The 241,811-nt window shown below is 37.7% G+C and overlaps 12 protein-coding genes across 16 annotated transcripts; 5 read left to right on the top strand and 7 right to left on the bottom strand.

Moving 5' to 3' along the window:
- Positions 1 to 15,116: 15,116 nt before the first annotated feature.
- LOC105038303 (uncharacterized) lies at positions 15,117 to 25,316 on the bottom strand. Of its 3 annotated transcripts, none has more exons than XM_019848115.3 (9): positions 25,009 to 25,312; positions 21,681 to 24,451; positions 20,895 to 21,021; positions 20,693 to 20,775; positions 19,617 to 19,858; positions 18,915 to 19,001; positions 17,124 to 17,223; positions 15,807 to 16,005; positions 15,117 to 15,703 (listed from the first exon to the last, which is right to left on the bottom strand). In XM_019848115.3, exons 2-9 carry the CDS (start codon positions 24,414 to 24,416, stop codon positions 15,222 to 15,224), a joined length of 4,056 nt encoding a protein of 1,351 aa, XP_019703674.1. In that variant the 5' UTR covers positions 24,417 to 24,451; positions 25,009 to 25,312; the 3' UTR covers positions 15,117 to 15,221. The 3 variants fall into 3 exon arrangements, with proteins under 3 accessions (XP_019703674.1, XP_029118380.1, XP_073114620.1); XM_029262547.2 differs by having other exon boundaries at positions 25,019 to 25,312; XM_073258519.1 differs by lacking the exon at positions 15,117 to 15,703 and having other exon boundaries at positions 15,819 to 16,005; positions 17,120 to 17,223; positions 25,009 to 25,316.
- Positions 25,317 to 33,580: 8,264 nt separating this feature from the next.
- LOC140856456 (2-Cys peroxiredoxin BAS1, chloroplastic-like) lies at positions 33,581 to 38,210 on the bottom strand. Its single transcript, XM_073253774.1, is given in 6 exon segments — positions 33,581 to 33,736; positions 34,113 to 34,226; positions 34,487 to 34,527; positions 34,530 to 34,608; positions 37,608 to 37,690; positions 38,105 to 38,210. Coding segments are annotated over 6 exon segments (540 nt in total). The 3' UTR covers positions 33,581 to 33,619.
- A 323-nt stretch (positions 38,211 to 38,533) lies between these two features.
- LOC105038444 (2-Cys peroxiredoxin BAS1, chloroplastic) lies at positions 38,534 to 116,545 on the bottom strand. Its single transcript, XM_073253773.1, is given in 9 exon segments — positions 38,534 to 38,685; positions 39,062 to 39,175; positions 39,436 to 39,476; positions 39,479 to 39,557; positions 40,781 to 40,859; positions 43,980 to 44,056; positions 46,288 to 46,362; positions 52,363 to 52,471; positions 116,274 to 116,545. Coding segments are annotated over 9 exon segments (963 nt in total). The 3' UTR covers positions 38,534 to 38,568.
- A 17,719-nt stretch (positions 116,546 to 134,264) lies between these two features.
- LOC105038302 (uncharacterized) lies at positions 134,265 to 137,780 on the top strand. The gene is made up of 2 exons (XM_019848117.2): positions 134,265 to 134,423; positions 137,276 to 137,780. Exon 2 carries the CDS (start codon positions 137,313 to 137,315, stop codon positions 137,544 to 137,546), a length of 234 nt encoding a protein of 77 aa, XP_019703676.1. The 5' UTR covers positions 134,265 to 134,423; positions 137,276 to 137,312; the 3' UTR covers positions 137,547 to 137,780.
- Positions 137,781 to 141,658: 3,878 nt separating this feature from the next.
- LOC105038300 (transcription factor E2FB) lies at positions 141,659 to 151,724 on the top strand. The gene is made up of 14 exons (XM_010914064.4): positions 141,659 to 142,180; positions 147,778 to 147,970; positions 148,191 to 148,250; positions 148,422 to 148,507; positions 148,581 to 148,669; positions 148,775 to 148,829; positions 148,970 to 149,022; positions 149,102 to 149,152; positions 149,242 to 149,290; positions 149,421 to 149,486; positions 149,583 to 149,659; positions 149,855 to 150,086; positions 150,871 to 150,937; positions 151,028 to 151,724. Exons 1-14 carry the CDS (start codon positions 141,980 to 141,982, stop codon positions 151,162 to 151,164), a joined length of 1,416 nt encoding a protein of 471 aa, XP_010912366.1. The 5' UTR covers positions 141,659 to 141,979; the 3' UTR covers positions 151,165 to 151,724.
- A 15,870-nt stretch (positions 151,725 to 167,594) lies between these two features.
- Positions 167,595 to 168,353, top strand: LOC105038299 (uncharacterized). Its single transcript, XM_010914063.4, has one exon. The coding sequence runs from the start codon at positions 167,733 to 167,735 to the stop codon at positions 168,198 to 168,200; it is 468 nt and encodes a 155-aa protein (XP_010912365.1). The 5' UTR covers positions 167,595 to 167,732; the 3' UTR covers positions 168,201 to 168,353.
- LOC105038298 (putative HVA22-like protein g) lies at positions 168,327 to 174,270 on the bottom strand. Of its 2 annotated transcripts, none has more exons than XM_019848081.3 (7): positions 174,004 to 174,270; positions 173,761 to 173,813; positions 173,542 to 173,646; positions 170,911 to 170,967; positions 170,761 to 170,824; positions 170,477 to 170,674; positions 168,327 to 168,676 (listed from the first exon to the last, which is right to left on the bottom strand). In XM_019848081.3, exons 2-7 carry the CDS (start codon positions 173,790 to 173,792, stop codon positions 168,470 to 168,472), a joined length of 663 nt encoding a protein of 220 aa, XP_019703640.1. In that variant the 5' UTR covers positions 173,793 to 173,813; positions 174,004 to 174,270; the 3' UTR covers positions 168,327 to 168,469. The 2 variants fall into 2 exon arrangements, with proteins under 2 accessions (XP_019703640.1, XP_019703641.1); XM_019848082.3 differs by having other exon boundaries at positions 174,031 to 174,270.
- A 3,991-nt stretch (positions 174,271 to 178,261) lies between these two features.
- LOC105038297 (uncharacterized) lies at positions 178,262 to 189,838 on the top strand. 2 transcript variants are annotated; one of them, XM_010914058.3, is made up of 14 exons: positions 178,262 to 178,447; positions 179,248 to 179,367; positions 179,526 to 179,599; positions 179,760 to 179,831; positions 179,923 to 179,951; positions 180,317 to 180,367; positions 180,826 to 180,876; positions 181,260 to 181,319; positions 181,397 to 181,479; positions 182,953 to 183,100; positions 184,341 to 184,391; positions 186,267 to 186,371; positions 187,293 to 187,440; positions 187,588 to 187,727. In XM_010914058.3, exons 1-13 carry the CDS (start codon positions 178,353 to 178,355, stop codon positions 187,428 to 187,430), a joined length of 1,077 nt encoding a protein of 358 aa, XP_010912360.1. In that variant the 5' UTR covers positions 178,262 to 178,352; the 3' UTR covers positions 187,431 to 187,440; positions 187,588 to 187,727. The 2 variants fall into 2 exon arrangements, with proteins under 2 accessions (XP_010912360.1, XP_010912359.1); XM_010914057.3 differs by lacking the exon at positions 187,588 to 187,727 and adding an exon at positions 189,555 to 189,838 and having other exon boundaries at positions 178,263 to 178,447.
- A 144-nt stretch (positions 189,839 to 189,982) lies between these two features.
- Positions 189,983 to 191,926, top strand: LOC105038295 (uncharacterized). Its single transcript, XM_010914055.4, has one exon. The coding sequence runs from the start codon at positions 190,762 to 190,764 to the stop codon at positions 191,347 to 191,349; it is 588 nt and encodes a 195-aa protein (XP_010912357.1). The 5' UTR covers positions 189,983 to 190,761; the 3' UTR covers positions 191,350 to 191,926.
- Positions 191,927 to 198,251: 6,325 nt separating this feature from the next.
- LOC140854770 (uncharacterized) lies at positions 198,252 to 199,365 on the bottom strand. The gene is made up of 4 exons (XM_073250821.1): positions 199,233 to 199,365; positions 198,971 to 199,072; positions 198,518 to 198,877; positions 198,252 to 198,416 (listed from the first exon to the last, which is right to left on the bottom strand). The coding sequence occupies exons 2-4, from the start codon at positions 199,025 to 199,027 to the stop codon at positions 198,339 to 198,341; spliced, it is 495 nt and encodes a 164-aa protein (XP_073106922.1). The 5' UTR covers positions 199,028 to 199,072; positions 199,233 to 199,365; the 3' UTR covers positions 198,252 to 198,338.
- Positions 199,366 to 211,108: 11,743 nt separating this feature from the next.
- LOC105038294 (transcription repressor OFP13-like) lies at positions 211,109 to 212,350 on the bottom strand. The gene has a single exon (XM_010914054.4). It carries the CDS (start codon positions 211,991 to 211,993, stop codon positions 211,334 to 211,336), a length of 660 nt encoding a protein of 219 aa, XP_010912356.1. The 5' UTR covers positions 211,994 to 212,350; the 3' UTR covers positions 211,109 to 211,333.
- Positions 212,351 to 216,949: 4,599 nt separating this feature from the next.
- LOC105038293 (probable CCR4-associated factor 1 homolog 11) lies at positions 216,950 to 218,005 on the bottom strand. The gene has a single exon (XM_010914053.4). It carries the CDS (start codon positions 217,915 to 217,917, stop codon positions 217,069 to 217,071), a length of 849 nt encoding a protein of 282 aa, XP_010912355.2. The 5' UTR covers positions 217,918 to 218,005; the 3' UTR covers positions 216,950 to 217,068.
- Positions 218,006 to 241,811: the final 23,806 nt, after the last annotated feature.

Genomic DNA, 241,811 nt, shown 5'->3' with positions numbered 1-241,811 from the left:
ACTGATCATGTACTGTACATGATCGAGATGATTGAGCGCCTAAGCAAATTGGGCTTTCCTCTGCACAAGCAGCTCGGTAAGGATGCGATCCTTAATTCCTTGCCCAAGTCCTTCCTCCCATTCCTTACTCATTTTCGAATGACAAAGACTGCAGTAAACTACCACGGATTGTTGGGGTTGCTGCAGAACTTTGAGAAGGATCACCAACTCCATAAGGAGTCGGTGAATGTAGTGGGAGGGTCTTCTTCTCGTCGTCAACCCTTTGGGAAGGAGAAGAAGAACAAGAAGAAGAAAAATAAGAAGGTGCAATCTCATGCTGGGACAGTAGCACGGGGTCAGATCAAGAAGCGCAAGCATGACCAGAGCCAGGCGGAGTGCTTCTTTTGCAAGAAGCACGGGCATTGGAAGAGGAACTGTCCTCAATACATTGCCTCCCTGGACCCGAACAGGCCAAAGAAGAAGCAAGGTAATTATATGATAACTCCTTGCAACTTTTCGATTTGTGATACTACTGCCTGGGTATTGGATACCGAAAGCCCTTATCATATTTGTAATTCGATGCAGAGTCTGCAGGTCAGTAGGAGATTTGATGAAGACAAGAAGTTCCTGAATGTTGGAGATGGAAGCAAAGTTCCAGTTCTAGCTTTAGGAATCATGAGTCTTGTAATCAATTCTCGTAATGTAATTCTGAGTGAATGTCACTATTGTCCAAGTTTTTTATTAAATATTATTTCTGTAGGCCTTTTGGCCATGTACGGTTATGATTTTTTAATAAAAGGAAATATTTGCAATATCATTTTGAATGGTGTTACAATATTTGTTGGACAATTAAATAATGGAATTTACTTACTATCACAGCCTGTTAATGTGGTTCAAAAATTCGGTAAACGCTCTAGAATAGATAATGTGTCAGAAGTCTACCTTTGGCACTGTAGGCTAGGTCATATCAATAAGAATAGGATAAACAGGTTGGCTCAAGAAGGAATTCTTGAAGTTAGTGATTGTGAATCACTTCCAACCTGTGAGTCCTGTCTTCTTGGAAAAATGACCAAGTCACCTTTTACTGGAAAAGGTGAGCGAGCCAGTGAACTCTTAGGTCTGGTACATTCTGATGTATGTGGACCCATGAGCTCAAGTGCAAGAGGTGGATTTTTCTACTTCATAACCTTCACAGACGACCTATCTAGGTATGGGTATGTCTATTTAATGAAGCATAAGTCGGAATCATTTGAAATGTTCAAACTATTCCGAAATGAGGTAGAAAAACAAACTGGGAAGTGTATTAAAACTTTTCGATCTGATCGAGGAGGTGAATACCTTTCCAATGAGTTTCTGACGTATCTAGGGGAGAATGGGATTCTCTCTCAGTGGACTCCTCCTGGAACACCACAGCATAATGGTGTGTCTGAAAGGAGGAATCGGACCCTGTTAGACATGGTTCGATCCATGATGGGGTTTGCTGGTCTGCCGATCTCCCTCTGGGGATATGCGCTCGAATCGGCTTGTTACCTTCTAAATAGAGTTCCGAGTAAGTCTGTAGCCAAAACGCCATATGAGATATGGATAGGACGTAAGCCAGTACTCTCGCACCTTAGGGTTTGGGGGTGTCCGGCTTATGTTAAACGTTTAATTACAGACAAGCTTGGACCTAGGTCTGACAAGTGTAATTTTATAGGGTACCCAAAGGAGACCAAAGGGTATTATTTCTACCTTGCTGATGAGCAAAAGGTGTTTGTCAGCCTTAAGGCAATCTTTTTAGAAAAGGTGTTCCTTAGTGAAGGAACTGTTGCCTCTAAAGTCGAACTTGACGAAGTTCGACAGGTGGAAAAACCGACACATGTTACTGAACCTGAACCGGATTTGATTAGATCAGATCCGGAGCTCATTGATTATGCACCCTTAAGGCGGTCTGGTAGAGTACCACATCAACCGGACAGATATTATGGTTTCTTGGTCCGGGATGGTGATCCTATCGAACTTGATGAAAACGATGAGGATCCGATCACCTACATGGATGCAATGCAGAGACCTGACTCTGAGAAATGGCTAGAGGCCATGAAATCCGAAATGGAGTCCATGAAGGTCAACGATGTGTGGACATTGGTTGACCCACCCGAAGGAGTAAAACCCATAGGGTGTAAGTGGGTCTTCAAAAGGAAGAGGGGCGCAGACGGAAAGGTGGAGACCTATAAAGCCCGTCTGGTTGCCAAGGGATATCGTCAATGTTATGGTATAGACTATGACGAGACGTTTTCTCCTGTGGCAATGCTCAAATCCATTCGGATTATGCTTGCGATAGCTGCCCATCTGGACTATGAAATCTGGCAGATGGATGTGAAGACAGCTTTCCTAAACGGAGAGCTGGACGAAGAGGTGTATATGATACAACCTGAAGGGTTTACATCCACAGATGAGTCTAAGGTGTGCAAGCTACAGAGGTCCATTTATGGACTTAAGCAGGCATCTCGGAGTTGGAACATTGCGGTGAAGGAGTTCAACGACTACAAGTCGAAGATGGGTATTAGATACTGCACCGATAGGCTTTAGGCCAAGTGGGAGATTGTTGGGATAGTGTCCCAAAGCCAATCGTCAGCCTGTTGACGGTTGTGCTCCTTTTTGTATTAGTACATGAATTATAAATAAATAAAAGTTATTTTGGTATTTTTTCATCACAAATGTTTCATCTTCTAATGAACTCCTGTGTTGTGGTGAAGTCCTTAGGACTATTTAGACTCGACAAAGGAGGATTTGTCGCTTAGTCCTTAAACATATTCGCGATCAAATGATACGTTGTTACCAAGGACGACAATGTTTATCGAGCATAGGTCGTTGTGTGCCATATGGGTTGGTTGTCCTCATAACCAAAGAGTGTGGAGACACTGGTATGGCATACAGGTGAGATGTAATGGTACATCTGCACTGAACGTGACCAACTCCGGAGCTATTTCTGCTGTCAAGATTTGCTCCGATGGGATATGGGTATAAATGTCCCTCCGATCTGAGACCGCCACGGTGACTTGCAAGCAACTCACTGCACTTAGGCACTGGACTACCTGAATTTCTAATTCAGTGACGGAAGGTTGCTGGGTGTAGTCAAGTACTTGACTTGTCGGTGCGTGTGTCAAGATGGGATTGACCACTCCAGTTTAGGAGCTGTGTACAGTCGTGTTTCAATTTAGCAAAATCTTGACCAGGGTAGTCCTAGTGAGGAGTCACAGGACTAATTGAGTTGAGCACGATTCGGATGATATCATCAGGGTTGACAGTTTAACCCTGAGTCGTCCTAAACACAGGGGTCAAAAGGGATGAATTATACGGTAACCATATTCACGTAGGTTCTGAATGTTGCGATTGCGATTATTCGATCTATCCGGTCGTCGGGTACCATTGCTAGATGGTCACTTCGATTAGTACAGAAATTGGTTCCTGTGCTACCGGCTTAGATTCGAACCTGCGGGGTCACACACATTAGAGGTTCCTTTCTGATCTGATGGCTGATTATGAGTCTTATCTATCTGGGACTCTATGATTGAGAATTAGGATTCTCTAATCATGAGTTTCACACATTTTGGGTACCGGGGTCAAAATTTTGAATTTCAAATTTTGAATTTGAAATTTGAACTCTTTGATCAGGGTTTCATATCGATGGTCTCTGATGCCTGATTGCCCATCGAATTTGGACTCAATATTTATGAGAGGTTTAATTAATGATTTAATCACTAATTAACTCAATTTGATTGAGTAATTATTTTTGGATCAAGTCCAATTGAATTGGATTCAGTTTGGATTGACCCGATTAGGTTAAATGTTGACCTAATCGCTAAGGTGGTTTAGTCCCTGATTTGATCAGGGGTTAGGTTTAGTTAATTCCTGATTTGATTAAGATTTTATTGAGCCTAATTAAGCCTAATTATGTTGGATTTAATCTGGTCTAATTGTGCTTAACCTATTTTAAACTAGGTTGGCTCAATATGAATCAAACCACCTTGTTTTAAATTCCCTGCGACACCCAACTTCCTTGCACCCATTTGAATTCACGAGAAGAAACTTCTCGTGAAATTTTTCTCACGCAAAACCCTTCCCCACGCCCTCATTTGTGCGCCATATGGATGGATAAAATAATTAAAGCCATTCAAATTCAAAGCATGTTTGAATTTGAATGGATAACTTATCACTTGCCCTTTCATCCTTATCCATTTTGTGCGCCACATTACTTACACGAGAAAATGTTTCTCATGAAACATTTTTCATGCACAAAGAGCCACACCCCTTCTCTTCTCAAGCCCAAAAGGATAGGGATAAGTTGATTTTCGTTTGAATTCAAATTTGATTTGAATTCAAATGTGTAACCTCTTATCTTTATCCTCTCACGCGGATAAGACACGTTCGACGTTGTTTTAAAAAGAGGAGAAAGATGGGACGTGCGTAGAAATTTTTTAGGAGAGAAACTTTGAGGCGTGAGGAAGGCTTCTGCGTAAGGTGAAGGTCCAAAACCTTCCGAGAGAAAAAGAAAGAAAAGAGAGAAAATTGGGCGCAGGGTTTTTGGTGTGTACCCTAGGGTTTCTACCTAGGGTTCGGGAAGTGAGATTGGTATGCCACGAGTGTCGTGAGTCTGCCAAATTTCAGGGAGAGATCCATCAGCCTCTCAAGCAACTGCGCAGACGATCCGGAGTATCCGAGAAGTCGGCACACATCGATCGAAGGAGTTCGATCAACATCTGCCATCAAAAGGGTGAAATCACGAACTAGCATTCGTGAGGAGCTGATCAGACGGGAGCTTCGTGTGGACGATCCACAGAGGCCAGACATTTGTGTGGCTGCGACATGACGATCAGAGCCCTCGATGGTGATCAGATTGTGGTGATCGACTATCCGCAAAAAGGTGATGTGTTCTGAACACAGTACTGTAAAACGTTTACTGATTCAAATTTGAATTTCAAATTTAAATGCATGCTGTTGTATCATATTTAGATCCTAGTGTAGGGTTAATTAGTATTAATTAATGAGATTAATTAATAATTTCGCTGTAAAATAGTAATTTTGAAAAAGTTTTAAAATTACCATTTTGCCCCTGCACTAAATTTTCGCTTCAAGCACCTCCACTCGTGGCAGAGGCAGACGGGGTAGAGGACGAGTCCTTGATCGTGATCCATCATCTCCCCACCCCATCTCTGATACATCTGATTCTGATCCATAGAGTCATGAGCTCTTCTAGATCCTTGTTGTTAGTCATGTCTGTTGTTCTTTCTAGGATCTGTCTCTTCGGCCATGTAATGATGTTAACAAGTTGACCTTTATATTATGGAATATGTATTGGAACAGCTATGATATCAATCACTTTTTGATCATGTATCTACTCTTTGACTTTTAATGTATGTCCTTTAAATTGAGTTTCTTTCAATTATGAGCGTGCTTAAAATACTATGAATTGCTAGTACTCAATGGTTTATTTTGTTTTATGATTGCTGTATTCAGGGAGAGTAAACATTAATGATTAGCACAAGAAGTTTGAAGAAACACTAAAGAGAAAATGTATTCAAAAAAAGAGGGGGAGTTAACAATGTTTGATGATGTCAAAAAGAGGAAGAAATTAAAGAAAAATATCAAAAGCAAGATTATTAAATGACTTAAAAATACAATGAGTGAATTGCTAAGCAAAAGTATCAAAAGAAAGATAAATAAAAGACTTAAAACTAAAATGAGTGAATTGGGAGAAATTAAAATATCAAAAACACGATTGATAACAAAATGAGTGAATTGCTAAGCACAAAGCAATTGAGCAACCTTTAAAATTACTTCTTAGACGTGCTCTGATATGTTTTAAAATTAGACATGCTCTGATACATCTTAAAATTTGACATGCTCTGACATGCTTTAAAATTAATTCTTAGACATGCATTGATACACTTAATTGTTAAACATGCTCTGATACTAAAACTAAATAATCAAATGAGAATGAGCAAATTTTCAAGAAATTTGAAAAACAAGCAAATGAGCAAATGAGAAATCATAAGGTAAATTCTGCCTTGCTCTGATAACAAAAATAATTTTTTTTCTCTGATACCAAAATCACATAATCAAATAAGCAAAATTTTAAATCATTAAGCAATAGGCAAATTATTTATGCAAATGGGCACATGTATCACATGCCAAAAGAATCAATCTTTTTTTTCATGCAAATACACTTATAAGTTGGTAGTAAACTTTCCTATTTATCTTCAAACTACCTATAATACATTTCATTCCTTTGAAATTCATGATCATTGATTCATATATGAATGCTTTTGTTCAAGTATTTTGTCATCATCAAAAAGGGAGAGATTGTTGCTCCTTAGATTGATTTTGATGATTACAAAGCAGTTGAAGAGGTACCAATGATTTTCACTTGAAAAAGACTTATTGCTCTTCAGGAGCAAAATTATAATTTTATCAAAACCCTGATTTGATAGTATCAAATGATAGAATAAAAGATTTGTGATCCAATGATGAAAATTTTATTGATTTTGGACTTGTATTTTGAAAGATATGCATGATTGAAAATCATGAGTCGACCCATGAGTCGACTCATGGCACATGAGATGACTGGCACGCTGATTTTTCTGGCCGGCACAGACTTGGCAATACCTGTGAGTCGATCCATGAGTCGACCCCCAAGACATGAGTCGACTCATGAGTCGACCTCTGCAGGTCTTTTTGCCAGTTTTACAGAACCATGGATCCCGTTCCCTTCTGTGTCATTTTTCCACAGAGGTCGACCCATGAGTCGACCCCCAGGCATGAGTCGACTCATGAGTCGACCCCTGTGACAGAATTTTTCCGCAACGGCTAGTTTTTAACCCATTTTAAATACTTTTAATGCTCATTTAATGCAGTCTAACGGCTCTTTTTCCAGTCTAGAATGATTTCCTCTATTTCTTAAAGCTATAAAAGGAACAAAAAGGTGGGAATCAAGGAGAGTATTCAAGAAGAGAGATTTTGAAAAAGAGATTTCAAGCCAACTTTTCAGCCCTAAGCAAGAGCTCATTCAAAGCTTTCAAGAAGCCTTTAATCCAAGCTCACCAACTCCTCAAGTGCACATTCAAGTCTCCATCCACCTTGAGAAAATCCAAAAAAGGTCTTCTTCTCTTAAGTAAAGTGTATTTAAAGTTATATTCGCTCATTGAAGGAGCTTTCTTTGTACTTATTTGTGCTATAAATTGTTATACTCAGTTTGAGTGATTGGTTTTGTTTTGGAGGGGTTCCAAAATAAGGGAAGGTTGATCCGAACCTAGAATCGGAGTGTATTGGGTTGGCTTGTACCCGAGAAACAAGTGGTCTAGCTTGGGATAGCTAGAGTCAGAGTTTCCGACGTTTGTATTCGGGTTAAATACAAGATTAGTGGATTGAAATTCTCAAGTAGGAGCTTGGGGAGTGGACGTAGGTGCAAGGTTGGCACCGAACCACTATAAATCCTTTTGTTTGGTGTGTGTCTAATTGCTCTTCTTTATCTTTTCATTATTCTCTTGCATTCTTGCTGTTGCTATTAGCCTTGAATTAATTCTACTCACTCTATCTATTAAGCTTTGTCAAACATTTCTCACAAGTCATAAGTTAAGCTTAAAATTGTTAGAAACCCAATTCATCCCCCTCTTGGGTTGCATAGCTGGGCAACAGATGCGCTGTCATCCACCACCATCAGCTTAATTTGATGCATATCTATTTGTACATTGTGTGATTTAATTAGATAAACCTTGCATGTCCCGTAGGGAGAACTTCGTAAAATGTGTGGCCATATATCACATGCCCGGCTTGTGCTGGTGGGTTGGGGCATGACATGGATACTAATTAGCATGATGAAGCATGCCAAGGATGTAAGTAAATTAGGAGCACCTCACAAAAGACGATGCAGAGACAGAAGGTTTTGCTAAGGAAAAAGGACCGGAATTATTTGTTGGCTTGCTTGGTCAACGTATTTTGGATAGTTCCAAACAACAAATCTGTCATAAGTAACCTAAATAGTAGAAATTTGGCAAAAAGCTTTCTATGTTGAGGGTTTCATTGAGAACAAAACCGCAAATTAATAATATTTTGTTGTTAGTAAATAAGGTCTATGAAATGAAATTGAATTTAAGAAATATACCATCATTTAAATCATGTCATAACATCTAGAGTCACCCAACCATTATGCCCCTCCCCAAAAAAAAGGAAAAAAGAAAGAGAAAGAAAATCTAGAATCACAAGTTTAGGTGAACGGTGAGGTCTGCTTATTAAATCTACTTAGAGTGAGGGAAGAATACCATGCATATATTAAGAATATAAATGCATACTTGAGGGCATGCATTATATATGTGAAAGTTATAATTCTAACCTTCGCAATATTACTAGAATACTTCAGTTAGTGAAGCATCAACATGTAAAACTTTAGAAACTATTAGTTATTCCAGACAATATAAAGCCTATTTTATGCTTTATATGGGATGTTAGAAATAGTCATGAATTAAAAAGAGCAATTTAAAACTGTTCAGCTTCAACAAATATATGCATGACTCAGAGCATATGTAATGAATACTTTATGAGTAACAAATTATTTTTGTTGAATGAGGCTGCATTACAGCAGCAAGGGACAAAAATAGATCATAGAGCCACTTGCATGCTTATGAACAAACATCTATTTGACTTGCCTTCATTAATAATGGTCTCCCACTGCATCCTCCAAGAGCTTAAAACATTGCCTTCATTATTGTAAAACATGCACTTTATCTATAATGGCTATATATATATATATATATATATCCAAAATATTGGGAAGAAAAAAGTCCAACTACCGAATTGCTCATCACAATAGAACCTCATGTATAAAACTTGACGATCCTTTTCAATTGATATATTTCTTTCAGATGCCTTTTGCAAATGATATATAAAACAGAATCTGAAAGCCCTAAGAAGCACTACTCAAAACAAATGACCAAATCTTTTGAGATCATTTATAATTTTTTTTTTTCTGATGAAATGAAAAATCCAGAAACACAATTATCCCACTCTAATCACATGCTTGTGCTAATTCTGCTAATATTATGTTTCTTGTTTCTTCACTCATTACATGTTCACCACTAAACGTAACAAAAAAAAAATAGTAAATATCCACACCATCACAGTATTCATCCTATTTAAAAAAATAAGATCAGTTTTATTCTTTGCACCAAATGCCAATAAGTGCATGCAGACCTCACATTACTATTTTTTCCAAAAAGGAAAGTTTCTGATGATAATTTTGGGGTAATGACCTGAGTCAATCATATAGAGATAGAGACACCTGATATAAATTGAGTCTTAGTAATTGTTAATATATATGAAAGCGTTTTATCCTAATAATTTATGAAATTTTCTTTTCTTTTCTTTTATTTTATTATTTATTTAAGAAACGGGATTCCCGGACAGCAATGATTTGCATTAATGCAAGGGGTGACATGAAGTGGGCCTGTGACCTCTCATCTTTTTCAGGGCCTACTATAAAATGAGTGAGTTTTTTATAGTCTCTTTGAAAGGTGGGGCTGGTCTGGTCTGGCCTCAGAATCGGGAACTGTGTACGGCCTCTCTCATTAGGGACTCCAAAAGAAGAAGGAATAAAGTGACCCTACGCCATATGGCTAGGACACCCCACCCCTCCCCCCTCTCTCCCCCTCTAGTCTATTCACCCGCAAACGCCACATTAATTCCATATAAAAAGTGAAGGCTTTTTGAACATCCCCTCTTTCCACAAAAGCCAAGTGAATAGAATAACTGTGTTAACTTCCAAGGTGGCTGGAAAAACAAAACACAACACAGTGACAGACACTAACAGAAGCATACATCATTCTGTATGAATGTTGCTTCTGAAAGCTTTCACTGCTCACTGAAATCATGACAAAATTGACTCCAACTGCACCATTTTAACAGGGAAAGCTAAAATGCTCTTTGTAGGAACAATGATATTGCTACTAATGACAAAGTCATTATCGTACATCATTCTGGCTGTAATGTTTCTTTTGAGATGGTTTTTCTAAGGTTTTTGCTTTGCTCGTAATGGTCCGTTTCCTGTTCCACAGCTTACTCAAACATATTTTAAAAGACATATACTGGTTAGGACCATGTTGCCTTTGCTTGTAATGGTCCGTTTCATATGGTGCATTTTGCATGGAAAGCAGAGCTCCACTTACTCCTTGGTGGATGGAAAAAATAAAACCACAAAATACCTCACACTTTCCAAGAGATCTCCCGTCACCTCGTAATTTATCATAGATCATAGCATCAGCAGCTACCACCAATCAGCCTGCACTCATGAAGAAAAGGAGTAAAGGAAGAAAAATAAAAAAAAAGAAGAAAGAGGAGAAAAAAAAATTTGACCGGTGAACAGTGAGAGAGCTCATACATGTGTTCTTACCGTGCCTTCTTTTACGTACCGAAAGGAAAAGGAAAAAGAAAAAGAAAGGATGAGAGAAAAGAATCCACTCCCGATCATTGAACGTTAACACATTTAATTGTGTAGCAAAAATGTCATTATACAACATTAAATCTATAGGAACTCAGAGTGTCATTTAACTTCCTATATGATGCATCTACATTCGTATTTGTTTAGCAGAATGCTTGTGATGAGCAGAAAAATATTGATACAAGTGCATAAGGTGTGTAGCTTTTTTGTAATATCACGTACCATCGCATAATAATTCTCTTAACAGCATTAAAAGAGGTGGCTTTGTGCAGCTGGTAAGAGAGATGATTCAGCACTTTCAAGTGCTGCTTTCTCTATGAGATGCTCAAAGAGGAGGCTTCTAAACGCTCAAAGAGGAGGCTTCCGAACTACAATGTGCTTCTCTTTTCAAACTAGTCTTAGTCACAGTCAAAAGTTTTGGTCTAATATGGTCCAAAAGACACCCAAAGGACGGATCAAATAATTAGCAAGGCAAAAGTACCCTGCCATGCTACAAAAGGAGTGATTGAAGGGAGAAAATACAGTTCAAAGGAATGCAACAAAATCCTCACCACTGACTCCTTTCTCCATTCCTAACGGTTGCCGACTATTTAAAAGTTTGTGCACACCATGCAGTGCATGTTAAAGGTTTAAAAAACAGAAAAAAGAGAGAAACCAGGGGAATTTTTTTTACCTTCATATCTTCTCTTTATGTCCCCAATCAAACCCTTTCATTCCAGGGCAAGTCTTTAAAGCAAAGCACCCCCTTGCAAAGCAGCATTAAAAGCATTATGTGGCATTATCTTCCCAAAAGTTTCCCTCATTTTGATGCCACCTTGCATAAGCAACTTTGAAGAGTCTGATCATATGCAGCCATGTGACTAGAAGCATCATCTTCAAGCGCACAACAAGCACAAAACACATGAGAATTATTTACATAAAATACGGCTATACATGTGTGTATAGGCTAAGACATATATAAATTATTTGCCAAAACAAATACCTTGACAGTGTTAGTTGATGAAGTTACAACATAGGCCTTTCTGCAAAAGCTTGAAGCAACTTGCAGCAAGAATGTTAGACCTTTCCTTTTACACATCACTCTCGACCGTCCGCCTTCATTACATATAGGCAAAATCTATCCTTATCATGACATCTACAGGAGCTTGTGTCAGCATGTTTCCTAATAGAAGGCAATATTGCATGACTGTCTGAACAAGGTTGAGACTGCCAATAAAGCAATTAAGGACCTCTGATTTCTTGATCACGGAGCAGGGGACTGTGCAATCTAAGGTCATGAGTTTAATTGGACCCGTCCTTGGAAGGGAAGGTAAAGTTTGCTTGTGGAATTTAAATGTACATGCTGAACTAATTCAGAAGAATAGTAAATGTTGCTATTTCTTTCAGGTCAGTCAATGGAAAATTTTGACTTCTGTTAGCTGATATAATTATGGATGAAACACATCTATTTTCCACAAAAAATATAATGGCATATACCTAACTATGTTTGAGGAACTGAATTTTGGAACCATTTGTCCTGGTTCAAATGAAGACCACTGGTCGCCAGCACAAAAGTAGCATGGAGGGACAACAAAACACAGATGCTCAGCAAAGTGAATAGGATGATGATGCATGGCATCCTGATCACAGCAACACAGGTGCATCATAATGCACAACCACAAAAAAGGGAGTGAGGAGCAAGCGAAATCGTAACACCAAGAACCATCACAAAAAGTTACATAAAGACTTCCTAGCTTTCCAGTGTATGAACTTCAGTAGGTGGAGCAGAATTTTGCTACTTTGGACCCTCTTAACTTACTGGCCTCATCTTCTTGCATTGTTGGTCCTTAGTCCTTGGCACTCTTTATAAGTGCTAGTTGACTTTGCCAACTAAGCTTCCTTGTCAGCCAACCATTTTAGTAAGTTCACCTTCATGAAATCTTGTACCCTAGACTCATAAATTCATTGCTTTGTAGTTCTGCATTGCCGATGTCACCATTTCAGATGATCCTTCAATCATTTACATTGCAGGTTGAGGCTTCTTGTTGGAGTTGGTCTGTGCTAGCTGCTACATCTCTCATCTATTTATGCCTTCATCACCACATCCTGTTTCTATAGTTGCCAAATTTATTTTGTTTAGCTTCTCTTAGCCCTACCACAGCTCATCAACAGACAAATCTTGTCACTAGCATAACATGCTCGCATCCTTCATATCTTCAATTCTCAAGCCTTTGGCTGATCTTATCGGGCATGCATGTTAGCCTTTTCCCATGCAGTTCTACAAGTACCATGGGTACGTATAATGTAAACATCCATACGTTCTCCCTTGCATGTCAAAATCTTTCAGAAATTCCTTGGCAAACATGTGTATAAAAGCAACAGTGCTTAATCTAGATAATTTGATAGCCGTATGTTCATACAAAATTTAATCTTGATTTCTTTCCAAGAAGTACAGGTCAAATTCAAGTCCATATGCTGTACTTGATACCGAATTGGGTTAAACCTAGGTGATGCCCAACCCTAACAAAACTAAACCTAGAGCATCTCCAATTCATCCACCACACTCTGGTATATCCAGTAAAACCCTAGTTTACACTACTAATTTTCTTGTGCATGATATAAATAAATAAATTTCTTGATCAAATGCAGGACTCATTTCATTTTGGGGGAAAAAAGAGAACAAATAACGAATTTTCGAAATTGAGTGTGTTGCAGTCCACCACCAAGGCCCGAATTTAAACATTGTTATTAGAATTAGGGTTGCAGGGCCCGAAATTGAGATCATTAGATGACTTATATAAGATGTTGCCACCAGAAGCAATCTGCAACATGAGGGATTTAGAAATGGGCTTGCCAAGAACCCAGAAAGGAATCGAGAGAAGAACTAAGAGGATGATATTAGACTTTCTCTCATCTTCTTGGGTTGGGGTTCTATTGTCATCTCACTTCCAATAGCCGCAAGTGAAATTCTTTGTATACTGCAAGCGGTGTAGAACCGCACGCACCGCCTGTGGTGATTGGCTCACACACAGAGTCGAAAGAAAAAAATTTTTTTGCATACCGTGCTCTGGCTCTATGAGTCAATCACCACGGGCAATGAGCATATTCTACATCACCCGCAGTGCACAAAAAATTTCTCATGGGTGCAAACCACTGTTCCGTCCCAACAATTTCGAAAGTGGCTCCTGGATCATAGCAGCCCTATATTTCGGCCCATTAATGACCTAATTTTATTACAGGCCCATAAGCAAATACGAGGGATTGATTTAGATTTGACAAAAAACCTGGATATATATGTAATAGCTCACAAGTAAACTACGAAAAGTAATAAAGAGATCGCCCTTTTGTCTTTAACCAGAGAGAGAGAGAGAGAGAGAGAGATTCAAGAAGATTTTATCATTGTGGGCTGTCAAAGCTTGTTATCATTTGCTAGTTTGGTTCGAGATTGATCCAAACTAGTCCAAACTGAGTAGAACCACCCAATTCTACTCAATACGACTCGATTTAAGTTGGTTCTATGCCTTTCGTGAGTAAAAACGGGAAGAAAAATATCTCTTTCTCCTCTCTTTTCTACTAAGAATGTGAAGGGAAAGGTGGGAAGGTGAGGAATCAAGGAAAATAAGATTTTTATTTTTCCCCTATGATTTGGACCCAAATCCAAGAAAAGATTAGGCATAATTCCTTCCCTCTTCTTCATTTTTCCCTTATTTTTTCTTTTTTATGTAACATAAGCTAAAAATAATAAATGAATAAAATTATGACATGATTTCATGATATATAATAAATCTAACGATAATCTATGCATTGAAGAAAAAATCATGATTTTTCATTGATTGCATATCTTTTTAGATTAAAAATATATTTTTAATTTAAAAAATAAAAAATAATATTAAAAATTAAAATAGAATAACTAGTATATTTTAAAAAAAAAACTGGTACCATATTAGTACGCTATCTCATGGGTTATCATACATAATACCGGGTCGTGAATCATGCTTAAAGCACTAGCTAATTGTAGAAGATTAAGGTCAAATGACTGCAAGAGAAGACAGACGATGGCAAGTAAATCATCAAAACATCAATTTTGAGATGAATGGATGATAAATGCAATATCCAGGAAAACATCTGATAAGTCTGAATTTGCAGATGAAAATCACTTTTTTTAATGCCCAAAATTAATATCACAGTTCCTATTTTTATAGGTACCCAAGAAATTCCATGTCACCAAACACAATTTCTGCAAGGTTGCTCATAGGAACTAGTTTGATTCAGATAATATAAGATTACTCTGTTGATCCTCCTTTCTTTTGACTAGAACAAGTAATTTCTTTTCAAAGAGAATGCTTTGTTGGTAAAGCTTTGAATACAAGAGTCAAATGAACACAACAAGAGAAGTGCAGAAGTTAGATGTTGGTACATATGAATTTCTTAGGAAACCTGCAACAATCTTACAATGTTAGTTTGGAAGGCAATGCTGGATCATGCTTTTAGATGCCACCAAATCATACAAAAGAGAGTTGCAACTTGAATGAGATCAAAATAAAAAGCTATAATTGATTGTTACTGGAGTAAGCCCCTATTACAAAATGACCCCACAATGCTAACTATTTTTGGATCTTTCTAAACTGTTTCTTATCTGCAGTATGTATTTCTGAACTTGCATGTTCAACAATGATGCAAGGCTAAAAAATTGAAAAATGCAAAGATTGCCAATTAGCAGATTCTAGATAGTCAAAATATGCATATACAAAAGGACAGGAGTGTAACAAAACAAAATGATGGCCACAGGAAGAATTTAGCTTCTCATTCTGATTAGATTCTCAAATGAGAGGGTGCAGGTTACGGCATCATATTGGGCATCTCTTGCCTCAGTAGCACTTTGCAAACTATTTAGCTGACTATCTGGTGTAGATATGATTCCTGTAGCTAAGGGATTGTGGTCTAGAACCATATTAACAGGTGGAAAGGAGAGAGGTGCGGCAGTAAGACTTTGTGACAGGGTCTCCAGATTTGTCATTGATGTGTCATAGGGAGGCAAACTGTTGAAAGCAGATCCATTGGGAACTTTGGAATACTGAATCTCTGAAAAATCAGCATTCATTCTCCAAGGATCTGGAATGTCATCCTCCAGTCCCTCTGTGTTATACTCATAACTCCACCAATCTTGGTCATTTGTAACAGAACCTCCAGTCTGGCTATGCTCACCAAAAGTGCTTGGTGGTTCATCATTTTTCTGTGTGTTCTTCCCATGCTTGATGCTATTGTCAGTCTGCATATCTGCAGAGAGCAAAAACCAGAAGCAACACCTATAACTCCATTCAATCGAAAAAAAGGGAAAAGAAAAGGCATAAATAACAAAAATGCAAATGCAGAATAGCACCTTCTGGATCCACTGCTCTAATGTTGCATATAGACTTCTGAAGCAAATTTGTTCGTGCAAAAACAACCATGCTCAAATTCCTGATCTCATCTTTGAAGGATGGTTCCAGAGGTTTGAAGGAGAAGGATTTCATCCACATCTCCAAGAGATCAGGAATGGCAGGAATGATCAAATTCTTTATGCATAATGAAGATAACATCTGCGACAACAAGTCAAAATGATTAAATCTTCAGGAACCGAGATCAAAATAAATAAAACCCGATCATTTCTTGCAATATAATATAGAAGGGGAAGTCGCAAAGGCAGCATATCAATGAGACTACCATGAGGGATGGTTGAGGTAAGAACAAATATGGAGCTAATGCATCATGTCATAACAAAAATAGATGAGAAAGAGATGTTAGAAGAATCTGAAACTGATCCACCATTTCTTGATACCCTAGACATATCATTGCTAACAATACTCAATAACAAATGTTTCAATTATTATATTATATAGAAGGGGCCTCTGTCAGTTCTTATGGGATGAGTGTACAGCAAAGTTAATGCAAAGGAAATATAAAAGCAAAATCCATTTTGCAGCAAAACAACTTAGCATACTGAATTCCACAATATCAAATCCATGAAACAAAACAGCGGAAGAATTTTTCTGCAAAATATTAGTACAACTGAAAACAGAAGACCTTGCAGTGCTCATCATCAAATCTAAGCTCCCCTGTTCATATTTTCATGCATACATGGAAAAATCTGTATTTAATCAACAAAAACCAATGGTTGCCAGATGTAGAACCAATGGTTTCAAGAACGTGGCTTTATTATGATAAAGAATAAAAATGTATAGAAGAATGTTTGTGGTTTATAATAGCAGAAACAAGTGAAGTAGGAAAGTGCTAATGATGTTGCATGATTGCTAAACAAGAGGAACCTGAAGGAAACTTTTGTTGATAATACATGTTCCATTGTAACGATAAGTCCCAAAGAAAAAAGAGGCAGCATGTGCATCTAACATGAGGGTAATAAAAAACAGATGATGAGATGCATGAATAAATAAAGTTAAAAATAACAATAGTTTGACTTTCTATTTTGACAAGAAATCTCCATGAAAAGAAAGATTTTAGGTATAATGCTGCTTATTATGTAAATTCCAACAAGGTACAGTTGTTGTTATTAAAAAATTGAAACAGATCATTCACAGCATTACAAAATGACAAGGACGATATACTTAGAACTTGAATTTTCATGATAAGAGATGATGTTAAGTAATAAAAATTGAGTCTAATAGCCAATTGGAAAGAGATTGGCAGTTTTCTTACATACATCTTCAGTTGCCTTGAGAAGGCGATGACACATTCCTTGCCTTTGGTACAGTGGTCGAGTACCAACAAAAGGCATTTCCGCCAAATTTGTCCCATGGAATCTGCGAAGAGCCACATAACAAAGCATTACTTATACAGCATTATGAAGTAGAAACAAAAGTATGAAAGATATATTACAATAGGTCAAATTAATGATGTGGATTGTCTAAATAAGCTTTTAAAAATTGGTGAAATTCTACTGTACAAAACAAATTTTAAAAACATCCAGAAAATCAAATACATATTAATGTTAGGCAGGAAAAGGAAGAAAATTCCATATATGCATCTTAACGTGAGATTCTTTTCAAAAAATGCTTTACTCAACAAAAAATAAAGAACATGTTCAATCAACATACACATGTTAGCTTTGGCTATATTCTAACCAGTTCTACTAAAAATGCAGCCTTCAAGTACGATAGACAGATCATTCTACCATAGGATAAGGATATGCAAATATAATAACAAAATTATTTCCTGAAATGTAATCTATTGCTAAACATATAGATGAATATCACAAAGAACCAACTCTTATACTTGGCAGACATGTCCATCAGATTCTTCATTTTGTTTTTGCCTCTTTTTTTTCAGTTCTCTGCAAATATTCTTATTAGATTCTCAGTTTTGTTTTGATCTAAAGGGGAAAAATGATAGGTTAATGGCATAATTGACACAGAATGCAGTAACATTCAGCTTACTTTTAACAAAATCAAATAAATCTTATTTTCATATTGGCTAATTGGATCAGACTGATTTTCATGTTTCATAGAAACATCACTCATGCATTTGATAGCCAGTCGTAAGTTCTAGAACTATTATGGATCATACTTTATTCCACATTGCCAAAACACCATATAGATGAGTCACGGCTTGCCTGTTCAGGTTAAGATAAGGAGTCAGAACACTACATTCAGCAAGTATAGCATCAAGTTATTGAGGAATCTGTTATCAATTAAACACATGACCAAATGACAAAAAGGCAGTGTCCATGCAGATTTAGACCAAGAGTCAGCCATACCATGATTTTGCTTGATAATTTTGTCAGCATTTTGAATGAAAAATAATTTGTCATGACAGAGTCACAAGAAGCCCTCCAGCAGACTCCTAGAGTTTCTCTTTATCACCTTATTTATGCCATGGATGTGGCACATGTTTATTCTATAGGATTTTAATTTTTGGATCAAGAACCTATTTGACTTCAGCAAATTTGTACAATTTTCATCAAAGTGATCTACCTTAAATGTTCTTGTCACATTTCCTTTCATTTTCTTCAAAAGTTGAGGTCATGTCTGCCACATGCAGTGACGTCCAAGATAACATGGTTCCAACAATTCTAATATTCAGTACCGACATCTAAAGACACTGAATCAAAGTAATCCATTTGTAATTCACCTAAAGCAAAGTGAGGTACTATAACATGGCTTTATTTATTTATTTATTTATTTGAACCCAATTCAACACCACTGGTAAGAAATATCCTTGCAATGTCAATGTTATAACGAAGAAGCATCTATTAATCAAAGCATACTGTATTGTCAATATCCCAACACCCACTTATTTGGCCATTTTAAAAAGAAACAAAGACAAATATTGGTTTTTTGGTGGACTAAGGAGTTCGGCTAAAGAGTACATGCTAAGTAGAGAGACATAAAGAACAATAATGAATATATATATATATATATATATATATATATATATATATATATATATATATATATATTGAAGATGAAAGAGGAAGACTGATACGAATACAAACCTCAGTGAAGCTACTGAGATAATTTCCTCATCCTTCTCCAGAATTAGGGTATGAAATCCCTCATAATTCAGACGATTAAAATTTGATCTGGGAAACAAATTAAACAATTCTTAACATCATCTACACACCTAATATATCAAAGTACTAAGCTCCTCAAGACTGAAATCAGATAATTGATTACAGAAAATGGTGCATGCATGATCCCCAATAAATTAGATGATTAAATCATAGTTTGCATCATCAAAACTGAACTGAAATTTTGAAATCACATCTTCAACCATGGCAACAAAAATATAGGTACCTTAAGCTTGAGATCAGTTGTTGATTTTGAATGATACGAGCATAATAAGAAAAAAGTAAAAATTTTACATTTATAGGATTTGACTGATATTTAAAACTAAAACAGGAGGAAGCATAACAACCTCATGAAGAACAAGGAATAAAAATCCTGCTGGCATCATAATAGAGAATTTTATGGAGATGGATAAGATTCAGAAGATTGTGATGAACCAGCTGCAATGGAGAAAAGAAAAGTTCCTTTGGAATTTAAACACTAAAACATTTCAAACTCAAAGAAAAATCATAAAATTTGTACAGTACAACAAGATCCAAAATAGACATGAAAAGCAGCTCTCGTAAAAGATAGCAAGAGTTGAATAGTTTATCAGAGAATTCAGATGAAAGGACAAAGATGAAACTTACCCACAGTTATAAAGTGCTTGACAAATCACGTTCACACCTGTCCTTTGATCCACAAGAGGAACAAAACACTCATTCAGTACAGAGAGAGCCATGGAAAGTTTTACATTGCATTCCACAATAAAAGGTAGCCTCTCATGAGTGATGACTCCCTCATTTTCATCCAGACATTTCAATAAAGTCCATGAAAACCCCCCTTCCATAGAATTTGAGACACCAAGCATATCTGATAATTGAGTAGCCAGCTGCAATAATAAAACAAGCATGATAATGATTAAGGACTATAAGGCACGATTCTAAGAAACAACCATATGAATGAAATACTACCAGATGGACTTGTACAGGTCATTGAAATTATATAATAATGAAGAAAGAAAAAGATATTGGCCAAAAACTTGAAAGGAAAACTGGATACTATCACCTTTGTATTTGTTTAATTCCCATCTAAATATATGGTTCCCAAACCAACATGTAAACCTAGAATTATATTTCCTTGTCCATACCACAAGATACAAATTATAGCTGCAGGTTTTCGTGCACATTTCTTTTTCTCTCATCCTATATAAACTCAATACAGAACTCTTTTGCACCTAGCCACTCTGACTACTCAATAAGAGCATATCAAATTACTCAACCCTCACAATCTAATCCTGGATGTTTTCAGATGAATTTCAGGTAGCTACACAAGCATGCGCAATTTGTTTTTAACACAACAGGCAGCTTTTTGTAAAAAGATGAAGTCCAAGTAGGAAACAATCTAACAGTCTCACATGAGTAGCAAAAAGAAAACAAATGTGTTTCTGTTCATATGTAAATTTACACTCAGGTTATTTTCTCTCCCACATCTGGCTTATTTAACAAGATACAAATAGAGTGGCAAATCAGTTAAGGAAACACTTAACTCTTTCTTGTCATTTTTTATATTATTAAAAAAAAAAAGCAAATATATTGGCACTTTTGACCAAGGTTCACTTGACGAGGCTACAAAAGTACATGGTTCTGCCATGGTTATTTTAAAATGTAAATGCATCAATATGATGCCAGAGGAAACTAAAAGGTTATCGAAGACCAAATGAAACCTTCTTGCATTTTTTCCCACAAAAAGAAATTGGTGCTGAATCCATCTCATTAATGTCATTCCCCCAGGCACATTGTTGGTGATCTGCAAAAGAGTTTTGCAAGTACTTCAGTCATCACTTAACTAGAAGAACACTGAGGATAGACCAAAGGTCAGTTAAAAATAACACTAAAAGGAAGCACGTAGCACTGACTTATACTTACATTTGCGTCTACATTGCTTGCACACAAGCAAAGCTGAAGTGTCAGGAACTCCTTTTGATCCATGCTCAGCGACCATGCAAAAGGCACATCGACAATATGGACAGTACCAAGTGCCCTCTGGAAGAGTCTGAAAGAAGACAAGCATTTCTTTAGCGAACTTACCTTGGATTTGCACAGTATACTCAAAAGGAGTAATAGAAGAAGTTCATCGACTGACCATTCTCATGCCATATAATGCAGATGTTAGAAATAACGTTCATCAAATTTAATATTGGAATAAGGGAAAAGAGCAAAATTCTATTCTTAAAAATGACTAGAAAAATTAAATAACTAAATGATATAAATAAAAAAGATCTTTTCAGTAAAACAGTTTTTTGGAAGCACAAAAAACATGATAAGCAAATAATCATTTCTAGCAAAACTATTTCTCAGAAGCACCATTATGATACATCAAGGAAGCAATCACAATAATTGAAAAAAAGAAAAGGAAAATTCAAAACAAAAGCTGCATTCCGCTTATAATATCACGACAACAATGTTAACAAGAGTTTCCCATAGGAGTTCTATAAGATGTCGGAGTCTTTGATCTATACCACCTCACCTAAGTTACAAATATACATGGAAGACAGTCAAAGTGCATGCACCTGATCCTTAATCCATTTTTCTTTTTTCTGTTTTCTTTTTTTTTTCTTTTTTTTCTTTTTTTTGTCAAGCAGACAAGTCTATTTGCTTTTAAAATATAAAAGAGAAGAACTATATAGGAGTAAATGCTTCAAGAAGTGCTACCTTAAGCATCACACAGTCCTGATGGAAAGTCGAAGGGCAATTATCGCAGCATATCAAGTGTCCCCCATCTGCACAAACCCCACAAGTGTCATCACTGGGATCTGGACCATCAGTTCCTACTGTCTGAAAACCAACTTTATGACGTTTCTTTTCCTTCTCCCAAGATTCCAGGAGGCATTGTGTTAATGTTTTTCCTGACATTAGGAAAATGTTATCCCAAGGCAGGTAAAGATCACTGCCAGCATGAGCTTTGAATTTTGACAATGGCTCAACCTCCTTACAATCGTCGCACCAAATTCCTCCTCTAGTTACCAAACCATTAAGAATGTTACCCATGCTGTTCTTTGATATGTAAACAAGCTTTTCATTTTCTGTTAGAATGCCAAAATCAATTAGCCAAGATAGTATAGTAAGTTTTCTTTGTGGCAAGATCTCTCCGTGGTGATTATCTTTTCCATTCCTCCTAACAATTAGACTGCATCCATGATTCTGCTTTTTCTTTTGTTTTGTATTTAAATTTCCACCACCAGCTGGCTTCCTTTTAGCCACCTCAATCTCCTTTTGAGAAGCAGAGGATTTTTCTGATCCTGGATTCTTTGCCTTGTCACTATTCCTAGAATCATGACTCTCCACCTGTTCATGTGTTCTGAATATTTGGCTGTCCGATTTCTTACTATTGGTTTGCTTCAATTGCATGTTATCTGATTCAGGACTTCTTCCTTCTTTGTCATTTAGTTCAGAAAATTTAGTTATTAGCTCTTCCTCATCCTTCAGCACTGTGTTGGCTGCAAACGTGGACAAATCTAAAAAGGTGTCATCAACCCCCGTTTCTACATCCAATTCATCATCTACACGAACATGTTTCCCATTTATACGCACAGATCTCCTGACTCCAAGTACATCACCAGATTGATGCATATCACTGACATCAGTTTGACATGAAAGGATTGCATTGCTGCAGTCCAGTTTTTGAGCTTCAGAACCAGAGCTTGTGCCTGTCATACTAAAACACATCTTGTCATCTAGCACGCTCTCTGAAGCTAATGACTTCCCCTTGTTCCTTCTAGCAGCTGTGTCAACAACAGATTTAGAGGAAGCCAAGCTGTTTTCTACCATCAATTCTGCATGCACTTCTGTATCCACTGGAACATTTTTCTTATTCACACGCTTGGACCTCCTAACTCCAACCACTTGGTTATCTTTCTCCACACTGGTTTTGCTGCTTTGTGTATTTCTTGTAACACTCATACTACTGCATTTTGACTTTATAACTTCGTTGTTCGATGATTGATTTATCATGCGTACTTTAGGCATGTTATCAAGCACAATTTTTGCTTGTGAAGTTGCGAATTTCTGCTCCCCCTTTCCCTTTACCGCATTTCCGCTGACTCTGCAAGTAGACAAATATGAGCAGTTGCCATTAGTTTCTGCATTATCCACTTTACTTCCTACAGGAACATGTCTCCCACTAATTTGCATAGACTTCCTTACTTCAAGCAATTCTCCATCTTGGCATGTGCCATTTGTACAGGGCCTGTCATTTTCTGTAGTCAAACTGCACCTACCGGCCATCTGCTTGGATTCACTCTCCAAGCATCTATCTTCAACATGTGACTTTGTTTTCTCATCTACCATGCTTGATGAAACTACCTGGTTCACTCCTTCAGATACCACTGTGCCCGGTATGTTTGATGAATCCTTGCTGATTTTATAGACAGAGCTCTGTTTTAGCTGAGGAGGCTTTTCAACTGTCATTTCAGGCTCCGCTTTCCCTCTGATTGTAGAATTCTTTGTCTTAAAGATTGCCCCCTTCTTACCACTGCCCTCAGCTGCAACACCACTCTGCAGGGGTATGTTGCTGGCAGGGAGCCCTGCTACGGAATTGCCATCAGCTGTTGCTCCACTTTGCAGGCCTGCATGGCTTGTCATTCCACGCTCCACATTCTCTCTGATTGCAGAATTCTTTGTCTTGATGCCTTTCCCCTTCTTACTGCTGCCCTCATATGCAACCCCACTCTGCAGGGGTGCACTGCTAGCAGGGAGCCCTGCAATGAAGTTGCCAGCAGCCGCTGCTCCACTTTGCAGGCCTACATTGCTTGCAGAGAGCCCTCCAACAAAAATCCCATCAAGCCCCCTGTTTTCCCGGAATTGGGATGCACTCCATGCCTTCTCCTTGTACTTTGAAGTACCATGTAGAAAGGTCTCAAATGCTTTGGGAAGGGAATAATAAGCAATACCATTAGGAGAGATGTAAATGTAGTCACCAAAGCCAGGTCGAAATATCACCCTCCACCCAAAGAATTGCAGAAGGTTCACTAGGTATGGGGGCGGCGGTCCTGATTTGGAACCAAACATACTATTGTCTTCTATTGGTGGTATCTCAGAAGTATTCTTACAGACTGATGTCCCTTGTTTTGGTCTGGCCATTCTGCTAGCTGAACCACTGCTCTTCCTGGCCTTCTTCTCTGGCACCCAATCCGGATCCTCCATTTCCCTGGAGGCTCTTTTACCTTTATGACTTTCTGATGCGGATGATGCTTCCTCTGTTGAATTAGACAAAGTGTCCATTTTGCAGATAGCATTAAGATTGGGAGTCCTCTCTACTGTGTTCTGATTGAAAGCATTCGAAGCCACCGGAAATGCAGAAGAGTTGCCCAATCCAACAGTGTTGTTTCCCAAGTTTAGGACCAGGAACGAGCCATTCAAAGCCGAATTCTCCATGGGTAGGGGAGCCATTACAGCAAAGCCCTAGGCAAAAACTAACTAAAATCCTGCAAAACCACCGATTTCCGGCTTTCAATGGCACCAACACGATTCAAAAACCAAATATATCATTCAAAAAACACGCGCATGCATACACCCACATAAAGAAAGGCCAGCGCTTTGTTGCTGGAAATCAATACAAATCCTACGAGTAAACCTCCAAACAAATCAAGAAAGAAGATATATTCCAATCCTGTTGAAACCTTGAATTCGATAGATGAAAAAGTGATTTCGCTTCTCTAAATTGATCGAAAAAAAAGCACCAAAACCCAAAAAAAGGAACCGGATTTCTCCAAGAAAACTAACGAGCTGTACCAAGTTTTCACATGCAATCAACCAATCCCATTAATGAAATGCACCATCAAAAAAACAACACCTGAAGAAAGAAACAACCAAAGCCGATCAATCTCAGTCTAGAAACGTCCAATCACTTACTCCTCAAAAAAAAAAATATATAAAAAAAAAATCCTCCAATCAGTTCAAAACTCTAAAAAACTTCAACCTAACACAATAAAAAACTAGCAAAACCGGGGGAAAAAGTATGATTATAGTCCAAAGGAATTACAATGACTGACTTGAAACGAGACGATTTCAGCTCCTCCAAACTAAACCATCCTCCAATCGAAAGAGAGAAAAAGCATTAGGGTTTTCTCTCCTGTTTCCCTTTTTTTTTTTTTGGTAGAACTCTCCGGTCGCGTTGGAGGAGGAGGAGAGGAAGAGCCCGATATTGTTCCGGGCTCCGTCCCTGCTTTCCTGCTTCGTTTTGATTTGGTTTTTTCGCTCTAAAAAGGTGGGTAGAGAGAGCTATCTTTTTTTATAGAAATTTTTTCCGTCACAGCCTCTTTTAGTAAAGAGATGGTATCGGAAATTATTATTTTACATCAGATTCTACCATACCCTTCGCTGCATGCAGCTATGGAGCTTCCAATGTTATCTCTTTAACGTCTCCTCCTTTCCTCTGCCTCGCGGGTAAGCATAGCGTATATCTGCTCTCCCGTAATTTGCTAATCTTGAAGCAGATGGGCTGCAGATGTGACCGAGTCCATCTGATCCAACACGAGTCCGCGGGTTAATGTGACCAACGCGGACTAGGATTTCAAGTGTAAAACAGGAAACATCGTATGAGGACGGCACTCGTGTTGGATTAGATGAGGGCTCATGTGAAGGCGGTGCGTGTACGTTAGAAGATGCGGCGTAAGATGTTCGGTAGGCTAAGGCGACTAGCGGATCGGATCGCGTGGGAAAGAGAGGAATTTTGGGTGACCGCATTCGGAGCGGTCCCAGCTGGATTCGTCTCACGTGCGGTGGGAATGAGGGAGATCGTTTAAGTGGTGGTCTGCGTGGCTTGTTGTATATGGTAGTCGATTTAACGTCGCCGGTTGTTTACACCGAGAGCAGCTCGGCTGTTTCCCCGCTGCTTCACAGCTCTATGAACTAATATGTCAAATTATCAGCACGGTGGAGCCCATCGTTCATGCTGGCTCTGGCCATATATTTTCACATTCTAATTTCGGATGGCCATCTAGAGTATTCTATAAAACACAATTTTATCTGTTGACAAGTAGAGATGTACCGCAGCCTCTATTTTACCTGAGACACAAATCCATATATATTGATATCTTCAAATGAATGTAATAGTTTGAACGGTTGATATGTCATGATTTCATTAGCGAGCATTTTTTTTAAGAACTCATAGACCATGTTTGATGAGGACATGTACTTCACCTGCTATTTTAGGATTGCCGTCTAAAACATTCTCTAAAACACAAATTTACGGAATGATATATTCCTGTCTTTCTGGAACTAGCTTAGCTTTTGCTTTGCATTTTTCTCTGATTTGATTGATATAGTTGAAACTTGGAGGCCCTATCATCGCTCTAATTAGTCATTTTGGCACTCACAAACCAGTTGGATGTATTTTTTCAACTTGTTTTCATATCGCATTTCTGATTCTCAATAGCTTACTGAACCATGTCCCATTTTCACCCGTAAATGCAGGGAATTTGTAACCTGTGGCAGGCTAAAGTCACGAACTTCTACGGTTCTGATTTAGTACAGCCACATGACATAATCAGTGAAGCTAATCAAGCTTTAACATTAGTATTCCAGCAAGCTGTTGGTGGATGTCTAACCAAGATACTACTTCTCAGGATTTTTTTGATACTGCACATCGTAGCAAGAAAAAAAAGAAGAAGAAATAATCAAATATGTGGATCAGTCAAAAAAGGACTCATCTCCACAGGATATGTAAACTTTACTATGAGAAAAGAAAAAAAAATTACAAAAAAAGATCACACTCTCAATCCTTGTGCATCCAATCTCTCCCTCACAGGAAGCTCTCCCTCACAAAAACTCTCTCTAGAAAGACCTTCTTGAATCTCTGAAGCGACTGCTGTTTGCTGACCAACAGTCTCTCTGGAGCCTCTACTCCTGCTCTTGTTGGTGCCTCGTTGCCTCTGTTCTCGGGTGTTCTGCCGAACGAAACCGCCACACGCAGCTCTCTATCACGGAACATAGCCTTATAAAGGCTTAAAGCCGTAAAACAAGAGAAAATAATATCCCACAGCACCCAGAAGACCTCTCAGAACCATCGGATCGTGATCGGTAGCTCCCTAGGCCGTCCGATCGTAATCTGGTCCACGGAATAATCCGTAGATTGTGAAAAACACCGAGGAAACGGCGTCTGGTCCATGATGGACCACGAGAAACCGAGGGGAAATGTCCTCTCGATCCACACGCCTACTTGTGCACCACCCGAAACACCATGGATTGAGATACCAGGGTTCCTGATCCCCACACGTGTGTGCGTGGGCCTGGGCCGCACCCGCGTGCGCACATGGGCTTGAGCCTCGCACGAGCGCGTGCACCTAGGCCTGGGCCGCACCCCTGAGGGAGCGCCCGGGCCCGGGACGTGCTCCGCACTGGGTCGTGCTCCTGCGGCCGGGCCAGGTGCTGCCGCACGCGGCTGCACCACCGTCGCCGCCGCCGGTCCTCTTCACTCCGAACTTCGTGCCAACTTCAATCGAGCGTATTTCGATCATCTGGGCTCCATTTGAGGTAATATTGGGTTCGTTGGACTCCATTCATCGTCGTGAATCTCACTGTGGGCTCAATATGGATCGAATCTCGAGACATCAAATTATAATAATTTTTATCTCGACTCGATATTCGGCCTCCTCCTAACTCTGAGAGTTTCTGGATCTCCTCGCCCCCATGCTCTGGGGCAATCGCCAGTTGATCATGGATGGGCAAACATAGGAGTCGAGCCAGGCCACTCGATCCCATCTCCATCGTATGTTGTGCTGCTCCTGACCTGAGACCTACTCGAGGTATCATCTTGCGGCAATAGGAATCTTACCTTGCGATATCGTCTCTCATCCTTCTGAGTCTCACGTCTCGTGCCCGATCCACCTCTACCTGGATCTCCACCTCACTTTGGGCTCCTCCTGGCTCCTGAAGCTCCACCTCGCATTGGGCTCTCCACCAGGTAGTAATGTCCTCTCGTCCTCTTCTTTTCCTTCAGAATAATTCTATCACCGCGTAGCACCTTTAGGATTCCTCCACCAGCTACTGTCCTGTAACCTCTCGAATCCAGTCTGCTCAAAGAAGATAAGATTCTGTCTGAAATCAGGTATGTATCGAACCTCCCCCAATCTTTTCACTGCATCATCATGTGTCCTCCAGCTGACCGTCCTAATGTCTCTGATCGCACAGCTTGATCAATCTGACAGATAAACAGTGCCCTCACTACTCTCCAAGGAGTCAAACTACTCCTCTCTACAACATACATGATAGGTACATGCAGAATCTAAAATCCACTACTGCGAAAAAGTAGATACCTCGTTAGATATCTCTAGGGAATCACCCTCTGATCGCTACTGGCCGTTGCTGTAATAGCCCTCGTCCGATCTCTAAGTTAAGAGCAATCTCTGGCTAGATTCCCAACTCGTCACATCGGTAATACCTGGTCTTGCTCAAGTCCCTCATCCTGGACTTGGACCGCCCTCGTCGCGATCTCCTGTCGCTCCGTTTACCATCTTCTGCTTCTCTAGAAACCACCAAAGCTGAGCTACCGCCACCTGAGCTCGAAGCTGGATTCTTTCTCCTGAGAATCTCGTTCTAGAGAATCATTGCGGTAATCTCGTTCATCTTGATGGTGCTCTTCCCCACTAGAAGAGCAGTCACCAAGGACTCATACGAAGGGAGAAACGATGCTAACAAGACCAACACCCTAGTCTTCTCCTAAACTTTCTCGCCAACACTAAGAAGGTCGGTGATGATCTTCTGAAAGTGGTTGAGATGCTCTTGCACGCTCTGCCCCTCAGTCATCTATAGCTAGTAGAACTATCTTCAGAGGAAAAGAGTGTTGATGAGAGATTTCGTCATGTACAACTCTTCGAGCTTCGACCACAGCACCGTCGGAGAAATCTCGCTAAGTCATGGATCACCACCTCATCCGCTAGGTACATGCAGATGGTACTCACCATCTGCATTTGGAGCCACTTACAATCCTGTATTTTTATGATGGTCGACCTCTCTTCACATAAGAGAGCATCGATCAATCCTTGGTGGATTAGCACGTCCTTCACCCTTGCCTACCACAAGAAGAAATGGCTCTTTCCATCAAACTTGTTGATCTCCATCTTGATTGATCCTGTCTTTTCCATCTTCAATTTTACTCACTACTGCTGCAGTCTGCATCCTTGTACCGCCTCGCTCTAATACTACTTGTTGGTGGATGTCTGGCCAAAACACCACCTCCCAAGATCTTTTCGATACCGTGCATAGCAGCAGGAAGAAAAAAGAAATAAAAAAATAGAAATAATCAAATACGTGAATCAACCAAAAAAAGGCTCGCCTTCACGGGACATGCAAACTTCACTATGAGAAAGAAAAAAAAATACAAGAAGAGATCACACCCTCAACCCTTGTACATCCAATCTCTCCCTTACAGGAAACTCTCTCTTACAAAAGCTCTCTCTCTAGAAAGACCCCCATGAACCCCTGAAGCGAACGTTGTCTGCTGTCCAACAGTCTCCCTGGAGCCTCTACTCCTACTCCTGTCGGTGCTTCGTTGCCTCTATTCTCGGGTGTTCCGCCAAATGAAACCGCCACATAGCTCTCTGTCATGGAACAGAGCCTTATAAAGGTTTAAAGCCGTAAAACAATAGGAAATAGTGTCCCACAGCACCCAGAAGACCTCCCAGAACCGTCGGATCATGACCGTCAGCTCCCCAGGCCGTCCGATCACGACCTGATCCATAGAATAATCTGAAGACCGTGAGAAATGCCGAGGAAATGACGTCCGATCTATGATGGACTGCAAGAAATCGAGGAATAATGCTCCCTCAGTCCACGCGCCTGTGTGTGCACCGCCTGATCCACCATGGACCGAGATACCAGGGCTTCTGATCCCCATGCGCGTGTGCCCGGGCCTGGGCCGCGCCCCCGCCCGAGTGCCCGGGCCTGGGATGCGCTCTGCGGTCGGGCCGGCGCGGCTGTGCCACCGTCGCCTCCGCTGGCCGCCATCGCTTCGGACTTCGTGCCAATTTCAATCGAGCGTATTTCGATCATCTGGATTCCGTTTGAGGTGATCTTGGGCTCGTTGGATTCCATTCATCGTCGCGGATCTCGTTGTAGACTCAATATAGATCGAATCTTGAGACATCAAATCTTAACATAAGTAATCTGCCTTCCCACTATTTCATGTTAAAAGGAGGCAGCTCTGACTCTTCAAACTGAGACAGTAACATGAATCAGAGTCGATCCAGATTCTTATGGTCGAAGGATGAGCAGTAGCATCCTCCATAGTTTTTCTTAATCTCTTCTTTTGTATGCGTTACATATGTAGCATGATAGCAAGAGTGATCCAGTGAAGAGCATTTCTAAGTTGCATCCGTTACCTCACAATTAGGAGCGATGAAAGCTAAGTTGGGCTGACCAGTAATTCGTAACATAAGTCAAATTTATCATTGTCGTCATGCATATTTAAGCGAACGACAAACAATAATCTCTCAATTATCCGATCGATCAGCTACTCCTATCTGAAAGAGTAACATTGTCACACCCCCGACCCGAGATTGTGAATCGAAGGTCATGGCAACCGCCGCATACTCATAGAAAACTCTTCCTATAAGCATGCAAGGCATCTTATCATGTTATCCTAAAACAACAGCGAAATAATTAGTCAATAATTTAAATCCAAAACATAATGATCTAAATTTCTTCTTTAATATCTCAATAAATTCAACAATGATTCATAAGCCTTACATCAAATTCAATAAGACTTTCAACCTAAAAATAAAAGTATGGAGATTCTGCTTCTGATCACTCTTCCATTCATATCTTGTATCATTTTAATTTCTCAACATCTGTAAAAAAAGTAAAATAAGAGATAATGAGCTAGACAGCCCAGTAAGCAATGATCACTTTCGACAAATTTCATCAGGCATTTAAGTAAATAATCATTTATAGAAAATAAGCATATAGAGTTCATCAAATTGAAATCAATTTTGATTATGCAATATAGTTCATGCCAAATTTATTTCTTTTTCAAAATTCAAGTTTCTTTCGAGATTTCAATTTCTCTCGTTCTTAAATTATTTTTGTTAACCATGAGCTATGACCATATTTTTCCTGTGGCAGGGTCATAACACTGCGTATCTTCTTGTGGTAAGCTGCGAATCATCTGGCAGCAAAGTCCTTCGAAATCACTGGTCTCTTTGACGATTTATCGCTGGTCTCTCTGATGACATAAACCCTCAGGATAAATCAATTGTCAACGTATATGCCCCCATTGGCGGGATCCTTTACATAGTCAGGTTGTCAATTCATATTGTTCTTATATCAGAATTCTTCATAAATCATATTTCATATTCTAATTTTGATAAGCAAACATATAATCATATAGTATCGAAATTAATCAATATAATACATCATGAAATCAATATATTCAATCATGCTTCATCATAATATTTTAAATAAAATATTTTCATAACAAAATATCATTCATCCAATTCATGCATCGTTTCACAAATCATATCAGAAAAATATATTATAATTTATCGATAAATTTTATTTTGTATTCCAATAAATTCACATAATTCTATAAATTCTCTTCCAAAATTCTTCAGTTCATAAACCATATCACAATATCCGATTATTAGGTATCAACGATACCTATACGAGATCAAATTCAATAATCAGAAAGAATATGAAAATCATATTTCAACGGTTTAGATTGGGTCCCATCATCTAATTTCATCTAATCAAAATCTAATTAGGACATAGACGATCCAAAGTTTGACTATCAGATCAAATCGAATTCGAAGTGATCGGATCGAGGTTTTTTTATTAATTTCATAAAATCAAGTAGAGAGAGAAAATCAGAGGAGAGAAAATTCATGAGGTACAATTCGAATTGATCAGGTGACACAATCCAACATTACGATTAGTGAAATCAACATGATCAAATCAAGTCATGGCTAGATCGAGATCATGGATGATCAAATCTAAGGATTCATGGTCTGATCAAGGTGAGTGCCAACACACTGCCCAACAATCATGGATCAACATTTTTCATCAGATCAGAAATATTAAAAGAAATTCCTCATTGATAAATCGATCGAGAGAAAAATGGCTTTAGAGAGAGAAAATTCTAGAGAGAAAAAATTTATCTTGGACTTTTCAGACGATATGATTCAACAAATTCGATCAATCAGATCAAATCATGCTGAGGCTATCATGTAGATAATTCAATAAAATCATGAAAAAAATAGAATCTTAAAAATATCTAATCTGATCAAAGTGGGTGTCGGTGTACCATCCGACGATCGCAGATCAAAAATTCATCACTAGGATCATTTAAATTCATCATCATTCTTCAAAATTATAAAAAATCTTAGGAGAGAGAAATAATCTAGAGAGAGAAAGTAGAGAGAAAAAGTAGAAAGAGAAAGAAAAATTAGAGAGAGAAGAAGAGAGAGAGAGTCTATATTTTATTTTCTATTTTTCTTCTTCTTTTTTTTTCTTTCTCTTTTTTTTTTCTTTTCTTTTTCTTTTTTTCTTTCTTCTTCTTGTTCTTGTTCTTTTTCTTTTTCTTTCTTCTTCTTCTTTTCTTTTTTTTTTCTTTCTTCTTCTTCCCATGGGTTGCCTTGGGCCGAAACAGGAGATCTTCAATCCCTTCATTGGCTGGCCGACTGACGGTGTAACCGGCATGGGACGGTAGTCAGCACGAGAAGGGCGACCTGGTGGCAAGATGAGGGCCCAGTCGGTGGCCGGTGGCGACCACCGTACCTACATATTCAAAAGGGACCGAATCTCTTTCTCAAAGAAATCTGGCGACTTCGGTCACCGGCGAGCATGCACACCAGCATGGGAAGGAAAGGGGAGAAGAGAGACAAGAGGAGAAGGCTCACCTTCGACGCCGGTGAGGCTTTCCGGCGAGAAAATTTGACGGACACAGGTCGGTCTTTCGCGATGATTTTTCGACGATTGCCACCGATGGACTTCGTGATCTCTGGTGAGAGAGAGAGAGGAGGGTTCTCCTCCTTAAATAGAGCTGGAGGGGGCTCTTTCCGACTCCGGTTGGGAGATGGTGAGAGGAGAAAGAAGACTCCCTTCGGAAGTCTTCTCCTTTGTTTTTCCTTCCTTTTTTTTTTTTTTTTTGGGCTTTGTGGGCTTGTTACATGGGCCGGGCCATCACAAACATACAAGAGAATACATGTCTCAACAATTGATAACCCTGACAAGCAAAACTCTCATTGCTCTTAAAAAGCTCTGAATCTTTAAACTCCCTGGTCAACACTCTGCTCGCCATCATCACCGGAGAACAAAAAAAGGACCAACTTAGAGTTCGTGCTTTGACATCAACAAGCACAAGCATCTAAGATTCCACAACTCCAGTTGCAATTTGTTCTGCTAGCCAAATAGTCATTTCATCTAAGATGACAAGCGCAGTTCATTGTTCATTTCCCATCCATCCGCATCTTAAAGGACACACATCTGCAGAGCTCCTGCTCTACAAATCTCGGTGCCAACACTAAATATGAAACCACAAACAGAAATCTTTTACATGAAGTAAAATCAGGAGGGGTAAAAGTCCCTCATATTTATTCCAGAATATGAGCCCATAAAAAATTCATGAAGTGGATACATCTCTGCTGAACATACGGTTCCTATATAGCTGCGAAGTATTCCTTGCTGAGCTTAGGGTCTGGCTTCATAGACTTCTCCCCAGGCTTCCATCCTGCAGGGCAGACCTCATCTGGGTTCTCTTGGACATATTGCAATGCCTGCAAAGCACAGTAAAGAAGTTTGAATTAATCTGGGCAGGTAAAGTTTATCTAGCCTAGAAATTTGCAGGGTTAATGATCCAAGCAACAGGAGAGGTATCTGCAATGTAAACCAGCAGCCACAAAAAAGAAATCACAAATTCCAGATTAATTTGACAGTTCTTGAGTGGGCTACTGCTGCAATAAACTATAAATTTATTAGAATCTACAGGTAAAATATGAAGCAAAACATATGATTGGGTAGGTTTCAGGAAACAGCTCATCCCCAGGGCAAAAAAATGGATTATGCGATGCAAATTGGAGTCACCGACCAAATCATGAATACATCTTGTTATAAAGCAGAACGAGAGCTCTGAATTTTCTTCTCTTGTTTTACCTGAAAGGTCCTCATGGTTTCATCAACACTCCATCCAATTGCACGGTTATTAATGGTAGAATACTGAATCACTCTTTCCTTGTCAATGACGAATAGTCCTCGCAATGCAATGCCCTGTCCAAATATACATTCCAAAGTGAGCCATTTTTAAACCTATAACAACATAAATTTCATTTGGCATGGAGCACAAAGACTGTTTCGTGTTACCAACAGTGATTTACAAATAAAATGCATGTTAGACTATCATTGTTGGCATTCCTCTCTGCCTAGGAGAGGACGAGGATTCAAACCCCGATGATGGCATCCCCACCATATTTCTTTTTTAAAAATATATTTAAAAATATATATACTGCTAAAGACAAGTAAAATGATACCTGATCAGGAATCAACACTCCATAAGATTTTGAAATTGACTAACATCAGATATCAACGGATACTTCAGATCACCAAATCCCCCTGACTTCCTATCTGTTTGAACCCAGGCAAGATGGGAGAACTACAATTTGAGAAATAGTATTAGAAAACAATTCCACATTCCAGCAAAAAGAGAGAAACAATTATAATAGCACAGAAACTACAAATTCATATTCATAGGGCATAGATACAGCTTAAGTTTACAAACCAAAACAGCATATGAGCTACTCAGTAGTCATGACATTCAATAACATGCAAGAGAAAATGTCGCCAAATAATGTGGCTGTTGAATATATTTGTTTGTTCATTCAAAGGATCTTATCTACTTATACAAATTTCTTAAATCCTTTTGACCCTGATCTAAACCATGGTCACAAAATTGGGATGTGGAAATCAGGTGCCACAAGCACAAGCATGCAATTTAGCAGAAACTTAAAGAACAAAGAAACATGAAGATAACATCAGATATGGAAGTTTTCAATGTACTTGGAAAAAGCAGAGTTTATCAATATAATACAAGGATGAAACCAAACGATGGATAGAGAATAATGAAAAAATTCATATTTAAACATACAGCAAATAGTTATCAGAATAGGTCATGCACCCAATAGTCAATAAATATATAAAACATTTCCAAGACATACAGCTAGCTTGGATGCCCAGCTTGCTTCTGTGTGTGTGATACCACTGTTACCGCACATTTGTAGATAGAAAAATAGTTCAGGGTTTTGAAGGCTGTAGGCAGTGGCTAGAAGGAAGAACAATAAGTCAAATTTATCATTGTCGTCATGCATATTTAAGCGAACGACAAACAATAATCTCTCGATTATCTGATCGATCAGCTGCTCCTACCTGAAAGAGTAATATTGTCACGCCCCCGACCCGAGATTATGAATCGAGGGTCATGGCAACCGCCGCATACTCATAGAAAACTCTTCCTATAAGCATGCAAGGCATCTTATCATGCTATCCTAAAACAACAGCGAAATAATTAGTCAATAATTTAAATCCAAAACATAATGATCTAAATTTCTTCTTTAATATCTCAATAAATTCAACAATGATTCACAGGCCTTACATCAAATTCAATAAGACTTTCAACCTAAAAATAAAAGTATGGAGATTCTGCTTCTGATCACTCTTCCATTCATATCTTGTATCATTTTAATTCCTCAACATCTGTAAAAAAAGTAAAATAGGAGGTAATGAGCTAGACAGCCCAGTAAGCAATGATCACTTTCAACAGATTTCATCAGGTATTTAAGTAAATAATTATTTATAGAAAATAAGCATATAGAGTTCATCAAATTGAAATCAATTTCGATTATGCAATATAGTTCATGCCAAATTTATTTCTTTTTCAAAATTTAAGTTTCTTTCGAGATTTTAATTTCTTTCGTTCTTAAATTCTTTTTGTCAACCATGAGCTATAACCATATTTTTTCTGTGGCAGGGTCATAACACCGCGTATCTTCTTGCGGTGAGCTGCGAATCATCTGGCAGCAAAGTCCTTCGAAACCGTTGGTCTCTCTGGCGATTTGTCGCTGGTCTCTCTGACGACATAAACCCTCAGGATAAATCAATTGCCAATGTATATGCCCCCATTGACGGAGTCCTTTACATAGTCAGATTGTCAATTCATATTGTTCTTATATTAGAATTCTTCATAAATCATGTTTCATATTTTAATTTTGATAAGCAAACATATAATCATGTAGTATCAAAATTAATCAATATAATACATCATGAAATCAATATATTCAATCATGCTTCATCATAATATTTCAAATAAAATATTTTCATAACAAAATATTATTCATCCAATTCATGCATCGTTTCACAAATCATATCAGAAAAATATATTATAATTTATCGATAAATTTAAAAAAAGTAAAACATTACTTACCTCGAACGTATTCTAATAAATTCACATAATTCTATAAATTCTCTTTCAAAATTCTTCAGTTCATAAACCATATCACAATATCCGATTATCAGGTATCAACGATACCTATACGAGATCAAATTCAATAATCAGAAAGAATACGAAAATCATATTTCAACGGTTTAGATTGGGTCCCATCATCTAATTTTATCTAATCAAAATCTAATTAGGATATAGACGATCCAAAGTTTGACTATCAAATCAAATCGAATTCGAAGTGATCGGATCGAGGTTTCTTCATTGCTTTCATAAAATCAAGTAGAGAGAGAAAATCAGAGGAGAAAAAATTCATGAGGTACAATTCGAATTGATCAGGTGACACAATTCAACATTATGATTGGTGAAATCAACATGATCAAATCAAATCATGGCTAGATCGAGATCATGGATGATCAAATCTAAGGATTCATGGTCTGATCAAGGTGAGTGCCAACACACTGCCCAACAATCATGGATTAAGATTCTTCATCAGATCAGAAATATTAAAAAAAATTCCTCATTGATAAATCGATCGAGAGAAAAATAACTTTAGAGAGAGAAAATTCTAGAGAGAGAAAATTTATCTTGAACTTTTCAGACGATATGATTCAACAAATTCGATCAATCAGATCAAATCATGCTGAGGCTATCATGTGGATAATTCAATAAAATCATGAAAAAAATAGAATCTTAAAAATATCTAATCTGATCAAAGTAGATGTCAGTGTACCGTCCGACGATCGCAGATCAAAAATTCATCACTAGGATTATTTAAATTCATCATCATTCTTCAAAATTTTAAAAAATCTTAGGAGAGAGAAATAATCTAGAGAGAGAAAATAGAGAGAGAAAGTAGAAAGAGAAAGAGAAATTAGAGAGAGAAGAAGAGAGAGAGTCTATATTTTATTTTCTATTTTTCTTCTTCTTTTTTTCTTTCTCTTTTTTTCTTTTCTTTTCTTTTTCTTTTTTTCTTTCTTCTTGTTCTTGTTCTTGTTCTTTTTCTTTTTTTCTTTCTTCTTCTTCTTGTTCTTGTTCTTTTTCTTTCTTCTTCTTCTTTTCTTTTTTCTTTTTTTCTTTCTTCTTCTTCCTATGGGTTGCCTTGGGCCGAAACAGGAGATCTTCAATCCCTTCGTTGGCTGGCCGACTGACGGTGTAACCGGCATGGGGCGGTAGTCGGCACGAGAAGGGCGCCTGGTGGCAAAATAAGGGCCCAGTCGGTGGCCGATGGCGACCATCGTACCTACATATTCAAAAGGGAACGAATCCCTTTCTCAAAGAAATCCGACGACTTCGATCACCGACGAGCATGCACACCAGCATGGGAAGGAAAGGAGAGAAGAGAGGCAGGAGGAGAAGGCTCACCTTCGACGTCGGTGAGGCTTTCCGGCGAGAAAATTTGACGGGCGCAGGTTGGTCTTTCGCGATGATTTTTCGACGATTGCCACCGATGGACTTCGGGATCTCTGGTGAGAGGGAGAGAGGAGGGTTCTCCTCCTTAAATAGAGCTGGAGGGGGCTCTTTCCGACTCCGGTTGGGAGACGGTGAGAGGAGGAAGAAGACTCCCAAAGGGAGTCTTCTCCTTTGTTTTTCTTTCCTTTTTTTTTTTTTGGGGCTTTGTGGGCTTGTTACATGGGCTGGGCCATCACAAACATACAAGAGAATACATGTCTCAACAATTGACAACCCTGACAAGCAAAACTCTCATTGCTCTTAAAAAGCTCTGAATCTTTAAACTCCCTGGTCAACACTCTGCTCGCCATCATCACCGGAGAACAAAAAAAGGACCAACTTAGAGTTCGTGCTTTGACATCAACAAGCACAAGCATCTAAGATTCCACAACTCCAGTTGCAATTTGTTCTGCTAGCCAAATAGTCATTTCATCTAAGATGACAAGCGCAGTTCATTGTTCATTTCCCATCCATCCGCATCTTAAAGGACACACATCTGCAGAGCTCCTGCTCTACAAATCTCGGTGCCAACACTAAATATGAAACCACAAACAGAAATCTTTTACATGAAGTAAAATCAGGAGGGGTAAAAGTCCCTCATATTTATTCCAGAATATGAGCCCATAAAAAATTCATGAAGTGGATACATCTCTGCTGAACATACGGTTCCTATATAGCTGCGAAGTATTCCTTGCTGAGCTTAGGGTCTGGCTTCATAGACTTCTCCCCAGGCTTCCATCCTGCAGGGCAGACCTCATCTGGGTTCTCTTGGACATATTGCAATGCCTGCAAAGCACAGTAAAGAAGTTTGAATTAATCTGGGCAGGTAAAGTTTATCTAGCCTAGAAATTTGCAGGGTTAATGATCCAAGCAACAGGAGAGGTATCTGCAATGTAAACTGGCAGCCACAAAAAAGAAATCACAAATTCCAGATTAATTTAACAGTTCTTGAGTGGGCTACTGCTGCAATAAACTATAAATTTATTAGAATCTACAGGTAAAATATGAAGCAAAACATATGATTGGGTACGTTTCAGGAAACAGCTCATCCCCAGGGCAAAAAAATGGATTATGCGATGCAAATTGGAGTCACCGACCAAATCATGAATACATCTTGTTATAAAGCAGAACGAGAGCTCTGAATTTTCTTCTCTTGTTTTACCTGAAGGGTCCTCATGGTTTCATCAACACTCCATCCAATTGCAAGGTTATTAATGGTAGAATGCTGAATCACTCCTTCCTTGTCAATGACGAATAGTCCTCGCAATGCAATGCCCTGTCCAAATATACATTCCAAAGTGAGCCATTTTTAGGCCTATAACAACATAAATTTCATTTGGCATGGAGCACAAAGACTGTTTCGTGTTACCAACAGTGATTTACAAATAAAATGCATGTTAGACTATCATTGTTGGCATTCCTCTCTGCCTAGGAGAGGACGAGGATTCAAACCCCGATGATGGCATCCCCACCATATTTCTTTATTAAAAATATATTTAAAAAAATATATACTGCTAATGACAAGTAAAATGATACCTGATCAGGAATCAACACTCCATAAGATTTTGAAATTGACTAACATCAGATATCAACGGATACTTCAGATCACCAAATCCCCCTGACTTCCTATCTGTTTGAACCCAGGCAAGATGGGAGAACTACAATTTGAGAAATAGTATTAGAAAACAATTCCACATTCCAGCGAAAAGAGAGAAACAATTATAATAGCACAGAAACTACAAATTCATATTCATAGGGCATAGATACAGCTTAAGTTTACGAACCAAAACAGCATATGAGCTACTCAGTAGTCATGACATTCAATAACATGCAAGAGAAAATGTCGCCAAATAATGTGGCTGTTGAATATATCTGTTTGTTCATTCAAAGGATCTTATCTACTTATACAAATTTCTTAAATCCTTTTGACCCTGATCTAAACCATGGTCACAAAATTGGGATTTGGAAATCAGGTGCCACAAGCACAAGCATGCAATTTAGCAAAAACTTAAAGAACATAGAAACATGAAGATAACATCAGATATGGAAGTTTTCAATGTACTTGGAAAAAGCAGAGTTTATCAATATAATACAAGGATGAAACCAAACGATGGATAGAGAATAATGAAAAAATTCATATGTAAACATACAGCAAATAGTTATCAGAATAGGTCATGCACCCAATAGTCAATAAATATATACAACATTTCCAAGACATACAGCTAGCTTGGATGCCCAGCTTGCTTCTGTGTGTGTGATACCACTGTTACCGCACATATGTAGATAGAAAAATAGTTCAGGGTTTTGAAGGCTGTAGGCAGTGGCTAGAAGGAAGAACAGCATGGTGATTGTAGTGGAAGATAGGTGTGGTGGCTATATCATGAGGTGGTGGTGATGGAAGAGGATGCTGCAAGCAGAAGAGAATAACAGGAGTTGGCAGAACTTTGGAAAGGGTGGAGTGGTTGGGTGAAACAACTTCAGCTGATATTATCTTGGTACTTTCAATTTCTTCTTCAGCCTCAAGAACATTTATGATATAGGGAGAAGAAACAGGACATATGTAAATGCTCGGAGCACATGAAAGTCACCAGTTTATCATGGGCAAGCTCATCATGATATCCAAATTATAGTTCCTTGGTAGCTGACAGATGGAAGATTAACTTAACCATAAAACTTATGTCTGGTTCAGATTATATGAACTCAATTTTAGCAGTAGTGAGCATTCTTTGCAGAGTAATAACTGTTTCTCACCCATCACCAAAAAAATAAAAAGATGATGACACATCTTGAGGAGAGAGCCAACACAAGAACAAAAAGACACTTCTGACACAGAAGTTTTTTTTTTTTTTAAGGGAGTGTAACATCGAGGAGAACAACCAACCGCACTGTAAACACCCAAAATTTCTGTATTCAACTTCTCAAATTTTGAGTAACAATCACTGAAAGCAGTTATCTCTGTGAAAATGAAAAAAGAAAAATCAGTGAATAATCATCTTATCTTGGAAAGTAATGTGTTAGGATTTGATGCCTCGAGATTCGATTCATATTGAGCCCATAGCGAGGTTTGCGACGAAAAACGGAGTCCAACGAGACCAAAATCACCTCAAACGGAGCTCGAACGGAGGAGATACGTGTTTTTGAAGTCGGCACGGAACCGGAGATGGTAGACCGGCGGAGCAGCGGCGGTGCGGCCACGTGCGGTGGGGCGCAGCCCAGGCGAGCCAGTGCATGGGCTGGCTCAAGCCCACGCTCACGCACGCGGGCTCAGCAGCCCGTTTTCCCCGATCCACGATGGACCGGGCGGTCCACAGGCCAGCGCATGGACCACGTGGGCATTTTCCATGCGTTTCGCACTATCCACGGCACTATTTCATAGACTGATCGTGATCGGACGACTCTGAGAGGCTTACGGTCTTGATTCAATGGTTTGGGACTTGATTTGAAGTTAATTAGGAGTCCTAATCCCTTTTTAATTGATGTTTAAGCCCTTTAAAAGGGTTTGATGCTCAACAGAAGGTGTGGTTCGGCCGGTGGCTTGGTTTTCACGGGAGAGAATCCGTTGGGTGGCCTAGTGTCGCGAAGGTGGCATCGTGAAGAGCCCACGAAGACCAGTGAACCTGTGAAGAAGAGAGAGGGCTGAAACGCTGAGAAGAGAAGCAGGAGTAGAGGCTCCAATGAGGCTTTTGAACAGTGGACTACGGTCACTTCAAGAGTTCAGGGGGGTTTTCCTAGAGAGAGTTTTTGTGAGGGAGAACTTTCTGTGAGAGAAAAATTGGATGTACGAGGATTGAGGGTGAGATCTCCTCTTGTAATATTTCTTTTCTCATAGTGAAGTTTGCATGCCCCATGGAGGCGAGCCCTTTTTGACTGATCCACGTATTGATTGTTTTCTATTTTGTTTCTTCTTTCTTCCTGCTGCATCACGCAATACTAAAAAGATCTTGGGAGGTAGTGTCCTGGCCAGACATCTATCCAACAAGTGGTATCAGAGCTTCTAGCTCAGCTTTGGTGGCTTCTGAAGGAGTAGGAGGCAGTAGACGGAGTGACAGAAAATCGCGACGAGGGCGGTCCAAGCCTAAGAAGGACTTGAGCAAAACCAGGTGTTATCGTTGTAAGGAGTTGAGGCATCTAGCTAGAGATTGCCCTCAACTCAAAAATCGAACGATGGCTGCTGTGGCAATGGCCGACAGCGATTTAGATGGAGATATCCTGGAGATATCTGACGAGGTATCTACTTTATTCCAGCAGTGGATATTAGATTCTGCATGCACCCATCATGTATGTTGCAGAGAAGAGCAGTTTGACTCCCTGGAGAACAGTGAGGGCACTATATATCTGCCAATAGATCGAGCTGTGCGGTCAGAGGTATTGGGACGGTCAGTTGGAAGACACATGATGGTGCAGTGAAGAGATTAGGGGAGGTCTGATACTTACCCGATTTCAGACGGAATCTTATCTCACTGAGCAGACTGGATTCGAGAGGCTATAGGACGGTAGCTGATGGAGAAATTCTGAGGGTGCTACGCGGCGATAGGATTGTGCTGGAGGAGAAGAAGGGGAGCATAGGATATTATTATCTGGTAGGGAGCCCAGTGCGAGGTGGAGCTTTAGGAGCCAAGTGGATCCCAGAGCGAGGTGGAGCTCTAGGTGGAGGTGGATCGGGCATAAGACAGAAGACTCAGGAGGATGAGAGGCGATGTCACCAGGTAAGATTTCTATTGCCACAGGTTGATACCCCGAGCAGGTCTCAGATCAGGAGGAGCACAGCATACGACGAAGATGGGATCGAGCGGCCTGGCTCGACTCCCATGTTTGTCCATCCATGATCAGTAGGTGATTGCCCCAGGGCATGGGGACGAAGAGATCCAGAAGCTTTCGGAGTTAGGAAGAAACCGAATATCGAGTCGAGGTGGAGATTGTTAGGATTTGACACCTCAAGATTTGATCCATATTGAGCTCATAGTGAGGTTCGCAATGAAAAATGAAGTCCAATGAGACCAAAATCACCTCAAACGGAGTTCAGACGGAGGAGATACGCGCTTTTGAAGTCGGCACGAAATTCGAGGAGGCAGGCCGATGGAGCAACGGTAGTGCGGCCACATGCGGCGGGGCGCAGCCTAGGCAAGCCAGTGCGCGGGCTGGGTGCATGCAGGGCACGGCCCAACAGGTGGGCCCAACCCAGGCCCAGGCACGCGGGGCCCAGGCCTAGGCGTGCGAGCGTGCGGGTCAACCCAGGCCTAGGCAAGCACGGTCCAGGCCCACACGCACGCGTGCGGGCTTAGCAGCCCATTTTTCTCGATCCACGATGGATCGGGTGGTCCATAGGCTGGTGCGTGGACCGCGTGGGCATTTTCCACACGTTTCGCGCAGTCTACAATACTATTCTATGGACCGATCGCGATCGGACGGCTCTAGGAGGTTTGTGGTCTTGATCCAACAGTTTAGGACTTGATTTGAGGTTGATTAGGAGTCCTAATCCCTTTCTAATTGATGTTTAAGCCTTTTTTCTAATTGATGTTTAAGCCCTTTAGAAGGGCCTGATGCTCAACAGAAGGTGTGGTTCGGCTGGTGGCTTGGTTTTCATGGGAGAGAACCCATTGGGTGGCCTGATGTCGCGAAGGTGGCTTCATGAAGAGCCTACGAAGACCAGCGAACCCGTGAAGAAGAGAGAGGGCTGAGATGCTGAGAAGAGAAGCAGGAGCGAGAGCTCCAGTGAGGCTTTTGAACAGCGGACAGCGGTCACTTCAGGGGTTCGGAGGATCTTTTTAGAGAGAGAATTTTTGTGAGGAAAAATTTTTTGTGAGAGAAAAATTGGGTGTATGAGAGTTGAGGGTGAGATCTCCTCTTGTAATATTTCTTTTTCTCATAGTAAAGTTTGCATGCCCCGTGGAGGCGAGCTCTTTTTGGCTGATCCACATATTTGATTATTTTCTGTTTTATTTCTTCTTTCTTCTTACTGCATCGCGTAGTATCGAAAAAATCTTGGGAGATGGTGTCCTGGGTAGACATCCATCCAACATAATGCTTCTTTCAATCCAAGATTCAAATTCATAAGTCAGTGGACATGAAATTACTAGTGGGGGCAAACAAATGTAAAATCCAGCAGATAGAAAATCAAAATCACATACTTCTTCCCAATATAATCAGAGAGTTTCACCTGTGACAATAAGCTAGTAACTTTAACTTATAACTGTCCACTGAGAATTGTGTGTGGCGTGTGCGCGCGCGCGCGCACAAGTGAGAGAGAGAGAGAGGGGGTGGGGGGGGAGAGAAAGAGAGAGACTTGCTACTAAATAATGCTTCGGAAACATAGTAAAAGCAAATGAGTCACGAGCATCTAGGCTTGATAATCAAGTTCGTATACAGCTTCTAGGATTTAGAATCTGACCAGTGTTGAAACAGAAATCACCATGTTTTGGACCTCTTCGTTCCCTTCTGGGCACATTAGATTGGACCTAAGTCAGCATTACCTTACTGGAAAACTAATTTCACCTGGGTTCTGATAGAATGTTTTAGGCCAGGATGACTAAAACGAACTGAAGAATTAAAAACTTAAACCATGATTATTTAACCTCCAAACAACACCTTATAGTTCACTTCTTCACAAGAAAGATGTCACAAATCAAAAGTTGTTCTTGAGTAATCATTTCTTAGCAAGGGAAAACGAATTGTTTTATTCTGTAGATGATGCATTCATGGTGTTGTTAAGCATCATAACAAGTATCACCAATGACAAAAGCAGAAGGAAAAAAATCAACAGTGGAGGTCTTAAGTCATTCATAAAGCTGATGTGGTACATCGCTGCTTTGGCAAATTCTTCATACAATTTGATATTATGAAGGACATTGAGAAATTCTATCAGCAAGTTGAATAGCTGCACGCTCAATGTTAGCACATTAAGTGCAGAATAACCTTTTATCCAGAGTCAATGACTTGGCTACTAGGCTTACTACTGTTACAACTGTCTAGCTCCAGCCAACTCCTTGGACGGCAGACTCATATGCGCAGAAATGCATAGGCATACACAAGCACCCATAATGGTATTTAGACCTATCTCCAAAGAATTATATTTTACTGACAATACCTTCCACTATCTTCAGAGTAATTCCCAGATAGAGAAAGACTAGGACAGCAACTGCTAGTAACTCAATGCCTACCCAGTACAATACGATAAAAACATACAATACCATACAGTTCTAATTTACTTATTTCAATTTTTTAAATAATCGGGCAAGGTTCATTGTATCAACATAAGGGCTCATATCAGTCAGCCAGCGGCACAATTTGGTATGGCCCTGTGCCATTCCGTGCCGGGCTTGAACCGACATAATAGAGAGAGTAGGGGAGAGAGAGAACCAGAGAGAGAGAGAGAGAGAAGGGGAGGGGAGGGATAGAAAGAGGTAAAAGGGGCAGGAAGACTGGCAGTGGCCGCTAGAGGGCCACATAGGCCTCTAGAGAGCTAGATTTTCTTCCTCAACCTCCATTGGATCGAAACAGGAGCAACTCACCCAAGTTTCAAGCAAGATTTAATTTTTTTTTTGATACACCATGAAGTCGGCAACCATGCGGCCGACTTACTCGCTCCTTCCCTCTCTTCCCCCCTCTCTCTTCTTCACTCCGGAGGAGGGCAGAGCTCTGAGGCCTCCAGAAGCCTCCGATGGCCTCCTCGACATTTTTGTCTTCTTCCCTCCCCCCCTTCACTCTCTCTCTCTTCCTCTCTTTCCTTCTCCTTCCTCTCGTCCTCACCGATGGTTCATTTCAAACACTAGAACCATCCCAATCAGCCATCAGTATCATTCTACTTGTTCCAAACTGGACGGTTCGACAAACCTTGATTTTGAGTATCTATTGTATAATGATTAAAATAGCTTGGGACTAAAATTTTCACCTATGCACTAAGCCGATATTCTAAATCAATTCCAGCCAAAAATAATGGGAGGTAAATGGGAGGTCAAAAATAATTTCCCCATGATTAGGAAGAAAGCATTTCCCAGTCTAAATCATTGGATATGGCTATTGAAAAACCACTGGAGATCTTCCTACCATGACCTATTAGATGGTCCTAGGCTTTATGGCCACTTAATCAAAATATGCTGATACTTTGCATGGGAGCATTCTCAACTCTGCTGAATGCTTTTATTTTGCAGGATTGGATTATCAGCATATTGCTAAGACAAAGGGCAAAAAGATCGGAATCTTCTTGTAGAGAGCAACACCTACATGTAATGCATTATCCAATTCACTGGAATCTGCAGCATGTATCACAACTTCTATTTAATAACATCACAACTGTAATCATAATCTAGGGAGAACCTACTGTCAAAGCCAAATTTTCCAGAGAACAACCAAAAGAGAGGAAGGAACACCAAAGAACGTAATTGTGTATGCCTTGATGAACTCCTGATCAAAGACTGCTTCGGCCTCAAAATCTGGCTCCAGATTTCCAACCAGTGGCAGCTCACTCTGCGAAAATAGTCAACTCGCTCAGTAAGTGAAGACAAAATCGCGAGCCCAAAAAAGCACTCAAGCCTAGCAAAACAAGAACAAACGGCGATAAGCACTCAAGCCTAGCAAAACAAGGGCAAATAGTGCTTTTAAAAACGACATTTGGTATGGTATTTTTAAAAACATTATTTTGAAAGATGTTTCTATAAATACTATTCAAAACAGCATTTCTATAATCAATCGGTTGTCAATTTCATCAGAAGAATATGAAAAAAAAAAACCCTATTTTGACACTTTTTTCTTCCTTTTCCGACCATATCCGACGTCGGTGGCCAGCACCAAAGCCCCCGACCTTTCCTCCATGTTGAACTCTAGCCTATGCCGGAGCTCCGACTGCCGGTGAGCAGCCTAGGACCCAAAGAAACCGAGCAAAAGGGCCTCGGTTTGCTTGTTTTTGATGTTTTTGCAGGCCGACCGCCTGCCGTCGGCCATCTACCACTTTCAGCCCCCGCCAGCCACCTGTGTTGCCGCTTGCCATCGATCTTTCGGCCACCAGCCATCACAGACCACCGGGCCCTTCCTCCCTGTTCGGCCAAGAAAAGAATGAAAAAAATAAAAAGAAGAAAAGAGAAGGAAAAAAAAGAAAAGAAAAAAAAAAAGAGAAAAAGAGAGAGAACATTCTCTCTCTTATCTTTTTCTCTCCTTCTCTCTCTAGGGTTTTTCTTCTTCTACTCTCTCTCTTGACAATAGATTTAAATTTTTAGTTCAGCCACTTTTGTGTTGTTTTGAAATGCATATAATTATAGGATATTATAGATTCATACTACATCCGTTAATTGAATTTGAGTTGAATGGTCGAAAATTTCTCTGTTATGTATTTGCCCATTCTTTTTCTTTTTTAAATTTCTCTCTTGGCAATTAGTCCATTGTTGTTTCATTGTGTGTATGTGCATGTGTTTATGAGTTTGTGGAGCTTGCTATTCATGAATTAAATTGAATTTGAGTTGTATGATTGAAATTTTCTCTCTTTTGTGTTTGCCCATTTTTGTTTTATTCTGATTTTTTTTATTGATTTTTATCTTGTTAAGTAGATGGCTACAGCATGTGTCCATGTGCTATTATATTGTGACGGTATAATAAAGAGTGGTGTTGATGGAGCAGAATATAGTGTGCATTCTACTTCTTCAATTAAGTTTAGTTTAACAACAACTTATCATGATTTATTAGAGATATTATATAATTTCATGAAAATGGATAGGGGCCAATTTTGTTTAAAATTAAAATGGCACCGTCCTGTTGTTTTTGGACCGTCAATGGAGATTAGGTATGCTGCGGCATTAGTTGAAGTTGATAAAGACGTGGAAGAGATACTTTCATTTCCTATAAAAAATCTTAAATGTAAGTGTTTGGAGTTATATATTGAGAAAAAAGAAGTTGTCCACTCCAATATTGCAAATACTCCAGGCATGATTCACAGTAAAGATTATTTAGAAGTTTATTAACACAATCATGAAATACTCCATCATTTTCTCCAATGTCCACATATGACCGGTCAAGTCATATGATTGATCATGATTTATAGAATGTGGATCCCTACCGCCCTAGCACTGTGCCACCGTGCTATGATCCTTGAAGGCACATATGTAATAATTTTAATAGTTGATTTTTTAATATACAATTTAAAAGGATGGTTTGGCAAGCAGATAGTACTCATCAAGTACATAAATTTAATATCATCATGGGAAGGATTAAAGCAATAAATGAGGCTTAGAATTGGTTGTCTATGTTGGAGTCTTGAAAGCTGGACAATTACACATGATGGTGGATTGCAGTATGGCATCTTAACGATAAATTTGTCCGAAGTCTTCAACAATATGCTATGAGGAGCTAGAAATGTCCTGATTATAACATATGTGCAAATGACATTCTATAGGTTGGTTAAGTACTTTCATGTCAGACATGCACAAGTAAATAAATATATGCTGAAACAGTCACAGTTTATTTACTCCTCATATTGCCACAAAAATTATCCAATATCAAATCAAAACAAATCAGCATATTGTAACATTTTTTTATTTGAATTGAAGTGTGTATCAAGTTGTTACATATAGGCAACCCAGACATGTAATAGTCAAACTGTGACACTGATACTAATATGTATCTGTGAGAAGTGGACAATATACAAATATCCTTGTTCACATGTCTTAGCTATGTGCCAAAAAATTAGTGTACATTTTGCTCAGTACGTAGATGACAAGTACTCAATTAGAAATTATATTAACACTTGAAATGATGAGTTTCATCCTGTCCCTCATGAAAACTATTGGATATATCCAGATATGTACACACTACTCCCCGATCCACACAGAGAGAGACCAAAGTAAAGGGGCCAACCTAAATCAACATATATTCAAAACGAGATGGATTCAAGTTAAGGTGCCTGTAAAAGTCATTGTGGCATTTGCAAAGAAGAAGGTCATGATTGGCGAAGGTGTCCTAAAAATGCTGAACACACAGGAAGATTTTAGTAGTTTATGTATAGCTTTGGTCTTATATATTGAGAATTAACTATCATACCATTTTGTTTGAGTTGTGTGATATGAAAATGTTGGAGTTATGTATTGTTGTACCAAATATTTATTAGTAATGGATTAGTGGCATCAAATTCAAAATGCTGTTAAATTACTAATCAAATTTTGGATTAGTGTATGATTTCGATTCATGCATTAAAAATTATGTCTTATATCATATTTGTTACACTCTAATAAATTTGGAATGTATTCTATTGCTTTAGATTCATTAGTATGTTATGACTTACAATCTATGGCATTCGAGCTCTCGAGACCACAGTATTCTTTTATTGTAGAAGACCTATCGGTCGCAGGCCATATTAGATGGCAATGTGAGCATTTCATTCTTGTTCTTACTATTTTTTTTTACAATTAGAGTCTTTTTAAAGATAAATACATTAATTAATTATTCTATCTTATTGCAGGAGCCCAAAACCATTCAATTACGATGAGTTGATGGTGATTTTTTGAAGATAGAGAATATCTCAAATAGAGTTGTGGATTATTTGCGATACATGGGGTTCTATGGATGTTATCGGATTGGCCAAATAGAGTTGGATGTTGTCTCATTACTGCCCTTATTGAGAGGTGGCGTCCAGAGACACACATTTCATCTTTCATTCGGTAAGACGATCATTATGTCACAGGATGTTAGTATCCTCAAGGGACTACCAGTTGATGGCAATGTAGTTATAGGAGCTGATCCCATGCATAGCATTCCAAAATAGCAGACTATGTGCATCTGGTTATCAGGGTTTGAGCTTAGGCCTTGTTCTTTGACCATTCATGTTTGAGAAAAGAGTGTTTGGATCATCACTATCAATAGTTGTACATTGAGGATGATGTACCAAAGAAGATGGTGTAACTGTATATCAGAGGTCTGGTACTACATTGCTAGGAGGTATCTTTTTGCCTGATACTTCATCTAGCAAGGTGAAGTTAATATTTTTATCATTATTGGAGAATTTAGACTTCGTTCGTGGACTCAGTTAGGGCAATGCAGTCCTAACTTATCTCTACAAAGCTATGTGATGTGATTCGTACCATGATCAGTCAGACATTGATGGTTATCTTATATTATTGTATATATATGATATAGAATTTTTAATTTTCTATATTCTTTTATAGCTCTATTGGGGCATATCATGTATGATTTTGTTAGAATTGATAGATTTGGGCATGGAAAAGGATGTCGACTATCAGTCTATTATGGCAATAGTTGCTTGAAATACCATCGGAGCAGCAAGATCCCAATATTCTATTCAAACTAGATGCATCTTAGAGATATAGGTATAAAACTATTGGATACATTGCTTGATAGTGTACTTTTAATCTGATGAAGTTAAATTAATTTAAACAGACTATCACTTATTGTTCAAGCAGATAAAATGTTGCATTCAATGTTCATAATGTGTCGATAAAAATAATATGAATTTATAGATGCCAGCTAAATATACTGCTTGATACACATAGATGGATAATTTCAATTAATGTGCAAGTATCCTTTTATAGTATTCATAATCTACTAAAAAATATGCTTACTAATTGGACCTTTTTTTTTTAACTCTATCAGTTTTTGTGGGAGCCATACCAAATAAGATATTATCCATATTATCACATATGTGCATAAATAGATATGATATATGGCTTACTAGGGTGCCCCTTATTTGCTTTGATGTGGTGTAGTGGCACCTTCCAGATCATGTGCTATGTCAATTTGACCGGATTCAGAATATACCAGAGAAGCTTGATACTAGTCAGAGACTTCATCATATTGATCGATGAAGGAGAGCCCATATTGATTGACATATCAAGCATGTTGAGTATATCACCATTTGAAATATACAGTGAGATCATATTGTTTATGATGATCACATATTGAAAAGCCATCCATATATTGAGCACTACATAGCTTGATTTCTTAACATTACAATATGGATTATTGGACAGCCTCAGTATGCAGTTCTAAGATATGAGGGTGAGGGTTTCACTATGTGCATTTTAGTACGGCTATGAAAATTGTCTTATATCAATATCATATTGAATTTTAATTCATCATGTTTGCATATTACTATCAATTATTAACTATATTGTATGATATATGCAGACAGAGTATTTGAATGAGATAGTAATTTTCATGAAATGTACCATCACTGTTAACGATGAATCGAAGCAATTGGTCATACTAGGCTAATTGAATGATGCTGACATACTATCAAGATATTGGACAAGCATATCACATCTCCGTTTATCATATTGGGTCACCTATGGCATCACCATATTTTTCAAAGATATGACATGAGGGATCCTCATGTATCCTTGAGATGCAGCATGATATGAGCAATTGGGATCATCCATTATCATCGATGCCATCTTTCATTGAGTAGATAGACACTGTGAAGAAAAACTAGGCAGTACTATGCATATATTTTTAAAATTTTTGATAACGAAAGCATTAGATTAAACTTTTTAATCTAACTAACATACATGAGATCTAATCTAAACTATCTATCAAAGATCTATAACATGATTAATATGCATTTAAAATCTAAAATTAATTGAAACTTGCATCGATCACATCGATATTCTAGATCAGATCCAACCATTAGATTTGATCTAATCTGATTTAATGAGTTCAAAATCCATTACCTTTGTACGGGTCGATGATCTTCGCTGCTGAAACACTTAGAATAGAGGGTCTGCTGGTCGTTCGTAGCTACACAGGATGTTCGGCCTCTACGAATCATCCATATGAAGCCCTCATACCGATTTGATCTTCTGGGACTGCTAGATCACATGAAGATCGCCCCTGATGGCTAATCTAATTTGATCTTTTTTTGAAATTACTTTGAACCCTTCCAAGATTGAAGATAGATCAATTGAGATTGCTGGATGTTGGAAGAAAATTAGAAAAAATAACTTTTCTCTGATCTTAACTCTCTCTCCTAAAAATCCTAATGCTTAGGGCTAGAACACTCACCAAAGAAGAGACGGTTCTTTTCTAATCACATGTCAAATCAATGGCAATCCACCCCAGATCCTCACACCCCCAAACTAAGGTTTGGCCCCTCTCATTTCTGGTATCTCATGATAGAATAGTAGCTCTCGTTGGTGTACAAAACCAAAGGTTTTTATGGTTGCCGAATAGAAGAGATAGGGATGAGATAAGAGCCCATTCAAGTTTAAATTAAAACTTCTTTTTGAATTCAAACTCTAACGCCTCTTATCCCCATCCATCACCAGATGAAAAAGGGCCGAAGAAAAGCTTTTAGTATAGAAAAAAAATGGGATTCATTTCTTTTTGTCGCACAAGCCAAGCGCTTCACAAGGGGTCAGCAAGGATTAGATAAGGATGAGTAGTTTAGTTTAAATTCAAACTCCCATTTGAATTCAAACCCAAACAAACTCACTCCTATCCTAAGTGGGTGACAAGAGGAGTGTTTGCTGCTGGTTTTCTCATATAGAAATTGAATTTGTGCGATGAGAATTGGTGTGAGGAGAGGAGAGTGGTGCAAGGGAGGTAGTTCAATCTTATTGGACTCTTGAACTTATCCAAACTAGGTTTAACCCAATCTAAATTAGATTAGACCCAAATGAGCATGATGAACCTAATCCAATTAAGCCCTTATAGCCTCAATTAATCTTGATCAATTCAAAGAATTAATTGAGCCATAGTTCTAATCAAATCAGGATTAATTCTCTCTTAGCGATTAGGTCATCCCATAACCTAATCGGGTTTAACCTAACTGGATCCAATTCAATTAGACTTAGTCTAGACTTTAATACTTAATCAAATTGAGTTAATCAGTAATCTAATTATTGACTAATTTTTTTTGAGTATCACTGACTCTTAGTGAATCAATTTATTGCAACTGTGGCACAAGATTAATCATCAATCATATTGATAACTTTATTCTCGAATGATTCTCAATCATCGATCAGTCATATGATCGGAGAGGTACTTCTTAGTGTGTGACCTCATAGGTTCAAACCTAAATCGATAGCACAGAAATAATTTTTGTACCAATCAAAGTAACCATCTAGCAATGGGACCTGACATCCGGATAGGTCGAATGTGTGCAAAGCAATACTCAGAACCTACTGGTATATGGTTACTATATAATTCATTCCTTTGACCCTAATGCTCAAGGTAACCTATGATTTAACTGTCAATCCTAAAATAGTCAACCATATTGTATTTCAACCTTTCAAATCCATCATATGGATTATTTTAACCAAGATTTTACTGAATTGAAATACAGTGATGCATAACTCCTACTTATTCAGAGAGATCAATCCCATCTTGCTCACACACTGACTACCATAAGTATTTAATTGTATCCAAAAATCTTTCATCACTGAATTAAAAATTCAGATAGTTTGACATCAAAGCACGGTGAGTTGCTTGCAAGTCACCATGGTGATCTCAGATCAGAAGGACACTTATATCCATATCACTTTGGAGTAACTCTTGACAGTAGAGTACTCCAGAATTGATCACGTTCAATGAGATATACTCCTACATCTCATCTGCATGCTATGTCAGTGTCTCCATACTCTTTGGTTAAAAGAATAACCAATATATATGGTATACAACAACCTACACTTGTATAGCTATCGTCCTAGTAATAGCACATCTTTTGATCACGAACATATTTAAGGACTAAATGATAAATCTTTTTTTTATCGATTCTAAATAGTCCTAAGGACTTCATCACAATATAGGAGTTCATAAAAAAATATGTATAACTTGTGATGAAATAAAAGATGCCAAATAATTTTTATTAATAAAAGTTCATATATATTTACATCAATGAGCTCAACCATCAATAGACTGATAATTGACTTTGAGACATAATTCCAACAAACTCTCACTTGGACTAAAGCCAATCAGTACAGTATCGTATACCCATCTTCAATTTATGAACTTCGAACTCTTTAATACTGAGAGCTTTAGTGAATGGGTTGGTCAGGTTCTCCTTTTCAAAAATCTTCGAAAGCTCGACATCATCTCGATTCACGATCTTTCGGATCAGATGGCAGCGGTGCAGTATATGCTTGGTGCGCTGATGAGACTTCGATTTTTTTGCTTGAGTAATGGGGCCAGTGCTGTCGCAGTAGAGTAAAATCGGACTATCGACGGAGGATGCCACTTTGAGTTTGCTGATGTACTTTCACAACCATACAACTTCTTTCTCAGTATCGGATGCGGTGATGTACTCTATCTCGTATACTGAGTCGACCACGGTGTGCTACTTAAAATTTTTCCAACAGATCGCTCCATCGTTTAGGATAAAAATGAATCCCGATATGCTTTTGCTATCGTTGTGATCTGACTGAAAGCTGGAGTCAGTAAATTTTACTAGTTTCAAATCAGATTCTCCATAAATAAGCCACTGGTCCTTAGTATTTTTTAAATATTTAAGGATAATTTTTACAATCTTCCAGTGATTCTCTCTTGGATGTGACTGATACCTGCTCACTACCCCTAGTGAGTAGACAACATCTGATCTCATACATATCATGGTGTATATGATGGATCCCACTGTCGAGGCATATGAAATTCTACTCATATGCTCTCTTTCTTGAAGAGTTGTCGGATAATCTCTCTTCGAAAGAAAAATTTTCAGGCCTATCTAAAGATAGCTTTTTTAAAATTTTTCATGTTGAACTGCTTCAGCATGGTATCTATGTATAAGGACTGGGATAATCCAAGCAATCTCCTCAATCTATCTCTATAAATCTTCATCTCAAGGATGTAAGATGCTTCTCCCAAGTTCTTCATGGAGAACTGAGATGATAGCCAAATCTTTATTTTCTATAATGCAGGGATGTCATTCCCGATTAAGAGAATATCATCCACATACAAAACAAGAAATACAACTACAGAACCATTTGCCCACTTGTAGATGCAGGATTCTTCTTCGTTCCTAATAAAATCATATGTTCTGATCATCTTATCAAAATGCATGTTCCAACTCCTACTTATTCACTTCAATTTATAAATAGATCTCTATAGCTTGCACACCTTAGACTCGTCTGTAGATATGAAACTTTTAGGTTGTATCACATATACCTCTTCTTCTAACTCTTCATTCAAAAAAATATTTTCACATCCATTTATCAAATTTTATAATCCAGATATGCCGTTATCGCAAGCATAATCTGAATAGATTTGAGCATTGCCATGAGAGAAAATATCTCGTCATAGTCAATATTATAACATTGAGTATATCTCTTGATAATCAGATAGACTTTATAGATCTCTACCTTTCCATCTATGCCCCTCTTTCACTTGAAAATTCACTTACACCCAATAGATTTTACCCCTTTAGGTGGGTCAACTATTATCCATACATCATTGACCTTCATGGACTCCATTTCGAGCTTCATAGCTTCAAGCCACTTATCGAAATTGGATCTCTACATCGCATTCATATAGGTAACCAGATCTTCATCATTCTCATCGAGCTCAACAAGATCTCCATCCCAGACCAAGAAATCATAGTATCTGTCCGATTGATGTGGTACTCTATCAGATCGTCTTAAGAATGGTTCTACATTGAACTTCAAATTTGATCTAATCAAATTTGGTTCAGGTTCAATCACTAGTATCGATTCATCTACCTATCGAACTTCATCAAGTTTAACTTTAGAGATATTAGTTCCTTCCCTAAGAAATTTTTTTTTCAAAAAGACTGTCTTAAGACTGACAAACATCTTTTGTTCATCAATAAGGTAGAAGTAATATCTCTTTATTTTCTTGAGATACCCTACAAAATAACACTTATCGGATCTAGATCTGAGCTTATCGGTCTGTAATCATTTGATATAAGTCAAATATCTCCAAACTTTAAGGTAAGAGAGGTTCAGCCTACGTCCTGACCATATCTCATTTGGTGCTTTACTAACTGACTTGCTCGAAATATTATGAAGCACATAACAGGTTGTCTCAAGTGCATATCCTCAAAAAGAGATCGACAGATTTACAAACCCCATCATGGATTAAACCATATCCAACAGGATTCGATTCCTCTTTTTTGAGATGCTATTATGCTGTGGTGTCCTTGGAAGAGTCTATTGTGAGAGAATCTCATTCTCTTTTAGATATATCAAAAATTTACTGGAGAGCTATTCACTTCCTCGATCAAATCAAAATATTTTAATACTCTTTTCAGTTTGTTTCTCTATTTTATTATGGAATTATTTGAATATTTTAAATGATTCAGACTTATATTTCATCAAGTAGATGTATCCATACCTAAATAGGTCATCTATAAATATAATGAAATAATGATATCCACCTTTGGCACTTATGTTCAAGGGTCCGCATACATCAGTATGTATTAGACCTAGAACATCATTGGCTCTTTTATCTTTTTTAGTAAAAGATAATTTAGTCATCTTTCCAAGAAGGCAAAACTCATAGGTCGGTAATGATTCACAATCATTAATGTTCAGGATACCCTCCTAAGCTAACCTATTTATCCTGTTCTTGTTAATGTGACCGAGCCTACAATGCCAAAGATAGGTATCCGTGACATTATCTAACTTATGACGTTTATTTGAAGTGTATATTACACTAACAGACGATGATAAAATATAGATGCCATTTCTTAATTATCCTCGCATTATTGTAACATCATTCATAATGATATCACAATAATTATTTTTTATTGATAAACTATAACCATCTTTGGTCAAAAGGTCGACAGAGATTACATTCATTAAGAAAGACAAACAATAGTGACAATCACTCAAAATGATTCTCTTAGAGTTGAAAAATAAGCTCGACAATTCTCAAAGCTAGGATTGAAACTTGACTTCCATCTCTAACATTTAGGAATGTATCGCCATTTTCAATTTTTCTACTAACATAAAGTTCTTGCAAGGAATTGCAAATATGAACTGGACTTTCGGTATCCAATAGCCAAGTAGTAGTATCACATATACAGAAATTATAAAGTATTATCATATTAACACCTTGATCAGTAACTAATTGCTTGTTTCTTTTTGGTCTATTCAGGTCAAAGTCTGTCTGACTCAGTTCAGCCTTAGACTTCTCATCCAGTTTGGGTTCAAGATCAATATTCAATTTTTGATACTGACTATTGAAGTTGGATCCAATAAACTCATCACTGTCAAACAATATGTGGAGTGATAACTTACTAACCTTAACTACATAAAAGAAAAATCAAAAGCCTAATTAGTATATAAATTTTAAACCTAAAATTTGAACTTTAGTCTAAAAGTTCTCCCACTATTTTTATGAATTGGTAGCCTCTACCTCCAATTTGAGGAATTATCTTAATTCCTTAGCAGGTACTAGAATCCACACAAACTGTATATGGGTCCGAATGTTATTAATTTTTAATTTTATTATTCAAAAAAATATTAGACGTAAGATGCTTCCAATATCAATTTGAAATAATGGACTCATTACCGTTCACCTTAATAGAAGGCTATGATCTAGTTATCCCCATAACCAGCTCATTTTTATGGATCTAATAATTTAAAAGATTTGATTAATATAATTTAAAAAATTAAAGACAAACCAGCTAATCATAATCCTCTCACTGACTTCACCAAATCAAATCAGGATGGAATAGAAATAAGCCAGTCTAACTGTCAAGTCATCAATCCTCTCACGGACTTATCAAGTCAGATCAGGGTGGACTAGAAACAAACTCATCCAACTGACAAATCATCAATTCTCCCACTGACTTCATCAAATCATGAAAAAAACTAAGACAAGTCAAACTAGGGGCACCTAAATTAGTCGAACTAATTTTCTAATCAGCATGGATCAATTCCTAATCATTAAGCGATCTAATCAAAATATGATTCACCAAATTGATCAGATAAGTGAGATTTATGGGAGGGATTGTTGGGAATAGTATCCCAAAGCCAATCGTCAGCCTGTTGACGGTTGTGCTCCTTTTGTATTAGTACATGAATTATAAATAAATAAAAGTTATTTTGGTATTTTTTCATCACAAATATTTCATCTTCTAATGAACTCCTGTGTTGTGGTGAAGTCCTTAGGACTATTTAGACTCGACAAAGGAGGATTTGTCGTTTAGTCCTTAAACATGTTCGCGACCAAATGATACGTTGTTACCAAGGATGACAATATTTATCGAGCATAGGTCGTTGTGTGCCATATGGGTTGGTTGTCCTCATAATCAAAGAGTGTGGAGACACTGGTATGGCATACAGGTGAGATGTAATGGTACATCTGCACTGAACGTGACCAACTCCGGAGCTATTTCTGCTGTCAAGATTTGCTCCGATGGGATATGGGTATAAATGTCCCTCCGACCTGAGACCGCCACGGTGACTTGCAAGCAACTCACTGCACTTAGGCACTGGACTACCTGAATTTCTAATTCAGTGACGGAAGGTTGCTGGGTGTAGTCAAGTACTTGACTTGTCGGTGCGTGTGTCAAGATGGGATTGACCACTCCAGTTTAGGAGCTGTGTACAGTCGTGTTTCAATTTAGCAAAACCTTGGCCAGGGTAGTCCTAGTGAGGAGTCACATGACTAATTGAGTTGAGCACGATTCGGATGATATCATCAGGGTTGACAGTTTAACTCTGAGTCATCCTAAACACAGGGGTCAAAAGGGATGAATTATACGGTAACCATATTCACGTAGATTCTGAATGTTGCGATTGCGATTATTCGACCTATCCGGTCGTCAGGTACCATTACTAGATGGTCACTTCGATTAGTACAGAAATTGGTTCCTGTGCTACCGGCTTAGGTTCGAACCTGCGGGGTCACACACATTAGAGGTTCCTTTCTGATCTGATGGCTGATTATGAGTCTTATCTATCTGGGACTCTATGATTGAGAATTAAGATTCTCTAATCATGAGTTCCACACATTTTGGGTACCGGGGTCAAAATTTTGAATTTCGAATTTTGAATTTGAAATTTGAACTCTTTGATCAGGGTTTCATATCGATGGTCTCTGATGCCTGATTACCCATCGGATTTGGACTCAACATTTATGAGAGGTTTAATTAGTGATTTAATCACTAATTAACTCAATTTGATTGAGTAATTATTTTTGAATCAAGTCCAATTGAATTGAATTCAGTTTGGATTGACCCGATTAGGTTAAATATTGACCTAATCGCTAAGGTGGTTTAGTCCCTGATTTGATCAGGGGTTAGGTTTAGTTAATTTTTGATTTGATTAAGATTTTATTAAGCCTAATTAAGCCTAATTATGTTGGGTTTAATTTGGTCTAATTGTGCTCAACCTATTTTAAACTAGGTTGGCTCAATTTGAATCAAACCACCTTGTTTTAAATTCCCTGCGTCACCCAACTTCCTTGCACCCATTTGAATTCACGAGAAGAAACTTCTCGTGAAATTTTTCTCACGTAAAATCCTTCCCCACGTCCTCATTTGTGCGCCATATGGATGGATAAATTAATTAGTTAGCCATTCAAATTCAAAGCATGTTTGAATTTGAATGGATAACTTATCACTTGCCCTTTCATCCTTATCTATTTTGTGCGCCACATTACTTACACGAGAAAAGGTTTCTCGTGAAACTTTTTCCACGCACAAAGAGCCACGCCCCTTCTCTTCTCACGCCCAAAAGGATAGGGATAAGTTGGTTTTCGTTTGAATTCAAATTTGATTTGAATTCAAATGTGTAACCTCTTATCTTTATCCTCTCACGCGGATAAGACACGTTTGACGTTGTTTTAAAAAGAGGAGAAAGATGGGATGTGCGTAGAAAAATTAGGAGAGAAACTTTGGGGCGTGAGGAAGGCTTCTGCGCAAGGTGAAGGTCCAAAACCTTCCGAGAGAAAAAGAAAGAAAAGAGAGAAAATTGGGTACAGGGTTTTTGGTGTGTACCCTAGGGTTTCTACCTAGGGTTCGGGAAGTGAGATTGGTGTGCCACGAGTGTCGTGAGTCCACCAAATTTTAGAGAGAAATCCATCAGCCTCTCAAGTAACTGTGCAGATGATCCGGAGCATCCGAGAAGTCGGCACACATCGATCGAAGGAGTTCGATCAACATCTGCCATCAAAAGGGTGAAATCACGAACTAGCATTCGTGAGGAGCTGATCAGACGGAAGCTTCGTGTGGATGATCCGCAGAGGCCAGACAGTTGGGTGGCTGCGATGTGACGATCAGAGCCCTCCGACGGTGATCAGATTGCGATGATCGACTACCCACAAAAGGTGATGTGTTCTGAACACAGTACTGTAAAACGTTTACTGATTCAAATTTGAATTTTAAATTTAAATGCATGCTGTTGTATCATATTTAGATCCTAGTGTAGGGTTAATTAGTATTAATTAATGAGATTAATTAATAATTCTACTGTAAAATAGTAATTTTGAAAAAGTTTTAAAATTACTATTTTGCCCCTGCACTAAATTTTCGCTTCAATTGGTATCAGAGCAGGTTCTAGAATATGATATACATATGCATGCGTAGATTAAGGTGTAATCTATAAGTTTAAATTTGAAATTCAAAATTCAAAATTCAAAATTCAAAAAGATTTGAAATTTGAAATTTGAAATTTGTTAGAAGTTTCAAATTTGAAATTCAAAATTTGAAATTTTGTTGAAATCTCAAATTTGAAATTTGAAATTTAAAATTTGAAATTCAAAATTTAAAATTTGGTTGAAATCTCAAATTTAAAATTTAAAATTTGAAATTCAAAATTTGAAATTTGAAATTCAAAATTCAAAATTTGAAATTTGAAATTTGGTTGAAATCTCAAATTTGAAATTTGGAATTTGAAATTCGAAATTTGAAATTTGAAATTCAAAATTCAAAATTTAAAATTCAAAGATTGAAAATTCAAAATTTGAAATTTGGTTGAAATCTCAAATTTGAAATTTAAAATTTGAAATTTAAAATTTGAAATTTGAAATTCAAAATTTAAATTTTAAAATTTATATATTTAGATATACTTGATCCAAGTAGCAAGTAATCTAATTGGGTTGGTTGCCATGGCCGTCCGGTCATAGGAGAAAAGTAGGGTTTAAAGGCCCTCTCTTCCCATTCGATGGGATCTCCTATGGCGGTAGGGGTGCCGATGCAATTATATCCCATGCCGATGAAGCAGTGAAAGGATTTAATTAAGAAATTTATCATGAATGTGTTAGATTAGATCTAAAAAAAAATTTATGATTTATTTTGAGTTATTTTCTGTTATGAAATGAGCAATAGAATTGCTGTTTATGAAATGTGCTGACCCGTTTGTGAAATGAGTTAACACATTTGGTGAACAGAAAATAAAATCTTTCAAATTTGAAAATTATTTTCGAAATGTCAAACCCTGACCCATCAGCCCAAATACTTAATTAAAAGAATTAAGTGTTGTCTAGTAGGTCTAGAATTGTGAATTAAGACCTAAGACAATTGCATAAACTTTTGGGTCAATGGGTTAGATGAATTAGGTCCATAATTGGGTTAGACCTAAGGTTAGTTTAAAAATGGACGAATTGGAGTAATTGGTCAAATCTAATCAAAAGTTGAATTAGATTAGGTCAAGGATACTCTAGACTCAACTTCAATAGTTGTAGTTGAATGGGTCCATGTCTTTAACTAGACCAAGATGGACTTAATTCATGGCTACGCGGTGGAGCTCTATTTACTAAGTTGATCAAAATTAAAACTAATGAACCGGTTGGTGTCTAAGGTAAGTTCGGCAGTTTTGACCAGTGGTTCTTAAGCGGGAGCTACTCGCATTGATTCGATCATTGATGAGTTAATGGCAAATCCCCACCACTGATCTCACTTACCTGGCCAATCTGGTAAGTTAGATTTTGATTAGATCACTTGGTGATTAGAGCTCACCCATGTCATTAGGTAAATCAGTAAGACTGATTTAGGTGCTCCTAATGCCAGCTTTAATTAAATCCTTTTTAATCTGACTTGGTGAAGTCAGTGGGAGGATTGAAATTGGCTGGATGATTTCTTCTCTACTATTCTTTAATAAAATCCTCAAAATTATTAGGTCCCTAAAATGATTAAGTTATAATGATAACTAAGTCATAGCCTCCCATTAAGTGAATGATAATGAGTCCATTAGTTCAATGATCATTGGAGGCCCAAAGGCCTGGTGCTCATTGGCCAATGGAATTATTATTCATAATATGATAATTTGATTGAGTCTTTCTGATGGTGGTTAGGTTGGCCGGCCAAAGTCGGGCCTGATCATTTATTGGTCCGATTCACTAAATTAAGTCATGTTAATGGTTGGACCTAACCAGATCTTTTCAGTGGAGGCCAAAGCCTACTGATTAGGTTCTGGGACAAAATCAATTACTAGAAGTTGTTTAGAGAAACAACTGGTTAAGAACCTACCCATAGATGCACATGGGTTGACCAACCAAAGTTGGGCTCGTGTGTAGTCTGTGTGGATTCTAGTACCCATTAAAAAATTAAAGTAATTTCTCGAATTGGAGGATGAGGCTACCAGTTCATAAAAATATTGGAAAAAACTTTAGACTAAAGTCCAAGTCTTTAGTATTAATTTATGTACTAATAGAGGTCTCATTTTTCTTTAAGCAGCTATGGCCACTACCCTGTCGCTCCGGTCATTATTAGATAATGACAAGCTCATGGGACCCAATTTTGATAGCTGGTATCGAAAATTGAAAATCATCCTTGAGCATGAGCGGATCCTTTATGTAGTAACGGATCCAGCACCTGAGGAGCCAGCTCCGAACGCTAGTAAGACGATCCGAGACACTTACTTGAAGTGGCTCAATGACCGCACCACCGTTCGATATATTATGCTGGCAGCAATGAATGACGAGTTCAGCCGAAGGTTTGAGAATGCCCAGCCACAAGAGATGCTTCAAATGTTGAACGACTCCTTTGGCACGCCTGACGACGTTGAAAGGCACAAAACTAGTTGTGCTATTTTCAATGCTCGGATGAGGGATGGGGCCTCAGTCACTGATCATGTACTGTATATGATCGAGATGATTGAGCGCCTAAGCAAATTGGGCTTTCCTCTGCACGAGCAGCTCGGTAAGGATGCGATCCTTAATTCCTTGCCCAAGTCCTTCCTCCCATTCCTTACTCATTTTCGAATGACAAAGCCTGCAGTAAACTACCACGGATTGTTGGGGTTGCTGCAGAACTTTGAGAAGGATCACCAACTCCATAAGGAGTCGGTGAATGTAGTGGGAGGGTCTTCTTCTCTTCGTCAACCCTTTGGGAAGGGGAAGAAGAACAAGAAGAAGAAAAATAAGAAGGTGCAATCTCATGCTGGGACAGTAGCATGGGGTCAGACCAAGAAGCGCAAGCATGACCAGAGCCAGGCGGAGTGCTTCTTTTGCAAGAAGCACGGGCATTGGAAGAGGAACTGTCCTCAATACATTGCCTCCCTGGACCCGAACAGGCCAAAGAAGAAGCAAGGTAATTATATGATAACTCCTTGCAACTTTTCGATTTGTGATACTACTGCCTGGGTATTGGATACCGGAAGCCCTTATCATATTTGTAATTCGATGCAGGGTCTGCAGGTCAGTAGGAGATTTGATGAAGGCGAGAGGTTCCTGAATGTTGGAGATGGAAGCAAAGTTCCAGTTCTAGCTTTAGGAATCATGAGTCTTGTAATCAATTTTCGTAATGTAATTCTGAGTGAATGTCACTATTGTCCAAGTTTTTTATTAAATATTATTTCTGTAGGCCTTTTGGCCATGTACGGTTATGATTTTTTAATAAAAGAAAATATTTGCAATATCATTTTGAATGGTGTTACAATATTTGTTGGATAATTAAATAATGGAATTTACTTACTATCACAGCCTGTTAATGTGGTTCAAAAATTCGGTAAACGCTCTAGAATAGATAATGTGTCAGAAGTCTACCTTTGGCACTGTAGGCTAGGTCATATCAATAAGAACAGGATAAACAGGTTGGCTCAAGAAGGAATTCTTGAAGTTAGTGATTGTGAATCACTTCCAACCTGTGAGTCCTGTCTTCTTGGAAAGATGACCAAATCACCTTTTACTGGAAAAGGTGAGCGAGCTAGTGAACTCTTAGGTCTGGTACATTCTGATGTATGTGGACCCATGAGCTCAAGTGCAAGAGGTGGATTTTTCTACTTTATAACCTTCACAGACGACCTATCTAGGTATGGGTATGTCTATTTAATGAAGCATAAGTCGAAATCATTTGAAATGTTCAGACTATTCCGAAATGAGGTAGAAAAATAAACTGGGAAGTGTATTAAAACTCTTCGATCTGATCGAGGAGGTGAATACCTTTCCAATGAGTTTCTGACGTATCTAGGAGAGAATGGGATTCTCTCTCAGTGGACTCCTCCTGGAACACCACAGCATAATGGTGTGTCTGAAAGGAGGAATCGGACCCTGTTAGACATGGTTCGATCCATGATGGGGTTTGCTGGTCTGCCGATCTCCCTCTGAGGATATGCGCTCGAATCGGTTTGTTACCTTCTAAATAGAGTTCCGAGTAAGTCTGTAGCCAAAACGCCATATGAGATATGGATAGGACGTAAGCCAGTACTCTCGCACCTTAGGGTTTGGGGGTGTCCAGCTTATGTTAAACGTTTAATTACAGACAAGCTTGGACCTAGGTCTGACAAGTGTAATTTTATAGGGTACCCAAAAGAGACCAAAGGGTATTATTTCTACCTTGCTGATGAGCAAAAGGTGTTTGTCAGTCTTAAGGCAATCTTTTTAGAAAAGGAGTTCCTTAATGAAGGAACTGTTGCCTCTAAAGTCGAACTTGACGAAGTTCGACAGGTGGAAAAACCGACACATGTTACTGAACCTGAACCGGATTTGATTAGATCAGATCCGGAGCCCATTGATTATGCACCCTTAAGGCGGTCTGGTAGAGTACCACATCAACCGGACAGATATTATGATTTCTTGATCCGGGATGGTGATCCTATCGAACTTGATGAAAACGATGAGGATCCGATCACCTACATGGATGCAATGCAGAGATCTGACTCTGAAAAATGGCTAGAGGCCATGAAATCCGAAATGGAGTCCATGAAGGTCAACGATGTGTGGACATTGGTTGACCCACCCGAAGGAGTAAAACCCATAGGGTTTAAGTGGGTCTTCAAAAGGAAGAGGGGCGCAGACGGAAAGGTGGAGACCTATAAAGCCCGTCTGGTTGCCAAGGGATATCGTCAACGTTATGGTATAGACTATGACGAGACATTTTCTCCTGTGGCAATGCTCAAATCCATTCGGATTATGCTTGCGATAGCTGCCCATCTGGACTATGAAATCTGGCAGATGGATGTGAAGACAGCTTTCCTAAACGGAGAGCTGGACGAAGAGGTGTATATGATACAACCTGAAGGGTTCACATCCACAGATGAGTCTAAGGTGTGCAAGCTACAGAGGTCCATTTATGGACTTAAGCAGGCATCTCGGAGTTGGAACATACGTTTTGATAGGATGATCAAAACGTATGGCTTCGTTAAGAACGGAGAAGAACCCTGCATTTATAAGTGGGCTAATGGTCCAGCAGTAGTATTTCTTGTATTGTATGTGGATGATATTCTCTTAATCGGGAATGATGTCCCTGCATTACAGGGAATAAAGATTTGGCTATCGTCACAGTTCTCCATGAAGGATTTGGGAGAAGCTTCCTACATCCTAGGGATGAGGATCTATAGGGATAGATCCAAAAAGTTGCTTGGCTTATCCCAGTCCACGTACATTGATACTATGCTGAAAAGGTTCAGCATGAAAAATTCCAAGAAAGGCTATCTACCGATAGGCTATGGAATTTCTCTCTCGAAGAGGGATTGTCCGACAATACCTCAAGAGAGAGAGCGTATGGGTAGGATTCCATATGCTTCGGCAGTGGGATCTATCATGTACGCCATGACATTTACACGACCAGATGTGACATACTCACTAGGGGTAGTGAGTAGATACCAATCAGATCCATGAGAGAATCACTGGAAGGTTGTTAAAACCATCCTGAAGTATTTGAGAAATACTAAGGACCAGTGGCTTATATATGGTGAATCGGACTTGAGACTTATAGGGTTTACAGACTCTAGTTTCCAGTCTGATCGAGATGATAGCAAGAGTGTGTCAGGATTTATTTTTACCCTTAATGGTGGGGCTGTCTGCTGGAAGAGTTCCAAGCAGCACACTGTGACTGATTCAGTATGCGAGGCAGAGTATATTGCTGCATCAGATGCTGCCAAAGAAGCGGTGTGGCTGAGGAAATTCTTCACCGAGCTCGGAGTAGCACCCTCCCTTGTTGGTCCAGTTCTGCTCTACTGCGACAGCTCTGGAGCCATTGCTCAGGCGAAGGAACCAAAGGCACACCAGCGGACGAAGCATATTCTGCGCCGCTACCATCTCATCCGGGAGATCGTGGATCGAGGTGACGTCGACCTTCAGAAGATCGACAGGAAGGAGAACCTGGCCGACCCATTCACTAAAGCCATTGCGATGAAGGAGTTCAACGACTACAAGTCGAAGATGGGTATTAGATACTGCACCGATAGGCTTTAGGCCAAGTGGGAGATTGTTGGGAATAGTGTCCCAAAGCCAATCGTCAGCCTGTTGACGGTTGTGCTCTTTTTGTATTAGTACATGAATTATAAATAAATAAAAGTTATTTTGATATTTTTTCATCACAAATGTTTCATCTTCTAATGAACTCCTGTGTTGTGGTGAAGTCCTTAGGACTATTTAGACTCGATAAAGGAGGATTTGTCGTTTAGTCCTTAAACATGTTCGCGACCAAATGATACGTTGTTACCAAGGATGACAATATTTATCGAGCATAGGTCGTTGTGTGCCATATGGGTTGGTTGTCCTCATAACCAAAGAGTGTGGAGACACTGGTATGGCATACAGGTGAGATGTAATGGTACATCTGCACTGAACGTGACCAACTCCGGAGCTATTTCTGCTGTCAAGATTTGCTCCGATGGGATATGGGTATAAATGTCCTTCCGACCTGAGATCGCCACGGTGACTTGCAAGCAACTCACTGCACTTAGGCACTGGACTACCTGAATTTCTAATTCAGTGACGGAAGGTTGCTGGGTGTAGTCAAGTACTTGACTTGTTGGTGCGTGTGTCAAGATGGGATTGACCACTCCAGTTTAGGAGCTGTGTACAGTCGTGTTTCAATTTAGCAAAACCTTGGCCAGGGTAGTCCTAGTGAGGAGTCACAGGACTAATTGAGTTGAGCACGATTCGGATGATATCATCAGGGTTGACAGTTTAACTCTGAGTCATCCTAAACACAGGGGTCAAAAGGGATGAATTATACGGTAACCATATTCACGTAGGTTCTGAATGTTGCAATTGTGATTATTCGACCTATCCGGTCGTCGGGTACCATTGCTAGATGGTCACTTCGATTAGTACAGAAATTGATTCCTGTGCTACCGGCTTAGGTTCGAACCTGCGGGGTCACACACATTAGAGGTTCCTTTCTGATCTGATGGCTGATTATGAGTCTTATCTATCTGGAACTCTATGATTGAGAATTAGGATTCTCTAATCATGAGTTCCACACATTTTGGGTACCGGGGTCAAAATTTTGAATTTCGAATTTTGAATTTGAAATTTGAACTCTTTGATCAGGGTTTCATATCGATGGTCTCTAATGCCTGATTACCCATCGAATTTGGACTCAACATTTATGAGAGGTTTAATTAGTGATTTAATCACTAATTAACTCAATTTGATTGAGTAATTATTTTTGGATCAAGTCCAATTGAATTGGATTCAGTTTGGATTGACCCGATTAGGTTAAATGTTGACCTAATCGCTAAGGTGGTTTAGTCCCTGATTTGATCAGGGGTTAGGTTTAGTTAATTTCTGATTTGATTAGGATTTTATTAAGCCTAATTAAGCCTAATTATGTTGGGTTTAATTTGGTCTAATTGTGCTCAACCTATTTTAAACTAGGTTGGCTCAATTTGAATCAAACCACCTTGTTTTAAATTCCCTGCGTCACCCAACTTCCTTGCACCCATTTGAATTCACGAGAAGAAACTTCTCATGAAATTTTTCTCACGTAAAACCCTTCCCCACATCCTCATTTGTGCGCCATATGGATGGATAAATTAATTAGTTAGCCATTCAAATTCAAAGCATGTTTGAATTTGAATGGATAACTTATCACTTGCCCTTTCATCCTTATCCATTTTGTGCGCCACATTACTTACACGAGAAAAGGTTTCTCATGAAACTTTTTCCACACACAAAGAGCCACGCCCCTTCTCTTCTCACGCCCAAAAGGATAGGGATAAGTTGATTTTCGTTTGAATTCAAATTTGATTTGAATTCAAATGTGTAACCTCTTGTCTTTATCCTCTCACGCGGATAAGACACGTTTGACGTTGTTTTAAAAAGAGGAGAAAGGTGGGACGTGCGTAGAAAAATTAGGAGAGAAACTTTGGGGCGTGAGGAAGGCTTCTGCGCAAGGTCCAAAACCTTCCGAGAGAAAAAGAAAGAAAAGAGAGAAAATTGGGCGCAGGGTTTTTGGTGTGTACCCTAGGGTTTCTACCTAGGGTTCGGGAAGTGAGATTGGTGTGCCACGAGTGTCGTGAGTCCACCAAATTTTAGAGAGAGATCCATCAGCCTCTCAAGTAATTGTACAGATGATCCAGAGCATCTGAGAAGTCGGCACACATCGATCGAAGGAGTTCGATCAACATCTGCCATCAAAAGGGTGAAATCACGAACTAGCATTCGTGAGGAGCTGATCAGACGGGAGCTTCGTGTGGACGATCCGCAAAGGCCAGACAGTTGGGTGGCTGCAATGTGACCATCAGAGCCCTCCGACGGTGATCAAATTGCGGTGATCGACTACCCGCAAAAGGTGATGTGTTCTGAACACAGTACTGTAAAACGTTTACTGATTCAAATTTGAATTTCAAATTTAAATGCATGCTGTTGTATCATATTTAGATCCTAGTGTAGGGTTAATTAGTATTAATTAATGAGATTAATTAATAATTCCGCTGTAAAATAATAATTTTGAAAAAGTTTTAAAATTACCATTTTGCCCCTGCACTAAATTTTCGCTTCAGGGATATGCCATTAACTCATCATAGACTCAATCTATGCGAGTATCTCTCAATTAATGATTATCGGTTAAGATTGTTAAACTTATCTTAAACACTAACTGGTTAATCAATTTTAACTTGATCAACTTATAGATTTGGATTCGACCACTGAGCTAGAGATCAAAGTTTATTTAGATCTAATCAAAGACATGGACTCGACTAGCTACAACTATCATATTGGCTCTAGAAAAATTTTTATTTAATCTAATTTCTCTTTTTAATCTATTTAATCTTTGATTCTAATCCTAGGATCTAATCCAATTAGGAGGACCTGATCAAACTAACTCATAAACCCATCACCTCATATTTTATACGAAAATGACATTAGATCATTAATTCATAATTCTAGATCTAATTGATTTAACTTAATTTTTAATTAAGTTTGAGACTGACATGAGTTAGAGTTCGATATTTGAAAATAGTTTTAAATTTTATAAAATATTTTATAATTAATTTCATGCATGATTATTTAGATCTGAAACTTGAGTCGGCTCACTCCTAGATTGAGCCAACTCATCATAGTAGGCCGACTAAGTTCTGAAACTTAGTTGACTCACTGATAATGAATAATAAACCATATTTTTAGCTTATTTCATTAAGTAAGCTCAGCAAAAATTGAGCCGCCTAACCAAGGTTCTAAGTCGACTCAAACAAAACTGAGTTGACTAAACAGGCAAACCGCAACAATTGCAATATTTTTAGATCAAAATAATTCTACATAAATAGTAATAAAATCAATCATAAATTATTTTAAATCTAATATAAATATATTTGTGATTCTAAATTTTATTTTCAATGATTATATGCTACAATATTTCGTACAATGTATCACATATACAATCCTAGGGTTTCAGAACTAGAGTTTTTTAAAAAAATTAGTTTTCATCTAATTTAACTGATTAAAAATTAGATCTGACCAAAAATATTATTTAGATCTAATCTAAATAATAAAAATTAGATTATAAGTATCACATATTTGAATTAAAATCAGATTTTATAAAGATCAGCATAAACTAGGACAACATTTTCATTGTAAGGGATAAACCTTACAGTAGGATAACCTTATTTCAGTTTGTACGATTAGATTTATAACTAATTTTAGATCTTATACATCAAATATAAGATATAATAAAATTAAATTTTAGATCTTAAGAACATAAAAAATCATATCATGCGATCTAGGTTCTGATACCAATTGAAGCAAAATTAGGCAGTACCGTACATGTATTTTTAAAATTTTTGATCGCAGAAGCATTAGATTAAACTATTTAATCTAACTAACATGCATGAGATCTAATCTAGACTATCTATCAAGGATCTATAACATGATTAATATGCATTTAAAATCTAAAATTAATCAAAATATGCATCGATCACATCGATGCCCTAGATCAGATCCAACCGTTAAATCTGATCTAGTCTAATCTAATGAGTTCAGAACTCATTACCTTTGTGCGGGTTGATGATCTCCACTGTTGAAACACATGGAATAGAGGGTTTGCTGATCACTCACAGTCGTATAGAATTTTGACCTCTACATATCTTCCACACAAAGCCCTCATACTAATCTAATCTTTTGGGACTGCTAGATCGTATGAAGATCATTCCTGGTGGTTGATCTAATTTGATCTTCTTTTGAAATCTTCTCGGACCCTTTCGAGATTAAAGATAGATCAATGGAGGTTGGGATGTTGGAAAAAAATTAAAGAAAATAACTTTTCTCTGATCTTAACTCTCTCTCTCAAAAATCCTAACGTTTAGGGCCAGAACACTCATAAAAAAAGAGACGGTTCTCTTCTAATTACATGCCAAATCAATGGCAACCCACCCCAGATCCTCATGCCCCAAACTAATTTTCGGCCCCTCTCATTTCTGGTATCTCATGGTAGAATAGCAGCTCTCTTTGGTGCACAAAAAATAAAGATTTTTATGGTTGCCGAATACAAGAAATAGGGATAAGATAAGACAAGTTTAAATTCAAACTTCTTTTTTGAATTCGAACTCTAACATCTCTTATCCCCATCCATCACCAGATGAAAAAAGGCCGAACAAAAGCTTTTAGCATGGAAAAAAATGGGATTCATTTCTTTTTATCCCACAAGCCAAGTGCTTCACAAGGGATCGGCAAGGATTAGATAAGGATGAGTAATTTAGTTCAAATTCAAACTCCTATTTGAATTCAAATCCTAACAATCTCACTCCTATCCTAAGTGGGCAACAAGAGGAGTGTTTGCTGCTGGTTTTCTCAAGCACAAACTGAATTTGTGCGATGAGAATTGATGTGAGGAGAGGAGAGTGGTGCAAGAGAAGTAGTTCAATCTTATTGGACTCTTGAACTTATCCAATTAGGTTTAACCCAATCCAAATTAGATTAGACCCAAATGAACATGATGAACCTAATCTAATTAGGCCCTTATAGCCTCAATTAATCCTGATCAAATTAAAGAATTAACTGAGCCATAGTCCTGATCAAATCAGGATTAATTCTTCCTTGGTGATTAGGTCATCCCATAACCTAATCGGGTTTGACCTAACTGAAGCCAATTCAATTAGACTTAGTCCAAACTTTAATAGTCAATCAAATTAAATTAATCAGCAATCTAATTGTTGACTAATTTCTTCTGAATATCACTGACTCTCAGTGAATCAATTTATTACAATTATTGTATAGAGTTAATCATCAATCATATTGACAATTCTATCCTCGAACGATTCTCAATCATCGATCAGCCATATGATCGGAGAGGTACTTCTTATATATGTGACCTCATAGGTTCGAACCTAAACAGATAGCACAGAAATAATCTTTATACCTATCGAAGTAACCATCTAGTAATGAGACCCGACGTCCGGATAGGTCGAATGTGTGCAAAGTAACACTTAGAACCTACTGATGTATGGTTGCCGTATAATTCATCCCTTTGATCTTAATGCTCAAGATAACTTAGGGTTTAACTGTCAACTCTGAAATAGTCAACTACATTGTATTTCAACCTTTTAAATCTATCATATAGATTATCCTGGCCAAAATTTTACTGAATTAAAATACAGTGATGCAATAACTCCTATTTATTCGAAAGAGTCAATCCCATCTTGACTCACACACCGACTATCATAAATATTTGACTGTGTTCAGAAATCTTTCACCACTGAATTAAAAATTCAGATAGTCCAACATCAAAGCACAGTGAGTTGCTTGCAAGTCACCGTGGTGATCTCAGATCAAAGGGACACTTATACCCATATCCCTTATGAGTAACTCTTGATAGTAGAGTGCTCCAAAATTGATCATGTTCAGTGAGATATACTCCTACATCTCACCTACATGCCCTACTAGTATCTCCACATTCCTTAGTTAAGAGGATAACCAACGTATATGGCACACAACGACCTATATTTGATATAGCTATCATCCTAGTAATAGCATATCCTTTGGTTGCAAATACATTTAAGGACTAAACGATAAATTCTTCTTTATCGATTTTAAATAGTCCTAAGGACTTCATCACAACATAAGAGTTCATAAAAGAATATGTATAATTTGTGATGAAATAAAAGATACCAAATAATTTTTATTAATAAAAATTTATATATATTTACATCAATGAGCTCAACCGTCAATAGACTGATAATTGGCTTTGAGATACAATTTTCAACAAACTCCCATTTGGATTAAAGCCAACCAGTGCAGTATCATATATCCATCTTCAATTTATGATCTTCGAACTTCTTGACACTGAGGGCTTTAATGAATGGATTGGCCAGATTTTTCTTTCCATCGATCTTCTAAAGCTCAACGTCACTTGGATTCACGATCTTCTGGATCAAGTGGTAGCGGTGCAAAATATGCTTGGTGTGCTGATGGAACTTCGGTTCCTTCACTTGAGCAATGGTGCCAGTGCTATCGTAGTAGAGCAGGACCGGACAATCGATAAAGGGTGTCACTCTAAATTCACTGATAAACTTTCGCAACCATACAATTTTTTTTGCAGCATCGAATGTCGCGATATACTCTGCCTCACATATTGAGTCGACCACAGTGTATTGTTTGAATTTTTTCAACAGATCACTCCATCGTTTAAGGTAAAAATGAATCCCGACATGCTCTTACTATCATCATGATTTGACTGAAAGCTGGAGTTAGTAAATCCCACTAGTTCAAATCAAATTCTCCATAAACGAGCCACTGATCCTTAGTATTTCTCAAATACTTAAGGAGATTTTTCATAATCTTCCAGTAGTTCTCCCTCAGATCTGACTGATACCTGCTCACTATCCCTAGTGAATAGGCAATATCTGATCTCATTCATGTCATGGCGTACATGATGAATTTCACTATCGAGGCATATGGAATCCTACTCATATGCTCTCTTTCTTGAAAAATTATCGGATATCCCTCTTCAAAAAAAAAATTCATGGTCTATCGGGAGATAGCCTTTTTTAAAATTTTCTATGTTGAACCGCTTCAGCATGATATCTATGTATATGGACTAGGACAATCTAAGTAATTTTTTCGATCTATCTCTATAGATATTCATCTCAAGAATGTAGGATGCTTCTCTCAAGTTTTTCATGGAGAATTGAGACAACAGCCAAATTTTTATTCTCTGTAATGTAGGGATGTCATTTTTGATTAAAAAAATATCATCTACATACAAAATAAAGAATACAACTATAGAAGCATTTGTCCACTTGTAGATGCAGGGTTCTTCTTCATTCCTAACGAAACTATATATTTTGATCATCTTATCAAAATATATGTTCCAACTCCTACTCACCTGCTTCAATCCATAAATGGACCTCTGTAGCTTGCACATCTTAGACTCCTCTATGGATGTGAAATCTTCAGATTGTATCATATACACCTCTTCTTTCAGCTCTCCATTCAGAAGAGTTATTTTTATATTCATTTGTCAGATTTCATAGTCCAGATGTACCGCTATTGCAAGCATAATCCGAATAGATTGGAACATTGCTACAGAAAAAATATCTCATCATAATCAATACCATAATGCTGATGATACCTCTTGATAATCAAACGAACTTTATAGATCTCTACCTTTCCATCAGCGCCTCTCTTCTCTTAAAAATCTACTTACACCCAATAAATTTTACCCCTTCAGGTGGGTCAATTAATATCCGTACATCATTGATCTTCATAGACTCCATTTCAGACTTCATGACTTCAAACTGCTTATCAGAGTCAGATCTTTGCATCGCATCTATATAGGTGACCAGATCCTCATCGTTCTCATGGAACTTAACAGGATCTCCATCTCGGATGAAAAAATCATAGTATCTGTCTGACTGATGTGGTACTCTACCAGATTGCCTTAAGAGTGGTTTCATATTGGGCTTCAAATTTGATCTAATAAAATCCAATTCAGGTTCAGTCGCTGATGTCGGTTTATCTATCTGTCAAACTTCATCAAGTTCTACCTTAGAGGCATTAGTTCTTTTCTTAAGAAACTCTTTTTTCAAAAAGACTGTCTTAAGGCTGACGAACACCTTTTGTTCATCAGCAAGATAGAAGTAATATCTCTTCATTTTGTTGGGGTATCCTATAAAATAACACTTATTAGATCTAGGTCCGAGCTTGTTAGTTTGTATTCATTTGACATAAGTCGGACATCTCCAAACCTTAAGGTAAGAGAGGTTCGGCCTATGTTCTGACCATATCTCATATAGTATTTTACTAACTGACTTGCTGGATATATTATTGAGCACAAAACAAACTGTCTCAAATGCATATCCCCAAAAAAAGATCAATAGACTTGCAAACCCCATCATGGATCGAATTATGTCCAACAAGTTTTGATTCTTCCTTTCTGAGATGCCATATGCTGTGGTGTCTCTGGTAGAATCCATTATGAGAGAATCTCATTCTCTTCTAGATATGTCAGAAATTTACTGGAGAGATATTTATCTGCTCGATTAGATCAAAATATTTTAATGCTCTTTTCAGTTTGTATCTCTACTTTATTACGGAATTATTTGAACATTTCAAATGATTCTGACTTTTATTTTATCAAGTAGATATAACTATACCTAGATAGATCATCCGTAAACATAATGAAATAGTGATATCCATCTGTGACACTTGTGTTCAAGGGTCCACATACATCAGTATGTATTAGACCTAGAACATCACTAGCTCTTTCATCCTTTTTAGTAAAAGATGATTTAGTTATCTTTTCAATAAGATAAGACTCACAGGTCGGTAATGATTCACAATCATTAATATTCAAGATACCCTTCTGAGCTAATCTATTTATCCTATTCTTGTTAGTGTGATCGAGCCTACAATGCCAAAAGTAGGCATCCATGATATTATCTAATTTAGAATATTTATTTGAAGTGTATATTACTCTAACAAATGGTGACAGAATATAGATATCATTTCTTAATTATCCTCACATTATTGTAACACTATTCATAATAATATCACAATAATCATTCTTTATTGATAAACTATAACCATCTTTGGCCAAAAGACTGACAGAGATTATATTCATTAAGAAAAATGGATAATAGTAATAATCACTCAAAATGACACTATTAGAGTGTTGGAAAATATGTCCCAAATACCAATCATCATCCTGTTGATGGTTGAGCAACCAAGTATTATAATTGATTTGTTAATAAATAAAATATATTTTTGGTATTTTTATCACAAGTTTTCATCTTCTAATGAACTCCATTGTTGTGATGAAGTCCTTAGGACTATTTAGGTTCGATAAAGAGAGGATTTATCGATTAATCCTTAAAACTGTTCACGACCAAATGATAGGCTGTTAATAAGGATGATAGCTTCTATCAAACATAGATCGCTGTAGGTCATATGGGTTGGTTGTCTTCTTAATCAAAGAGTGTGGAGACACTGGTATGGCATACAGGTGAGATGTAAGGGTACATCATCATTGAACGTGACCAACTCCAGAGCATTCTGCTGTCGAGAATATCTCTGATGAGATATAGGTATATGTGTCCCTTAGACCTGAGATCGCCTCAGTGACTTGCAAGCAACTCACTATGCTTTGGTACTGGACTAACTGAATTTCTAATTCAGTGATGGAAGGCTTTTGAGTACAGTCAAGTACTTGCGAAGTCGGAGTGTGATCAAGATGGGATTGACCACTCTAAGAGTTGGAGAAGAATGAATCGCTGTATTTCAATTTAGCAAAACCTTAGCCAGGATAATCTATCAGATGGATTTGATATTTTGAAATATAATGTGGACAACCTGATCAGAGTTGACAGTTGAACTCTGAGGTGTCCTATAAGCATTTTGATCAAGGGAATGAATTATATGAAAACTATATCCGCATGGGTTCTAAGGATGTTGTTCTACACATTCGACCTATCCGACCGTCGGATACCATTGCTTGATGATCATTTCGATTGATACAAGAATTTATTCTTGTACTACTGGCTTAGGTTTGAACCTATGAGGTCACACACATTAGAGTTCATGATTCGATCGGATGGTTGATCAATGATTAAGAATCATTTTAGGGTTCAACGATTAAAAATCATTCTAGGATTAAACGATCAATACGATTGATATTTAACCTAGTACAAGTGTTGCAGGAGGATCGATTAGCAATTCGATTGTTAATTGGCTTAATTTGATTAAGCCAAAGGGCTGAGATTAAGTCTAATTAAATATAATTTAATTAGATTTGATTTGGACTTGATTGGATCAAGTTCAATTGGTTTATTGGATAAGCCAAGTGCAAGAAAAAACTAGTCCTAGTTCAAATAGGACTTGGATCAACCTAATTTCTAATTTGATTAAAAAATTAAATCTAATTTAAATCTAATTTAATTTGATTAAATTAGGTTTTTAATTGGGTTAAGACTTATTTTAATTGGGTTGATTTGATTTTGATTTTATTTGATTTGAGAAATCAAATTTGAACAAGTCATAGATTGAATCCTAGTAAGACTAGGATTCCACCTTGCACCACCTTAGCCCCCCACGCCCACTCTTTCTTATCCCATGCCCCCTCTCTCTTATTTTGTATGACAAAATCCTCTCTCCCAGGTCTTCACGCATGCCCAAAATTTTTCTCTCTTTCTCTCTTACATGGAATGTGGTTGTGGATCAAGTCAAAGTAGGAATTAGTTTGGATTTTAAATTCTATGAGATAGAATTTTAGGAAATCAAAACTCTTTCCTTATGACACTGATTTTATCTAAATTTTTTTTAAAATTTTCATGACTTTTATAGCATATAATATACACCCTTTGCTAGTGGTCCACGGTAGAAAAAGAAAGAGGGAACATCCAAGAGTTGGGCGCCCCTTGTCTTGCCTTGTTTGGATAATCCTTGACTAGGTATTTGACATAGACAAAGACTCTTCATATCTCTCTATTTAAAATAAATTTCTTTATGAAATTTTTGTGAAACATAGAGCATTGAGAGATCTTTGGGGCATCTAAAAATTAAAGAGAAAGAGTCTTGGGGCGTGGAGATCTAATAGACACAAAACTAGGTGTCTGGGTTAGAGCAAAGAGAAGAAGAAGAGGGTCTTCTTCTAGAGTTACTGGGTTCATCCCTTCCTTTTCTCCATCTATAAGTTTTCTGAGAGTGTCTCATCTAAAACTACTTCTCCTACTTCTCATCTTTGAAAGAGTCCAAATCAAGAAGGAGGCATCTGATCGACCATCGAAGAAGGATTAGCACAATACTAGCATAATGTATTGATTTTCTGGATCAGGACTTCTGATCGTGATTCGTAGGCTCGTGTGGACGACTCCTAGAGGCCGGATGTATGTGTGACTTACAACATCATCCTTAAATCTGGATCAGCAAAGTTAGAACATCTAACTTGCAAGATAATAGATCTGATCTATTATATTTTACATACATTAGATGTAGTATAGAAACATCTTGATATGATCAACATGTAGTCTTGATCTTTATATTTTAATTTTTAATTTAATATCATATAATAATTATGTAATAGAATCTTAGATCTAGAAATTATCTAATTTTATAAGATAAATTTTAATTTATTTTAGTCTTCCGCTGCCTGATCTTAAAAAAGTTTCAAGATCTAACCCTGAAACCATAGATCTGGTTCCTTCAATTGGTATCAGAGCCTAAGTTGTTTATTACATGATTATTTATACATACTTAGATTATTTTTTAGATTAGATCTAATTTATAATCTCATTATTAAATTTAAAATTAAAATTTTTAGATCAATCATGAACTGTAGGTTGTCTTGCTGTAAGGTTTACCCCTTATAATGTAAAGGTTGTCCTAGTTCGTGTAGATCTATCTTTAATCATAAATTTGTTAGATATGATCTAAATTAAATTTATAATTTATTAGATTTAAAAGGTATTTAAATCTAAAATAAAATATCTTTGTTAATAATTTTCATGCAAAGAATCATCATATATTTATCTAAAAAATTTACACAGTTTAAAGTTGAAATTATTTCAATTACATGAATTTGTTTAGATTGGATCTAAAGTAGTTTCATGCCTTTTTTTTTACTTGCATTTTGATTATGAATCAAACATGCAATTTGGTTCGTAGAACCATGTTGTAAAAATATTTTACAAATATGAAAATTATTTTTGAAAAGCCGAACCCCAACCCTCAGTCCAAAACTTAATTGAGAATTAAGAAGTTGTTTGATTAGATTTCAGGATTGTGAATTGAAGAACCTAAGACACAAACCATAACACATTGGGTTAATGAGTTAGTGGAAATTAGGTCCATTAATTGGGTTAGACCTAAGGTTAGGTTAAAGATGGACTTAATTAGAGAATTGACTAAATCTAATCAATTATTATCTTAGATTAGATCAAGGGTTCTCTAGATCAATTACAATAGTTGTGGTTGGTCAAGTCCATGCCTTTAACGAAAATCAAATGAACTTGATTCTTGGCTAAGCGGTTTAGCACGAACTGTTAGGTTGATCTAATCGAAGCTAATTAAATCAGTTGGTGTATAAGATAAACCAGACCGATGATTTTTAATTGGCAGCCCACTTACCTGACCATTTATGATAGTGTCTAAGGCAAGCTTTGGCAGATCCTCCCACTGATCGAACTTACCTGACCTCTTAATGAAATTATATTTTGATCGGATCACTTGACTATTCGAGCTGACCCATATCAGCTAGGTAAATCAGTGTGACTAATTTAGGTGCTCCTAAATCAGCTCTATTAATGGTCTCCCTTAAGCTGACTTGGTGGAATCAGTGGGAGGATCATGATAAGCTGGTTCATCTGACCTTCTCCTCTAAATCAATTAAATTTTTTAAAATTATTAGGTCCTTAAAATGAAATAGTTATAGTGATAACTAGATCATAGCCTCCCATTAAGTGGATGATAATGGGTCCATCAGTTGAATAATCATTGGAGGCCCAAAGGTCTGGTGCTTATCGGCTGATGGAATTGTCATTCATAATATGATTTTTTGACTGCATCTTTCTAAATGGTGGTTAGGTTAGCCAACCAAAATTGGGCCTAATCATTCATTGGTTAAATGGGCCAAGTATGGTCATGTTAATGTTGGACCTAACCAGACCTTTTCAGTGGAGGCCAAAGCCTACTGATTAGGGACTGGGGCAAAATTAAAATTACTAGAAATTATTTAGAGAAATAATTGATTATGAATCTACTCTTAGATATACATAGGTTGGCCAACCAAAGTTGGGCTTGTGTGCAGTCTAAGTGGATTCTAGTACCCACTAAGAAATTAGGATAATTTCTCGAATTGAAGGTAGAGGCTACCAATTCGAATAAAATAGTGAGAGAAACTTTTTGATTGAAGTCCAAATCTTTATGTTTAATGAATCAATTACTAATTAGGTTATGATTTTTCTTTGTGCAGATATGGCCACTTCCCTATCGCTCTGATCATTGTTGGATAATGATAAGTTGGTGGGACCCAACTTCGATAGCTGGTACCAAAAATTGAAAATAGTCATAGAGCATGAACAGATCCTATATGTGATAACGGATCTTGCACCTGAGGAGCTAGCTGCCAATGCACGTAGAACAGTCAGAGACACTTACCAGAAGTGGCTCAGTGATCGGACCATGATGGCTGCATCATGCTGGCTGCCAGGAGCGACGAATTCAGTCACAGATTTGAGACGACTCAACCAAAGGACATGCTTCAAGTGTTGGAGGATGCCTTTGGCACACCCGATGATGCAGAGAGGCACAAGACTAGTTGTGCCATCTTCAACGCCAAAATACGGGATGGTGCCTCTGTCACTGATCATGTATTGTACATCATCGAGCTGATGGAGTGTTTGAGCAAACTCGGCTTTTCCTTGCATGAGCACTTGGGAAAGATGCAATACTGAACTCGCTGCCCAAGTCTTATCTCCCATTTCTCACTCATTATAGAATGACAAAGCTTGAAGTAAACTACCACTGGTTACTGGGGTTGCTTCAGAACTTTGAGAAGGATCACCAACTCTACAAAGAGTCGGTGAACTTAGTGGAAGGTTCGTCCTCTGATTCTCGACCCTTTAAGAAAGGAAAGAAGAACAAGAAGAAGAAAGTAAAGAAGGTGCAAGTTGAGGCTGGGACATCAGTACAGGACCAGACCAAAAAGATCAAGCCCGATAAGAGTCAAATTGAATGCTTTTTTTGCAAGAAGCGGAGGCACTGGAAGAGGAACTGTCCTCAGTACATTACCTCCCTGGATCCGAACAGGCAGAGAAAGAAGCAAGCTGTTGCTGGGCAAGGTATTTATATGATAACTTCTTGCAACTTCTCTATTTGTGATATAACTGACTGGGTATTGGATACCGGTAGCCCTTATCATATTTGCAATTCATTACAGGGGTTGCAGGTCAGTAGAAGATTCGAGCAAAGCGAGAGATTTTTGAACGTTGGAGATGGAAGACCAGTTCTAGTTCTAGCATTAGGAATCTTGAAACTTGTATTTGAGTCCCATACCGTTGTTCTTAATGATTGTCATTTTTGTCCCAGTTTCTTTTTAAATATCATTTCTGTAGGCCTTCTGGCCAAAAATGATTATGAAATTTCAATAAAGAAACAAGTTTGTAATATCATTATGAATGGTGTTACTATTTTTTGTGGATATTTGAACAATGGTGTGTATATGTTATCACAATCTATTAACATAGTCTATTCTACAGATAAGCACCCTAAATTAGATAGTGTATCAGATATCTAATTTAGGTCATATAAACAAGAACAAGATAAATAGGTTGACTCAAGAGAGAATTCTCGAAGTCAGTGATTGTGAATCACTTCCAACCTGTGAGTCCTGTCTTCTTGGTAAAATGATCAAGTCACTTTTTACTGAAAAAGGTGAGAGAACTACTGAGCTCTTGGGCCTAGTACATACTGATGTATGCGGGCCTATGAGCACAAGTGCTAGAGGTGGATATTTCTACTTCATCACTTTCACGGATGATCTATCCAGATATGGATATGTCTATCTGATGAAACATAAGTCAGATTCATTTGAAATGTTCAAACAATTCTGAAATAAAGTAGAAAAATAAACTAGGAAGAGTATTAAAATTCTTCGATCTGACCGAAGAGGGGAATACCTTTCTGATGAATTTCTCACATATCTAGAAGAGAATGGGATTCTCTCCTAATGGACTCCTCCAGAAATACCACAGCATAATGGTATGTCTGAAAGGAGAAATCGAACTCTGTTAGACATGATCCGATCCATGATAGGTTTTGCCAGCTTGTCGATATCCTTCTGGAGATATGCACTCGAATCGGCCTGTTATCTGTTAAATAGGATTCCAAGTAAGTCTGTAATTAAGACTCCATATGAGATATGGACAGGACGTAAGCCAGCACTTTCACACCTTAGGGTCTGGGGGTGCCCGGCCTATGTCAAACGGTTAGTGACAGATAAACTTGGACCTAGATCTAACAAATGCACATTCATAGGATACCCCAAAGAGATCAAAGGATATTTTTTCTATCATGCTGATGAACAAAAGGTGTTCGTTGGCCTTAAGACAACCTTTTTAAAAAAGGAGTTCCTTGGTGAAGGAATCGTTGCCTCTAAGGTTGAACTTGATGAAGTTCAATAGGTAGAAGGACCGACACCAATAGCTGAACCTGAGTCAGATTTGATTAGATCAGATCTGGAGCCTAATATACCTGCACCATTAAGGCGATCCGGTAGAGTACCACATCAGTCGGACAGATACTACAGTTTCTTGGTTCGGGATGGTGATCCCATCGAACTCAATGAGAACGATGAGGATTCGATCACCTATATGGATGCAATGCAGAGATCTGATTTTGAGAAATGGCTTGAAGCCATGTAATCCGAAATGGAGTCCATGAAGGTCAACGATGTATGGACATTGGTTGACCCACCTGAAGGGGTTAAACCCATTGGGTGTAAATGGATCTTCAAAAGGAAGAGGGGCGCAGACGGAAAGGTGGAGACCTATAAAGTCCATCTGGTTGCCAAGGAGTATCGTCAACATTATGGTATTGACTATGACGAGATATTCTCCCCTGTGGCAATGCTCAAATCTATTTGGATAATGCTTGCAATAGCTGTCCATCTGGATTATGAGATCTGGCAGATAGATGTAAAGACAGTTTCTTGAATGGAGAGCTGACCGAAGAGGTGTATATGATACAACCTGAGGGATTTACATTCACAGATGAGTTCAAGGTGTGCAAACTTCATAGATCTATTTATGAATTGAAGCAAGCTTCTCGGAGTTGGAACATGCATTTTGATAAGGTGATCAAAATGTATGGCTTCGTTAAGAACAAAGAAGAGCCCTGCATCTATAAATGGGCAAATGGTCCAGTTGTGGTATTCTTTGTCTTGTACGTGGATGATATTCTCTTAATCAGGAATGACATCCCTGCACTACAAGGAATAAAAATTTGGTTGTCATCACAGTTCTCCATGAAGAACTTGAGTGAAGCATCCTACATCCTAGGGATGAAGATCTATAGGGATAGATCTAAAAGGATACTTGGATTATCCCAGTCCACGTACATAGACACTGTGCTGAAGAGGTTCAGCGTGGAGAATTTCAAGAAGGGCTATCTACCGATAGGCCATGAAATTTCTCTCTAAGAAGGATTGTCCGACAACTCCTGAAGAGAAAGAGAGTATGAGTAGAGACCATATGCTTCGATCGTGGGATCTATCATGTACGTCATGACATGTGCAAGACCAGATGTGGCATACTCACTAGGAGTAGTGAGTAGATACCAATCTGATCCTGGAGAAAATCACTAGAAAGTGGTTAAAGCCATCCTTAAGTATTTGAGAAATACTAAAAACCAATGGTTGGTTTATGGCGAGTCAGATCTGAAACTTGTGGGGTTCACAGACTCCAGCTTTCAATCTGACCATAAAGACAGCAGAAGCATGTCAGATTATATCTTTATTCTGAATGGTGGAGACATCTGCTGGAAGAGTTCCAAGCAGCATACTGTGGCAGACTCTGTTTGTGAGGTGGAGTCATCGCAGCATCGGATGCCATGAAGAAAACTGTATGGCTGAGAAAATTTATCATCGAGCTCAGAGTAGCACCCTCCCTCGATGGTTCGATCCTGCTCTACTGCGACAGTACTAGTACCATTGCTCAGACGAAGAAATCCAAAGCACACCAACGAATGAAGCACATTTTACGTCACTTTCACCTGATCCGAAAGATCGTAGATCGAGGTGACGTCGACCTTCAGAAGATCGACGGAAAGGAGAACCTGGCCGACCCTTTCACTAAAGCCCTAGCAATAAAGGAGTTCGACAACCACAAGTCGAAGATGGGTATTAGATACTGTGCCGAGTGGCTTTAGGACAAGTGAGAGTTATTCGAAAATATGTCCCAAATGTCCGATTGAGCAACCAAGTATTGTAATTGATTTGTTAATAAATAAAATATATTTTTGATATTTTCATCACAAATTTTTATCTTCTAGTGAACTTCGTTGTTGTGATGAAGTCTTTAGGACTATTTAGGTTCGATAAAGAGAGGATTGATCGATTAGTCTTTAAAACTGTTGACGACCAAATGATAGGCTGTTAATAAGGACGACAGTTTCTATCGAGCATAGATCGCTGTAGGCCATATGGGTTGGTTGTCCTCTTAACCAAAGAGTATGGAGATACTGGTATGGCATACAGGTGAGATGTAAGGGTACATCATCATGGAACATGACCAACTCCAAAGCATTCTGCTATCGAGAATATCTCTGATGGGATATACGTATAAGTATCCTTTAGACCTGAGATCACCTCAGTGACTTGCAAGCAACTCACTGTGCTTTGGTACTGGACTAACTGAATTTCTAATTCAGTGATGGAAGACTTCTAGGCACAGTCAAGTACTTGCGAAGTCGGAGTGTGATCAAGATGGGATTGACCACTCCAAGAGTTGGAGAAGAATGAGTCACTGTATTTCAATTTAGCAAAACCTTGATCCGGGTAATCCATCAAATGGATTTGATATTTTGAAATACAATGTGGATAACCTGATCAGAGTTGATAGTTGAACTCTGAGGTATCCTATGAGCATTTTGGTCAAGAGAATGAATTATATGGAAACTATATCTGCATAGGTTCTAAGGATGTTGTTCTACACATTCGACCTATCCGGCCGTCGGGTACTATTGCTAGATGGTCACTTCAATTGATACAAAAATTTATTTCTATACTATCGACTTAGGTTCAGACCTATGAAGTCACACACATTAGAGTTCATGATCTGATCGGATGGTTGATCAACGATTAAGAATCATTCTAGGATTAAACGATCAATATGATTGACATTTAACCTAATGCAAGTGTTGCAAGAGGATCGATTAGCAATTCGATTACTAATTGACTTAATTTGATTAAGTCAAAGGATTGAGATTAAGTTTAATTAAATATGATTTAATTAAATTTAGTTTGGATTTGATTGGATCAAGTCCAATTGATTTATTGGATAAGCTAAGTGCAAGAAAAAACTAGTCCTAGTTCAAATAGGACTTGGATCAACCTAATTTTTAATTTGATTAAAAAATTAAATAAGATTTAAATCTAATTTAATCTGATTAAATTAGGCTCTTAATTGGGTTAAGACTTATTTTAATTTGGTTGATTTAATTTTGATTTAATTTGGTTTGAGAAACCAAATTTGAACAAGTCATAGATTGAATCCTAGTAAGACTAAAATTCCACCTTGTGCCACCTTAGCCCCCCACGCCCACTCTCTCTTATCCAATGCCTACTCTCTCTTATTTTGTGTGATAAAACCCTCTCTCCCAGGTCTTCATGCACACCCAAAACTTTTCTCTCTTTCTCTCTTACATGGAATGTGGTTGTGGATCAAGTCAAAGTAGAAATTAGTTTGGATTTTAAATTCTATGAGATAGAGTTTTAGGAAACCAAAACTCTTTCCTTATAGTCCTGATTTTATCCAGATTTTTTTTTGAGATTTTTTTGACTTTTATGACATATAATATGTGCCCTTTTCTGGTGGTCCACGACAAAAAAAGTAAGAGGAAACATCCAAGAGTTGGGCGCCCCTTGTCTTGCCTTGTTTGGATAATCCTTGAGTAGGTATTTGACCTAGACAAAGATTTTTCATATCTCTCTATTTAAAATAAATTTTTTTATAAATTTTTTATGAAACACAGAGCATTGAGAGACCTTTGGGGCATCCAAAAATCAAGGAGAAAGAGTCTTGGGGCGTAGAGATCTAATAGACACAAAATTAGGTATCTGGGTTAGAGCAAAGAGAAGAAGAAGAGGGTCTTCTTCTAGAGTTGCTGGGTTCGTCCCTTCCCTTCCTCCATCTGTAAGTTTTTTGAGAGTATCTCATCTAAAACTCCTTCTCCTACTTCTCATCTTTGGAAGAGTCTAAATCAAGAAGAAGGAGGTATCTGATCGACCATCGAAGAAGGATCAATGCAATACTAACATACTGTGCTGATTTTCTGGACCAAGACTTCTCATCGTGATTCGTGGACTTATGTGGATGACTCCTAGAGATCGAACGCATGTGCGGCTCACAACATCATCCTTAAGCCTGGATCAGTAAAGTTAGAACATCTAACTTGTAAGGTAATAGATCTGATCTATTATATTTTACATACATTAGATGTAGTATAGAAACATGTTGATATGATCAACATGTAGTTCTTGCTCTTTATATTTTAATTTTTAATTTAATATCATGTAATAATCATGTAATAGGATCTTAGATCTAAGAATTCTCTGATTTTATAAGATAAATTTTGATTTATTTTAGTCTTCTGCAGCCTGATCTTGAAAAAATTTCAAGATCTAACCCTGAAACTCTAAATCTAGTTCCTTCATAGAGTTGAAAACAAACTCAACAATTTCCAAACCTAGGATTGAAATTTGACTTCCATCTTTAATATTCAAAAATCTATCACTGTTCTCAATTTTTCTACTAACTTGAATTCCCAAATCGAGGATTGAAATTTGACTTTCATCTTTAATATTCAGAAATCTATCATTGTTCTCAATTTTTCTACTACCTTAAAATTCTTGCAATGAATTACAAATATAAACTAAACTTTCAGTATCCATTACCCATGTAGTAGTGTCACATATAGAGAAATTATAAGATATTATCATATAAGTATCTCGATTAGCAACTAATTGCTTGTTTCTCTTTAGTCTATTCGGGTCAAAGTCTGCCAGACTTGGTTCAATCCTAGACTTCTTATCTAGTTTGAGCTCAAGACCAATATTCAACTTTTGATACTGGCTATCGAAGTTGGATCTAATAAGCTCATCACTATCAAACAGTGTATGGAGCGATAACTTACTAGCCATAACTGCATAAAAGAAAAATCAAAAGCCTAATTAGTATATGAATTTTAAGCTTAAAGACTTGGACTTTAGTATAAAGATTCTCCTACTATTTTTACGAATTGATAGCCTCTACCTCCAATTCGAAGAATTATCTTAATTCCTTAATAGCCAATCATCAGCCTGTTGACGGTTGTGCTCTTTGTTGTATTAGTATATAAATTATAAATTAATAAAAATTATTTTGATATTTTTTATCACAAATTATTTCATCTTCTAATGAACTCCTATGTTATGGTGAAGTCCTTAGGACTATTTAGACTCGACAAAAGAGGATTTATCGTTTAGTCCTTAAATCTATTCACGACCAAATGATATGTTGTTACTAAGGACAATAACGTTTATCAAGCATAGGTCGTTGTGTGCCATATAGGTTGGTTGTTCTCTTAACCAAGGAGTGTGGAGACACTGGTACGGCATACAGGTGAGATGTAAGGGTACATCTGCACTGAACGTGATTGACTCCAGAGCTATTTTTGCTATCAAAATTTACTCCGATGAGATATGGATATAACTGTCCCTCCGATCTGAGACCGCCACGGTGATTTGCAAGCAACTCACTACACTTAGGCACTAGACTACCTGAATTTCTAATTCAGTGACGGAAGGATGCTGGGTGTAGTCAAGTATTTGACTTGTCGGTGCGTGTGTTAAGATGGGATTGACCACTCCAGTTTAGGAGCTGTGTACAGTCGTGTTTCAATTTAGCAAAACCTTGGCCAGGATAGTCTTAGTGAAGAGTCACAAGACTGTTTGAGTTGAGTACGATTCGGATGATCTGATCAGGGTTGACAGTTTAACCCTGAGTCATCCTATACACAGAGGTCAAAAGGGATAAATCATACAGTAACCATATTCACGTAGGTTCTGAATGTTACGATTGCGACTATTCAACCTATCTGGATGTCAGGTACCATTGCTAGATGGTCACTTCGATTAGTATAGGAATTGGTTCCTGTGCTACCAGCTTAGGTTCGAACTTACGGGGTCACACACATTAGAGATTCCTATTTGATCTGATGGCTGATGAAGAGTCCTACATGTCTAGGACTCTGTGATCAAAAATCAAGATTCTCTGATCATGAGTACCACATATTTTGGGTACCGAGATCAAGAGTCCTACTGGTTTGGGACTCTTCGATCAAGGTTTCATATCGATGGACTTTGATACCCGATTGCCCATCGGATTTGGATTCAGTATTTATAAGAGATTTAATTAATGATTTGATCATTAATTAACTCAATTTGATTGAGTAATTATCTTTGGATCAAGTCCAATTGAATTGGATTCAATTGGTTTTGACCCAATTAGGTTAAGTGTTGACCTAATCATCGAAGTGGTTTGGTTCCTGATTTGATCAGGGGTTGGACTTAGTCAATTTTTGATTTGATTAAGATTTTATTGAGTCTAATTAAGCCTAATTAAGTTGGATTTAATTTAGTCTAATTGTGCTTAACCTATTTTGATTAGGTTGGTTCAATTATGATCAAACCACCTTTTGAATTCAACTCCCTGCGCCACCTCACTTCTCTGCGCCCATTTGAATTCACGAGAAGCAACTTTTCATGAATTTTCTCCCACGCAAAGGCCTTCCCACGCCCCACATTTGTGCACCATATGGGTGGATAAAGATGGTTGGTTGGCCATTCAAATTCAAAAGAAAGTTTGAATTTGAATGAGCAACCAATCCATGCACCACCTAGCCTTATCCTTGCGCCATTTGTTTTACACGAGAAAGAGTTTCTCGTGTAAATTCTCCATGCACAAGAGAAGCCATACCTCCTCTCTTCTCATGCGTAGAGTGGATAGGAATGAGTTGGTTGGCATTTGAATTCAAATTCAATTTGAATTCAAATGAGCAACCACTTATCTTTATCCTCTCACGCGGTAAAAATACTGCAAAGATGCGGTCTTGTATCATTTTAAAAAAAAGATAAGAGAGGGCGTGCGCATAGAGCATCAGAGAAAAATAAGGTGGCGTGAGAGAGGTTTCTTGCATGAGAAAAGAAAAGAAAAGAAGATAAAAGGAGAGAGAAGTGGGCACAAGCTTTTCTTGTGTACCCTAGGGTTTTGGCTTAGAGTTTGAGAAGTGAGAACGTGAGCTACGAGTGTCATGAGCCCACCAAACTTCAGGAAGAGTATTATCAACCTCTCTATCATCTTTGCTGATAATTCAGAGCATCCGAAGAGTCGGCAGACATCGATCGAAGAAGTTCGATCAACATCGGCCATCAAAAAGGTGCAGTCACGAACTAGCATTCATGAGGAGCCGATCAGACCGGAAGCTTCGTGTGGATGATCCGTAGAGGCCAGACATACTATGTGGCTATGTTGCGATGATCAGACCCTCCCGACGGTGATCAGATTGTGATGATCAACTACCCGCACAAAGGTAATGTGTTCTGAACACATAACAGTAAATTATTTACTGTAGAAATTTAAATTTTAAATTTAAATGTATGCATGCTATATATCATATTTAGATCTTAGTGTAGGGTAAATATATATTAATTAATTAAATTAATTAATAATTTTTACTATAAAATAATGATTTTGAAAAAGTTTTAAAATTATCATTTTACCTCTGCACTAAAATTCACTTCAAATGGTATCAGAGCAACGTTCTAAAATATGATATATATATTTACATACGTAGATTAAGTTGTAATCTAAAAGTTTAAATTTAAAATTTAAAATTCAAAATTTAAAATTTAAATTTTGAAAGTTGTTCGAAATTCAAAATTCAAAAATTTGAAATTCAAAATTTAAAATTTGAATTTTGAAATTTGAAATTCAAAATTCAAAATTCAAAAATTTAAAATTCAAAATTTAAAATTTGAAATTTGGTTGAAATTTCAAATTTAAAATTCAAAATTTAAAATTCAAATTTTGAAATTCAAAAATTTGAAATTTGAAATTTGAAATTTATTTGAAATTTGAAATTCAAAATTTAAAATTTAAAATTTGAAATTTAAATTTTGAAATTGATATATTTAGATATACTTGATCCAAGTAGCAAGTAATCTAATTGGGTTGGTTGCCATGGTCGTCCGATTATAGGAGAAAAGTAGGGTTTAAAAGCCCTCTCCTTCCATTCGATGGGGTCTCCTATGGTGGTAGGGGTGCCACTGTAATTATATCCCATGCAAATGAAGTAGTAAAAGGACTTAATTGTAAAGGTTCAATTGTAAAATTTATCATGAATGTGTTAAATTAGATCTAAAAGAATATTCATGATTTATTTTGATTGAGTTATTTTCTATTATGTAATTAGCAATAAGATTGCTATTTATAAAATATGCTGATCTATTTGTGAAATGAGTCAACATATTTGGTGAACAGAAAATAAAACCTTTCAAATTTAAAAATTATTTTTAAAATGCCAAACCCTGACCCATCAGCCCAAATACTTAATTAAAAGAATTAAGTATTGTCAAGTTGGTCTAGAATTGTGAATTAAGACCTAAGACAATTGCATAAACTTGTGGGTCAATGGGTTAGATGGATTAGGTCCAAAATTGGGTTAGACCTAAGGTTAGCTTAAAGAAATGGACTAAATTAGAGTAATTGATCAAATCTAATCAAAAGTTGAATTAGATTAGGTCAAGGACACTCTAGACTCAACTTCAATAGTTGTAGTTGAATGGGTCCATGTCTTTAACTAGACTAAGATGGACTTAATTCATGGCTACACGGTGAAACCCTATTTACTAAGTTGATCAAATTAAAACTAATGAATCGGTTGGTGTCTAAGGTAAGTTCGGCAGTTTGACCAGTGGTTCTTAAGTGGGAGCTACTCGCATTGATTCGATCTCTGATGAGTTAATGGCATATCCCCACCACTGATCTCACTTACCTGGCCAACCTGATGAGTTAGGTTTTGATTAGATCACTTGGTGATTAGGGCTCACCCATGTCATTAGGTAAATCAGTGTGACTGATTTAGGTGCTCCTAATGCCGACTTCAATTAAATTCTTTTTAATCTGACTTGGTGAAGTCAGTGGGAGGATTGAAATTGGCTGGTTAATTTCTTCTCTTCCTTCACTTAATAAAATTCTCAAAAATTATTAAGTTCCTAAAATGATTAAGTTGTAGTGATAACTAAATCATAGCCTCCCATTAAATGAGTGATAATGAGTCCATTAGTTTAATAATCACTAGAGGCCCAAAGGCATGGTGCTTATTGACTAATAAAATTATCATTCATAGTATGATAATTTGGTTGAGTCTTTCTGATGGTGGTTAGGTTGGCCGACCAAAGTCGGGCCTGATCATTTATTGATCCGATTCACCAAATCAAGTCATGTTAATGGTTGGACCTAACCAGATCTTTTCAGTGGAGGCCAAAGCCTACTGATTAGGTTTTGGGGCAAAATTAACTACTAGAAGTTATTTAGAGAAACAACTGGTTATGAACCTACCCATAGATGCACATGGGTTGACCAACCAAAGTTGGGCTCGTGTGTAGTCTGTGTGGATTCTAATACTCACTAAGAAATTAAAGTAATTCCTCGAATTGGAGGTTGAGGCTACCAGTTCGTAAAAATACTGGGAGAAACTTTAGACTAAAGTCCAAGTCTTTAGTATTAATAATTTATATACTAATAGAGATCTGATTTTTCTTTATGCAGCTATGGCCACTACCCTGTCGCTCCGATCATTATTAGATAATGACAAGCTCATGGGACCTAATTTCGATAGCTGGTATCGAAAATTTAAATTCATCTTTGAGTATGAGCGGATCCTTTATGTAGTAACGGATCCGACACCCGAAGAGCCAGCCCCGAATGCTAGAGGGACGGTCCGAGATACTTACCAGAAGTGGCTCAACGATCGCACCACCGTTCGATGCATAATGCTGGCGGTAATGAATGATGAGTTCAGCCGTAGGTTTGAGAACGCCCAGCCGCAGGAGATGCTTCAAATGTTGAACGACTCCTTTGGCGTGCCTGACAACGTTGAAAGGCACAAAACTAGTGCCATTTTCAATGCTCGGATGAGGGATGGGGCTTCAGTCACTGATCATGTACTGTACATGATCGAAATGATTGAGCGCCTAAATAAACTGGGCTTTTCCTTGCACGAGCAGCTCGGTAAGGATGCGATCCTTAATTCTTTGCCCAAGTCTTTCCTCCCCTTCCTTACTCATTTTCGAATGATAAAGCCTGCAGTGAACTACCACGTCTTGTTGGCGTTGCTGCAGAACTTTGAGAAGGACCACCAGCTCCATAAGGAGTCGGTGAATGTTGTGGGAGGGTCTTCTTTTGATCGTCGACCCTTTAAGAAAGGGAAGAAGAACAAGAAGAAGAAGAATAAGAAGGTGAAGCCGCATGTTGGAACGTCAGCACAAGGTCAGACTAAGAAGCGCAAGCCCGACCAGAGCCAGACGGAATGCTTCTTTTGCAAGAAGCAGGGGCACTGGAAGAGGAACTGTCCTCTATACATTGCCTCCCTGGACTCAAACAGGCCAAAGAAGAAGCAAAGTAATTATATGATAACACCTTACAACTTTTTTATTTGTGATACTACTGCTTGGGTATTGGATACCGGAAGTCCTTATCATATTTGCAATTTGATGCAGGGTCTGCAGGTCAGTAGGAGATTTGATGAAGGCGAGAGGTTCCTGAACGTTGGAGATGGAAGCAAAGTTCCAGTTCTAGCTTTAGGAATCATGAACCTTATAATCAATTCTCGTAATGTAATTCTGAGTGAATGTCACTATTGTCCAAGCTTTTTATTAAATATTATTTCTACAGGCCTTTTGGCTATGTATGGTTATGAATTTTTAATAAAAAAAAATATTTGCAATATCATTTTGAATGGTGTTACAATGTTTGTTGGATAACTAAATAATAAAATTTACTTACTATCACAGCCTGTTAATGTGGTTCAAACCTCCGATAAATGTCCTAGAATAGATAATATGTCAGAAGTCTACCTTTGGCACTGTAGGCTAGGTCATATCAATAAGAATAGGATAAACAGGTTGGCTCAAGAAAAAATTCTTGAAGTATGTGATTGTGAATCACTTCCAATCTGTGAGTCCTATCTTCTTGGAAAGATGATCAAGTCATCTTTTATTGAAAAAGATGAGCGAGCCAATGAACTCTTGGATCTGGTACATTCTGATGTATGTGGACCTATGAGCTCAAGTGCAAGAGGTGGATATTTCTACTTCATAACTTTCACAGATGACCTATCGAGGTATGGGTATGTCTACTTAATGAAGCAAAAGTCGGAGTTATTTGAAATGTTCAAACTATTCCGAAATAAGGTAGAAAAATAAACTGAGAAGTGTATTAAAATTCTTCAATCTGATCGAGGAAGTGAATACCTTTTCAATAAGTTTCTGACATATCTTGGGGAGAATGGAATTCTCTCTCAGTGGACTCCTTCTGAAATACCACAGCATAATGGTGTATCTGAAAGGAGGAATCGAACTTTGTTGGACATGGTTCGATCCATGATGGGGTTTGCTAGTCTGCCAATCTTCCTCTGGGGATATGCTCTCGAATCGGCTTGTTACTTTCTAAATAGGATTCCGAGTAAGTCTGTAACCAAAATGCCATATGAGATATGGATAGGATGTAAGCCAGTACTCTCGTACCTCAGGGTTTGGGGGTGTCCGGCTTATGTTAAACGTTTAATTACGGACAAGCTTGGACCTAGGTCTGACAAGTGTTATTTTATAGGGTACCCAAAAGAGACCAAAGGGTATTATTTCTACCTAGCTGATGAGCAAAAAGTATTTGTCAGCCTTAAGGCAATCTTTTTGGAAAAGAAGTTCTTTGGTAAAGGGACTGTTGCCTCTAAGGTTGAACTTGAGAAAGTTCAGCAGGTGAAAAAATCGACACAAGTAGCTGAACCTGAACCAAATTTGGTTAGATCAGATCCGAAGCCCATTATTCCTGCACCCTTAAGGCGATCTGGTAGAGTATCACGCCAACCGGACAGATACTATGGTTTCTTGGTCCGGAACGGCGATCCTGTCGAACTTGATGAAAACAATGAGGATTCGATCACCTACATGGATGCAATGCAGAGACCTGACTCTGAGAAATGGCTAGAGGCCATGAAATCTGAAATGGAGTCCATGAAGGTCAACGATGTGTGGACATTGGTTGACCCACCCGAAGGAGTAAAACTCATAGGGTGTAAGTGGGTTTTCAAGAGGAAGAGAGGCGCAGACGGAAAGGTGAAAACCTATAAAGCCCGTCTGGTTGCCAAAGGATATCGTCAACATTATGGTATAGACTATGACGAGACATTTTCTCCTGTGGCAATACTCAAATCCATTCAGATTATGCTTGCAATAGCTGTCCATCTGGACTATGAAATCTGACAGATGGATGTGAAGACAGCTTTCCTAAATGGAGAGCTGGACGAAGAGGTGTATATGATACAACCTGAAGGATTCACATCCACAGATGAGTCTAAGGTGTGCAGGCTACAAAGGTCCATTTATGGACTTAAGCAGGCATCCTGGAGTTGGAACATACGTTTTGATAGGATGATCAAGACGTATGGCTTCGTTAAGAATGGAGAAGAGCCTTGCATTTATAAGTGGGCTAATGGTCCAGTAGTGATATTTCTTGTATTGTATGTGGATGACATTCTCTTAATCGGAAATGATGTCCCTGCATTACAGGGAATAAAGATTTGGCTGTCGTCACAGTTCTCCATGAAGGATCTGGGAGAAGCTTCCTATATCTTAGGGATGAAAATCTATAGGGATAGATCTAAAAGGTTACTTGGCTTATCCCAGTCCACGTACATTGATACTATGCTGAAAAGGTTCAGCATGGAGAATTTCAAGAAAGGCTACTACCGATAGGCCATAGAATTTCTCTCTCGAAGAGGGATTGTCCGACAACACCTCAAGAGAGAGAGCGTATGGGTAGAATTCCATATGCTTCGGCAGTGAGATCTATCATGTACACCATGACATGTACACGACCAGATGTGGCATACTCACTAGGGATAGTGAGTAGATACCAATCTGATCCAGGAGAGAATCACTGGAAGGTTGTTAAAACCATCCTGAAGTATTTGAGAAATACTAAGGACCAGTGGCTTGTTTATGGTGAATCGGACTTGAGACTTATAGGGTTTACAGACTCTAATTTTCAATCTGATCATGATGACAGCAAGAGTGTGTCGGGATTTATTTTTATCCTTAATGGTGGGGTTGTCTGCTGGAAGAGTTCCAAGCAGCACACAGTGGCTGATTCAGTTTACGAGGTGGAGTATGTCACTGCATCAGATGCTGTCAAAAAAGTGGTGTGGCTGAGAAAATTCATCATCGAGCTCAGAGTCACACCCTCCCTTGTTGGTCCAGTTCTGCTCTACTGTGACAGCTCTGGAGCTATTGCTCAGGTGAAAGAACCGAAGGCACACCAACGGACGAAGCATATTCTGCGCCGCTACCATCTCATCCGAAAAATCATGGATCGAGGTGACGTCGACCTTCAGAAGATCGACGGAAAGGAAAACCAGGCCGACCTATTTACTAAAGCCATTGCGGTGAAGGAGTTCGATGACTTCAAGTCGAAGATGGGTATTAAATACTGCATCGATTGGCTTTAGGCCAAGTGGGAGATTATTGGGAATAGTGTTCCAAAGCCAATCGTCAGTCTGTTGACGGTTGTGCTCTTTGTTGTATTAGTATATAAATTATAAATTAATAAAAATTATTTTGATATTTTTCATCACAAATTATTTCATCTTCTAATGAACTCCTGTGTTGTGGTGAAGTTCTTAGGACTATTTAGACTCGACAAAGGAGGATTTATCGTTTAGTCCTTAAACCTGTTCGCGACCAAATGATACGTTGTTATCAAGGACAATAACGTTTATCAAGCATAGGTCGTTGTGTGCCATATAGGTTGGTTGTCTTCTTAACCAAGGAGTGTGGAGACACTGGTATGGCATACAGGTGAGATGTAAGGGTACATCTACATTGAACGTGACCGACTTCGGAGCTATTTCTGCTGTCAAGATTTGCTCTGATGGGATATGGGTATAACTATCCCTCCGACCTGAGACCGTCACGGTGACTTGCAAGCAACTCACTATACTTAGGCACTGGACTACCTGAATTTCTAATTCAGTGACGGAAGTATGCTGGGTGTAGTCAAGTACTTGACTTGTCAGTGCGTGTGTCAAGATGGGATTGACCACTCCAGTTTAGGAGCTGTGTACAGTCATATTTCAATTTAGCAAAATCTTGGCCAGTAGTCCTAGTGAAGAGTCACAGGACTGTTTGAGTTGAGCACGATTCGGATGATCTGATCAGAGTTGACAGTTTCACCCTGAGTCATCCTATACACAGAGGTCAAAAAGGATGAATTATATAGTAACCATATTCACGTAGATTCTGAATGTTACGATTGCGACTATTCGATCTATCCGAACGTCGGGTACCATTACTAGATGGTCACTTCGATTAGTACAGAAATTGATTCCTGTGCTACCGACTTAGGTTCGAACCTGCGGGATCACACACATTAGAGGTTCCAATCTGATCTGATGGCTGATGAAGAGTCCTACATGTCTGGGACTCTGTGATTGAGAATCAAGATTCTCTGATCATGAGTACCACATATTTTGGGTACCGAGATCAAGAGTCCCACTAGTTTGGGACTCTTCGATCAAGGTTTCATATCGAGGGATTTTGATATCTGATTGCCCATCGAATTTGGACTCAATATTTATGAGAGGTTTAATTAGTGATTTGATCACTAATTAACTCAATTTGATTGAGTAATTATTTTTGGATCAAGTCCAATTGAATTGGATTCAGTTGGGTTTGACCCGATTAGGCTAAGTGTTGACCTAATCGTCGAGTGGTTTGATCCCTGATTTGATCAGGGGTTGGGCTTAGTCAATTCTTGATTTGATTAAAATTTTATTGAGCCTAATTAAGCCTAATTAAGTTAGATTTAATTTAGTCTAATTATGCTTAACCTATTTTGATTAGGTTGGTTCAATTATGATCAAACCTCCTTTTGAATTCAACTCCCTACGCCACCTCACTTCTCTGCGCCCATTTGAATTCACGAGAGGCAACTTCTCATGAATTTTCTCCCATGCAAAGGCCTTCCCACACCCCACATTTGTGTGCCATATGGGTAGATAAAGATGGTTGGTTGGCCATTCAAATTCAAAAGAAAGTTTGAATTTGAATGAGCAACCAATCCATGTGCCACCTAGCCTTATCCTTGCGCCATTTGTTTTACACGAGAAAGAGTTTCTCGTGTAAATTCTCCATGCACAAGAGAAGCCATGCCTCCTCTCTTCTCACACGTAGAGTGGATAGGAATGAGTTGGTTGGTATTTGAATTCAAATTCGATTGGAATTTAAATGAGCAACCACTTATCTTTATCCTCTCACGCGGTAAAAATGCTGCAAAGATGTGGTCTTGCATCGTTTTAAAAAGGAGATAAGAGAGGGCATGCGCACAGAGCATCAAAGAAAAATAAGGTGGCGTGAGAGAGGTTTCTTGCATGAGAAAAGAAAAGAAAAGAAGATAAAAGGAGAGAGAAGTGGCGCAAGCTTTTCTTGTGTATCCTAGGGTTTTGGCTTAGGGTTCGGGAAGTGAGAATGTGAGCTATGAGTGTCGTGAGCCCACCAAACTTCAGAGAGAATATCATCAACCTCTCTATCATCTTTGCTGATGATTCAGAGTATTCAAGGAGTCGACAGATATCGATCGAAGGAGTTCGATCAATATTGGCCATCAAAAAGGTACAGTCACGAATTAGCATTCGTGAGGAGCCGATCAGACCAGAAGCTTCATGTGGATGATCCGCAGAGGTCAGACATATTGTGTGGCTACATTATGATGATCAGACCCTCTCAATGATGATCAAATTGCGGCGATCAACTATCCGCACAAAGGTAATGTGTTCTGAACACATAACAGTAAATTGTTTACTGTAGAAATTTAAATTTCAAATTTAAATGCATGCATGTTATATATCATATTTAGATCCTAGTGTAGGGTAAACACATGTTAATTAATTAGATTAATAAATATTTTTTGCTGAAAAATAATGATTTTAAAAAAGTTTTAAAATTATCATTTTACCCCTGCACTAAAATTCACTTCATTAGGATCCACACAAACTGCATACAAGTCCGAGTATGGCTCGACCAAATCATGTGCATCTATGGATAGGTTCTCAATCAATTATTTTTTCAAATAATTTTCAGTAATCAATTTCATCACAGATTTCATTTCAGTAAGCTAAGAGCCTCCACTGAAAGTTTTGGTTAGGTCCAACCATTAACATGAACATACTCAGTGATTCTAACTAATGAATAATCTGGACCGAGTATGGCTCAACCAACTCAATCATTCATTAGATAGTACAGTAGAGTCATCATATAATGAAAGATAATTCCATCATTCAGAAAAACATCAAGCGTAAGGTGCCTTCAATATCAATCTGAAATAATAGACTCATTACCATTCACCTTAATAGAAGGCTATGATCTAGTTATCCTCATAATCAGTTTATTTTTATGAAATTAATAATTTAGAGGATTTGATTAACATAATTTAAAAAAATTAAAGATATAGACCAGCTAATCATAATCTTCCCACTGACTTCACTAAGTCAGATCAGGATGGAATAAATACAAGCTAATCCAACTGATAAGTCATCAATCTTTCCACTGACTTCACCAAATCAGATCAGAATTGATTAGAAATAAGCTGATCTAACTGATAAATTATCAATCCTCCTACTGACTTCATCAAGTCATGAAGAGGCCTAAGACAAATCGAAATAGGGGCATGAAAATCAGTCAAACTGATTTTCTAGTTAGCATGATTCAATCTCTAATCATTAGGTGATCTAATCAAAACATGATTCATCATGTTGGCTAGATAAGTGAGATCGATGGAGGGATATGTCATTAACTCATCATAGACTCAACTATGCAAGTAGCTCCTAATTAATGATCACCGATCAAAAGTGTCAAACTTACCTTAGACACCAACTGATTAATTTATTTCAACTTGATCAACTTATAGATTTAGATTCGACTGCTGAGCTAGAGATCAAAGTCCATTTGGGTCTAACCAAAAATATGAACTCGACCAACTACAACTATTGTATTGGCTCTAGAAAAAATTTTATTTAATCTAATTTCTTTTTTTAGTCTATTTAATCTTTGATTCTAATCCTAGGGTCTAATCTAATTAGGAGGATCTGATCAAACTAACCCATAAACCCATCACCCCATATTTTATGCAAAAATAACATTAAATCTTTAATTCATAATTCTAGATCTAATTAGTTCAACTTAATTCTTAATTAAGTTTGGGATTGATATGGATTGGAGTTCGATATTTAAAAATAGTATCAAATTTTATAAAATATTTTATAATTAATTTCATGCATAATTATTTAGATCCAAAATTTGAGTCGGCTCACCCCCGGATTGAGCCGACTCATCACAGTGGGTCGACTAAGTTTTGAGACTTAGTCGACACTCAAAATTTAGTCGACCCATGATGATGAATAATAAATTATATTTTTAGTCTATTTTATTGGATCAACTTAACAGAAATCGTCCAACTAACCAAAGTTTTGAGTCGATTCAAATAAAACTAAATCGATTCAACAAGCAAACCGCAACAATTGCAATATTTTTAGATCAAAATAATTATGTATAAATAGTAATAAAATTAATTATAAATTATTTTAAATCTAATCTAAATATATTTATGATTCTAGATTTTATTTTCAATGATTAGTTGCTATAACTTTTCGTACAATGTATCACATACACAATCCTAGGGTTTCAAAACTAGGATTTTTTTAGAAAAGTTAGTTTTCATCTAATCTAACTGATTAAAAATCAAATCCGAATAAAAATATTATTTAGATATAATCTAAATAATAAAAATTAAATTATAAGTATCACATATATAAATTAAAATCAGATTTTATAAAGATCAATACAAACTAGAATAATCTTTTCACTGTAAGGGATAAACCTTACAGTAGGAGAATCTTATTTTAGTTTATACAATCAGATCTATAACTAATTTCAAATCTTAGACATCAAATATCAGGTCTAATAAAATTAAATTCAGATCTTAAGAGCATAAAAAATCATGTCATGCGATCTAGGCTCTGATACAAATTGAAGAAAAACTAGACAGTACCATGTATGTATTTTTAAAATTTTTGATAATGAAAGCATTAGATTAAACTATTTAATCTAACTAACATGCATGAGATCTAATCTAGACTATCTATCTAAAATTTAGAACATGATTAATATATATTTAAAATTTAAAATTAATCAAAACTTGCATCAATCACATCGATGCTTTAGATCAGACCAACCGTTGGATCCGATCTAGTCTGATCTAATGAGTTCAAAATTTATTATCTTTGTATGGATCGATGATCTCCACTACTGAAATACATAGAACAGAGAGTCTGCTGGTCACTCGCAGCCACACAGGATGTTTGATCTCTACAAATTATCCACATGAAGCCCTCGTACCGATCTGATCTTTCGAGACTGCTAGATCGTGCGAAGATCGCTCCTGATGGCTGATCTAATTTGATCTTCTTCTAGAATCACTACGGATCCTTTCAAGGTTGAAGATAGATCAATAGAGGTTGCTGGACATTGGAAGAAAATTAGAGAAAATAATTTTTCTCTGATCTTAACTCTCTCTCTCTCTCAAAAATCCTAATGCTTAGGGCTAGAACACTCATCAAAGAAGAGACGGTTCTCTTCTAATCACATGCTAAATCAATGGCAACCCACCCCAAATCTTCATGATCCCAAACTAAGTTTCAGCCCCTCTCATTTCTGGTATCTCACGGTAGAGTAGCAGCTCTCTTTGGTGCACAAAATACAAAGGTTTTTATGGCTGCCGAATACAAGAGATAGGAATGAGATAAGAGCCCATTCAAATTTAAATTCAAACTTCTTTTCAAATTCAAACTCTAATGCCTCTTATCCCCATCCATCACCAGATGAAAAAGGGCTGAACAAAAGCTTTTAGCATGGAGAAAAAATGGAATTCATTTCTTTTTGTCGCACAAGCCAAGCGCTTCACAAGGCGTCGGCAAGGATTAGATAAGGATGAGTAGTTTAATTCAAATTCAAACTCCCATTTGAATTCAAACCCTTACAAACTCACTCCTATCCTAAGTAGGTGACAAGAGGAGTGCTTGCTGCTAGTTTTCTCATGCACAAACTAAATTTGTGCAATGAGAATTGGCATGAGGAGATGAGAGTGACGCAAGGAAGGTAGTTCAATTTTATTGGACTCTTGAACTTATCCAATTAGGTTTAACCCAATCCAAATTAGATCAAACCCAAATGAATATGATGAATCTGATCTAATTAGGCCCTTATAGCCTCAATTAATCCTAATCAAATCAAAGAATTAACTGAGCCATAGTTCTGATCAAATCAGGATTAATTTTCTCTTAGCGATTAGGTCATCCCATAACCTAATCGGGTTTGACCTAACTGAATCCAATTCAATTAGACTTAGTTCAGACTTTAATACTCAATCAAATTGAATTAATCAGTAATCTAATTATTGATAAATTTTTTTTGAATATCACTGACTCTCATTGAATCAATTTATTGCAACTATTACTAGGATTAATCATCAATTATATTGATAATTTTACCCTCGAACGATTCTCAATCATCGATCAGTCATATAATCGGAGAGGTACTTCTTATAGTGTGACCTTATAAGTTCAAACTTAAGCTAGTAGCACAGAAATAATTTCTGTACTAATCGAAGTAATCATCTAGCAATGGGATCCGATGTCCGGATAGATCAAATATATGCAAAGCAACAATCAGAATCTACTAGCATATGGTTACTGTATAATTCATTCCTTTGACCCTAATGCTCAAGGTGATCTAGGATTTAACTGTCAATCCTAAAATAGTCAACCACTTTGTATTTCAATCTTTTCAAATCTGTCACATGGATTATCCTGATCAAGATTTTACTGAATTAAAATATAGTGATGCATTAACTCTTACTTATTCGAAAGGATCAATCACATCTTGACTCATACACTGACTACCATAAATATTTGGCTGTATCCAAAAATTTTTCATCATTAAATTAAAAATTCAGATAGTTCAGTATCAAAGCACAGTGAATTACTTGCAAGTCACCGTGGTGATCTCAGGTCAGAGAGATACTTATACCCATATTCCTTCAGAGTAATTCTTGACAGTAGAGTACTCCAAAATTAATCACGTTTAGTGAGATGTACTCTTACATCTTATCTGCATGCCATACCAATATTTCATACTCTTTGGTTAAGAGGACAATCAACGTATATGGCATACGATGACCTACACTTAATATAGCTATCGTTCTAGTAATAGCATATCGTTTGATCATGAATATATTTAAGAACTAAATGATAAATTCTCTTTTATTGATTCTAAATAGTCCTAAGAACTTCATCATAACATAGGAGTTTATAAAAGAAGATATATAACTTGTGATGTAATAAAAGATATCAAATAATTTTTGTTAATAAAAATTTATATATATTTACATCAATGAGCTCAACCGTCAACAGACTGATGATTGATTTTGAAATATAATTTTCAACACACTACTCTATTATCAGACTAGTTTGTTCCATCTTTGGCATCTTCATCGATGGCATCGGATCACATATTGTCGCATATACATGAGCATCATGATGATCTAGAGCCAAATGCTGGTTTTACTGTGGCAGAGGATAGCCAATCTATGCATAGAGGTCGAGGGCAAGGGTGAAGTTTAGCTCGCATCCACATTGATGTGGTAGATGCTATTATTGATGAAGGAGAGAGTGCATCGCAAGTGATTCATAGAGACTCCAAACAATCTTCGACAACCTTTCAAAGAAGGTTAAAGCAACCAAGGGGGCACCACAGCTTTGTGGTACATGGGTTGCATTATCATAGTTTAGTTTAGTAATTTTGTTTGAATACACTAGTTTATGTAATTAACTAGCTTTATTGTATATAATTCATATTCTCCTATATCTGCTACCTGACTGAGGAGTTTGATTGCCAGTTTGTATATCTTATGAATGCTGAATAGATCTATTGGAGTTTGAGAAAAAAAAATATAGATGTTTCATGATAGGCATGTTGCTGTGGTTTTGGTTGTCTTATTTACAAAGAAGATGCTATCAAAATTTCATCAAAATTTTATCAAAATCTTCAACATATAGTTTTAAGGGGCACAATGAAATCTTATACTTGATTTGAGCAGTACCTATAGGCATTAGCAATCTTATCATGCGTGCAATAACATGTTGAAGTAAGTTTATAGTTATATCAATATTTTGAGCTAGGCACATAAGTTTTATCTCAAGCTTTGTGAGAAGTAATTATTAGAGTTAATGGCATTTTATGATCACTTTTAATGTGGGATAAAGCTAATTGCATATCAAATTATCTATATACATATCCACATTGTCATCAATATCTTATATATGTTAGGAATTGTATTCTAAAGTCAATCGTTTGACGATTATGCTAATTATAAATGTATATAAATTGATCAATAATAAAAATTATTTGATCTTTTTTCATCACAAGGTTACATCTTCTAATGAACTATGTTGTGATGAAGTCCTTAGGATTACTTTAATCGATAAAAGAGGATTTATCGCATAATTTTTAAACTTGTTCGTGATCAAACGATACACTATTATTAGGACGATAGCGATATCAAGTGTAGGTCGTTGTATGCCATATGCATTGGTTGTCCTCGTAACCAAATGGTGTAGAGACACTGATATGGCATGCAAGTGAGATGTAGGAGTATATCATTACTGAACATGACCAACTGTAGAGTACTTTACTGTCAAGGATAGCTCACGAAGAGTATGGGTATAAGTATCCCTCCGACTTGAGATCACCATGGTGATTGCAAGCAACTCACTGTACTTTAGTATCAGACTATCTGAGTTTATAATTCAATGATGAAAGATTTCTGGGTGCAGTTAAGTACTTATCAAGTTGGTGCATAAGTCAAGATGGAATTGACCTCTCTGAATTAGTAGGAGTTAATGTATTAATATATTTTAATTTAGCAAAATCTGAGCTCAAGTAATCCATGTGATGGATTTGAAAGATTAGAATACAATATGGATTATTTATCTAAGATTGACAGTTAAATCTTAAGTCTCCTTGAGTATTTGGATTAAAGGGATGAATTATACGATAACCATACGCTAGTAGGTTCTTGAATATTGCTTCGTCATTATTCGATCTATCCGGACGTCAGGTCACCATTACTAGATGATTACAATGATTGGTTTAGAAATCTATTTCTATGCTATCGACATAGGTTCGAACCTATGGGATCATATTCAAAAAAAATTTTTGACTGATCAAATGATTGATCAATGATTGAGAATCATTTAAGGGCTTAATCGTCAATTCGATTAATGGTTAACCTTATACAAAAATTATAATAAATTTATTCATCAAGTGTTAGTAAATTAATAGAAGATTAATTAGTAATTAGATTACTGATTAGCTCAATTTGATTAAAAAAAAGATTAAATAAAATTTAATTGAATTAGATTCAATTAGGTTTGACCCGATTAGGCTATGAGATAACCAAATCGCTAAAGGAGAATTATTCCTGATTTGATTAAAATTTGATTAAAAATTTGATTAAAATTTGATTAAAAATTTATGAACCTAATTAGTTTAAATTTTATCTATTTTATTTAGGCTAAACCAGATATGATTTGGCTTCAATTCAAATAAGGAAACCAAGAGTCCATATAAGATTGGACTCTTCCTCCCCATGCACCTCCCACTTTGATGCTATTTTTCTCCATCCTGAAATAGTTTTTGCATGAGATTTTTTTACACTAAAAAGTTATTTCTCTTCTCTATATCACATCCAAATTTGGGTAGGATCAGGTTTTAAATGGTATGTTCAAATTTGATTTGAAATAGGATACCATATAGATAATGTTTGACATTATCTCTAAGACCTTGCCGCCAATTTTTTTTTTCTCCTTATGTGTGTGATATTTTGAGGAGATTTTTTATAAAAAATTAGTTAAAAAACTGATTTACTATAAAAAAATATGGAAAGGGATGTCCTATATTTTTTTAGATATGTTTTGGTGTGAAATTGAGAGAGGGTGCGATATCTTATGGTAGAGTCCAAGATCCTTAGGACTCTTCACCCTAAACCATTACATGACAATAAAAAGAGATCTATTTCTTACTTTTGTGCATGTAAGATACCAGAAGAAGAGTTCTTCACATGAAGGTGCTTTGGGGTATGGTTCTTGGCATGAAAAAGAGGAGAAGAGTTCTCTTCTCTTGGGTGAGCGCAAGATCAAAAACCCTAGGATTTATTCCTCGGGGTTTGGGAAGAAAGAAAAATAAGAAAAAAAATAGTTTCTTCTCCATATTTTTTTTAGATCTTCATCTCCTCTAGAAGTCTATCTTCAATTTCTAAAAAAATTTTAGAGATTTGAAAAAAAGATCCAGATCAGCCAAGAAGAAGGTCTTCGCACGAGCTCGCACTCCCCAAAAGATCGATCAGATCGGAGCTTTGAATAGACTTTCTGTAGAGGTCAGACGCATGTACAGGTGTGAGAAACCAGTAAAGATCTTCTTCACTATATCTCTCAGTAGCGATGATCATCGATCCATACGCAAATATCGAGTTCTGAACTCAGATAGGTGTAGATTTGATTTACTGCTTACATCTATGCATGCAGATTTTGTCATGTGATTATTTCAGATTTTATATGCAACATATCATATCATAGATCCTAGAGTAGATTGATTTAATGATTAAATCATATTTATATTAGATTAATATGATTAATCTATTTACTTTTCACTATAATTTATTCAAAAAAATTTTGAAATACATGCATAAAATCACCTTAGTTCACCAACAGTGGTACCAGAGCCAGATTCGTTATGACATGTTATATGTGCATATTAAATTTGAAATTTAATTTTATTTTAATTTAATATATGATATTTTAGATTTGAATTTAATTAATAATTGATTGTACAAACTAATATAAAGTTATCCTACTGTAAGGTTTATCTCTTACAGTGAAAAGGTTGTCCTATATATTTTGTACTGATTTTTAATAAAATCTGATTTTTTATGTTGCATGTGATGTGTATGATCTAATTTAGATATGATCTAAGATAGTGATTAGATCTAATATAATTTAGATTAGATCTAAATTCAAACATATATGATATGTGATTAGATTAGATGATCCGATTAGCAAGTATTTGGATTGGATTGATCACCAGACTATCCGATCATAGAAGCAAGAAGGATTTAAAGGCTCTCTCTTTCCATTCGATGGGGTACTCTTATGATGTATAGAGGTGTCATGTGATTAGATTCTATGAAGAAGAATACGAAAGGAAGAATTTATTTTTCTACAAAATCTTAGATCTTGAAATCCTAGATTTATTGTAGGTGATATAAAGTTGTATGAAAAATAAAACATCTAATCTATATGATTAAAATTATTTTAATCATGAAAAAATAAAATCTCCAATCATAACAAGTTTAGATATGATTTAAAAAGATATTTATGATTGATTTTATTTTAAAATTATATATTTTTTAGATTTGAAATATGCTCGCACAATTACTGAGCTGATCCAATTTTGAACTGAGTTGATTGAGTCGGCTCAATGTTGATTGAGTTGATCCAATTTGAGAATAAAAAATTTTTGCATAAAATTTATTATAATTTTTTATAAAATAAAAAATTAAAATTATTTTAAATCTAAATCTAAATTCATATTGATGTTAAACTTAATTGAGAATTAAGTGAAGAATTAATTAGATCTAGAATTGTGAATTAAAGATCTAATGACATTCGCATAAAATTTGGAGGCATAGGTTAGCTCAAATCAGATCCTCTTAATTGGATTAGACCTAAAGTTAGAATCAAAGAGTTAATAGACTATATAAAGAAATTGATTAAATCTAACCAAATATTGAATTAAATTAAATCAGAAATTCTTTAGAACCAATACAATAGTTATAGATAGTTAAGTTTATGTCTTTGATTAGATCAAATGGATCTTAATTGTGGCTCAGTGATTGAACCCGAATCATTAGATTGGTTAAATCGAAATTAGTTAACCAATTAGTGTCTAAGATAAGTTTGGCATTTCGACCAGTAGTTTTAAATTGGGAGAGGTTTATCTAACCATTTCGATGGTGTTTAAGGCAAGCTTAGCAGACCCTCCCATCGATCTCACTTATCTGATCAATTTGGTAGATTATGTCTTGATTAGACCACTAAGTGATTCGAGTTGACCCATGCCATTAAGGTTGATCAGTGTGACTGATCTAGATGTCAGTTCGATCAGCATGATCCTAATCCGATTAAGTGACTTGGTAAAGTCATTAGAAGGACTGTGGTCTACTGATTGATCTTTTCTTCTCTCTTTCTTAAATTAATTAAATTTTTTAAATTATTAAATCTATAAAATAAGCTAGTTATGGAGATAACTGGATCATAGCCTCCCATTAAGGTGAATGATAATGGATCTATTATTTCTGATTGATATTGCAGGCGTCATCCGTCTGATGTTCTCTCTGAATGATAGAATTATCATTCATCATATGATGACTCTATTGTACTATCTGATGATGGTTAGATTGATAGAGCCATCTTCGAGTCTGATCATTCATTAGTTAGAATCACTGAGTAGGTTTATGTTAATGGTTTGATCTAATCAAAACTTTCAGTGGAGGCCCATCACCTACTGAAATGAAATCTGGAGCTAAATTAACTACTAAAAATTATTTGAAAAATAATTGATTGAGAACCTACCCATAGGTGCATATGGGTTGATTGAGCCATCCTCGGGCCTGTATGCAATATGTGTGGTTTTTAGTACCCGTTAAGGGATTAAAGTAATTCTTCGAATTAAAGATAGAAGCTACCAATTCGTATAAAATATTTTTAGATTAAAGTTCTAGTCTTTAAGCTTAATCAATTCATAAACATTGAGGTCTTGTATTTTTTTTTCAGTTATGGCTAGATATCCGTTGCTCCATTCACTATTTGACAGTAACTATTTATAGGACCCAACTTCGAAAGATGGATCGAAAGTTGCAAATAGTTCTAGAGCATGAATGGATCCTAAATATGATTATAGATCCAGTACCTGATGTTTCCTCATCTAACACACATGATGCGATTAAAGGTACTTATCAGAAGTAGCCAAATGATCATATCACCGTGTGATATTTTTTTGAGAGTAGTAAAGAACACGAATTTAGTTATAAATTCGATGATACTCAGTGGAAGGAAATCTTTCAAATATTGAAGGAGTTTTTTTACACCTCTGAAGATGTATCTTCAGTAGGCAATAATCTTTGAGAAAAAAAAGAAAAAAAAGGTACAAAAGAGTCGTGCTTGAGCTAATGAGTCCGAACTGACAAAAAAATCTAAGATTAGCATAGTCTGACAGAGTTTCTTGATTCGAATAGGCTAAAGAAAAGAAATTAGCAAAGATTACTAGATAAGATACTTATATGATAATATCTTATGATTTTTCTATCTATGACACTACTATCTGAATATTGAATATCAAAAATCTATGCAAATTATTACAGCGACTTCAAGATAGTAGAAAAATTGAAAACAGCAAGAGGTTCCTAAATGTTGGAGATGAAAGTTATGTTCCAATCCAGATTTTAGGAATCATTGAGCCTATTTTTAATTCTGACAATGTCATTTTAGTGATTGTCACTATTGTCTAATGATTTTATTTTATCATTATGAATGATGTCAAAATCATGTGGATAATTAAAAAATAATATTTACACAACCTGTTAGTATACTATACACAACTAACAAACTCCTTAGAATAGATAATGACATGGAAGCCTACCTTTGATAATTTAAGCTTGATCATATAAACAAGAATAGGATCAACAGGAGATAATTCTCGAAGTCAATGATTGTGAATCATTGTCAACCTATCAATCATATCTCTTTAGTAAGATAATCGAATCATCTTTTACTAAAAAAGATGAATAAGCCAATGATATTCTGAGTCTAATATATATTAATGTGTTCGATCTACGAATATGTTTATCATAAATTTAGATTATTTGAAATATTTAAACAATTCTAAAATAAGATAGAAAAATAAACTGAAAAGAGCATGAAACTCTTCGATTAAACTAAGGAGAAGAATGCCTTTTCGGTGAGTTTTTGACATATCTAGAAGAGGATAGGATTCTCTCTTATTGAATCAACTTTGTTAGACATAGTTCAATCCATGATGAGATTTGTAAGTCTGTCAGTCTCCTTTTAAGGTTATGCTCTTAAGATTGTTTGTTATGTTCTGAACTAGATTTCGAATTAATCAGTTGTAAAGACTCCATATGAGATATGAATTAGGCATAAGCCGATACTTTCTTACTTTAGGATTTGGGAGTATTTATTTTATGTCAAGCATTTACAGACCGAATAGCTTGGATCTCAATCCTATATGTGTTATTTTATAGGATAACCCCATAGATCTAAGGGATATAATTTCTACCATGCTAAAGAACAAGAGTTGTTCGATATTTTTTTTTAAAAAAAGAGTACCTTGGTGAAGAAACTAATGCCTCTAATGTGGAACTTATAAAATTTGACAGGTAAAAGAACCGACATAATTTAGTGAACTCATAGAACCAGATTTGATTAGATCAAACCTAAAATCCATTGTAAAGGCACCATTGAGGAGATCCAAAAGAGTACCGCATCCATCGGATAGATACTTTGATTTCTAGTTTCAGGATGTGATCCTGTTGAACTCGATGAGAACAATAAGGATTTGATCACCTACATGGATGCCATGCAGAGGTTCGACTCTGATTAATGGCTTGGAGTCATAGAATTCAAAATGAAGTTCATAATAGTCAACGGTGTATGGACACTTATTGATCCACTCGAAAGGATAAAGCCCATAGGATGCAAGTGGATCTTCAATAGGATCAGAGAGCACAGACGAGAAGGTGGAGACCTACAAAGTCTATCTGGTTGCCTAAAGATATTGTCAATATTATGGTATTGACCATAGCGAGATATTTTCTCCTGTGGCAATGCTAAATATTTCAGAGTTGGAACATGTATTTTGATAAGTAATCAAAATGCATAGCTTCATTGAGAACGAAGAAGAATCCTGCAAATACAAATGGATTAATAGTTCTATGAGTGTATCTTTTATTTTATATATGAATAAAATTCTCTTAATCGAGAATGACATTCCTTACATTATAAGAAATAAAAGTTTCATTATGATCATTGTTCTCTATAAAAAACTTTGAAAAAGCATCTCTCATCCTATGGATGAAGATCTATAGAGATAGATCTAAGAGGTTGCTTGAGTTTTTTCAGTCCTGCAGACATAGGATGTTTATGAGTAAAATTTGTTCTATCATGTATATTATGTATGAGACGGGATATGGTATACTCACTAGGATCGTGAGTGGATACCTGCAAGATCCAGATGAGAATCACTAGAAGATCATCCTTAGGTATTTGAGAAATACTAAGGACTGGTGATTCGGTTATAAAGAATCTGACTTAAAACTTGTAGAGTATGATTTTGATTTTTAGTTAGATATAATAATAGAAAGAATGTATCAAAATTCATTCTTACCCTAAATAATGGAGTAATCTACTGGAAAAATTTCAAGCAGAACAATATAGCAAATTTAATTTGTGAGGCAGAATGCATTGCAGCATCCGATGCTTGCAATGAAGCTATGCGATTGTAGAGGTTTATTGGCAAGCTAGGAGTGGCACCCTCTGATGATGGTTATACTGTGTTGTACAGCACCGAAGCCATAACTAATGTCAGGGAGCCGAAGTCCAATTAGCTTATCAAGTATTTTGCATCGCTACCACCTAATTCAAAAAATCTATTAAGGTGATGTCAATCTTTAGAAGATCGATGAAAAGAAGAATCTGACCAATCCATTTACTAAAGCCTCGATATCTAGGAGTTTTGAGATGATAAATCGAAGGTAGGTATATGATACTATACTGATTGGTTTTAGTCCAAGTGGGAGTTGTTGGGAATTGTATCCTAAAGCCAATCATTTGACGATTGCGCTAATTATAAATATATATGAATTGATTAATAATAAAAATTATTTAAACTTTTTTCATCACAAGGTTACATCTTCTAACGAACTCTTATATTGTGATAAAATTTTTAGGATTATTTTGATGAAAGATTTATGGCGTAATCCTTAAACTGGTTCGCGATCAAACGATATGTTATTATTAGAATGATAGCGATATCAAGTGTAGATCGTTGTGTGCCATATGCATTGGTTATCTTCGTAACCAAATGGTGTGGAGATACTGGTATGGCATGTAGGTGAGATATAGGAGTACATCATCACTGAACATGACCAACTATGGGACACTCTGCTGTCAAAGGTAGCTCATGAAGAGTATGGGTATAAGTATCCTTCCAATCTGAGATCACCACGATGACTTACAAACAACTCACTGTATTTTGGTGTCGGACTATCTGAGTTTATAATTCAGTGATGGAAGATTTTTAGGTGCAATCAAGTACTTATCAAGTTGGTGCATGAGTTAAGATGGAATTGACCCCTCTGAATTAATAAAAATTAATATATCAATATATTTTAATTTAGCAAAATCTAAACTCGGATCATCCATGTAATGGATTTGAAAGATTAAAATATAATGTGGATGACTTATCTAGGATTGATAGTTAAATTCTAAGTCTCCGTGAGCATTAGGGTCAAAGAGATAAATTATATGGTAACCATACGCCAGTAGGTTCTTGAATATTCTTCGCCATCATTTGACCTATCTGGACGTCGAGTCATCATTGCTAGATGGTTACATCGATTGGTTCAGAAATCTATTTCTGTACTACTGACTTAGATTCAAACATATGGGGTCACACTCAAAGAAGTTTTTGACTGATCATATGGTTGATCAATGATTGAGAATCGTTCAAGGGCTTAATCATCAATTCGATTGATGGTTAACCTTATGCAAAAATTATAATAAATTTATTTATCATGTATTAATAAATTAATAAAAAATTAATTAATAATTAGATTACTGATTAGCTTAATTTGATTGAGCAAAAAGGATTAAATAAAATCTAATTGAATTAGATTCAATTAGGTTTGATCCGATTAAGTAATGAGATGACCTAATCGCTAAGGAAGAATTATCTCTGATTTAATCAAGATTTTGGTTCAATCAATTTTTAATTTGATTAAAATTTGATTAAAAATTTATGAACCTAATTAGATTGAATTTTATCTATTTTATTTGGGCTAAACTAGATATGATTTGGTTTGGATTTAAATAAAGAAACTTAGAGTCTATATAGGATTGGACTCTTCCTCCCCATGCACCTCCCACTTTGATGCCATCTTTCTCCATGCTGAAATAGTTTTTGTATGAGATTTTTTTATGCAAAAGAGTCCTTTCTCTTGTCTATCTCACATCTAAATTTGGGTAGGATCAGATTTTAAATGGTATATTCAAATTTAATTTGAAATAGGATACTATATAGATAATGTTTAACATTATCTCTAAGACCTTGCCGCCAACTTATTTTTTTTCTCCTTATGTGTGCAATATTTTGAGGAGATTTTTTATAAAAAATTAAATAGAGAACTGATTTATCATGAAAAAATATGGGAAGGGACGTCTCATATTTTTTTGGGCATGTTTTGGCATGAAATTGAGAGAGGGTGCGACATCTTATGGTAGAGTCTAAGATCCTTAGGACTCTTCACCCTAAACCATTACATGCCAATAAAAAGGGATCTATTTCTCACTTTTGTGCATGTAAGATACTAGAAGAAGAGTTCTTCATGTGAAGGTGCTTTGGGGTATGGTTCTTGGCATGAAAAAGAGGAGAAGAGTTCTCTTCTCTTGGGTGAGTGCAAGATCAAAAACCCTAGGATTTATTCCTCGAGATTTGGAAAGAGAGAAAAATAAGAAGAAAAATAGTTTCTTTTCCATATTTTTTTAGATATTCATCTCTTCCAGAAGTCTATCTTCAACCTCTAAAAAAATTTTAAAAATTTTTTAAAAAAAAAGATCCAGATCAGTCAAGAAGAAGATTTTCACACGAGCTCGCACTCCTGAGAAGATCTATCAGATCGAAACTTCAAATGGACTTTCATAGGGATCAGATGCATGTGTAGCTGCAAGCAATCAGTAAAAATTTTTTTCACCATATCTCTCAATAGCGATGATCATCGACCCATATTTCGATATCGAGTTCTGAACTCAGATAGGTGTAGATTTGATCTACTACTTACATCCATGCATGTAGATTTTATCATATGATTATTTCAGATTTTATATGTAATATATCATGTCATAGATCCTAGAGTAGGTTAATTTGATGATTAGATCATATGCATATTAGATTAATATGATTAATCTATTTGCTTTCTGCTATAATTTATTCAAAAAATTTTTGAAATACATGCATGAAATCGCTTAAGTTCACCAACAATATATATATATATATTATATATATATATTTTTTATTTATTTATTGATTTATTTATTTATAAAAGTAATAATGATAAAACTAAAATAGTATTTAGAAAAGAGGTAAAGATATTGTTGGTGCGAGATTTTGCAAGGCACTGGGACGTTGGAGTGGATGGTGAGGTGGGGTCTTCCGGGATGTGATCTGCAAAAAAGTTTTGAAAGGAGATTGCTCTGGTGGGGACCTTCCAACACTCAAATTAGAACTCTCGTTCAACAGATAGAGAAGCGTGAGAAATAGAGTAATAGCATACCTTTTTTAGGATCTCTTTTGGGCCTTCTTTTGTGGATTGAGGTAGTTGCTTTAGTTAAGATTGGTTGGCACGATCCCGTTCGACTAGGATATAATTTGCGTGTAGTGGCGGAACTATCATTCGAGATTCTTGGGATATGATGGCTGTGGTTACCTTATCAGTTTTAAGATAGTTATCACCTAGCTGGCGTTAAATTTTGAATTGGCGTGCTAACTAGTATAAATAAGCCAAGGACTAGTCAGTCGGATGTGATCAGCTGACCACCATCACCTAATTAGGTTGAGCTAGCCATTCGAGCATGCTGTCGATTCATCAACCTAGCCTACAGGAGTCGATCGCTGAGGAGATATCGACGATCATGTGTGAGAGTTACCTAATGACAATCGATGAGTCCTCGTCAGCTCCCAATGCTGATTGAATGAATGTCAAAGATTGGTTATCGATAGAGTGACAGTGATTACAGCCGACCATGGATCAGCGAGGCCTTTTCAAGCAGACTTGCTAGGTTTGGATATCCTGAGCCTTGGAATTCTTCATATCATCAGCCCATATGAGTTTCCCATGCCCTCCTTATTTGCAATGTGAAAACATTATGGGGCATCCCATGTTTCATAGGTGGGGCGTTGGGGCTCATGTAGACTCTTTTTTGGATGTGGTCAAAGTTGGTTGAAAATCAAATCAAATTTAGAGTCCAACTTAGTTTGGATTTCATCATAAATCCAGTCCAATCCTATTAACCTAATGAAACTAAATCCAAGTTAAATTAAAACCATATCTAATTAAATTAAATCTAATTTAATTTGACTAAGATCCAATTCAAATAAAACATTGTTAAAGATTAGGACAAACCTAATCTAGATAGGTTTAGGTCTTGTATCAATTAAATCTATTCCCATTAGATTAATAAAACCTAGTTTGAGTCAAACTCAAACTAAATCTAATCAAATTAAATCTGATTTAATTTGATTAGGATCCAATCTTAATAAATAATCAAATCAAATAATATGCAGTAATTATAATTTAGTCCTCCTATAACTTACTAACTCTTAGCAAGTCCCTTGCGTAACTTTTACATTTAAGTCAATCATTAATCAAATTGATAATTGAGACCACTTATGATTTATAATTTGAAATTATGATTCGACAGTCCGATCAGTCAAGATCTCTTTTATATGTGATCCCATAAGTTCTATTCTGTCTTATAGTAAAAAATATTTTGATCTCCATCAAAATATCATCAAATTTTCTTTCAATCGATTGGAACAATTTCAACTCATCACTCAAAAATGATTAACCATCAAAATATTTTTTATTGATCTCATAATCCATCAGTGACATCTAGCAGCATGTAGTAGCAATCCAGCAAATAGAAGGACAAACCTCTAGGTGTAGTTACTGTATAATTTAATTTTTCTATCGTGAGTTTCGATAAGATGAAGGTTATGAAAAATTCATCAAATCCCATCGTCTGTCATATGTAAGATTTATTTGACTTGAGTTCATTTGTGAAATCTGATGAAAATTTTTTTTCATCGTTCATTCTTTTCTGACCAAGATCTTCCAAACTCAATCTCATAAATTACATAGGACTGCTCCTTAACTACTAAAATTGATAGATCCCATCTAAGTATACATCCTATTCCTATAATGAACCTACTGTAGCCAACATACACCTCAAGATTTCGTATGGCTAAGAGATCAAATTATAGTATAGTCAAACTACAGCAATCTCATTATGAACAGTCGAGGTATCATAGGTCTAAGAACTAGTCGCATCACTATAATATCAAGAATACCACTGACGAGTAAATAGACATCCAAGAGACTTCTCGTATCGGTCATACTCGAGACTGTTATTCTCTAACAACCACCTGCACTCTTACTCCAATATCTTCACATTGTATGTAGCTCAAGACTCATTTATCCTAAGAAAAATGATATGTGCATCAATCTTACTAGATTAATCACCGTCTCCGTGATGATCCTTCGATTGAAAGTAATTTGAAAATTAACCATCAATGACACATACCTCAAATTCTCAACTTTTAAAAATATGTACCATTATCTTATTAATTTTTTGAATGATTCATGGATACATACACTACATGAATGATATTAACTATCCTAATTAATTTGATCAAGTATAAAATTATATTCTAAAAAGAATTCATTTATCGATCTGATTGGCTTCTAAGAAATACATTTAACAAGAAATAAAGTCGGAGCTTTCAAGCCATAATAAGGAGAGCGTAAGCCAATTTCTTCAACTTTGAGTATCAGATCTCCGCATCCCTCAGAGTTTAGCTGATGTAGTAGATCGATTTTTGAATTTTGCTTCACTCTTGTACCAACACTGCACTCATTGCAACAGGCAAAATCGTAAGGTATAAAAATAGTTTTTCATCAAGATCATGCTTACCAAGCAACGGAGCGAAACCAAGATAGTCTTTGAGATCTGCAAAAGCTTTTTGGTACTACTTTTTGGTCCACTAAAAGTTCTTTGGTTACTTCAAAACTTAAAAGAAAGGCAGGCACCATTTGACCGATCTTGAGACAAACTGGTTCAAAATGGTGATCCTTCCTGTGAGATGCTGCACCTCCTTGATCATCTGTGGGGGAGCCATCTCCTGCATAGCTTTGATCTTCTTCGAGTTGACCTCTATTCCTCGACTGGATACCATAACGCCTAAAAATTTTTCAGAAATTACTCCGAAAGCACACTTGGCTGAGTTCAGCTTTATCTCGTACTTAGCAAAGGCTTCTCCGAGGTCGTCGATATGGGTTCTCACGGATTTACTTTTGATGAGCTTGTCATCCATATACACCGACATGTTTTATCCAATCTGATCTTTAAAGATTTTGTTTACGAGGTGCTAATAAGTTGCACCTGTATTTTTCAAATCAAAGAACATGACCCTGTAACAAAAGAGATCGTGGTCAGTGATAAAAGATGTTTTCTCCTCGTCTTCAGGCACTATCTAGATTTGGTTATAATCGAAGAAGATATCTATGAAGGTTAAGAGTTTATAGCTCGAGGTGGCATCGACCAGCTGGCCAATCCTCGATATGGGGTAGCTGTCCTTCAAGCAGATCTTGTTTAGATCGATGAAGTCAATGTAGATTCATCATTTTCTGTTCACCTTCTTTACCATGACCACATTCATGATCCATTCTGGATAAGTTGTTTCTTTGATAAAGCCTATCTGGAACAGCTTGTCCACCTTTTCAACTATTACTTTTTGTCGCTTGGATGTGAAACTCCTCTTCTTTTGCTTGAAGAGATGGTGATTTGGGCTCACATTCAACTGGTGCATAAGCATCGAGAGATCGATTCTTTTTATATCCACCAGCGTCTAGGCGAAGATGTCAGCACTTTTCTGTAAAAAAAAAGACTAGTTGGTCTTTTATTATCTGATCTGGATTCGATCCGATCTAGACCATGTGCTCCTGGTTTCCATCCGTCAAGGAGATTGAAATGATATCCTCAACTGGTTCTCCCCGCTCCTCGACCAGCTCATCGCAGGTGTCTAATCCTTCAACTGAGTATGACTTGGTAGGACGAGTTCCTTGAAGAGCAATATTGTAGCAATGACACACCAAGTCTTGGTCTTCACAAACTTCTCTAACTTCATGCATCGTTGAAATTTTCATCTTCAAATGGTATGTGGAGATGACAGCACGGAGTGCATTCAGGCTTGGTCGGCCAAGGATGGCATTGTAAGTCGAGGGTGCTCGAATGACTAGGAAGTCAACTTGAGTAGTGAACTGGATGGAAAATCAGCCAGCTTTCACAGATAGCATGATGACCCTTTCCACGGAGAAGGCATCTCCGATAAATTCAATAAGTGAGAAGTCCATCCTTCCCAATCGATCAGCAGATATCTCCATCTTTGAGAAGGCATCATAAAATAAGACATCAACAGAGCTTTCATTATCAATTAGAACTCAGCATACATTATAATTTGCAATATTTGAATTTACAACCACCGTATCATTATGTGAGAATTGAGTTCCTTGGATATTTTTCTCGATTAAAGTTATTAATTCTCCAGTCCTCCACTTTTTCGCTACTTCTTTATCTCCACTGGGTTCTTCACTACGATGCCCCCTAGTGATTGTGTTTATTATGCCGATTGGGATTTGGTCTTTCAAGGGTCCTGTCCATTGTGGTTGCTCTGCCAGTCGAGGGGATCTCTATCATTCTTCCCACTACTCCTTTTTTTGTTGTATGAACCGATCGAGACGATCACGCTTGATGAAATCTTCGATCTCATCTTAGAGTTAAATACACTCTTCTGTATCATGATCGTGGTTTTGGTGGTATAGACAATACTTTTCTGGATTTCTCCGATCAGGGTGTGTCCACAGCTTCCTTGCCTTAGGGAGCTGTCCTCTGATTTCCATCAAGACCTGAGTCCTTGAAACATTTAGCGGGATATAATTATTGTACCTTCTCAATGATGAGGCACGTCAATCCCTTCTTTGAAGGCTTCTAGGTCAGCGATTCCAAGGAGGGATCCCATTTTTCAACTTTCGAGATGGAGACCTGGAGTGCTACCAGATTCTCTTCTTCTGCCTCGGGAAGCACTCCTTATTTTACTTTCCCCCTCTGATGGGATTAGTAGGGGCTTCATCCTTGATGAAAATCTCCTCCATGTAGGCGTACTTCTCCACTCGAATCAGCATATTAGGGTAGTTTTGAGGATAGGTCTTCACTAGTGACCTCTTAAGGTCATTCTTCAGGAGTCCACTTATCATCGTGGATATCACAACCGATTGGTCCAGATCACAAACTTTCAGAATAGCCACATTGAAGCGACTGACAAAAACTCGGATCGACTCATCCTCCTTCTGCTTTACAGTGTAGAGGTAGTCGGACCACTTCTGCTGACGTCGGCTACTAAAAAATGATTGATAAAAGATTGGTTTAGCTGCTTGAAGAAATGGATCGAGATCGGCTTCAAACTGAAATACTAGTGTCGGACCGCTCCCTTTAAAATTGAGGGAAAGGCTCGACAAAAGATGGGATCGGTGCTCCATAGAGGAGTATCGCCATCTTGAAAGTCTCAAGGTGATCGACATGATCGACAGTCCCCTCATAGCTTTTCAATTGCGGGGCCCTGAAGTGCTGAGGAAGTAGCTCCTGCAAGATCCTTAAATCAAAAGGCGAGTTGTTATTAAACCCATCGTAAGGTGTCGAGGAGGTATTGTAGATTGCATCGATCCACTGATCGATTTTTTGAAGCTGTCACTCAAGTGCAGGATCTCGGACGGTACAGACCTCAGAGTGTGGGGGGGATCGCCGATCAGAGATTGAATCGTGCCTTGATCGAATACTCGAAGATCGCCTCCTTCTTGGTTCTGGAGTTCTGGGGTGGCTCTGGCAGGTTTGTCTCCTCTCCGGGCTTTGCAGAGGGGCTTGTGGTTGTTTCGACAGTGGTGGCTACGATGCCTGATTCGATGGTGGCACCACCAAAAGAGGTGTAGGGACTACCTGATCAGGCTGCGGGGCAGAGTAGTTTCTGCCACTGGCAGCTGTACCCAATTGTTAGTCTGACCCTCCATCGATCGAGAGGTGGTGGTGCTGGTATAGCAGGATGAAACTCTCTTAGGTGGCAAAGTTATATTGTCCTCGATCTGTGCTCCTCTGAATGGGTTCAGGCCCCTTCCTCCAGCGCCAATCTGTTGGTGCGAGATTCTGCAAGGTGCCGAGATGCTGGAGTGGATGGCGAGATGGGATCTCCCAAGATGTGACCTACAAAAAAGTTTTGACCAGAGGTTGCTTCGGTGGGGACCCTCTAACACTCAAATTAGAACTCTTGTTTAATAGATGGAGGATCGTGAGGGACAGAGTAATGACTTACCTTTTTTAGGATCTCCTTTGGGCCTCCTTTTATGGATGGAGATGGTTGCTTTAGTTGGTAGATTGGTTGGCACGATATCATTTGACTAGGGCACAATTTGCATATAGTAGCAAAACTATCTCTCAAAATTCTTGGGATATGGCAGTTGTGGTTGCCTTATCAGTTTTGTGACAGTTATCATTTGACTGAAATTAAATTTCGAATTGACATGCCAATTGGTATCAATAAATCAAGGACTGATCGATCGGATGTGATCGACTAACGACCATCTCCCAATTAGACTGAGCTGGCCATTCGGGCGTACTGTCAATTCATCAACCGAGCATACTGGAGTCGACTGCAGAGGAGATATCGACGGTCATATGTGAGAGTTATCTAGTGACAATCGACGAGTCCTCGTTGACTCCTAATGCTAATTGAATGAATGTCGAAGACTAGTCATTAACAAAGTGATAATGATTATGGCCGACCATAGATCCGTGAGGCCTTATCAGGCAAGCTTGCCAGGTTTAGATATCCTGGACCTTGGGCTTCTTCATATCATTGGTCCGTATGAAGTTTCCCCCAACAGATACTAATTTTCTTTTTAGTGCAATTGATGTGACACTTAAATAGAGGAGATCTAAGCATGCACGACCATTTTTAAAATAGTTAGAATCTTGTAGAATTGGATCAACTTGTGAAAATCCTAATAAAAAAATGTAGGATCTTGTAAAGGTTTCATGCATGTATTTCAAAAATTTTTAATGAAAAAATATTAGATTAAATTATTTAATCTATAAATACATGCATAAGATCTGATCTTAAAATTTTTATAAATAAATTTATAACATAAATTTATATGCATAAAAATCTGAATCTAAAATTATAAGCGCTTAAACAAGAACGACAATTAGTGATAGATCTAATCTACCACTTCTAAGGTTCCAAACCCAATATCTGAGCATGGATAGTCAAACTTCATAATTGAAAATATAGATTTGAAAGTTCTTTCTGGTTGCTCGCAGCCGTACAAATATCCGACCTCTACGGATGGTCCACACAAAGTATTCGGACCGTTCAGTCCTCCGCGAGAGTGCTAGCTCACGCAGTCGGCTTCTGATGGCAGATCTGATTTGATCTCTTCTTTCGATCACCTTAGATCTTTTCGATGTCAAAGATAGAGTAGAGAGAGATGCTGGATGGTAAAAAAAAATCTAATGAAGACTCTCTTCTCTATGATTTTTCTCTCACCCAAAATCCTAGAACAATTCTAGGTCGCTCACCCGAGAGGAGATCTGTCTCCTCTTTAATTCACACCAAGAAGAAGAAAACCCACCCAAACCTCATGCCCCAAAGAAGGATTTTCACCCCTCTTTCTCTCTAATATCTCACGATGAAAAGATCTCTATATTTGGCACACAAAATTATGGCTTTTTTATGGTTGTCGTACAAACCAGGTAAGACAGGATAAGGGCTGGAGTTTATTGCAATTCAAATCATTTTGAATTTTAATTTGACTTCAACTTTTTCTCACCCTTATCTGACTTAAAGAAAGACTTACCAGAGAAAATTAGATATGAAAAATTATCTAGAAGACTTCTTTTTCTCGCACACAATGGGCAACTTCAAAAACTGTCGATATGTGGAAGGATATGGATAAAGTTTTTGGTTGAAATTCAAACCAATTTGAATTCAAATCAAAACTAACCAAATTTTATCCTTAATGGGAAATAAAAGAATGGTTAGCACTTGATTTTTTCATATATAAACTGATTTTGTATGGTGAGAAAAAGTGTGAGACATTTTGGGTGGCGCAAGGGAAAGAGTCCCATTCACTTGGGACGCTAGAGTTTAACCAATTGGATTTTTTTTAAATCCAATCTAATTAGATCTAATTAAAATATAATGAATCTAATCTAATTAGACTTCTATAATTTTAATTAAATTTAATCAAATTAATAAATTAATTAAACCAAAGATCCAATCAAATCATGATCATTTCTTCCTTACCGATTAGGTCATCTCATTACCTAATCAGACTTGACTTGATTGAATCCAATTCAATCAAACTTGATCTAGACTTTAATGCTCAATCAAATTAAGCTAATTAGTAATCTAATCACTAATTAATCCTCCATTAATGATAGAATCTAAGTCTAGTGGGGTTCTTCACCAGAATCTCCGTCCAGTGGGACTCTTCACCAGAGTCTCCGTCCACTGGAACTTTACAGATTAGTCATGTGATCATAGAGAAACTTCTAATGTATGTGATTCTATAAATTTAAACCTAAGTTAGTAGTACAGAAACTAATTTTTGTACTAATTAGAGTAACCATTTAGCAATGATATCCGACATCCGGATAGGCCGAATGTATGCAAAACTACACTCAAGAACCTATTTGGATATAGTTACCATATAATTCATCCCTTTGACCCTTGATGCTAGGATGACTTAGAGTTTAAACTATCAACTCTTAATAGTACATCCATTATGTGTCTCAATCTGATAAATCCTATGACTCTTCACAAGGATTGTCCTGACCAAGATCTTATTAAATTGAAACACAAAGCATTCTCTTCAATCTCTTGGAGTGGTCAATTCCATCTTGACTCATGCACCGACTTCACAAGTACTTGACTGTGCCCAAAAATTTTTCGATCCTGAATTAAAAATTTAGATAATCCACACCAAAGTATAGTGAGTTGCTTGCAAGTCACCATGGTGATCTCAGATCAGAGGGACACTTATACCTATATCTCTTCAGAGTGACTCTTGACAGTAGAGTGCTCTGAAATTGATCACATTCAGTGAAATATGCTCTTACATTTTATCTGCATACCATACCAGCATCTCCATGCTCCTTGATTAAGAGGATAACCAACCTATATGGCACACAACGACCTACACTTGATATGTCTATTGTCCTAGTAATAGCATATCATTCGATCGCGAACTCATTTAAGAACTAAATGATAAATCTTCTTTTATTAATTTAAAATAGTCCTAAAGACTTTCATCGTAACACAGAAGTTCGATATAGAAGATGTACAAGCTTATGATGAAAATTATCAAATAAATATTTTATTAATTAATTTATATACAATTATATCAAATAGCACAACCATCAACAGGCTGACAATTGACATTGAGACATATTTTTCAATAACTTTCACTTGTACTAAAGCCAATCGGTACAGTATCGTATACCCATCTTCATTTTATGATCTTCGAACTCCTTCACCGCAAGGGCTTTAGTTAATGGGTCAGCCAGATTCTTCTTTCTATCGATCTTCTAAAGGTCGACGTCATCTCGATCCATGATTTTTTGGATCAGATGGTAGCGACGCAGAATGTGCTTGGTTCACTGATGTGACATCGGTTCCTTCGCTTAAGTAATGGCACCAGCGTTGTCACAGTACAATAAGATGGGGCCATCAAGGGAGGGTACCACATCGAGCTCATTGATAAATTTTCATAACCACACAGCTTCCTTCGCAGCATCGGATGTCGCGATATATTCCACCTCACAAGTAGAGTCGACGATAGTGTGCTGCTTAGAACTCTTCTAGCAGATTGCTCCACTGTTCAGAATATAAATATATTCCGACACGCTCTTGCTATCATCATAATCTGACTGAAAACTGAAGTCTGTAAATCTCATAAATTTTAAGTCAAATTCTCCATAAATAAGCCACTGATCCTTAGTATTTCTCAAATATTTAAGAATAGTCTTTACGACCTTCCAATGGTTCTCACCTGGATCGGACTGGTATCTACTCACTATCTCTAGTGAGTATGTCATGTCCGGTCATGTACATATCATGGCGTATATAATAGATCTCACTACCGAAGCATATGAAATTTTACTCATACGCTCTCTCTCTCTCAAGGAGTTGTCGGACAATCACTCTTCGAGAAAAAAATTCTTTGGTCTATCGGAAGATAGTCTTTCTTGAAATTCTCCATACTGAATCTTTTCAGCACAGTATCAATGTATGTCGACTGGGATAATCCAAGCAATTTTTTAGATCTATCTCTATAGATCTTCATCCCAAGGATGAAGGATGCTTCTCTCAAGTCCTTCATGAAAAACTGTGACGACAACCAAACTTTTATTCTTTGTAATACAGGGATGTTATTTTCGATTAAGAGAATATCATCCACATACAAAATAAGAAATACTATTACCGAGTTATTAACCCACTTGTATATGCAGGGTTCATCTCCATTCTTAATGAAGCCATACGTTCTAATCACTTTATCAAAACACATGTTCCAACTCCGAGATACCTGCTTAAGTTTATAAATGGATCTCTGAAGCTTGCACACCTTTGACTCATCTGTGGATATGAAACTTTCAGGTTGTATCATATACATTTCTTCTTCCAACTTTTCATTTAGAAAAGCTGTTCAGATTTCATAGTCCAGATGTGCTGCTATCGCAAGCATGATCCGAATGGACTTGAACAATATCACAGGAGAAAATGTCTCGTCATAGTCAATACCATAACGCTGACGGTAATCCTTGACAACCAAATAGAGTTTATAGGTCTTTACCTTTCCATCTGTACCCCTCTTCCTTTTGAAGACCCACTTACACCCTATGAATTTTATCTCTTCATGTGGATCAACCAATGTCCATACATTGTTAACTTTTATGGAGTCCATTTCGGATTTCATGGCTTCCAGCCATTTATTGGAGTCAGACCTCTGCATCGCATCTATATAGATGATTGGATCCTTATTGTTCTCATTGAGTTCAACTGGATCACCATCCTGGATCAAGAAATCGTAGTATCTATTCGATTAACACGATACTTTATCGGATCTCCTTAAAGATGTTTCTATAACATGTTCTGAAGTTGATCTAATCAAGTCCAACTCAATGGGTTTATTAGATTGTATCAATTCTTTTACCAATTGAACTTCATCAAGTTCAATCTTTGAGGCATTAGTTCCTTCTTCAAAGAACTCTTTTTCTAGAAAGACTGTCCTATTGCTGACGAATACCTTCTGTTCATCAGCAAAATAGAAGTAATACCTCTTGGTCTCTTTTGGGTACCCTACAAATAAATATTTATCAGATCTAGGTCCAAGCTTATCAGTTTTTAGATGTTTGACATAAGCCGGACATCTCTAAATTCTAAAGTGAGAGAGTACTGGCTTACATTCTGTTCACATCTCATGTGATGTTTTACTTACAGACTTACTCGAAATTTTATTCAAAATATAACAAGCCGACTCGAGTGCATATCCTCAAAAAAAGATCGACAGACTTACAAAGCCCATCATGGACCGAACCATATCTAACAGGGTTCGATTCTTCCTTTTCGATACACCATTATGCTGTGATATTCCAGGAGGGGTCCATTGCGAGAGAATCTTATTCTCTTTTAAGTATGTCAGAAAATCACTGAAGAGGTATTCTCCTACTCGATCAGACTAAAGAGTTTTAATACTCTTCCCAATTTATTTTTCTACTTCATTATGAAATTGTTTGAATATTTCAAATGATTCTGACTTATGCGTCATTAGGTAGATGTGCCCATACCTCGATAGGTCATCTGTAAAAATAATAAAATAATAATATCCACCTCTGGTACTAGTATTCATCAGTCCACATGCATCAGTATGTATCAGACTTAGAACTTTACTAGCTCACTCATCTTTTTCAGTAAAAGGTGACTTGGTCATTTTCTCAAGAAGACAGGACTCACAGATTGGAAGTGATTAACAATCACTGACTTCGAAGATTTTTTCTTATATCAACCTATTTATTCTATTCTTGTTAACATGACCTAACCTACAGTGCCAAAAGTAGATATCGAAGATATCACTAATTCTAGGGCATTTGCTGGACGTGTACATTATACTAACAGATTGTGACAATATGTAAATATCATTGTTCAGCTGTCTATTCATCACATTAACACCATTCATAATGATATTAAAATTATTTTTTTATTAATATTTTATAATCGTATATGGCCAAGAGGCCTACATAAATAATGTTCTATAAAAAGAAAGGACAAAAGTGACATTCACTAAGAACAATTATATTCAACTTGAATACAAGCTTAATAATTCTTAATACTAGAACTGGTCTTCCATCTCTAACATTAAAAAAAATTTTACCTTCTTCAAATCTCCTACTGACCTACAGACCCTGTAATGAATTGCAAATATTAAAAGAGCTTTCAGTATCTAATACCCAGATAGTAGAATCACAAATTGAGAAATTACAAGGTGTTATTATATAATTACCTTGTCCAGCAATAACTTGCTTCTTTCTCGGCCTGTTCGGATCCAAGGAGACAATGTATTAAGGACAACTCCTCTTCTAGTGCCCCTTCTTCTTGCAATAGAAGCATTCCACCTGACTCTGATCAGACTTGGATTTTTTGGCCTGATTGGGTTTGGGTGCCCCAGCACTTTGCACCCTTTTTTTGTTCTTTTTGTTCTTCTTTCCTTTCTTAAATGGTCGACATCCAGAAGAAAACCCTCCCACTACATTCATCGACTCCTTATGGAGCTGGTGATCCCTCTCAAAGTTCTGCAGCAATCCCAGCAAACCATGGTAATTGACCGTAGGCTTTGTCATTCGAAAATGAGTAAGGAAAGGAAGGTAGGACTTGGGCAAAGAGTTCAGAATGGCATCTTGCTCCAACTGCTCATGCTGAAAAAAATCAATCTTGCTTAAGTGCTCAATCATTTTGATCATGTACAGTACATGATCAGTGACTGACGCTCCTTTCCTAATTCGAGCGTTGAAGATGGCACAACTAGTCTTGTGCCTTTCAACATCATCAGGTATGTCAAAAGACTCGTTCAACATTTGTAACATGTCCTGTGGCTGAGTATTCTCGAAATGATGGCTGATTCATTATTCATTATCGCCAGCATAATACAACGAACCATAGTTCGATCGTTGAGCCACTTCTGATAAGTGTCTCTGACCGTACTACGCACATTCGAAGCTGGCTCCTCGGATATCGGATCTATCAATACATACAAGATCTGTTCGTGCTCTAGGACTATTTTGAACTTTCGATACCAACTATCAAAATTTGGTCCTATCAACTTATCACTATCTAATAGTGATCGGAGCAACAAGGTAGTGGCCATAACTGCAAAAAAAAATCAAAATCTAATTAGTATATGAATTGATTAAGCCTAAAGACATGATTTTTAGTCTAAAGATTCTCTCACTATTTTATTCGAATTGATAGCCTCTACCTCCAATTCAAAAAATTACACTAATTTTTTAGTGGGTACTAGATCCACATGGACTGCACATGGGCCTGAGTATGGCTTGACCAACCCTTATACACCTATGGGTAGGTTCTTAACCAATTATTTCTTCAAATAATTTTTAGCATTTAATTTTACCCCAGACACATCTTTAGCAAGCATGTAGTGCCTCCACTGAAAGTTTTGATTAGGTCCAACCATTAATATGCCAAAATTTAGTGCATCTAACAAACGAGTGATCAGATCCGAGTGTGGCTCGGCCAACCTGACCATCATCAGAAAGATACAACTAAATCAACATATTATGAATGATAATTCTGATGATAGGTGCATTAGGCATGTGGCACCTCTAATGATCATCTAAATTGTTGGACTCATTATCATCCAACTTAATGGGAGGCTATGATCTAGTTATCATCATAACTATTTTATTTTAGAGACCTAACAATTTTAGAAGATTTAATTAGTTGAATTGAGAGATGAGAAGAAACTTGACCAGCTAATCTTAATCCTCCCACTAACTTCACCAAGTCAGATTAAAGAAGATCAAAAATAAACTGGTCTAGCCAAGCAGTCATGAATCCTCCCACTGACTTCATCAAGTCATAAAGAGAACTTAAGATAAGTCGAACTAGAGGCACCTAAATCAGTCATACTAATTTTTTAGTTAGTATGGGTCAACCCCAATCATTAAGTGATCTAATCAAAATATGATTCACTATATTGGTCAAGTAAGTGAGATCGGTGAGAGGGATATGTCATTAACTCGACATAAACTCAATCTATGCAAATAGCTCTCAATTAATAACCACCGATGAAAGCTGCTATACTTACCTTAGACACCAACTGGTTAGTTACTTTCAATTTGATCAACTTATAGACTTGGATTCGACCATGGAGCCATGATCAAAATCCATATTGGTCTAATCAAAGACATGAACTTGACCAACTATAACTATTGAAATTGATCAAGAGAAGAAATTGATCCAATCAGAATTAACTTTTAATTAAATTTGATCAATTACTAATATGATCCATTATCAATGATTTCTAACCTTAGATCTAACCTAGTTAAATGGACTTGACTCAAGCTAACCCATTAACCCATGAATTATGAAATTAATGCCTTGGATCTTTGATTCTCAAATCTAAATCGCTTAATTCTGAATTAAATTTTAGGCTGATATGGGATCAAGTTCGATGTTTGAAAATAGTTTTTAATTTTATAAAATATTTTCATAATCAATCATCTAATGATCAAAATATTAATTTTAAATCTAATATATATTATTTTAAATTTAAAATAAAATTTTAAATTTTTTTTCATTATTCATCAACATAGAAAAGATCGTGCAGCATCCCTACATGCCATAGGAGATCCCATTGAATGGGTAAATAAAGTTGTGACACCCTAATTTTTTCTATGACTGGATGGCTATGAAGATCAATCCAATCAGATTACTACATTACTCAGATACTAAATTAATTATTTAAATCTAATCTAAATAATTAAAATTAGATTATATAAAGATCAGCACAAACTAGGACAACCTTTGCACTGTAAGGAGTAAACCTTACAGCAGGACAATCTTATATCAATTTGTGCGATCAGATCTATAATTAATTTTAGATCTAAATATCATATATCAAATCTGATCTAAATTAAATTATAGATCTAAATGCATGTAATATCAGATTATATGCAAGTATAAATTCATGTTATAAGCAACCTGGCTCTGATACCACTGTAGGATCTTGCAGGGGTTTCATACATATATTTCAAAAAAATTTAATAGAAGAATATTAGATTAAACTATTTAATCTATAAATATATATATAAGATCTAATCTTAAAACTCCTACAAATAGATTTATAATATGAATTTATATGTATAAAAATCTAAATCTAAAATTATAATCTCTTGAACAACAACAGCAATTAGTGATAGATCTAATCTACCACTTCTAGGATTCCAAATCTAATATTTGAGTATGGGTAGTCGAACTCCACAATTGAGAACATAGATCTGAAAATCTTCTCTGGTCACTTGCATCCACATAAATGTCCGACCTCTACGAATGGTTCACACAAAGTTCTCAGATCGAGCAGCCCTCTGTGGGAGTGCTAGCTTGTGCAGTCAGCTTCTAATGGCAGATCTGATTTGATCTCTTCTTTCGATTATCTTGAATCTTTTTGATGTCGAAGATGGAGTAGAGAGAGATACTGGATGGTGGAGAATAATCTAATAAAAAGTCTCTTCTCTATGATTTTTCTCTCACCTAAAATCTTAGAATAGTTCTAGGTCGCTCAACCGAGAGGAGATCGGTCTCCTCTTTTGTTCATGCCAAGAAACAAGGAAACCCCCCCAAACCTCATGCCCCAAAGAAGGATTTTCACCCCTCTTTCTCACTGATATCTCATAGTGAAAAGCTCTCTATATTTGGCACACAAAATTATGGCCTTTTTATGGTTGTCGCACAAACCAGGTAAGACAGGATAATGACTGAAGTTTGTTGCAATTCAAACTATTTTGATTTTTCAATTTGACTCCAACTTTTTCTCACCCTTATCTGACTTAAAGAGGGACTTATCAGAGAAAATTGGGTATGAAAAACTATCAAGAAGACTTCCTTTTCTCGCACACAATGGGCAACTTCAAAAACTACCGACGTGTGGAAGGATATGGATAAGGTTTTAGGTTGAAATTCAAATCAATTTGAATTTAAATCAAAACCAACCAAATCCTATCCTTAATGGGTGATAAAAGAAGGGTTAGCACTTGATTTTCTCACACACAAACTAATTTTGTGCAGTGAGAAAAGGTGTGAGACAATTTGAGTGGCACAAGAGAGAGAGTCCCATTCATTTGGGACTCTAGGGTTTAACCAATTGAATTTTTTTCAAACTCAATCCAATTATACCCAATTAAAATATGATGAATCTAATCTAATTAGGCTCCTATAATCTCAATTAAATCTGATCAAATCAATAAATTAATTGAGCCATAGATCCGATCAAATCAGAATTATTTCTTCCTTACCGATTAGGTCATCTCATAACCTAATTAGACTTGACCTGATTGAATCCAATTCAATCAAACTTGATCCATACTTTAATGCTCAATCAAATTGATCTAATTAATGATCTAATCACTAATTAATCCTCCATTAATGATAGAGTCTAAGTCTAGTGGGACTCTTCAGCAGAGTCTCCGTCCAGTGGGACTCTTCACCAGAGTCTCCATCTACTAAGACTCTACAGATTAGCCATATGATCGGAGAAAAACTTCTAATATGTGTGATCTCATAGATTCAAACCTAAGTTGATAGTACAGAAATTGATTCTTATATCAATCGGAATAACCATCTAGCAATGGTACCCAACATTCGGATAGGCCAAATGTATGCAAAGCAACACTCAAAAATCTATTTGGATATAGTTACCATATAATTCATCCCTTTGACCCTTGATACTAGGATGACTTAGAGTTTAAACTGTCAACTCTTAACAGTACATCCATTATGTGTCTCGATCTGATAAATCCGGTGACTCCTCACAAAGATTACCTTGATCAAGATCTTACTAAATTGAAACACAAAGCATTCTCTCCAATCTCTTAGAGTAGTCAATTTTATCTTGACTCATGCTCCGACTTCACAAGTACTTGACTATGCCCAGAAACCTTCCGATCTTGAATTAAAAATTCAGGTAGTCCAGCACCAAAGCACAGTGAATTACTTGCAAGTCACTGTGGTGATCTCAGATTGAAGAAATACTTATATTTATATCCCTTCAAAGTGACTCTTGACAGCAGAGTGCTCTGGAGTTGGTCACATTCAGTAAAATATACTCCTACATTTCACCTGCATGCCATACCAGCGTCTCCACGCTCTTTGATTAAGAGGACAACTAACTTATATGGCACACAACGACTTACACTTGATATGTCTATTATCCTAGTAATAGCATATCATTTGGTCATGAACTCATTTAAGGATTAAATAATAAATTTTTTTTATCAATTTAAAATAGTCTTAAAGACTTTTATGATAACACAGAAGTTCAGTATAGAAGATGTACAAGCTTATGATGAAAATTATTAAATAAATATTTTATTACTTAATTCATATACAATTATATCAAATAATACAACCATCAACAAGTTGACGATTGATTTTGAGATATATTTTTCAATAAAAAATATCATTTGAAATGACACTTTTAAAAATGTCATTTCTAAATACACCATTAAGAATGACACTCTTAAAAGTGCCATTTAGTATGGTATTTTTAGAAATGCCATCATGAAAGGCACTTCTATAAGTGCCATTCGAAACCACATTTTTACCTTATTTTTTTTAAAAAAATATTCCAATATGGACAGCTAGGTTGGCTGAATTGGCACTAAAAGTGTCATTTAGAATGATATTTTTACTTTTAAAAATATTATTTAAAATAATATTTTTTAAACAGAATCTATTTCTAAAAATAAGTTGAAATCAACACCAAAATCGAAAAAAAATTCAAAAAAACCATCAAACTAAGGAACACCTCCATTCTTCTACCATGTATATCTTGATGCATACAATGAAAAGCCATCATATACAAAATATTTTATTTAAAAATTTTTAATAAAAAATATTGATTGATAATTTTTTATTATTTGAATAAAAAATTAAATAAATTATCCTGACCTCTCGTGAGAGTTGGGGTAATTACATAATCCTAACCAATATTTCAGAAATATATACATAACTTCTTGATCAAATATAAAAATTTAAAAGTTTAAAATATAAAAATTTATGAAAATAAAATATAAGATATTTTAATATTTAAATAAAATATATATAATAAAAATTTAGTAGTAGAATATATATTTCAAAAATGTTGGATGGAAATCTATAATTATCTCAAATTTCAGGAGAGATTATCATAATTTACTCAAAAATTATTTTTTTGATGATGCAATGGTTCGATCTAGCATACACGTAATATAATAATTTTTTTAATTTTTTATAAGATGGAGTACTCATACATTATGAGTATGAATACAGTCAAAAAAATCAAAAAAAAGAACATCTCAGAATGCCTGAGGCACCTCGGTCATTTCAGTCCAAATAACACCTCCAGTGTGCTCAGCCATAAAAAAGGTCATTCAATCGACCACAACATTTTGCCTCATGGTAGATATGCCTGATCTTGATTGAGGAGCATCTCCGAAGAACATGCCAAATATTACTGAGGAAGGGTGGGCAGCACCGATCCCTATTGCTCTGCAACCAATCAATAACTATAGCCGAATTATCCTCCATAACCAGCCTCTCCTCCCGAACCCATAGCATAATAGTTTTGATCAATAACTTCAATATCTATTAACCTCCTTTTGGGAAAAACCATGGGCAATATCTATTAACCTCAAGAAGATTTTTGCATTCCTTTATTGGTCAGCAGTGAATAAATCATGCAATGTGTTTGAATTCTTAGAACATAGTGATTGGCTTCATAACTTCAAATATCCTCTTCCATCGTCGGCCCTTCATGAATTCCACATGCTCACTCACTTATTGAATTTAATACAGCTGGATGGTGAGGATGATAGGAGATTCTGGAAATGGTTTAGCAGCCACACAAATTCGGTTTCAGCATGCTACAAATTTCTCATAAATAGTGGGGTACAGTCACGTTTGGGAAAGATTGTTTGGAAGCTTCCGATTCTAGAGAAATACAAAATCTTTAATTGGTTAACCTACAATCAAAAATTTCTCACTGCTAAGGTCTTACAGAAAAAAGGATGAAGCGGCCCTAGTAGATGCGTCCTCTGTTATAACTCTTCTAAGGTATTAGACTACTTTATGCTTCACTGTCCCTACTCTAAGAGTGTATGGACTACTCTATACCCACCCAACATAATTGATCAGATTCCTCGTCTCATCTTTGACTTGTGGTATGGTTGGAGATCGGGGCATGCAAAGCATTTAAATGTTTCAGTAAAAACTTTTGATGTACTTTTCTGTGTCATTCTCTGGTGCTTGTGGAAGGAGAGAAATCACAAAATTTTCAGAGCAGAGGCAAACTATTACACCGAGACAATGAGGAAAATCAGATTCTTAGCAGATGATTGGACCAAGTTTGAAATTGTGAAGGATTTGAAATGGGATCGTTGACCTTTATCAAGTGGAGGTGAGTCGTTAAGGAAGATGGGAAGCATTGTTTTGGTTCTTGCAGACAAATGGCTCTATGCTATTCCTGCTATTGTTGGTTGTCTCTAAAAGTATTGCACTTCGATTTTCCCTATAATCTTCTTGGTGTGTCTTGTATTTAGTTTCAGTGCTGTCTTTTTAGCTAACTCAAAATTTAATTCCATCTCTATAATATATTTTCAGATCTAATGTATTTTCTGGGGAAAGTTTGTTGCTTCCTCCTTACTTTTCAAAAAAAACATCTGAACCATTATTACGGGACTTGCATGCTTGGAAAACTTGTTTTCAATCTATTCGAATAACTAATACATTTTGAGAGGGTAATTGGGCGGCGGATTTCAGGCCAACTTGGCTACTCAGTCTGATTTTGTTTTTAAACATCTTGATCCTTTTACCTTGGATTTTATTCAGATCGTTCAAGCGGATTCTTGGGGAATTTGCTATGAATGATGATGATGCCGATGATGAGGACTTTGTATTCATTCCTTATCCTTATGATGTTTTTTAGTCCTATGGTTTCATATCAATTTTCGGTTACTGTTAGCAGTCTGAAATGGCTGAGGGCTTGGAAGGCTAAGGCTGCAAATTTCGACTCTGATTTAATTTGCTCTTACGGCTTATGTCTTTTATCTTATTTGGTTGATGGATATTTTGATTAGCATGTTACAATCTCAAAGTGGATTTCAGATCTTTATGGATGAATCTCCTTGCATTGGTTTTTTTTTCTGCTTGGGTTCTTTGTGTACAGGGGCCAGCTATAATCATCTTCAGTGGCACATGCAGAAGGTTATAGTTGATTATCTAATATCCTTGTTGTTTCCCAGGTGTAAAGTATTATTCTCCCAGATGAAATGCTATTCTATGCCATATGCCATGGGCTGATTTTAATGCTTTAAAATGTCATAGTCTCTCTCAGCTCAATATTCAGTTAAAACTCTGCCGCAAGACTTCCACGGAGTGTGGACTGGCTGCTCTCTTCTTAATATACATTACTCAAACTCTTATCCAAGATGGTTACTTCAAGAGCTGCTGTGGATGACGTCCTCACCCAGAAACGATTTAATGGTTGCGTGGCTGCTATGTTTCCATTCCTTTTTTTTTTTCTGTACCGCCTGGGTGTTTCAGGATACGTAAACTTTGTGTTCTGTTTTAATATTTAGCCTCTGACTCCGTTTTCTCAAAAAAAAAAAAAAAAAACAGTTTTGATCAATAAATTTTTTGGTAGACTGGTCACCGTGGGGCAACAAACCTAATAATAATATAGACCCTAATGGGACCGAGAGAGACGGAGCGACTAACCTGTACCCGCGGCGCATCTGAACCCTGATCTTATCTCCGGCGCCACCATATTACCCCCCGACGAATACCCACCAAATTAATCGCGAACGCTCCGAGAGTATCGGCGTCACAGGTGCGGTTCTTCTAACACAACCCCTTTTCTTTTTCAATTTTTTCTCTTTCTTTTCCTAAATTCGTCCTGGAGTCGCCATTATTCGAAAGTATTCTGGTTTCCCAATTGCTATCAACTCCTCGTATGGCTTCTTGAAATCACAAAAAACTTGCAATCTTCTTCTTCCTTCTCTTGATTAACCTCTCTTTCTCTATAAATATAATCATCGTTGGTAATTTTTTTGTTTTAAGATTATGATGTGGGATTTTTTTTTTTTTTTTCCCGAAAGCATGGGATGCAATCCGCTAGGGCATGAAAGCGAACACGAGGTTGCAATCCTAATTGACCAAATGACCAATAAAATTCCATGCTCATGTTTTTGATACCTTGATCCCTTCCAAAAGAGTAAAGTCATATTAGTAGAAGCTGTGGTCTTTAAGGTTCAAAGTGCGCAGAGAAGAATGATGAAACGAGAATGTCAAGATGGATGGATGGTAACGAGTGATTAGAGAAATAAGGATGTGGGAGGAGCTGTTGGAGTTTCTGTTAAAGGGTATAAATAGAAGATGGAAGACCCTGATAGAATACGGATGAATATTGTGACAAAGTATCAGAAATACAAGTAGCATCAAAAGATGCAACCATTGATCACATATGATGCAACCATTGACAACATAATGTCACAAAGAATGATTTATTTGAGGCTGACGGCAAATGATTAATTCGACTTGATATTTGTACTATGATTAAGTTGGCGCATGCGTGCCCGCACACACACACAGAGATTGAAGGTTGGCTGTGACTGATGAAAGAGATTGAGTTTAGATGGTGTGTTGTATGAATGAAGCAAAAGCAAAGGGGTAAATGTATCGACTGTTTAACAAGAGGATGATGTGAAAACCCAAGTAAAACAAGATGAAATTGGGCATGACATGATGTTATTAGTCTGCAACGTTCTGATGGGATTTAGGAACATATTGGAAGCTGCTAAAGTCGAATGATATTGGCATAGTGAACATTAGTCCATCACAATGCAAGGCTGTCAAAAATCTTTCTTTCTTTTCTTTTCGACGTAAGGCTGTTAAAAATCAAAAATGCAAACTTGCATGGATATGCAAGAGTAAGACAATGCAGAATGTTGACATTGGCATGATATGTGCCGACTGGCAAGTCTACACCTTAATCATTTGTTCAACCATATTCTCTTTGACGATGTTTGATAAACATTATTTACTATGCCATTCAAATTTCATATCATTTTGGAGGCAATGGGTAGGATAGACAACCCTACATAAATCCAATTTTCATTCTTCTAGTTGATGTTATTGTGCATCTTATATGAAATCAGTTTGGTGTGAATGACTGCAAAAAGTCATGATATGTAAATTTAAGGAAAGGTGGGTGATGTCCTCTTGTAGTTGGTTGAAAATTTTCTTTCATCAGTCGTTGGGTAATTTTCTCTCATACTGTCATCTAGTGCATAGGAAGGTGATCATAGATTGGGGGATGTATGCAGGAAAAGAGTAGGGGGTTCCTTAGGATGTGTAAAAGGTAATGAGTTAATGGATGTTGGAAGAATATGCAAGGATTCAGGTGTCGAGAATTTCTATGCTTAAGGAAAATCAAATGAGATTATTCTTTCGCTTTCACTTTTCTTGATCAAGCTAATAGTAAAATATGAGTGCTTTTTGGTTCTTGTGTCAATAATTTCTACTCTATATATAATGGGAAAGTCACCGAGTGCAGCATGCATGTTGGACTCTGTTCTTTCCCATTACAAATGGCACTGTGTCTTTAGTAAAACTGTGGGAAGTCCAGCACAAGCTGGACTCCTAAAGCATTTCATGAGGCTCCGGATCAACTCCTGCAGTATGTGTTTTCCCCCCTCTTGCACAGAGTACCTGCAGGATTCTAGTCATGAATAACCAGTAAAGACATGCATGAAGGCCTTATGCAGGAGGTTAGATGTTTGGATGTGGAGGGGGTTTAATGTGGAATAAATGTAAACAGAAAGGTGCAGACCTGGTCTGTACTCCCTTTGCCTGAGGACAATGGTATTTGGTTCAGACATATAAAATATCTGAACAATATGGGGAGCTGTTCGGTTGCATGCATCACAAATGCATGCAGACTTGGACCAATTAGCTGGAGAAATAGAAGTCTCATGTCACCTTCAAGGTGTTTAGAAGCCAAAGAAAGCTGTTGCAGGGGCCTACATGATTTTTGCAGATATGATCTCTGCCTATTGGTTTTCACTCAATGTGTTGATTTGTGCCTTGTAACCTTGAACTGCTTTTAGTTGAAAGTTGGCTTGAACATCCATATATCGAGAACTAGATTAAGTAGTACTGATCATGTTTGTCTTTAAGTTAAGTGTGAAGCCAAAATTTCGAAGATCCTCTGCATTTTCAGGAGCGCCCCCCGCCCCAACCCTTCTTCCTTCTGTCACTTTACTCTCTGAGAGGATCAATATATTTGTACATACGTATGTATATCTGAAGGGTGTAATGGGAGGTTGCTTTTCTAAGCAAATGATGCACAATTTTAGAAGTTTTTCCAAAAGGAAAAAAGATACGGAATCTTAGAAATGGCATATTTATGTGCAATGTAACATATTACAGGTTTGTGATAGCCCTTAAGGCTTAACTTCCAGAAGAAAATAGCAGCACCCCTATTGCACACCACTCAATTTTGATCAAAGTCTGTTTTAGCATCTAATATGGCATCTTAAGATGTGACTGATTTTTTTTTTTTTTTTTTGGGAAACAACTTAATACATTCCCTTCAAAGTTCTCTTGCATAGTTTCTCATGAGACTGATCCTTATTTGTGCCTTTGCCACAACATCACAAGTCTGATCCTCTGGCTTTTCAGATTCAGGTAGCACACAATCAGAATTCTCTGATTTGACATGGGGAATACGCCTGCAAAGGAGGAGCACGAGGAGATCCTGGTTAAAGTCATGCCTCCAATGGACCGAGCCTTTGTTAGATGGCTTGCTCGTGATGTCCAAAGGCTTCATGGTTTCGCCCCAAAGAATCCTCGTGCTATAAAGCCCCCTGATCATTATATTGAATACATGCAGCTTTATGGCTGGCTGGATCTGGACATGGATGACCCAGATCTGTCTCACTTGGTAAAGTAGGATGTCATTTTCTGTTTCTGTTTCAAGTGATTATCATATAATGGAGGTGTCTAGGCCTGATGGATCAATTGGTTTTGTCATATATGACAATTTATAGCCTACAAAATTTGAATGAACTTTGTGGTAGAAGAACGTGCTATCATTCCCAATATACGGTGTAAAATAGTGAAATTAGATATACATTGTAGTTCCTGTTTGTACCAATGAGATTGTGTTGATTCTGCTTGGCCTGTACATTTTGCTGCAGGATGCTGTAAATAGTCTCTGCGCTAAATAGTGGCCTTTGCCCGTCTTTGCCAGAAGCTTTCGAGTCCTTGATACTGGATTTACCATTTATATACTTGGGAGTTTGTCTTTTTGACTTGTGTGTTATGGTATCATTCCATATTCACTTCCTGATCAGCTTGTTGAGTGTGGGAAACCAATGGATTTGATTCAGTTGAGGACGGTAGTACCCTTCTTACCCTCACTTACCAACAGTAGCCAAAAGATGTTGGATTCATCGATCTGTTTGTACGCCATGATGCACTCTGATGCTCAGGTGGTACTGAGATCCTGTTAGCTGTGTGTAAGCTCTTCAACAGGCTAATTGGGTGATTCAGAGGTTGGCTGCGTAGCGTGGTTGGAAATATCTGCGTGGGTTTCCACGGAACTTTTCTGATTACAAGAGTTAAGATTGGTGCGACAGTGTTGTTTTAGGAACTCTTCTTTGCTCCTTCTGAATTGAAGGTGATAGCCGAGGTGAAGGGGGGTATGGCGACAGGGTTATCAAATTTTGAGAATGGTGTGATTTCAGAGGGGTTTTGGATGTTAGCCAAACTGCTACGCAACTATGCTCACCAGTCACCAACCCTCCCATTTTGAATAAGAAATCCACTCAACTACTACCTGCAAAACCAATGAGACCATCTAAAACATGAGTATGGGCAGAATGTTTTACCTGTGGGTCTGTTGCAAGTCAAGGTAGGAACTAATGATCGACTTCACATGCAAAGTTTGTAAGGTATCCACAACAATTGCATGCCAATTTAGCCATATGGCAGTTGCTGCATTAATATTATTGGGCGATGCTTCATTGTTTTTTTTTGGTACAGGCGATGCTTCATTGTTTGCTCGCATGAAATTATTCTGAACTTTTTGAGAAGATGACTGTTCTGACCTGCACACGAATAGTTCCAAGCTCCAGTCAAGTGGACTGTTCATGGAGGTGAGATCAAGGACCTAGGATGATTCAGATTACTCATGTTCGCAGTTCAAGAGCAAGCAGTGTGGACCCACTCGGCCAATAATATTAGATGTCTGATATGGCAGTGGATGCATGCCTGACGTGACATTCCAGCAGTGCTTAAAGCCAATCCAGCACTCAACCATCCTTCATGTACCGCACCAATCAAAAGCCACAACACCGAGGACTGGAGAAGTGAGAAGGGACGTAGCGGCGATGGTGGGTGCAGTGCTCTTTACCAAATAAATTAGGTTTGGCTTTAATTGACCGGCGAAAATAATAAGCTTTTACTAATCCTGGTTTTGTAGATGCTGTGCAGATTGCTTATGGAGTTGTTGGTCGGTATTTCCATGGCTACCAGCATGCATCTTGAGTGAGTTGTGGTCCACTCCGCTAGAAAATCGTATCTCAATGAAAACATCAACCTCGATTCCAATTTCTAACCGTTTTTAGGACATGCTTCGATAGGGGAGATCGGAGAATGAAAATGAATGGCTCATATTTTAGACATTTGATTGGAGATAGTTCTATTACTATTTTAATTATAAAAAAAATAAAATATTTTAAATATTTAAAATTTAATTTTTAATTTTTTTTTAAGATTTAAAGTATAACTTGCTTTCGATTTCAATTTTAACTATAAACGAAATATATCAGAGAATGTAATTATTCTTATTTTCATTCTAATTTTGATTTTAATCATGAATCAAAAATATCCTTAATTACAACAGTCAACGTACTGGATAAGGATGCTCTTCAAGCATTTTTAGGGGGTTAAAGATACTTAACAAGGATGCTCTTTTAAGGATTTATCACGAATTGTGATGTCAGTGTCATGAATTCATGATACAGTAATAACCTTTGTGAACGTAGGATAACATAGCTAATGGCAGGAATATTTTTTTATATCCACGTATTTTCAAAAGACCTGGGCTCCAATGTTGAAGATCCTCATCCTCTCCATCCACTGATGAGGTGACTCGTGGTGGTTGTTTGACGGGAAACCGCCAAACACTAGTCGCTGTCACGTGTCTCGACACGTCCTCACGCCCTTTTGTGGCATAGCCTCCGGAAGGCGCTCCTCCCACTCGCAACGCGCCCGCCAGATCCTACGGCTGTCGCTCCTCGCCCGATAGGGTTTGCCTCCCAAAAAATCGCGAGGAGGTGACGACCAAAAAGCGCGGGCATCGCCGATTCGAACGAGTGCGAGCTGTTGGCACCAGCTCTGGCCGGACATACGGCGGTGTTAAAAAAAAATATATATATATATATATATATATATTAATAAGAAAATAAAAACTGTGAGTCTTATATACAGATAAAAACGCTGTATAACCACACTTCACGTCATCCTTGTTTGACGAGTTGGCAACGTGCATAAACAAGATGATCACAGCTGTCCGTTTTCTGGGAGCAGCCACTCTGTTACACGCGTGGACGGTCGGATGAAAGTCCAAAACAAGTACCGTTATAACAATTCAACCTCTTATTGTCATTATATATATTAATAAATTGCTAGAATAACCAACATTCCGTTGCTATTTTGTTTGATAATGATCAATGGTTATTATTTGTTGCGGAAAAAATAAGCCTTGTGACGTGGTATAACCAAATTAATCCAGCTCAAAATTGACGTGGCTCTTAGGATACATCCTACAACTTCTTGATAAATCAATTTGACCGATCTCAAAACTAGACTGTGTAGATTAAAATCAATTAATTTTTGAAATCATATATTGTTTGACATATCAAATAAAATTTTATAATTTAGTTAAACAGTTATCAGATGGCTAGATCAGTCTTTTATCTCAAGCAACAATCATATTACTTCATATTTTTTCACTACATCAAGAATTAAATATTTAGCGATGTGTTAGGATGGTTACAACTTGACTTGCGAGGGTTGTAGTACAATCTTAGATGGTTATAATATATTCTTCAATGGTTATTGTATGATTTTGATTAGTTGCAATATAATCTTTGGCAATTGACAAGTGATCCACAAGAGCTTCTAAATCCCATTGCTATACATAGATCTAGAATTCCTCCATTAAAGATATGATAGTAAAGGCTCACATGTCTCTCATCTTTTTATTTTTCTCTTTGTCCTTCTCCCATATTATCATAACATTCTCTTTGACTCAAGCATCAGATAATCTGACTAAGGCCAACTTGAGCAAATTTTATAATCTATTGCTATTTTGCAAATCAATAGAGACGACCTACATCAACAATCTAGAGATTAAGAGCAATATTATGTTTATCATAATATAAATATTTCTATAAAAATTATTATCATCCATCATAATGATTAAATTATAATTATATGTTTGAATTATTTGAACTGATCAAGACAATCATAACAATCATTATTCATTATTATAATAATTAAAAATAAATTTTAATAATAAAAATAAAATTATTTTAGTTCGTCTCTTATCTTTTTTTATTAAAATTATCTTTAGCCAATATAAAATTTTAAATCCTATAATTAAATTTTATCTAGAAAACAATACAAATGCCAAGTTATCAAGGCCGTCGTATTATACTGCTAGCCGTGTTATGGTGGAACAACGATTGGATAAAAAAATAGTACTTAGATGGCAGCTATTATTTAAATCTCTTATTAGCTTCATTCTACAAAATACAAAATATAATGACACGTAAAGAGGGCGGTTCTTTTAAACCGCTATAACGGCTCAAAACATATTATGACGTCAACTAACAGGCGTCACTAAACCGTCGGACTGGTAACGCCGATACAAGTTTTTGTTTCTGTATAATAACTACAGGGGAGGATTTCTTAGCAATTTCCTATTTTCTTCCCTTTTTATTTTGTATATTTTCTTTTTTTAATTCCACTCAACTCTCGCCTTCCCTCCATATCTATCCGAAGTCCAAGCTATAATTTCCCTCCCTTCCCTCGTTTTCTGCTCTCCCCCTTTTTGACCCTCCTCCCTCTGCGCCTCCCCTCCAACCCAAAATCCCAGATCCCAAATCCCCTAAGCCCTAGCCTCCACGGCCCCTCGGTCCGCCGATCCCCCGCCGGTGGCCACCCCGACCCCTCGATCTTGCCTCCGATCCGCCGCACCCTCCGGTCCCCTTCTTGAATCGAGGGTCTTGACCTCGGATTTCGCCTCCACCACCAATCTTTGTACTGCGAGGTCGGCAGTCGTTTCGCGGTCTTTCGTCGCCCGCGGCGGGCTCGATGTCTGGCGGCCGGCCAGCGGGGAACCGGTCGGTGCAGCAGCGGGCCGGGCAGATCTTCCCGCCGCTGAAGCGCCATCCGCTGTTCCCCTTGGCGAAGCCGCCGTTCGTGGCACCTGATGAATACCATCGGTTCTCCGCCGCTGACGGCCGCCGGATCACCCCCGACGATGTCTCTGATGCCCTAGTTATTAAGACACCCGTGAGTTTCATGTGGAGGTTTGTCGATTTTGTTCTATGTTCGAGATGGAAACGATAAATCCACTGATTGGGTGTTCTGAGCGTGCTTTTAGTGCTCCTGATGTTATTCCCCTTCCCTCCGCCCCGCTCTGTTTCATCGCATACTAAAATTGTTTCTTCTCCTGATATATTTCTTGTTTTTAAGAAAATTAGAGTGGTTGAATTGGTACAGAAGTGTTGTACTGTGTTGTATTGAGGTTTCTTGCTTTTATAGATCCGCGCTGTTTACCTTTGCTGCTGCAGATGGAGTTGGTTACTTGGGAACTTTAACCACTGAAGATGTAGATGCTACTCTTTGTAATTGTTGCACTGAAGCAGTAAATAGTTGATTCAATCATTTTGATTTTATTCGTTCAGAGGTAAATTGCAATTTTTTGAGAGTATGTGGATGATAGCTAGAGCAATTGGTCCATTTTTGAGAAACTGTCATAAAGCCTGAAGGTTAAGCTCGCATTGAAACTGATAGAGCTTTCTGTAGAAAGTAGACGTGTTGCTTGATCTGAAATTCACTTCTAAGTTCTCTATTTGTTAGTATTTATGATATTTACCTCTTTTGAAAGAACTGCAAATTCTGTAAATTATCTTAGAACGGATTCTTAAAGTATGAAGAGGGATGAGCGTTTGCTGTGGGTGATATAGTGACAAGAACAGTTGTGATTCCATGCTCAATCAAACAACAACATCATATATTTGTACCACTTTGCGAGGAGCATGTGCAAGAGAAAGCCTCAAGATCCCCCCAGACTTATCTAGAATTTTCTTGCATATCTTGGATGCTGTAGAAGTGCATTTTTGATTTTATAAACTCAAACAGCTGTACGGCTTTAATTAATCTGTGGATTCAATGCTGCATCAATTCATTATCTAAGTGCAGAATGTGCTGATTTCTTTCCCTTTTTAAGTGAGAGCGAGACAGAGAGAGATGTATGTTGTCATTTTGTGACTGAAGATTGGAAAATTGCTTTATTAGGTAGCAAAGTGCGGATCTCTTGGATAGTTGGCTCAGCAATGATTTTGCCTGGCAAATTGCTGAAGCTTGAAAGTTCAGCCAATAGTGGATGAAATGATGGACATAGACATGTGGTTTTTTCATGTCCAATGATATATGTTTGATTGATTTTAAGAAGAGGAGCTTAGATTGTTTCAGAGAGTCTTAAGGATAATGACTTAGTGTTGGATGGGAATTTTGGGAAAAGAACGAGCGAGTTTTCATTCATGAAGCATATAGCTTGATAAAAATGGTTGCCTTGATCTTGAAAAGACGGAGCAAAACTCCCTGGTTGTAGTTATGGCCTTTGCAATGACTTAGTCATTTTGATTTGATATGTTGCTCCAATACTTGCTACATTTAATCCCTTTCTTGTTTTGATCATCTGTGAATGCTCAAAGAGTTTAACTCATACCCTAATCAATTTTAACTAGTGGTTAGTAGTATCTATGAACGATCAATTAGCATTATCAGAGTTTGCCAAAATTTTGTTTCAGATGTTCATTTGGTCATGCATGCTTTTTTCTTGCATCAAATATGATTCTTGTGCGGGGTCACATCTGGTAAGGTAAATTCACCAAATCAATGCCTTTATGTTAGTACTGAAATTTTTGTTGTGAATATGACGTCCAACCATGACAAGCACCTATTTCTCTTTTTCCATCTTCGCCATCTCTTCCCTTTGCTTCTCTTTGGTGCCTTTTTCTTAGCAATTGTTCCTAATAACACCTTTCTCCTGCTTCTGCTCTCGACTCAATTCCCTTCTTGTTCTTTATTTACTTCTTTTGGATAGCAATGCACACTGCGCTGATTATCTGAAATCTTCTGCTTTATCATGTTTGACATTGTGGAACATGCGAGCTCCAAAGTGCATTTCACAGTATTTGCATATTGTGGTATTCTGTTATCTTATGCTGTGGCTATACCCAACTCCATGCACCACCGATTTCATGCAGAAGTATATAAATGGTCAAACTAGAAGCATAATGGGTGGATTTAACACCAATAAATGGAGTAATGGTCTGTTTTCTGCTGATAATTCTGAACAGGAAAAACATAAAGGTCAAAATGTTATTGAGGAAAAGCTTGGATTAACATGTGGATTATGGGAAAGACAAGAAAAAGGTTAGCATAAAAGGTAAGAAAATAGAAGAGAGAAAGGGAAGACAAAAAATGTTGATAAGGGCACTATTTGTTATACCAGCCCTCTTTGTCAAAATGCAATAGAGCGGGAAAAGAAATAGTAGATGGCTGGTACATGCTAGAAGTGGAGAGGAGGTGGAATGGGAGAGAGTGCAAAAAGAAATATAAGGCAGCTGAAATCACAGCTTGTCAAAATTGTATGGTAGCCAACCAGGCTTGGGGTGATGACTTCCATTTATTATGGAGGAGAATGGGAGAAGAATCTATGCAGCATGGGGAATAAAGATCAACCCTGTGTCCCTATTTTTGAGTTGGTGCATCAATGGACCTCACTCTGATTGAAGTTAGGGACTGGTTTCATTTGTGTTGAACAGCTGAATAGACATTCTTTCTATGTGTTTACTGTTTTGGTTGTTTACCGTTTCTACGGTTTGATTGCTTAAGTTGATAGCTTAAATTTCTTGTGCATCAACAGCTCTTGCATTAGTTATCATGCTTGCTGCCACCACATGCTCTATCATGGAACAGAGGTAAGTCAAAAGTGGTTAGTATGATTTTTTAATGTACCCATTTATCATACAACATGATGTGGGCATGTCATTCTTTGTCTGTGTGATTTGGGAGCCATCATATCTGACTTGTTTAGCCTACTGCTATGCTTCCAACCATTGATGTTTTGATGTCAAAACCAAGATCGATATTTGAGTACATGCAAAATTATTTGGTGACACTTTGATTCAGACCTGCCTTCAAAACTGAAATTCTTATTTGTCTGATTTGGAGCCGACTCAATTCAACTCAATGAAATCTTCATTCCAAACTAGTTGAGGTCTGCTACATGATTTTTTTTTCCCTCCATTCCGCTTGGTTTAGGGCCATACTTTTTGACTAATGTTGAGATGTCAAGTCCTTCCTTACTACTTCATGCTATGTGATTTTTAGTCTACCTTTGCTCTTCTTTCCTTCTTCATGTATCAAAATCACTCCTTTGTATTTGTACATTCATCAGACTACCATATGATTTGGAGCTAACAATGAAGTTCAAAATATGAATTATATATCATCACTGTAAATTATGGACTTTGCTTTTCATGTATTGGAAAAGAATATATTATATCCAATTTTTAAACTCCTAATCTCTTTTTAGTGTATTTTTGTAAGTTTTAGCACTTTCTCTATTCAACCATCTATGGTTTGGAAATAAGAATAAAAAGACATTTTCTGCCCTTCCTCCCAAAATTTGAAATATTGTGGTTTGAGTTGCATTTTTATCAAAAATTCTCATGTATCTTCTCTGAAAGCACCCTCGATACCTAAAATTTTGTTGAAATGGTTTTTGGGAATAATGTAACTTAGTTGTCTTAGTACCACCACCCTCTTCCATGATTCTATGATATATTTCCTGAATTTAATGTGACCTAAAGTTGTGCAATACGGTAAACTAGTTTTGTTCTTATAAAATTGCTATGGTAATTCTTTTAATAATTTCTCATTTTCTTACTATAAGACCTTGTCAAATAAGCTAGTTAACTAGGTCCTTGACTCTGCAAACTTCATCAAACTTCTTTCATATCATCATCCTTTTCAAAGATTTCTCAGCTTATATTCTTTAGAGTGCTGCCTTTATGTGTTTTCCTAGAGTTATGATTTTCGATAATTTGGCAGATATTCCATCTTGTTAATTTTCAGACCCCTACATTAGCTGACTTCCAGATACGTTAGCCCAACCAGTGGATAACCATCATAAATGGGTATAATTAAGCTTACTAATCATTTTTGTCCTTTGGTTTTTAATACATCTTTCCAGGCCTTTTACATTAATTATCCTTTTTCATTCAATGAAGATCAGCCTTTATAACCTTTTATTACCTTTTGGATCTTGATATGAAGTCCACTATTTTTTCTAAAAAATGCTTTTATGCAATCCACATACCAATTGTACTATGTTGTCATTTGAATATATTTACAACAATAGTAGATGTTTCATGTCATTTTTGACTATTTTATGCTTTTCATCTTTGGACTTCGTGCTTTGTGCAGCATTTTTTTCCTTGCTGAAGTTACAAAACCTTTTTAGTTTGAATAGGTTCTCATCCCCTTTCACAAATATCTTGTTTATTTTTATAGCATTGTTATGTGGGGCATTACCTATTTTGTAAAGCCTCTTTTCCTTAACAAAATGAAAAGGAGACTTGGTTGATCTGGTCCCTTCCACAAATCAATCCATGGGTCTTCACTTTTATGAATGATCACATATTATAGTAATTTGTTAGCAATGCCCTATGTCACCTAACCATCTCATCATAATATACCACCATATCTTTAACATTCATAATATGTCCAAGACCTTTCTTTACTTTGATTCAGTGGCTTCTTGTTGAGTCTCATGAATGCATAGCTAACATAACCATAGCCATCCCCAACTATTTGGGGTCGACTTCAGGGATCCTTGTTAGCCAAATATTCCTATTTAGAACCATCTTGGATGTTATTCTAAGCTTCTCCATATCTTTCCACTTAACCTCCATCCATGTCATCTTAGATCTTCCTCTCTTGTTACAATCTTCAATACAAATTAAAGTACCCCTCCTTACTGGAGGCTCTTCAGATCTTCATTGAACATGTCGATACCATCTAATCCCCATGAGTACATAGATATGATAAAGAAAAGAGGGATTTTGCAACTATACATTTATGCATATCTCCTTCTAGGAAGATTATAAGAATGTTCAAAACAACACAGTCGCATGCCTTAGTGTAATTTATGTGGAAGCTGAAAATGATGTTTTCAAGAAAGGTACTTGTTCAATTTGATATTGGAACTTTGAAGAAATGGGTCAGGGGCACTTAAAATTTTGACAATGTTATGGGGCTTGTAGGCCAAGTTTAAAGTCACCACCTAAATGCACTATAAAGTCAAATTTAGGTGAGTATATATTTTTAATATCAAAATAGTTCTAATATATTTTGTACTTAAAGAGATTGAATAAAAGATAGCTTTAATCTCCTGCAACATGAAAAGTTGATTTATTTTATGGGGCCAATGAGAGTGCCCACTCCAGAGAAGAAGATCTGGCTCTCTTTATAGGGTCTGCAAGATAAATTTTGAGAGCTGGGGACCCGAATCTCCATGTATACAGTTGTGTTGCAAGCGTGTGTTTCAATGCCAATCCAATACACTGGAATGTTTATTTTCCTTTTTGATTATTCTATTGTCTGAAAGTTTCACTCCCTAAATACGTGTGAACAACCTTATGCTGTGGTGGGTCCTTAGCATTTTGTTTTCTGAGAAAATCTAAGCATATCTTATGATGGTTCAAACTTGTGTTTTCTTTATTAATGCAGTTCTTTAATTTGTTCTCTGAATAATACATATTTATTATGATGTTGTTGATCGTATTTCAATGAAAATGGTATTCCATATGTAGTTGAAGAGAAAGCCTGAACAAGAAGACAATGAAGCTGCTGAATCAAGTGAGTGGACAAACAGCCCTGGATATGCTGAGGCAGTTACCAGTCCTCTCCTTACACCGGTATCAGGAAGAGGAGGTAGGAACCATGGCAGGTCCAAGGTTGCAAAGTACAGTAAATCTGGACCTCTGACACCCTTGTCAAATGCTGGTGAGTTATCTTCTCTTTCCAATCTTGTCATTATCATACGGTTGCACCTAACCCTTGAATAAAAATTCATGGATTCCCTTACAAATACAATTACATATATATTTTGTTGGACTGCTTAGTTATTTCACCACTCCTTAACCAATCCTATGAAGCTTTATGATAATAAGTTTTGTTTTAGGCAGCTTTATGTTTAATCAAGTATCATCATGAGTTCCTGCAGGTTCTCCATCCAGCAATCCTCTCACTCCAGTTGGTACTTGCCGTTATGACAGCTCTCTAGGTGATTGAAGTGGTTTTTAATCTGAAGTTTTATTCTCTTAATTATGAAAAACTTGATAAACAGGGTCTCTACAAATTACAAATGTTCAACAGTTCAACAGTTTTAAAGCCGAAGAAAAATTGAATTTGGTTTCACTTGCTTGTGCCACTGACAATTCTGTCCCTTCTCTAGGACTCTTAACAAAAAAGTTTATCAATTTACTTAAGCATGCACAGGATGGCATCCTTGATCTGAATAAAGCTGCTGAAACACTGGAGGTGAGCTGATAAACGCCCATTCAATTCTTTCTCCTTTTTATGTAGACTTAAGGAAATGTTTCTGATTATATAGGTCCAAAAGAGAAGGATATATGACATCACAAATGTCCTTGAAGGGATTGGACTGATAGAAAAGAAACTTAAGAACAGAATCCGTTGGAAGTAATTAACCTTTTTTATTTTTGCATCTTTACATTTATTTTCCTGTATGCTTATCTTATAAATTGATAAACATCCAAGAATTGAGAATATGTTAATTTGATACAGGGGACTAGATGACTTAAGGCCAGGAGTGCTTGATGATGATGTTTCAAATTTACAGGTATAATGCATAGATGGATTTTCATGCTAACAACAAAAACCATGGTTTATAGTCTTCGCATGTTTATTCCATTGAACCATTTGTATAATATAAATAATATATAGCTTAGTCTGGATTCTTCTTTCTTTTCTTCTGTTCAGGCAGAAGTTCAAAATCTTACCTTGCAGGAGCGCAGCCTAGATGATCATATAAGGTTGGTTGCTGGTCAAACTACTACATTATAATTATGAATAGTTTTTACCATTTCTCTGATGATTTTGCATTCTTTACAGTGAAATGCGAGAAAAACTAAAAGTGCTTACTGAAGATGAAAATAATCAAAAGTAAATGCTGTCCTATATTCAGTTGCACATGCTAAGCATGTTAATTTTCCGTCTCTCTCACAGTCAATTTTATCATTATCTGTCTTCAGGTGGCTCTATGTGACTGAAGATGACATCAAAGGTCTGCCCTGCTTTCAGGTTTGCTATCTGGCTTGTAGAAAGTACTTCAGTGTTCTTTGACCTATCAGTGGCTTGAACATTAGCAGTAGCCGTTAGCTGCTTATAGGAGCCAATAGTAACAGTTAACGTCTTCTTTCTTTATTTGCAGAATGAGACATTGATAGCAATTAAAGCTCCCCATGGTACTACCCTAGAAGTTCCGGATCCTGATGAGGTGAGATTAGGCAAGGACTAGAAAGAAGTTTCATTCACACGTCTTACTTTTTTATGCATTTGAATACCTTATATACTTTGCTCCCTCTGCATGCAGGCTGGTGAATATCCTAATAGGAGATACAGAATTGTCCTAAGAAGTACGATGGGTCCAATTGATGTTTACCTTGTTAGGTAATGCTCCCCGTCCAAATTATACTTCAGGATGCTCAACCTTGTTTAATCTGACATTCAAAGTTTCTAACAACCCCACTTAAATATAGAAGAATCCTGAAATTCAAAGTTGAACTATGCCATGTTCTTGCCATGTTCTTGGTATATAATTGTTCCATAGGTTTCTGAATTCTTTTTCTTTTTCAACACATGTAGTCAATATGAGGAGAAGTTTGAGGAGATGAGTGGTGTCGAGACACCCACAAGGCTCCCACCTGCATCGAATTCAGGTTCTGTTGAGAACTCCACAATGGAAGTGGTTACAGAAGAGAATAGGGGGAAGGAAATGGCGCCTGATGTTCAAGACTGTCAGAGGATGGACTCAGATCCAAATGCCTCACATGATTTTGTTGGTGGGATGATGAAGATTGTTCCTTCAGATGTTGATGTAAGTGCATTAATCCCTCTTAATGGTCTTGGTAATCATTCAGAGAATGAAAAGAGAAACATCCATCAATATGTCATCACCATGCATAAATAAATTGCAATAATAAACCTAAACAAGTTCATTTTAGGATTGGCTTTTTATGGATCCTGTGCCACCATCTGCTCTTAGGCCAAAATCCTGAGATCGAAATTTCTTACCATACGTGGTTTGAATTAGCGGACACTACCCTAGCCTTGATAACATGCATCCAGTTATGATGATCTACTCTATTATCTCAGATATCTTTATGACTCAAATTCTTAATTAAACAAAATGATGAATTATCTAGTTTGTGAATTGTTTTTTATGATTTCCTGATTTTTGATGTTCAGCCTATTAATGACTAATATTGCAATGATGTAAATGATTTTCATATCTTATATTGACGTCCTCTATGATTATTGTGATGGGAATGAAAATTCCACGGATCTGGTAGAACAAGAAACTTATTAGCTGCAGCTGGTTTGAGAATGTTTGACTTTGGATAGGATGTTATCCATAGGATGAAGCGACTATTGTCCATTATCTTCTTGATCCTCAAAAAGTGCTCAAAGAAAAACAGAAGAAGCACCCCTAGGAACTGTTCTGTTTGATATTGCTTTTAGAGCCTGATTATCATCACTAATCAATTCTTCGATATGTGTCATTAGCTTAGGTGTTTGTGGTTGGAAAGATATGGTACCTCAAAATATTTTTAAAAGATTATACTGAATGTGTAGATTCTGAGAATTCTTTCATTCTGCAGACCGATGCCGACTATTGGCTTCTATCAGATGCTGGAGTTAGCATTACAGATATGTGGAAGACAGCACGTATCCTTTTCATGATTGTGCTGCTCATCATATCCTCTTTTCTTGGTTTATCCCAGTTCAAATATCTTAGCTCCTTAACTCCAACCACAGCTGAAGTTCAATGGGATGCAATGGGCAGATTTAATCCAGAGGATTTCATTGCAAGCAACGCTAGCACTCCTCGGCCAGAAACTCCTCCATCTGGTGTTATCGATGCCCCTTCCAGTACAAATTCCACTCAGCGATGAAAGTGAGATTGAGGAAGTGAATTCAGGAACTCAGGTTGGTACCTTTTTCCTCTGATGCAATCATGTTCGTCAAGGTCTATGTCACTGCAATGACCTTCGAAATGGGAACGATCATAATCTGGGTGGCCGACCTGATGGTTACCGGAGATGCTGTTTCCAAGAGAAAGCTGTCAGTGGCCTTAAAGGAACAGCTGCGGTCCATATGTACAGTTGAGTAATATGTCTTATTACATAGTCCAGGCATGAATCATAATCTTCCCTTCTCTAGAGCCTTTTTGCATGCCCCAACATATCAACTAATCTCGTGGCGATAGGTTTACATGAGGCAGACATCAGAACCATGTTTAACTTCCTATGTTGTTTATTACATTCCATACATATACAAGACGCGATGGTACTTTTTTTGGTGCATAAATCTTCTCAAGGGTAAAGTTTGGTAGCCCATTTGTAAGCTGGCATCATCCTCATGATGAATGACCGACCAACCATACTTGCTGAATATGGTGATCAAACATACTTTGCATATAATGATACTTTTAGAGATGCATGCTTTCTGGACACCTTATTTGATTGCAGAAGAGCTAACTAATTTTCTGTTTAAGTGTTAGCAGGGTACCGTCTGATTTCTGATTTCATTTGATGTATGACCGTCTCGTTGCAGAAATGCACGTCACTGCAATTTTTAAAGAATGAAACTTGGGCTTTTTTTTTTTGTTTTTTGTCTTTTGGGAAAGTCTTGGGCTTGCTTTGATGAGCTTAGGACTTGTTCTTTTGTGGATAAATATAATAAAAAAATTAAAAAAAAAATTATTGATCAATTTATCCAATATTTTTATGATTTTCAAGATGAATAAATTATTTTTTCATGAATGGTATTTATCTATAAGGATTTTTTTTTTTGCGGATAAAAGATTTACTTAAAAAACTGTATGTTTTTTAGTATATTTTTTTAAGTATTGAAAAATGATTTGAGAATTTATTACCTATTTTCTTTTGTACTACTATTTTTTTTGAATAAGTTGCTATGATCTATCTATATTTTTCATAATATCTTTTATTATATTATATTATTATAATATATTATATTATATTAATATATTATATTAGTATAATATAATATATATTATATAATATTATATATAATAATATAGTATAATATATTATATTATATTAATATATACTATTTTATATAAAATATATTATATTATTATCATATATTATATAAATATATATAATATAATATATTGTTATATTCTTATATTGTAATATATTATATTATATTGGATTATATTAATATATATTAATATGCAAGAATATATTATATTATTATTTATAATATTAGAGTATAAAATATTAATATATTGTGTTATTTTATTGTTATATATTATTATAATATAATATATATTGTATTATACAATATTATTATATATTATAATATAGTATAATTTATTAGAAATATTGATATAAAATATATTATATTATTATATTGCTATATATTATTATATTATTATAATATATTTTAGTATATTATAATACATTATACTATATTATTATATTATTATAGTATTATATAAATATGTAATATAATATGCTTTATTATTATATATTATTACATTATATTATATGGTTATATTAGTATTTTATAATATAAAATATTAATATATTATTTTATTTTATTTTTATGCATTATTATATGATAATATTACATTATATTAATATAATATAATATTATAATATTATAAGATATTAATATAATATATTATATATTATATAATATTATTATATATAATAATATAGTATAATATATTATAAATATTAATATATAATATATTATAGTATTATATTGTTATATATTATTATATTATTATAATATATTATATAAATGTTATATTATATTATTATATGGTTAAGGATATATTAAGAATAAATCAAAAGAGTTATTTTCTCGGTTGATGGGAAAATGATTTAGCCATCCTCTAGATGAGTAAGATTTTTTTTTATTTCATGGGTAAATGCTATCCATTTGAAAGTAACTTATCGATCTTGAAAACTGTGAGAACATGGATAAGTTGGTCAATGAAAAAGTTGACTAGCTTTTTCATGATATTTATCCATCAAAGAATAATCCATTTAATTCATTCCTAATATATTTTTATCCATATAATAATATAATATAATATAATATTTATATAATATATTATAATAATATAATATGTTATACTATATTACTATATATAATAATATTATATAATATATTATATTATATTATAATAATATATATTAATAAAATAAAATAATATATTAATATTTTATAATATAATATTTTAAATAATAATATAACAATATAATATATTATATATATTAATATAATGTAATATATTATATTATATTATATATATTTATAAAATATTATAATTATAATATAATATAATATATTATTATATATAATAATATTATATAATATATTATATTAATATAAAAATATTAATATATTATATTATATTATAATATTATAATATATTAATAATATAATATATATAATAATGTATAATAATATTTATATAATAAAAGATATTATGAAAACTATAGATAGGCGATAGCAACTTTTTCAAAAAATAATAATATAAAAAATATAGATAGTAAGTTTTTAAATATTTTTAATGTATAAAAAAATATGAATAAATTATTTTTTTATTTAAATAATATTTGAAAAATATTTATTCAAAAAAATATAATTTTATAAATAAATTTTTTACCTATAAAAGAATGTGCCCTTAAAGTTACTACAGATGTTTCATTTTGGTAGGCGTGACAATATAGGATACAGCAAAAATCTGCAGATAAATCTACAGGTACCGGTCCATCGAAACTTGAGTGACGAATGAGCACAATGCAAAACAAAAAGTGCTTCGTTATGTTCAGGAGCAATCACTTGTCCGTCTTGCCTCTCGTGTTCCCGATCCGACTGGCTACGATTGTGGTGTGCGCAACGGTCGGAGGGAACCCATCGGTGACGCCGCATTTAATATCTTGCTGAGGAAAGCCTGGGCAACGATTCCAGCACTAGCCGGTAGTGAGGAGAGAGAGAAATCAAAGAGAGAGGGATGGAGGTGGCCGATTTAGATAAATTAGATTTCTCCATTCCCTCTCCATCTCCTCTCCTCCCCTTCATCCTTGGAGCTAAACGTCTGCACCGGAACAACCAAAAGAATCTCAGTCAATTGCTTTCGATCTTTGAAAATTAGAAGTTGGTAGGTAAAAAAAATTAACCTTCTATAGGCCAAGCTCGAGCCCGGATGATAGTAGGAGAGCTGCGGCCATGGCTCCACTGCTATGGCTGGAACCCCACATGGACTCCCGAGAAACGACCACAGGGAGAGAGAAAGGGGGTTGGGGTTATACTAGGGCATGCTGATCGCCAGGGCCCTCCAATTGCTTCAATTGTGAGTTTCTGTTGGCCCGTTTTGTGTTCTGATAGATGTGAACCGTTGAACCCGTGTTGCCATTTCTGTTGATAATTTTTGGGGAGGAATTAGGCCCGCCAGCTTTCGGCTGCTTGAATCATGACGAACGATGTGGCTTAACGATATTAAAGTGTGCGAGAAGAGACAATTAGCGCATTGGAATGGAAGCACGCCCATCAGAAAGGCAGAAACGGGCAAGAGGGATTTGATGCACTTGGAAAAAAACCCTCCACCCTCTAGTGTGGAGACCTGCATAATATGGTTAGCATCCTGACTCATTTCAGTTTACACCGGTACCATACAAGCTAAGACATCTCAAGTAAAAGGATATAAACCGATCAGGTCTGGTCCATATACAAACGAGAACCCGAATTGTCTCCTTTGGTGGAGCAACAGAAGAAGGGTGCAATCCATCTCTTGTGGCCCGGGTTTGCTAGGCACAACCATGGTAATCCTTTAGCTGGTTTGCTTGGCTCCACTTATATCCATTATTGCGGTCAATCCCCTCGTCGTTTGATCGTCCGGGATGCGCACCTGCAAGGAAAGTCCTCACTGATCGGAGATGCCTCCGACGGGGACCCTCCGATGCTTAAGTCAGAGAGGAGATTAGGCAACAGTGGAAAAACCAGAGACTCCGCCAGAGAGAGAGAGCTTATCAAAACTATTGCCTTATCCCGTTTTATAGTAGAATGCGGTATGGTCCCGTCATTAATAGTGTAGATAACTGGAGAGTTGTCAAATCGTCAGGGACTATCAAATCGTCGTGGGTTGTTAAGTCATTAGAATTAATCCATGTCCTTGACAGGACAATACCCCATGACGGTCGTACAGCATGTCCTTGGCAGGACAACAGCCCATAGTGGTTGTACGGCATTTGGACGGGCTGGCCGACTGTATGTCGGTATTTGGTTGACGGGACGTCGGGTGGTGACTCGGAAATACCGTCGGCTGATCTGGTGCCTTGTGGAAGTCGGATGTCGGCTGCCACCCCTGACAGTGAGTCAGTGATATGGGTTCGGCCGCTCGGCCGGTTGGAAACAGTATTGGCCTGTTTGGCCGGCATACCTTTGGTCGGATATTGTCGGCAGTCATTGTCGGAGTCGTCTGTCCGCCCGATGGGTAGAGTTGGATATCGGTCGAACCGTTCCGAGGATAAGTCGGCATATAGGGATCAGCCGGTATATCCCAACAGTTGCCCCCCCACTCCTGAGTCTGATATCGTGTTGGCCCACGTTACCATGTGGGCGACGGCCTCAGGCGAAAGGAGTAGTTTTCCATCACGTCATGTCCCGACTCTGACGACTGTACCAACAGACGATCCGGTGTCAGACGTCTCATCGGGAACGCAAATCGCCGTCGGTTAATTAATTTCGAGATGCGATTTTTCTGCCATGCATCAGGGGGCTATTGGGCCGGAACCGTTCGCGCGGATGGAGGCGACGTGGCTCGATCTGGGGCAGGCGCATCGAACTGTCGGACCGAGGAAGGGCCCAGGCGCTGCCACGTTCCAACATCCAAAAAATCCTCGTTCGGCGTGCTTTCATCTCGACCGTCGAAGGGTCTTATATATATGCGGCCACTCATATCCAAAGTTTCACTTTTTACTGTCCTTTTTCTGGCGCTGAGACCCTGTCGAGTTGTCTCCCAGTCGCAGGTAGCTGTTTCCGTCCTCCTTCTTTGAAAGCTCTTCTCGAAGCTTTTCATTCTTGTTCCTTTGCATTTTCGCTCCCTTTGTATTCTCCTTTTTATTCTCTTTTCTTGGGGCTAGCGTTATGGCTAGAACCTCTCCTCGAGGAAGTCAGTCAGGGAACCCGACCGATGATTCCCGATCGACCCCGGAGGTGGAGACTTCTTCACTTTCGGGGCCGAACGTCGAACGGCTTAGGGAACAATATGGTATCCCCGAGCAGTTCCGACTTTTCGCCCCTGGGGCTGAGGCTCGGATTAACAACCCACCTCCGGGCCAAATGGCCTTTTATGTTGAGGACCTTCGGGCAGGTCTCCGCTTTCCGATTCCGGAGTTCGTCCGGAATGTCTTAGATTATTATGGGCTTTGCCCAACGCAACTGGCGTCGAACTCAGTCCGGTTAATAATCAGCTTCGCTTTGTTATGTCGGCTCTTGCCGACCTTTCCCCGCATCTCTCTCTTCCAGACGTTCTTCGTCCTCCGACCTTATCCGAAAGTTCGAGGGTGGTGGTTCTTCAATCCCCGGAAGGGCCTTTCGTTCATTATCGATCTTCCATCGTCGATCCACGGGTGGAAGAATCATTTTTTCTTCGCTTCTTCTTCGCTATCCTGGGGGTTTCCCTTTCGCTGGGGTGACTCTCGAACTCAGCCAAACGAAAACAGTTGGGTGGAGGCAGAAGACCGAGAGGACTTTCACCGACTGAAGGATGTGTCGGTGCCGAAGCAGAGAGAGCTCGTCACCGAACAAGCTCTCTATGACGTCGGCCTAAGTTCGGTTCTCCGCTTAGGTACAGTTCGGTCTGTTGGTCGTCTTTTGACTTTTTCATCCATCTTTGGACTTATGCTAATCTTTCGTTGAAATTGCAGGCATGCCATCGAGAGTAAGACTAACAGATGCCGACATTCGGCAACACGTGGCGAGGAAGAGACCGGCGTCCGGGACCGGACCTTCGCGGCTGCCCAAGAGGCCCCAAACATCATCTTCGATTGCCGTTGCGATAGCGGCTGCATAGCCTGACACCGAACGAGCGTCGGGCTTTGAATTAGTCATCGCCTTATCGGCGCCGGCGGTGCCACCCGAGGCGCCATCCGAGAAAGGGGCGACGGAGGGGGCAGTCGAAGGAGTATCGGTGGCCCTGCCTGTGGAAGAGGTTCGGATCGAAGCACGTGAGCCCGAACGACCTGCGGTGGCTCCCATCGCGCCCTCGGGAGGAACTCAGTCGAGTTCAAGCTTTTCATCCTTCTTCGATCTCCAGGCCTGGACGACTGATCGGGGGAAGGCTCCAATGGTGCCGGCAGACGACACAAGGTCAGCGGACCGCGTTGCGTCGTCCGACGTTCAGGTTTTCGAGGGATCGTCAGCCCTGGCCAACCATAATTTGGCCAGGAGGTTGTGTCAGGCAACCATTCTTCCGGCTGATCGGGAGCTCTTGAAGAGTCAGCCGATGACCGAGATGCTCTCTTCCTTTTATCCAACCATGATCGGGGTGAGTTCTTCTTTTTCTTTCCTCTCCATTATTATTTTCATCATTTTATTCTTCTGATGACCGGCCTTCTACTTGCAGTTGATCTACAACATGTCCGAGTTGGAGATCGGGTACCGAAGGTTCGGCGACATCCAGGCGGCCTAGAAGGATAGGGCAAAAATCGTCGAAGCAGAGAAGGCGATGCTGGTGGAACAGCTGAAGCTGTCGGTCGACCGCGAGGCCAGGCTCGAGGAGGAGATTTTTCGACTCACCGACGGTCTGGCTGCCTCGAAGGTCGAACTTCAGTCGGCCCGCGAGCAGGTCAAGCGCAAGACCCGTTCCACTCATCGGCTGCGGCGTGAGCGGGACGGTTGCATTAGTGAGCTCGAGGCCGAGTGCGAACAACTTTGGGTTAGCCTGAAAAATCTAGCTAAGGTCGAGGAGAACCTGTCCTCCGCCCAAGCCGACGTCGACATAGCGATAGCGGAGGTGGAGTCGGCTAAAGAGGCGCTAAGTCGGGCGGTGGAGGACTTCCGCGGTTCAGACGAGTATCGGGAGGAGCTTCTCGAGAGTGGCTTCGCCTCCTATCGAGTGGGGTACGAGGACGCTCGGGATGCAATTCAGAGGCTGCACCCAAAACTTGACCTGAGCAGGGTCGTCCCTCCGGGGTCGAAGGACCAAGCCGCAGAGGAGGAGGCCGACCCAATACCGGAGGATCAGATGGCTGTGGAGGAGGCCGTCCCTGGGCTGGTGGAATGAGCTACCAAAGGTGAGGCGGCTCCAACCTCCGATCCCACTCCGACCTGAGCGGGTACACCAGTCGCTCCTGAATCCTTTTCGGTGCAGGAAGTCGATTCCGACGAGTAGTCGGAGTGTCTGCTCCGTTGTTTTTATTTTATTTTTGTTTCGTCTTTGATACTTGTAATCGAACTTCGGCTCAATTTTGTAAGTCTAACTTCAACTAAATAAAATCAAAGACTTTTCAAATTTTCCCCTGCATGCGGTTCAAAGTGTATGTCTCATCGAGACATCCCCGAGAGTATAGGTCGTAGCTCCGACATACCTTGTTAGGACGTTCAGTAGGATCCAGCGTAGTTGATCAAGGTAGTCAGTAGCATACGCTATGCTAAGGGTAGAGCAAGCCCCGATTGCAGGCCAGCGTCCTGACTATCATACAGGTTGCGTAGGATCCGATGGTCGAGAGTCGTTCGACGTAGTTAGCTCAGGTGTCGACTGCAGGTCGAGCGTCCGTCGCCCAGACCTTGGTCGGACATGCACGTTGAGCCAAGTGTCGACTAATCTCCGAACGTAGCTCGTTGACACGATCATTCCATAGAATCTGATAGTCGAGGAGTGTCCGACGTATTCGGTTAGGATAACGATGATAAATCGAATATCTGTTGCCCGATCCTTGGTCGGGTGTATACATCAGGATGTATGATAAACAGTGGCAAGCCGAATATCCTTCGATCGATCGTGACCAAGTCGGTATGTCGCAAGTGCGACCGCGGTCATCTTGGCATTTTGTCCTTCTTAGCCGAAGCTAAGTCGGCAAGTTAGCCAACCGCGTTGATTGAGAGTCGACTGTGGAAGGAGCGCGGCTTCAATTTAGAGAGGTTTCATCACCAGCGCTGGCCTTCCGTTAGTATAGACAGAATGATTCTCGTAAGAGTTCGATGTGTCGTCGGCGATTGGGCCGTAGGTTCCCAACGAAACGTTGGGTCCAAGTCAGGGCGTCGGGGCTCGTACTTCTGGCGAGGGCTGACCCACGATGGAGAGCCAAACTTTGTAGACTCTGGGGTTTTGAAATTGAGTTGTATTCCGAACCAGGGCATACAGAATTCACTGATGGTACAATTTCAAATTGTCGGCATTCCAAGTCCGGGGAATGGCTGTCCCTTTCAGGGTCTCAAGTCGGTAGGCGTCCGGCCTGCAGGTGTCCACTATCTTGTAGGGTCATTCCCAGTTCGGGGATAGTTTTCCTTGATCCTGAGGCTTCGAAACTTTCACCTTTCTCAAAACCAGATCTCTAGGTCTGAAAAATTTTGGCTTAACTTTAGCATTATAGTATCAGGCCACTTTTTGTCGGTAGGAAGCCATGCGGAGTTGAGCCCCACGTCGGAGCTCGGATAGGAGGTCCAAGTCAATTCTCCGACACTCAGAGTTGCCTGGTTCATAGTATTGCTCAACTCTAGTCGATGGCAGCCCGATCTCGAGTGGGATCATTGCCTCCGTCCCATAGGCCAAATTGAAAGGAGATTCTCCGATCGGGATATGGGGTGTCGTTCGGTACGCCCACAGGATCGAGTGCAATTCCTTGACCCATAGGCCTTTGGCTTCGTTCAGTCGAGTCTTCAATCCATGCAGAATGGTCCGATTGATTACTTCAACTTTCCCGTTGGACTGTGGATGCCCGACCGAGGTCAGCTTGTGCGTGATATGAAATCTTGCACAGAACTCTCTGAAGCTTTGGTTGTCGAACTGTCGTCTATTGTCGGTGATGATAGTGTGTGGCAATCCGAATCTGGAGATGATGGACTTCTGGATAAAATCTTCCATCTTATGCTCGGTGATTTACGCCAGGGGTTCGACCTCCACCCACTTGGTGAAGTAGTCGATTGCGACGACTATGAACTTTCTTTGGCCACATGCTGGGGAGAAAAGGCTGAGTATGTCGATTCCCCATTGGACGAAGGGCCATGGGGCGACAATGGAAGTCAGCTGGTTGGTGGGCCGGCGTTGTATGTTGGCATACTTTTGACATGGCTCACACCTCCGAATCAAATCAGCAGCATCTTTCTTCATGGTGGGCCAGTAGTAACCTTGCCGTAGGACTTTGTAGGTCAGAGATTTGCCCCCCAGGTGACTTCCGCAGATCCCTTCATGCACCTCTCTGAGTGCGTAGTCCGCGTTCGTTGATCCCAGGCACTTTAGCAAGGGAAGGGAGAATGACCTTTTGTAGAGTCGCCCGTCCATCATTACATATTGGGAGGCCATCCACCGGAGTCGCTTGGCTTCTGTGGGGTCTTCGGGGCTAGTTCCGTCGGTCAGATACTGAATGATCGGATCCATCTAGCTTGGCTCGATCGTCAGTTGTAGTACCTCCTCAGCCTTGTTGACGTTCGATTGCTCAAGACTCTCTACGAGTGTCCGGCCCAAAGCACCGTAGGCGAATGTCGCAAGCCTGGAGAATGCATCGGCTCGAGCATTCTCCATCCTGGAAATGTGGGAGATATTGAAATACTTGAGGTGCGCCACGAGATTTCTCACTTTCTGAAAATATTTTGCCATGGTCGGATCCCGCGCTTCGAATTCACCTCTGACTTGCCCTACAATCAGCTGGGAGTCGGAGAAGACTCTGAGGCTGTCGATCCCGAGCTCCTTCACCACTCTCAAGCCAACGAGAAGTGCTTCATACTCGTTTTGATTATTAGAGGCTTTGAAGTTGAATCGGAGGGCATAGTCGGTAACTACTCCCTCCGAGTTGGTAAGCAGGAACCCAGTCCCGCTCCCTTGAGCATTGGAAGCTCCATCTATGTGTAATACCCAGGTTGACCCGGGGTTATATTCAGAGATCGCAGCTTCTTTGGAGCTCCCGTCTTCTGACATTTGGTTGGTTGTCGGGCATTCCGCAATGAAGTCGGCTAGGACTTGAGCTTTCAAAGCAGGTCGCGATCGGTACTGGATGTCGAACTCGCTCAGCATCACCGCCCATTTTGCCAGTCGTCCTGATGTGTCGGGGTAATGCAGGATCACCCTCAGGGGTTGGTCGGTGAGGACCACGATGGCGTGTGCTTGAAAATACGAACGAAATCGTTGCGCTGATATGACCAAGGCAAATATCATCTTCTCTGTTCTTGAGTATCGAGTTTTGACTTCGTGGAGTACCTTGCTGGTATAATATATGGGTTGGTGAGTTCGGCTCTCGTTCTCTCAGACGAGTACCTAACTAACCGCCTCTAGGGCGGTAGCCAAGTAAAGGTACAATATTTCTCCGATCTCGGGCTTTACAAGCAGGGGTGGAGAAGTCAGATATTTTTTCAAATCTTCGAAGGCCTGCCGACACTCACTCGACCAAGAGAAGTCTTTTGTCTGCCTCAGGGTTTTGAAGAATGGGAGGCATCTCTCAGCTGACCGAGAAATGAATTGGCTGAGTGCGATGATCCTTCTATTGAGTTGCTGTATTTTTTTTTTGGTTTTCGGATGTCGCATATCGATAATCGCCTTTATCTTCTCAGGGTTGGCCTCAATTCTGCGTTGAAAAATGAGGAATCCGAGGAACTTCTCCGAAGTTACCCCGAAGGCGCACTTGGTCGGATTTAGCTTCATCCGATGAAGCCGAAGCATGCGAAAAATTTCTTCCAAGTCCTGGACGTGATCTGAGGCCTGCACGCTCTTCACTAGCATGTCGTCCACGTACACCTCCATGTTGCGCCCGATTTGAGCTTTGAAGACCTTGTTGACGAGTCGCTGGTAGGTGGCTCCGATATTCTTTAGACCGAAGGACATCACTCTGTAACAGTAAAGGCCCTTGGCGGTCACGAAGATCGTATGTTCTTCATCCTCGGACGCCATCTGGATCTGGTTATATCCGACAAAGACATCCATGAAGCTGAGCAATCGATGACCGGATGTCGCATCCACCAGTTGGTCGATCTTCGACAGTGGGAAGCTGTCCTTCGGGCAGGCTCGATTTAGGTCGGTGTAGTCGATACAGATCCTTCACTTTTCATTGGCTTTCTTCACCATGACGATATTGACGAGCCAGTCAGGATATGTAGTTTCTCTGATGAAGCTCGCCTCGAGTAGTTTTTCTACTTCTTTGTCGATGGCCTTCTGTCTTTCGGGGGTGAAAGATCGTTTCTTCTGTCTCACCGGCCTCATACCAGGGGTGATGTTGAGTCGGTGAGTCATTATTTTCGGAGGAATGCCGGACATATCCGCTACCGACCAAGCGAATATGTCGGCGTTGGCTTTCAATAGCTCTGTCGGCTGCTGTCGCTCTGGGTCGGACAACTGCGACCCGATCCAGATCATCTGTTCAGGATTCTTTGCCATCGGGATGGAAATCAGTTGTTCAGCCGATTCACCCCGTTCCTCCTCTTCCCGTTGATCCAACTTGTCGACCGATAGGAAATCCTTAGTTTTATTATTTTGAGTTGAGATTTGGAAGCATCGCCGAGCGAACTATTGATCCCCACGTATTTTTCCAGCTCCATTTTTAGTCGGAAACTGGACCAACAAGTGATATGTCGAGACTATCGCTCTGAGAGCGTTTAGTCCGGATCTTTCAAGTATGGCGTTGTAGGCTGAAGATACTTGAACGATCGTGAAGGTCATGTAGACGGTGCTTTATCGTGGTTCGGCCCCAGCTGTCACGGAAAGAGCAATTTCTCCTTCCACTGCGATGGCCTCCCCGGCGAAACCTACTAGGGGCATAGAGACTCTCCTGAGTCGGTCGATCGACAATCGCATTCGGAAGAAGGTCGAGTAAAACAAAATGTTAGTCGAGTTTCCATTATCAACAAAAATCTTTTTTACATCATAATTCGCTATTGTTGCCGAGACAACAACAGCATCATCATGGAGAGTTTGGATTTTCCAAACATCTTCATCTGTAAAGGTGATTACATCATCCTGGCATGGCTTCTTCGTCGACTCCCCTTCAACAGTCGTCCCTCGGTCCAGTCGTTTGAAGATCATGTTGATGACTCCAACAGTAGGCTGATTGTTCGCTGCCTCTTTAGTCGGTTGGGGTCGTCGGTCGGGAAGGGATCGAGTCGGCGGATCCCTTCGATACTTTCCGAGATACCCTCATCGTATAAGGATCTCTATTTCATCCTTGAGTTGGATGTATTGCTCGGTGTTGTGACCGTGGCCTCGATGGAATCGACAGTATTTTTTTCGATCGCGGCCCTTTGCCTTCAGAGGTGGAGGCCGTCGTAGATATTCCGCTCCTTCGATCTCTATCAGGATCTGTGCATAAGGAGCAGAGAGAGGGGTGTAGGAGTCATACCTGCGATGCGTCGGTCTCGGACTCCACCATCAGGGCGATCTCGGGCTCCGTCGTCGGGGCGAGACCCATTTATCGATCGGAGGCCTGCTGGGTTCAGCAGGAGCCCGATTTTTTTTTCGCTTCTCCTTCTGGCCCGTGCTCTCGGTCAGGCACCGATCAGAAACTCCTTCATCCACACGCATGTATTTGTACGCGTGCTCCAGCAATTTGGCATATGTCCGGGAGAGGATCTTGTCCAAGGAATATGTGAATCGGGATCCCTTTAGCCCCCTCTTCATGGCCGAGATAGCCATGTCTTCATTGAGGTCCCGAATCTCAAGTGTGGCCGTGTTGAATCGGGTCACAAAGTATCGGAGTGTCTCATTTTCTCCCTGCTTGAGAGAGAAAAGACTATCTGAGGTTCGTGGTGATTTTCGACTGGTGCTGAAATGGGCCACGAAAGAATGCTTGAGCTACCCGAAGGAGTGGATACCCCCTGAGCGAAGGTCGGAGTACCAGGCCCTGACAATTTTACGAAGTGTGGCGGGGAAGCCGATGCAGAGGAGGGCATCGGTTGTCCTTTGAATTGTCATGAGAGCCTTGTAGCTCTCCAGATGGTCAACTGGATCGGTGGAGCCGTCGTAAGGCTCCACATGAGGCATCTTGAACCGATTAGGGATCGATTCATCGAGGATAAATCAGGAGAGAGGTTGGGTGGTCCGAAAGTCGACGTCGTTTGAAGACTTCTGACCATCCGTCTGGAGCTGAACAAGCCAACGGTCGATTTCTTCGAACTTACGTTCGTAGTCATCCAACCGTCGGTGTTAAGAAACCCTAGGGGTCGAACCTCCCGATGAATTTGAAAGTGAGATGGACGGTGTCCGCGGCCACTTCTTCTTCCTCGCTCGCTCCAGCTGGGAAGGTAAGGGACACCGAGACCGGTGGGTGTTGCGCCGTGGTCGCCTCCCTCCTTCTCAGTAGAAGTGCTGAGATGGCTGCTCTTGAGGAGGAGACGAAAGTTGACGCGGGCATCGGCGGCTGCTTCTGGACAGCATCGGGTGCGCCTCAGTTGTTCCACCGGCGGTTGCGGCAACTGGATCGGTTGTCGTTGGAGATTTTTGACCGCGTCCGTCAGAACAGTCATTTGCCGCACGATCGTCGCAATCTGTGCCTCCGTGGTCACCACCGGATGCGGAGAGCTGGGTTCCGTCATGGAGGGTAAAGGAGGGGCCTCTTTCCGACGAAAAGAGTACCTCATCGATCCGGTAGCTCTCGATCGTTGAGCCCTGATTTTTATCATCTCGAGAGGTTTTTCAAGCTTTATGGAGCTCGCTGTCTTACCACCGCCGCGGCCGCAGCACCCCCTTCCTGGCGTGCCAAATCTGTTGCGGCCAATCCCCTCGTCGCCTGATCGCCCGGGATGCGCACATGCAAGAAAAGTCTTCATTGACCGGAGATGCCTCCGACGGGGACCCTCCGATGCTTAAGTCAGAGAGGAGACTAGGCAACAGTGAAAAAATCAGAGGCTCCGTCAGAGAGAGAGCTTACCAAAACTATTGCCTTACCCCATTTTATAGTAGAATGCGGTATGGTCTTGCCATTAATGGTGTAGACAACTGGAGAGTTGTCAAATCGTCGGGGGCTATCAAATCGTCGGGGGTTGTCAAGTCATTGAAATTAATCCATGTCCTTAGCAGGACAATGTCCCATGACAGTCGTACAGCATGTCCTTGGTAGAACAACAGCCCATAGCGGTTGTATGGCGTTTGGACGGACTGACCGACTGTATGTCGGTATTTGGTTGACGGGACGTTGGGTGGTGATTCGAAAATATCGTCGGCTGATCTGGTGCCTTGTGGAAATCGGATGTCGGCTGCCACCTCCGACAGTGAGTTGATAATATGGGTTCGGCCGCTCGATCGGTTGGAAACAGTATTGATCTGTTTGACCGACATATTTTTGATCAGATATTATCGGCAGTCATTGTCAGAATCGTATATTCGTTCGATGGGTAGAATCGGATATCGATCGGACCGTTCTGAAGATAAATCGGCATATAGGAGTCAATCAGTATATCCCAACATCCGTGATCCCAAACACGCTCAGAATCACTTCTGGATCAGTTATCTATCCTTCCATTTGGACCCCAAGTGGTGCCTTTGGGTTTAAAAGCTTGCAAGATTCTTCGTCCTTTTTTATTGCAAAAATCAAAGAAATATGTGCATAAAAAGGAAGAAAAAAGAAAACAAGATTCTTCGTCGTTGGTGTTGGTGGGAGTCTCCTTCTTAGACACCTCACCCACTATTCTTGACAGCAATTCGTCCTTTGGGTTCTCACCTTTTTGACCTCATTGTCCACTGTAAAGCATGCCAGCTACCACCTATCATAGGTATGCCCGAAACCCCATCTACCAGTCAACGTCTACTCCTCCGTATACAGACGACAAAATGGGTGCTTCACTGCCTAGAGAGGCAATACCGTGATTGGTTCTCAATTGTTACTCTCCCAAACAAAATGGGTCTACGTAGATTCTATCAAATTTGAGCATGACGAGTGTGGAGCACATAATCAATCAAGAGATCAAGAGAAACGAATGTTTGGTTGGTAACTTTGAGCGCATCAAATTAATGGTTAGTGAAGATTATTCATCGAATGATGTTACATGGTACTTGGGATGGCCGAAAGGCATTTGATTGAAGCCAGAGAAAAACACGCAATGTGTTCCGCTTTGTGTGAGCTCATTAGTGCAAAAAAAAAAACAAAACAAAACAAAACTCAGTTTCTTTACAGCTTTTGTTTGAAAGAAAGCAATAATACGGATACTCCAGAATTTTTTTTTTTTTGATAAATTGATATAGGTTATTTCATTCTAACAATGCAGGACTTATAGGCAATTCCAAATTTATTGAGCTGGATATAAAGATAATCCATCACATGTACCTTCTTTTGGTTTTCAAGATTGAGTAGTTGGTGTCTTTAATTCAACTAGAGTGATACCCCAAAATTAATTTATCAGGCATACATAATTAAATTATTGAAATCAAATCCAATTATATAGCCGCTGGCGGATTTATATTCAATGACTACCTTACAAATTTGACATCTCATGTACACGTTCCGGACCTTCAACCATAAGTTCATTTCACCAAGCATTGGGTGCACATTCTTTATTGGTAAAGCTATATCATTTCGTTTCTCATATATGCCTAGGAAAGGTGTATTGGATATTTTCCCTCTTTCCGGTTCCTCCAGGGACGGCGTCCTCAATCCAACAATAGAGATGGATACAAAAGTTGTTTTATATACAACATCCTCGCATCATGACGCATGGAGCCAACCAAAGCAAATAACATTTATATCAGCCAACATATTTCCAAATAAAACCTCCCATGGTCCAAATCAGCGGCCCTATCCGGCTCCACACGCTCTAAAACAGCGACCAAACAAGCCGCTCCTCCGCCACACCTTAATTTCCCGGGTCCCAAAAACTCACCCACCAAAAACGTTCCCTATTCCAATCGTCAATCCCACCCTTAATTTCAAACCGCACCACAGATAATACTTCTCATTAGCCCCAAACTCCATCAGAAGTTGCACCACCAAATCATTAATCCCCTTAATTCCTACTTCCTTAATTAACTAAATCAACTTTTTAATACAACGACGCAACTCCAATAATTGCAGATGAGAGGATGAGAAGTGGTATAGTTTAAACACCAGATCATCGGACGGTCTTGATTGGCCCCGACATTTAAGTTGCCAGATTTCCCAAATCTTGATCCAAAGATTTGCCTAATCTAGTTTAAAATTCTGCCGTTTCCAAAACTGTCTCTAATCTCTTTCCTTGGTAGATTTCCCCGTACCCTTAAATACTATTAATACTTCGTTCTTAAGCTCCCTCCATCTTCTCCTCTCTTCCCCTCTCCAAATTTCTGTCTCCTTCTACCACGTTTCTCATGCCCCCATCGCCCGCGAGCGGCGACTACGAGCTCCGCCACTGGAGGGTGGTGAAGAAACCCTCCCTCCGGCGGCCGGCGATCACGATGGCGCCGCTCGACCTGAACGGCGGCGGCGACTTCGAGCTACATAACTGGAGCAGGGCGGACACCGGCTACACCAGCCTCCGCGACATCCTCGCCTCCTCTCCCTCCTCCTCCTCCGCCTCCTACGGCCTCCTCTCCCCCACCCACTCCGCCTGCCCCGGCACCCCCGGCGCCGGCGAGATTCAGATCAGGAACCGGCTGGTGAAGCAGGCCGCCTACGCCTACCTCCAGCCCACTCCCTCCTCGTGGGCGTCCGGTACCCCTCGCCGCCGCCACGGCCCCCTCCGGCGGCTTCTCTCCGTCCTCTCCTGCGGCGTCGCCAGCTCCTGCTTGCACTTCGTCGGCCGATTCCTCCAGTCCATCCGGCGATCTCGTCGTTGACGTTGACGCTGACGGCGACAGTAACGGCAGGAGTTACACATTTCTTTCTCTTTTCCTTTCTTTTCTTTTTTTCTTTTTATGCTTTTTATTAACTTTTTGTACATTGGAAGGATAGAGACAAAGAAAGAATGCTAACTGATTGGGATTTTTGAATTTTTTTATAGAATAAAAAAATTTCCAAAAAAAAAAAAGACAAACGGAGCGCTAATCCCACCTACCACTATTCTATTTCCACCTCAATATATATATATATATTTTTTGTGTAAATTTTATTGGCGGTGTCGCGGTCGGCGAAGTTGGACACGTGCGGCGCGGAGGGACTCGGCGACGGCGGCGTCTTCTTCCAATTCCTCGGCGGTGAGCCCCATGGCGTTGGGATGGCCGCGGACGCCTACTTCCGGTGCCGGAGCCTCCCGGGCCGACCGTAAGATTGCACTGGGGTTCGGAGGGCCGGACGATCCTGACCGTCTGTTGCTCTGCACGTTCGAAGCCACGGTATTAAACTATTTGAGGGACGTTTCAAATTGTAGACTTAGTAGAAGACTAGTTGTATATATATATTGTGCGGATGGTTGGTTGTGTTTAACTGACCTGGCAGCGTCAAGTGTTGGACGTTTCCAATTTTTTTTTATCAAAAGTGGTGGTCCAGAAAAAAAAAAATGGTGCCTAATTTTGGCTTACAACCAGCTCAACTGTATATCAAGTCAGTATCCAGATAGTTTTCAGTGGAATAAAAATCCATACTGTAGAGGAGTTGGCGCAGCCTCACATCCATTGGAAAAGAACATCCAGCTAAGGGATGGCCATGTGCATGAACCATGGAGAAATTATTGCTGACAGTACCATATGCACCAGCATGCGCCGCCATACTACCAATCACAACCACCGATTTTTATACTGATGCACAGAGATACATGCTTGATGAATAAGATTTATAAAAATCAGCGGTCATTATTGATTGTATAGTCATACAGGACATGCGCTGTAAACAATAACTTTTCGAAACTATGTGACAAAAAAATTAAAAAAAAAAAGATCAAGTAAATTATCGTATGCCTTGGTTGTTTTTAGTTTTAATCTGCAATATAATAAGGGATAATTACTTAATTCTATAAATTTTGAAATTCAATAAGTTCAAAGAGATGGGTTTTGTTTTTTAGATGAAATGGAAGGTTGCCCACCGAAAGGGGTCTTTTTTTTTTTTTTTTTTGGTTAGAGGAGACCAAGTCTTCATCCATAGGATTCCTAAAGTCAAGTTTAATTTCAATAAAAATATTTCCTTTTCATACGATATCAGCTTTTTTTTTGGGTAGAAATATGATATCAACTTTTAATGGATATAGTTGAGAACATGCGCTGATTACTCGATGGGTCCATGGAGAAATGCCATCATCCACTGGATCCCAGGTGTAAAGATCAGAACTAGAGTATCGAGTCCATCCAAACTGCATATTTTTAAAACAAAGTAACGATAGGGGTGGGCACGTCAATCATTCTCATGTGGCGCAAGTGGATTGGTGTGGTCCATCATCTTGTCCTTCAAATCTTATAATATCCATTATATTTAGAAATGTTCTTACATACCTATTAAGATTTTTCTTTTTTTAAAAAAAAAATTAAAAAAAGATGAAACTCTTGAAGTTGGTCAGCCAATAGTGGCCAAATAGTCAGTTTCAGTCAGAAGAAATCAGTCACTAAAATCAAATACAACATATTTTAACCATCAGGATTAATTAGTATGTCATCATATTTTCTTTCAAATTTTATGATATCCATTAGATTTAGAAGCATTCTTATAGACCTACTAAGTTTTTTAAGACGAGACTTCTGAAATCGGTCAGCCAATAAAGTGGCCAAATGGTCAGTTTCAATCATATTTCTCCGGTCAATCATTTACAGCTTGTTTAGATCGTTTCTTCCAACTTCAAAAGAAATCAGTCACCAGGATTAATTTAGTACAATATCATATTTTCTTTCAAATTTTATAATATCCATTACATTCAGGAGCTTTTAAGTTTTTTAAAATGAAGCATCTGAAGTTGGTCAGCTAATAGAGTGGCCAAATGGTCAGTTTCAGCCACTCTGAATCATTTACAGCTTACTTAGTTGTCTTTTTCCAAATTCAGAAGAAATCAGTCACTAATATGAAATACAGTATCCTTTAACCACCAAGATTAATTAAGTATGATATATGATTAGAACCATTGCTTACCTTGGGTGTATCTTCCGAAAAACAAAATATGAATTTATATTGTAACTTTAAAATTAGCAATTACCTGTGTTCTAGATGGCCCCGAGACCACATAGTTGAGAACTTCTAGAAATAAAGTAGTCCCTTTATCTGTGAAGTTCTTCATGTAGAATGCAAGCAATTCTCCAGATTTAGCCCTCAAATTCCTTAATCTCTGTTCAATATCAGGTTCATATTGCATGACGAGCGGCCGCAGGAAGGTCTCATACATAAGATCAGATCCCTGAATACGGTTGAAATTTATGATATGAACATCACAAAAATGTCACATAATCAAATCTGATAAATTAATGTAATTCCTTTGATTACCTTTGTTTTTGGATACCATAAATAGACGAAGAAGGCTAGCTTAGCTTCTCCATACATAGGCAACCTTCATGAATTAGTAACAAGTAATTAGTAATATGAGAATAACTTAAATGAGAAAATAAACCCTTTAACCAATTTAATTGTCATTACCATGAAACGAGAGGTTCGCCAAATCTCTCAATGATTGTCACAATTGCAACTATGACCCTGCAATTTCATGTTGTTGGTAAGCATGATTCATCTTATCCAGATGTTTTGATAAACCACTACAATCAATCAGAAGTTGAGACAATTATGGCAGCATGACTGTTTCAATTAGAAGGAAAATAGTGATGATTTGAGGAAATCATGGATTGACAAACCATACTTATTGAATGTGAGAAAGTTACAATCAAGTGGGAAAAGACAAAGTCAGTACTTGCTCAAGAAATAATGGGATAAAAGGGAAACATTGAGTTCCAAAAGCATAAATGATTTATAGGCAAAGTTTGTCATGATTTCCGGTCCTCCGCCAAGGAATATTTGATCTATAAGTACCTCAATTCCCCTTGCAGCTTGGGTTGGGCCTAACCGAAAGCTACCTGCCTAACCCAATTATTGGTTATGGCTGGGTTGAGACTTCATAGATTTCAAAAATCTCAACCTAACATCAAGTGAGATTAGGATAGGGTTAGCTTTTAAGAGCAATTCTTTGTGCACCGCACCACGCGCGGTGATTGGATTGCATGCAGGGGGTGGTGGGGCTTCGTGCGTGCCAATCACCACACGCGGTGCAGCTCGTTCTGCACCGTGCATGGTGCAATAAGAATTTCGCTAGCTTTTAATCCAATCCAAACCTGGCCCTAACCTAAGTTGGACCCAACATGAAAATTTGAATGATTGAGGCCTCGATTCGACAAGTATTGATCTAATAAAAATGTCCCAAACCTTTTTTGTACCTTAAATATCCTATTTAATCTGATTTAATCTAGCTAATATGGCACAACCTGACTCAGCCATCTAATCCAACACAAATTAAGATCAAGACAAGATTAGATGGGGCTAGCTTAGAAAAATCCCGAGTCAAGACCAGGTTATATTGGATTACAGTCGAAGAATTTAAAAGTTGTGTTCGGTTGGAATTTGCCATCAACCCGACCCAATCTGCCTAAGCTGCACCTCTAAACAGTATTGATACCTTATGCACAAAGAATATGAAGCAGAAGCATGGTCAAAATTTCTAGAAAGCCAGCTTTTAAATATGCTCTGGCAATACTTGGTGTTGCCTAACTGACCTAATTCATTATAGCAAAACTGCAGTGCTTCTTTGGTTTTGCATATATTGGATGCCTGAGTACCAAATGAGTACATTAGCAGCTGCATAATGAATCCAATCAAAGGTACAGAATTGAATCAATGATCAAATATCCAACATATATGTCATCACTAACTCGTGAGATCACTGTATATCTCTTGCATCATTCGTGAGTTACATAAATGAGAATAAATTTTCAGCCCAAATTAATCTATAAAGTATACGAAAGCCTAATTATAATGCAAGCCACCTATGGCATATTTCAGGGTGAATATTTGAATATGTGGTTTGGGATCCACTGTGGGGTATATGCCAAGTTCCTGAACATTGACCTAACTTAGAATTCCAATTTCTTGGTCAACAATAGCATTCTAAGAACAATCTATTTGAGCAAGTGGAGTTCTGCTGGTAAGGTATATCACAGCGAAACAACTAGATACAACTCAAGCAAGGGGATTCATTGTCACCCACCAACTTTTGTGGTAAACTACACAACCTCAGGGCATTTTCCAAAAGGAAAACATCCATCCATGTATGTAAAGTTGGTATTAGAAGCTTAAAAAAACCTTGTCTTGAGAATAATTTTAGCAATTACTCCTCAGGACCGTAGACTTGGTCAATCATCCAAAATGTTCCAAAATCATCTATTTTTTGTTTTGATTGAATTGGTCTTTCGAGTGATGGAAACAGGCTTAACTTTTGCTTTGGTAAACAATTGTTAGCCCGTTTGGTTAGCACCTCTGTCTGAAGAGCTTGTCGGATTCGAACCTTGACTTGAAGACAAGTTTAACATTATTGCACTGCATTATAGACTTGGTCAATCACTCAGGATCTTCCAAAAATCCTCTGATGTTTACTTGAATTGGTCTTATGCGTGATGGAAACATGCCTAAATTTTAATAGCATGCCAACCATAGAACGAATTAAGTAATCCTCTGAAAATTTTTTTAAAAAAATTCTGGAGTTCCCACTTTATGCCATGTAACAAGTTTTAGAGCATTGACACCGGCAATTCCTCCTGTGTTAGTGCACATGGAAGTTGATTCCAAATCCAATTCCTAGAGGACATTGGGGTACGAAACTCAAATTTTCTTCTTAATTTTGATATCATTAGCTGTGTTATCAAAAAAAAGAAAAGAAAAGAAAAAGAAGAAAATTTGATTGCCTTGTTTTGGACTTAAGCTTCCACATCAATCAGCCAAATAAAATTATTAGAAATAACTAAATTCAAATAACTGAAATTCCCAACGAGAATACATCATCTACAAACAAAGTAATGACCAAAACTCAAACTTCTGTAATCCTTCTTCTTGTTATTCCTTTCGAACTCAAGGATTCTAATAGCCTAATTTTGAATTCCATTCAGTCAAGCAAAATCATTGCAGACAGCTTACTTCAATTAATCACAATTTGAGACAAGAATCCATTGCATACAGCTAGAAACAGAGATAAAGATTTGAGCTTTTCCCTATCAAGAAAGAACTCACCAGTATTGGCACCAGAACCGGAGCTGCTCGACCTCACCGGGCCACCGCCTCTGCTCCAACGTCTTGAAGCATTCAAATGCTGGATAGGCGTATCCAAACAACATCCTGCCGATATATTGGAAGCAACATATAAACCAATCAGATCAAAGAATCTACAATTAAATGACCCAAGAACAAGTTCTTATTGAAAAAGAAAAATCAAAAAAGAAGATGACTTACACAAGAACTTTGGTGGCGAGATCTCCCAACATGTTTCCAATTCCCACAAAGCCCTACAATTCCAAAACAAGATGAAAAAAATTAAGAAACCCAAACAAGAAATAAAGAAAAAGCAACCCCAAGAAACACCCCCCCACCTTTTTTTTTTTTAATGATGAAATGTGGAGGAAGTGAGGAACTTTCCCCATGACTTATTAAGAGAAAAGAAGATTGCATTGCAAGTTACATGGATAGGAAAGAAACCTGGAAACGAAAGGCAAGAACTTAAACCTTGGATTAAACTCCAATGGTTTTATCGCACTTCCCGGCTTGGAATCCGAAGTGTATCTTTCTTGTTCTGCGTCCAAGAAAACGAGAAAGAAGAGAATTGTCTCCAAAACTTGGTGCCCAAGGAGATGATCCTATTTGAAACCACTTCTCTATCTATTCTTCCTCTAATGATCTATAAATCCTCTTATATCGGGTCCTGGGAATCGCGTCACGAGAGGGAGAAGGGGCGGTTGCTTCCGAGCTACGACTTCCCGCGGAATTTATTACACGCCTCGCTGAGCAACCAAAAGAAGGAAGGGTTTCTCCGGGAGTCGACCGTTAGTACGAATTTACCATCTTGCCCGTAATCTTTAATTAATTTACTAAAATTCGACCGATAATCATAGCAAGACATCGAGGGTATTTCGTCATTTCGTCATGTTACCGTTAGAAACTGGATATCTCTATTCCGGTGGGGATAACAGAGCCCATAATCTCGGTCTAAAGTAGTCGGTATAGAACAACGACCCGGCTTTGCCTGGGCCTGGGAAAGGTGGGGAGGCGAAGGAGGGTAGTTAATTGGGACAAGTTAGTTAAACGTCTTCCAACATACACGCGAATAAAAAAAGCACAAGATGTTCTCTTCACGCATTGGTTGAACTCAGGGATGTGGACTTTACTGGTTCATGACGACTTGAGTCTTGGTGGTCTTGGCCATGGATTTGATTCCTGGTGCACTGCTGGGGATTCTCTACTGTTAAAGAGTTGGTGTTTGAAGTTGTTTGGTTAGGTTGTCATCTGACTAACGATTTTTATAATGATGAGATTTATCAAAATCTATGAATTTTCTTTGCGTGTGATCAATCGAGTCACCATCCAATCAGATGCACTCGTTTACAATCATTGATGACCCCTGCTAATATTAAAATCAAGGCAATCAGCTTGGCCTATCTGCGTGATGTGCACTAGGATCACATATATTACTCATCAAACTTCAGCAAGTTATTTTTTATAACAAACAACAAAGCTAGCAAAATGCTCGGTTTTCCTTTGCCTCTCTCCTCAGGGCAGATCAACCCTTGGACTAGTAGTAGGCTAGCAGCAGTGGTACCTCTCCTCTTATAACTAAGGACTGCAAGGATTATTCATATTAGAAAATGCCATGCATCCTTTGCTACTACAGCGACTCAAGCATGCTTATGAAACAACTGCATCTCATCCATATTTTGCACATTTTGCACACTGTTTGATTTGATCCAACTCATTTAGTGCTTGCTCATCTAACACGACAATGGAAGGAAGATATGAAAGCTTAGCCTTCTTTTTCAGGTCTTTTGTCGACATTAAATATTCTGTGCTCAAAGAATTTTCTGATCCACAGTTGTTTGATTCATTTGTTGTGGCTTTTCTCCACCAAGGTGAAGTTAAAAGCAACTTGCCTTTGACTTGTTCATGATATCAAGCAGGCCATGTTCTTAAGAAATGGTCAAGATGCATGGAAGCTTCCTCTAAAACCGAGTTGAAGCTCTGAACCTATCAGACCATTGACTGTTGAATGGCAATTTTATTTAGCAAGAAATAAAGCAGAGAGAGTAAAAGGAAGGAAGGTGCTTCCAGCCTATCAACAACCAGTCAAACTAAAATAAACAAAAACACAGCCAGCTGACGTTGAGGGTGGCAAGACGATCACGGTTAACCAAGGATATGAGGTTAGAGCACATGTCATGCATGCATATTGCATCTTGAGTTTGTAGAAACTACAAAAGAAATGAAGACAATTTATGTTCTTGATCAACCATCTTGGGAGATCAAGGAAAATAATAGATTCAATTACTAGGAAAAAGCCAGTTTATATGTTCTAGTTCATGATGCACAAGTCTTGACATGGTCTGTAGAAGTTGTGTCCTTGTCTGCACCTCTGGCCTTTGTTTTGGAAGTTTCCCTGTGGCTACAAGCCTCACGTCCATAAAAAATATGCTCCTTTTTTCTCTTGGTTCTCTCTCATAATTAAATTTTAATGCAAGAAACATATACTAAATACATTACCACAAGTACATGTTATCAAATTTGCATATATCAAATAATCTAATAACATAATGTCAACCTCCTGATAATTTACCATACAATGTGGATCATGAATAAATTACTTCTTAATTTCCCTCATTCCATGATATTTGGTTACATATCCATGATCCACTTTTTTTCACTAATTGAGTGCATTTCGCATGGCAGGTAACAATTTATCCATTTTTGTGTTTCAAGGTGTCAATCAAAAACTTTGTCCTCTTGAATTAGCCTTGTACACTTATATCTCATCAGGTGCATTTCACTTGTCAAGTACCATGCTTGATTAGTGGAAGTCTTGGCATGAATGGCAAACATCAAGTTTGGATAGTCACATGGTACCTTTCTCCTTACCGGGGAGGGCATAGGTCAAATTCTATTGACATCCTTCCAGATATTCTTGTTATTGTGAACCTTGTCTAACTAGAGCTGATCATGATGTGATGCACATAATTAGCTTGGTGGCTCATGAAAAAAATCACTTACCTTCTGCACAATGGACTAGCTTTGTAGGCTCATGCACCAAGGTAGGCAATCAAATTCTATTGAGATGCTTCAAGATCTTCTTATTATTGTGAACATCTAACCAAGAGAGGATCATGATATGATGCACATAACTAATTTAGATGCTCTTGAAAATAATTCACCTTCTGCATATAGCATGGTTTTATAGGGTCATGCATCTAGGCAAGCAAGTGAAGCCTCATGCCTATGTTACCTGCAGTACTCAAATCTTGAATTAAATCAATTTTACCAAACAAAAAAAAAAAAAATCAATCATAACATTTGCCTATCTTCAAGATGTTGTTTAATTGGTCAACTTGCAGATGCCCAATTCCATTTACGTGACCAGGAAGTTATAGTCCATGGGCTAGTGATGGGCATGGCCTTAAAACAGCCTCAGAGGACATTTGGTATTGGATGATCCACCCAAGATCAAGAGTGATGTGGGTGGAGGTGATGAGATCTCCATATTTGGTTGCATCATGGTGATCCTACATGGCTAAAGATGGCAATAGATAGGATTTGGGTCGAGTATTGTACTATCCATCCCCAAATCCAAACTTAATACCCTATATCCAAACCCTACCAGATATCTGATCGGATAAAAGAAAAGAGATATCCATCCCCATATTCAATGGATTCGGAGATACCTACGGATAACCCATTTTCCCATATCCAACCCATACTCGCCCCATGCCTATCCCATACCTAAAAAAAATAAACAATCAAAATAATTATATATATATTATCAATCAAAACAAAATTATCAATTCAACATAGAACATAATTTATAAATGCAGATTTATAGAAATCAAATATAGAAATAGAATTACAATTCAACACAGAACATATAAATAACCAAAATAATTTTATACATATTATCAACCAAAACAGAATTACCAAAACAGAAATATAAACATATATATTCGGATATAGATTCGGATATTATCCATACCCGTAGGTTCAGATCGGATTCGGATTCGAATTTGGGTAGAAAATAATACTACCCATACCTGTGCTACAGTTTTCGGGTTTTATCCAAATCCGAACCCAAATCCGGTCAAATCCTATTTTTCGGATTTGATCGGATTTGGGCAGGATGCATATCCATCGGGTCGGATCGATTTTGCCATCTCTATACATGGCAGTGATTTCAAATCATCCACACTCTTCAAATTACCATTCAATTCGGTGATAGAAAATCTGCTTTTGAGGACGGATATTCAACATCACTCCATGTTAACCAAAATATCTTTATAATCAAAAGACTCTCTGTCAAATAAAATATATTTTTTTTTACCGTAATATTTTTTCATCGGGTACGTAATATTCTTTATGTGGGTCAGATGGGTAGTTGGGGCATTGAGAAGGAAATACTTTCTTCTTCCATTATTTTTCTAAAATTTTTTCTGCCCAATCCTAAATCTCAATTATTCAATTCTTTGACTCGATGATTTTTTTTTTTTAAATTCAGTCACGGTAATACAAGATTTTTTTTTTTAATTTCTTTTTTTATTTTTTTCACTTTTCATCTAAAATATATCAGAATATTTTGAATATTATATGTTTGGACATCTTAAATTTTTATAGTATATCAAATAAATTATTTATATGTATTAGAAATGTTTAACCACTGTACCGTGACCAATGATTTTAGGCCGTCAGGATCAGATCACCTAAGATTTGGATTATCATCCCAGGTGGGTCACCAAACGCCCCCTCAAAGGCTTCCATGCTGGCCGATTGATAAGCATCCCCGTTCTCAAAGGCTGCTCATGCCGTCTCCGTGCTCTCCCTTCTCCTCCTACTCCATCGTGCGCTCCGCCGCTCGCCCGACTCGACTTACTTTCGGAAAAAAACAAGAATCAAGGTTTTCTTTCCGCCTTTCCACTCTTTTATCCATGTTCCCCCGGAACTTGCACGGAAGAAAAAGAAAATTTGAAATCTCTCTTACGTTATCCGAACTGTCCGAAACCAACTTGTCGATTTCTTGATTTCTTTCTTTAAAATAATCGCGATCAAATTTCGAGTTGGATTTGCAATTTTAGCAGTGTTTATTCCAATGCGAGTAATTCCTAAAACCCCATCGATTGCGATTGACTTACGAGTTTTGGGCGCATTGGCATTTGATTAGACAGCCAGATTCATTCGCATCATTGAGGAGAAAGGAGAAGCTCAGAAGCTGGAATTCTGATGCCTCCTCTTGTAATGTCTTTAAATTGATCTTGGAGTCGAATTGGATTTGATAATTTTCTGGAGTTCCGTGGTGTGACACTGAAATTAATTAGCAAGAAAAGCCTGAACCCAAAAAATGCTCACCCTATTCTGTCCACCACTCCACAAATTTGCTTCCCCTGCTTCCAGAGAAATTAGTGTCTTGTTCTTTCAACATGTAAATGGATAAATCAGTGTTCAGAAATTTTATCAATGAGGTGCTTTTCCATTTTGGAGCTGACTCTGCTTTCTAAATTTGTTTCTTCTTCTGGTATCATCAGATCAAGTGAGTGCTGCTCATGAATGCAAACAAAAACTGATACATTGGGACTTGTTTGTCAAGCTCTCTGTAGTAGATTTACTGGAATTCCTGACTTCTTGGAGGGATATCTGAACCCTTCTTTGCCATTCTTTCTTGATGATGTTGATTTTGTCCTGAAAACTCTTGTTGCCCAGGTGTTCCAGCATATTTAGGGGGGATTTTACTCCTAGGTGCATCGGGTCAATGGAGAGGGTAGCATTATCATCATCTTTTGGGAGAAAGCAAGCAACGAACGGCATCTGCATCGTCTCCAGGTGCTGGCCCAATTTCTACTGTTCTCTAAATGGTTAATGACAAAGCACTTTTTTTGTTATCGATTCATTAATTTATGGCTTTATGAGTTCACATGCTTTGCGATAAGATGATGAGTGGTGCGAAAACAAGACCTAACAGTACATTTTATCTATTGTAGCTTCTCAACCGAGCTGCTCGAGCTGCATTCTGAAGATCCCTCATTGCATATTCTTGTTATCCCCGGGAATCCAGGTTTAACATCAATCATTTATTTTCCCTCCAAATAGTTATATTCTCATTAGATTGTTAGTGTTCTATGGTAAATATTGCAACAATGTTTCAGTTTTTCCTTCTTGTCGTTGGGCACGGAATGATCTATCATGAGACTTTGTGATCTGAATGCTCATCGCAGGTATTGTGTCATATTACAAAGACTTTGCTGAAGCATTATATGAACTGCTTGAAGGGCAGGCATCTATAACAGGCAAGGAAAATGGGCTTTGGCTACTTAAAGTTCTGTGTGATCTTGATGGTTTGCTAATTGTTTTCATCTAATGTCCACCTTCTTGATTCAGCAATCGGGCACATTTCCCATTCTAGAAAGGTATAATACAACTGTTAAAATTAATACAGCAACAATCCTAATATTTTGACAACAGTGTAAAGGAATTACCAGTGGGCCTTAATATTAGAATCATTGTGTGAATCATGAGTCTTCAACAACTCACATGGTGGTCAGATAGAACCTTAAATGGAACTGAATCCATTCTAAAGATACCATAACGTTATTTATATAGCCCTGAGACTTTCGATAATTAATTACTACATAGCTAGAAGGTAAGAGACATGAAGGATATCTGGTCTTTCGATAAAGTATTACTCAGGCCTTTTAACCCAATAGCCTACAAATTTTTTGGGTGCAAACTTTTCCACAGATAAAATTGACATTCCTAATTTATTTTCTGCTAGGATTGGGAGAATGGAAGGATGTTCTCATTGCAAGAACAAATCAATCATAAGGTTTGCTGATGTTTTTATTTTTGTCAGTAACAAAGATTCTCATTATCTCGCATCTTGGTCATGGAGCAAAGACTATTAAACTGTTAAACCCATTGTGTTTAGCATCCATATCCTTATATTATGGTATTGTGTAATTTTGTGATATCACTCCTAGTCAATAGCAGAATCCTAGTGGCACGGTCATTTTTATCCTGAGAAGCTGGTGCTCCTAGTATATAACTATAACTCCAAAGCTTCAGCATTTTCTGTTTCCTTTGTAGGAAGTAACTAATTTTGCCTAAGTTTTGCATTAGTAGCTCCATAAGTTACTTGAGTTAATAATTCCATGTCTTCTTATACTAGGAGCTATATGAAGCATAATTTTCTTTCCTTTATGTAACTTCTTTCTTGTCTTTTTCCCCTTCAAGTATTAGTTTTATTGTTTCTAATGCTGATGTCCATCAATCTCACCTTCGCAGGTGGATTTTATCGAACAAGAGCTCCAGAATAGTGAACTTCCAATAGTTCTGGTAGTATCTTCAACTGTAATTAATGGTCAGATTTCTAATTTTATTTTCACTGGCTGTTTGTAATTATGTGCTCAAAGAATGATGTCCGGCAATGTTGTTTCTATACTTTAAATATCTGCAATGGGAAAGCGGCATATTATTTTGTTATAATTTACAAATGGGGTTACACCTGAATACTTCAGCTTATTAAAAAAATATAACGTGAAATGGATACATAACTATAAATATATAATATTTGATATCTTGACAGATAAGTAATCTTATTGTGGTGCCAAAATTAGATTTTCTACTGATATATTACTATGTAGCTCATATTGATAGATTTTCTATTCCTGTTTATGTCAAGTTTACTGTAGATGGCTTGTGTTCTTGCTGTGTTGCAGGTTGGACATTCTATTGGTTCATATATAAGCCTGGAAATATTCAAGAAGCTTCCACAGCAGGTGGCTTCTATCCTGTCTTTTTGACATTTTCTCTAAAACTCAAGATTAATTCAGTGCATATTTTCTTGGAGTTACAGGTGAAATGTGTTATCGGACTTTATCCATTTTTGTCTTTAAACAGGAATTCTAGAAAGCAGTCCATGATTGGGATGATTGCAGGGTATTGTTTTCACTGATTGCTCTCAGTCGCTGTTATTTTGTTGTAGGTTTTTACACAACATTTTTTCTAGTGCATTAACATAATGTTTTCTGTCTTTTATTTTAGTCAGTTTGTACTCCCATAGCTTTAAAACCTTAAAATTTTCTGGTAGTTGAATCATCAGTAGGCAGCTGACAGTTTTTGATGTGTATCAACTTCTCTGGAATAAGAAAGGATTTAAGCGGAGGGGCTTGGAGCTTTATTGGGTTCCAAGTTTGTAAATTTTTATGTCCTTGTAATGCTTCTAACCTGCCTTCACTAACAAACTTCATGATTTCCAAATGAGTCTAAAATGTTCGTGGTGGTTTATCTGGTAGCTATAAGCATGGGTCTTCTTCTCCATGGTGCTTAAGTGTTCCATAGTGCCCAGCTTGTTTTCTCTAAGCATAATCGAAGAGGAAAAGAAACTCTGCAGTTAAGTTTTTCTTTTGCATTTTTCTTGCATTATTTTCTCTCTGGTCTCTTATGTACAGGCCTGGGCATCTGCTTCCCCTGGAAATTCAATATATTCTTTACTCAGAGCTACTTCAAAAAGGATAGTGTTGTTGCTAGTGAAAGCTTCATGTAGTGGATTCGACAAATCTCTTGAAAATATAAAACTGTTTCATTTCTTTCATTGATTCTTTTTTCCCCAAGAAAGGGAGTTAATTGATTCTTGAAGACTGATTTCTGAGGTAGTAGTATTTTCTGAAGCTCTCATAGTGGAGTTGGTATCACATCTGCATATTCAGAGGCAAAATAGGAGTTCAGTTGCAGTCCTATGAGAGGTTTTATTGGTTGTTTTTGAGCATGAGCCACTTGATTAAGTTTTTCGTCTTCCTTGACCAACTTGTAAACAAAAGGGGAACTGTTGGCAGATATACTGCACTACAGAGGAGATAATTACTTGAAACATTGAATCCTTGATGCTTAAAGTCTAAAATAAGTCAAATAGTGAAGAATAAATTTCAATGCTGAACTCTCTTATATGCAGTATTCTTTATGCAATATTTTGTTTGTTTCTTGCTCTCTATGCTTGTTAGACGACACGTATATTCCTGAATCATAGATTGCTGAAGTCAGATTCCATTTAAATAACAGCATTTTGCATCAAGTTCCATCATCATCAAGGTACAAGGATGCAAGATCACAGGTGTTTCAGTATATTCTGGTCAACCTTCTCTAGGAAGTGGGAGGCAAATGCATGAGTACTTTAGGCTACCTGACACTTAAGCAGCCAAAGACGATTCCTTAGCCTGACTTCCAAATCTCCTTTTATATGCAACCAGTGTACCCTTGGCAGAATTTTTCAGAATCATGTAAACAATGACTATATTAGCAGATGCATAGTTTATAATTTAGCTTCATGTATTGGAAAACCTCTTAATAGAAAATTATAATGTGCTGACTACAAGGTTTAGCATTCTAAACTCTGCCTTGTCTTCTAAATTTCAGGTCCTCCATTCTAAGTGCTGCCATAAGTTCTTTTACAGGGTTTCTGGGGTCATTTCCAATGAGTGTTACAAATGCTATTGTGAGAAGATCACTTGGGCAGTCATGGTCTGCTACAGCAGTTGATGTTACTTGCAGTCATCTTATACAGGTTATATTCTTTGTTCAGTAATTCCTTTTTTTGTTGTTGTTGTTGTTGTGGGGGAAGGGGGGTGTTAGAGCAAAGTACCATTTCAAATTTTGATGGCAGAAAAAAAAAATGTTACATCTAGTCTAGTCAACAAAGTCTCGTTCTTTTACTTCTTTCATTTTCCCTCTTGAAGTGGACCTGGATTTGTTATAAGTTGTTTTTTCTCAATTACTTTTTTCCTTCTTCTTTATCCTTTTGAAGCCTACTTATATTTCCATTGGAATCATAAATGTCAGATATTTGTTATACTATCGATATACTTATTAGGGAAGAAGTTTGGGTAATTAATTCAATTAAGTAATTCCAGAACCAAGAGATGTATGAGTAATGTATGAAGAAACATCTCGAGAAGCTTATGAGAAATCATGAGGAACACATGGTTAGAAGATGTGCATGTGCTAAAAACTGAGAAACAATTGATCAATGTTCTCTAAATTGCTCTTGTATTCTCTTAAAAGAAGTCACATCTTTCCTGAATCATGGGCGTCTTTTGTCACTTATTTCTCTTTTCTTTCTTTTTGCATGTGAACCAAAGTGGCAAGCAGTGTAGGTTAATAATTATTTTCATTTCCCTATAAGATTTTTATGAGTACATGAACTACACTTTGATTCTAATGGAGAAGTTGTTTTCCCATTGGATTAGATGCTTGAACGAGCAATATTTTTACCTTGAATAAAGCTTGTAATCACAGTTTGGCATCTCGGTAGTGGACCTCACAAGTAAATGCTGGTATAGTGTTGGTGTGCCTAGTACATAGATCGGTTTGGCATAATACCGAAACTCGGTATGATCCTGTATGAAGTCTTAGTTTGATTCTGGTATGGTATAATATGCTTGGTATAGGATGGTACGGCGAACCTTACCTGTCATTCTAAATCGTTTCTCTCTTGCAGAAAAACTTTTATGATTTGGATTTATTCCATGTAAAGACTGGCATTATTTTTATTTTCCTTCCCAATTGGAATGGGCTTCAAGGATTCAATTCCTTGAGCACATTAAAGCTTGTGTTATACTTAGGTCATGTGATAGTCTATAAACTATTTGTACTCCTATAATGCAACCTTGTCTCCAAAAATAAGTCCTTGACACTAAGCATGCTGACTTGCATGAATCTTTGCATTCTATGCAGCATCCTTTGCACTATGTTGTAACAGTAGGAATTCAAATAAAAGATTCTGACTTCTTTTATAAACCATGCAGTACCATACAATGCGCAATGTCCTCTTCATGGCTATGACAGAGTTCAAAAAGGTAATACAACAAACTCAAAGGACTAATTTATGTATTCTGAGTTCTGACTAATGTATAGATGTTTCATTGTAGGTTAATTTGTACTCTAAAATTAAACCAAGATAGATGTCTCTTTAACAAAAGATGATCTTTGTGTGCTTCTTAGGGAGGCCCTTCTGTCCACTTTCTCTTTTGTCATCACATAAAATTTATAAGTTCTTCTTTAGTATGAATTTTCATCACTCACAATTGACATATGATATGGCACGTGCAAGGAAGAGCTGCTAGCTTACCAGCCCAAAGATTAGGGTTGCATGAAAGTAGGTGGAGGTGAGCCACTTCAATGCTTTTTTTCATGCGCAAGTAACTCATGCAGCTCGATTACGAACTTGCTACTTCCATAAGGTGACCCTAAAAATCTATGAGATCATTGAAGAAGTCAGATATGACAATGTTTATATCTTTGTAGCAAATTTGACCATAGTTGTTTGAAATTGATTAGGATTACACTTGGTTGACATTTAATATGCTTGATTAGGTATCATGCAAATGCCTAGTGCTAGAGCTTACTTGCCCTGAACTCACTTCTAGCACTTACATAGTTCGATGAAACCAAGGTTCAAAAACATGGTTTCTGTCAGGTTTGTTGAGTTTCACTTTTGCTAATGTTGGTGGTCTCAGCAATTTCTGCTCAATTTTTGAAATCCTGGTCAAAAAAACCAAAAAAATGAAAAAAAAAAAAAGAGAAAAATAAAACAAGGCAAGGAAGCATATGTTACATAACTTTATGGCATTTGTATGAGTTATATATTTTGAATTTATGGTTTTAGTGTCAGGCTGAAAGCCTGAATATATGAAAAATTAAAATACTTTAGAAACAATTGAAGATTTAATGTTAAAGAACTATATTTACATTCAATTGTTTTATAACAACCTAACCGTTAAATGCCTAACAATGTAAATATTCATATAAGTTAATATTTTGATTACCATTATATCAAATATCAATATATATTTTATTAACTAAAAAGTATGTAAGTTCCTATAGAGTTTAAGCTCAGATCTTCCTTAGAGCTTAAATCTTACAAAACTATTTTATGGGTTCTATCAACTGCATAGAACCCTTCTCTGTTTGCTCATTAAATATCTTAAAGACCAAAAAAGCCTTTTGTACCCAGGAAGGGCTGCATTTCTCTTATTTTCTGCAAACCATACACTCAATTATCCTTTTCATTTTACTTAAAAACTTGAAAAATGATCGAGAAATCGATGCTAATTGGCAAAGTATACATAAAGAAATAAAAAATGCAAGAAAATGACACTTTGTACCTGTATAATGAGTAAGTGTGGCATCCATGTTTGATTTTGGTTAGTTTCACCTGAAACTGACTGAAACAGAGTTTGGGGTTAACTTCAGTTTGGTTCCAGCCAAAAACCAATCTATTTTACTCAGATCTTCTAACCTTAGGTAAAAGACTAAACAAATCCTAGAAGATGTTGTGGCTTAAAAATTGCTAATTGAATCATAGAAAGCACAGAAAGCTTGGGAAACCTCATGAATAAAGTGATATCATTAAACTCTTGGACATCTTTTACCTCTGTTTCTATTTTTCCATTGTGTCATATGAATTTAGTTAGTGAAGAGTTTGACTTTTCCATCTCATTTCTCCTTTTTTTTTCATATTTCTTTAACTGAAGAGTTTGACTTTTCCATGCTTGCTTTGTCAACCCAAGAAATCTCTTATTTCAGGTTTATTTGTAGAACACTAGGCATCAGCTCCAGGGTCAAATATATTTTATTATGTAACTATATGCTTCTTATAGAATATTATCTATTTGTTGCAATGATTCCTGATGTATTGTTTTGTCATGCTAACTACATTCTTCAACTTTTAGCTTGCAGAAGAGCCAGACTGGGAATTCATGAAAAAAAAACAAAACCAAATTGCACTTTTGTTTGGCATTGATGACCACTGGGGTCCATTATCACTCTTTGAAGAGGTGAATATTGTATGCATTTTTGTCTTACCAGATAGAATCATGAACATGAAAAGTTGGAATTCTTTTACCAGATAGAATCATGAACATGCAAAGTTGGAATTCTGGGCATTACCTGCTAGATTTAATTATTCAACAGTGCAGTGTAAATTTCTGCTTTGTATTGGCATGCTCAAAATTAGCTGGTTCAACTAAAGTAATATGAGTAAATTTATATCCTCACAACATCTCTCTTCCATTATTAAATATCTATGTGTGTTGATATAATGCAATTTTTTCCACTAGGATGATCTAATTTTTACAATTGATGTCATTGCATTTAGTACAGCCAACAGTTAACTCTGTATTGTCTGGCAGAATGGACTGACTTGTATATCTGTTGCGCTTAAAATTGGCTGAATTAATCACTGTTAAGGGGTTGAAATCTGGACTTGATCTTGTGGCCTGGCTCGACCATACTGGTTGTCTTTTTAACTAGAACTCAGAAATTAAAAATTAATCAAATATGTCAAAGTAGATAAAATAGAATACAACAGAAGCAGTGAGATTACTGTTCTACTCTTTCCACTTGAGATAAAATATCATAAATATCCAAAGGAGTGAAACAAAGTGCATATGGGTACTGTCATTGGCTGCTAACATGCTAATGACCGGTAATCTGCCTTCCTTACACGAATTACCCTTTCCAAAGACAACCTTCTATGTGCTTGTATATAGAATGCGGTCCAAGTTCAAACACTAGATATCATGCCTCTGACCTCCTGAGAGCAAAGGGTGGAGATCATGAAATTGAGATTAACTTATTTTTTCTCCTTAAGAGGTTTTTTTGGGCAGCGGATTAAGATTCTCCTTGAGGGTTTTACTGTAGCATCCCGGATGCTGGTTATTTCAAACAATTAAAGATACATGGATGGTGGATTGCAGGTTTCAAGGCAGGTGCCAGGTATTGCTTTGTCAATCGAAAGAGAGGGCCACACACATTCCTATTGCTGCACCGAGGCGGGATCAGCATGGGTTGCCCGCCATGTAGCAGACTTGATCAAAAATCAAATTTCAAATTAAAATGAGGCAGGTTAGGTTCTTTTCCTTATAATTCTTTTAAGTTTGACTTCATTTTCTGCTACCGCAACTAGCTTCATGATAGTAAGTGTCGCATTACTTTGCTGCACAATGCTGCAAAGCTACTCTCTCCTCCCTTCTAATGTTTCTGGTGAGGCAGTTCATGACTTGAAGAGTGGCATAATTCCTGGTAACTGATTCTGGCATTGGTAGCCTGTGCTTTGGCAAACAGCAGTACAAGTGATAATGAAACTCTTCATGTGAATCTTTCAACGGAAGCAGGTTATTTTGGACTGATCATAGGACAAAATCTTTGGGTGGAATATATAATCCTTCCATAGGACAAACTAGACTGCTAAAGGATGAATTAAATCTTTTGGCTTAGCATTACACTTTTCTTAGAAACGTGGCAAGCTAATTTGACTGGTCATGGTCAATGGTCTACTCCTTAGTTACTGAAATGATACTGCCTGGGATATGTTTAGTAACAGACTCACTTGGGAGTCTTGCCAGTTGCCACTTCGTTATGAAACTTCAGTCTTTAATGTTTCACTCATAATTTCAGATGCTTGTATCTGATGGTTTCGGTCGTTCTATAAAAAGCCTGGCAGATAACAGCATGTACAAGTCCTATTGAGTTTACAAATTTATAGTATTGAGTCTACTAGATTAAGTATTATTTAATGGTTAATTATATTTATAGCTCAAAATACTCTACGATAGTGGATGATCACAAAGCGAAGGTGAATCCTTTTTTAACGTTTGAAGGACGGAACTAGAATCTTCCCATTTAGAGTGAGATAGGTGAGGAAGATGCCATATTCCATGTTGGTCATTCTCCTCTCCAGGGGAATAATAATCTTCTTAAAATCAAGAAAGGTTCCTTATGGCATTCAGGCACTGTACCAATAGCGAATGCATAGGCTATCCTACTAATATTTTTGTTTTACTATGAAAGAGATGAGAAAACAGGGACAAAGAAAGTAGGATCTTTTTATTCACTCGTCTCCTTTTGTTGTTCTTCCCTTGTCTCTCCCTTTTCCACGTGTGTCCCATAAACGAGCTCGCTGGTTCCTGGTCGATTCTTATCCCTCCCAACAGACGTGAACCTAATCCTGAGTTAGGCCCCAAAACCGATGGACTCGCTGTCCTGTGGTGAACAGGATTATAGGAAGTGTCAGCATAAATATGGGTGTCTTTACTCTAACCACTAGGTTGTCTCCTGTGCTCCCTCAACTGCTAATCAAGCATTCGACAGGCATTATTGTTGTTGTTGTTATTATTATTATTATTCCCGAAACGACTCCCCTTCTGTTCAAAACTTCAAATTAAACTCAAGCTTCCATTATACCTAATGTCTGCTTCCAGTTAATTTGGGTCCGATTGGGGCCAGATCTGAACCAGTCTGTTATTTCAGGTCTCGCGCTGGAATTTACATCCTAACTAGCATAAATAGAGTACAGAAATACCTTGTGAATCCTTAGCGGTAAAGATTGTGGGTTCACTTGTTGGATGGTATATTGGTAAAATTTCGACGTGATAAGTAAAGTATCCGTGGGTCGCTTCTTCTTCTTCTTTTAAATCTTAAAACAAGCAATAAATCATATGATGCTATTTGATCCTAGTGGTCCATGGGCACCTTGAGGAGTCCAGATGCCAAAACTAATGACATGGATCCTAACATTGTGGGATCCTAATTGACCGACCCATGTTCAACGATGCTTGGGAACGTTGGACTGCGGGGGCCCATTCACGAGCGTCTACTACTACTACTTCGGGTGGATAAGGTGCTTTTCCTCGTGAACTGCTCTAATTAAATCATAAATGCTTCCATTCTATTCTACCATTCAAACCTATTATTTTACTGGAGGATTGCCAGAGAATTTAATCTCTTCCTCCCACCAATCCCATAAATCGAATGATATGGTCCACAGAAACTTCCATTTGCACCAGCTATTACTAGAATATCCAATAGCCTCCTTATGATATTAGATATGTATCACAGTTGCAGTCATCAATCACATGCACTGCACTATATATATTGATTTATATCATATGGGCGTGGAAAATGCTGCTTTATTATATAATCTAATATTGTCAACATTGTCCTATTTGAATGTCTCCTAGAGATGAAGAACAGGGTGGCAAGGAAGATTCCATCCTACATTGCGTCTGGTGCTTGATCACAGATGATGTGTCGGAAGATATCGTCGCCAAGGACGTATTGTGTACGCATTTAAGATTTCTGCTTCAAATCTCTGATGAGCATGAGGTGTTCAGTGTAATAGCATGCATCCATCAATATCTTAACGTTTAACAAGTAATTATTGTCATACTTTATTGGCCATAGAATTTATATTCTATGATTTCCATGAAGACTTGAAACTAGTATTTGCAAGTAGCTTTCTAAACTTCACGTAGCTTCTTTCTATGATTCTTTCTTCCTTAAATGACAGATCACCGAATTTAGTCCCGATACACTCTGACAGTTTTGAAGCTGAAATTTTTTTCGAATATCTTCCATAAATATGCTCATGAGTTAGTACAACTGTACATGGTCAGATACATGACATTTAGTCGGAAATTTAAAAGACATTTTTATCAGATACTGCTCGTACTTTATACATTGAGAGTGCTTTACTTCAATCTATCCTTTTATTTTTTTCCCCCCCAAAAAAAACGCCAAAGTAAAATAAAATTAAATATCAAAACATTACCAACATATGTAATTGACGTACACGTCCATGGTGTCCCATCACAAACAACCTTAAGAAAGACGTAAAATTGAGACCGTGTATTTTATTGCCCGTTTCATATGACACGTCCCTAGCACTAGCAGGGCATCTATTCCTATTTTATTTCCTCAAAAAAGCCAAAACTTTAGCGTCCATAATATCCCCGTTAGGAACCTTGAGTTCACATGCGGCCAAATAATTTGGAGTCCCCCGCGCCCCTCGCCTGGGTGCATGCCCCACAAAACAAGCCTTCTTCCACCCGGCTAAAACACTGTAGAAAAAAGCCACAGCCTTCTCAAGTCTCTACCCACCCCGCCATGCCCTTAAATCCCTCCAATTACTCTCTTTCTCTCTCTCTGAGGCCCCATTATCTCTCTATCTCCTCTTTCCCCGTGAACCCACAAACCAAAAACTACACTGTTCCCGTTCCCTCCATTGCCAAACCTCTGTTCCCACTGCTGAATTCCAAACTCTCTCTCCCTGTCTCTTCGAAGAGACCGTAAAGAGCTACATTTCCTTCTCTTTTCTCTACAAACCTCTCTCGGACCCTCCCCCGTCTCCCGAACCAATAAAAATCGCACCTTTTTCTGTCCGGATCGATGTCTTCCAGCCGGAGAAGGTTCGTGGTGCGGCAGCCGGTGGTCGTCGACATCGGCTGCAGCTGCCGGCGGCCAAAGCTCTCGTCTTTCTTGTCCTCCGCGCTGCCAAAATTTCGACTTCCTATGTTCCACGACCCCTTCTCCCCTTCCACCGCCACCACCATCTCCACCAACTCCCTCTGGGACACCAGCCTTACCACCACCACCGCCTCCTCCCCTCTGACGTCGTCGCCGTCGCTGCGGCGGTACTCGGCCGTGGAGAGCATGAAATGGCGGCCGAAGAAGAAGACGGGGAAGGCGAAGAAGAAGGGGGTGGTGGAGGAGAGCGTGGTGGTGGTGAAGGAGTCGTCGGACCCGTATCTCGACTTCAGGGACTCGATGCTCCAGATGATCATGGAGATGGAGATCTACGCGTGGGACGACCTCCGCGACCTCCTCCGCCGCTTCCTCGCCCTCAACTCTCCCTCCCACCACCACATCATCCTTCAAGCCTTTGCCGAGATCTGGACCATCGTCTTCTCGGCCTCTTCGTCCTCCTCCACCAACGCCTCCGCCTCCTGTTCCCGGACAGGCCGCCGGCGGCGGTGATCGGGCTCCCCCTCCCTCCCGCGCCTCCCGGCACGTGACTTGGTCGCGAAAAAAAAGAAAAGAACGAAAAACTGAGGTGAGATCCTGCCACCGCCGCTGCCACGTGGATCGAGCCCGATGGCCCCGGATGTAGCATCTGGGACGTAGCATGTGGGGTAATCTTACGAATGGTGTTAAGATCTCGAATCAGAGAAGGGAAAAAAGTTTTTTTTTTTTTTTTTTAATTTTATTTTGGAGTGCTGCTAGAAATTATTACTGTGTATGGTTTTTGAATGTCAGTACTGTGAGGCGTGATGTGCTGGTAATGATGGGGTGAGGGGGTGGAGCGTGTTGTGTTATGTTTTCGTGGGTGGGGTTTCAATGTAATGTTGTGTGGTGGGGTTGGGACTATAGATCAGTTTTTTTTTTTTTTCCTGTACAGCTTCGAACATTCTCATTTACTTCAGCCTTTTGCCTTCTCTATGACAAGCTTTCTATGGTTGAGGTTTCAATGAATGAGCACGGTTTCACAGGGTTTCTATTTTTTTTCCACTTCTAGTATTAGATCTCACGAGATCTTTCAATGGATCCATCATCTCTGGATCTCTGCAATGCCATCTAGTCCTACTCCGGCTCTCCACAGTGTCATTAAGTGGCTGCATGATGATAGGTACGAGCTAATGGGTGCAGTGAGGCATGCACAGCTGTGTCCCATCCTTGCTTGATCAAAGATATTTCATATTAGATACAACTAGATAAATTTACGTATATATACTTCTCGAGAGAGTGTTAACAAAGTCATTTATAAGGGACATAGATTTATTCACGGTCATGCATGAAGGCTTGTTATAATGTTAGAGATTGCTTTACATTTTAGAGTGGTTTGGATGTTAAATGATTTGTAGATACATTCAAGGAAAAGTAGCCAAAGGTGTCCCTAAAGAAGAGGGAATCATGATGATGGTCCTGCAGCATGACAAACTCACTCATCCGTCTTATCCACTAACTTTATTATATAATCACGTCAAGAAAAGGATAACAAATGTTTAAAAATTAGGTTAACATGATATTTATATCCATACATGGGTGAAAGCATAACATGGAATCTTTCAATTCTATGCATAGGAAAGATCAGTATTCAAAAATTTTAGGGCAGACGCCCTACCACCTTCGAACCTTGACCTCTATCGACAAGCGAGAAATACCCACTAGCTAAGGCAAGCTAGGTCTGCAATTCTAAAATCGTTGTATTATGAAGCAAATTTTAAGCTGTTTATGTACTATGTGGAGATATTTATTATTGAATCGATATGCAATATGAATACTATCGAAATGCAACAATAACATTATTGCTTATTTTTTCATGGACATACAAGTTGTTCAAAAGGCTTTCCCCTCCTGATTTGGTCGAAGTTGTCATGAATTTTGCTTTCTTCCAACCTTTGGCAGCCTGAAACTGGATATACTGTCCTTTGCGTGGCCAATTTCTCTCTGATACAAGTACAATGCTTGCAGATGATAAAATGCTCATTAAAATCTTAGTTATTCGAGTAAAACAACTCTAGCAATAAATCACAGGAACTATATGTCTTTTATTTTAATAGCAGAAAAAAGAAGGTGTCAGGATGGAATTGATGAAGATTGTCTTTCTACGTACCAACCTCTGAAACATAGAGGAGGATCGCAGCTCATCAGATCAACCACTCATTTTCACTACGCTAATTGGTCTCACGTATTACGTGAAGATAATAACACTTGCTGGTGGCTTGCCAAGCAAAAAAGTGACTCTGGAATTTGGTTTGAAAAATATCTGGTCATTGTTGTAGTCTTCTACGTACGTACAGCAATTATTTGTCCATCTCAAAAGATCAACTTTGCTTTAACCAAAAAAAAACATTTTAGCAAAAAAAAAAAAAAAAAAAATCAACTTTGTACCGTCAAGGATGGACATCTTCTTTAGGTTTTTGTTATTTGTTTAATAAGATTGTTTCAAGCCTTTGAAATAAGTAAGGAACAGAGTCAGGACATCAACAAAGCTGCTAACCATTTTGGTGAACTCTGACATAATTCATGCGCCAATGTAACACAAGAGCACATATTCTGAACAAGAAGTTTAGTGTTAAACGTAATCATCATTGTCTATTTGCATGATTGTAGTCTTTATCCTGTTACTAAAAGAAAAAATCGCGAACTCTTACTGATTCACCCACGGTATTAGATGTGTCTTAATTTAATTGAGTTAGGTTGTAAAGATTATAGAGTTGGTAAAATCACGAAAAAGCTGCCATGTTTAACTTTTACGCATGAATAATAAAGTAACTCAGTTGGATTTTGGAAGAGACCTAAATCCCAACTTGTCCCAGAAAAGCGCAGCTAAAAACCTACTTAGTGGTATTTTATCGTCTTGAATAATTGCCAATGCATCACCATGACAACAAGCCCTGCCAGCTACCCCCATGTCATCTTGGATCCTTGCGTAACTGTCTCCTTTGATTTGGTGCTAAGCTCACAAGCTTAATTTTCTGCCAATAGAATCACATAATGAGTAGATTTTTTGCTAGATTTGGAATTACCGAACCTTCATAGGCATTAATCTGAATCCTCACGTTTAATGAGTATGAATCCTGGAGGTAGACCAACCAGAAGCCTCTAACTCAATTCGATCGCTCTATGATTCAAGGTTAACCCTTTTAAGTTTTATATCTGAAAATTAAACTTGATTTTATATTTTTGTTCTCGAAACAGGCCTTCATGTTCATGTTAGTTGCCCCAGCCAACTTTGATCTCTCATCCATCAATATCAGTGTAAACCAAGATTTTAGTTCACCTCACTCTATATTTAATGGCTGAGATGTCAAAATAGGGGCTATCGAGTTTAAGACATTAAATATTCCAACATAATAATTAATCACATATTGAAACAATACTCAAATCAAGTATTGTTTCTTTATTTAGTTATATTGAGAACTAAATAGGGCTGTTGACTGAATAATATCTTATGCGGTAGAACATAAAGGCTCAATGTTGTGAGGGACTACAATTTTATTGTGGAATTTTTGAGACATTTCATTGCCTGATGCAAATAGATATATGAGAAATTCTTTATGCACCATGGATAGTGTAGAAAATTCGATGTAGAGCACACCATTTTGTCCGATTGATCCACGTAGTAACTATTTTTTAATGCATATTTAATGCATATGGGTCGGCTTTTCTATTTAAAAATTTTGTATGACGAAAATATCTTTATCCTTTGAAAAAAATTATGACATCCTGTGGCATAATATGGTCCAGGATATCATAATATGGCCTAAGATATCATAATATGAAAGTGGTATTTTTGTCCAACCACTTTTCAATATGCATTTAATGCTTGCAGTTTTATTTTTTCGTTTGAAAATTTTGAATGACGAAAATATCCATATTTTTTGAAAAAAATTATGATATACTGTGCATATTATGACATCCTGTATTATATTATGACATCCTGTGGATAAAAATTATGATTTTCTTAATGCAGAATGTCATAATATGGACATAGAATGCCATAGTTTTTTCAAAAAACATCGGTATTTTGCCATATAAAATTTTTTAACGAAAAAATCGATCTGCAGATATTAAATACGTATTGAAAAATGATGGTTATGTGGATCAATCGGACAAGACAGTGTACTCCACATCGAATTTTCTACACCACCCGCGATGCACAAAGAATTTCGCATAGACAACCCATTAGGCCACTAATATATAAGGGCTTACTTATTGGGTACCATTACAAATCATGACCATGCAATTCCATGAATATTATAGAGCCTAGAGCTCGATTCAATTCGGGGAACTTGTCTTGCTATGATCATATCATATATAGGAATTAGCCAAAATAATTAACGCGTAAGCTAGGGATGGCTAACTGGTCTAGATATGTGATTTAGATGGACTTGGGCTCCAGATGGCCAGCCGACGACGTGGTCCATCCTCTCGATGGTCAAAGGTCAAAGCATTAAGTACTGTTTGCTACCACTTTCCTCGGTGGATACAACAGCCTTAATTGTGCTTCAATCCACTCTCAGAGGACCATTTGAATTCCCATGAAGAAATCTTCTCACCGGATCTGATCTTGACCCGTGGCTAGGCTCCATATCTGTTATTTTTTTAAGCTTGGACGTACCATAATTTAGTATGACTGCTCCTCGTCTCTTCTCTTCGCTTCAGAAGCGTTATGGCTATATTTACCAAAAAATTTAATAATATTACTGGCTGAATGGCATCTTATATATATATATATATATATATATATATATATATATATATATATATATATATATAATGAATATTTGGGATGAATTTTTTTCTTTTAATATTTTATTTTTTGATTCTCATAAATAATTTATTTAGATATAGTTTAATTTAATATATCTATTTTATTTTAGAAAAAAAAATTATAGGGTCCCAAGAGATCAGGTATGTTCGATGAGGAAAGAACTAGCAAAAATAGAAAATACTATATATATATATATATATATATATATATATATATATATATTATGGATATTTAGGATGAATTTTTTTTTAATATTTTATTTTTTGATTCTCATAAATATATTTCTTTAGATATAATTTAATTTAATATATCTATTTTATTTAAAAAAAAAATTTATGGGATCCCAAGAGATCAGATATGTTCGATGAGGAGAGAGCTAGCGAAAACAGAAAATACTTTTATTAGGTTGGAGAGTGATACATGATTAACTTTAAGATTAGTATTGGCAATGTTTTCACCTATATCATGTTGAGGAACAAGAATCTCAAAGTCCTTCTTGCATTACATCCTGGCCAGTGGATCCAAATACTTGTCGCACATCATGATGGGCATATATTGCACTCTTAGAAAATGAAAATGCTTGGTTGGTCACTTTAATTAATTTAAATCTTATCATCAAGTATTAAATAAAAAAATTTATTCTTTGCATATGCTTAGTATACAATTAATACTTAGGTCGTACCATGTTCTGCAACTCGCATGTTTCATACTTCGATGTCATAAATTAGACTTTTGCTAGCAGTATTTACTAATTAACAACGTTTTCCTTGCTGGCCTATAAAGTTCCTCAAATTAGCTTGCCATGGTGCTACTATATTTATTTTACCATTAAAATTCAAACCCTCAAGAGACCGGCGGTACATCCATTTACACATCAAGGCGTTGCACACGTCAGAACTTTATTGCGTAAAAAACCCTAACTGCTAATGTCACCCCTTGTCATTAATGGCCATTTTACTCCTTGTTCAATATCCAAGGCATTTATGTTCACCTTACCCTGCCTATAAATTGGCTTTAAAGAAATTATTAAAGTTCCCGCACTTGCTGTAGTTAGTTAAATTAGCCACATATTCTAACAACAAGAGGATTAGCATGAGGAGGTTAGGAAGAAATTATATATATCCTACATCGGTTAGGAACAATCCAAGATGAAGTGATGGGATAACAATCCAAGATAGAGTCATATGACGATGAATGGAGTCTAAAGAAACAAAAAATTTTAGCAAACCATTAGTTTTTTTGGAACCCTTCCATAATATCTCAATTCGCATGCACATCCTCGTACGGACGTTGCAGTTAAGGCTTGCTTCTCCAAGCAGAAAGCCACCACCGACGTTCCCATGCAAGTTACGTGATTGCTTTGTTTTGCTTGCGTGTGACGCAATGCGCTAGCAAGAAGAATTAACTACGGAAGGGAAATGTGGACAACCAATCCAGTAGAAGTAGAAAGATTCTCTCAAACACCTTTAGAAGATTGCCTTGCTCCACTTCCTGACAGCATATGTATCTTTTTTATTTATGCCTCAAATCAATTGCAGGCATTCTACGCAAAGCTAGACAAGGGCTTGCTTATACTTAGACACCATCAAAATCTCATATCCATGACATTGAAGCTTGGTCTTGCTAAGAAATCATCCAATCCATTAATAGCCCTTCGTTGGCCCAAACAGGAGAACAACTGACTTGGTTTTATGAGGTGGAGCAGTCCACTATAAAGACCCACCCCTACGTGCAGGGCGGCGGGTATGCTATTGAGCCGTCTCAATCTCGGGAGACGCACCGCATGGCCGGTGCAAGTTTAATGCGGAAGTACTCGGGGAGTTGGACGCCAATTCTCGGGGCTTTCGAGGACTTGGGGAACCTTTATGGTCCACCTCCTCCCCAACAAGCACTATAGTAAAAATGGTAAAAAAAATATTATTAAAATTATTTTAAGACGTTAATAAGCGTTGTTAATAAAATTTATGTCGTTTCAAAAAGTATCGCGAAAGCGTCATCTATGTGAGACTGAAGACGAAAAATATCGATATTTTTTAAAAGTATCATTATTTTTTAATGATGCTTTAAAGCATCGTAAAATTCAATTATAACGACGCTTTTTAGCATCGTTAATGACAACGTGTCCTCCACTCTATCAAGACACTTTTGAAGCGTCGGCTGTTAAGTTTTTAGCGACGCTTATAAGCGTCGTTAAACTTTTTTTAACGACGCTTATAAGCGTCGTTAATTTTTTTGTAACGACGCTTTAAAGCGTCGTAAAATTCAATTATAACGGTGCTTTTTAGCGTCGTTAATGACAACGCGTCCTCCACTCTACCAAGACGCTTTTCGAAGCGTCGGCTTTTTGATCTTTAACGACGCTTATAAGCGTCGTTAAAATTGTTTTAACGACGCTTATAAGCGTCGTTAAAGATTTTAAAAGAAAAAAAAATACAGATTTTATATACAAAAAAAAAGAATACATACATTCCTGTACAAAATTATATTAATTATTCAAACATAAACCTGTACAATCACCACCATTCACACCTGTACAATCACCACCATTCACACCAAAAGCAAACTTAAATAGCAAATTTAACCAAACCAAAAGACATTATTTTATATAAATAAAAATAAAGTACTAATCATCCATTACAATCAAGAGTAATATAAATAAATATAAGAATACAATAAAAATAAAATAATGTCAATCCGCAGGCGGATGGTCGTCGCTGTCTCCATGTGACGTGCCGCTGTCTCGACGGGTGCCTGATGTGCCAGGAGCCTACAAGAAACATATCAAAAGCATGATTTGCATATCTATAAATAAAAATATATAAATCATTAAATTAATATAAAAATATATATTTAATAATATGTGTTTACCTGAGATGGGCCATACATCTCTAATAAAGATGTAAGCCGATCAATCTGTCCCCTCATGGCCTGCATCTCGGCACGGCTCTGTCGCATCTCCTCCATCTCAGCGGTACGACTCTGTCTAATCTCCTGTATCTCCGCCTCGAGTTTGCGAACGCGTGAATCCTGAGCATCTGCTGCAGCATGCTGCGTATATCTACTAACCTCAGATAACTGAGTGGGGGTGACTCTTACTCCATAACCCCTCACTCGGCCGTAGCACTCTGGTCCCATCAACTCTGTGAACACCTCGGCCTCGATACGGCTCTGCTGCGTAGATGCTGTGGACTCGTCATCATGCTCCGCAATGAGAGATGTAGCCCTCTCCTGTATTTATTTTGAAAACAAAAGTTATACATTAATAGCTAACAAAATTAAATTAAAATCATTGCAAAAAATAGAATATTAATAATGCCGTACATATAAATCTCTCGACTCATCTCGAACAAAAGTACCATCCTGATGAGTATGAGTCATCCGGTAAAACTCCACTTGATCGGGTTCCCTCCCATGCTCATCCACCTACACAAATAATTTTAATTTTAAGCAAACAGTTATAATAATTTAAAAAAATATATGAGTATCATGATACAGACATGATTCACGATACATAATGATATTAGTTATATAAATATTTCAACATAAAAATTAAAAGTTAATTATGAAAGTTTAAGGAACATACAAACTCCTGTCGGAGTCGTGCATAACTCTTCGACCCCGATGTATGAGGAACAGACTGAGCTGCTCGTGCAGCTCTACCAATAGCAGAATAAGTCTGTAAAATAAAGTAAAGAACTTGTTATATGTATAATATATAATAAAAATCAATATTTTTATAAAATATTAAAAAAAAAAGATAATGAGCAGATAATATACCTGTGCCCTCTCGGAGAACCAATAATGAACCAACTCCATCCACTGATGAGGGGGTACATCAGGAGGACAATTCCTAGCAACCTCCTCCTCAGTCATACCTTGTCTCATATAGTCCTTCTTCAATTGTGCTCTATATTTTTTTCATTTGCGGTTGAGAGACTTCATTACAAAATTATGAGTGGATGGAGGGAGAACAAACTTGCTCTATAAAAAAAAAAGTTAAATGAAATAAATTATATAAGTGATTAACAATTAATATACAGTATGAACATCAATTCATTACCTCTATAACTCGGAGGAGCTCAACTTTGTACGTTGGAAGCATGTCATTCCATTTTGCATAGCCCAACGGACATAGCTGAGGCCTCCGAGCAACAGTCCCCAAAAATGAAGTCAATAAGCAGGCAGCTTTCTTAATTGGCTGACCTAGCTGATTGCACTCCACAACAATTCTCTCGCCCTCACGCATCTGCCACACATCTCGTACTACTGTGGATCCGCGTCTGGAGTGTACTCTCCCGGATCCGTCTGCAAAAAATACATACAAGTAACTATATCATGAATATATATAAAATAAAATAAAAATAAAATTACATGAAAGACAATATATATCCTGCACGTGTATCTCATCATCTGGCTGATGAATAGGAGGATCGTGCTATGCTGATGATGAAGGACAGGGCTCAGAATGCTGTGCAGCTGAACTGGCCTCAGGCTGCTGTGCTGAAGAAAACGTACCGACCTCTGTCTGTGAAAACTGAAACTGCACACCAGCATATCGTCCCCTGCGACGCATGATGTCACCTAGCATTTATATAAATAAAAGGTAGAATCAGTTAATATATGGAGTAAAATAACATAATAATTAATATAAAATATATACATCATAAATAATTATTACCAGTAACAATCAAGCAGTAGTGTTTCCTTCAAATTCTGTTCTAACCAACGTCGTCGTAGCATTTAAATCATCAGCTGGCACAAAATTATAGGACATACATTGTGTATAAGTGTCATCGTCATCATCCTCCACTTGGTTTTCCATATCATATAAGTCTCTAGGTTTTGTTTTGATGACAGTAAACCAATCTTTATCTTTTGCGTCTTGTACATAAAATACTTGTCGAGCTTGAGATGAAAAAATGAATGGGTCATCCTTCAATAACACACCAGTGTGTATCAACCTTGAAAAATTTACAAGTGTAAATCCATCTGCATCTTGTTTCAAACTCCTTGGTGAGTTTATGTCTATCCAATCATATCTAAACAGTACTACTTTAAATTTTTCATAATAATCCAACTCATAGATATCTTTAAGTGCACCATAATAGGATTTTCCATCCGCTTCCACCATAACACCGCTTCAACTCTTGATTAGTATTTTCACCCCGATATAACATACAATCTTTCGGACAACTATGAATCTTTTCGTATCCAAGATCCAATTCCTTTACTACTTTCTTGGCTTCATAATACGATGGTGGTAAACGAGTGCTTTCTGGAAATGCATCCTTTAATAACTTGAGCAGCATGGTAAAACTCTTTCCAGACCATCCATTCAAATATTTTATATGAAATAAATATACAAGAAAAGAAATCTTAGAAAATTTCGTACAATCCGGATATAATTCTTCATCTGCATCTTTCATTAAGGTGTGATAACGAGCTGTCTCATCATTAGATGTATGTATAGGCTCCTCAACATGCATATGTTCCGTATGCGTACATCCATCAAACATCCCAACTGTTTCTTGTATACTACTGGATTCTTCTAAATTTTGAACACCAAATTCAAAAGCATCTGTGATCAAACCCCTTATATCATCATCTCTTGCAGAATTGTCTTGTAGGCTAGTGGATCCAAAATGAGTCAGGGGTTGGTTACATGATGATGGCAACATAGATTCTCCATGAAAAATTCAGTCGGTATAACCTCTTAAAAAATCATTCCATACCAAATGTTCTTCAACATTTTGTGGATCTAAAGAAGAACTATTTACACATTTCCGACATGGACATAAAATCTTTCCATTCAAACTACTTTTCTCCATACCAAATTTAATGAAGTCATGAACTCCATCTAAATATTCTTTACTATTCCTTGGTTTATTTATCCAACTTTTATCTATTGTAGGATAAAAATGACCGAACTTGTAATTTATCTAAAAATAAAAAAAATTATACAATCTATATTAATGCAATGAGTAAAAAATATCAGTCATTTCATAAAATCTAAAAAAATAACAGCTAGATAAAGTTTACATAGTAAATGCTTGCTATCATTAACTAATAGGTAAAGAAGGTCCTATCCCATTCAGAAAATGTATTAATTCTATAGGTCAATTACAGAAATCAAATGATATGTAACAAGAGCCGAAAAAAATTTCGGCAGTATTTTCCCTTAGTTCTCCCGTATAGGGAGAACAAAAAGAAAATACCATCCGAAATTTTTTTCGAACCCTCAGCATACCATTTGATTATGGTAATGACCTATAGAATTACTCACATTTTTCAAACTGTCTATACTGGACAATCAATTGATCAATGTACATAATTCTTTTATCCGTACAAAAATAAATAAATGTACGGATACAATAGAATATGTACATCAATCAAAAGACGGGTCTATATTTCTATGCAATGCAATTTTGTTTAAAATTAATTCATAATTAACTTGATTTAATACCTGATATTAACTTGGGGAGTAATGGACAAAGAAACTTGGCCCAGCTAAATCCAGATGCTTAGTCTTCATCAGCCACGAAGATAAGGATAACGTAGGCCACACGATATCAGGGTCTAGCCACATAACGAGCGCCACATGTCAGATAAGCAATCAATCAGGATTCATGAAACTATGAAATTATCCATTCATCAATCATGTATCACAATCTTAATTAATTGTACTATATATTTTCGGGTGAACCTCATAGAGAGATACTAAGAGGGTGTGGTTGTAAATTGATCTAGCTCTATATCATTTATTTTATACTATACATGTTTACCATATTTGATAATTTAGGAGAGGTGTGGATGAGGATGATCATGACTTATACGTTTGCTCCATAAGTACATATGAACCAACCATCATTCGATATTAGATTTTTTATTTATTTGTCATTATCTTTAAAAAATCTTAATATTATTCTGGTAATGTGCTATTATGTACCGCTTTTCTGTTCTTTTTCACCCCTCTTTTTAGATCATGAAAAACTTATTACACCAACCAGATAGTGACCCACTCAGTGTTTTATGTAGTTAAGCCAATTTTTATAATTAATTTTTCAAATCATGTCGAAACAATCTTTAAAGTAACTGTTGCATTGATCTTTAAAGAATCTTTAAAGAAATTGAAAATATAGAATGTTAAGAAAAGTTTGGTACATTGATCTTTAAAGTAAGATCAACAAAACTAACACTACAAAACAAAGGTTAGGGAGGTCTGGTGCGTTTATCATAACACAATGCACCACCAGAATGCCAAAAATGCTACTGAAAATATTTTTTTTTCTTTGTGCACAGGCCACTTTTAATTGCTTCCTAGAAGGAAATACACAGGATCTGACTAACCAGGCATGATTCTTAAACCATCTAATTAATTTAATATATTAAACCATGCTAAGAACATGTGTTCAATACTTATAAATGGGGCATGCACATGCAGAATACACTACACAACAAAGCCTTCGATACAGATTAATATATTAGCAATGCATTGGAAATACTGCAGCAGGCTCTTCTCTTACTAAATTTTGCCGTAAGAATAGAACGTTGCATTGTAGGTTTTGTGATGCTTCTAGCTTAAAGAGCTTCAGTGACATAATACATGATATATTTGGGCTATTGCAAGAATTTAAAGACCGTCAATCCCAGAAAGGTATTATGAACGGTGTACTTAGACAATGTCACCTATCTACCCACATAGATTTAAGTTTTACACATTGCAAAAAATATATTGCTGGTAGTTGCATATGCTGCAGATGATGCTGATTTGTCGATGTGCTCTACAATAAGCATCGCTGCCCTTTATAAATTTAAGAAAATACATACATGTTAATGATAAAGAAATGACAATATAAACCATTCAATAAATAGATCAATATATATAATTAGATTCTTAGACTCTTCTAATACAAAGCTGCCGTCTCGATTGGTATGAGTCATCCTATATAACTCAACCTCACCAGACTGCCTCCCATGCTCTTCTATCTATAGAAAAAAGTGTATGTTACATGATATGTGGTCCATATATTATATATGATACAAGATATAACGTTATACAAGATCGACAGAAAAAAAATATACACATTGCAGCATATTAAAGTATTATATTCTTTTATTATCAATTATGTAAAAGTATCATTCAGCTAATATCCTGCAAACACCATCTTCATGGAATTGTCCTTAAATAATTAATAGTTGAAAGCATAACTATAAAATAAGATATAAGAAAACTAGGTCTTTGTATTCTTTCTGACAGGTAATGTCATATAGTTCAATAGGTATCAAGTAGCAGACATCAAGCAAACATGATAGCGGAAGATGACCATCGCGCATAAGAAAGTATTGACAAATGCACCATTACAAGTATCCCACATACTATTTGCATTAACATCTGGGAATAAGCTGATAGGATAAAAAACCTGCAGAAAACAGTAAAAAAAACAGGTTAGAGTAATCAATTCATGTTTTCTGCTTTTTCCCCTTTTCTTTTTGTCTTCTTCCTCTTCTTTCTTTTTTGAAATCAAAGTTGTCCATTGAACTCATATTTATTTTTTGTTCTATATTTTCTTCCTTCATTTTTTCATTCTTTTCCTTTTTTTCTGTTGAATTCCTCTTTGCTCTTAGTGTTGTTGAGTCGTGAAATACCAGTCTTGGGGTAACAATGAAGAAATAAATGCATGCACATGTTTCAGCTTGGGAGGATCCAACTTCAGCCATTTAACATGTTAATCTTGATGGTAGAGGCTCCATTGTAAGTTCTTAATAGGAGAGATAAACAAATAAGTACATAGCACAGGAGAAAGGCTAAATACAGGAGAAGATGGCCTGCGGCTTGGACCTGTTGATGCAGACATAAAAACAGCATAGACCAACTAGTAAGATATTGAGAAATGGATGACATCCATTTGGTTAGCAATATGAGCAGGATTATGGAGCAATTAGGATTGGAAAACCAAAACATAGAATCTATTTTCCACCGACGTTAAATCCCAATAGGATAGAAGCAATGGCAGGTATCGAAACCACTGTAAATCTGTAACATCCCATGTAGCTACAATAATCCATCCCAAGGCACAAGGCTGAATGAAACTAATGTCGCAGTGTAAAAATCCAAGAAAGCACAATAGCGGAGCGGTGGCGGCAGTGGCTGTGCTAACGGACGGGAAGGGGCCGGGGGTGGAGATGATGGGGAAAGAAGGATGGCAGAGCGGTGTGAGTCCATGGTTCTAAAAGCTCCTAAGAAGAAGAGAAGAGGAGGAGGAAGAGATCTCACCTAACCACGGGAGCGAGGGAGACAAGGGCGAAAAAGCGGCTTGGGAGCGCACGGGAAGTTGGGGCGGTAGGGCTGCTCTGAACCAGTGAACCGGGTACTGAATCTGGAAGCCCGTTCGATCGTCGGGAGGGGGGAGGGGAGAAGGGCCGGTGCGGCGTGGACGGCGGGTGCGCTGCCGGCGGCGGAGATGGGGTCGGCGGAGGAATGGGTAGAAAGGGGTGGCAGTAGATAGATTAGGGCATGAGAGATTGGGACTATTAAACGAACATAACGACGCTTTTTAGCGTCGTTAAATAATGACGTAAAAAAGCGTCGGTATTTTCTTTATTTAACGACGCTTTTGCTAAAAACGTCAGGGTTGACAGTGCTCAAATTTTACGATGCTTTTAAGCGTCGTTAATAAACGACGCTTTTTAAAAGCGTTGGCAGGTCAGCGTAACCTGCCGACGCTTTCCAAAAGCGTCGGCAAAAAAAAATCGGTAATATAAAATTTTCTTGTAGTGAAGGACCTTGTGAGCCTAAGTTTTTCACCTCCTGGATCCTGGCCACCTTACGTGCCGACATTGAAACAAACTGATAGAATGTAGTAAAATTAATTCAAAATGTGGCGTATTATACTCATATTAGACATGAGATATATTAAACATACTAGATTGAGCAGACCTAGCAGGCTTTCAATATATATGCAGGATCCAATCCTGTAACATCACTACCTTTCCATATTTTTTTTCACTGTGTAGTGTCAGTCCTATGCTTGTATTACATAAGTTGATGGTTACTTGTATAACTATAAAGCAGGTCATGTCAAGATATTCATAGGGCTAACTAAAAATTATTTTATGACGTATTTTTCAAGAAAAAATTGGAAGCATCATCAATTATTCATAGAACTGAATTAAAATAATTCAGTGCGACCATTCCCAATGATGGCTCATCAGATTGTTTCGTCCATCAGATCAAGTCATATTAGAGAATTAGGATGCACATCTAAACCACCATACCACTGTAGAAATTGTTGGGATATACCGACCGACGATCCCGACGGATGATCCCGACTGACGACCGACGAACGACCCCGACCGACGATCGACGGACGACTCCGACGGACCGATCCCAACGGATGACTCCGACGGACGACCCCGACCGACGACCGATGGACGACCGACGGACGACTCCGACGGACCGATCCCGACGGATGACTCCGACGGACAATCCTGACCGATCCCGCTCACGCTGACCCATCATCGGGCCTACATGACCGACGCCCGACTTTGCCGACCGACCGACGGTCGTCGTGACCGTCAATGGCTGTCGATCGACCAATCAACGGCTGCCGACCGACCAATCAACAGCTGCCGACCGACCGATGATACGTCGGTCGGGCGGGCCTTTTCTTCTCTCCCAACCGGCTACACTATGGAGTCCGATGCCCGACTCCTGCGACGTGCCCGACTGACTGTCGGAGGGGCCCCAAATTTCCACCCGACGCCCCTCAACTGACCGCCGACCTATGGTCGGTCGGCTCCTCTAGACACCGTACGACTGCCAGAAACTATCAGTCCTGACAACGGCATGCGGCACTGCCGCCTAGGGGCATTATCCCACCTAAGGCATGGGTCAACCCTAGCGATTTGACAGCCCCACGGCGATTTGACACCCTTACGGCGACTCTGACAGTCTTCAGTGAGTTGACAATTCTTCAATTGTCCGCGCCATTAATGACGGCGCCATATCATGCTCCACTATATATATCGGGGAAGGCAACAGTGCTAGAGGTCCCTTCGAAACTCTTGGGCTTGCTCCCTGTGATAGCCCAAAAACCCAATCCAAACAAAGCCCAGCCCAGCAGACCAAGCCCGAAACGAAAAAAAAAAAAAACAGAGGACGCAAAACCGATAGGAGTCTTCTTCTCCGGCGAAACCCAGGCAAAATCGGACTCCTAGGACCCCTCGGAGTCCTAGGATTTCCTATAAGAAGACCCCCTCTCCCTTGAGACCGGACATCGGCCTCTTCTCTCTCTCTTTCTCTCCATTTTTCTCGATCGAAGGCCGCGGACACCGTTTGATTTCTCGCCATGATTGCCGCCGACGAGGTCTCCGGAGGTTGAGGTGAGTCTCCTTCTTCTTTCCCTCCTTCTTCTCCTTCCTCCCATGCTCCTGTGCGCGGCTGCCGGCGACGAGAGTCGTCGATTTTTCGAACGGGAAAGAGACCCTGTTTTTGAGCTTTTTTCTTTGGATTTTCCGATGCCGGCGATCGGAATTGATCGCCGGCCATGCTCCTCCGTAATCGGGGGGGTGATCCTCGTCTGCCGCCGTGGCGGCCGCGGCCCGAACGGCTGATCAAGGCCGGAGAACCAAGGGTCCCCTGTTCCGGCATGGGAAGAACCAAGAAAAAGAAGAAAAGAAGAAAAAGAAGAAAAGAAAAAGAAAAAAAAAAGAAAAGAGAAAGAAGGAAAAAGAGAAAAAGAAAAGGAAAGAAAAAAAGAAAAAAAAAGAAGAAAAAGAAAAGAAGAAAAAGAAAAGAAAAGAAAAAATAATAATATATATATATATATATATATATGTATGAACAAATAAATAAATAAATAAATAAATAAAAAATTGAAATTGATGAGAGAGAGAGTTTCTCTCTCTTCTCTCTCTTCTTTCAGTCTGAACCCTGATTTTCTCTCTCTGGAATTGGACTTTCTCTCTCTACTTTCTCTCTCTAGAATTCTCTCTCTAGCTTATTTTTCTCTCTCTTGATGAATTTCTCTCTCTAAAGTTATCCTTCTAGGATTAGCATGGGGGAAGGCTTCATCTGATGATTCTGATCGAGTTTAGAGACGAGTCTGATTTTAAGCGAGATTTTGATTTTGAAATTTGTTAGATTTAATTTTGAATTAAAATTAATGTAAAAATATAATTTTGGATAATAGGCACGGAAGAATCTCCTAGAAGTTAGTTGATCTGTTCATTCAGTGCTCCGTGAAAGGTAAGTAATGAATCATCTTCTCGAGATATTTCATATTTATTCTGAAAATAAATAAATTATTCTCTGAAATTATGCATGATTTATGAAATTATGTTTTGAAAGAAAAGTGCTTTTGAAATGTTATGGTATATCGGTTTATGCTCATGTTCAGTGAAAAATTATGATATATTATGATACAAAGTATTTTGATACAGATCGAATTTATGCTCTCAGCCTAACTATGTTTCAGTGGGCCCCGCCAATGGGGATTATACATTGGTACTCAGTGGACCCTGCCAGTGGGGGTTGTGCGCTAGTGTTTGTAGACCCTGTCAGTGGGGGTTGTGCGCTGGTATTTGTGGACCCTGCCAGTGGGGGTTGTGCGCTGGTATTCTGTGGACCCCGTCAATGGGGGTTAAACGTTGGTCATAGTCGAGGCTGTTGAGTTACGAGTGTTTTTGAATCGAATCGGATTTATGATTATATTATATGTGAATATTTGAAAATATTTGATTTGTATTAAATCAGCATGAAATATACTCTTATGTTTATTTGCAGCATTATTCTTGAAAATTATATAATATCTGAAATATCTGGTTGAGATATTTGTTACTTACTGGGCTGTCTAGCTCATTACTTTTCTTTCTATTTTTCAGATTCAGATAATTAATATCGAGCGTGGGACGAAATATTGGGACAGAGCTTTTAGAAGCGAGATTAGCATTGTCAACTTCATTGAACTTAGATCTATTATTTTTATTTTTTTTAGCAAAAATTTTATTGGATGTAAGATATTTAATTTAATTATTTGAATTACAGTTGAATAATAATTATTTGAATTTATTCCGCTGTGATGCATTGATATCGTGATGAGATGCCTTGCATGCTTATGGAGAGAGTTCTTCATGAGTATGCGGCGGTTGCCGCGACCCTCGATTCACAATCTCGGGTCGGGGGCATGACACTCCCTCTCTCTCTCTATCCCTCTCTCGTTGAGTTCTTTACTTTCTTCTCACTGTTGTCTAGTCTCCTCTCTGACTTGACCGTCGGAGGGTGCCCGCCGGAGCCGCCTCCGATCGGTGCGGACTTTCTTTTGCAGGCGCTCGTTCCTGGCAACAAGGCGATGAGGGGATTGGCCGCAACAGAAATGATATGGATATACTCGTGGAAAGGAGAAAGAAACTTGCAATCAGTGGGAGGTTGCTTCGTAAGATATAAATTCATTATTTTTTTTTTAAAAAAAAGAATGCAGCCAGATTCACATTATCGGGAATTTTCTTATCCATAATCTTAATTAAATTCTCGTGGAGTACTTAATTGTTCTGGAAATCCAACGCATTAGGATACCAAAAATGTCAGACCTTGCAAACAACAATTCTCTTTAATCAAAAATATGGCTCTCACTCACAACCACAAGCACATTTGAGTTCCGAGAAGAGCGGATAGGAAATAAAAACCTAGGGTTTCGTGGGCAAGAAGCAATTATGACACTCTTAAAGCAATCTGATGGCCACCTTGGTCACAACACCAACGTCCCTTGCATAAATTTACTACAAGAGAAGGACACGGCAAAGATTCAAGAATACATAAGCCTTCTACAAACAATCAATTCCATGCATAATTCTTTGCAACCCAGACAAGGTTGAAGCTTTTATACAAAGAGGTTTAGAAGCTTCGCCTCAAACCCGGCAAACATAAGAATCTTGCACGGGCACCAAAAGAGTTTGGGTTGACCCACTTAATTGATCCTTTATTAGTGAATATATATGTGTTAGGTGAATGCAGGCGGCATAGAAAAGTGTTCCCATGTGCTAGAGCTTTGTCAAGTTGCGTATGTTGGTAACTCGGTTCAACTAACCCATCATTAGATGTCTGGTGACTCATTCATCTTTGAGGAAATTTTAGCCCCTTGTTTAAGCCCATAGTTATATTATTTAATTATGTTGAGTATGGTATCCTGTACAACAATAGCTTTGACATTTCTTGTTGGAGGTGTCTTAATGGTGACAAGAACATGGGAGAGTATTTTGCTTAGAAGAGAGGCCAGCTCAGGCCGATTGACATGAGGCTTTTCTACCCCCTTTAAGCTACTAGAATGGAGATATTCTCCAGATTTTCTTTGTGGTCTTAAGTGGAGCTACTAATCTAGCAATGAGGTTATAGAAATGAGATAAGCATAGGCTTAATCCCACAATTGGCATCTGTCTCCTTTTAGACATTTTAAGTTTGATCATCAAAAAGTGCAAAAACATCTTACAGTTGTGCAGTTGCAAGCTACCATTGGCTTCATGACAACATGCAAGATATGGGAAATAAGGTGGTAACTATGTCATTTTCTAGCAATAGTTTGAAGATGTGCTAACCATTAATGATGTAGTAGTTTAAGATGCGCTAAAACCATTAATGATGGTGTAACTATATGGCAAGATATATAATAAAGTAGGTTGTTGAGCTTGCAAGTTGAGACTTAGGCTAATTAGCTAATTATGTGATGGTAGATTAAAATGTGGTAGGTGCCAATCAATTGGCTAATTATGTGGTGGCAGACTAAAATGTGCTAGGCTTTGACATGGCCAAGCGGCCAACTGTAACAAGGTCACATCAGCAATTAATTTTAGCATTGAGCCTACATCCTATTTAGCCTAGTTAGATTCTAGAAGCTATTCATGTACTATTTTGAATTACGAATCACTTTGGGGAATTTTTTGGATGGCTCAATAATGGATGATGCCTAGAGGTTGAAGAAATTGTTCCTCTCGTAACAAATTGATGACATGGATGGAACAAAACAACTAGCTTGAATTCATGGAAAGCATCACGCTACGAAGCTTTGCAAATTGTTGTCACGAATCGCTGAACTGAAAAAAAAAAAAAAGTACGCAGTTTATTAATAGTAACACTTTGTCTTGTGGTTATAGAATTTTCTCGGGGACAATTAATGACATGATTTGCCACAACGTACTGTTATGACTTATGGGCCTCAACCTTTTGGAAAGGGACGTTGTTGCCACCTCAAAAAGAATAAAAAAGTTAGACAATGATGGCTTGTTATAATGACAAATAGCCGTAAATTTCATTTTGACCACCTTTAATCCGGTTGATAACATCATTTTCCAGGCCTTTCCAAAGAACTAATCATATCATTCCAATGTCTACCAAAATAAAAATCACATACTTCCGGCCGACTGGGACTATGTTATTCAAAGTTTATCAACATTGATCATATTCACACTTTTCCTATGAAAGAAGATAAAAACCCACCTTACTTTGCGGTTTCACTACTCCCAGTTAGATGGATAGATAGATAGATGGAGAGAGAAGGTATAAGCTTAGAACTCTAACCATGCATGTAGGTTTAATATCACATAGGCCTACAAGTATACATTGAGATGATATATTATGGCTAACCAAAAAGAAAAAGAAAGAAAGATCCATGTCTTCCTTTGGATCAAGAGAACTCAGCATGAACCAATTCCCTCCTCTTCCACCTCAATCTCAAAAGACATAGAAGATGATGAAGAACAGGGAGGAGGAGAAGCAAGGCCTAGAAGCAAATCCACAAAGGCACCTACTATAAACTCATGAGTCTTCTTAACATTGACCCTTAGATACCATAGCAAGAGCTCCTTAAGGCACTCCCAGTCCTTAAGCCCATGAGCCACAACCATCTCCTCCATGGACACCCGGAAGTCGTGGTACGGGTCCTCCGACTCCATTGCCAGCACGATGCTCTTCTTGAATGGGACCGCACCGGGCTTGGCCTCCTCCAGTATCGAGCTGGTGTCCCCTGGCTCGAAGAAGAGCCGGTCCGACCGGAGACCTCGTATGACAGTCTCCAATGAGTCACCCCCCGAGTCCTCCGAGACCGTCGACAAGCTCTCCGAGTACTCCTCCGACGAGTGGGTGAAGCAGGATTCGGTCGAGCACACGTAGGCCGAGTTCACGGTCTTGTAGATGTCGTCGCCATCCGCCGCTCGGAAGGACAGAGTCTTTGGATGCTTACAAGAAGGCCAAGGCCATGAATAAGAAGGAGAAAGAGAAGAAGAGAAATAAGAAGACGACCTTGATGTGTCTCTAGGTTTGAAGAAGAGAGAGGTGAGGCCTAGCTTTCTTCCCATTTGGCTTCTCTTGCTAGTAATCTTGGGAGCTGGGATAGAGAGGAGGTTGGTTTAAATTCTACTGGGGTTGTGTGGCTTTTGGTGTGGCATTGATTGGGAGTGGGATTAGGTTAGAGTTGCTGGGTCCTTTTTTTTTTTTTTTTTTTTTTTTTGAAGTTCTAAGGAAGGGGGAAGGGAACATGAAAGGAAAGGCAAGATGGTGGGTCGCTCATTTGGGCATTAACTATTGGGTGGGAGACTTCAATGATATTCAATACACATTGAATGGTGCTGGCCAGTGGGAAGGAGCTTAAAGCAACCCATATTCTTATTTCCTTCAATTATTTATTTTTGTTTATTCGTCCATGACTCCATGGGTCTTGTAACTTGTGAGAGCCTGTATTGATGCTACTTCGGTTATCCATTGTGTTCATGCTCTACACCTCTTCGTTTTGAACTTTTCATGTAAGTATTTCCCTCGTATGGTACCTCCTCCTTTTGGAGTACTCATTTCTGTAGATTTTTGCCATCTCTTTCTAATTTTCATGACCTTGGATACATCTTTGTAATTGAGCATGTTTTCCTCTCTATGCTATCTTGGCAGTGAATTGTCAACCACATCTAACATTTAATACGATGATTGAACTCTTGATTGGGAAAAATGTATGAAATAATATGTAGTATCTTCTACTAGTATAAGTAATTTTTTTTTTTGTAGGAAAAAGGAATAAACTTTATGAAACCAGATTGCCAAGATAAAGCAGATACATGCGGTCTATGACGGGAATAAGATTGAGGTATTAATTGAGGGCTGTTGGCGACGTCATTTCCCATGCATTTACGTAAGGGGGATTGAATCATGAGAGAGGATTTATTGTTTCACCTTTTAGACTAGCTCTTCCTTCTTTCAGAAAAAAAGAAAAAAGAGAATGACTCAATCTGTGGATATGGTCTAGCAGTACTAGAGCTCATGCAGATGTCACATCCTACTTTTCATGATGTTCAACCAAAAATTCAGACTGTCCTCTAAAGAGAAAATATCTCCAAAAAAAAAAAAAAAAAAGAGTACCGTAACCCATGAAAGAATAGTGAGCATACCATGTGAAAACATCACCAAACTTACTCATGCATGGCTGATGTTTTCACCAATCAAGCACAGGAGATGGTACAAAATGAGAAAAGGCCTAGCATCGCTAACCATTTTGATGCTTTATAGTCAAAAAGGCTGTGGCTACGCTCGTGACTATTTGAACATCATTTAAATGTCTGCGGTCATTTGATTGCTGAGACTCAAAAATTAAGTTTGTCTTATAAGGCATAACAATCTCAAGCGTGAGTCACTAAGCTTGGTGTCAGACAGGCGTCTTAAATATTGTTGATATTGAGTTCCTAATAATGCCACCTATATATCCCAAAAATAATAAAATAAAATAAAATAAAACAACAAAAAAGATAACCTACTGTATATTTTGCTGCCAATGCCTCTACTCTTGCTGTTATTTTCATCCATTGGTAGCATCCAATTAATTCTCTCTAGGGTTCTCTTGTTCCTTCAAATTAACAAAAGTTTTAATTATGCATATGCATGTATATATATATACATACACATATACATATAACACACAAATACATATATACTTGCACACGCGCACACATACAAATACATAACATTAGCTCCAAACCAGAATATATATAGCAGGTACATGCTAGAACAGCTAAACTGGTACGGCATCATGGTCGTTATTTTATTTATCTCCAGCTGCTATGCTAAATGTCTTAAGAAGATTATATGACTCTAATCGTAGCTACTAAAAAAAAAAAAAAAAATGATGGGAAGAAACCAAATGATTTGAACTTGTCTCCACAGTATGCATGTCTAATGGACGATTTCATCTTATGGTATAACCTGAAGGCATCTTTTATGTATATATTGGCACATGGTCTACTGACAACTCGAGGTGATCATGAGTCCTGAAAACATTAAAAATGGCGTGTTTCAGTCTGTAGCATAATTAGGAAGTATCGAGATGTTTTCAAATTGTTTCGATTATATAAACAAAGAGTGAGATGCTTAACTCCACACTTTCTCCCAAGAAATAAAAGTTACCACAGAATACACTTGAATTTTGCGCTTCTAAGATTACTTTCAACAGTATTCTGGCATATATTTCATAAATTCATATAATTTTCGCATAAACAAAAAATTTGGGAGCTATATATTAGTTAGTTGACAACAAGCTAGTGAAGACTGAAGTTAGTATATATATATTGTGGCACACTCCTCAGGGAACAAGTCTAACTACTTGCTGTTTGCTAACCATTTTACTTTGTTTAAAAGGAGTTCGGAACAAATAATTCAAAGCGTCTCCCTGAATATAATATGTCTTTCATATATATGGCAGTTGTTACATGTTTGATTTTGTCGATATAGAAGTGAACAGTATAGACTTCAGATGGCGAACGTGCAGCTCAAATACTTCAATTAATCACATGCAAAGTTGACCATTGTGTTTTAATATAGCCCTTAATTTGTGGATACCTATCTTTCCTTCATCTTTTCAACTTGCGCAAGTCATCTGCATGTGTACCCTCACTTTTTTGTTTAATATGCACAAGATGAGCTCTTGTTACTTAGAAATCAATCACCAACAGCTACAAGGGAAGAAGATCATGTTATTAACCCCATTCTGACATGAAACTATATGGACTGAACTCATGAATTGGCTTCGAGAGCTCCAAATATATTTTCGACCCGGTTGATGTGGATGTGCTTTAAACCAGACCAGGATTTTGTACACTTGGGTAGATGCTGGTGAGCTGATTATGTATAAGCTCCCTCAATTAATTCAGCCTTGAAGTAAACTAGCATGATCCTTTTCTGCACATATGATTGGTTTGGGCCAGTTTGGATCGTGCCAGACAAGAACCAAGACAGACACATGTTGTCTCTTGTATTTGTCACATGTAATTAGTTTATTTCAGTGTTCTTAGATTTGTAGATTTAGACTGTTATCATCAAATTCAATAGAGGCAGTACTGGCCCATTATTTGGCACTCCATTTTTGCCAGGGGGTGTTTTCCGAGCAGGACTGGTTGTGTCAGGCTTATGTGGGTTAGCTCAAGAGCAATCACGATTCAAGATCAGGGTCGATCTTGATATTTTTTAGATCTAAAATTAAATAAAAAAATAAATTTTTTTCTATTCAAAATTAATATATTTTAAATATTAATTATTATTAAAAAATTAATCTACATGCAATAATTTTCTATAAATATATTTATTAAACAACATGTAAAATTTATTATTAATTTATTTAATTATTTTTTTATTATAATATAGTAGAAAGTTATTTTTGTATTCTATTGGAACATCAATGCAAGGCATAAAGCCTGGGACGGTTGCCCAATTCGATTTGATCCTGGGCCGGTCCTATTCGAGATGGCATGATTTCGAGAAATTTGGAGGATGTACGGATCAGCCAATTGACCCAGCTGGAGTCCAGTTTAAAGACAATTATGCAAAGTTGAGATGGATATATATATATGGAAACTTGGGTTGGATCAAAGGCGATCTATGAGGGACTGGTGGTCATCACTGTCCCCAATCGTTTCAAAGGTACCTTACCTTGACTTCCCAATGAACAGGGTGTAGATCGATATGCACTAACATTGAAATATCGATAGCGAACATTGCCTTAATATCAATCTTGATTCTAAGCCTAAAAGGCTATAGAATCTCCCCTATTTTTCTCATTTATCCCCCACAATACCCCAGGTTCTATATTGGTGGCGACGATAACGACATCCCCACTACAAATCCGTAATTGATATAAGAATGTTTAGCTTTTCTTTTACTGAGCTATCTTGACTTCTTTTTATGATTATTATTATTTTTGATTTTTTTTTTAATTTTTAACTTGCCATGTGTGGGTCTATTCATCACCTGCCTATCATACTGTTCAACAAAAAATAATTCTTTTATTACATTGGCCTTCTAGTGATGTTGAAATATTATTTACTAGAAAAATGTCATAAAATAAATATACCGCTAATGAGTAGAGGGAATAAAGTTCCGTTTGGTATTGTATTAGGAGAGCCAAAAAAAAATTTTGAATAATTTTGGGGTGTTTATTAAAATCTTGAAGCAGTGTTTTATTCCTCTAAAAACTGAAAAAGGTATACTAGAGGGGGGGAAAAAAATCCAATTTTGAGCTTTTGTGCACAAGCTTTATTTTTTGAAAATATGAAAAGTATTTTTTATTTTAATGAAATTCCATAGAGATAGAAATGATTTGTGCAAAATTTTCATAGTAAAACACAGTATAGGACAGGATAAAAGCATAGTATTGGATAGGATAGTGTCGGATAGAATAGAATAGGATAGCATAATATAGAGCTTGATAACACAGCAATGCATAGCATTGCCTTGCGATATCGTATAGGATGGTATAAGATAGGATAGCACAGAATAGAATATTCTATAGGCATATAATGTAACATAATTAATATTATTATAATTTATTATAATATATTATATTTTTTCAATTTAATTATCAAATAAATATTAAATACCATAGCACTCCTTATTCAATCACAAATAATTTTTTATTAAAAGCTCAAGCTTTGCCATCTTAAACTCAGAAGACAAAAGAATATCAAAAAGCATAAGAATATTTGTGCCTGCAGTGATCTCGAGGTGGACATGCATAAGAATCGGCATAGCCTCCTGTGCCAAGGCTTCAATAGAAACCTCCGATAGCCACAAGGACTTCATTCAATGTACATGACTGAAGGGCCTTCCATCCTATCTTTGTTATCCCATGGAGTCCAAGTCAACATGGTGTATTATATCACGTGGACAGTGGGTGCATTATATTAAATTATGTGGGGCCTGCTTTTTGACTGGCTACCAGCAGCCCATGCAAACTAATATCGTACGGTGGAGTAGTCTATTGAGAGAGCAATTTGAGGGAGATATTAAAATTTAAAAAGGCATATTTTCAATCAAATAAAATATTTATTCCTTTCTAACAAAAAAGCACCGAGATGAACGGTAGTATATCATATTCCTACGTTAAAAGATGTAATTTAATATCTCAGAAGACCTCCAGTCCATAGACGACGCCCGCGTGCTTCTCCGCGCCATCCTGCCCGAAGTATATCTCCCTCATCCTCCGAAAGGCCTCCCACGTGAGCAGGCTATCCGAACCCGCGTGATGGCAACTCCCCGCCGTCCGATCAACCTTCAAGATGCTCGCCACCCGATCCAGCCCTCCGTACAAGCTATCGCAGTACTTCATCATGTACTTGATGTCGAACACCCGGTCCCCGAAGAAAACCCTAAACAGCCGGAGAAAATCCTCCAATCTCGCCGGCAGATCGGAGCGGGTCAGAGTTTTGATCAGGTAGCCGAAGTCGTAGGCGCTGTGGAAGGTCACCCAGGTCACCGCTCCGGCCCGGACGAGACCCGACGAGACGAAGAGCTCGGCGAAGCGGCGGGAATCGATCCCCCGGGCGCGGATCTCGTCGAAGTCGATGCCGTGGGAGCGGAGGAGCTCGATGGACTCCGGGGCGTGGAGGTCGCGGCGCAGGTCGAAATCGCGGAAATTGAACTCCCAGACGAGGCAGGCGGCGCCAGCGGCGGAGTCGGAGAGGGTGAGGCCGAGCTGGATGAGATGGAGGGCGTCGACGTTGGCCTTGAGGAGGGCGTAACGTTCGCCGGGGGAGAGGAGGAACGGGTGCTTCGCCGATCGGTGGACCATGCCGGGGAACTCCGTGTCGAGGGCGGCGTACGGGTACCGCCGAACGGCCGACCGGATCAGGGCGAACTCGCGGTCGAGATTGTCGGCCCACACGGACCGGATCTGAACCGGCGGTTTCGAACCCATCGCCGCCGTGGCCACCGGCGGTCGGGACCGCTGTCGTCGTCGTCGGCGTCCTCCCATGGCTTCGTCGCCCCTTAATTTTCTGATGGTTGGTTATCCTTTGGAAGGAGGAGGGCTTATTGTGGGGTTTGGGTGTTATATAGATGGAGGGCAGCGACCGCCTTTGGCCTTTCCCGAAAAATCATGCGGCTCCCGTGATCGCTCAGCGGCATTCGGATTCGTGCGGACTTCGAGTCCTGGGAGGGGAGGGAGAGAACCCGGGTGGAGGAATAAGTTTGGAATCTCGGCTACGATGGAATCTATAATTGGGTTTAATATACGGACACCTGTCACGGTTTTGGCGGTCTAACGGATATTTTGTTTTGGGGGCTCGCGGTGATATTGCCGTTAAGTGAAGGGCCATTATTGGCGGCCGTCAGTGCAACCGGCCGTTTTTGGGCTGACAAAATATAATTTAATTCATCAATTTGATTTGATTTATTATAAATAAATTTAAATTTAAATTAAATAAAATTTAAATTATAAATTAATCGATTTATTTAATTTATTTAATAATTATATCAGATATAAATTTTAGGTATATGATCTGTTTAATTTATTTAATATTTAAGTTAGATTGAGTCAGATAATTCATTTAATCTGTATAACCTGATTAACCTATTTCTGATCTATTTAATCTGACATGCTTAATCTGTTTAATCCATTTAAGATTCATTTAACATGTTTACAATATGTTTAATCTGTTTCTAACCCATTTAACTTGATCTGTTTAATCTGTTTAGTTCGTTTAATCTGATTTGATCTATTTAATAAATAGATTAAATGAGTCAGATCGGATTACTTGTTTAATAAACAAGTCAGATTCAGATTTAAATTTTTAATTTATTTAATAAATAAATCGAATTTAATTTAATTATTTTTTAATTTGATCTATCTATGATCCGATCTAATTTGTTTGCCACCCTTACGTACAAGAGAGTTGGTTATTGTGTCGTAACAGCATAAAATTGTTTGGGAGGTGGTGCAGAAACTAATACGATGGCCTCAAAAATTGTAACAGGAAAGCGTCTAAAATTACCGGCAATTGGGTATGTTGTTCCTTGCAGGTGCAATAGACATGAAAGCTTTTTTTTTTAATAATTTTTTTTTATAATAACTCTTTTAGATTTTTTTAAAAATTTTTTTGGTAATGAAATAGTTCTAATCCACCTATGTGCGAATTCATGATACCTTATGTAATCAAACGTGGCATCTTGGAAAAGATGGTATAGGGAGAAAATTGGATCCTTCAAATGAATTTATTTTACTTTTTAAAGTTTAGCAAAGGAAAATAATTTGATTTTTCCTTTGACAAAATGCCCTACTGTCTCTCTCATTTGTTTTGAAATATTATTTAATTTCGCTTCTACTCTAATGTTTTACTTACCTACACATAGAAACTTGGTAGTTACTTGAAAAACAGAAAGAATTCCATCATATATAACTTGCGAAACCATGTATATCTTTTGTTGATATAATTATATAAACCCATGCATGTTAGGAGCATTCGTTTCATTTTTTTAAAGAAAATAGAATCAAAGGAAGTGCAATTCATCATGTCGTGGACTTAGTTGAGAGGTATTGGAACCAATATATATCAAAAGTTGACTGAAGAAACCAAATAGTTTGACATTATGTTCAAATCTAAGTTCTAAAAACTACTGTATATTAAGAAGTAATCCTTACAATTTTATTCAATCAAGCAGCATCAAGATAAGTCAAAAATTTTATTTAATCAAGTAATATTAAGAAGAGTCAGAGATCTTATTCAGTCAATCAATGTTTAGATGATCTATAAAATCTTAGTATATATTATAGGGAATATTTTTCTCCTTATTTGTAAGAAACTAATATGGCAATATAGGTCAAAGAAGTTTTACAACTATAAGTATAGGTACTCTTTTTTTTTTTTTTTTTTGAGTGCAAATATTGGTACCTAATTATTATAAAGAGTATCTACTTTTTTATATATATTTTATTATTTTATAAGAGTTCTTTTTCTCTTATTTTACATCAATATTGCAGCATTCTTCTCCATCAAATAGAAAGATTACTATGCATACTAGATACGCTGCCTCTTAGGTCGCATTTGGTGCATTACCAGACAATCTTGGAAGGTAATATAGATTGCCTTCAGAATAGATTGCTGTTGAGGCAATTCAGTTGACTTTCCTAACTCACAATCAACCGATTACATATTTACCAGTTATGGACGATGAACCATCAAAATTACATCACAGAATAAATTCTACCTCAATTATGACATCACCCTACTTTTAATCGGCCTGATTGACACAGACCACCGACTATCAATCGGTAGGCCGACCAATAGTCGGCTATTCTCAACCTCCCTGGCAAATATTTTAACTATAACGATTTAATCGATTTCAAGCTAATGACCATCGGCATATCAGAGTTACCGACTAATGATCATTTGGACTTTTACAATTGTCGATATACAGTCGATATATTTGGACTACCGATATAGAGTCGGTATACCAAAAATCAACAGCACAAAAAGTGTATAATAGCCGCAACATGATCAGTAGTAGGTATAACTGTCCATCCTACGATCATATAGCACCGAAATAAGCGGGATCCATGTGTCTAACCATTACAAACGGTTATCAATAACTCGTCTATAAAGGAAGATAAATAAACAGTATTTGGTAAGATACTTCTGGGCTGATACTCTGTCAAAATTTTATTTGTTGTTCACCACTCTCCACTGACTTATATATTGGAGGGTCCCCATTAGATATAATTTCGGTCAGTGCAGACTTCTTTTACAGATATTCTTCTCTGATAACGGGTGCAACAGGAGATTGACCATAGTAGATTGGCACGCCAGGTAAGGAGGTGGATAACAAAAAATTATGATAAAAATTAGAGCTCAAAATAACTCCATAGGATCCGCAAGACAATCTTTCTATCGGGAAGACCTCTCTCTTCCACCTCCAATGGCAGAGCTCAGTTCTTCACGTCCTGTAGTCACTACGGACGTACAAATTATGATCTTAATACAGTAAATGAAAGTACTAATGGAGGCAGTACATAGCCTCCAACAACTACAGACAACAGCAACAACAGTCACTGGCAAAGGAGCCGGTGGCGCATTTAGTGCCATCTAGGCAAAGCCGCTGTCCTCCACGGTGATCTCTCTCTCCATCTCCAGAATGATGACCATCTTGATATTCCTATCGTGTCGAGCAACTATTTTTTTGACATTCTAATCATGCCGCTAATCATTCACGGCGATCTCCCTTTCCTTTCTGTGTACATAGTATCAAGAAGGGGAAGAGGTGCGTACACTTTCTACTTCTCCATCCTCAAGTTCTTTAGGAGATTCTATCTCTGAATTTCTTCAGTAACGACAGTTCGATAACCATGAATGCAAATTCAAGAAGATCGACCGTCAACTCGTCCGACTCTAAATGGAAGGTCGGAAGTTCTCCAACGACCTCAACTTCCATATTGCTCTACCTCTCTCTCAGCGTATCTTGGATGAACTGATCCTGTCTCGGTTCCAAATACCACAGATAGAGCTATATGATGGCTCCACTGATCCAATTGATCATCTAGAGAGTTATAATGCTCTCATGATGATCCAGAAGGTGACCAACGTCCTCCTATACATTGACTTTCTGGCAACCATTTGAAAGGCTGCTCAAGCCTAGTATTCTGAGCTCCAGTCGGAGAGCATAAGTTTTTTCGAATAGCTGGAACATTCATTCGTGATCCATTTTAGCACTAGTCGAAAGGTGCCGCAGATATCAGACAGTCTCTTCTCCATCAAGCAAGGTGAGACAGAGATATTGAGAGACTTCATGGCTCATTTTAATGTGGTCACACTTGAGGTCAGAGACCTCAATGAAGATATGGCCATCTTGATCATGAAGAGAGGTCTGAAGGAATCCAGATTTACTTATTCTCTGAATAAAACTCTCTCTCAGACCTATACTGAACTTTTGAAGCACGCATACAAATATATTCGCACGGACGAAGGTGCTTCTGACCGACGTCAGATAGAAGAAAAAGATCAGAAAAAGAAATAAAAGAAAGATGAAGTTTCGACCGAACCAAATCGGTCAACAATTAATAAAGTAGCTTCACTCTGCTGATGGAGTCCAAGGCTGAACAATTATGGTAGTAGATATGACTCTTATACTCCTCTTTCTGCTCTTTGTGCACAGATTTTGATGGAGATCGAGGGAGAGGAGTATCTTCAACATCCCCCACCGATGAAAGCACTACCGAAGAGCCACGATAAGAAAAAGTATTATCAGTTTCATCATGATCACGATCATGATACCGAATAATATATTCAGCTCAGGGATGAGATAGAGGTCTTGATTCGACGTGACTATCTCGAAAAATTCCGACGGGACCGCCTGGCTCAACCTCTCACCGACCGACAGCCTCAGTCACAACCTGAGAAAATAATCAACAATCAACCAACAGTAGGAGTAATCAGCATGATTTCTGAGCAACCGAAGGATTGGGGAGCAACTTCCGAAGAAGAGTCGGCAAAGAAATGATGACTTGACAATGTAATCTCTTTTTCAAAAGATGATGTTCGAAGAATACAGACTCTCTATGATGACGCTGCCATCATCTCGACGACGAGAGCAAATTATGGTGTAAAAAAAATCCTAATTGATAATAAAAGTTCCACTAATATCTTTTTTACTCGATTTTCTTTCGAATACGATTACTAACTGACCGACTCAAAAGAGTCTCGACGTCATTAATCGATTTCACTGGAGATGCAATTACTGTGGAAGAAAAAATTACTCTCCCACTAACTATGAGAACAGATCCACAATAAAGTATCATTCTCTTAACAATCACGATCGTTCGAGTTCCTTCGACTTACAATGCCATATTTGGATGATCAAGACTCAATGCTTTGAGAGCGGTAGTATCAACATATCATTTATTGATCCGATTCTCAATAAAAAATGAAGTTGGAGAAATATGTGGAGATCAACAACTTGTTAGATGTTGCTTTATAGTCTCTACGAAAAATAGTCATCCTGAAGACTCTTTGTCGGTTGATAAACTGGATTAAAAAAAAAAGAAAAAAAGAGTGAACCAGCCGAATAACAGTTTTCTGTCCCATTAAGGAAAGATGATCCTAAAAAGATGGTCCAAATTGAATCGTAGTTATCTAATTCAGAACGAAGACAATTGGCGAATCTGCTAAGGACAAATATCGATATTTTTGTTTGATCAACAATTGATATGCCAGAAATTTCTCTGAAAGTAATAACTTATCGGTTAAACATTGATCCCAAAGTTAAATCGGTGAGGCAGAAAAAAATACTTTTTGCTTCTGAAAGATAGAAGGTCATCGACGAAGAAGTTGACAAGCTCCTCACAGCTGGCTTCATTAGAGAAGCTAATTATCCAGATTGGCTCGCTAATGTAATGATGGTGAAAAAAATTAATAAAAAATAAAAAATCTGCATCGATTACACCAATTTAAATGAAGCTTGTTTGAAGGACAGTTTTTCTTTACCAAAGATCGATCAACTAGTTGATGCAACTTCGAAAAATCAACTTTTGAGCTTTATGGATATCTTTGTGGGCTGCAACCCAATTCGAATGGCACTTGAAAATGAGGAGCATACTGCCTTCATAACTGACAAAGACATCTACCACTATAAAGTGATACCATTCAGTTTAAAGAATACCAAAGCTACTTACCAATAGCTAGTCAACAGACTGTTCAAGATACAAATTGGATGCAACATGGAGATCTACATTGATGATATGCTGGTGAAAAATTTTGAAACTTTCAATCATGCTCGGGACTTAGAAGAAGCCTTCGACATACTTCGACGATACCAGATGAAATTGAATCTGACTAAATGTGCATTCGGAGTAACTACCAAAAAAATTTTTAGATTTCTTATATCACAACGAGGAATCGAAGTAAATCTCGAGAAAATAAAGACTATCATTAATATGAAGCATCTGAGCTTCAAAAAAGAGGTATAACAACTCAATGGAAGAATCGTCATACTCAGCCGATTCATTTTAAAGTCGGTAGAAAGATGTCTATCCTTCTTCATGCCTTACGACAAGCAAAAAATTCTTCATAGTCAGATGAGTGTCGGCAATCCTTCAAAGATTTAAAAAAATATTTGACATCTCCACCACTACTCACAAAATCGAAGGTGGAAAAAATATTATATCTCTATCTGATGACCTCGATAGAGGCAGTTAGTTCGGTACTTATCCAGAAGGATGAAAATTTAATTCAACGACTAATTTATTAAACTAGCAAAGTACTTCACAATATCGAAGTATGATATTCAAAAGCAAAAAAGATGATATATGCTCTGATAATATCGTCACAACGACTTCGATCATACTTTCAGATACATTCGATAGTTGTCTTGATAGATCAGCTGTTGAAGGCAATATTGTATCAATCTGATACTTCTGATCGAATGATGAAGTAGGCAATAAAACTCAATGAGTTTGATATTTAATATCGCCCACGACCGTCAATGAAAGCATAAGTTTTGGCCGACTTTGCCACCTAGTACATCGTATCCGATGATAATCCTGAGGATTAACCCGACGGCAAGTCGAAGCAAATTGAAACTTTTGAGGCCGACTTAGCATCAGTATGGGTGCTACATGTTAATGGAGTATCCAACGCACAAGGTAGTGGAGCCAGCCTCATCCTTACCAATTTCAAAGAGATCGTGACTGAGTGTGCCCTTCGATTTAATTTTAAAATCTCAAATAATCAAACCGAATATGAAAGTCTTTTAGCTAACTTGAAAATTGTCAAAGAAATTGACATAGAAAATTTGAAGGTCTTCACTGACTCACAATTAATCAACGAATAGGTCGAGGGAGAGTTTGAAGCCCAAAACTCCATTATGATGAAGTACCTTTAGAAAGTAAAAGATCTTACATCAATCCTGAAATATTTTGAGATCTCTCATATCCCAAGAACAGAAAATACTCGAGCTGATATACTTTCTTGACTTGCAACTACTTTATTCAGCCTGCTCGATCGAACGTTTATTAAATATCTTGAACAATCGAGTATCGACAAAGTTGAAAAAGTACTACAAATCAATAACGAACCAAGTTGGATGGATCCGATCATCTAATATTTGATTGATAAAACTCTATCTGCAGATCCTTTATATGCCAAACGACTAAGGTGGATGACCTCATAATATGTTTTGATAAATGGACAACTCTATAAGAGATCATTCTTTCTTTCCTTACTGAAATGTCTGAGACCTACAAAAACTGACTATGCACTCTGAGAGATTCACAAAGAGATTTGTGAAAATCACTTGAGGAATAAATTATTGGCTTATAAAGTCTTACGATAAAAATATTATTGGCCTATCATGAAGAAAGATGCAGCTGAACTTGTCCAAAGATATGAACCATGTTAGAAGTATGCCAACATACAACATCAACCAGCCAGCCAGCTGACATCAATTATTGCAATATGGCCCTTCATGCAGTGGAAAATCGACATACTCGATCCTTTTCCTCCAACATCTGGTCAGAGAAAGTTTATAGCGGTGGTCATTGATTACTTCACCAAATGGATAGAAGTTGAATCCTTGACACAGATCACTGAAAGTAAGATGGAAGACTCATTCAGAGATCAATCATATATAGATTTGGTTTATCACACATCATTATCACCAATAATGGTTGATAATTTAACAATCAGAATTTTAAAAAATTTCATGTGAAATTTCATATTACGCACAAGCTCACCGAAATCGACTATCCACAATCTAACGATGAAGTGAAAGTGACAACTCGAATAAGTCTACATGGTCTCAAGACTAGATTGAATTAAGCTAAAGGCCTCTAGGTAGAAGAATTATATCTAATCTTGTAGGCATATCGAACAAATCCTCGTATACCGACAGGAGAATCATCATTCAACTTGGCCTATGGAACGGAGGCAGTAATCCCACTCGAGATCGGATTGCCATCAGTAAGAGTCAAATAATATAATGGGCCGAATAATTCTAAATGTTGGAGAGCCGACCTAGATTTACTATCAGAAGTTCGACAACAAGCTCAAGTTCAAATGACAGTATATCAGTAAAGAATAGTCCGATATTATAATATAAAGATTAAGCCAAAGATCTTCCATCCAAGAGATCTGATCTTAAAGAAGGCAGAAGTTTCAAAACCTCTAGATCAGAAAAAAATATTTTCAAACTAGGAAAGACCTTACAAGGTGACCAAAACACTTTGTCCGGATGCATATCGACTAGAATCTCTCGATGGAGTGATTATTCTTCGGACTTGAAATGCTGATAATCTGAAAATATACTATCAATAAAGTTATTCATATATACCAACTACATCTCATGCCAACTTGGCCTTAGCTAAATGGAATATTATGTCGACTCGACTCTAGTCGAGTAAAAAGTATATTGATTTGACTCTGATCAATCGAAGGATATTCAGCTTGCCACCATCTATCAAATATCTAAAAAAAATTATCTAAAGCCTAAGTCGACTGATATCCAGTTAGCAGGCAAATTTTACTACGACTATTGATTGATATTCAACACACTGACTGATATTCGATAATCCGACTGATATCTAGATATCGACAACACATCAAGATTGAAAAAGGATTTTATACTTTGGAAAAAAAAATTTCATTCATTGAAAAAAGGATTACAAAATGGTACCCAAGGTCCGATTATAAAAATTGGAGTATTGTCCGATTACAAAAAAAAAAGAGATTTACACTAGTCACCGGTCAGCTTCTTTTTCAACTATGTCGGTAGCCGTCGTGGCTTCGGTCTCGTGGCCTTCAATAGCAACTGACTTTGGTACAGCTTCAACAATGGTTAGAGTAGATTCTGGTGCAGTCGGTGCAGCTCTTTCAGTCGGCGCAGTCTCTTCGATAATCTCTTCGGCAACCTCTTCACCCAAATCAGGGGCAACGATAATACTCAGATCCAAGTCTGGATACAGCCTTTTGACTACATCCCTGCTGTCTTCATATCCGACGTAGTAAGAGATGTATCCGCCCTCTAGGACTTTGTTTTTGAAGTCTTGTGATTCTTTGAAATCCTCGATAGTCCGACTCAAAGCATCTTTCACCGACTGAGCTTCCTCCTTTGCAAAAGCCTGACTCAGCCAATGCCAATTTCTCTTCAGTGGCCCAATGTCATCCCCATTCCTTCTCCAGCTCTTCAATGCAGCCGTCACGTTCCCTCCAAAGCCGGTTGATTGTGTGTTTTTTGCTCTTAATTCGGGACTTTAGGGACTTGCTAAGCCGACTCTAATTTGGCTTTCGCTGACTCTAATTTAGCCTTTGCACGAGAGAGCTCCTCCTGAAGCTCCTTCTCTTGCTCTACTGCTGCCCTCTCTCATTCAGTTGCCATCTGGAGTTGTTCAACGGTAGCAGCCTTCTCGACATTTGTGGCTACAGTTTTATCCATCCATGCTCAGCGAAACTCGATAATTTTTTGACATCCACTCTCCAACGCATGCATGTCATGTGCCAACTGAAAAGGAAAGAAAATAAATTAGATCCAGTAAAAAAAAAAGAAAAGAGAAAGAGAGAGATAAGTATCGTCAACTTACATCGAGTATCGTTGGATAAAAAGAGAAAAATATCTCAAACATGATTCTATCTTTTTTATTCTCCCTATCAGTCGGAAGAAGAGCAACCTCGATGAGCCGCTTAGCCAACGTCAGATTGGCTAAGGCCGACTCACCGATAGAAATTTGGATGTCAAAAAGAGTAGGGAGATCTATCGACAATCCATCATCGGTAGAGACGGTCGGTGCCTTTCCCCGCTCTTCGATTGGCAGTCGTTCGCTCATAGCCGCTATGAAGTCAAAACTCGACGGTGCTTGAGACCGCATCCGCCCAATTGAAGGCATCGAAGGAATGGTCAAAATGGTAGTAGATGGTTCTGATTCGGCCACGACTGTAGACTCTGTCTGACCCCCCACTGATGGAACTAGCATCGGCATCATCTCGGCTACTGCAGTCACGATATCACTGTCTCTTGTTGATTCCTCTCTGATCGGTGGCACATCGGACGGAGGAAGCGCTGTTAGAGCTGACAGTGCGATGACCAGTTCAATATCGAGAATCACCACCAATGGAATGTCGGTCTCCCGTATTGGTATCGACTCCAAATCGATCCAACTCTTCTTCATCGTTCGGGATGATCTGGCATCAATCGTTGCTCTCTTCTTAGCAGCGTGCTGGCGAACATCGGCCGTCGAGATACGCACTGTTAGATGCATAACTGTAATCACAAAGCAAAAAAGTTCAGTTACAGAGTTCAAAAATAAATGAAAAATAAAATGAGTGACCGACTAAGCTATACCTAAAGAGGTCATCAGACTAAGTCTGATGTCATAGAGAGCTTGCTCCGTTATTAGCTCTCACTGTGTGGAGACTTCCATGTCCTTCAGTCAGAGAAAATCCTCCCGATCGATAATGTCCACCCGACTATGTTCGTTGAGATCATGTTGCCCAAATATGGAGCCCAAGAGGAGGAGTGATTTAGATCTTTTTAAAATTTTATGATTAGTACACTCAATTAATGTGCTATACTTATTGAGTGGAGTGAATTGATTAGCTAAGAAAATAAAATCAACCACAAATGACAAGTAAGCAAGCATAAAGCATAAGGAATGAATGAAGAGATACAAGCACAACAAATACTCGAGATTTATAATACTTCGGTGCCAACCTTACACCTACATCTACTCCCTAAGTCCCTACTTAGAAATTCAATCCACTAAAAGGATTATAAGATACAAAACGTTGGATAACACCAACCCTTGCTATCCAAGTAAGAACACTTATTTTTTGAGTACAAGCCAACCCCCACACACTCCAATTTCATATTCAGATTAAGCTATCTGAGTTTTGGAACCTCTCCAAAACTTAAAACTCAAAATATAATAGCAAGTGAATAGTATACAGAAATATCAGCACAACAGCCCCTTAAATGAGCACAATAAATGTAATAAAAATATAATACTTAAGGAGAAGAAGCTTTTGCTGAACATCCTCAAATGATTGTCACACTTAAATGTAGCTGAAGAGTGATTGATGAGCTGATTGATTGCTTCTTTCCTCTCTTTTTAAAAATTTTTATCATTTTCACGAATGTGAGCTTGAATGCATAAATCTTGATTAATTTTCTACCTTTATAGAGCATTTATAGCTTTCATTTAGACTTGAGAGTATCTTAGTATCGGTTAAGAGCCGTTGGAGAGTATTTAATGCACATTAAATACATCAAAAATGGGCTGAAAATTAGTCATTACGAGGTTCGTCCAGAATGGGACATCCTATGGGTCGTCCCATTGCGATTGAAAAGTTTCATGGGTCGCCTCATTTGGCCAGTCTGAAAAACAGACTTTCTATTTTAATCTCAGGATCTCAGGGGTCGTCCCATTGCGTGCCATAAGCCAAAAATAGAGGACGCCGGCTATCCAACGAAAGGAGATGACCCAGTTAGGTTGTCCCATTTTGTTTCAATCTAATTTTTTATATATTTAAGGTCTGAAACTTATCAAATTACTATCAAATACTCTTAAATAAATTTAAATTAATTTGACACTTCTAAAAAGCTTCAAAAAAAATTTCAACTTACAGAAACATCAACTTTGGCATACTTGATGGAACTTTTCAAACTCAATATTTTGGACTATCTGAAACATCACTAAAATATTTTTTAAAGATAAAAAACTCATTAGTAGTCTCCTCAAATAGTTTATGATCATCAAAATTAATTCTTGGAGCAATAATCTCTTCCTTTTTGATGATGATAAAATATTTGAGTGTTCATAAAAAAGATCCATAAAGCTCAAAAGATTGAGTTTGTGAAGCACTTGTAGGAACATGCTAAAGATTAAGCATAAAATATCATAAGATACATATTTTTAGTAAGTTATAATATTTTAAATTATTTTACTGAAAATTATTTGTGAAGGTATTAGGATTTTTCAAAAATTATTTCTAATCAGCAAAATTCTCTCCTTTCTTATATAAGAAAGATGAAAGTAATCATTTTGACCATTTTGAAAAAATTCTCTCCCTTTCTTATATTAAAAATGATCAAGTTATAAAAATTTTTCTTATATTTATTATCAGAACAAAAATAGTTCATAAAAAAAAAAAATTTATTTGTAGTATCAGAGCAATATATATATTAAAAGAATCTTTCTTTCTCTCTTCTTTATTTTGGTATCAAAGCAAAGATGAAAGTATCAGAACAAAAATCAAAAATAGATATATCAGAGTATTTTGCAAAATCAAAAATAGATGTATCAGAGTATTTTGATATCAAGATAAAGATGAAAGTATCAGAGTAAGAATCAAAAATAAATATATCAGAGTATTTTGCAAAAATATCAAAATAGAAGTAAAGATAGATGTATCAGAGCAAAAAATAGACGTATCTGAGCAAAATTCAAGAAAATTCATAAAAATTTAAGGTGGACTACCTTCTCTTCCTTTTTGACATCATCAAAAATGGACTAGAGAGAGTAAAATTTTTAATAAGTTATGATGGTACATCAGGTATCAGAGTAATTTTAAATGTAATAGACATTCATTCATTCACATATAAACAAAGGTTGGCCATATAAAGTAATGATAATAGATAGCCTTATACATTAATTACAACAAAATAAGAGGTTATAAGAGTCAAGTACATTCATTCATTACAATGATCAAGTCATAATATATATCTATGAGCATAAGGCTCTCATACATTCAACTACTAAAATAAAATACAACAACTAAGTAGTATGTAACCTAAAACTGCTAATACAAAATGATCAGATCAAGGAGCATGGGCATCGAGCGCAAGATCAAAACAACTGAAATAGAATCAGCCTCGATCTCGACTGGATGGTCTGGTCTGAGTAAAAGATGTCCGAAGACGAAAGGCGATAGGCTGAACAAAAATAGGCTCACTGGATACGGAGGATCTGGACTGGAGCTGAGTCCTAATGGTATCTAGCTAAGACAAGACTCCTCTAACTGAAACTCGAAGCCCCTCAAGATCAGAAGAAACGAAGTCTCTCGAGTCTCTGATATCAACCCGAATAAGCTCAAGTGTCGAATGAAGCAGGCTGTAGAGTCTTTCTACCTCTCGAGCCAAATCAGCCAACTAAGATGAAGAGCTACTCGATATGCTCGCTCCTGCTGATAGTGAATCTAGTATCAGTCTGATCTCCCTCTCAATGTCAAAGATCCTATCACTGAACCTAAGTAGGAAACTCTCTGCACTCTCCAGTCTAGCGCTCAGGTCAGAGAAAAGCTGTACCAATGAAGAAATATGGGGCACGACTGAAAGATCTGAGGAAGAGATAGAAAAAAAACTCGACTGAGACTGATGATACTGCTGCTGCTGCACCTGTTGGAGGATCTACTGCTGATACTACTAAAACTGATAGAGCTGCTGAAGAACCTGCTCCTGAAACTGCTACTGCTGAACAGATAGAATGCCTGCAACTCTCTCAGCCAATAGTCCCATCTCATCCTCCCCCAAACTAAAAGATGGCACGGTACGGCTTGAAGATGGGGGTACACTGACTGAGGTGTTGGAAATTATGTCCTAAAATCAATCGTGTAATAATAGAGTTCATCCTTGTATATGAATTATTGATTATTAAATAATATTTATTCTGATATTTTTCATCACAAAGTGACATCTTTCTTGAACTCTTATACTCTGATGAAGTCCCTAGAACTATGCTAGTGTATGATAAAGAGAGGATTTATCGTATAGTTCTTAAACAAGTTCGCAACCAAATGATACGTCATTACGGGACAATGACGTTTATCGAGTGAAGGTCGTTGTGTGCCATATAGGTTGGTTATCCTCTTAACCAAAGAGTATGATGAGACTGGTATGGCATACAGGTGAGATATAAGGATACATCATCACTGAACAAGTGACTCACCTGTTGAGCGTTCTGCTGTCAAGAGCTGCTCGCGAAATACATGGGTATAAATATCCTTCAGACCTGAGATCACCATAGTGACTTGCAAGTAACTCACCGTGCTTTGATACCAAACTATCTGAATTTTTAATGCAGTGACGGAAGGCTACTGGGTACAGTCAAGTACTTGCGAAGTCTGTGTGTGGATCAAGATGAGATTGACTCCTCTGGATTATTAGAGTTGATATATCGCTGTATTTCAATTTAGTAAAGTCTTGGCCAGGATAATCCATGAGATGAATTTGAAAGGTTGAAATACAATGTGGATGAAGCAATCTCGGTTGATAGTTAACCTGAAACCATCTTAGAGCATCTAGGATCAAAAGGATGAATTATGCGGTAACTATGAGTATGGGTTCTGAAATATTCTTTTATGATAATTTAACCTATCTGGATGTCAGAAACCATTACTAGATGGTATCTCGATTAATGCAAGAATTGATTCCTGTGCTACCAGCTTAGTGTTTGAACCTATGGAGCCACGCACACAAGTCAGACAAAGTAGGAAAGAATTGACCTATGTTTATATGTCCAATCTGGAAGTATTTGACTTGATTGAACATATAAGCTAATTTGATTGAGAATTGAGTTATGGGTCAAATGAGATTGAAGAGTTGACTATGTCTAGCTAGCACTACACATGAGATTCAGGTTCAATCCCGGAGATGAATAATTTCTATCTATGATCTATGAAACATATGAAAGATTGAATTTAAGTACTAATTAAATTCAGATTAGATCTAAATTAATTAGACTTAAATAGGTTCAAAATCCAAGTTAGACTTGGTGCAAAGTCCTAAAGAGTTTAGGATTAACAGTCTTTCGAAATTATTTCGAACCGGCTTCGAATCGAATTCGAATCAGACCTGTTTTAGATGAGATATGAGTATTCCTACTTGCACTGAGAATACCCACTTATGAAGTATGACCAAAAATTGGTTTGATGCTTATTTGGGACGTTCCAAGTGGATGTGAGAGTGGATGCAAAGTGGATGTCATAAGTGATGGCAATTATATCTCATATAGGAGTTCTTCTTTCATGAGTATTGGACCAATTCAAATTAGATTTGAATAAAGAGTCCTCTCATTGGATCATGAGAATTATCTATAAATAGAGAGGATCTCTACCTATGGATGATAGAAGAGAATAGAATAGCAAACAAATCAAATTGAGAGAAGAGAAAAAGAGAGAGAGACAGGCATGTGAAGAGAGAGGTCCTTCATCTTCTACATCTCTCCCTTTGTTGCCGCCTCCTCTCCTTGGGCATGGATCCTTCTTGGGCATCCTACCTATTGGTGTGAGGTGTCACATCATCGCATCTCATCCCTCGATTGATTGAGTTGCGAAGCCCATTGGATTGGAGTTCATCCTGCTTTTCTGCGGCGTCTGATGTGCATGCGAAGTAGCGAGTCTGCATATCCATACCTCTGTGAAGATTTTTATCAGATAATTTGGGATTTGATCTCTGATTCCACTGCGATTCGGATAAAGATTTGATCCTTAAACAAGTAGAACATTAGAAAAAAAATTTAGATGCAACCTAGGCATTCTGGAGGAAAACTGTTTCCTTCCCTTCAACTGGTCATGCCTCAGGCTCTGATACTAAGTGATCATCAGGGCTCTGCCTGGACACAGGTGGTGAAGAGAGACCCTCCCCCTCAGCACACTCCTCCTCCTTATCCTCCTCCTCCTCAGCTGCAGCTCCTCGGCCTTTGATCCAACGACCATCCACTCTGATAAATCTCATGCATCGAAGGGAGTGATCATTGTAGGTGTCAGTGTTCGATAATCTGCAGATAATTTCTCCATCAAAGCTCACTCCAGACTCTCTAAATATCACTGTCAGAGCCATTCCGTAGGGCAAGGGTGCTTTAGATCTATTGAAGACCTCCCTCATGACATCAATCATCAGGAATGGCAGATTTAATGGAGACTCAGAGACTACGTGATGCATCAAACAAATATCTTGACCAGTCATCAAATCATATCTTTTCCCTATGGGGAAGAAGATCCTAAAAATTATATGATGGAGCAATCTTATCTCCACACTCAAATCCTTAGCCTCAATTTTTATGAGCCACTCTACATCCTCTCTTCCTAAAATAGTCCTGAGCCCAATTTCTTTCCTTGAAAGCTCATCGAGGCAACTACCTTCATAGGGCATCTGAAGAAGCCTACCCAGTCTAGGAGCATTTAGTATAATTTGGACACCCTTAACTATTGATCTTAGAACCACATTAGTAAAAACTAGATTAGAATAAAACTCCTTGACCAGATCAATGTATACGGGCTCAGACAAACTACAGAAAAATCTCCATTCTTGTTTGATTAATTTTTCACCAATAGTAAATCCATCACTTCTTAAGAACCGAAAATCGATATTTCTTCCTAAGGCAATCTTTTTTGAAGACAGAGGGATCTTACTTGAGGTTATGAGAGGAGAGGCTAGAACTGAAACTTGAGCAGTCTTCTTCCTTCTTTCTTCAGCCTCCAAAGACCTCACTGATTTCCTTCTATGTGGCAATCACATCTTGGGAGCCATTGTCCCAATGAGAGCAAGAGAACCGGTTAAGAGAATAGAGGAGGGTGAAGGATGGATGGAAATGAAGAGAAGTAAGAGATTTTGAGATGATTGTCTTGGATTTTGGAGATTAGGGCTTAAAGTTTTGATGGAGAGCAAGAAGGAGAGGGTTTTGATCAAAGATATGCCGAGAGGATGTGTTTACCCTAGATTTTAAGGTAGAAATCAAAGATTTTTGGGCGGATAAGAGGATGGATTTAAGAGATTGTGACCGGTGGAGAGTTTGGAGAAGGGTTTCAGTTTGGGATTAGAAGAGGAGGAAGAAGCATAGCAAATGAGTCGTCCCACTTAGGTTTTAAGAGAGAAATTTAAACGGATCGGCTCACACAAAATCTATTTACCCGAACAATTGAGACACCCCATAGGTCATCCCATCCAGAAAAAAATCAGACAATGAGAAAATAATTCAAAAATAAGAAAAAAATTAAAAGAAAAAAATTTGAAAGGACTTGTATCGACTTGAGATGATCATGTAGAGTCCAGATAAATTTTAGTATGATTTTTGATGGAGAATTTTAATGAAAAAAATTTGAGATTATATCTGAATAACACTGATAAATTTTTTTAATTGACTTAAAATAATTTTTTTAAAAAAAAGATAGATGCCTCCCAAAATTAAGATGATGAAGTCAAAGAATTTAGGATAGATTTTGAGAGAGAAATTATGATGAAGGATCAAGCAAAAGGATCTAAGATGCCTAATTCCCTTCTAATTTCATAAAATCTATTTTTATTTAATACTTTAGTAAAAATATCCGCTAATTACTTTTCAGTATTTATGTATTCAAGTGCTATATCATTATTTTGAATATGATCTCTTATAAAGTGATGTCTAATTTTAATATGTTTTAACCTAGAGTGTTGGATTGAATTTTTGATCAAATTAATAGCACTAGTATTATCACATCTTATGAAAATATTTTTAAGTTCAATTCTAAAATATATGAGCTATTGCTTAATCCACAAGATTTGAGTACAGTAACTTCTGGTTGCAATGTACTCGACCTTGACCGTAGACAATACCATCGAATTTTACTTCTTGCTAAATCAAGAGATTAAGTTTATTCTTAGAAATTGATAAGTTTCACTAATACTTTTTTTATCTAACCTACATTCAGTAAAATCTGCATCTGAGTAACCTATTAAATCAATAGAAGATTGCTTAAAAAATCAAAGTCCTAAGTTTTGTGTTCCTTTTAAGTATTTAAAATTTTTTTTAACAGTATTTAAGTGAGATTCCTTAGGATTTGACTGAAATCTAGCATACATACATATACTGAATATTATATCAGGTCTACTGGCAGTAAGATATAACAAAGAAATATCATGTCTCTATAAAGCTTTGAATCAACATTTTTACCATGTTCATTTTTATCTAATTTACAGGAAGGGATCATAGGAGTACTTACACTTTTGGAGCTCTTCATTCTAAATTTTTTTAATAGTTCTTTTGTGTACTTACTTTGGGTGATGGAGATCCCTTCCTTCATTTGCTTGATCTGGAGTCTGAGGAGGAAAATGAGTTCTCCCATCATGTTTATCTCGAACTCTCTCTGCATAAGCTTGACAAATTTTTGACATAAAGCTTCATTGATAGATCCAAATATAATATCATCAACATATATTTATATAACTAGAATTTTTTCATCTTTTCTTTTTATAAAAGGAGTTGTATCTACTTTTTCTCTTGAAAAATTATTTTCTAGTAAGAACTTACTTAATCTTTCATACCAAACCCTAGAGGCTTGTTTTAAACCATACAATACTTTGTTTAACTTAAATACATGATATGGATATTTATGATTTTCAAAGCCCGGGGGTTGCTTTACATTTACTTTTTCAGCAATATAATAATTTAGAAAAGCACTTTTAACATCTATTTAAAATAATTTAAAGTTCATGAAACATGCATAAGCAAGCAGCATTCTATTATGGCTTCTAGTCTAGCAACATGTGCAAATATTTCATCAAAATCAATTCTTTCTAGTTGATTATATCCTTTAGTAACTAATTTTGCTTTATTTCTGATTACATTACCATCTTCAACTAATTTATTCCTATATACTCATTTTGTTTTGATTATTGGATGATTTTTAGGTCTAGCAACAAGAATCCATACATTATTTCTTTCAAACTGATTTAGCTCTTCTTGTATAGCAATTATCCAGTTATGGTCCTGTTCAGCTTCTTCTATTATTTTAGGCTCTAGGTGTGAAATAAAAGCTACATAATTACATACATCTCTAAGAGAGGATCGAGTTCTTATCCCTTGTGCTGGATCACCAATAATTAGTTCTTTGGAATGATTATAGACATACCTCCATTTTTTTGGAAGATTACTTGTATCTTGAGGTTGTTCTTGAATGATTTGATCATTGATGCTCTCATCCTCATATTTTTCTTTCAACTGTTCTTTGTTTCGCTCATTTGAGTCATTGATAGTGAGCTCTTTCATTTCTCTTTCTATAATACCTACATCATCAGCACTCTCTCTCTTTCTTGATAGAAGACCATTAGTTTCATCAAAAACTACATGAATTGACACTTTCACTATTAGTATTTTTTTATTAAAAACTCTATAAGCTTTGCTAGAAATGAAATAGCCAAAAAAGATAGCTTCATCAGATTTAACATCAAATTTATCTAAACTATCTTTGTCATTATTTAAAACAAAACAACGGCAACCAAAAATATGAAAATATCCTAGGTTAGATTTTCTACCTCTCCATAATTCATAAGGTATTTTCTTTAAATTGATCTTATTAAAGCATGGTTTAAGATGTAACATACTGTGTTAATTGCCTCTGTCCAAAAATATTTTGGGAGCTTACTCTCACATAGTATGGTACGGGCCATTTCTTCAAGGATCTTACTTTTTCTCTCTACTACTCTATTTTATTGTGATATTTTAGGTACTAAAAAATTATGATCTATGTCTTTTTCATCATAAAATTTTTTAAAATCTTTATTTTTAAATTCAGTGCCATGGTCACTACGAATTGAAACAATTGGTAAACCTTTTTTATTTAAAATTTTTCGGTAAAACTTAAAAAATGCTTCATCTTTAGATCCCAAAAATAAGACCCAAGTGAAACACGAAAAGTCATCAATAATTACAAAACCATATCTTTTACCTCCTAGACTAGTTATCTTTGTAGGACTAAATAAATTCATATATAAAAGTTTTAAAAGTTTAGAAGTTGAAACAATGTTCTTAGATTTAAAAGAAACTCTTGTTTGTTTACCTAATTGATATGCATCATAAATTTTATCTTTGTTAAAACTTATTTTTGGCAAACCAAGAACCAAATCTCTTTTAATAATTTTTGATAGTGTATGCATACTAATATGTGTAAGTCTACAGTGCCAAAGCCAATTAGTTTCATTGATTTTAGCATTCATGGCCACAAGACATTGCATATTTCGTATGGAAAGATTATCCAAATCTACCATGTAAATATTTTCATATCTATGCCTAATAAATCTAGAGCTATCATCAAAAGGGCTAGTTACAATGCATATAGATGATTCAGAAACTACTTTATATCCTTTATCACATAATTGACTGATACTTAAAAGGTTATGCTTGAGGCCATCTACAAGCAAAATATTTTTAATACAAGTGAAGGGAGTGATACCAATGTTACCTATGCCGATGATCTTTCCTTTGCCATTATCTCCAAAGGTGACCATCCCCCCATTTTTAGCTTCCAACGTGATGAATTGAGATTCATCACCGATCATGTGTCTCAAGCATCCACTATCAAGATACCATTTTCACTTTGTTGCTTGGGATGTAATGTGAGAATTTCAGTGCAGGGGTAAAACGGTAATTTTAAAACTTTTTAAAAATTATTATTTTATAGTGAAAAATATTAATTAATCTAATTAATTAATATGTATTAACCCTACACAAGGATCTAAATATGATATATATAGCGTGTATTTAAATTTAAAATTTTGAATTCTCTACAGTAAATATTTTACTGTTATGTATTCAGAACATATTACCTTCATGCAGGTAGTCGATCGCTGCAGTCTGATCATCATCGGAAAGGTCTGATCGTTGTAATGCAGCCACATAGTATATCTGGTCTCTGCGAATCATCCACACGAAGCTTTCGATCTGATCGGCTTCTCATGAATGTTAGTTCGTCGCAGAACCCTTTCGACGATCGATGCTGATCGAACTCCTTCGATCGATGTCTGTCGACTCCTCAAATACTCTGAATCATCAGCAAAGGTGCTTGAGAGGTTGATGAAGCTCTCTCTGAAGTTTGATGGGCTCATGACACTCGTAGCTCACCTTCTCACTTCCCGAACCCCAGGCAGAAACTCTAGGGTACTCACTGAAACCCTGCGTCCACTTTTGTTTCTTTTCTTTTCTTTTCTCTCAGAAGTTTTTGAACTTCCAACTCACGCATAAGGCTTCCTCATGCCCACTATTCTCTCTCAAAAAAATTCTACGCATGCCCCACCTTCTCTTCTCTTTTAAAACAGTACAAGACACGTCTTATCCACGTGAGAAGATAAAGATAGGTGGTTGCTCACTTGAATTCAAATCAAATTTGAATTCAAATGCAAACCAACCCATCCTTATCCACTCTGGATGAGAGAAGAGAGGAGGCATGGGTTCTTTGTGCGTGGAGAATTTACAAGAGAAACTCTTTCTCGTGTAGATTAAATGGCGCACAAGATAAGGTGGGTGGCGCATGGATTAGTTGCCCATTCAAATTCAAACATCCTTTGAATTTGAATGGCCAACAAATCAATCTTTATCCAGATAAATGGCACACAAGGGAGGGCGTGCGAAGGCTTCTGCGTGGGAGAAAATTCATAAGAAGTTGTTTCTCGTGAATTCAAATGGGCACAGATAAGTGAGGTGGCGCAGGGAGATGAGGTCAAAGTGGTTTCAATCTAATTGAGCCAACCTGATCAAAATAGGTTAGGCACAATTAGACTAAGTTAAACCCAACTTAATTATGCTTAATTAGTCTCAATAAAATTTTAATCAAATCAAAAATTGACTAAGCCCAACCCCTAATTAGATCAGGGACTAAACCACCTTGGCAATTAGGTCAACACTTAACCTAATCGGGTCAAACCCAACTGAATCCAATTCAATTGGACTTGATCTAAAAATAATTACTCTTTTAAATTAAGTTAATTAGTGATCAAATCACTAACTAAATCTCTCATAAATACTGAGTCCAAATTCGATGGGCAATCGGGCATCAAAGTCCATCGATATGAAATCCTGATCAAAAAGTTCCAAACCAGTGGGACTCTTGACCCCGGTATCCAAAATGTGTGAAACTCGTGATTAGAGAATCCTGATTCTCGATCACAGAGTTTCAGACACGTAGAACTCAAAGTCCATGAGCATTAGGACTCTTCACTAGCCATCAGATCAGATAGGAACCTCTAATGTGTGTAACCCTGCAGGTTCGAACCTAAGTCAGTAGCACAGGAACCAATTCCTGTACTAATCGAAGTGACCATCTAGCAATAGTACCCGATATCTGGATAGATCGAATAGTCATAATCGCAACACTCAGAACCTACGTGAATATGGTTATTGTATAATTCATCCTTTTGACCCCTGTGTTTAGGACGATTCAGGGTTAAACTGTCAACCCTGATTAGATCATCCAAATCGTGCTCAACTCAAACAGTCCTGTGACTTCTCACTAGGACTACCCTAGCCAAGATTTTGCTAAATTGAAACACGACTGTATACAGCTCTTGAACTGGAGTGGTCAATCTCATCTTGACACATGCACCGACAAGTCAAGTACTTGACTACACCCAGCAGCCTTCCGTCACTGAATTAGAAATTCAGATAGTCCAGTGCCTAAGTGCAGTGAGTTGCTTGCAAGTCACCATGACGGTTTCAGGTCAAAGGGACAGTTATACCCATATCCCATCGGAGCAAATCTTGACAGCAGAAAAAGCTCCGGAGTCGATCACGTTCAGTGCAGATATACCCTTACATCTCACCTGTATGCCATACCAGTGTCTCCACACTCCTTGGTTAAGAGGACAACCAACCCATATGGCACACAACTACCTATACTTGATAAACGTTGTTGTCCTTGGTAACAACATATTATTTGATCGTGAATAGGTTTAAAGACTAAACGATAAATCCTCCTTTATCGAGTCTAAATAGTCCTAAGAACTTCACTACAATACAGGAGTTCATTAGAAGATGAAATAATTTGCGATGAAAAATATCAAAATAATTTTTATTTATTTATAATTCATATACTAATACAGGAAAGAGCACAACCATCAACAGGCTGACGATTGGCTTTGAGACACTATTCCCAACATGTAAGGCACACCTGCACATATAAACTCAAGTTTTAACTTTAGGTACCCAAGCTAACTTGGATCCTTTGAGATTAGTCACAATGGTTCTTTTTAGAATCTATATTTTTTTAATATTTGTACCAACAGATTTGTTTGATAAGCATATATAAGCTTTATGTCCTACTTTGCCATATTTAAAACAAGTAATATTTGGCAATTTGTTCATAGATGTATTTACAAAAATATTTTTCAAAAATTTTTATTTTCTAAGAGTATTATAGTCAAGTCTGACTTTATCATATACTGTCCTTTGATTGTCAATAATCTTTTATAGTTTATTTGAGCTTAGGATAAATCTATCAACTATTGGTTTCAATTTGGTTACTTCTTCCTTGAGATTTTAATTTTTTTTTACAAGAGTTTTATTTAATCTTGAATTTTTTTTTTCTTTCAATAGAGTTTGATATTTTATTTCTAATTTTTTATTTTTGTTGGCTATTTCTTTCTTTTTTTTAGCTAGTGCTTGGTTTTTCACTTTCAAATCTTTATTTTTAAATCCTAATTTTCTTAGATCATTCAAAAGTTCATGAAAAGCTTCTTGCAGTTCATTATAAGAAAATTTATTTTGAGTTTCAAGGATTATCTCATTTTTATGTGCCATAAGGCATAAGTTGACTTCTTCATAGGATTCTTCATCTGTGGTAGAGTCATCACTGTCACTCCATATGGCCATCATTGTCTTTTTCTTTTTAAACTTTTTCTGACCTTTCTTGAGCTGAGGACAGTCCGATCTGAAGTGGCCCGACTTCTTGCATTTATAACAGATGACGGACTGCTCTTTTTCTTTACTTGGCTCTCTCTTAGCTGGTGGTCTTCTCTTGATCCCTTGTCTTCTTTTCTTTATGAAACGTCTGAATTTTCTGATGATTATTGCTAGGTCCTTATCTTCTTCACTGTTTTTCGATTTTTCTGAATCTTCTTCTTTTGGTACTATTATTTTGAGAGCAATTA

This window comes from Elaeis guineensis, chromosome 1 (assembly GCF_000442705.2).
Source record: "Elaeis guineensis isolate ETL-2024a chromosome 1, EG11, whole genome shotgun sequence".
NCBI lineage: Eukaryota > Viridiplantae > Streptophyta > Magnoliopsida > Arecales > Arecaceae > Elaeis > Elaeis guineensis.
The sequence above is the reverse complement of the archived record's forward strand: the minus strand, read 5'-3'. Positions and strand labels throughout refer to the sequence as shown.

What these genes read in the sequence shown, in the direction of transcription:
- LOC105038293 (XM_010914053.4), bottom strand. Translation starts at nt 217,917, where the DNA reads ATGGGAGGACGCCGACGACGACGACAGCGGTCCCGACCGCCGGTGGCC.
- LOC140854770 (XM_073250821.1), bottom strand. Translation starts at nt 199,027, where the DNA reads ATGACTCATACTCATCAGGATGGTACTTTTGTTCGAGATGAGTCGAGA. An exon ending in ATGAGTCGAGAGATTTATAT is followed by an intron (nt 198,878 to 198,970) that starts GTACGGCATTAT and finishes AAATAAATACAG; the next exon opens with GAGAGGGCTACATCTCTCAT. An exon ending in AGATGTATGGCCCATCTCAG is followed by an intron (nt 198,417 to 198,517) that starts GTAAACACATAT and finishes TGTTTCTTGTAG; the next exon opens with GCTCCTGGCACATCAGGCAC.
- LOC105038302 (XM_019848117.2), top strand. Translation starts at nt 137,313, where the DNA reads ATGGGGAATACGCCTGCAAAGGAGGAGCACGAGGAGATCCTGGTTAAA.
- LOC105038297 (XM_010914057.3), top strand. Translation starts at nt 178,353, where the DNA reads ATGCCGTCTCCGTGCTCTCCCTTCTCCTCCTACTCCATCGTGCGCTCC. An exon ending in AGGGCAGGCATCTATAACAG is followed by an intron (nt 179,832 to 179,922) that starts GCAAGGAAAATG and finishes TTCTTGATTCAG; the next exon opens with CAATCGGGCACATTTCCCAT. An exon ending in CTATGACAGAGTTCAAAAAG is followed by an intron (nt 184,392 to 186,266) that starts GTAATACAACAA and finishes TTCAACTTTTAG; the next exon opens with CTTGCAGAAGAGCCAGACTG.
- LOC105038294 (XM_010914054.4), bottom strand. Translation starts at nt 211,993, where the DNA reads ATGGGAAGAAAGCTAGGCCTCACCTCTCTCTTCTTCAAACCTAGAGAC.
- LOC105038298 (XM_019848081.3), bottom strand. Translation starts at nt 173,792, where the DNA reads ATGTTGGGAGATCTCGCCACCAAAGTTCTTGT. An exon ending in CTCGCCACCAAAGTTCTTGT is followed by an intron (nt 173,647 to 173,760) that starts GTAAGTCATCTT and finishes ATATATCGGCAG; the next exon opens with GATGTTGTTTGGATACGCCT. An exon ending in CGGTTCTGGTGCCAATACTG is followed by an intron (nt 170,968 to 173,541) that starts GTGAGTTCTTTC and finishes ATGAAATTGCAG; the next exon opens with GGTCATAGTTGCAATTGTGA.
- LOC105038303 (XM_019848115.3), bottom strand. Translation starts at nt 24,416, where the DNA reads ATGGCTCCCCTACCCATGGAGAATTCGGCTTTGAATGGCTCGTTCCTG. An exon ending in AGGACTGTGTGATGCTTAAG is followed by an intron (nt 21,022 to 21,680) that starts GTAGCACTTCTT and finishes GTCTTCTTTCAG; the next exon opens with ACTCTTCCAGAGGGCACTTG. An exon ending in TAGAGCAGTGGATCCAGAAG is followed by an intron (nt 15,704 to 15,806) that starts GTGCTATTCTGC and finishes TGCTCTCTGCAG; the next exon opens with ATATGCAGACTGACAATAGC.
- LOC105038299 (XM_010914063.4), top strand. Translation starts at nt 167,733, where the DNA reads ATGCCCCCATCGCCCGCGAGCGGCGACTACGAGCTCCGCCACTGGAGG.
- LOC105038300 (XM_010914064.4), top strand. Translation starts at nt 141,980, where the DNA reads ATGTCTGGCGGCCGGCCAGCGGGGAACCGGTCGGTGCAGCAGCGGGCC. An exon ending in AGCCTAGATGATCATATAAG is followed by an intron (nt 149,023 to 149,101) that starts GTTGGTTGCTGG and finishes CATTCTTTACAG; the next exon opens with TGAAATGCGAGAAAAACTAA. An exon ending in AAGTTCCGGATCCTGATGAG is followed by an intron (nt 149,487 to 149,582) that starts GTGAGATTAGGC and finishes CTCTGCATGCAG; the next exon opens with GCTGGTGAATATCCTAATAG.
- LOC105038295 (XM_010914055.4), top strand. Translation starts at nt 190,762, where the DNA reads ATGTCTTCCAGCCGGAGAAGGTTCGTGGTGCGGCAGCCGGTGGTCGTC.